A 288,358-nucleotide genomic window follows, 5' to 3' on the forward strand; every position below is an offset into this window, starting at 1 on the left:
ATTCGAAAGTTCCAGCTCGAGGGCTGCAGATCCCCTCGACTCCAGCCTTACAATGGATGTGGAGGTCATCACTCCTGCCCGATGCTCCACCTTCCAACGCAGTGGATCACAGTGGCTTCACCCTCCCGAAGGAGGAGGAGTGCAGTAGCCACCAGAAAGATCACGGAAGGCATACATCGGCACGGCGTGTCACGGTCGGTAGTTGCCGCAAGTAGAGTCCCGTCCAAAGAGGGCACGCGAGAATTCGGACGCGACCTCTGCCAGTGGAACAACAACAATAACTGAGGCAGTACGGGCTGTGCCCACACATTTAAGATTGGGCATGCCTAGGACACAGTCCTGGTCTATGCTAAGTGAAGTGCGACGTAAAACGTGAATAGTGTTACTACAGCTTATCTATTAGGTCTTGTCTAGGACGTGGGCAAGGTTCCATAATTTGTTATTGGTGTAGCTTAGTGCTAAGAAATTTATACTAAAAGTAACTCTAGGACCTTCTGTGCATACCATATCATTCATTCCTAACAGAAGACATGATAGTGCATCAGGAACCACATTTTTTGAGGACCTTACATGTAATTAATATGAATATGATACTCCTGCTAGAATACTACTCAATGAATCTATCTACTGTGTAACAATTATTTTCCATAAGGAATGCTAGTGCCTGATTATCTGTGTGAATAAATACTTTAAAACTCTAGATCGAAGCCTGAATCTTCTGTACATTCCATTCTGTAGGTAATAATTCTTTTCCTGTGGCTGTATAGTTTAATTTGTGTTTGCTTAAAGCTCTACTGGCATTCACTAATGTGATATGCTCTCCTATACTAGGGTCCTATTTGCCCTGAAATAGTTTACAAGCCATCCCATGCTCCGAAGTTTCAGAACTTGGTTTAAATGGTTTATTCATACATGGATGTTTTAAAATAATGGGTACTCTCACCAATGCTAACTTAATGTTGTTAAAAACTTCTGATTCTGCCTCTCCCCAAATCCATTTTAATTTTTATTTTTCAAGTTTCAATAGGCATGGATGATTCTTAGATCAATCACGAACATGACCAGTTAAAAATACCACTAAGGCTCATGCACCTAAACGTACAGTACCTTAGAAATAAGCTTAATATATTACAGGTTTTTGTAAATGAACAGTCACCTCATATAGTAGTGCTAACTGAGCATGGATTAAAATCTAATGAAATTATTTACTGTAAACTAGAGGGCTACTCCTTAGCAAATAGTTATTGTAGACAGCAACATAAGGGTGGTGGTGTGGCAGTTTACATTAGTGAGAATCTCGAGTACAAGGAAATAAACTATCTAGACCAGTACAACGAAGAAGGCTTGATTGAAGTGACAGGCATTGAAGTCCACACCAAAGAGTGTAGAGAGGTTATGAGAAAACATGAAGTTACTGGGATTTATCATCCACCAAAGGCTAATGTAGTTAGCTTCATAGACATATTTAGTAGAGTAGTGGGACGTTGTGGTCCCAGTGACCTAACTATACTTGGTGATCTGAATATTGAGGCAAAATCTTCCAGTTTGTGTAATATGAGGTTAATAGATACTCTTAACCCATATAATCTCATAAATGTAGTAAATAGTGATACCAGGATAACAAAGTCCACATCTAGCAGAATTGATTACGTTGTACTATGTAAACATATTAAAGACAGTGTTAGATGCTGGAATATGGATTTTCGCTACTCTGACCACAAATGCCAGCTTGTAGAGTATGTAAACACAAGCATCCCAAAAATGACAAAAGTTATCGAAAATAAAAGAATCCTAAAAGAGGGTAACATCCTTGCCCGAAGAAATAAATTAGCTATAGAGGACTGGGATCTGGTTTACCAGACTGAAGGATCTGAAAACAAATGGGCCAAATTCTATGATACTATGCTAAGACACTTTGACAGATGCTGCCCTGTTAAGAAAATACAAAGAGTGTTCACCCATAACCAAAGTGCAAAAACCAACAGACTGATACTTCCAGCAAATATGATAAAACTCAGGCAAAACTTCTAGGACCTGGATGTGTTACCCAAGTCAATAAACCTGCAGGTTTTTAAGGCCAAGTACAATTAAGCCAAGAAAATCTTTAAGAAAGAGCTTTCAAATCTAAGAAAACAGATATACAGCAGTGAAATAGCTCAATCAGACAATATAGCCAAGACCTCATGGAGAATTGTAAATCAATTTCTCAAAGCCACACCGAAGCCAGAAACTGAAATTGTAAATATAAGACATGAAGGAAACACAATTAAAGATCCTAATAAAGTCTGCAATGTTTTCAATAAATACTTTATATATGCAGCTGTTGGTCCAGTTAATAACACAATTGTGAGTAGTGAGGTAAAGCTCTGCCCCTTTAAAGAGCCCCCTTTTGAATTCAAACAAGGAAGTGAAAAGGAAATAGGCAGGATAATAAATAACCTAAAGAATAAGTTCTCATCTGGATGGGATGGTTTGAGTAGTATCGTGATTAAAAAATGTAATAAGGAATTAGTTAAAATAATCACCCACCTGGTGAACTGCAGTATTAGAGAACATACATTTCCAAATGTATTGAAATGGAGCACAGTTAAACCAGTGCATGAAAAAGGATCAAAGGAAGAGGTTTCAAATTTCAGGCCCATTTCATTAATACCTGTCTTCAGCAAAGTATTTGAAGTTGTGCTGCTGACACAACTTAGTGACTATTTCTTGAAAAGTAAGTTCCTAACAGAGACAACATGGATTCCGAAAAGATCATAGTACTATCACAGCAATTACAGAATTCCTTCACAAAATGTATGGTGCCCTTGATCAAGGAATGCAAACAGCTGGCATATTTCTAGACCTTACTAAAGCCTTTGACTCGGTAAACCATGAGTTACTTTTAAGTAAACTTGAGTCATACAATGTAAATGCTGCATCCATGCAATTGCTGGCTACATATTTATTTAACCGCAAGCAGAAAAATTCGGAGTAGGTATTATAGTCCATGGAGAAGCAATAAAAATGTTGAGGTTCACCGATGACATTTTAATTCTGTCAGAGACAGCAAAGGATTTGGAAGAGCAGTTGAACGGAATGGACAGTGTCTTGAAAGGAGGATATAAGATGAACATCAACAAAAGCAAAACGACGATAATGGAATGTAGTCGAATTAAGTCGGGTGATGCTGAGGGAATTAGATAGGGAAATGAGACACTTAAAGTAATAAAGGAGTTTTGCTATTTGGGGAGCAAAATAACTGATGATGGTTTAAGTAGAGAGGATATAAAATGGAGACTGGCAATGGCAAGGAAAGAGTTTCTGAAGAAGAGAACTTTGTTAACATCTAGTATCGATTTAAGTGTCCGGGAGACTTTTTTGAATGTATTTGTATGGAGTGTAGCCGTGTATGCAAGTGAAACATGGACAATAAATAGTTTGGACAAGAAGAGAACAGAAGCTTTTGAAATGTGGTGCTACAGAAGAATGCAGAAGATTAGATGGGTAGATCACATAACTAATGGGGAGGTATTGAATAGAATTGGGGAGAAGACGAGTTTGTGGCACAACTTCACAAGAAGAAGGGACCGGTTGGTAGGACATGTTCTGAGGCATCAAGGGATCACAAATTTAGCATTGGAGGGCAGTGTGGAGGGTAAAAATTGTAGAGGGAGACCAAGAGATGACTACACTAAGCAGATTCAGAAGGATGTAGGTTGCAGTAAGTACTGGGAGATGAAGAAGCTTGCACAGGATAGAGTAGCATGGAGAGCTGCATCAAACCAGTCTCAGGACTGAGGACAACAACAACAACAACAACAACAACAACAGTCTACAAAGCTGGCTTACAAAATCAATAATCAGATCATTAATTTCCAGTTCAAATATGAGACAGTCACACAAGGTGTACCCCAGGGCTCAATTTTGGGCTCTTTCCTTTTCGTAGCGTACATAAATGATATAGAGCAACTCCCAATTGGTAACCTATGCAGACGATACCTCACTGTTATTTCTTGGTAAACAAAACGATGAGTTAACGTTGGTAGCAACTGAGGGAATACGTCAAATAACTACTTATTTCCAAGATCAAGGTTTGAAAGTTAATATCAGTAAATCTCAGTTATAGCCATTTAAACTTACAAACTCACACCAAACCTCTATCAGTAACATAGGTGGAATTGAAGTAGTGGACACAGAAGGCTGCAGATTTCTAGGTAATAACCTAGATGAAAATCTAAGATGGCTAAACCATATCAAATTTTTATGCAATAAAATCAGCAGTTCATTATATCTAATCAGCCAGTTGTCAAAAGTAGTCCCACATCAGACATTAAAAATCAATTTATTATGGAAACATTTCTGCACAGATTAATTACGGGATAGAGATATGGGGTTGTGCTGTCGACATACATATGAACAGAATACTAACCCAACAGAAAAGAGCAATCACAATTATCCATGGATTAGGGTAGAGAGATTCATGCAGGGAAATCTTTGTTCATCATAAATACCTCACAGTCTACTCACTGTATCTTTACAAATTAATTATATTTCTTGTGGCACATCAAAACAAAGCAACAAAGTGCTCTGATATGCATGCCTATAATACAAGAAATAAAGACTGCTACTACAGACAAAGAACAAAATTAAAAACAACAGACCATAGTCCATGCATTAGTGGTCAAATATGGTACAACAGATTACCGAGCTCTATAAGGTGCCACAAAGGGAACTTATTCAAAGTGAAACTGAAATACATCTTGATTGACAAGTGTTTATATTCTTTAAGTGAATATTAATATTAAACTAATATATATATATATATATATATATATATATAAAAAGAAAGATGATGTGACTTACCAAACAAAAGCACTGGCAGGTCGATAGACACACAAACAAACACAAACATACACACAAAATTCGAGCTTTCGCAACCAACGGTTGCCTCGTCAGGAAAGAGGGAAGGAGAGGGAAAGACAAAAGGATATGGGTTTTAAGGGAGAGGGTAAGGAGTCATTCCAATCCCGGGAGCGGAAAGACTTACCTTAGGGGGAAAAAAGGACAGGTATACACTCGCACACACACACACATATCCATCCGCATATACACAGACACAAGCAGACATTTGTAAAGGCAAAGAGTTTGAGCAGAGATGTCAGTCGGGGCGGAAGTACAGAGGCAAAGATGATGTTGAAAGACAGGTGAGTTATGAGCGGCGGCAAATTGAAATTAGAAATTAGCGGAGATTGAAGCCTGGCGGATGGCGAGAAGAGAGGATATGTTGAAGGGCAAGTTCCCATCTCCGGAGTTCTGACAGGTTGGTGTTAGTGGGAAGTATCCAGATAACCTGGATGGTGTAACAATGTCCCAAGATGTGCTGGCCGTGCACCAAGGCGTGTTTAGCCACAGGGTGATCCTCATTACCAACAAACACTGTCTGCCTGTGTCCATTCATGCGAATGGACAGTTTGTTGCTGGTCATTCCCACATAGAACGCTTCACAGTGTAGGCAGGTCAGTTGGTAAATCATGTGGGTGCTCTCACACGTGGCTCTGCCTTTGATCGTGTACACCTTCCGGGTTACAGGACTGGAATAGGTGGTCGTGGGAGGGTGCATGGGACAGGTTTTACACGGGGGCAGTTACAGGGGTAGGAGCCAGAGGGTAGGGAAGGTGGTTTGGGGATTTCATAGGGATGAACTAAGAGGTTACGAAGGTTAGGTGGACGGCGGAAAGACACTGTTGGTGGAGTGGGGAGGATTTCATGAAAGATGGATCTCATTTCAGGGCAGGATTTGAGGAAGTCGTATCCCTGCTGGAGAGCCACATTCAGAATCTGATCCAGTCCCGGAAAGTATCCTGTCACAAGTGGGGCACTTTTGGGGTTCTTCTGTGTAAGGTTCCGGGTTTGAGGAGATGAGGATGTGGCTCTGGTTATTTGCTTCTGTACCAGGTCGGGAGGGTGGTACGGGATGCAAAAGCTGTTTTCAGGTTGTTGGTGCAATGGTTCAAGGATTCCGGACTGGAGCAGATTCGTTTGCCACGAAGACCTATGCTGTAGGGAAGGGACCGTTTGATGTGGAATGGTTGGCAGCTGTCATAATGGAGGTACTGTTGCTTGTTGGTGGGTTTGATGTGGACGGACGTGTGAAGCTGGCCATTGGACAGGTGGAGGTCAACGTCAAGGAAAGTGGCATGGGATTTAGAGTAGGACCAGGTGAATCTGATGGAACCAAAGGAGTTGGGGTTGGAGAGGAAATTCTGGAGTTCTTCTTCACTGTGAGTCCAGATCATGAAAATGTCATCAATAAATCTGTACCAAACTTTGGGTTGGCAGGCCTGGGTACCCAAGAAGGCTTCCTCTAAGCGACCCATGAATAGGTTGGCGTACGAGGGGGCTATCCTGGTACCCATGGCTGTTCCCTTTAATTGTTGGTATGTCTGGCCTTCAAAAGTGAAGAAGTTGTGGGTCAGGATGAAGCTGGCTAAGGTAATGAGGAAAGAGGTTTTAGGTAGGGCGGCAGTTGATCGACGTGAAAGGAAGTGCTCCATCGCAGCGAGGCCCTGGACATGTGGAATATTTGTGTATAAGGAAGTGGTATCAATGGTTACAAGGATGGTTTCCGGCGGTAACAGACTGGGTAGGGATTCCAGGCGTTCGAGAAAGTGGTTGGTGTCTTTGATGAAGGATGGGAGACTGCATGTAATGGGTTGAAGGTGTTGATCTACGTAGGCAGAGATGCGTTCTGTGGGGGCTTGGTAACCAGCTACAATGGGACGGCTGGGATGATTGGGTTTGTGAATTTTGGGAAGAAGGTAGAAGGTAGGGGTGCGGGGTGTTGGTGGGGTCAGGAGGTTAATGGAGTCAGGTGAACGGTTTTGTAGTGGGCCTAAGCTTCTGAGGATTCCTTGAAGCTCCGCCTGGACATCAGGAATGGGATTACCTTGGCAAACTTTGTAAATAGTGTTGTCTGAAAGCTGACGCAGTCTCTCAGCCACATACTGCCGACGATCATGTACCACAGTCGTGGAACCCTTGTCCGCTGGAAGAATGACGATGGATTGGTCAGCCTTCAGATCACGGATAGCCTGGGCTTCAGCAGTGGTGATGTTGGGAGTAGGATTAAGGTTTTTTAAGAAGGATTGAGAGGCATGGCTGGAAGTCAGAAATTCCTGGAAGGTTAGGAGAGGGTGATTTTGAGGAAGAGGAGGTGGGTCCCGCTGTGACGGAGGACGGAACTGTTCCAGGCATGGTTCAATTTGGATAGTGTCTTGGGGAGTTGGATCATTAGGAGTAGGATTAGGATCATTTTTCTTCGTGGCAAAGTGATATTTTCTGTGTGCGAGTGTATACCTGTCCTTTTTTCCCCCTAAGGTAAGTCTTTCCGCTCCCGGGATTGGAATGACTCCTTACCCTCTCCCTTAAAACCCAAATCCTTTCGTCTTTCCCTCTCCTTCCCGCTTTCCTGACGAAGCAACTGTGTGTTGTGAAAGCTTGAATTTTGTGTGTATGTTTGTGTTTGTTTGTGTGTCTATCCACCTGCCAGTGCTTTTCTTTGGTAGGTCTCATCATCTTTGTTTTTAGATATATTTTTCCCACGTGGAATGTTTCCCTAAAGATGATGAGACTTACCAAACAAAAGCGCTGGCAGGTCGATAGACACGCAAACAAACACAAACATACACACAAAATTCAAGCTTTCGCAACCAACGGTTGCCTCATCAGGAAAGAGGGAAGGAGAGGGAAAGACGAAAGGATTTGGGTTTTAAGGGAGAGGGTAAGGAGTCATTCCAATCCCAGGAGCGGAAAGACTTACCTTAGGGGGAAAAAAGGACAGGTATACACTCGCACACACACATATCCATCCGCATATACACAGGCACAAGCAGACATGTCTTCTCTCTTTCCTCTTTCCTGATGAGGCAACTGTTGGTTGCGAAAACTTGAATTTTGTGTGTATGTTTGTGTTTGTTTGTGTGTCTATCGACCTGCCAGCGCTTTTGTTTGGTAAGTCTCATCATCTTTCTTTTTAGATATATTTTTCCCATGTGGAATGTTTCTCTCTATCTAAAATCTGAATATTTGTAATAGGTACAATTTAACACCCAATATTGTGCCTTATTAGGTACAATGGTCCATTTGTATCATGTGATATCATGTATATGAAATCACATATGTATATATGACTGTAATAAACTTGCTAAAAAATGCTATGACGTTTGCAAAAGACACCAGTTGGTGTCTCCATGCAAAAAAATACACTAAATAGAAAATAAAAAAATAAAAGTAGAACCCTCCTAACCCAAATAAGGACTTCAGTTGCTTTGCGTTCTTACATTCTGAGCAATCTTTAATTGCTCATGTCCTAAAAATTTTAGCTCTTCCCTATCAAAGTGTGATTCTGAAAACTTGAATGTAATACCTTTCACAAAAAACATTTCCAAAGTTTTTGTTAATAAATCACAATATCATCTCACATTTCAGATACTAAAAGTACATCATTTACATAAATGATTAAGTGTTATAGTAACTCCTTTCCCAAGTCAGCAGTTAAAGCTCAAATACTGAGATGTTCAATCCAAATGGCAGTAATTTAAACTGAAATGACTTACCTCCACATAAAAAAGCAGTAATTTCTTAGATTCCTCATCCACTTCCACCTGCCACAATCCAGCAGTCAGATTCATTGAGCTAAAGTCTTTGGCTTGCTCAAACTTAGCTAAGATTTCATTTATACTAATAGGTCTCTCTCTCTCTTGGTTTATATATGCATATTTAAAATGCAAGCACAGAGCCACAAACGTACTCTACCAGTGGCCTTGTGCACCAAAAGTAGTGGTTCTATAATACCATCATTAATCCTTTTGTCAATCTCCTCTTGTACAGTGGGACGTATGCTTAAAGGTATTGGAAACAGTTGAAAAAGAAGAAGAAGGTGTTTCATCCTTTATCTCGAAACTACAAATGTAATCTCCAAGTACGCCTGGTTTATCTCAAAATATCTTCTCATATTTTAATAATATATTGTACAGATCTTCCTATTGTGACTGGTTCAATACATCACTCACAAGCTTTAATCTTAATCTGTGCCTTTATCACACCTTTAGGACTGATTGGATCCTCCAAACTTACTGTCTTTCTTGTAGAAATGAAGCATATTGCATTATCTCCCATGTCTACTATGTTCCTATTTTTAAAAGGTATTTCATAAACCATGTTGTTATAGCTACATGTCAATTTCTTAGTTGCAGATTCTAAGCTTACATTATATGTAACTACCCAGTTGATCCCAAACAACATTTGCATGTTAATAACATTAGGTACTACTAAACATGTTTGCATAAATGGAAACTTGTTTACCAGTATTCTTAGAGGCAGTCCTACTTCTTGTTTGATTTGTTTGGCTTTAGCCCCTGTAACACCAATAACATATACTCCAGTTACTGCAAGTATAGGATATACTATTTTATGTTTCAATAGCTCAAATGATTAATGAATAATCCTTCAACAAGGGTTTATTAATTTCGCCATGATCTTTCTGTTCCTCCTCCAGTAACCATTTCTTTACTGGTAAGTTTTGGTAAACACAACTAATTTTTCTATGTATGTGCCTGATCTTACATAGATATGTGGGTTGGAACTTTAATAGTGGCAACTATTTATTTACAGCTCGTTCAAAATAGATACGTGTTTCAAAGTTTTACTGACCTGCAAAGTAGTCACCAGCATTGTGTATAACCCACTGCCAGCAATGTCCAAGTCATAGCATACTCTTAGCAGTGCCAGTTCTGATGACAGTTCGAGCAGCATGGTCTATTGCCCGACAAATTTGTAGCAGTTCTGAAGCGAATGTCGTGAAGTGTTTCCTTCAGTTTAGAAATTGAGCTGAATTCACGAGGGCTTAGGTCAGAAATGGCATAGCCCTTAGCAGACCCATCAGTCAAACAAATCAGTAACAGGTTACAATGAAAGTGCTTGAGCATTGTCCTACAAAATGACGGTCTCATCCTGCAGAAAGTGTCATCACTTCTGTCTCTATGCTGTTCATTTTTTGAACACAACCTATGACCTGCTTAGAGATAGAAGTGATGACACTTTCTGCAGGACCTGACCATCATTTTGTAGGACAATGCTTAAGCACGTACAGTGCAAGCTGTTACTGATTTGTTTGACTGATGGGGCTGGTAAGGACTATACCACCTACTGCACTCCTCTGACATAGGCCCTCGTGAGTTCAACTCGATTTCTAAACTGAAAGAAACACTTCACGGAATTCGCTTCAGAACTTCCACAAATTCGTTGGGCAGCAGACCACTCTGCTCAAACTGTCATCACAACTGGCACTGCTAAGAGTATTCTACAACTTCCACATCACTGGCAACAGGTTATACACAATGCTGGTGACTACTTTGATGGTCAGTAAAACTTTGAAACACATATCTATTTTGTATAAGCTGTAAATAAATAGTTGCCATTTTTAAAGTTCCAATCCTCGTACATCCTGTGTTTTGGCTTTTTGACCAGGACACTGCCCATCTTCTTCAAATAATACGGATCATGACTGGGTATATCATCAAAATATTGTTTTATTACCATCCCTTTTAGTTTCACTAAGTGTTTCTGTATTTGCATTTCTCAGCCTGTTATTCAGTTGTTTATGTTTACCCCAAGATAAGTTGTTACCTGACAAAAGTTTGCCTTTTTCTTTCCCTGAAATTCTGAATTAGGTCTACTATTGCCGTGATTTGTCTCTTCTGGATTTTGGTTTCTTTTTTCATTGTTCATGGTATCTAAACCTCCTATAAAAGAGAGTAATTCATTTACCGTTAACCACCTGTACACAAAATTTCTTTAGGTACGTAGTAAATTAAACACGTAAGTAGTATCTTCACTACATTCTCAAGTGGGTGTCTACTGACTTCGATCGGATAAGGTGACACACTGCATACTTTTTAAAATTGACCCATGAACTGTTATAATATTTTAGGTCCAGTAATTCTGATGTTAGTTTTTCCTGTATATTTTCGTTTAAATATTTCCTGAAAAAAAAAATCCGAAATGTAAACTCCTCTGAGTGTCCATTTCCTCACTCTGTTGCATCCCCTACCAAGTAAGTCAATGCAGAATCAATGTTCTTACAATCCTCCTACTTTTGTTGTAAGGTCCTAGAAAACACTATCAAGAAATACGTAGAATGTACACTCATGTCAGAAAAAAGCAGAACAGCTTGAACGACTAGAGATAGGACATTGATATTCACAGGCATGTACATTAGTATGTTCTGCAGAAATGATTAGCATTTCAGTCACCTTGTTTCAGCATGTCTCCTGTTTCCTAGCAGGCACAGGGTCTGCCATGGGCACTGGTAACGCGTTCCACGCATGATGGCATCGATGTATATACGATGTGAATGGAGTCTTGTTGTATAGCCATCCATGCTCCATTGACATGGTTCCAAAGTTCATTTGTGGTGGTCGACACTGGGTCACAGCACTGCACCCATCATTTCACCACATCCCACACATTTTCGATTGGTGGCAAAGTCTCGAGATCTGGTGGGCCACAGCAAAAGGCTAACACCAAGAAGGTACAAGTTCGTGCAGCAACATCTTGCTGAAAAATGGAATCTGGGGTGTTATTCAGAAAGGGCAAAGCTACGAGTCACAGGAAGCCATTTGCATGGGTCAAACTGGTCATAGTGCCGTGGACTAGAAGCAAATGTGATTTGTAGTTGTACCCAATAACACTCCACATTGTGCTTTTCCATCATTTGATGCTTGCCTAAATTTGGTGCTGTGTGTCTTTTGCAAATGCAGTCACTGTGATGCCGCACGCTGTCTGCAGTGAACCAAAATGTGGCCATCATCTTCCAACAAACAGAACTTGGATTCATCCGAAAACACTATCTGATGCTATTCCCGTACCCAGCGACATCATTCCATACACCACTGAGGTCTAGCATGTTTAAGCCGCATGCACGTTTTATCGGCAGGTGGTGGTGTGCCATGATATTTATGTTGACCTTCAACCCGCGGGCCGACATGATACAAATGCTAATCATGTCTGCAGAACATACTAATATACATGTCCTGTGAATATGAATGTCCTATCTCTAGTCATTCAAGGTGTTCTGTTTTTTTCTGAACATGAGTTTACACTGCCACCAGGTTTAAATTTCACAAAATGTTTCTACATATTCAAGTTACTTCCCAATTACACAGTAGGAAATACTGCAACCAGCCTCAAATATTTTTAAATGATTTTATTAAACCATTACTAGTTACAGAGCTAAGCCTATCATCAGATGGCAGCACTGACTTCTTTGCAAGTTTTATATTTGTGTCCTAAATTATAACAAGGTATTTGTGTTGCAATGTTTACAAAGGGCTTTACTTTTGTTTCCTAAAATATATCAAAGTTTTTATGATTAAACAGTTTTATGCTCATATATGCTCTATACATAGCACTTACTTCACAAAAAGCCCTCCTTTACATACTATAAGACAGTGGTTTGATTGTCTTTTACAGTCAATGTTGATCAATGAAGTGAGCTAAATACATGATGGCAAAAACATTTGTTTACATTGGCAGCTAATATAGTGTGCCAAAGACAGATATGTGAACAGATATGGCACACTTCTAGAGCTACTGCAAAGGTACTTTTAATGGTACAGACAATTACATACAGTAATACATTTAATTATTAAGGGCTCAAAGATGCTGGTAATGGCCAATGAAGAATTTTCTCTCTGCCAATTAATTATTATTGCTATCATTACAAATTATAGGAGCTGTATGAAATTTTGGAGATATACTGGATTTCTTTCTTTTCCGTTCTAGTAAAGGAAATATCACTAAGTTTTCTTTGATGCTTTTTTTCTGTGTTTTCACATTGGGCCATGTGACTAGCAAAAGTTGACTTATTTAGGTTGTTGAGCCTAAGAGCATCTATGTGTTCACAGTATTATACATTAAACCTCTTACCAGTTTGGCTAATGTTAAAGTTGGGGCACAGAGAACAATTTAGTTTATAAATGCCAGACCTATGCTGTACTTCAGTTTTTAAATTTAAGTTGTGAACAATTTTGTCTTTCATTTTATTGTTTGTGGAAAAACTAATTTTGATATTTTATTGCATGGAATAAGTTCGCAATATGATATGATGCTTTACCAATGAATGGAAAGCAGATATATTTCACATAATTCTGAGGAGCTATTTGAGCTAAATTGCTGTTTTATTTGGACTTAGAGCTATTTTTGTCCCTGTATTTCTTTTTAATTCTGTTGTGAAGTTTAGTGATAGTGTCAGAGCTGTAACCATCATTATGGGTGATTAGTTTGATCGTTTTTAGTTCTTGTAGTTAATCTTCAGTGTCCAAATGGATTTTTTTCCCATTCTGTTGAGTGTTACCCTATAATACACCATTTTATGTTGCTCAGGGTGACACGATTAGCTGCTGTTGTTGTATCCAATGTAGTGGGTTTTCTATATATTTTAAACTTATATTTACCATTGTATTTAATAATTTTTTTATCCAAGAAATTTATGCCATTATCAGTTTCATGCTCAACAGTAAATTTTAGGTTTCGGTGGGATTTGTTAACCTCTTTTGAAAACAGATTAATTTCCTCTACCATTCTATCAAATAAGATAAGTGTGTCATCCACATAGTGTCTGTAATATATGACTTTTTTCTTTATTGTCATATTGGCATTGAAAAAGATGTTTCTAAATGATTTATGCAAATATTGGCTAGCAGACTAGCTAGGCACCTGCCAATTGCAAGGCCATCTTCTTGTTCATAGAAATTGTTATTAAAGCTGAACTAGTTTTGAGACAGCACTAAGATTACAAGTTTGACTGGATCATAAATTTCTGGTATACTGATCTTTTTTATGTTTAATCATGTTATTTTTTATTACTGGGATTGTTTCTTTTGCTGGTACTTTTGTAAACAAGTTAACTATATCAAAGAATGTGAATGTGGCTATGTGTGGTATGGGGATGTCTTTGACATTCCCTGAAATCTCATGGCTATCGTTTTCACTAAAAATTATCTTCAAATGTAGAGGCCTTGGTGATGATCTCATTAAGTTTTTTTTTTAGTAATGGCTCTTGAGGTCACAATCAGACACATAGGACAATGTTCTTTGTGAATCTATGATTGTGATCAAAGTCCTGAGGCTGGAGGGTACATTATTGTGCATTCAAATTTTTTTGCTTAGTATTAATTTCTTTTATGTTACGTTTCTGAAAAAAATTTAGTGTTTGTTTATGTAATCATCTTCGTACGTTATCATTGCAGAGCTTTGTTCTCACTGAGTTTTTTTTATTTATTTTTCTGAGATCAGTTGAGTCTTGTGAAAATTTCCATTGTGTCTTGTTTGTGTCTGTGTGTTCCTGGATTAACTTGTTTATTTCATTACCTACTGCATTTTTACTGCAATTATTTACCTTAGCTATCTCACATGTAATTTTGGTTTCAACAATTGCTTCTTTAATGCTAATTTTTACTTGTTTTAGTTGTAATGTTATGTTTTGGGGCCTTGCTTAGCAGATTTTTTTCAAAATTAATGAAACTAATAGTTCTGAAGTTGATAACTCTATCAAAGAAACAATCTTCATCAGATGATGGGTTTTTGTACGACTTCTTGCTTGATATTAGGGCTTTTAATTTTCTCTTATGTCTTTGCGGTATGATATGATGTTTTGTCCTAATGAAAACATCAGTTTCATCTACAATGCATATGAAATGCACAGGAAACAGCAAGTTATTTCATTCTAAACGAAGCACATATTTCTGTCTGTTCAGAAGCTCTTTCTGTTTGTACTGAGCTCTCATTTCACTATGTAGCCAACACAGTTCACACTTTACATTTGCTAGATCCGCAGTTTTACTGACGTTCTTGATGTTCACTTTGATATATTTTGGAATGACTCTTTCAGCAAGACACTTTTTGTTAAATGCTACAGTAAGTATTACTTTCATTAGCTGAAGCTTGCACTTTTCACAAATCGTGCACAGTTCTCCTTACCTGGTGGCATAGTAACAAAATTATTTTATCCACCTTGGTGAGAGAACACCGCAGCTGTTATTGTAAATTATACTGTGGGAGTTGCATTGACTTTTTTGGAAGTTTTACATTTGTGACCTGAAGTATAACAATGTTTCTGTTATTGCATACTTTACAAAAGGTTTTACATATGCATCTTAAAGATAACCAAGTTATTGTGATTATTGTGATTACTTATATATGTTCCATAAATTGTACTTTAGTATTTTAAACAAAGTGATTGTGGCTAGTAATGGGTACAATCAGAATATGATCGATTACTTGTTCAGTAAGAAAACTTTCCAAAACTGTTCGACTTTGAGCAACAACCTTCCCACTGATAGCAAAGAAGCTAAAAAATTTATTTCCATTCTTTTCTTTGGTAATATATCGTATAGGATAAAACGTCTTCTAAGGGAAAAATATAACTGTAACATCTCCTTCTCTACAGATAACAGTTTAAAACGAAATCTTGTACATTCAGTAGAGATTGCCAGCGATTGGTTTTCCAATTCAGGTGTTTACAAACTAACCTGTAATAACTGTCCTTCATATTATATTGGTCAAACAGGCAGAACTGTGAAAACAAGATATAAAGAACACCTATTAGGTAAAAAAGGAGCGAATATACACAGCTCTACTTTTGCTGAACACCTCTTGATAGCCAGTCATACGCCTAAACAGTTAGAAGACGCTGTTATCCTACACAGAGAAGTCAAAGGGCGTATATTAGATCTGTGGGAAGAGTTACAAATTTTCAAACATCTAGAGCTCAAGGACAGTAATATACTGAATGACCAGTTGAACCTTGCTTGTAGACAATTTTTTGAAGGCTTTAAACCTGTACTGTTTATGGTATAACATTAATGCTGGTAACCTTAGTGGTCTATCTCCTCAAGAAGCTATGATGCACCTTCAATGGTTTAAGCTCACTACCCTTTATGTAATGTGGTTTTCTCACAATGTATGGTTGCCACTACATCGGCCCTTATGTGATTTTGTCTGGCTTTAAAACGTTGGTTCCCTGCAAATGTGTATTAACTGTATTGTATACCAGGATTCCTAAAGGTGTCTTAAGAGCCATTATTGTCAATTTTAAAGTTCTGATACATATACCGTTTGTGGGCTTCACTAATATAGTAATGTAATTTTTATATTTTGGCTGTATATGCCACTGTGTGTAACTCTCTTGGCGTAAGCACCACATGCCTTTTTGATGTATAACTACATTAATTGTACCAATGCTCCCATACTGTTATAACGGGAGTGTTAACGCCTACCTTCTTTTTATTGCTATTTTATCTAAGGTCGTTATTAATACTGATAATTTACAAGTTGGCTTTGTACGTCAATTGGCACATGGTTCACGCCATGAGCGCCACCTGCCCTGGTCGCAGAGTAACTACACTCGCCTATTACGCTCAGTCGGTTGGGAGCTCTGCAAGATCCATGTACTAATTTATATTTACGTGACAAACCCTAATTCTAGGGCCATATTTCAAGTTTGACAAATGAATCTATGCCGACATTTGTAAAAACGGTGATGGTACATTAGCCCTTACTAATGTAAAATTGTAAGTACCAGTTGTCGTTCTCATATTTCTGTAATGCAAGAGCTCTCTAATTTGCGTTAAAATCTATTCTTGACTTAAGTTTCATACTTTTCTAATGTAAGCTATGATGTTCATTGTCCTTAGGCCACCTTCTGAAGAAGACAAATTTATATTTGTCGAAACCTAGGTAAAGAATTCTTTATCCATTGCAACTGGTCGGCTGTTTAGAGTTTTATTAATTGTACTTTACATATTATAAGATGAAGGTCTGATCACTCTTTTACAATCCACGTTGAACAATGCTGATGTAAACAAATGTATCCACCATCTTGTATTTAGTTCATTGACCAACATGAAATGTAAAAGAAAATCAAACCTCTGCCTTATAATATGTAACAGAGAGCTCTTCATGAAGTAAACACAATATACAGAACATATATACATGTAAATTTATGCAATCATAAAAACTTTGAAATATTTTGGAACACAAATGTAAAACCTTTCATAAATTAAGCAATCACAAAAACTATGTTCTATTTTAGAACACAAATGTAAAAATTCTAAAGAAGTCAATGCTACACACCTGATGGGCTCAGGCCTGAAATTAGTGCTGGCACAATTTTAAAAAAATCTTGTGGCTGGTTGAAGTATTTCTCCCAAAGTGTAATTTATGAAACCAGATGTGGTGTTCTCTAGCCAAAAGTGAATAAAATACTACCTAATTGAAATACTTCCAATAATGTACTAGTGGCACAGAATTTTCTCAGGCACTGATTTTATTTCTATTGTGGTTTTTGCTAACTCATCCCACAATCATTTGAATTCCATGTTGTGTTGAGTAGCCTCATTCCCCAGAAAGTTTGATATTATCCAAGTTCTTTGCCTTTTCTCAAAATTTCTGTTCTAGTAATTCTTCAACTTTTTCCTCCAAACTGGTAAGTGTATCTCATGAACAAATTGGTTCACCATTTTCACACCACTGTTCAAATAATTTGATGTGGCCTTGTTCCTCTGAGATTGGATCCTTTACATATTTGCAAACCACCTCAGTCAAATCACATAAATGTTCTCCAATGATGTGTAATTCTTTAATATGACCATGTATTTCACACCTCACCAAATCACACTGCCATAAAATTTCAGTGTGTATCTCCTCTTTTAATGCTGACAGTTTTTCATCTAATTTATTACCTAGCCTCATCTCAAGGTATGATTTCAGAACCTCACAAGTTTCCCAAATCTATTTCTTTAGCTCTTCTACTAATTTTGCATTACTATTTTCTGGCTTGGTTGTACTCTCTTGTTTTTGAAGCATTTCACTATTAAGGTGATTGCCTTGAGCCATAATATTATGTTTTACTATTACAACTTCACAAGAAAAACTGCTATCTTCATTCCATGTCCATCAGGGGTTATTTTTGTAGTCATTCACTTTCTGTGGGTCTGTAAAGTCATGGTGCAGTTATGAACGCTTGTTGTGGCTAACAGAAGCCAAATGAAAGATTGGAACTTGCACTACACTGGACAGTATAGCAAAGAGTTTCTGTAGTATGATGTTCAATGATGTGTGTGTATGTAAGTCATGAAGCAACCCAACAAACTGGTTACCAGCAGCAGCTGATCAGGCCATGTCAGTCGAGATGATGATACAAAGAAAAGTTTAGTGTACTTCATAGCTTGCTTAATCTGAATCTGTGAACGATGTTCAACTTGAATATCATCACATGTACAACAAAGAGCCACCACTTATAAAAAACCATTAATTAGTGGGATACCCAGTTACAGGAGACTGGCAGTTTTTTGATGAACCATGTTCTGGTAGGCATTCACTACGCCCCGAGTCCGTAGAAGCTGTACAAGTTAGCTAACTAATGAGAACCAAAAAATCTGGTGTGTCTAGCATTGATAATTAGACCTAAAAAAAAGATCAGTTCATAAGGTCTAAAAAAAGATCATCTTTTTAGGGTTACAAATTGTGGTTGTTGCACAGTATCAAACTGACTGATAGGTCCAAACGATTGAAGTTAATTACAGAATGCTTGAGATCGGTTATGATGAACAATTTATGAAGGAGATTGTGTACAGCAATGAGGCACATTCCATGTCTGTCATATTCATCACTGTTCATCAGAATATGGGCTTCAGAAAATCCTTGTGCCTACACTGAACACAAGGTCAACACATGGTGTGACCTGATGCGTAAGTTTTAGGCCAATTTTTCTACGTGGAGCAGACTATGATGTCAACAACTACCTTGACATGTTGCATTGAATGCAGTGGCAGTGCCACAATTTCCAGAAGGTATCATTTCTATTTACCAAATTTAATATCACTTTTCCATTATAGTACTCCCTGCACAAAGTCACTTCATTTAATGTGTAGCAAACATCAACAATTAATTTCTTTACTCTATTCACCAAAACAAACAAATTTACCTTAAAATATATTAACCACAGCCCACCCTAAGATAAGAACTGTGTGCTGGTGATGAGTTGCATGCTGGTGTGCTGCAGACACATCACATCAAGCAGCTGTCACAGGCTGCTGTTGTAGCGTGGCTGGCAACCAAAAACTGTGTGGTGCCGTAGGCTGCATGCCGAGTCGAGAGGCGGACACAATGTTTGTAGACTGCCATCCTGTCACCACTCTTCTTCACGGAACTCACCACAACATCTACCTTATTGTAACACCAACTGTATAAGGATTGTAGACCTTTTTCTTTTGTCACACATTTACAATCCTTAGCGATGGACTTTTGTTACTATGATCAACTGTGCTCTTCTGTTTAACCTTTATTAGCGCCCTTCTTTTACTTCCCAAATTCTTGGCAATTTGTTCTCCCTATTTCTTTACCAATTCTTCTTATCTGTTTATACTACCTGTCTACAGCTAAATGTTCCATTGTTGATGTCAGTAGCCCTTAGCAACTGTACTTCTCCTTGGATATAAAAGGATAATCTTTCTTAAATTGATGTTCTTTTTTGATTTTCCACTCTCCTACTACCATACTTCCTTTCTCCTGGCCTATATTGTCAACATATGCAACTTGGTTTGGGTCTTAGTTTGTCCTCAGACTGGATGTGTGAGTATCATGTTCACACACAGGGAGGTTCACACACAAAGGCTATAGAAGTTTCTTTACTCCTTGAATTCCATATATGCTCACACAACAAAACTTCTCTGAATATACAGTCACCTATATTATTTATTACAGGATCCACAGCTGGTCCTGCTATTCACTTCCAGCTTCTCTTCTTCTTTGTGCCTTGATGGGGACCCCTACTTCAACAATTTAAGAAATACACTAAAAAGAGAGGTCAATTCTGATCTAGCACCTCAAACATCTCTTTCCACTTAAAACATGTATTCTCTCATCTGTTAAGAATACCACTTGGTCATATTACGTCATCTAGTCTTGCAGACCTTAATTTAAATATTTGCCTCCACCTCAAGTACTTGTTCCATAGCAAGATCAACAACAACAAGAACAAGAACAACTGGAGAAGATATCAAAGATACATTTTTACGTTTTTAATTCAAGTCTTATGTCTTCTCCATGAACATTTCTCATGACACTTTCCACTTGTGGCTGTACAGAACAACAAACGCCCACTACAGCAGATGGAGACATGCGCTGACTGTCCACTTCCACCAGACGGGCAGCTCTGCACAAACAGAAAGCCTAGCGGCAGTCTACAGCTCTCAATCATTCTCCCTTCATTTAAAACTTTTCTCTTTATTCACATGGATATTTTCATCTCTTGCAGAGCCTAAGAGATGTACATTGGCATTTTCCATTCTAAATGACACGTAACACTAACAGTAGCACTATCTCCATTTGCCTACATGTTCTTTTTTATTATTTCTTTTTTAGTGCCATTATTAATTGCAACTGGGAAAGAGATCAGTACATGTCAAGCATGTCTGACAAACATATCACTAACAAAACATTTCATTGAGACCTGTAAAGATAAACCAGGCAGCCCGAAATGGCTAACATGTACCAATATTTTTCCCAGTTGCATTTGGTAATGGCTCAAAAGCCTAAATTTGGGAAATAATTAAAAAAAACACACACACACAGGCAGATGGTGGTAGTGTCATCATTTTAAAACTTTATTATGACTTTGGTACAAGAGTTGAAAACTGAATAACAATAAGCTGTTTGAGTGTTCCAAGAAGAACCAAAAGTAATAGAAGTGGTTTGTTTGCAAAGCACTTTCAGTTTCAAGAAAACGGTTGCCTACTCCTTTGGTTACAGTGTAAATATTGTAACCTTTGCATTCTACAAACAATTAATGCTGAATATCACCACTGCAGAAAAAAACAAATTGCTACTTACCATAAAGAAGACACATTAACTTGCATATTAATTATGCCTGTCTGCAACTTAACGTGTCTCCTTTACAGTGAGTAGCAATCTATCTTTTCCTAAATTGTTGATATTCCTACCTGGAGTTTCCATTCTTTAATTAGTTCCAAATGGAATACAAGAACTTATATGCCACAAGTGATCAAAGAAATCAGAAAAAACAACAGAATAATAGCCAGAAATATTTTAATAATTGTGGCATTTCAGCCATGAAATTGATAATTCAATACTTTTTACATCATCAAACGTCGTTAATATCAAATATGCAAGACCAAAGGGAATTAAAAATACCATCAAGTTGCTAAAAGCAGCAATATTTTTCTATGATAGTGTTTCTAGCAGATTAGTAAAATCTTGTGAAAGGTTGATACAATTAACCTTGAGCCTCATCCATAATCAGTCCTCAACTCAAACAAAATTTGCTAAATACTTTTGAGTTTCACATGTAGCAGCCACCATATACCCTTATGAATGAAAACCTAGCAGAACTAAAAACAACCAAAATAATCCTGCTGGTATATTTTGTGACCTTACTGAAGCCTTTTACGTAACTAAATGGTTCAATTTTGTGGAACAAATCTGCAAATTTACTTCACAATGAACAGCTAACTGCATGTTCAGAAATGGTTCAAATGGCTCTAAGCATTATGGGACTTGACATCTGAGGTCATCAGACCCCTATACTTAGAACTACTTAAACCTAACTAACCTAAGGACATCACACACATCCATGCCTGAGGCAGGATTCGAACCTGCGACCATAGCAGCTGCGTGGTTCCGTACTGAAGCGCCTAGAACCGCACGGCCACAGCGGGCGGCCCACATGTTCTAAGGTGAGTTTTCGGCTTCAAAGGACCTGATGACAAGTCATATACTACTTATTCACAAAAAAGAGAAATATGAAATCAGTTAAATATCAATGTAATCTACATTTTGAATGTGACAAAAGGCAGTCATTGTAAGCAACATATCAGAAACAAGTGAAATTTCAAACATGCTTACTTGTTCTCCACAGATCCCTGAATGCAGAGATCAAATTCATCTGTCAAAACACACCACCACCTTTCAAAGGTCATCACTTTCTGGAAATAGAGGAAAGATAAGTCTTAATTATTGCATAAAGTATATCATTGATCTAAGTTTTATTTATACAGTGATCATTTCTTACTCATGCAATTAGTTGCACAACCAAGTCTCTTTTCTTTGCTGCACTAAATGGATGGAATAATTGTACTGAGATAATCAGAGTTGGTTTAAGGCCAAAGTGACTCAAGTGACCATTTGCAGCACTGCTGGTGTTGGTTATGCAAAAATAATCAGTTTCTATGCTCACTAGATTTAGATTTATTTTTAAAGGTCTTACCAAGCTATGGTAAGTAATGTACGAGGCAAGGAGTGAAAGGAAGAGGGGTGAAAAGGGGAGGGGGGTGCTAAATGTTATGCCACTTGCGTGGGAAAATGTTTTTGAAATAGCACTGGAGATAACACATATGAATAAACAATACTGGAGCATTATTTTACAATGTTTTCAGTGCAGTGCCCCCCCCTCCCCCCCCCCCACACACACACACAATTTTTTACTAGCACCCCCCCCCCCCACACACACACACACAAACACACAAACACACACATTTTTTCACTAGCACACAATATTTTTTATAAATGAAATTTCTTACCGGAATACAACAAATTGAAAAAAAATATGTGTTACGTCTTCTTCTTCTTAAAACATTCAAACAAATAATGGTCTATTTACTAACACACTCCTTTACTTTTATCTTGTACACTCAGGGTGGCTACATAAACATGCTATTTACAGAACTCTTTTTTTAACTGTGACATCCCTCGGATATTGACTGTAACCTGCATAGGACTGAGAGCTTCATAAAAAACAGATGGTGTTCTTCCAAGTTCCAACCAGTTACTAAACTGCTGAACAGGTGATAGTATGAAGCATGAAGGCTTTCTGCTACAACTGTGGGAATGTGCAAAAAAAAAAAAAACATAGCTACAATTAAATTGCAAAATAAGTAAGTCTCTTTTATTGCAAATTGTTTGCCTTTTAAGCAAACTTAGTCTAAATCAATCACAATGGCATACACATTGACATATGAATAGCCACATAAAGCAACAAAATTACTATCCTAGCAGCTGTCCTGTTTTGGAAACCATTAACAACGAGCTATCTCAATAAAAGCGATTTTCCTTGTGGCAATCAGCATAGGATGGTTTTTGTGATAGTAGTGATAAAATAATCTGGTATTTGTGATCAAACAATTTGGTATGTGGAACATCAGCTCCTACAGAAACTGTGTACCTCTTTTTACAGAAAACACCACAATTGCAACCACAAAAGCAATGGGGTAAATTTTGTCTTGGTGCTATCTTACAAGATTCGGGAGTGGGTCAAGAGGCAGGAAACTGCTTGATAAACAGGAAGAAAATAACATCTAAGGCCTAAGATGTAACTTCCAAATGCTTCAGGATAATGTGTCAGACTTAGTTACATTTTATATGAACAATGATTAACATGGGAATGCTATATTGCTACTCATCATATAGACGCAGCATTGAGTTACATTTTTTACAAACAATGAATAACATTAGTATGGGAAGAATATATTTCTATTCATCACACAGAGGCTGTGCTGAGCCACAGAGAGGCAAAATGAGAAGCCTGCTAAAATATTAAAGCTTTCAGACAAAGTCCTTCTGCATTAAAACACACACACACACACACACACACACACACACACACACACACACACACACACACACACACATTCACCCTAGCATAGCTCGCACACACATGACCACTGCCTCAGAGTACTAGAGTTCAACTGCGACTGTGACTGCATCTGCGTCTGATGAAACAGCAATCTGCTTGGATGGGGCGGTGTATGAAGACATAGGTTGTGGAAGGGAGAGGGTGGACTATCAGCTTACGGGTGGGGAATGATGCTGGTGCTGCCTGTGAGACTATCCAAGTGGGTTGCTAGAAGCAGCATCAAGAGACTGTGCTGGAAGAGTGTGGAAATGGGGAAGAGGAAAGGGAGGGTACAGAAGTACAGAAGAGGGAAAGAACTTCTAGGTGCATTGGCAAGATAGGTATTGCAGTGGGAGCTGGGAAGGGGGTAGGCAGGTGGAAGAATGGAAGGTGGAGGTGAGGGGGCATTCATGAACAATGGATATATTGTAGGAAGATTTCCCTGCTTGTTAGCCTGTTAGTAGTCATGCCCATGTAGAATGCGGCACAGTGTTTGTAACTAAGTTTGTAGATCTCGCAGCTGCTTACACAGGTGGTCCTGCCTTGGATGGGGTAAGAGAGGCCAGTGATATGATTGTAGTAGGTGGTAACAGAATGATGTATGGGACAGGTCTTGCATCTGAGTCTATTGCATAGATATGAGGCATGTACCAAGGAGTTGGGAACTGGGGCAGACTAGGGATGGACAAGTATATTTCGTATGTTGGGTGGGTGGTGGAATATCACTGTGGGAGGGATGGGGAGGATATTTGTCATTTCAGTTTTGACTGTCTCCTAACCTGTCCTAAAATATCCTCACTACTGTCTTCCCCAACCCTCCCATAATGATATCTTTTTGCCCACCAGTCCTAGACAATACTCTTATCCATCACTACTCCTCTCTTTCTCCTAGCCCCTTGCCTCAAGACTTATATCCCTGCAACAGACCCAGAAGCCATATCTACTCCAGTCCTATGACTGGCATCTCCTATTTGATCAAAGGCAGAGCCACCTGTGAAAACAGCCATATGATCTACCAAATAAGCGGTAACATCTGTGGCACATTCTATGTGGGCACGACCACTAACAAGCTATCTGTTTGCATGAAAAAGCTACTTTGTAAAAGGGGAGAAAGGGATAATGTGACCAATTTTAGACCCATTTGTATGCCAATAGTGTTTGCTTAAGTTATTGAAAAGGCTGTGTATGTAAGGATAATTGATCATTTTATTTCACATAATTTGCTATCAAATGTCCAGATCAGTTTTAGAAGTGGTTTAATAACTGAAAATGCTATATTCTCTTTTCTTTCTGACATACTGGATGGATTAAACAAATGGTTTCGAGCACTAGCCATCTATTTTTAATCAACTAAGGTGTTCAGTTGTGTTGATCACAAAATATTGATACAGAAGTTAGACCATTACAGAATACAGGTAGTAGCTCACAGCTGGTTCACTTCTTCCCCAACCCCTACCCTACTATCCCTCCCACTCCTCAACCTGTGCCGCCTCCTTTTACATGTCTCTCACTCCAGCAGTTGTTGCTCATGTCAAACACAGTCACCGTCGGGCCTTAATAACCACAGACAGTAGCCGTGTGTGTGTGTGTGTGTGTATGTGTGTGTGTGTATGTGTGTGTGTGTGTGTGAGAGAGAGAGAGAGAGAGAGAGAGAGAGAGAGTTCTACTTCTGAGGAAGGACTTTTTAGGAGATTGTGCATACTTCCAGTGTCCTTTTCATTGTGCTGGCCCACAACTCGATGACTCTGCTACATTACGAGTAGAAATCTATCCTCTATATTATTGTTCTTACATCCCGGACCTTCCATTGATCAATCAATAATATTTGTAACTATACAAGCTCTCAGGTAATGTAGTTACCATTAACAAAAAGTTATATCAAATGAGTATGTGAAGCAACTACCAGACCGCATTAAATGAAACAACTGAACACATACACTTGACAGCACAAAAAGTTCCCCACCCTTAAGAATTCTAAGCCTTGTCATATGCATGATTTGACAACACAGGATGCAGAAACTGTAAGATGTAGACATTGTCTTTCGCTTGAGTTGTTAGAGTGTTGTACCACTCGTGGTCTAGCGGTAAATGCCATGCAATGTAGATGCACAGTTGTATGCTCCAGTCTATTCATTCCTTTATTTTTTAACTGCAGTTTGACTGCCTGCTAAAAGTGTGAACCTGATGAAACCTCAAAGGTAATCTGCTTCACTTTCTAACCACACAGTAATAACAAAAGAGCCTTTGGCTGCATCAAGATCACAACAGTTTATGCTTAAACATTTCCTCACCCTACATAACCACTGCAACCCAGCTGCTCACCACCAGGCATCTGACACTGGTTGTGGTCCGAACAGATGAATGTGGTGCATCTGCGTTTGGAGTACATTTATGCTCTCACACTGATAAGCATGAAATTATTTACTAGCATAGTTGGATTTTCTGCAGTAAATAACTTTAGTAAATCAAGTGAACATGGAGCTACATAAAAGGTATGAGTGTACACTCCTGGAAATGGAAAAAAGAACACATTGACACCGGTGTGTCAGACCCACCATACTTGCTCCGGACACTGCGAGAGGGCTGTACAAGCAATGATCACACGCACGGCACAGCGGACACACCAGGAACCGCGGTGTTGGCCGTCGAATGGCACTAGCTGCGCAGCATTTGTGCACCGCCGCCGTCAGTGTCAGCCAGTTTGCCGTGGCATACGGAGCTCCATCGCAGTCTTTAACACTGGTAGCATGCCGCGACAGCGTGGACGTGAACCGTATGTGCAGTTGACGGACTTTGAGCGAGGGCGTATAGTGGGCATGCGGGAGGCCGGGTGGACGTACCGCCGAATTGCTCAACACGTGGGGCGTGAGGTCTCCACAGTACATCGATGTTGTCGCCAGTGGTCGGCGGAAGGTGCACATGCCCGTCGACCTGGGACCGGACCGCAGCGACGCGCGGATGCACGCCAAGACCGTAGGATCCTACGCAGTGCCGTAGGGGACCGCACCGCCACTTCCCAGCAAATTAGGGACACTGTTGCTCCTGGGGTATCGGCGAGGACCATTCGCAACCGTCTCCATGAAGCTGGGCTACGGTCCCGCACACCGTTAGGCCGTCTTCCGCTCACGCCCCAACATCGTGCAGCCCGCCTCCAGTGGTGTCGCGACAGGCGTGAATGGACGGACGAATGGAGACGTGTCGTCTTCAGCGATGAGAGTCGCTTCTGCCTTGGTGCCAATGATGGTCGTATGCGTGTTTGGCGCCGTGCAGGTGAGCGCCACAATCAGGACTGCATACGACCGAGGCACACAGGGCCAACACCCGGCATCATGGTGTGGGGAGCGATCTCCTACACTGGCCGTACACCACTGGTGATCGTCGAGGGGACACTGAATAGTGCACGGTACATCCAAACCGTCATCGAACCCATCGTTCTACCATTCCTAGACCGGCAAGGGAACTTGCTGTTCCAACAGGACAATGCACGTCCGCATGTATCCCGTGCCACCCAACGTGCTCTAGAAGGTGTAAGTCAACTACCCTGGCCAGCAAGATCTCCGGATCTGTCCCCCATTGAGCATGTTTGGGACTGGATGAAGCGTCGTCTCACGCGGTCTGCACGTCCAGCACGAACGCTGGTCCAACTGAGGCGCCAGGTGGAAATGGCATGGCAAGCCGTTCCACAGGCCTACATCCAGCATCTCTACGATCGTCTCCATGGGAGAATAGCAGCCTGCATTGCTGCGGAAGGTGGATATACACTGTACTAGTGCCGACATTGTGCATGTTCTGTTGCCTGTGTCTATGTGCCTGTGGTTCTGTCAGTGTGATCATGTGATGTATCTGACCCCAGGAATGTGTCAATAAAGTTTCCCCTTCCTGGGACAATGAATTCACGGTGTTCTTATTTCAATTTCCAGGAGTGTATTTATCAACTGTCATTTTCTAATTTAAAATTCTAGTATTTGACTTGCAGTTATGAACTGGATTTTTCATAATTTGATCTTTTTAACATTGTTTATGCATTATAAACTAAGTAGCACGAGGAAGATATCTAATATATGTGACATACTGTTTGCTGTGGGTTTAACAGAGGGGTGAATGCACCTTGAAGCATTTGTGTGAAGTGTGGAACGATATTAGGAAAACCAAATCAGAAAAGCATTTTCTTGTTTCTTTCATTCTGGCATGAATGAATTTCCACATTCATGAAGTTTCAATAATTGACATATGTGATGAACTGTTACCATTTAACTTTCGTGCAACATTTGCATTCAACTGCCAAAGTTAAGAAGTCAATAGTAGAAGTACTACATGCCATAATTAACAGCAACAAAAATCAAACTGGTGTATATTACTGCATTTTGGTTTCAGTGTCATCAGTTCACTCATAGAGCTTCCCTATGCCATAGCTATCAACATTGAGAAGATGCTGTTATAAAAGACATGGCAAATATGAAGGCTCCTTCACCTGTCAGTTAACTCCAAAATGAAAAATATGTCTGAAGTGTTAGACCCTTTCCTCTTGTATCTATTTCATAACACTTCAACAATATTCATAAGATTCAACTACACACAATCCAGTTCATAACTACACATCAAATATTGGAAGTTCAAATAAGAAAATGGCAACTGATAAATATATTCACAATAACCTACACCTGTGTAACTGCATGGTGTCCACCCCATTTATCAAAGTTATTTCATGCGGAGAATCAAACTAAGCAAAGAAACAATTTAAATGCGAGAGCAGCAAGGTGCCAAAAATACGTCGCAATGAGCTCAACTGGTCAGATGATGGCTGGCATCAAGAGACCAGTGGCAGATGGCTGGTTGCTGCTCTATGGAAAGAAAACTCTCGACTATAATCTATTCCGATCTTGATGCAGCCATGAGCTCTTGCACAGAAGATTAGAAAGTGAAGCAAATTATCCCTGAGTTTCTATCAGACTGATACATTAAGTACACAGCCGAAATGTTGTTAAAAAATAAAAGAATGAGAGGACTTAAACTCTCAACTATGCATCTACATTGCGCGACATTTACTACCAGATACAACACTGTAACAGCTCGAGTGGAAGACAACATTTCCTCCAACACATACACATACTATAGTGTTGCCAGATTGTGCAGACGGCCAGACTTAGAATTCTTAGAGGACAACTAGTTTTTGTGCAGTCAAATGTAAACAATAGGTTTATCTGGGCTTGCCCAACTTATACAATACAGTATTACAGAAAAAGTATTCAGTATTATATTTACAGACTGCAAGAATGAAAGACGTAAGCAAGATGTAGACAACATTTTAAAAACCCAATATGTCTGATAATGTTAGTAATCTTCCAACGTGTTGAGATGCCTCAGATCACCAGTTATTTTGGCTACAGAGAATGTTGCTGTCTTCAGCTGATTTCTGTGGGATGGACTGTTACACAACTGTGTGGGTAAAAATTTAGCTGTCTATTGTGTTGAAACTAAATGAAACACCACACATCTGCAGGATATGTGCAACAAGGAGTGGGAACCAACTGCTGAATGAAAACTACCTCAGTATGTAAGCCATCTTGAAATACAAACTGTGGTTGGTTAAGTATCCCATAATGAAGGAAAGAAAAAAAGTTCTTGTCCTGGCACAGAGTTGACAATGATATGAAGAAAAGTTTGTTTGTCGTTATGCTGAATAACATATGTGTGAATAGTTCTATGTTCTAGATTTGACCAATTTCTTTTTACATGGTGAGTTAATTGTGAGCAAGTTTTACCATGCATTCATACTATTGATTCACCTCAATAGGTAATTAATTCCCTACCTTCAGTGTGGATGTACACTTACATTCAACCTCCAGTGGGAATATAAAATCAGCGAGAAAGTACAACATGGACAGGGACTGCTGATTGGTGCCACTGAGTGGCAGTGAGAGTCTGCTGGGGAGCACGATGAGGTAGTCTGCGTTTTTGCAATAAACACTGTGTCCAGGTGGCATTGCAGTTAATGTGACTGCCTAGTAACCAGAAGATCATGAGTTTGAGTCCCTCTACAGCACGCAATTTCACTCATCGCTGCTGACTCTGTGTAAAGTCTCGATGCAGCTAATATCATTAGTCCCTTCCCTTTCTCTGCCTTCCTCTCCCTCCAACTACAATTGCTGTCATAGCTGTGGATTCAGTGTGGTGTGTGTTCTTCCAGAAATGTCCAAAACAATAGACACCATGCTCATATAATAACTGAAAGTACTTCCTCAGGCTTCACTACGTCGGAAAAACCAGAAGAAGAAGAAAATGAAAGTTATATTTTTAGGTAATGCCTGCTGAAATGGTTATCAGGGGGATGACACACAATCCCCATGTGTGACGTTTTCTTTATTTTACACTGACAGTACCATATTAAGTGGTGTTGGCCATTATGACATATTTTTTGTTTTAGGAGATTTCCTTCTGGTGGCACACAGTCCACCTGGTTTCACTTTGAATGATCCTCTGTTTATGTGGTTTGTTCTTCTTCAGTATTCTAGTGAGACAGTACTTAATCTTAACATCTACATTTGTCAAACCATTGGTCATACTTGCATAACCAGTTGATATTATCATTCACATGCTCAGTAGTTGTAGCTGACAAGCTATGGAAGATATACAATTGTGCAGATGTTTCAGCTGTCGATCTGCACCTTCCCCAACATGCTGTGGTTGTCCACAACAAAGACTCCATAACTATTGTTGTCCTCCCCAACCACGCCATCTGCACAGCAGCTATGGTCTAGGTTATTTTGTGTGCACTGAGTAAGACTTCAGGAAGTATTGTAAGGTATTAGAACAAAGGTGACTGACTCGTTTATCCAATGAACCTTCAGTACCTTCAAAGCCACCATAAGGGTGACTCTTCAAATTACGGACCAATTTCATACACTTTCCTGCTCAAGGAAGTACCAAGATCATTGTGAAATGTAGAAGAGACCATTCTCACCTACGGGAAGAATGCAGTTTTCAACATGTGATTTGATCACATAGTGTAAATATTTGAACAAACTATCTGTTGAGAATATATATCATACATAAGCTTCAGCATATACACATGTAAGAAATAAGCAATTCAATCTAGGCTCAATGCTTCAATGAGGAGTATTCAAAGGAACATTCATTGCTGTGTAACAAATGAAAAGTATGCAAACAGCTTTAAGGTATTACAAACAATGTCTGAAATTTATTTAATCATCCTGTGAGATGCCGTAGTCTTCTTACACTGTCAAAATGAAAGCTTATGACAGGAATATAGCACCAGATCTAAATTTGTGCTCCGTTTTATGTCTGTAATTGATTTTCTAATTTATTTTGACAATTTATTGTTAATATCTTTTGTTACAGTATGAAATCAGTAATTGTTTTGTGGCTTAGATTCTCTTGCTGACTTACAAACGAATATAAATTCTGTACTAATTATAAACATTTGCAAAAAGAATCACAAGGATTCTTGAAGTATTTATTTGGTTCTATTTGAAAATATATTAACAAATCCAGCCCTTCATTAATTCCAAAGTAATTAACAGGTTTGTAAAAAAGTATTGTTTCTATATCTATATCTGTTAATTTCATCATTTAAACAAATAATTCAGCTTAACCCCTGTGTAGAACAAACTGTTAAAAAGAACCAATTTTTCAATGTATTCAGTTAATTTAATGATTTATGTTTTAATTGTAACTTCTGCAACTTAAACACTGAACAACATGTAGTTTCAGTGCCTATTACTGAGATGATGTATAAAGGCCCAATTTTTGGTCCTGAGACAATCAGTCCACAGGCGATTTTCAGATGAGAAACCTGTGCTGGTTAGGACAACAACAATGCATCAACTTAACTGTGAAATATGTGTAATAGATCATGTGTTAAAACAATGACAGTGTTTATTCAATATGTAGCATATTATTCTGCAATAACTGTGTGATCAAGTTTTTACTGCTCATAGGTGTTCAAACTGATGTTTGCCTGAATACTATTAATGAGGTTCATCGAAAGTTAAGCAACAGTGCACTGGCCATATTAACTGTGTTTATTGGCAGGTCATGAACAGTGAAAGTAAAGAACTAGGAACGCAACTGTGCACCTGTTGGCTACATTATTTACAGTAGTCAGTGTTGAAATTCCACTCCCCATTTTTCAGTCGGTAACACAACGCAATATGTTGACACCAAGGACCATCAACAAACAAATAAAGCAGGTGAACATCATGTATAGTTCCCTTCTGGGTGATGATTATCGTAATTGGGCAAAATAAACTAGGACTCACGAACTATGAACACTAACTCAAGAACAGTTTAAAATACAGTGATTATAACGAAGGAAGTGCAACAGCAAATCAGCGAATGGGTTTCATGGCCACAGTATGACAGCAGCCAATCAGCTAGTGGGTTCTATGGAAGCAGCCATTGAGTACAGGAGCAGCAAATCAGCACGCACATAGACGCAGCTGTGCAGACGATGAATCGACATGATGATTACTGCTGCAACTGCAGCAGCAGAAGCAGCAGCAGCAGCAGCAGCAGCCGCAGAAGACGAGTGAATAAGAATAAGGTAGTTTCATAAAAAAAGTCATTTTATATTAAATTATGCATAATGAGTGGCCTTAACGAACAAGACAGTGTGATGAAAGAGAAGGGACAACAGGGAACTGGTTCTGTAAATGACATGCATGTAACTTTGTATGATGGGGACGAAAGCCCTATTGTAGATGAAACGATAAAAGCGTCATGTACACTGTATGGTGATGGAAGTGAAATGGATGAAAACAGTACTGAAGTGGATGAAATCATTAAGGTTAAGGGGGAGTAGTGAAAGTCAGCGAGGGCAACATGTTAGGGCAGACGAAAAATTGGAATCAATGTTAAAAGAAATTATGAGTAGTATGTGTATGAAAGAAGACATTATTAAGGTGGAAAAGAAAACTCATAGCATTAGAACTGACATGGTTAGCTTCGAGGACAAATTGGAGAAATAAATTAAAAAGGAGATTAAGGTAGTCAGCTCTAATCTTTCAGAATTAAATAAGAAGGTTGAAGCAGTAGCTAACGATTGTGATGAAAAGATAAAGAAAGTAGCACATAACATTAATGAGAAATTAACATTAATGAGTAGTAAATGTGTAGAAGACAGAAAGAAGCTTTGCGATGACTATAATAGGAGGGTGCAGTCTTCCAAAAAACAGCATAAAGATAAAGTCAAAGCAGCCAGGAAATTTTGTGCTGAAAACAGGGTTAAACTTGAACCAAATCAATCATATTAAAAATGATTTAGAAACAGACGTGGAAACCAAGTGTGCAGTAGTGGTAGAGGAAAAACTGGTAAAAGTAAATAATAATGTAGATTCCAAATTGGCTGATATGGAAAAAAAGATGTAAGAAATACAAAATCTAAAGTATAGAATATGTAGTGTCCCAATCAGAACTTCATTTGTTAGTTGTAACAAATTTAATAGTTTTGAACCATATGTTCAAGTGCATCCATAGGATCTCATTAGAAAATTTAATAATTTGCTTGAAACATGCAATCACAAGGAGAAAATGTCATTTGTGAGAGATTTTTTTAAAGGGGTAGCTCACGGGTGGGCAGCTCAGGTAGCTGATAGTTGTACTTCAGGCATAGTCCGTAACAATACAGGCAGTGTAGGAAAAAATGTTACCTTCATAGTCTCAGATGTTATTGAATTTAGTTTATATTTCTGCTCCAAGATACAGCCCTCCAAAAATGACGCTGTGCATACCATTTTGAGGATGTGAATTTTTGATAAAATTTTAAAATCTCTGGAACATTTCTAGATATTTTATTGATTTTTTTATTTGAAAGCTAACTGCTTTATGATTACAAAGAAATCCTCCATTTGGACTTATCTGACAAAGTTCTTTTACTATAGCATTCTGAACTTTTTTTATTTAATTTATGGAATTTTTTTTTTCAGAAATTCCAATCTGTAAAATTTTGATTTTTTTCTGTTGATTAGTACCATATTATTTTACATTCCCTGAAAAGGGGAGCCTCCACTTTTGAGTTGAACAGGTTTCACAAACAATTGAAATTTTTGCCTTACATAAAGCATGTTATATTATCACATTATCACATAACAGGCTCATAAAAATCAAAACCTACCCTTATTTAACAAAATTTTAGTAGTTTGAAAGACGAGTAAGAGACACATTTTTCAAGCATTTTAAATGATTCCAAAACGTATGTGAAAGGTCCTAAGACCAAAAAGTTTCAATTTATATAACTTATGTGTACTCTGTTTTGTACCGAAATTAGCCAGTTAATGAACTAAAAATGTGTTCCAGTGCTTCAGTATCTTCCTTTAATATAGAGTGATGCCTTCCTGTTGAACCAATAGGAACTGGAGCACTTGAGAACATTGTGAACAGAAGGTGAGCACTGATGGCATTGTTGCTGTCCTTCAGCTGGAAACTTACATCCAGCAATTGGTCCATGTGGTAGCATAAATTTCACTACAATTTCGTTTAACTCATAACTAGTGTCTATAAATCTCTGCAATCCCAGTCACACACACATGCCACAAACATCCCCCTTCTCAGGTTGTGAACCTGAATATTATCCTACTGTTTCTGAGGTGTTGGCTGAATGAATGAAATGTCTTCTTTCTTGCTCTTTAAAGTGAGTCCAAAAATGTGTCTTCTGAATTTCTTTCACAGGAGTAATTTTTTTGGGCCATTCTTCTTTTTTCTGCTCATGGAATTCCTTCGTTTTCCTCTTTGGACAAAAGAACGAGGGCTGTGGATGTGTAAGATTTCACAACTCTCATAAAATCCTTAGCATTCTGTATTGCAGCTATATTTGGAATGGAAAGATTATGTTTTGAAGCATGGTGCTTCGTCAGGCCTCCTACATCACAAGACCCCTTCCCGAGACCAGTAGCACTGTGTACCCAATCAGTTGGCACAAGTGACTAACTCAATTCAAACAGCTGGTAATGATTTTTAAAATGATTAGGAGCATCATCAGAAATAATAACAATCTTCTCTGTTTGCAGTTGAAGAACTTTTTGTGCACTGCTAGCAAAGCATGTGCTGAGTCACATCCTGTGTCATCACTTATAACTGTAAAACTTGTGGTCTTGTTTTGAAAATGTCACTCCTGTAAAAATTGAAACCTGGTCATTACACCAATGGTACCCTTGTTTTATGTTACAGACTACTAATGAGTTCACACGCCTAACAGAGGCATCATATGTCATGTACTCCAGTAAGTTCTTCAAAGTTACCACACAACGTTCAAAATTCATGCCGTACACACATAAATAGACATCTCTAGGTGGGTTGGAACAACCCACTTAAGTCGTAGTGCATAAAATTTTGATCTTCCGATATGTGAAGTTGTATTGTTGCTCTTATAAATTGCAAAAGTTTCTTTAATACTGTAAGTCATGTACCTCTACACTTTCACAACTTTTTGACCTTCACCTGTTAGTGTTATAGTGTCTTTTTTGTTGGCACTCTGACAAGAAGGGTCCCATTTATCTTCCAGATAAAATGACTGCACTATAAGAACCTGAGCTGCTTCTACAGGATGACAATAATAGGGATCTGGTCTTCCAAAGATTCCTTTTACAGACTTCATATTTCTTGATTTGTCTACCATGTACTTTGATACTGATGGAAAGTGATTCAAAATTGTTTTCTTTAAAAATGTCTCTGGAATAATAGTTAAAACTTGCGCCTTTTCACTGTAGGATGCACAATATACAACAGCTGAATTGATATTTGTGAAAAATTCCTGGCTAGAGGTGCAAGAGGGCTTTGATTCATTTTCTTCTGAATTTCTACTTTTGAGAGTACGGTCAGTTTTGCTGCAGTGTATTTGTCCATAGCTTTAGTCATTTTTCTGCACTTTCTTCATGCATAGAGCTGCTGATTCAACTGCACTGACCACGGTTTCTTAACAGGACAAACATCTACCTCTGTAGTTGACTGATTCAGAGTATTTAATTTCTCCTTTACTGATGCAAAATTTGCATCATCTGCGCCATGGGAGGCTTCACATTGTTCAGATACTATCATTGTTGTTATTCTGTCAAAACATTTAGAACACAAAAAGTCATCGCTGGAAACATCTTTACTTTGAAACAGAGTCTTCAAATGAGAACACTTATTCCCAACCTGAACAAAGTCTGCTTTTTCTGTTTGTCTTATATTTCACTCTTTTATGAATATGCAAATAGTCAGCACGGTTCACTCTCCTGTGGCCCCAGTCAGAAGACATTTCAAACAGTCATTTTCAAAAAACACGCTGCAACTGTGTCGACTGGCAAATTCCTCATGAAAACACAGAACGCACTGGATGGTCTCAGATTTCTTAGAAGCCTCTTCAGTAAACAAATTAGCGCTGAACAACTACAATACAGAAACCTGCAATGAACACCCACAACAAAGAAACTGACAAGAAACTACCACCAAGTGTAAGAAATATCTTCAACAATGAAAGTGAAAAGAAGTAAATGCAAAAAAGAAAGTGATAAAAAATAACTGCAACAAAGACAATAGAAATAAACATTGTAACAAAGAAATTAGTAAGAAACAACTTCAGTGGAGTCATATATTACCCATGAAAGTTGAAAAAAAATGATTTTTTTTAAATAAAACCTGTCCAACTTAAAAGTGGAAGCTATCCTTTACAGAGAGTACTACATAGTACTAATCAACCAAAAAAATCTAACTTTTCAGGATTAGCATTTTTGAACAAAAAAAAATCCGAAAATTATTTAAAAAAATAAAATTCAAAAGGCGACAGTAAAAGAACTTTGACAGATATGTCCAAATGGAGGATATCATTGTAATCATAAAGCAATTATCTTTTAAATAAAAAAAAAACTCTTAAAATATCTAGAACAGATACAGAGATAAAGCGTTTCAAAAATTTTTCCTAAATTCGCATCTTCAAAATGGTGTTCACAGTCTCATCTTCGGAGGTCTGTATCTTAGGGCAGGAATTTTTTTTTTTGGAGAAAACAAAAAATTATAGGTTTTTTACTTACTCCTGAATTTAACAGATGCTAAATTCAATAACATCTGAGCTTATGAAGTGATACATATCATGTCTTCATGGCACAGCTTTGAAAAACCAATTCTAGATGAATACTGGTCCAAAGAGAAGCAGCAGAAAGTTTTGAGTGAATTTTGTGGAGGAGAGAGATTTGCCTCTAGGAAGAGTACTATGAAAGGATTCTGTCAGCTTTGGATTAAAAAACTGAAATATTTGGACAAAGAGCTAGCTAGTGGGTTTAGAAACTAAGTTGCCTGAGAAAGTTAGAGATTTGCTCGTACCTGCCCCTACAGGTAATATTAGTAATATCTGAGTCATATTCATAAAGTGGAGAGGGTGAAGCCCTCAGTGGAAGATTGTAGGAGGAATTTTGATGACAATAATCAATTAGGGAGAGAATTTTAGTTAAATAGGATGAACAGGACTAATTACAGTAGAAATTCAAGGAATGGTTGGGTGGAAGATAGCCAGAATGGACACGGAAATAGTAGGAGAAATTCAAGGAAAAGACATGGGGCAGATTATTTTAATTCTGGATCAAACCATTTAAACTAGATAATGCTCCAGTTTTGGCTCGCACTAGAGCAGGTAGTGATGAAGAACCATGTGTATATAAATGTGCTGTAATTACAGGTAAGGGTAATGTAAATGATAGTAGTAAGATGTTTGTAATTTCTAATTCTAGTGAGATGTTGAATGATGGTGTGGGTAGCAATATTTCTTTCCAGGGAAAGGATAAATGAGGATTTGTTGTATGAAGAAGATCAAATGGTAAGTAAAAAGGAAGTGTGGCACCCTGTAACAAAAGCAAGTGATGGTGTTTACTGGACAATGGTAGCGATTTGAATGGTATCTCACAGGCATTTTTTGAAGCTATTAAGAACACAGAGGGTGTAGTGGTGATGCATGTTTCTGGAATAAGAATTATTGGTGCTACTGGTAAGCTACCAAAGTGTGCTAAACAAGAGGTATTATTAACTGTGAAATACGTGTAATAGGTCATGTGTTACAACAATGACAGTGTTTATTCAATATGTAGCATATTATTCTGCAATAACTGTGTGACCAGTTTTCTACTACTAATAGATGTTTGACAGTAAACTATGGTAGCAGTATGCTGATGTTTGCCTGAGAACTATTAACGAGGCTTATCGCAAGTTAAACAATAGCGCACTGGCCATATTAACTGTGTATATTGTGGGGTTGTGAACAGTGAAAGTAAATAACTGGGAACGCAACTGTGCACCTGTAGCTACATTATTTACAGTAGTCAGTGTTGAAATTCCACCGCCCATTTTTCAGCCAGTATCACAACACAGTACGTCAACACTGAGGACCATCAGTGAAGAAATAAAGTAGGCAAACGTCGCAAGCTGACACATTCATTTCCAGCTGGTACAAACCCATTCAAAAAAATATGCTTGTTCTTCACTTCACTAGATTAGATTGTCTTAGATACACTGTTCAATGTATAGATCAATAGTTAGGAGGTCCTAATGGATGTAAAGTATGTCAGAACACAAAGAAACAAGGAAAAACAATTTTCAAACCAGCCCATGATTGATTAGAAATTCACTTAGAATACCACTCCAAAAGTACCACCACGCTTTGTAGCCTACTGGATCCCTTTAATAGAGCCTGCACTTTATGTACCAGCTGTTTGTTATTATCAGTACTAGTTATATATATATGTGTGTGAAATGTGTTCCAGAACAACTGGGATATACTAATAAAATCTCCTAGGTTTCCAGAGCAGCACAAACAAGAGTTAAAACTCAAGTTTTTAAAGATAATCACCATCTTCTTCATCTGGGGATGTGCCCATATGACATCTAAAGCATTCAGTGTGAGTGTAGGCCATGTTACATGGAGCAGACACAATGTCGTATTCAGCAGTACTGCCTGGAGCACATCAGCTCTGGGGCAGAGAGACAAATTGGCAGTCACTGAGCACAGTTTGGAAGAAAACTGCATGTTGTATTCTGAATGAGCAAGAGTGCTTTGTAATGCAGTGTAGTTTGGGACAGCATGATAAAGGAATCCATCAAATTTAGGGCTAAAAACGGCCTCAGAAACAGAGATGGTGACTATTAACAAAGTTCTGCTTTGGACCTGTTACTTGCCATAACACACTGTGAGCACTCAGAGCTGAGAGATATCTGTACAATGTGCTAGTTGGTATCTGACTGAACATGCTGGGATTCAAGTACACTCCCTCATCTGCTCCAATCTGTGCTGGGTCAAGGGCAAGGACAACTCAACTCGCTGCAGTACCTGTATAAGATCAAGCAAGATGACATTTCAACACTTCACCATAAGACGATGGTAGCGACACTCATCGAACTGTCGCATCTGGAAACCCGAGAACTTTATATTAGTTCAACACACAAGAAAGATGACGATGTTTTACATATACATGTTGGCACCAATGACATTTATTTGGTTTTACTATTTTGTCATGTATATGGTATAATATGTGGTTCTTTAATACAGAATGTCACAATCCCTTCAGGTCAAAATAATACCAACAGTAAAGGACACTAAAATGAGTATTTTGAGAAAAGAAACAAATGGTTGGAAGTGTGTATTTCAGGTAGTATAAGGTCTTGAATGTACAACATTTTTGAAGTAAATGTGTGTAAACTGTTTATGCTTAGTAGTAAAGCAACTGCCTTCAAACTGACAACCGTAACACTATCTTGAAAAATAATACACTATTGCCTACCCTCTCTTCACAGAGGAGTTGAATGAAAAGAAAATGGATTATTCATGCCACAGACAGTCAGCAAATGTTCTCAACAAAGACTTGTTTACAGAGTAGAATTTGAAAAGATGGTGTTGGATCCTGTGACAGGACATTAATCAAGCACTACTGTCATTCCATTTCAAATGTATCAGATTTAAAGATGGTCCTCACTTGACCATTTCTGAATCCAATGGCTTTTTTGGAGTAGGTTCAATGATGTCTTGGATGAACATGTACAAAGTTTCAGCTTGATATTTCTTTTCGTTCCAGTTCTTCAGCTTGTCATAGTCAGGGGTCTCAGTTTCCACAACCTACATGCATGCCATAATGTTAACTGGATAACATTCATGAAAGGTGCTCTTAGCTTATAAGATCCTGCTTTTCTATACTAAACAACATTTTGTGCTGAATAAGAATACATTACTAATTACATGGAGAGCTGCATCAAACCAGTCTCAGGACTGAAGACCACAACAACAACTAATTACATCTTTAAATACAGAGTTGGCCAGAAAAATATATACACACTTTAAGGAACCATGGTTACTGTATATGTTCAAAATGTTCACCGTTGGCGGCTATGCACATAACAGAATGACGAGCAGTCACCGCAACTACATCAGTCAATGTTGCAGTGGAGATCGCTGCACATGTTGCTGTAATCTCCTGGCAAAGTACCTCCAGCATGTGTGGCTTCCTTTGATAGACATTATCTTTCACACTTCCCCACAAGTAAAAGTTCATAGATGTTAGATCTGATGACCGTGGAGGGAACTTAATGGGCATCTTCATCCAATACAATGCACCATCCTGTTGGTAGAAGACCTCTTCATCAGCTCTATAAAGTGCATGTGTATCTGGCAAAATTGATGTGCATAACATTTCCAGGTACACTTCACCAGTGACAGTACCATCGAAGAAAAAGGGTCCTACAAAGATCCTAGATGATAGTCCACACTGCACATGAACCCCTAGTAGATTGACTGCTTTATCCACATAAACATGCAGATTTTCTGGTGCCCAGTACACACTGTTATGCTGATTCATGGTTCCCTTAAGTTTAAATTGTGCCACATCACTCCACACTACCTTCATCACAAATTGCATTCAGTGTTCAGGATCATCATCATTAATCGTGTGCAGTAATTGTGGAGTGTCAACTTTCCATTTTGCAACTTTCAGAATTCAATGTACACTTGTACTGCAAACCCCCACTTCACGTGCACATTGCGTAGCAGACTTCTGTGGAGAATTAACAAACGCCAACAAAGCAGGACTTGTAGCTGTATGCTGTCTTCCTGATCTTCCTTTGTGAATATCACAATTTGTTCCATGCAATTAAAACTTGACAATGATGCTTTTAATTGCTAGGTGGGTTGGTGGTTCTGTTTCCAACTACCACCTCCACTGATGTCGCACATCAAAGTTGAAAAACAATTTCACAATAAATCTTCATTGCTCGAATGTCATGTGTGTTCCAGCCATCTCGTTTTATCAATACTGAGATGAATGTGCTAACATATGTTGAGCCAAAGAACATACTACAACACACTCATAACTCAAATGGAACAACAATATTGATATCGCGATAGAGCCTGACAAAAGAGTGTATAGATTTTTCTGGCAGACTGTACATGTGTTGACAGCTGTAAAACTTCAAAAATAGTAGAAAATTCACTTTGCGTCCATGAGAGTCCCTCTTTAATCAGCCATAATTCAAAATTTAATGGGCGGATTCAGCCACGAATTGGTAATATGATGCACAAACATGCTGTCTTCTTGTGCCTTTCTGCAATAGCCTCAGTTCCTCTCAAAGAAAATATATGCACTTGCCAGTTTAATGAAAATATTTTGGGTGCCAAATTTTGGATAATTATGGAGGTCTATATCTCAGCTGTATGTTCTTTGATCTTCTTTGTCTTGCTGTCCCTGCAAAGTGCAGAACAATTCCAACATTTCAGGTTGGACATTTGTCCTAGTATTTTTGTGTTTTACATTTAGGAATCTTAAGTTTTTGAAGTCATGTTACTGTTTTAAGCAATAAAATAACTCTTTTAATTCTAACAAATACAGTTTTCAGATATACATACTAAATTGTCTGCAAAATAATAAATAAAAGTAATGCATTTCAACATTTTCTGCAATTCTTTCCTTGGGAACATAAATCATTCCAGTTGACTTCATGCAGTGTCTGCCATAATGAGCAAGGTTCCCTGTAGTTTGTACACTGAAACTCTTCCTGCAGCACATCTCATACGCTACCACTTTCATTAACAACTGAAACACACACCTCTCATTCTTTCTATTGCTTCCAACATACTTCCTCATACATGTCACTGTCATCTATAAGATTAATTAACCTGGGATCACTGGCTTTAACTTACAATTAATAGAATTTTGTGCCACTCTCTTTTCTTTGCCTGTACTACAAACCAATGCTTTGATAGTATTTGGCAAATTTGGAAATTCTTCACTTAAACATTTAATAAGAAACTCCATATTTGCATGGTACCTTCAGGTACAGATATTATGTGGCATTTTAGATGTCAGTAAAACATTAGTGGGTATAGGATCAAAAAATTATGTTTTTTCACCACAGCTGTAAAATGTGGAAATTGAGATTTAAAAAGTTCATATGCTTCCATTACTGTTGTCAACATTATTCACTGCTGCACCTTATACTTTTTTTGGTAATTATATCTCTATGAACCAAACAATCTCTCTTTCCTGAAAGATTTCTTGAGAAAAAATTTTGGACTTTTGAAATAAGTCCTTTAGTATAAATTTTACACCCATGCAGTGGTATTTCCATTCTGGAAGAAGAAGAAGCAGCTTCAGTTTCTGGATACTGTTATAACAGCTTCTTCACCACAGCGCTTCTTTTATTGGGGCTCTTAGGCAATGCTTCTTTGTCCACTGACTGCCTTTCCTAGTGAACTTGCTGGCTTGTATGGTTGAACTAATGAGTTACCGGACTGTTCTTTCTTCCTCATTCTAAAGCATTGTTTTTGTTCTCTCTTTTGTTTTCTTTAATTTATGAAGTGCTAGATTGTCATTCACTGTTTTGCTTATCATTTGGTTTCTTTTCTTATCATGCTTCCTTTTGTTTGCTAAATGTAGCTGACATGCGTCCTCATTGTTCTTCAACTTTTCTCTGTACTTTTGGACTCTAGTCTTTGATGCCATTACTGCTATGTATTGTAATTTGAAATTTAGTTAAAAATATTTATTATTATGTTATTTGGTAAAATAAGTGCCCAAAACATGTACCTTCATTCTAAAACAATATTCTTCTTAATCCACTCTCTGACAAAGCTTCAAACATTGGAGAGAATACAGTGTGTAGAGTCCCACCCGTAAAATGCAAATGTTATTCTTAACATACTTTAATTTTACCAGCTGAATCCTACACGCAAAGTAGCTTGCTTACACAGTGTTCTCTTGTACAACTTAATGATGTTCTGTGTTACGGGTGGGACAATTCATATTGAAATTAAAATTAATTAATTTTGAAACAATACTCATATCAAATGAACTTCTAATGCACAAATATACTTCTTTTTGACTTGATTTTTAAGAATCTGTCTTGTGCTCTCAAGAATAGCCCACTGGACTACAAACGGGGTTGCAATAATACACTGTTCTAGTGTTTTGTTCAGCAGAGAAAAGGAAATAACGGATGGTCAAATTTGTGTGTTCTACAATGCATGTTTTGTAAAGGGCTAATTACAATATAAAATACACTCCTGGAAATTGAAATAAGAACACCGTGAATTCATTGTCCCAGGAAGGGGAAACTTTATTGACACATTCCTGGGGTCAGATACATCACATGATCACACTGACAGAACCACAGGCACATAGACACAGGCAACAGAGCATGCACAATGTCGGCACTAGTACAGTGTACATCCACCTTTTGCAGCAATGCAGGCTGCTATTCTCCCATGGAGACGATCGTAGAGATGCTGGATGTAGTCCTGTGGAACGGCTTGCCATGCCATTTCCACCTGGCGCCTCAGTTGGACCAGCGTTCGTGCTGGACGTGCAGACCGCGTGAGACGACGCTTCATCCAGTCCCAAACATGCTCAATGGGGGACAGATCCGGAGATCTTGCTGGCCAGGGTAGTTGACTTACACCTTCTAGAGCACGTTGGGTGGCACGGGATACATGCGGACGTGCATTGTCCTGTTGGAACAGCAAGTTCCCTTGCCGGTCTAGGAATGGTAGAACGATGGGTTCGATGACGGTTTGGATGTACCGTGCACTATTCAGTGTCCCCTCGACGATCACCAGTGGTGTACGGCCAGTGTAGGAGATCGCTCCTCACACCATGATGCCGGGTGTTGGCCCTGTGTGCCTCGGTCGTATGCAGTCCTGATTGTGGCGCTCACCTGCACGGCGCCAAACACGCATACGACCATCATTGGCACCAAGGCAGAAGCGACTCTCATCGCTGAAGACGACACGTCTCCATTCGTCCCTCCATTCACGCCTGTCGCGACACCACTGGAGGCGGGCTGCACGATGTTGGGGCATGAGCGGAAGACGGCCTAACGGTGTGCGGGACCGTAGCCCAGCTTCATGGAGACGGTTGCGAATGGTCCTCGCCGATACCCCAGGAGCAACAGTGTCCCTAATTTGCTGGGAAGTGGTGGTGCGGTCCCCTACGGCACTGCGTAGGATCCTACGGGGTCTTGGCGTGCATCCGTGCGTCGCTGCGGTCCGGTCCCAGGTCGACGGGCACGTGCACCTTCCACCGACCACTGGCGACAACATCGATGTACTGTGGAGACCTCACGCCCCACGTGTTGAGCAATTCGGCGGTACGTCCACCCGGCCTCCCGCATGCCCACTATACGCCCTCGCTCAAAGACCGTCAACTGCACATACGGTTCACGTCCACACTGTCGCGGCATGCTACCTGTGTTAAAGACTGCGATGGAGCTCCATATGCCACGGCAAACTGGCTGACACTGACGGCGGCGGTGCACAAATGCTGCGCAGCTAGCGCCATTCGACGGCCAACACCGCGGTTCCTGGTGTGTCCGCTGTGCCGTGCGTGTGATCATTGCTTGTACAGCCCTCTCGCAGTGTCCGGAGCAAGTATGGTGGGTCTGACACACCGGTGTCAATGTGTTCTTTTTTCCATTTCCAGGAGTGTATGTACTTTCAGCTTTAATTTGCCCAGTTTTGAAACTTATATTTCAATAAATATATTTTCAATGAAGTGTCCCTGTTTTTCTGGATCTGTTCAGCAGTCTTTCAGCTTCAGCAGCTGACCCTTAGTCTGCTTACAGCTGTAAAACCTTGTTCAAAGTAGTAGGTTTTCATAAAGTGTGTATATGCTCAAATGCAACATTAATGAGTAAATAGAAAGTAAAATGAGAGAAAACAGCTTTTAAGCCACAAAAATACAAGTGTAGTTATAGACAACCAACTTCAAGCAATAAGCAGCAATAAAACAAATGAAAATCCAGAGAGACACAACTTTAAACACACTGTGTGACTGGAATAATGTCTTTGCACTTCAGACTAAATAAATTACAAATGCCGTCTTATTTAGATTCTGAACAAGTATATTGCCTTCCTGATGCTATTGATGGTGCTTTTGATTTTAAATATGTGATGATCCAGAATCCATTAAGTACCTTAGGTAGATGGACAATGGAAGGAACGGACGTGGCCACTGGGATGCAAAAAGCTGATAAGTGCTGGAATTTCTTCACCGACTTTAAACGCTTTGACTTTGAATACTACAAAATCATTCTAACCTCTGTTTCCCCTAATATTGTTTACAACAGTGGGCTTGAACTGTTGATTTTCTCTTATCATAGCAACTCTGTGGACTTCAGCAAACCTTTCTTGATCAAATTCAATTTCTTTCTCTGTAACGTAAGACAAGATGATGCTTGAAACGTTGTCCTTGAATTTAAATAGATCAAGACTACAGTGTAATATATCACTTTGTTAAAGTAATGTATTGCACAGGGTATTTCGGACTGATGAATGATGACCATCAACTACTGGAGCACATTTATTTAAAGTAGTTTGGATAGTGGGACATTCATGTTGACCACTGGGTTTTTCTGCATGTGTATATTGACTGAATGGTGAGGTAGACTATGTTGTTACTGGACAGAGCAACACTGGAAGTGGCTTCCATTTGGCCACATTTGCTGTTCTTAATGTTTTCTCTGTGCAGCAGATCCCTGCTTCAGATATGTGCCAGGCTCCTAGGATGAAGACGCATGCTATGGACTGTAACTTGGTTTGTTGCAAATGATGTTGAAATATACTAGCCAAGCAAACAGAACAGCTTGATATCTTTCCTGTGTGTAAAAAGCTATAATAATATATGTGGTTTACAGAAGAAGAAAATTCTCTCATGTAGTAGTGTGCACAGTAGTAGTCTGTTGTTGAGTCTTCAGCACTCAGCAGCATGCCAAAAAGGAGACACAGTCAGTAATACAAGGCATACAGGGTACAGCTGGACACTGATTTGAAGATGGGTGGTGCGATGGGGGGAGATAGGGGGGAGGGCGGCAGTTTATGCAGGTAATGAGCAAAAGGTGTTTTGACGATAGTAGCTAATGTACTACCCTCATCAGAGAAAAGTGTCATGTAAGTACCCAGGAAAAATTTCATTTGTGGTAAATGCCTCACAGAATGGTGAATCTGCAAAAATTTGTTAAGATACTTGAAAGAAATTAGTATTTTTGTCATAATGAGTTCCAGTAGAAAAGGACACTGTCCATGAAAATGTGGTCAACTGTGAAGGTTGCTCAATGCAGCAATCATTAATAATACTTTATTCAAGAAAAGTTTATGAAGAATTGAGCTGTTGATGAGAAAACTTTATAGACTTCTCAGTGATACAGAAAGAACAGAAGGAATTTAGTTGTCAATACAAGAATATTAAGTTACTCAACAATAACTACAACACAGAATAAAATACATGTCTACAATCCAGAAGATTGAGAATTCGAGCCGGTGGCTGTTTTCTAGTCTTCAGTTCCTTGTCATCACACACCAGTTAACTGCAGTTACATTGGCGGCATATCAAACACCAGAGTTGGCCACTGCTGCAGCAATTTCTATTGTAGCCTTCCCACCATGACGGTTCCACTTCGCACCGGCAGTTTGCCGTGCCTAGTGCCACTGAAAGACGTAAGTGAGCTGTATTTGAATCAAAATAACGTGCCTTCAAGTGGTACTATGTGTTGTGAGAAATTTGAAGTCAGTGGCTGGCCAAAAAGTTGTGTGTTATTGGGCTTAGAATACTGAGTCAACAGACAACTCATTAGCGTTTTTATATTAATAAATTTTAGGCAACAAATGGTGGACGACCGACTGAGGATTTAAGTGCAAAAGTAGATATCACAAATGGTAGCCTCCAACAGCATATTCAGGAATCTCATGAAGAAGAAAAAAAAGGAGATAAATACAAAAATAACTAACTTGCTAACATTTTACCCACTTTACAAGGGTAGTTAAGTACTAAGATAAACGAACTATGTGATCTTGTAAGAAATGCTGGTTTTGAACAATTAAAGGAGGTAGGTCAGAATGTAAAACATATATGAAAGAATTAACTAAGCAAATGCTTACAAAAGTAAATGAACAATTCTTAAGACACGCAAATGTGGTTACATTTGTTAGAGCAGGGTAAAAATTTGGACATAACAGCTTTACCAGGCTCCACTTTCAGAACTTTGGAGGCATGAGTAAGTGAATTAATTACTCAAAAGGTACAAGAAACAACAGATTTATCAGTCAGTACACTATGGTTCACAGTTGATTTAGGAAAAAACAGAAGAGGAACTAGGTAAGCTTTGGGATGGACTTCATAAAACCAGAGATAAATTAAGTAAATGGAAATTTTATGAAAGCAATCGCCTTTCACCAGAACTATCGGAAGAATTAAATTTAGATGGAGAACATTTAAGATTTATTTACACTCTCAACATAGGAGGTTGAGGCTAGTATTTCATCTGGAGGGCATCATAAAACACTACTGACACAATGTCTCTCACATGGCCTGGTGTAGTATTATTTAGTTAATAAGAGTATACAAGGATTTTATTTACACTGGTATTAATTATAGCCACACTACTTATTTATTTATCTGTTATTTAAAAATACCAGGTGACAAGAAAAGTGGAACTCAGAATATTGGGGACAGATTAACAAACTATGCAAGGAAGAGATTGCACCAATAATAATCAAGACCCTCTTGAACGGAAAAGGAGGCCTCTACAATTTCGACACTGTAGAGAAGAATATTACATAAAAACGAAGTACTAAGCTAAATGAACAACTGCTTGTCACATCCTAGGATTCTTATATACCCTACAGGTATTGCAAGTATCTTCAGATTTTGTACAAACAGTAGCTCGAGTAGCATTTCCTGGTCTCAAATAGATTACTAATTGGTATGAAGATCATTAGGGCACTTGCTGTACTTGATGTTTTCCCTGTGCAGCAGATTCCCACCTCAGAGTTGTGACAGGCTCCTTGGAAGAAGACATTCTTGACAGTGCTTAAAAAAGTCACGGAACAAAAGAAACATGAGAGTAGGGTGTGTTCTAATCTGTAACTCTGTTCACTGCAAATTTTGTCAAAATGTGCTTATCAAGCAGACAGAATTATTTGAAGTCTTTCTTGTGTGTAAAAAGCATTGCAATATTTGTCGTTTACAAAAGAAGAAATTTCTCTCATTTAGTAGGGCGTACAGAAGCAGCCTGCTGTAGAGTTTCCAGCACTCAGCAAAAATGAAAAGTCAGCGATATGAGGCATACACGGTATACCCAGATGTCAATTTTGGAGAGGGGTGGGAGGGGGACAGGGGACAGTAGGGGGAGCGGTAGAGAGAGAGAGAGAGAGAGAGAGAGAGAGAGAGAGAGAGAGAGAGAGAGAATGGTGGCTTGTCAGACCCTGACTTTTTTTTATTTATTTTCTTTTTTAAAGAACCAGTTTCTCTATGAACTCTTCTACAGTTGATTGATGCATCTCTACAACATTCTTATTAGGATAAACCCCTGTTTGTACTGTATAATTTCTTCTGGGACATATGCTTTTAAAAACATGTACTGAGTAAGATTCTAGGTCAAGTTATCCAGGACATGGTTCACAATATTGCAGCATGCATTCTTTGATTCCAAATGGCACACAGTTTTCTTGATTAATTCCTCATAGTTACCATCCTTGATAGCTGCTGCAGCCAACACCAGTTGGCCATTTTGATGTATTACACATACATGAACTGAGTGTACCAGCCAGGATTACGGAGAAAATAAAAATGGGTTTAAAAAATGAAAGAAAAGTAGTTGAAATTGGATTTTATTGCTTTCTTTTCAGATTGATGATTAAACAATTCAATATAAATTCCTATTACTACTCTATTCAAAACAATAACCCATTCTTACAACTACTTTATTAGTGCCTCTTTTCATGCCCTGCCAGCAATGCACCTGAAAGAATCTTGTCCATCTGCCAGTTCATTTGGGCAAAATTACTAAAAAATTTAGGAGACAAAAGAACTGAGAAATCAGTGAAGATCTACAAATTTCTGCATGCTTCCAAAAAGTAGTTAATTGTACTTTACTCTCATGACAATTCTACATCAAGTTAGTTTCTTTTTGCTGGGAGTGTAAATGTTATTTTAGTTGCATTTCTTAAATTGCAAGAAAAGTTAAAACACAATATTAATAAAATAAATTCTTGTGACACTACATATTTGCCTTCAGTAAATATGATGGCTCTCTTTAGTTCGTGTAAGGCTAACTATGTAACATTTTGTATGTTAATTGAATTTTCATATTAGATATAGTTGGGTTTTATTGATTTTTTTACAATGGGTTTAAAAATGCAATATTTTTGGGTAAGGTTAAATTACAACAACTCTGGTACCAGCAGCACTATTTTGGCCGAGTTCACAAAATTTTGAGAAGACCAATTCCGGAACAATACACGTCTAAAAGTCATAAAAACACCAAAACATCAGGAATCCAATATATTTACTCAGACTATGAACAAGACAGTAATAGCAATTTATTCATTCTGATGTGAAAAAGAATTATTCCAGCTGTATTTAGAGTTCTAACATTCTGAATTTTCAGTTTTTTTATTGCTGCTTATTGCTTGAAGTTGATTCGTACATAACTACACTTGTATTTTTTATGGACAGAAAAAAGGTTTCACTGATTTTTCTTTCTGTTTATTCATTAATATCACGTTTGAGCATAAAAATGTGTATGAAAAGTAATAACTGTGAGCAATTTTTTTTTCAGTCATAAGCAGGCAAGAGTCAAAAATTAAACTACAGTGCCTCTGAAGTTGAAAGGTTTCTCTTTTTAGATACAGAAAGATTATAAAGATTAAAGAACATACAGTTGAGATACAGACTCCAAAAACTACACAAATTTGGCACCCAAAACATTTACACCAAATTGGTAGGAGCATATAATTTGACAAAAAAGGCCCAAGGCTATCAAACAAAAAGCACAAGAAGACAGCACAGTTGTCGACCAAATCTGTCGATTAAATTGTGAATTGTGACTGGTTAAAGATGGGCTCTCAAAGTCACACAATGAATTTTCTGTCAATTTTGTAGTCTTACGGCTCTTACAGTTTACATTTAAAAATTTCAATGATAATGTCTTCTAATTCAGCACAAAAAGTTGTTTAAGTGTACAAAAGCAAGGGCTTGTAAACTGAAAGTACGTTTCACAAAAGTTATCCAAAGTTCACACTTTGGCATGTGTGTAGGTGGTGCAAACTTGGGAACCCTATTTACGAGAGGCTGTAGAAATGAACCAAAGGAGATATGGAGCTGAATATTAGTACATATCCATTCAAGACATTGTGGAACCTTCTGATAAAATTTCATTACATTCACAAATGGTCCAGCAGAGACTCCCGTTACACTTGAAATGGAATGAGCCAATTATCAAACTGTCCATGTACTCCACACCCTAACAAGGACTGTACAGGTGGAGCAGAAAGTGTGCTGCTGTCACAAACAATATTCTTTATTTATTCAGAAATGTATTCCGTTAGAAGTGATTTTAAGGTGGAAATCAGTTTTTAAGCACCAGACTGTGCTTCTCTCTGCGTATGTGAGTTCGGAGAAATGATGGCGAGACAAGAATTGAGGTTACAGGATGATCCAGGAAGTGGGGTGGGGAGAGTGAAGGTGGAGGGGAGGGATGTATTGTAGGATCACAGTTAGATGGAAGAGTATACCAAGTAAGGCTGGGTTCAGTACTAGTTTTAAGTTGGTAGCAAAAAAGTGTTTCCACTTTAGGAAGGAGAGTAGGTCTTTAACAAGCTCAGAATGACTGAATTTGTGAATGTGGCAAAAGATAAGCCCCTTTGAAATGAGGCTTTTGGAGGAGAGGTTCACTACTATGTTACAGGACTATTTAGGTGCTGGGTTTGGTAGGATGGTGGGCGGGAGCTTGTGAGATTGTAGCATATGTAGTTCTGCAAGATGGGATCAGGCATCTATTAACTGATGTAAAGGAGGTTTGACAGAGGTTACTGTAGTGGTGCTGGATTGTGGTAGTCCAATATAAGTGTACAAAGTGAATAGACTTTACAGTTTTTAAGGTGGCACTGTGCATGCTGCTCTTGTTCCTGCAGTACGTGGGTTTCAAATTTGGCAATGTGATGTGGTAATTGGTACAGCAGAGTGGAAATATTTTACAGGCAGTGATGAGGTAGTGACAAAATGTTTAGGACTTAGTTATATATTGTGTAGGGCTGAATTGGTGAGGGCTGTGGAATGACAGAATTATAACATAGAATCACTGTGGAAAGCTGTTTGGGAGCAATTCCACAAACTAAGCAGCAACACAGAAACAGTTATGTGGGAGTGGGTTCGGTATAGGGGTAGGGAAACTTTTCTGTATTTACACAGATGGAAGGAACAAAAATCGATTGTGGAGAAAAAAAAAACAGTAACAGAGCATTAAAACATATGGCAATATTCTGAAAACTGGAAAAGACAAAACCAGATTAAATATAGCGAAGGAAGGATAAAGCTACATGAAGCACAGTAGTAAGACATCAAGATGTAAATAAGACCAATAAGAAAACTGGATGAGATTAAAATGAAGACAGGAATAGAAATAAATAATAATACAATAACAGTGTGAGATGCATGTTGGTATGTAGGTATGAGTGAAGCAGGCAGCAGTTGTAAATGGGTTGGGCATGGTCAGTATCTTGCCTTTTCGTTATGATGCACTGTAAAGCCTGTCACACAGCATAAAAGGTAAGAAGACACAGTGCTGCCAATATACTACCAATTCACACGGGTCCATACTGTACCCTATAGCAAACAAAAAGTGAGATACCAACTGACCTGAATTAGGAGTTAACATAAGACTAATTCCAATTAAAATCAGTAGCTTAACAGAAAGGTTCATTTTCTTCTACCATAAAACAAAGAATGAAAAAAGTCATCTACAAGCATTACAGCAGTAAAAATATTCCTCAGGATGGATGTATTTATGTGTGACATAATGTGGAATTCACAAACTGATTTAGTAACTGATTTGACGTTTTATTTTTCCCAGAGCATTTTAATGCACTGGAGGCCACTGTCGCCAAAATTTTGAACTGGTTGCATACCAGTCTCTGCCCACCAGGTCTGTTGGGTGCCACGAAGGTCACAATTGTTGCTGTGGCAGAACACTGACATTTCCTTGAAAGTGAAGGTTTTATTCTTATTTTTGCCCTTGCTAGTTTCAACACTATCTGATTTTTAACAATTAAAATCTTAATTTCAATATAAGATGAATAAAAGCCAGTTGTCATGTCATTTCCATTTTTCATTTATTATTAATACAACAACATACCAGTCATCGTACAGAGCAATAAGTTAAGTCTTCATGAATTTCCTTCTTTTCCTTGTGGTACATTTACTAAATTTAGCATATGCTGCTCTATTTAAAAGGTTTAATTTCATATTTTTGTAAGGAAAAAAATCCTTCAGCCTGTAGCGCAGAATTGCATCAATACCCATTTGTGACACATCAGGAGGGTAACAAGCTGTGTACCTGGGATTCTATCTTCTTTTATAGTTTGCTTTTCAGTTGGTCTTACTAGGATGATTAGGGTGTGTGCATCCTGTATGTGGATGCACGAGGAGTTGGCTGTGCTCCGCGAACAGCTTGAGGCGCTTCTGGCTACAATCGGTCACCTTCAGACTGCTGCCTCAGGGTACAGTGGTAGTGGAGAATCTGGCGTGTTGTATGGGACACCTCAGGTGTCACTTGTTCTGCCCATGGGCTCTGCTAACCAGGCACCTCCTAGTGTACATGATGCGGTGGATTCACCCTCACCGCAGGGTGAGTATAGGGAGGTAATGCATTTGCATCAGTCAAGGCGGAGAGCCAATGAGGAGACTGGTCGCTTGGCCTCACCCATTCGCCCTTTAAGAAAATATGTGGCTGCTGCTTCAGTAGGATATGGGCAGGCACACAGGAGGAGGGGTTTACTAGTTATTGGGAACTCCAAAATTAAGTGTGTTGTGGAGCCCCTTAGACAGACACTGTTCAGGGCTGGAAAGAAAGATAATGTGCATTCGGTAGTGTCTCAGTGAGCCTCATCCAAGATGTGGAGGCAGCTCTGCCTGCAGCTATCGAGCATGCAGGGTGCAGTAGTCTGCAAGTTGTGGCTCACATCGGCGCCAATGATTTCTGTCGCCATACTCAGTTCATACAGGTGACAGGGGAGGGGGGAGGGAGGAGGGGGGGAGGAGGAGGAGGAGGAGGAGGAGGAAGTGGTGGTGGTGAAGACTGCTAGCCTCGGTGTGGGGTGCAGGCAGAGCTCGCAATTTGCAGCATTGTTCCCAGGGGTGATTGGGTCCTTTGGTTTGGAGCCGAGTGGAGGGTCTCAACCAAAGGCTTCGTTGATTCTGTGATTGTCTTGACTGCAGATTTCTAGACTTGCATTATCTGGTGGGGATTTGTAAGACTCCCTTTGTCAGGTCAGGGGGTGGACTACACGAAGGAAGCAGCTACTCAGGTAGCAGAGTGCTTATGAAGTGCACATGAGGGTTTTTTAGACTAGACAGTAGTTTGAAGTACTCTGAAGAACACTCCCCAGCCAATACGCAGCAAAGGATGTCAGACCACTTTAGGTATAAAGAAACTTTGACTGTCAAAATTTTATCAGTAAACTGTCAAAGAATTCATAACAAAATTTCTTGAATTTCCTGCCCTACAGGAAAGCTCTCATGCTCAAAGTATTCTTGAGACCAACAGCTCACTGCAAAATAAAGTGGAAAGATCTGAGAGATTTAGAAAGTCAGGGAACATATGTCGTAAAGACAGATTAGACTCCAAGGCAGGGGGAGTGTTCACTGCAGCTGACAAAAATATTACCTCTACTGAGGTTGAAGTGGAATGCGACAGTGAAGTTATCTGGTCCCGTATAACAGATGGATGTTTTTAGTGGCGACCCGATTCCACTGTGACAGTTCTTAAATCTTCAAAGAAAGACCACAATCAGTTGCGCATAAATTCCCAGACCATGCAATACTAGTTGGAGGTGATTTTCACCTATTGAGTATAGACTGGTTTATCTATGGATTCATTGCAGAGGATACTGACAGACGGCCAAAATAATTTTGAAAACATTTTCTGAAAACTCTTTTGAGCAGTTAGCTTGGCAGGCCATACGCAATGGAAATATCTTAGATCTTGTAGCTACAAACATGCCAGATCTTACTGACAATATCAGTATAGAAATGGGGATTAGCAATCATAACTAGCAATTAACCATGGTTATGAAAGATATTACATCAAGTAAGAAGGCTAGGAGAGTGTTTCTTGTAGATAAGAGTAGATAAGCAGTTGTTAGCATCTCACTTAGCCAGTGAATTAACGTTCCAGTAAGATGCAAGTAGAGGAGTTACAGGTAAAGTTTAAACAGATTGTAAATCACAGTCTGGAGAGTTATGCACGTTGTAAGTGGATAAAGGATGGAAAAGCCCCTCCATGGTTTAATAATGAAATTTGGATGATGCTGAGGAAGCAGAGGTTATTGCACCCTCAGTTCGAAAGAGACCGCAAAAATGACAACAACAAAAGGATCTATGTGCAAAGCATACAACAACTACCACCGTGATACCTTAGCAAAAGATCTTGCAGAGAACCTGAGAAAATTCTGGTCCTATGTAAAATCCCTAAGTGCGTCTTACGCTTCTGCTCAGTCCCTTGTTGAACAGTCAGGTGTGGCGGTTGAAGACAGCAAAACGAAAGCCAAAGTTTTAAATTTCATATCCAAGAAATCATTCACACAGCAAAATCATACAAATATACAGTCATATGACCATCGGACAGGCTCCTGGCACAGAGAAACAATTGAAAGATTTAAAAGCAAATAAGGCACCAGGTCCGGATGAACTCCCAGTTTGGTTTTACAAAGAATACTCCACAGCATTATCACTTATTTAGCTTGCATTTATTGCGAATCTCTCATCCAGCACAAAGTCCCAAGTGGCAGAGGGTAAAGGAACACGCCTGCAAAATTACAGACGAATATCAGTAACTTCAGTTTGTTGCAGAATCCTTGAACATATTCCCAGTGTGAATATAATAAATTTTCTTGAGACTGAGAAGATTACGTCCACAAATCAGCTTGAGAGAGCATTGCTCGTGTGAAACTCAGATCAACCTTTTCTCACATGATATACTGTGAACTACATATGAAGGGCAACAGGCAGAGTCCATAGATTTCTGGAACACATTTGACACAGTGCCCCACTGCAGGCTCTGAACGAAGGTACAAGCATATGGAATAAGTTCACAGATATGTGAATCGCTCGAAGACTTCTTAAGTAATAGAATCCAGTATCAGGGACAATGGTATCATCAGGAGTGCTCCAGGTACGTGTGATAAGATCACTGCTGTTCTCTATATACAGATAAATGATTTAGAGGACAGGATGGGCAGAAATCTGGGGTTGTTTGCTGATGATGCTGTGGTGCATGGTACTGTACTAATCAAAAGTTATCAACTGAAAATTTCACTATTATACGAGATAGGAAATTTAGAATGAGCTGAGCAGAATAATCTGAAGCAGTGACAACACTCACCGGAAAGCACTCATTCCATTTTATGTGAGAAGATATTTTGATTCACTGGAAAATAATTCAATTATAATACATACATACTTAAAGTTTGGAACCAGGCACACTATTATCTTTGGTGTCATAATATCTGTTTACTTCTGAAGTTCACCTGTGTATTATCATAGACATTATTTTTGTGGACTGAATGGCATCCTTTATTAATATGTAAAGTAATTAATTAGAAACTTAATAAAATTAACATACATTTAAATATGACTGCCAAACTTTTAGCTGGGGTGTTCCTAACATGGATGAATAAAGTGGTTGCATGAATTTTTCTAATGTAATAATCCACAACATATTTCATAAACCCAGTTTTGGTCTGAGTATACAGCCCATCCAAAGTAGTAAAACTTAACCTATTCATTTTCAAATAATTACAGGATTCCGAAAGCAGCAAAAATCTTTACACCACCCTTTATAAGACCAATCCTTCCCAAAGTAGTCAGTCAGTGGCAATCTCTCACATGATTAACCTATCTGCATTCATATTATCAAAAGTCAGCCCACCTAACATCTTCATTAATATCTTTCTTTTCTTTTTCTACAGTCTTTGGAGTGACATGCATTACCTTTAACTTTTTCGAAACATTCAGTAGGCAGCATATGGGTTGTGTAATTGTGTCAACATTATGAAAGACAGTGGACATGGGTTACATTCCTGGAAACTGGATGTATCAAACTGTAAGCACCAGGAATACTGTGGTTATGTTAATACGTCACTCTTCATCTGATGAAGGCGCTCTGTGTTTAAATCAACACTGTCACACTACTCTTTCGGATTGTGGGTTTTTTTACCGGTAATAAACATTTATCAAAGATCCGAGAGTGGTCATCAATTTGACTTCAAGGAATAGATAGTCAAAATCAATTATAGTATTTATTTTGGCATACATTACAGGACAACTTTCCACAGAACTGGTTTTCAGCAACAGTGCGATCTTCTGTCAATGCGAGAGCAAATGCAGAATACAAAGTTGCAGCTAAGCAATGTCCCCAGATGGTTCTCACAGCAATTGGAAACTGTGTCACAAACAAAATTTAGTTTCTGTGTCATTATCAAAAAATAGGAAATGCAAGTTATTATCCATTTCTGAGCAGATGGCTTCAAGCATTTCTTTTTGTGCTGTACTGTTCTGTTTCTTTTATTTCTAATCACATGTTTTCAAGATTCTAAACAATACATGATCACAATAATATCTTTGTAGAATTTGCTTTCAATTCAGCACATTAAGGTCATAAACGCATTTTTCTTTTTAGGAGCATACACACAGTGAGCAATATGTGGAAATGCAACATAAGAATGATAACGACAGGACATGAACAACTGACTTTTGCTTTTGTTGATCTATGTTGTTAACTGGTCAAAAACTGTGCTCCGAGTTGTTGCTTCAAATTGTCGTGTGTGTTTGTATTACATCTAAACATTCTATCTTATAATTATCATTAATTATTTTGATAAAACTTTATTTTTTTATCACTTAGCTGCAGCAGTAAAGGTTCACTATTCACTGTCAACATTTTTAGTTGTTGGTATGAATGTACGGGGACTATAAACAGAGAGCAGGAATGACGCGACAGCTAGCTTATATTCATCTTACATTTAAATTAAAATATTAATTGTTATGTCTACCACAGTTTTGAAACTAGCAGAGGTGACAAACAGAATGAAATCTTCACCTCTCAGGAAAACGATCAGTGTTACGCCCACCAAACAGTAGCCACTTCCCTGGCACCTAGCAGGGCCGATGGGTGAACACTGTCACAAAGCCGGTACGAGAATGGTTGGCCTCAGAGGCACCTAGTACTTCGTAATAAAGGGTGTAAAACAGGATCACACTAGTCCAGCCCATCAACACAGAAATGCTGTTATTACTAGACCAAATGGTTAGTGGTTTTTGTTTTACTTAAATGTTTGACAGCTGGAAACAATAGGAAAAAATTATATGGATCTTAGTGCAGCTACAAAGACTACATTAATACACAACATTGTTCGCATATAGACATAACATCATGTTAATACAGATAAACAAATATGCTTTCAGCTTTTGTCTTATCCTTGTCTGGAGATGTGATTATCAGCTCGTTAGTGACTCACTGAACATCCCTCTGAAAAGTCTAATACATTCGAACTGTGGCATCTAAACTCTTGTTTGTATTATCTCCATTCACTAATACTACTTTGACACGTGTGTAGAAATGCAAGTGTCAGTTGTCAAAAGCTTAAAATGCTGTAGGAGGGAAAAATAAAATTGCAGATCAGTTACTAAATCCATTTACAACTCCACATCATGTCATACAAAAATGTGCACATCACGAGCAATGTTTTTATTGGCTGTGATTCTTGTGAATTGCTCTTTTCCTTCCTTGTTTTATGGTGTAGACATATAGTTGTAAACATATAGTATGTTGACAGCACTGTCTCTCCTTTCCTGTTATGCTGTGTGACACTTTACAGTTCAGCATATCAAAAGGCAAGGGATCTTGCAACTTATGTCACTGAATATGTGAGAATATATGTGTGGTACAGGCAGGAGCAGGAAAATACAATGATGGTGAAGAGAAGTGGTGAGATTAATTTGAAGATCCAGAAATAAACCTATCAGTCTTAGCATGCGGAGATAATAGTTGCTTTCGTGGTGTGTGTATGTGTGTGTGTAATTTAATTTAGTACTACATACATGTCAATCAAAAACAAATATAAAATTAGACTTTATTACAAATCATATAACACTGATCCCTGATTACATAAACTTTGCATTGGGTTTCTCAAATATAAAGAACTTTTTTCATGAATTATAGAACATAGAATGTATTATTAATCATGTACAGACAAAACCAGAAAGACATAACTTGAACAAATCAGACTACATTCCAAATTTTTCTGCCTTAAAAATTAATTAAGACAATAACATAATTATTACACAAAATTTTCTTCTTCTTACTTTCAAATAACATGTTATTATCTCTTAGGAATCTTTATTACTTCCAAGCAAGTTAAAAGATTTCAGTGCTAGTTCTATTTCACACATTTCTGTACTACAGAAAAATTCATCAGATCATAATGTGGGTCACATTTTCTTCTTATATTATGGTTATGGTACATTTGATTGTGAGAAAGTTACGATTGAAGAGAGAGAATGTTTGGTACTGGTCAATGTCCCCACTTTCTTAAAAAGGCTAAGACAGGAGATTTCTTGGGTGACGAGACACATGTAACTCTTTAATAATCTCATTTTGGGTGTAGACATTTTTCATTACCCGTTAACTGCCTTAGAAACATTCACAAATCCACAAGTGAATGAAAATATTTCGTTCATATTAGGAATTATTCTGATGGCGAGTGTTGCAGACCACATACTTTTAATTTTCTAAATTAGGAGCATGTGCAACTCCCAATTTTGCTACAATCAACACAACACATCACTGTTATCCACCTATACTATACAGCTTGATGATGGCATCTCCTTGGGGGCAATATTCTGGAGGAGAAATGCTTTCCCTTTTGGATTTCCCAGTTGGTAAATACTAAGGAGGAGGTCACCAGAAAAACATTTCAATTTTGTAATGGAGGGAAGTTGGAGGGGAGGGGGCAGGGGTAACATTATAAAGGGAGAACAATTTTTGACAACAGTACGCAGAGCCAAATGGATGTAGACTGCAGTAGTTATACAAAGACAAAAAGATCTGTACAGAAAAGACAAACAAGAAGAGCTGCATCAAATAAGTCTTGGCCTTCAAAGTAACCACTGTTGGCTACAACACACTTCTGACATCAGTTGTAAAGCTGTTGGAAACTGTCAACAAATTTTCTTGTACAATCACTCAAAGCACTGTGGTTACACACCGTTGCATATCTGTGGCATAGCAGGTGATGAGACCTGGTGCTACCAATAAGATCTTGAGACCGAGTGACAGTCCGTGGCACAATGTTTGTTGTCTTCTCCACCTCCCAAAAAGAGTCTTCTGTCAAAATCAAAGATTAAAGGATCTCAATTGCTTTTTTCAAAAGCAAAGTCTCGATCTATCATGAATTTATATCTGAGGGAGGTGAGGGAAATGTCTGTCGCTCAGTCTCTGGATCGTACTGGTAGCACCTGGTCTCACCTCCTGTAATGATGTGATAAATCCAACAACGCGTGACCACGTTACTTAAAACTATTCCACAAGAAGTGTTAATGAACAGTTTTCAATAGCTTTACAATTAGTGTCACAAATGTGTTGTAGCTAATGGTGATTACTTTGTAACTCTCATTTTCTTTATTTTCTGACACCATTCATCGAACTTATTGGATGCATCTTGTATATTTCAGAGTATAATAGCACACTGTAATGCATAATGGTGATAGGTTTTCATTATCATGTTCTTGTGTTTAAAAATATGGTTTATGCCACCTTACCTTATGTAAACTGCCTTTCAAAAGAGCTGCCCTGTCTTTCATTTTCTTGTACTTCTCAACAAATCCTTCAATCTGCCACTAGAACAAAACAAGAAAGAAAATTGTTGTGAACAAAACCACAGGAATTTGCCCAAGTATTCTATCTATAGTAAAATTAACTTGAGGAAGTTGCTTGGTCCAAAACTACTTGTAACCACCTGTCAAAAGCCCAAATAGCCATCTTTCACAGTGAGGACATGCATGGAGAGTGTCAGTGAGGTTCCAGAAGGTACCAACAGGGATGTGGACCCACTCCAGTTCCACTATCGTGGCCAAGTGTGCTATGTTTCACAGCCGAGGGCCAAAGATTCGTGGCACAAACAGTATCAAAGTAGTCACCGCATATTCTCAAAAGGGTTTTGAATTCAGGCTTAAGGTAGAGGAGGGGGCAGGGAGGGGGTGGGGGGAGGCAGGGGACCATGACCACAGTGAACTCCCTCTGGTGCTCAAGGTACCACACACTTACACTACGAAGTGTGTGACATACTCCATTGTTCCGCTGGTAGACGCTATCTTGCCAAGGGAAAATAAATTGCACGTATGAGTGGATGTGGTCCCCAAGGACTGATGCTTACTTGTGTTGAACCACTGTGCTTTCCAGAATGATGAGATCACCCAGGGAAGACCACAAATATATTCACAACACCATAAACCCCCTCCACCGGCCTGAACCCTTCAACAATTGTTGCAGTGCCATACATGCCAAAACCGATCTGTCTGATGGAGCATAAAACACGATTCATTTGAAAAGGCCATCTTTTGCCACTCAGTGGCATGCAAATTCCTGCCTTTCTCGATGATGGACAGCAGCCAGAATACGTGCATGAACCAAACCATTGCTGCAGAGGCCCATATGCATCAACATTTGTTGAACGGGCATTAATGAGACACGGTTGGTAGCCCCTTGGTTCATCTGGCCAGTCAGTTGCTCAACAGTTGCATATTCATTCACCCACACATATCTTTGCACCACAGTTGCCCGCATGCCGGTTTTGGATAGCACTAATTCGCCATGCACAGTATACTTTCACCACGGTGGCATGTAAACAGTTTACAATCTTAGCCTTTTTGAAAATGCTTCCACACTTGGCCTGAAAACCAATGATGTCCGATAAATCGCTCTGTTTCGGCATTAGGACAACATCTGCACTGTTTTCCGCATCACCCCTCGACCCACTTTATATATACTCCAATGCTAATGCTGGCATCTGCCGTCTGTGAGCTGTTACTGCATGTTGATATAAAACATAGGCAGTGCTCACATTAATGTGACTGAACTGTGTATAAAATTACAAAGAGACAGATGGGGTGGGCAGTATTCACCTTTAGAAAGTGGAATTTCAAGTGCTGCTAATGGACACTTGTAAATGTATGGGGCAGGAAAAAAAAAAAAAAATTCGAATTCATTAGTTTCCTGATGTCTGAGGGACCTCTTCCAATCATCCCCAAGCTATCAATCTTTCCTCCCTGGGGAACAAACAAAGTTATGAGATATCCCCCTTCCTCATTCCCCCTCATTTTGTGTATGACAATCAGCAGCACTGGCAATTTCACCTCCTAAATATAAGTAGTGGTCGGCCATAGTGTATCACCGGAATTAAATACTTTTCTGCTAGCAAAAATTACACCCCATACAGAATTGCAGTCAAATAACATTAGATATAGTTTTTATTTACCAAGCAGCTGTAGATACAGGTATACACAGTGAAGTATAACAGCGCCATTTTTCAGGTTCTTTCCAATGAAGAAAGTACAGAAGTAGGAATAGTAACTGAAATTAATGGAAAGAATGAAAGGAAAAACAAGTGCTCTTACTGTGTTGTTCACCTCCTCCTTGCTCCAGGAACTCTTGAGAACTTTTTCTATTTAATCTCAGTATGCATTGTTTCATCCAACCTGTCTTCTCTTTTCAAATAATGGAAAATCCAGGATGGAATATAACAATATTATGGAAATGAAAGTCACCACTCACCGTATGGTGGAGATGCTGAGTCGTAGATAGGCACAACAGAAAGACTGTCACAAAGAAGAAGCTTCCAGCCACTAAGGCCTTACTGGCCAAACCTTCTTGTTTGTGACAGGCTTTTAGTTGTGCCTATCTATGATTTAGAATCTCTGCTTTATAGGGAATGGTAACTTTCCTTTTCATAATATTGTTACTTTCTTCTCTTTTGGCAGCTTAATATAACTCCAGTTTCAAAAAAAATTATGTTTTCCTTGACTAGGTTTTCCTTGTCTGTGTGAATGTCTTCCTTGATGGTTGGTAAGCAGTTTCTATCAATATTTGATATAACACTTATATGTTTGCCAACACAGGAGATTTCAAAATACAGGGTGTACATAAAGTCTAGGAACAGTTTCAATTATTTATTGCACAGAAACCAAACACTGTACAGATATCACACATATGTCATTTCGAAGGGAAACACTGAAAGTTTCTTTTTTTCCTCCTACGTTTAGAACCAAGTACGGTAAGAAGCCAACAACAAGAAAGGCCATGTACCACTGCCACAACAAATTCGTTATGACAGGTAGCTTGTGCCTGGCGAAGAGAAGCAGACATCCTAGTGTGAGTGCAGTGAATATGGAGCACTTATGAGAGACGTTCATAAGGAGTCCAAGGAAATCGGCGCATCGTGCATCCTGTGAACTGAAAATGACTCCAATGACAGTGTGGAAAGTCCTGCTACAGAAGCTGTCTATGAAACCATTAAAATTGGAGCTAGTGCAGAAGCTCAATGACAACGACAAAGACAAGCATTCTGAGATTTGTTCACAGTTGTAACAACTGAATGAGGATGGGTATGGCATTGTTGAACACTTATTTTTTAGTAACCAAGTCACTTTTCACAGTACTGTGAAAGTGAACAGGCACAACTGTCGAATCTACGGTATGAAGCATCCACACAAATGCACTGAATTTGAGCATATTCCCCAAACACAGGTGCCAATGCTAAGGAAAAGGTAATGTGGGTTAGAGGGCAGAAGGAAGTAGTAGTAAACCAGTTCATTCAGAAACTCAGAGATATTAAGTGGGACTGTATATATAACTGTCAAGTGGGAATAAATAAAACTGAAACTGCTTTTAAGAACTTCATTAAAAATTATTTAGATTTGTGGTATTCTTGTTTTCTTCTTATAAAAATCAACCTTAAAAGCCAACCTATAAAGAAAAACATTACGTGGTACACAGATAAACTTACCAATATGAGGGAAAATATGTTATCGTTGTACCACATGTATAAATATTCTCTTAAAGATGGAATGGAGCAGAAAGATGAATTGTACAAAGCATATCTTGAATGTAAGAGAACCTACAGAACTAAGCTTAGAATGGCAAAAAGAACAGCATACAAAAGATACATTGAAGGGGCTCCTAATAAGTGCAAAGCTGCATGGAATGCTGTTGCACAAGAGCATTGGAGGAATGATGAACATCGCATAGCTTTTGACCCGGATAAAGTTAATTGTTTTTTCATAGACTCTGTAAGTTATATTAGGAACAAAATTGAAACAACAACCACTAATGCAAGTCATCTAATTAAGCAACAATAACCTGCAAACAATACCTTTAAATGGAGTGGAGTGGAGCACCCACTGAGATTACAAAGGTAGTGGCAAAGTTCTCAAACTCCAAGAGCATGGACTACTCTTGGTTGTCCAAATACATAATTAAAAAAAACAATGCATATAATTAGTGAACCATTGGCCTTTCTGTTTAATAGGTGTCAAAAGTTTGGAGTCTATCCTACAACTCTAAAAATATCAAAAGTTATCCCAGTGTATAAAAAAAGGGGACAAACATGATCTCAAAAATTACCGACCAGTTTCAATAGTTCCCATTTTCTCGAAAATACTTGAATCTCTTATTTATAACCAACTGAACCACTACTTTGAGTTGCAGAACTTACTCTCTAATAGTCAATTTGGCTTCCGCAAGGGAAAAAACACCACCACTGTTGTTCTTTCAATTGTGAATGAAGTAATAACAGCCCTCGAGAATAAAAATAAAGCCTCACTTCTTTTATGTGATTTAAGTAAGGCATTAGACTGCATTTCTCATGATATCTTAATTGCTAAACTCAAATTCTATGGCATACAAGATTCTGCATTGGCAGTAATTGAATCGTACCTAAAAATTGGAAGCAGTTTGCCTATGTCAGAAACAGAGACTCACAGTTGCTGGAAGTTAAGACAGGAGTCCCACAAGGATCTGTCCTTAGGCCGTTCCTTTTTATAATTGCAGTCAATGATTTACCTCATTGTATCCCCACTACTGTTATTTGGTTATGCTGATGCCACAACTTTGCTTGCTCAGCACGAGAACATATCAGTTCTGCAACATATGATGCAAGATGGCATGGAAGCAGCACTAAATTGGTTCTCACCAAATACACTGCTTTGCAATCCTGATAGGATTGTCAAAAGAGGTATAGGTGAAAGCAGTTAAAATTCTAGGAATTCATGTAGACTTTAAGTTAATGTGGGAAACACACATCAACCATACCTGCGCAAAATTGTCTCGAGTTACGGATTTAATGTGAAAACTGAGGAGCCTGGTGACAAAAGAATATTTAAGAGTTATTTATTTTGGACTCTTTCAGTCACAGATAGAGTATGGACTGCTGATATGGGGACTCTCTCTTCACATCACTGAAGTTCTAAAAATTCAGAAAAAAGTGATAAGGCCAATGATCAATTCTGGTAGATCAGAGCACTGCTGACCACTGTTCATTCAGCTGAAAATATTAACCGTTATTAATCTTTATATATACGCCTCAGCATTGTATGCAAAAAACAATATAGCAGATTTTGAAATGAGGGAAAACATGCACCACCATAACACCAGAGGCAAAACAAAATTAGACAGGCTGACAAGAACAGGGAATTCCCATTTAATCAATAGTCCAAAAATATTTAATAAACTTCCATTTTATTCTCGGTCGGATCACATAAGTAGCTTCAAGAGCAAGCTACTAAATTGGTTACTAATCAATCCTTTTTACAATATAACAGAATTTATGAATATAAAATCAATCGACATTAATTTTTAAGGATTTCATTATGTGATGTCAGTGAATGTATTTATCTTATGTTATGGTGTATGTTATCATCTATGGGTACTATTTGCAAAGCTCATTTAGCTTTAAGGTACTATTCAAGGAAAATGTTATATGATATCCATTTAAATTGCCTATTCCACCTCAGGTGGTCAATGGTGAACAAAGAATCTGAATCTGTACTGCAAAGGTAAATGTTTTTTGTGTCTTGTCACGTCAAAAATTGTATGGGCCATTCTTCTTTGCCAAGAGCACTGTCACTGGAAATTCCTACTTGCACATGTTGCAGCAATGGCTGATGCCTCAAATGAGATTGGACTCTCTGTTCATCTTTCAGCAGGATGGGGCTCCACTCCATTTTCATCGTGAAGTTCCTGGGTACCTGAACACGGAGCTGTCACATCGATGGCTCGGCCATGCTACAGAAGGGGAAATCTGTTTCATGAAATGGCCCTCCCAATCACCAGATCTCACTCTGTGTGACTCTTTTGTGTATGTACTACCTCTACCATATGTTGTAGCAGAGCTCCGGGAGCGAATACGGGAAGTGACTGCCACAGTCGACGATGCCATGCTGGGATGGGTAAGGCAAGAATTCGATTACCGTATTGTCATCTACCTGATCAATCATGCTCTGCATAACAAATGTTAGTAGAAAAAAATAAACTTTCAAAAGTTTCTCTTCGAAATGCAGTATGTATGGCATCTGTACAATGTTTAGTTCTTGTGCAATAAATAATTGAAAGTGTTCCTCGATTTTATGTACACCCTGTACTTGAACATACACTGTATGGCAGCACATTCAAGATAAGAGAATCAGGTGTAAATAATGGTATACAACTGCGAAGAACACAATCTCAAAGAAACAAGTTTTATGTTGTGGAAATAATGTCTGTCTAACAAACAGTAAGCAGAGACAGGAAAAATCCATTTTAATTTATGGCCAATTTCAGAGTTATTTTTGCCTATTTGTTATTGTTTTCTGTCAATTCCGGTATTACTTTCTGCCAATTTTGACGGTATTTTTGAGGAGTTTGGTATTACTTTCCAATAGCTTATTTTTGAAGTGTCAAAAGGCTTATATCACTGTTCCAGCACTGTGAAAACGAAAATATACCTCTTAACTAAATTACATATGGCATCACAGAAGAAAAAGGAAATCATTTATATGAAACCCATTAAATGTAATCAATTAAAGAAAGCATACACTGTCAAAAGTTTTTCAAATTAAAGCACTGTTATAGCTTCAATGATTTCTTTGAAACCTTTTACTACCAATTGATCAGTACTTCACAACAATGCAAAAGTAGCAGCCTAAAGTGTAAATTTTTAACATGGGCAAGCAGAACGCCACAAATGCAGTTAACCAATTCAGCTCATATTTGGCAGCCTGCTTCTATACAACATAAAATGAAGACCAGTTTTGAGAACACCATCCTTACAGTTCATGATGTGAATTTGATTCAAAACTGACCAGATTGATATACAATTGAAAATGGGACATTATTAATCATCACAGGTGGTGTCCAGAAGCAAACTTTTTTCTAGGGATTTGCGAAAGAAACTATTACAACTGCCACTTATGTACCCATAAAGTAAATGCTATTCAACGAAAGTACTACTGCTGATGCAACAATCAAGGCATCTGGCTGGGGAGCAGAGAACCTGTGTTCAATGCTCAAATGCATTCTGCTGGATTTTTTGTCATCTTTCTTTTCCTTATTGAAAGTAGTAGCAATAGGAGGGTTAATATGGCAGTTATTAAGAAATAATAACAAGGAGGTACATAAATTGCTCAAACAACTTAGATTGGTGAAAAATTAAAATCTGAAGCCTCATATGAAAAAAAATGTCATGAGGAACCACAGACAGCTGAATATGCTATGCTAGTTTACAATGAGCCATGGTATAGCACTTTATTTGGAGGTTTCAAAACTGCAATGTGCATATGGAAATCCAGCAGGAATTGCACAACTATGCACATTCCATAACAATTCATAGCATAATTCATGATCAATTTTCAGCACCAATTTTTTAGGTGATGTTGCAAGCGTGGTGTGCATTAGAATTACACTGGAGATCCAAAGAAACTGGTACACCTGCCTAATATTGTGTAGGGGCCCACAAGCACGCAGAAGTGCTGCAACATGACATGGCATGGACTTGACTGATGTCTGAAATAGTGCTAGAGGGAACTGACACCATGAATCCTGCAGGGCTGTCCATAAATCAGTAAGAACACAAGGGTGTGGAGACATCATCTGAACAGCACATTGCAAGACATCCCAGATACGCTCAATAATGTTCATGTCTGGTGAGTTTGGTGACCAGTGAAGTGTTTAAACTCAGAAGAGTGTTTCTGGAGCCACTCTGTAGCAATTCTGGACGTGTGGGGTGTCACATTATCCTGCTGTAATTGCCCAAGTTCTTCAGAATGCACAATGGCCGTGAATGGATACAGGTAATCTAGAAAGGATGGTTACGTAAGTGTTACCTATCAGAGTCGTATATAGACATATCATGGGTCCTGTATCAGTCCAACTGCACACATCCCACACCATTACAGAGCCTCCACCAGCTTGAACAAGTCCCCTGCTGACAAGCAGTGTCCATGGATTCATGAGGTCAGTTCCCTACCCATACACATCTGTACACTTGATACAATTTGAAATGAGACTCATCCGACCAGGCAACATGTTTCCAGTAATCAACAGTCCAATGTCGGTGTTAACGGATCCAGACGAGCCATAAAGCTTTGTGTCATGCAGCCATCGAGGGTACACGAGTGGGCCTCAGCTCCAAAAGGCCATATCGATCATGTATCGTTGAATGATTTGCATGCTGATACTTGTTGATAGCCCAGTACTGAAATGTATGGCAATCTGAGGAAAGGTTGCACTTCTGCCACATGGAACAATTCTCTTCAGTCATCATTGGTCATGTTCTTGCAGATACTGTGTCCCATCGCTCATGCACTGACTATAGCAACATGTTCCAACTCACTTAAATCTTGATAATCTGCCATTGCAGCAGCAGTAACCGAGCTAACAACTGCGGCAGACACTTGTTATCTTATACAGGGATTGCTGACCGCAGTGCCATATTCTGTCTGTTTACATCTCTCTGTATTTTAATACACATGCCTATACCAGTTTCTTTGGCACTTCAGTGTAATTCCCAAAAACGAAATATTTTTAAATGTAAGCCAAGTCAGTTTTCCGCCAAATCTTCAGAATGAATGGTGCAGTTGTGCGAAAGCTGCTTTCATTACATGTTCTTGGTGCCACAAGCACATTTGCTTCAAATGTTTATATGACAAGTACCACCCATGTAGATGTTCAAAGGGAAGTGAAGGCATGTAACAGTGAGCGGAAGAGCCTTTGTAGGGCAACCAGGATTAAAGTTGTAATTCTTTCTAATCCAAGTCATTAAAGAAATTTATTTCCCTACCTTGTTATTATTTTTCACTGATTACCGTTTGACTTTCCTATTCCTACTAGATTCAATACAGCAAAAATACTAATGAAAAAACTGCAGAATGCATTTGGAAATCAAACATATGTTCTCTTCCCCTCGGCCACATGCCTTGATTGCTACATCCGTGGCAGTTCTTTTGAACAGTGTTTACCATAGGCATACTCAGTTTCTTTCTTCGATTCTACGAAAATGGAGATATGCAGCATCACCCCCCCCCCCACCCCCCACCCCCCACCCACATGAAGAAATCACCGAATTTTCAATTACCTATTGATTTCGTCAAATTTAAATCAATCGCATGCCATGAACTTTAGGGATGGTTTCCTCAAATATAAGGGTGGGAGAGCTTCTTGAGCCAAATTATCTCAGTCCTCTGTTTTAGGTTTATACAAGCACCCTGCCAAATATGACTCAAATTGGTTGGCCATTCCGAGACCTTCCCCTTGTGAGGACCAAATGTCTTCAGCACAACACCAGACATCTGACAATGTCCACATATCCTGCTTGCATGGGAAGTTGCTTCCCATCAAATTATAAAGGTATTGCTACCCCTTCAGAATATTTCACAACTGAGACCTGCCATCCTATGCACACATAAACTATTTGCTGTGTCAGCATGAACATAATTCATCACCATCACACTAGAAATAAGAGCCCAGGACTGTCAATAAGGCTAAATATACAGATCTGTCACCATAAGAGTTGTTAACCTAATATGAAGGTGCAACATAGTGCCTTTCTCGGCTTTCTTCACCTCCCCCTGAAGCATTCGTTCCATTCATATTTAACAAAAGCTGGCTGGTTTTAGCATCAAGAATTTGTATTTCTCATAATAATGAAGCAGTCTTCAATTGTAACTTGGAATATAGGTACTGTTTCATTCAGTGACATCAGAGTTCTCAATATTTTTGCATAACAAACTGTACCAACAATGAGACAGTTTGGTGAGATCTGTAACGTGGAGCATCAATTAAATTGGATTTTTTCACAGGACACAAACACAACATGAAATATAGCACATAGTGCTTTAGCTTCACTAGCACGTAAATCAAATTTGCACCCAAATTGGTCAGGTTCTCGCCACTGTACACACCAGCGAACAGAGGGTGTCATGCTAACACGTTTCTGGTGGTAAAATAGATCACTGAAAGTACAAAGATTGGCCGGAAAATAATGTACCACATTTTTTCTCAATCAGCAAAAATTGTATGAATGTGACAGTTAAGATATACATTATTTGAAGCTTCCAAATTGCACACACAAATTTCCCATTTATTCTGACAGGTAGCATACCCGTAGCAATGTTTCGAAATGGTGTCTCTATATGACGTAAGCTACAAGCAGCGTGTCATCATTGAACTTCTCACAGCAAAGAACAGAACCTTCAAGAATATTCCCAATTGTTTGCATCCAGTTTATGGAGCATCTGCCATAGACAGAAGTTTTGTTAGTCACTGGGCAAAGAGAGTGAGGCCATTACGAGACATTGGTTCAGCAGAGCTCCAAGATTTGCTTCATTCAGGGAGGCCATCCGTGGCTTTCAAACTTGACCGGGCACAGCTTTCTGATGTGCTCATTCACAAAGACCAATGCAGAATAACTTGGCACCTGGCAATGAAGCTGTCACTCAGGAAGGAAAGTGTGGATGCAATTGTCCATAGTCTTAATTACTCAAAAGTTTGTGCACAATGGGTTACGCACTATCTCATGAGGAAACTAAATCTTCTCACTCTTTGATGTGATGCCAAGACGCAGTACCAATATTTCTGAAGCAGATGTGAACACATTAACCAAACCCAAAAAGGGCTTCCAATGATTTTGTCACCATAATAACCCAGGTGATTGACTGATTCTATATGGTAACTCTCGGCCTCACACAAGTTTGAGGACTTCAGAACCATCATTAAACAGGGTTGGACAGTATTATCTCATCCATCCTACAGCCCTGACCTAGGGCATCACATTTGTAGATGACATTTTGAGGATGACAAAGCTGTGATTCTTACAGTGGAGAAATGGCTTCAATACCAGAACAAGGAGTGGCACTGACAGGGTACACACACCCTTGTATCTCGATGGATGAAGGCCATAGAACAGGGCAGCAATTGTGTGGAAGTATACGGAATGTAGAATAAACAACATTCTTTCTTTTGTGTATTTATCGTTGTGTTCAATAAATAATTACTGAAGGAAAAAAAATGTAGTGCCTCACTTTTTGGGTAACCCTCACATTTATTTTAATAGTTATTCCATATTATTTTTACTACTTTGTGAATGAAACTTGTGGTCGAAGCACGAACTGTTCGTAGTCAAATTTAACAGTGAAAAAGAGAGGGATGGCTGTACTGAGCTGAGAAGACACATTACATTTCAATGATCTGTCACCCTGATGCTACTCATAAACATTTACCTCAAGTCAGTTTCCTTCTTGTAGTTTCTCCACGTTAAGGACATGCTATGCACTGCCACCACATCTTGCTGTGTGACTTTGTTTCCATTTGCACAGGATTGAGGGCTGTAAGACAGCTCTCTAGTCTTCAGGCCACAAAATAACATAACAGCCTTTTAAACAACTCTTTTGTATTTTGTTACTCTCATGTGACATTCATATACATTGAGTAAACAGATTTCATTAACGAGAACAACATTTTCAAATTGAATCTCATAACACCACAGAAGAGAGTGACATTGCTCCTTAGCCTTGTTAAGCTTATTCTGGGTGTTGATATTGCAGACAGTGCCTCTTCCTCTCTGCCTTCCAAAACACTGCCAAGCCACAACCCCAATAAGTAAATAACCCCTTCGTAGCAGGAGAAGATGTTATATATCTGTCACACTTTGACAATGTCCTAAGACGACAATTCTTTTGTCATTTCTGCAAATATTACACCACGAAGTACACACAGAGGGGAGTTCTTTATATACTAACTAGCTAAATAATATTTTTAAATGAACTAATCACGAGGAAGAAATCGGACATGATTTTATGGACAAATAACATGTATCGCCTAAGTAGGCTGGGATCTACGTTATGTTAAAAGATACCGGATGCCATGTTAATTTACATATTCACAAAACTTAAGTGTCACATTCAGTGTTTTTAATATTTATACTTTTGTAATTCGAAAATATACAGTTTAAATGATGCACCATATTAAAGTCTCACAAACACCCATTTTACACAATAGTCATGTAAAAGGCTCAGGAAATGTCACATCCGTGGCTAAAACTGTTATTGGAAAGTAGTTTGTTTGCAAGGTGCTGCTCCAGTCTCCGTAAGCAAGAAATTACTATTACTTCATTTTACAAATGGGCTCCCATTCAGTCTGTCGCCTTGCTGCTGATACAACAATGGTCCAGTTCATGATGGACTAGGATAAATCATCACTGTAAAGACCTACCTACCAACCAAATCATGCCACAGGATCACTTGACTTTAGACACTGACTGCTATCAGAGAACATGAGTATGTATATTAATTGCAAGTCCACATCACTATCCAATCCTGAGTACACCCCCAAGTGGGTGTAAGAACTGGCATCCGAAGTGAGATGCCAAATTTGACCCACTTTCAGCTTTGAGGTGCCCCATACAAATTACTAAGCCGTGAACAGATGTAAGAATCCATCATGCAGGACAGTCCGGCTCCATGCTGCGGTGCAACAGACAAGCGCTTAGCACAGTCAGCCCAAGCAGCCCACCACAGTCTACCCAGGCCTAATGCCACGCTGCCATCACTGCCATTAGGCAAGGAAATTCAACCTCGTCTGCCTCCTCTACCGTGGTCGCACGAGGCCACATCATGATTATGATGTCCCGATGCCACCACGACACCGGGCATCGCCACTGCATTGCTGCCCAATCTATTGTCAATGAACAATTTAATTGTAAGAATGAAAATAATCGATTTCTGACAATATACTTGAATTATATAGCTAAAAAATCCATTCACCAAGCAACGGTTGGCGCCTTTCCTCATCATCCCATCTGTTAAGTCTCACCTGACCTTGCATTCTGGGTGACTTTTCAGAACCCCACCCCTTTCCCTAGACGTCTCAAGTTCCCTTCCCTTCACCCCTCTCCATACCCGTTCAATCTTTATGATGGAAGGAGGGGCCACTGGCTTCAAAAGCTTGCATAAGTAAAACCTTTCTCCTGCCACCACTTGGTGACTGGATTTTTTTATCTATCCAATTCCTACATATTAAATGTGCAAGCTTCACTTGTAGGGGGAAATGCCTCTGGACCAATGCTGCCACTGACATTACCGAGGTCTGTTATCAAATTTTGTGTGTGTGTGTGTGTAGTTTAAAGCAATTCCCTCACCCACATCACAGAGACAACTAGAGATGGATCCAACATATTGCAAACACGGGTGGGGCAACTCCGTCTGAAAAATGATGATCTGCAAAGGCACCTTAGTGAGGCATTACTAAATGTGATGCTGCGAAACAGCACTGTGCCTGGAGCTAGCCTAACTTTCCTATTTCTGTGTTCCCATTAGCGGTTCTAAACTAGGTGTAAATGTTGACACAGTAGTACAGAATGTAATGGATACAGGGAAACTGTCCCCATCGACTGACGAAAAGTTCATAGGAGTACCAGCACGAAGTTGCAAGGAGTGGCTCACGCTTATGTAGATTCAAGGAAGGGCTGAGAAATACCAAGGCATTTCACATCCTTGCAGAATTCATTGAGGATATGTACAGAGATAATATCGTCAGCTACTATAAGGACAATCTTTCCATCAAATATCAAAATTCTGGAGAGGATTTCGAGTGATTTTCTGACCGAATAAGAGTTGTGTCTTGTCGTACATATGTACTAACAGAAAATAATGAAAGGAATGAGATACCACTCAGGAAATCAGAAACTTGCTGTGCAGATTCACTCATTCACAGGACTGACCACACAGGTACGTGACAGGGTGAAGTACACTGAGCACACTAAGATAGGCTATACAACTCACAAAGGAGGTGCAACAATTCGTCTAATCATCCACCGGGATAAAGCCCACTTGATGTGCATTCGTTGCCGAAGTGTGCTGCACTCGTTGCAAATGACAAAAAGTTACACGACTCCTTAGTGTTTGGCACCAGCATGTGCTTGTTTTAGAAAAATCAGACACGAGAGAGAAAACTGTCCATCTCTGGTCAGTTAACCAAGTAGGTCAACGAGGTGCTTGAAGGAATGTGAATATGCGAAATGCGAATGGGAGCAGTTCTGCCACTGCTTCTTGCTTCCCTTCTGCAAAGCCAATCCGGTAAGAGAGATAGGAATTGCTCAAGTGGTAAACGTAAGTTTTCAAGATAAATGAACAGCAGAACTTCAACCTTCCTCATCAATACAGGCATACAAATAAATGTTTTGTTTGTTAGATATACTCACTGTCAACTGTACCCCATTCTAGCTGACTTTGCAACTTCATCTGAAGAAAAGAAACAACTTCTGTCAAACTTCTTAATGTACCACAAGATTCCTACATATGATACCAAGCCAATAGCCTGGAAACCATATTGCATATCCTATCACTTGCAGCCTGCAGTAGACAAAAATGCCTCAGATTTACTAAAAGCTGGAGTAATTAAACCTTCTTTCAGTTCCTTGTTGTCACATACAGGGTGTACATAAAGTCCGGGAACACTTTCAATCATTATTTATTGCAAAACAACTAAACATTGTACAGGTGTCATACATATTGCACTTTGAAGAGAGACTGTAAAAGTTTTTGTTTTTTACAAACATTTGATATGCGAACCATGAGACACCCAGCACATGTCAGTATGGTAATTGATACCTTGCCATACCCATCCTAGCATGGCATCGTGGACTGTGGCAGTCGCTTCCCGTACTCTCTCCCGGACCTCTGCTGTATCACATGGTAGAGGTGGTACATACACCAGATCTTTAATTTGTTCCCACAGAAAAAAACTCACATGGAGTGAGGTCTGGTGATCAGGAAGGCCATTTCAGGAAACAGCTGTCCCCTTTTGTAGCACGGCCAATCCACCAATGCGGCAGCTCCGTGTTCAGGTACCCACAAACTTCAAGATGGAAATGGGGTGGAGCCCCATTCTGCTGAAACATGTCCAAGTAGGAATAATCAGTGACAGTGCTTTTGACAAAGAAGAATGGCCCGTACAGTTTTCGACATGACAAGGCACAAAAAATATTTACCTTTGGGGAATCAAGCTCAAATTCAATGCTTATTTGTGTTGATGCTTTGTATCCCATATTCGACGTTTATGCCTGTTCACTTTCCCATTTGTCGAACTACAACATACCTCAACTCACCATGCTTGTGACTAGCACCGACTATCGGCAAATTACCAAAATACGCTGTGGCGGTTGTAATGCTATTGTAAATATAATCCTGCCATTAATCTGTATATTTTAAATTTTTTGTTCCTTAATAATTTTGAAAAATTAAGCAAATACTATAATGAGAGTATGCTTTTGTTAAATGTAGTTTATCTGTTAAAAATAACCTCTTTGATGTAGGTGGAATAAATGTATTAAAACATATTTTGTAAATAATTATGTAATATTTCAAGTACAACTGTAATTAATTATGTAATTTTGTATGTATGTGCTGTCATGCAATTGTAGATGGTTCATACTTAGGGTTTTTGTAAGCAGAAGTGTAAAATGAAAATGTGTAGGGATCATAGGTAGAACGGAACTCCGTTCTGTGGTGGAATGGGAAAGGTGGTGGGGCGCGCGAGTGAGAATTGGCGCGCAAGTGACACACACAGTCGGTAGCTGCCCTGCAAGTGGTGAACACGCATTACATTGGTCAAGCACTAGAGGCCCCGAATTTTCTGCAAGATTGGGTTTTGGCCTCGGACGTGTTCTACATGATTGGCGCAGTACGGCAATAAATTAATAGCTCAGAAATTTGCAATTTTATCGGCGCCACCAAGAGGAAGATAGAGAGCTATGTACATCAAGAGCCGCACCTGTGCAATGTTACTATGCAGCACCGCCTCATGCCACCTTCGACGTCAGTAACAGTCAAAGTACTTTATTTAGAAGTGTATCACAGTATGAACCATCCTTCTTCAATCAGTGGAATATAAGTGTTAAATGTACCTTTGTGTTTAGCCATAATTTTCCAATTTCATTTACCTCAGTAGGGTCCTTACCTAAACGAATTTATTCAGAGTATTCTGATGTTTATTGAAGCTTGAATAATAGTAAATTACTGGCAATAGTATTGCTTTGGTAGTAAATTTTGAAAATCATTATTAAATACTAAAGTTTTCACATATCGGTTTAAGAACTACCGCTTTGCGTGACCATGAGGATAAGTTTTCAATAGCATTTTTGAAAGTAAGGTAACATAATTGTTTAACTGCAACAATCTTAACAGTATTTGTTCGTGTTGCTTCTCCGTGTCAAAGAAAGCCAGACAAATAGTGGTGTTAGTTAAATGTTAACAAGTAAAAGTCCTAAAGAAATGAAATCTAGTCGTGTTAATAGTTTTGGTCATATGAATAATAGCTATAAGTTTAATATTTTTTTGTATCCTTGTTGAAACATATGTATCATCATCATCACCATCATCATTTAAGACTGATTACGCCTTTCAGCGTTCAGTCTGGAGCATAGCCCCCCTTATAAAATTCCTCCATGATCCCCTATTCAGTGCTAACATTGGTGCCTCTTCTGATGTTAAACCTATTACTTCAAAATCATTCTTAACCGAATCCAGGTACCTTCTCCTTGGTCTGCCCTGACTCCTACTCTCTACTGCTGAACCCATGAGTCTCTTGGGTAACCTTGCTTCTCCCATGCGTGTAACATGACCCCACCATCTAAGCCTGTTCGCCCTGACTGCTACATCTCTAGAGTTCATTCCCAGTTTTTCTTTGATTTCCTCATTGTGGACACCCTCCTGCCATTGTTCCCATCTACTAGTACCTGCAATCATCCTAGCTACTTTCATATCCGTAACCTCAACCTTGTTGATAAGGTAACCTGAATCCACCCAGCTTTCGCTCCCATACAACAAAGTTGGTCAAAAGATTGAACGGTGCACAGGTAACTTAGCCTTGGTACGGACTTCCTTCTTGTAGAAGAGAGTAGATCATAGCTGAGCACTCACTGCATTAGCTTTGCTACACCTCGCTTCCAGTTTTTTCACTATGTTGCCATCCTGTGAGAATATGCATTCTAAGTACTTGAAACTGTCCACCTGTTCTAACTTTGTTCCTCCTATTTGGCACTCAACCGGTTTATATTTCTTTCCCTCTGAAATTACTTTTGTTTTGTTTTGGAGATGCTAATCTTCCTACCATAGTCCTTACATTTCTTATCTAGCTCTGAAATATTACTTTGCAAACTTTCAATCGAATCTGCCATCACAACTAAGTCATCCGCATATGCAAGACTGCTTATTTTGTGTTCACATATCTTAATCTCACCCAGCCAGTCTATTGTTTTCAACATATGATCCATAAATAATACGAACAACAGTGGAGACAGGTTGCAGCCTTGTCTTACACCTGAAACTACTCTGAACCATGAACTCAACTTACCGTCAACTCTAACTGCTGCCTGACTATCCATGTAAAGACCTTTAATTGCATGCAAAGTTTGCTTCCTATTCCATAATCTCGTAGAACAGACAATAACTTCCTTCTAGGAACCCGGTGTGTGTCTTCTTTAAATAATTACTGAAGTATAGCGATAAATTCCATAAGTAACAGAAAGTGGGATTAATAGTACTTACTGCCAAGTGACCCAAGTAAATGGAAATTAAGTGGTTGTGTTTCAATTACATAGTAAGTCAAAGTAGTTATTTATTCAGTGTCGAAAATTGACTTCATCTTTTTGTGTGGACACTGTGCCCGATTTGGGCTGGCGACTGTTTTATTAAGAAAAACAGTTTATTGTTATAACAGGCTTTGTCTGATAAAAGGTTTCCAAAAGTAATTATTCTCACTGCTTTTCCCACAAACTGTATGATTCAGAGAAAAATAGTTCGATAATTTACCATTAGGTTGAACACGGTTAAAATCTCTCTCCGAGAGTTGATGGTTTGGAGTGTGCCTGTCGCTACTTACTACACAGTTCTGACATTCCGAATCGCGGATCTTCCATCTTTACAGTGGTAGAACTTAAACATTCTGGTACCGTACTGACGAGAACGCGAAAGAACCATTGCACGGTACACACGAAAAAAGAACTTTCAGGGTTTCTCTTCAAAATGACATATGTCTGATATCTGTACAATGTTTTGTTCTTGTGCAATAAATAACTGAAAGTGTTCCTGCACTTTTATCAGGGTGTATACGCGGACAAGGAAAAAAAATTCCCGGATTTTTCATGGATAAAAATACACTTTCTCCCAGGTGAAAACAAGCTTTCTCCATGTTAAGTGACAGTATATTTTCCCTTATCAATCCTTTGAATGGTTATGGTTTTATACATGGGCACAGAATTTCCTGGCACTATAGAAAACGAAACTCAGGGAAAAGACAAGATTTGGAAATATCTTTCATGTGTAGCAACATGCATGCTGCGTATTTTCATATTACAAAAGTATACATTGGAATTCCACCAAACACCACATGTCACTTTCCAAATCATTGAAATCGAGATTGCGATGTGCTTTTGTAAGCTAGTCATAGCTCATGTCACGTGATCTCGCCAGCCGATGACAGCAGATATTCAGAGCATAGGACACGTGATGTAGTCAGCCAGTAGCAACATCACTGTTAAGTAGCACAAACACACAAACAGGGAAAGTTAATAGTTTAAATTAATATATATGGTGTTGTTACAAGAAAAGCAAAGCTGTCACATGCGAGGGCTATCCACAAAGTACATTACATTTTGGAATTAAAAATAAATAAAGTATTGGAATTTTTTTTATTATATACAGATGAAAGCCACACTTAAATACTACTTTTCTACATATTTGCCATTTAAATTAAGGCACCTATCATAACGATGGACGAGCTTGGAAATTCCTTTGTTGTAAAATTCGGCCGCCTGTGCCTTCAACCACGTGGTTACCTCTTCTTGAAGCTGTGCGTCGTCATCAAAACGCTGCATAGCCAAGCACTTCTTCATTGCTGGGAATAAGTGGAAGTCGCTCAGTGCCAGGTTGGGACTGTATGGCGGATGAGGAAACAACTCCCACTTAAAAGATTCGAGAACTTCACGAGTGGCATTTGCCATGTGGGCCCGGGTGTTGTCGTGAATCAGCAAGATCTTTGAGCCCAACTTTCCCCTGCGCTTGTTTTGTATTGCTCTTCTGAGGTTGTGCAGAGTTTGGCAATACCTTTGAGAGTTTATTGTAGTGCCTCTTTCCAGGAAACCCACAAAAATCACACCTTTTCTGTCCCAAAAGACAGTCATTACGTGGTTGAAGGTGCAGGCGGCTGAATTTTACGACGAAGGAGTTTCCAAGCTCGTCCATCGCTACGATAAGTGCCTTAATTTAAATGGCAACTATGTAGAAAAGTAGTATTTAAGTGTGGCTTTCATCTGTATATAATAAAAAAAATTTCCAATACTTTAATTCATTCATTCATTCATTCATTTCATTGTTGCCCTTATGGACAGTGTTTGAACTCGAAAATCACAAGATGACACAATTTTCACTTCTTTCCTTTCTTCCTCTTCTCTTCCCAAAATCTCTTCATCCTTTGGCTGTGCTCCTGTTTCCTTTGCTCTGTCCATAATGTTCCTGTCTTCTTTCTCTCCTTTACAATAAATTTTGCACTCCTAACTTTCTTTCTGAAGTATTTCCTGTCTCCTATCATTTGCCTGTTGATCCCTATCTGCCTTAAGTCTTCGTCTATTTCATGATACCAAGTTATTTTCTTGCTTGAGCTGTTTACTACATCAAAAATTTTCTTTGTAAGTCGGTTGTTGTCCATTCTCTGTATGTGCCCATAGAAAGTTAATCTGCGTTTTCTGATCGCGTCTGTTGGTCTGTCAGTGTGCTGGTACAGCTCTTTGGTAGGTCGCTTCATCCATATGCCATCTCTGTGAATTGGTCCAAATATTTTTCTGAGAATTTTGCGTTCTATTTTTTCTGTGTCTATGATGCCTGATGCTCCAATTGTGGTTGTTTCTGACGCGTACAATGCTTCTGGTAATACAACTGTTTTGTAGTGCCTAAGTTTGGCCTGCCTCGATATGCTTTTCTTATTATAATGTGACCATGTGAGTTTGTATGCCTTCTGGAGTTTCTTCGTTCGTTCCATGTTAGCCGCCTTGTTTGATCCTCCCATTTGTATGTACTTCCCTAAATACTTAAATTTTTCGACTCTTTCTACGGATCCATATACAGTATGCATGGTGTGTACATTGTTGGTCTGTCGTTCCATATATTGTGTCTTCTCGTAAGATACCTGCAGACCTGTTTTGGCAGCTATTTCATGCAAGCATTCCAGTGCTTCCTTTGCCTCCTGTGTATTAGTGCTGAGTATGGCTATATCATCTGCAAATGCCAGACATTTTATGATTGTTTTGGTTTCACGTGTTCTTCCCAGCTGTATTCCTTTAACTTGTTCCTCCCACTGCTTGATAATTTTGTCTAACACCATGTTGAACAGGATTGGTGAGAGCCCGTCTCCTTGTCGGACACCTGTGAGTATGTGGAAGGGTTCCGAAATTTCTCCCATGAACTTAATCTTGGAGGTAGTGTCTGTAAGCGTCTGTTGTATAAGTGCCCTGGTTTTTCTGTCGATACCATATTCTTCCAGCACGTCAAAGAGTGTCTGTCTGTCTATGGAATCATATGCTTTTTTAAAGTCCACAAAGGTAACTACAGTGTTTCTTGCCTGTCTGACTTTCAAAAGTGTTCTCAAGTTCCAGATCTGTTCGATGCATGATCTCCCTTTTCTGAAGCCTGCCTGGTATTCCCCAATTTGCAGATCTGCTTGTGGTTCTAGTCTGTTTAATAGCACCTTAGAGAAAATTTTGTATGTAACTGGTACTAGCGAAATGCCTCTGTAATTGTTTGGATCTGACTTATCACCCTTTTTATGTAATGGATGGATCAATGCACATTTCCGTTCCTCTGGCACTTTCTCTGTGATCCAAATTTCGGAGATAATGTTATGGATTTTTTGGTGATGTTTTCATCTTGGAGTTTCCAGATCTCGGCGATAATACCATCTTCTCTTTATTTATTTTTCATTCCAACACGTAATGTACTTTGTGGATAGCCCTCGTATAATATTGGTCTCTAAGGTTAATATGCTGCAAGAGAAGCTAAGCTTTTGCATATAATGTTGATCTTTTTTGTGTGTGTTGCACTTTGAGATACATCACACAAATGTGCCAGTAAAATTTTCAATAATGAGATAAATGTCTGATCTTCAGGGTTCAAAATTCTTCTAAATGACTCATCATCAAAGAGTTGATTTTTAAATGAGTCAAATGCTCTTTAATTTAATAAATTCATGGTACATTCTTGCACATAGTTCAACTTACGTAGAAGGATATTTACTTTGAAAGTAACGCTTTTCAAACCACTAGTTGCAATATTTTCCCGTGACCTGTCAGAAATAGGTTTGTTTCAGCAGTTGCCAGACAGCGGAAATAACAGGCGACACAGCTATCATAACATAGGAAGCCCGTATGTGCGTACATGTTAAATGCTGAAAGATCATACATTATGTCATAAAAGAAACAAGACATTAGAAGATACTCCTTGAGCATCGGAATTTCGTGAACCATATTGAAATGTGCACATTTAAAGTGCACACTCATATGTCCAGATTCCCAATGAAGTAGACCTCAACTTGATATTACGCTTTTCAGTGTGGTTTTCAGGATGTAAATTTTCTTGGAGCACCAGTATTCTATTATATCATATTTGGTTCTTAATTATGGCATAATGCCATTTGTGCTAGGGGGGAAAAAAAACCATGCACGTGAAATGCAGCGAACAGTTGAAACTAGCCAGTACGGTGGAATTAAACATTTTGTTTCAAATACATTGACTGCCACTGCAGAAAAGGTTAATAAAAGTCAAATTTCTTTTGCAAACAGACAAAAATAACTTCATTGTTCCACAAGGCGAATAATGCTTGACTGTCAGAAAGGTAGAAATAAAATAAAATCTGAAACTAATGCCATATTTTAGCCTTCCATAATTATGTGAATGTATTTTAATTCACTTGATAGCTCCCGGCCACAGATATCCGTTTTGTTTTGATTTGACATGAGAGTATACGAAGGGGAAACAGCAAAATCACTAAATGTAGACACAGATCACGTGGAGACTACCCACTATAACTCTACTCTTGACTTCTCTGCACATCAGCCCCGGACCTACGATATTTGCGGACCGGATCAATACTAAAAAAATCGAATTTTCAAAACTATGTTCATCTTGTAGCGCACATCTTTCTAAAAAGTCTGAAACATAAAACATATGTGTTCGAGGAAATATAAGACATATTATTTGGTCTTAAGTATGCCTAAGTGCAGTGCCACGCCTCCTGATAAATCATTCTTCTAACGCATATCACCGTATTTCACTCTGTGGAATTGAAACGTGTATATTTTGTAATGGATGCCATCAAACTATATTCAGGACAATGGAAATGTCCTGTGGTGCCTCACCTGCTCCCAGTCAACTGGTTCGACAGCCTGCCCCTTTTCAAAAACCAAAATCTCACAATTAATAGCAGATGGGATTGTTTGCAATTGGGAGAACAAGAACTCTTCAGAAAATCTGAACTCTTTAGTACCTATTGGCTAATAACTTGCTGTTTTGTGTGACATAAAATTAAATATAGGATACATAAAACCAATAAAGACAAGAGATAAGCAAGAAATTATGCATTTCTTCAATCCTTAGCTCCTAGCATTTTTTTCTCTCTAATCTCACTACAGCTTTACATTGTGTGCTTTCCTTTCTGGGAGAGGATCTACGGTATTACCTCATCAAAGTTCATGAAACGTTTTGCTACTTGAAAAATCAAAATGTCATTATCTAATACTGAAAAAGCTGTTAACACAAATAATACCCAAGACTGGCGTGGTTTCTCGATCTGATTACATCTATTTTGTCACTGTCTGCTAGATAAAATAAAATAGGCCTTTCTAATATGTCAGCAGTTTTGTAACACACACCAAATAAACAAGACTGTTTTGGCACCAATGGCCATTTTTGTAACACTGCAGAATATAATTCACGCAGTACCAATATCAAATGCCTATTAAGCCTACTACAAACAAACAAAAAAAAAATTGTTAGGAAATAGTTTCACTTTCATTCATACACACCAGTTTCTCAAGCAAGAGATCGAAAAGTAGTATTACGAAATTTTTATATAAATTTGGGATCGTCTTATTCTCCCATAATTTGTGTAATGTCCCCGTTTCTTCTCCTTTCTCGTTCCACAAACAATCTTGTCACCACCAATTCTGTAGCTATTCGTGCCATTGTCAAAATTTGTTTGCTGATTAACTTCACTAACCCTGCCAGAATCACAGTGTAGGTTATCCCGCGATTATTTTCCGGTTAGGCGTTTTACGTTTTTGTGCAACACGTTACTTCCAGAATAGAATTTAAGTGGCTGCTAGACGAGAACTGTACTACTGGTCCTTACTAATGTAGCGATATGGCCAAAAATTTTCTGTCAAAATTTCATTTCCTTGGATACACAGAGAAGATAATACATAATCTTTCTCACTTGTTATTCCTGACAGTTGTTTATTTCCACTCTGGTAGTCTGAATCTATGGATTTCAGTAGTAATTATAACAACACTGATCATTCACAAACCCAATCAACCACATAATCAGACAGCGATTAGCATTCAGACGTTTCACTTTAGTCCACTCAGCTCGTATAGCCCTGTCCTGTCTACGGGAAGTTTATTTCTAGATGCGATGAGACATCACATACACTATGCATGCATTCAAAAATCAACTTTTGATTCAGTCAGAAATCAAATTAAAATGTGTTCAAAAATGTTCAGAATACAATAGGGATGCGTTTCAAAATTATATGAATAATCAATAGACAAACATGCGCTGCATGCTAGGCACTTTGTAATACAAGTTTTTTTCCTCAAGAATATGAATTTGGCGCCCCCTTTTCTCGTTAGCATCTAGCTGCTTGATGCGACTGCTTGCACAGCCAACATCCACATTCCTGTAGCCGGAATCAGGAGAATCTACTACTCAAAGGCAACTCAACTGCGCATGCGTATGAGCCCGCTCATAACTGCTAAAACGAATCTAATGTAAACAGTTGTGACTTCGCTCTCATCGGAGGCAATTTGTTGTTATGAAGCATTGCATAGTCTTCCTAAAGCCTTTGACACATTTTGCATTTGGCAGACACTTGCACGAGCACTGTGTGTCGTCGTATATGGCGCATTTCCTTTGCAATTTAAGTAATTTTTGTTCTTTTTCTCTAGTTTATCTTTTATTGTTGAAGTATTATTGCGCAGTAGTGGGGTACAGTAATATCCTTTGTTAGAGTATCGGTTCTTACCAGTCAAAATTACAAAAAATTAACTGAAAACAATGAAAAATTCCTGGAATTCTAAAAAAAAAAGAACGGGTTTTCCCGGTTTTCTCCCGGATGAAAAAATTCCTGGGTCTTAACTGAATCTCCCGGTTGTCCCTGGTCATATACACCCTGTTTATGTACGCTTGTTACAGTGGTTGTCCCCAACTAAACCAGTTACAGAGGAAAAGCTTGCAGCATTTTTTGCAAGGATTGATGATATTTTTAATCACCTTGGCAAATGCAAATTCTTCACCATGCTCCAGCTGCTATCAGATTCATGTAGCTATTAAAGATGGAGAAGAAGACAGCTTTTGTTGTACCCTGTGGTCTGTCTTTTTGGAGAGAGTGCAAGAACAAAAACCAAATGTACCTCTTCAAACTATATCTGAGGTAGCTGGACCTTTCAAAGTCTTAGCACTCTATATTGCAGGACCATTTGCCTTAACAGTAAAAAGTAACATACATTTTATCTGTCGCTGACCATTTCTCTCATCATCTTATTGTGTGACCCACTGCAGACATGGCCGCTGAGATGGTTGTGAGAGCACTGGTAACTTATTTTGCACTACAATCCAGAAGTCCAGAGGCCATTATAGCAGACTGAGGGACAAACGTTATGGCCAATCTTATCATACAGTTATCTTGACTGTTTAAAATAAAGAAGTTCAGAGCTACGTCATTTCATTCTAAGAGTAATGGCAGGGTTGAACACATTCATAAAACAGTACCTAGAATCTTATCTTATAACATGACTAGCTTCCCCTCAGACTGGGATTGTCTATTACCGTATGTGATTTCGTCATACAACACCAGAGTACACGAAACCACAGTGTCGATTCCCTTTGAGGTTGTTTATCATCACATAATGCATTCATCTTTCAAGACTTAAGCTGTCACCTGAAATGAATTCCAGCAAAGTGAAGTACCTGGCTAAAAGATTAACATTTATTTTGAAGAGAATTCAGCAGAACAATGTAGCTGAACATGGAGACAGCTCCATAGTTGAAAGGATGCTAGGATGCTGATATACCCATTAGGAGATCATGGGATGTTATAACAAACTGCCATGAAATTGGGCAGAACTAAGAAATTTACATGTCCCTGCACTAGACCATTACAGATACTGTATTTCACATTGCCTGTCAACGTTGAATTACAGATCAGAAGATTACAGCTCAGTTTGATCGCTTGACCAAGTATAAAGATATATAGCACCTACTGTAGAGGATCCAGCAAATCTCAGAAATGTTTAGAACAGATGTTGATATAATTTACAATCTGTTACCCTATCAACTTACAGTCTAGGGATTAAAAACAATTTTTATCTTGCGTGGGAGAAGAAACTATCTATTTCAATTAACTGATGATTCTGCTCTGTGTTTTCGCCTCGTGGCCTCTTCAGCCCCGTTTCACTCTTATTTATTCCTCTATATTTCATTACCTGCATCTACAACTAAATGGTTTTGTCACATGTTTGCATTATTTCACTACGTAGAGACATTGTCACTACATAATTGTCTAGGTTGTCTGGTGTGGTGAAGTTACATTAAAATTTATGAAATTTGAAAATCTGCATTATCACACAAGTGCAGATTGTAAAAGCCAGTATCATGGATAAGACTAACGTGTTGTTAGGAAAGGTTTCCAGAAATAAGATCCCACTCTCCGTGAACCAAAACACCTATTGTTAAACCACCGCCCAAGAAGCACAATCCAGCACTGCTCCACACACCTGGCCTCCAAGTAGACATTGATGATACAGTGTAGTATCTTTACTTACACTTGAGTGGCACAATTCAGCACCTTATGTAGATTCCATTTCTTCTTGGAAAATACTGAAGACAGTTTGTCTCTTACACAACAAACTCGAATGGTCCCAGATTGATAGTTGAATTAACCAAACGTTGGTTCCACTGCATAAGTATCAACTAGATATATGCCAACCCCTATGTCGTTCTGGTTTCACTTGTGTTTTCTAATCGGAATTTCACTCTCCACAAGTACCAAGTAACAATGAATAGTAGTGGACTTCTATTCAAAGCATCCTGTTGCAATACTCTGGGAGATGAATTTCTGTTCTCAGCACAAATGAAAGAAATTTGAAATGTCGCTATCAAACCATTCCTGTCATCCATTCCAAAAATTAGCTTATCTCTCAGTAGACATCCTGTCTCATCACTTTTTCCAGATACTAGCAACAATGAACTGTTCTAGTCCTTAAAATAGTTGATGACACAGGAGCAGCAACAAGTCACTAGACATAGCTGCCACATGTATTATGGATTCCACCAGCCCAATATTTTATTTAACATAACAGGCCCAGTAGTGACTTCCACCCTGCTTGCTATTGTGATACTCAGCATGACTCTATACTGCTCTTTCACACCTGAAGTTATGTAGCAGAATACACACAGCCACTCCAGCTTATCATGTTTCATGGCAAGTTGCAACACATTGTGTGAGGTGGAGCGGAAAAGTTGAGATATAACACATCATTTGAGGGAAAATGATGAGTTACACTCTCTGTCCTAATGTAAGAAATACGATTAAGATATTTCATTAAAAAAATACTTAAGTTTCAGACAGCGAATTGTGGGAGAAATAGTTTATTAATATTTGCAGGTAATATGGAGTATATGGGCGCAGCATATCTGCAAGATGGGATGACAAGTTCAGTGTCTCCACCTGGTGTGGGCCATTAGTTCTTAGAAGTCAAACTTTGAGATGTGTTGCGACCATGAAAGAATGGTGCTCACAATAACGATAGAGACGATATATGGACAAAAACAAACATGTTTTTAAAGTGTCATTCTGATATTATTTCTCAATCTGACATTTTTCTTTGTCAAAATGTATTTTTGTTGTGTAGTCTAATGAGACAAGACATCTATAACTCAAACAATTGTAATATGATAGTGTTAAACATATCTTAGGGGAGCTATCTTCAATGTATAAAGCAGCTTTAATTTTCTTCGTCACAGATTCCATCTCTCTCTCATCTTCTACCACTTAAGACACTGCAAAGGAAATGAAGTCCACTAAGAAGGACAGAAGCACATTTATTTGGATCTGATCAGCAGGTCCAAATCACAATTACTTCACATCATAGGCGACCATAAAAACTATAATATCTACCATTTACTGATCAATTCAATAGGTGGATAAACAACACCTCAAAGTTAATAAGATTTATTTTTCTGCTGCCACAAACTGTCATCTTGTAATTTCAAAATGGCTCTGAGCACTATGGGACTTAACTTCTGAGGTCATCAGTCCCCTAGAATTTAGAACTACTTAAACCTAACTAACTTAAGGACATCACACACATCCATGTCCGAGGCAGGATTCAAACCTGCGACCATAGCGGTCGCGCGGTTCCACACTATAGCGCCTAGAACCGCTCTTGTAATTTCACCTAGGATTGTTTTCTTTAATTAAACTACATGGTGTACATAAAGTCCGGGAACACTTTCAATTATTTATAGCATTAGAACCAAACATTGTACAGATATCATACACGTTACTTTGAAAAGAAACCCCGACTTCTTTTTTCTTTTTTTTCCCTTGTATACGGCCACAGCGTAGTTTGGTAATTTTGCTGATAGTCAGTGCTAGTCACAAACATGGCCAGTTCTGGTGCAGAGCGAGCTTTCTGTCTGTCGAAGTTCGATGAAAACAGGTGGGCTATTGCTGTTCAAAGATCTTTAGAACCAAGTACAGTAAGAAGCTACCAACAAGGAAGGCTATTTACTACTGGCACAATAAATTCCACCCCATTTTCATTGTGAAGTTCGTGGGTATCTGAGCACGGAGCTGCCGCATCAATGGATCCGCTGTGCTACAGAAGAGGACAGCTATTTTATGAAATGGCCTCCCCAATCACCAGATCTCACTCCGTGTGACATTTTCCTGTGGGGACACATCTGGTTTATGTACCACCTCTAGCATGTGATGTAGCAAAGCACCGGGAGAGAATACGAGAAGCGACTGCCACAGTCAACGATGTCATGCTGGGACAGGTATGGCAAGAATTTGCTTACCATATTGACTTCTGCCGGGTCACTCATGATTCGCATATCAAATGTTTGTAAAAAGAAAACTTTCAGAGTTTCTCTTCAGAAAGCAATATGTATGACATCTGTGCAATGCTTAGTTCTTGTGCAATAAATAATTGAAAGTATTCCCAGACTTTATGTACACCCCGTATTATTATTTGGTATCTGTCTTGTAAACTGTTTATTTGTGTTACTGTTTCAAACAACAGTCTCTTATTATTGTGCTTATGTGTTCATTTGATATTCTTTTAAGTTATTTTTACAATTTGTTCATTAGATCACAGAAGCATCAGGTTTCCCAGTTGTCTTTTTATACTTATGTTAGTTAAGTCATTTTACATTATGTTACTAAAAAATCAAAGATTTCACGTTATGTTTTTGTTTCATTGTTGACACGCAATTTTCCTGTCTCTGTCAATACATAATTTTTCAAACATTTATCAAACAATGGAAAATCCAGGATGGAATGTAACAATATCATGAAAAGGAACGTTGCTACTCACCATATGCTGTCGTGGATAGGCACAACAGAAAGACTGTCACAAATAAGCTTTCGGCTAACATGGCCTTTACACTTACACACACACACACACACACACACACACACACACACACACACACACACACACACACACAGTCTCTGGCAACTGATTTTGAAAATTTTAGATTGTTTAATAAGTACTTTATTTTAAGGTAACTCTAAACAAACCCATTTGTATTTTGTGGTAGTGTGTTGCAATGAGTTTTTTCTAGTTAAATAATGTTATCGTTGAATCTGAAATTTCACTCTGAAGAAGCATGCAACAAGGATGAGGAACCACTACACATATTTTGTATTTTTGTTTTTTTATTATTCGTTACATTTCACAACTATTTTGCTTCAAAGTACAACAAAATAACAAATTTTATGATTACACACGAGAAGAACTCTTTGTGCTTGCCAGCACCACTATGTTTTTATCCCCTAGGTACACAAAGTTCTTAAGTTTTAAATGTTCATACTTATGTGTTGCTCATTTCACTGTGTGTTTACTACTAAGTAAGTGATTACTGACCATCCTTGTAAAGGCTAGCATCCGTCATGTAAATTGTTTTATGGATAAGATAGATGACTCCACACCTATGTATGACATGTTAATCCAAATCTTGATTAAGAATGATGTATAAATTGGAATGGACAGTTACAGAAAGTAGTCAGCTCACAACCTGTGACTTCCATGTATTTTTTATAGTCCATAATAGCACTTATAACCACAAAATTAAGTAAAAATTGGTACATGACTGTACACCACACCCATTAACAATTTGATAAACCTGCAATATGATGCACAAGGCAAATAAAAATCAGGATTAAGAAGATCCTTATATTTTCCTTTTACTGGGTTCGGTGGTCCATGAGCAAAGAGGCCAACATACACAATTTATGTTAAACTCTAATAAAATGTTAGAGTACTTGCTAATGACCTAAGCAGATAGTCTAGAGACGGCATTTGATGCTAAGTGTATACAAATATTTGCTACAAATTACTAAAGAGTGCAGACCTGAATCAGAACCACGTTTTGTAAACAGTCAATTTCCAATTCAGGCATTTGTTGGAAATGAATGGATAGGTCTTTGTAGTAAGCTGACATTTTGAATCAATCCTAAGGCCCTACTTATACGGTACAATTGGAGAAGATCTGTCCATACCAGACAGGTACCTGGAATGAACTCGTAGTCCAGACCAATGTTTTCACTTGTTTGAGAAAAGTTTCTTGTTACCCTTTTAATTATAAACTGCACACCTAAATCAAATCTTGCAATGTAGTTCACTATGCACCAAGTACGAATAATACCGCCAAACTTTACAAAGATTAACAACTACATCATTGTTCAATACCATATGCACCAATGTCCTAGCAGTACTTGTAGAATGTTGAAAATAATTCACAAATAAAGAAGGTGTAGTAGCAAAATATGTAACAACCTTCTCTTCTGAGCAATGCTAGTGACAATGTCTGGCCACTATGCAGAAATACAGAAATTATTCTTTCTAAATCACAAAATAAAGCTATATACAAAAGCACTTACCTCATTGGCAGTATTTAAATACTCAAGCCACATAGTTTCACCAAACTTCTTTACAGAACTGTGTAATTCAGAAGAACCATGCAGACCTCTTGAGTCATTGTATAAAATACTGTTACTTATAACACTTTTGTATAAACTTGCAGCATAGCTATAGTTACTGCATTTAGACTGTTGTGAAGAAAGTGATGTTGATGGGGAAACAGATGCTACAGAAGACTCGAGTCTTGCATTGTAGTGTGTATCTTGTTGGCTAACCTTCAAGTTTTCCTTAGTGGAAACCATTCTGGCTTTTTCAAGGTGGCAATCATTCATCAGGAGAAGGTACTGAAATGAATGAATAAGCATACAGTGCGTTGTGTGATACAATATTTACTTCTAATTACACAGCCAGTATTAAATAAATTATAATAAATTACATACCAGCATTCCTTTCTAATGCTGAAAATATAATTAATCACAAAACAATGCCCTGAGCAAGAGTGAAGTTTACACGTTTTACTGGCTCATTTTCATTAATGTTTTACACAGGATCCCAGGTTTGTTTCCCGGTGGGTTTGGGGATTTTTCTCTTCCCGGGGACTGGGTGTTTGTGGTATCGGTATTGGTATCATCATCACCACCATCACCATCACCATCACCATCACCATCATTTGTGTCAGTGGCTACAATGGACTGTGTAAAAAACTGGACTGTGTAAAAATTGGGACTTTGTACGGGCACTGATGACCGCGCAGTTGAACGCCCAACAAACCAAACATCATCATCATTAATCTTTTACAGAATAAAAGTAGTACTCAATTTGTTAACATGCATTCTCTTGCAGTGCACAATTCTAAGAACATCAGAGCAGAATTTATCTCAAAAGAAAAAACCACAAAAAGTGAAAATTTCAATAAAGGTTTTAAGAATTGCCTACTAGAAAAATAGGGATAATTCAGAACAACTGATATGATTAATAAACTGATTTTATGGATACATAGAAAATGTACTAGACAAGATTTGGAGCCTTAAGAATCACTACTTAATTAAAGAACTGTTGCGCACAAATCATCTGCACTAACAATTGTGAAAACTGCAACCCCAAGAAAGTCACATGTGCTTGCATTTTCTACCACCAATTATGTACGCTACTATACACAAATGATTACAATCAAAGCACTGAATATTATCTGTGGCTTTGAGGATTGTGAAGACCCTGCACACTGAAATCAGAAAATACAAGTGCTGCGGAACACAATCAAGGAGACACTGGATATGTTATGGGGACTCTCTCTCCATACAGTTTCTATGACAGTCTACAAATAGTCTACAGTGTTCAATCAAGTATCCATGACAAACAAGTTGCTAACCAAAACATATCCAGGACACATTTTCCGGTTAATGTGTCATGTGAAAGTGCAGTCAAGTACACTGTGTATATGACATTATTCAAAGAGGTTTTCTGCATTCCTTGTCACACGTGGCTGGGCATAATACTACTGAAGTACGCTGGGTGGTGTTGTCAGGAGGAAAAGATGTATGTGGGACTCAAAAATATATTGACGCAGGAGTAGCTGTTCACATTTTCAAAACATTTACAATATAAGTCAATATTTCATGTTGTATTGAAGGACCGTCAAATCATTGAACTCTGTGTTAGTCTGCTACATCACTCCCCAACAAAATCAGCTGGACATGGATGGTTCAATATGAAAGATGATAAGATTTCTCAAAGATGTATAAATAACCCACGCAAATTCAATTCCACATCTAGATAGACGGGATGTTCAAATCTTTTAAATGCTACTCGTAGATGAAGGTAAATGTGCAACGGCACTCCGACATTCAGTTTCAAGACAGAGGCATAGACAGGTACATGGGCAGCAACTGAAGGCTGAAGTACACGAACACTTTTATGTTTAACACTAACATTCCCAGCTACAATTTGTACTGTATCAGAATGTTTTAGCAAGTATCCTGTTTGACTACGAAGAATCAACTGAGCAAAAGATGATCACAATATGTGAAATAGGCACAAATAATGTGTAATGCGAAATTACAGACTCTCTGCACTGCTCTGTTTTGGCACAGACATTGGCAGTGAATACACAGCACCTATCAGCTGGGCGCACATGTTATGATACCTCCAGTTGAAGTTGTCACAGACTGCCTGGAACACACGCCTTACCGAAAACACAAGTTTCCTCATTATGCCAAATGAATTAGTTTTTACTGCACCACTGATTGTCTGTGCAGCCTTTTTAAGTCCGAAGTGTTTTAATGACTGATGTCTGTTACCACATAGCCTATTTGAGTGGCTGTTAAGAAGAAGTAATGCACTTTAAACTATAGAAGAGTTGAAATGAGAGTTCATTTTAAGTCATTTTGTGGCTCAGAGCAGGGATTGCTATCTTCCACTTAGTGTTCCCTGCAAGATGGAACAAAGTCTAAAAGAATTGGATGTTTGAGCATGGCCATGGCCTGAAGGATCCAGACCGCTAGAATGAATTATCAAGACAATAATTCATCAAGAAGAGACGCATGAGGTAACAGACAACAATCTAAAATGGTGTTCAAGGAATACTCAAGCTATGTAATGCATACCCACAGCTTTTACCACAGCCATTTCTCAAATTTTACACCGTACTTGATAACCATGAGGGGAGATGAAACTGTTATACTGGAAAGATTCCAAGTTTCACAAGAAAGTATACCAATTTTCAAGAAATATTGAGAAGATAACATTTGTTGCCTGTGGCAACTGAGAATTAACAAAGTTACATTACTTGAAGCATTACACTGGCTAAATATTTTGACAATTAATGAAGGATACTGAGGAAATATTATTGAAAAGTTCACAATAACATGATTCGTGAACAAAATACTTCAATAGAGGGTAGAAAACTGGCAGCCACGAATAACAACAGCACGGATGCATTACAGATAAGCAACACAGATATAACACAACTATGATTTAGAAGAAAATTTTGTGGGTGTGACAGAGAAGACAGCCTGACTTATTTACAGCTGATGGACAAAACATCTACCATCTCAGCACATATGTTGACTATGAGACTACATGTTGAACATGCCCAGTGCAATATTCATTACACCCATAGCCACCGAGCAGATGTTGGCACTCTGGTTGCTAGTTATAGCCAACACATCCGACACAACATAACTTCTCACCTAAATCCTGTGAGAAGTGACCAATTACTTCTCCTATTTGTTGTGTTGCACATGATTACACATCTGTGACTGAGATAACAGGAGGAATGTCATAAATTGCAGGAGTAATAATAAAAAAGAATAAATACAAAATTTCAGAAAGTTACTAGATGATAATAGTGAACTATTAGAAGACAAGACCCTTAAAAACTGGGAGACAAAATTAAATCTGACTTTGTGTCTAAATTGTCAAAACAAAATAACAGAATAATTAATTAGACTATAAAGTTAACTTACTAGAGGAGAACTTACCATCATGAGTGCACAATATTGCTTGTAATGAGTTTTGTCATTATTTCACAGATGGAAATACACATTTTCATACAGTACAAACTGATATTTCAAACATGAAAGAGCACGTAGAGTCTTGCAACATGAAACAGTCGAGTCCTCAGTCTACCTTAACCAGTTTAGAGGAAAGATTGCAAATGTTCGTTGAATGTGAGGTGTAATCCGCTAGATCAAAACCACTTTTGTGGAAAGCAGTACTGATCACAAAAATGAATCTGAAAAGATTTGGGATGTGTTAAAGGAAACTAAATGAGCTCTAGAAATTAGAAAATTTCATCAAAGTCTGGCAGTACTGAAAAAATTTTTTGAAGATTTACAGCTAGGAAATAGTATGAATTTGTGAAAACATATTTCCCAAATTTAAACCGCAAACTGGGGGTGACGGTCGGAGGAGGGGGGTTTGTTCAACTAATGTATTTCTTGGGTGTATTCTGATGTTCACTACTCAATAAGGGGGATGACTTGAAAAAGGTAGACTTCACACTAGATTACTTAGTGGGAAATTCAGCAGAAGGGGTAACACCCATTCAGAAGACTAAGTCGTGGAATGATTTTCAGGAGACTGTTAAATCTAAGTACTGGTCTCCAAGCACTCAAGAGAAATTGATACTAAAATTATTAGACCCAAAACAATACAACAATTCTTGGGGCATGAACAAAAAGGTTTACTGAATGGCACCTTATGGGGTCATTCCATACCAAGCGGTCTAGGAAAAAATAATTGGTTGTTCAACCATCTCAAAAATTTGATATTTACTGTGTGAGTTCCCTAATGTTCAGTCGCTCAAAACAATTTTAATTTCTTTTGATTTTTTATCAATTGGAAACTGTGGCCATTTTTGTTTCACACTGTGAGTGGCTTTTTGCATTAACATGTGTTATAGGATTTTTTAAATTATTTTGTAATGAGTTTCCCCAGACCTTTCAAACAAGAAGCATTTAATTCAGCACACACTGGACTATAAATTAAAACTGTGATCACTTAGCACAATGTATCCCTTAATTTTTAATATCTCAAAGCTACTGGTCACAAATGAAAAACCTCAATTTTTTAACAGTATTCCTCTAAAGGAGGAATTTCTTCAGCCTTAATATTTTTTTGCTATTACATTACACATTACTGTTACTTTTTATAGAGTATCAATGGTGAGAAGCTTACACATAAAACATACACTATTAAAAAAAAGGATTTTGAATTTTTTCATTCTTTGGCCAGCAATATCTTTGTTACGGGACCAGATAAAAATCTGTAAATTACACACTTGATAGATCTTCATGATATCAAACTTAAGTACAAATTTCAACTTTGAGATTGAATGGAAACTTACGGAATGGGGAAAAAAATTGAACATGAAGAGTCAAAAATATGTTTCTTAAGATCTGCAATATCAGAACTAATGGAATAAAATAGATCAATTAAATAATTTACACACAAGAAAAACACATACAATTAAAATAAGTGATTACTTGTTGAATCAATCCTCTGCAGACAGTTTCACCGAATCCTCTGCAAACAGTTTCACCAGGCTAGGTGACAGCATCTGAAAGTCTGTACAAGCTCACAGATGAGCCTGTACAAAATGAGTTTTTCACTCTGCAGTGGAGTGTGCGCTGATATGAAACTTCCTGGCAGATTAAAACTGTGTGCCCGACCGAGACTCGAACTCGGGACCTTTGCCTTCCGCGGGCAAGTGCTCTACCAACTGAGCTACCGAAGCACGACTCACGCCCGGTACTCACAGCTTTACTTCTGCCAGTACCTCGTCTCCTACCTTCCAAACTTTACAGAAGCTCTCCTGCGAACCTTGCAGAACTAGCACTCCTGAAAGAAAGGATATTGCGGAGACATGGCTTAGCCACAGCCTGGGGGATGTATCCAGAATGAGTTTTTCACTCTGCAGCGGAGTGTGCGCTGATATGAAACTTCCTGGCAGATTAAAACTGTGTGCCCGACCGAGACTCGAACTCGGGACCTTTGCCTTCCGCGGGCAAGTGCTCTACCACTGAGCTACCGAAGCACGACTCACGCCCGGTACTCACAGCTTTACTTCTGCCAGTACCTCGTCTCCTACCTTCCAAACTTTACAGAAGCTCTCCTGCGAGTTCGAGTCTCGGTCGGGCACACAGTTTTAATCTGCCAGGAAGTTTCGAGCCTGTACAAGTCTGTGCATTGTCTTCCCCTTCGACCATCATCTGTTTACTCAACTTAGTTAACAATGAGCTCTTAAAGTGTGGCATTTACCAGTGGAGTCTCAGTGTTCTATTGGTGTTCTTATTAATGAAGCTTGGCATAAAGGTGTGTATGGATTGTTTCCTAAGGACATTACATTAATTGAAGATTATAGTGATGAAGAAAAAGTGTCGCTTTACTTACGAATTGGCTCAGAGGTTAACTCAACCTGCAAGTACCATGAAATCAAATACTTACATAAATCACCTTTTTGACCATTCTTGCTTGGACCCTTTTAAGAATCATAACAAAAGGTCTGAGAGAAATAACATCTGATAATAATTTTTTTAAAAAATTGTGTTATCAATTTAATACCAGGGAAGTCATTATGTCCAACATGTTATTCTAAGATATTTTTTATTAACAAAGAAAGGGATGGTGATGGTCTAGATAAAGAATTTTGTGACCTATCAGTAACTATAAAAAAGGATCGAGATTGTGAAATCCTATGTATTGCCTGCTAGTAAAATTAGAAAACTATGTGAAGAAAAAAGACCTTTCGTTTTGTTTGTAAAAACTGAGAATGTGGCAATTACTGTCACAAAGAATTTGGAAGTTTGATTTCAAAAGAAATATTGCACTAAACCAGATTGAAGTTCTAAGAATTCTCTGATCAAATATGATGATTTGACAGAAAAGCTAAAAACTAAGTGTTGTATTTCAGACAAAGAGGGTCAAGTTCAGATTATCAGTTCACTACAAAATTCCTCGAGTCGAGCGAAAGTTAGTAATGAATTTAATGTGTCAAAATAATTGGTTAAATTAACACAGCAGTTAATAAAAGAACACAGAATTTTACCTGCATTACAAAATAAAAATGCATATAATTCCATGGATGAAAACATGACTGAAAACGCTATTACATTTTATGAATGAAGCAACAACAACTGTTTGATGGATGGCAAAAAAGGTTGTTTCTGTGAAAGAAAATGGTACTAAGGTTCAGATATAAAAAAAGCTTGATATTGTGTAATTTAAATTAACTACTCACTGAACTCAAAAAAGAACATCCTGACATTAAAATTGGAAGGTCGAAATATTGAGTTGAGATCAAAATGGTGTATTGTTGGAGGGGCATCTGGCACCCATTATTGGGAACATTCATATTTTACTCTTTGATGTGTCATATGTATGGCAGTTTATGTTTTCTCCTTGATCTTAGTTATGTACAATGTTGAATAAATGGTCTCTAAAAATGTATGTTCCTGGCAATATGGTGTATTGCGTATTTGATTAAAAGGTCAACCTCATAATCTCACACAGTACTAATTAGAATCAATATATAATGGGTTATGAGCCCAAGAGAGATTAGTGAACTTTCCATACCAAAGGAATAAACTGATAAATCAAGGTTCATACTTTTCGCGTGTGTTCAACGTGTTGCTATCGTATTTTTTTGCTTAGAAACTTTCAAGATTTATTTGTTTAACTATCTGAACGTATTCAAGATGGCTTTGGGTGGACAATCACTGTTTAATTTTGAAAAGTTTATGTAGTAACACTGTTCACGTTACGTCGCACTTCACTTAGCGTAGACCGGGACTGTGTCCTAGGCATGCCCGATGTAGACTGAATGCACACGGCCTGTCCGGCCGGAGTTGTTGTTGTTGTTCTTGTAGTTACGCCGGCAGAGGTCGCGTCCAAATTCTCGCGTGCCCTCTGGTGGACGGGACTCTACTGGCGGCAACTACCGTCCGTGACGCGCCGTGCCACTGTGCGCCTCCCGCGATCTTTCTGGTGGCTACTACAGTTTACCAGTATGACAAACTACAACGACTGGATATTCACGTTGGAAATGTACCTGAAACATGAGGGACTATGGGAAACAATTGCTGGCACTGAGGAAGATGAGAAGAATGTACAGAAAGTATTATCAAAATTATGTTTATCTGTAAATTGATCTGTGTATCCAAAATTTCGTGGAGCAACGACTGCTAAAAAAACATGGCATAATTTACAATTTGCATTTGAAAATAAGAGTTTATCTAGTTATATTGGGCTATTACAATGCTCAATGAATGTACGATTAGCTTCTGAGAAAAATATGGAGGCATTATTGTTGTTGTTTCGGGGGAAGCGACCAAACTGCGAGGTCATCGGTCTCATCGGATTAAGTAAGGATGGGGCGGGAAGTCGGCCGTGCCCTTTCAAAGGAACCATCCCGGCATTTGCCTGGAGCGATTTAGGGAAATCACGGAAAACCTAAATCAGGATGGCCGGACGCGTATGGAGGCGTATTTGTCGAAAATTATGTCACTTTCTCAACAAATTCGAAGCATTGGTAAGAAAATGGATGATGATTTCGTAGCTGCAATTATGCTAAGTGTACTCCCAGCAGATTTCCAACCCTTGATTATGGCAATTGAGAATTCGGGTGTCAAGATTACTAGTGATTTAGTAAGTCAGCGATTAATTCAAGAATCGACGAAACGTCAAATTGCATCCACAAATGAGACCACAGACTCGGCGCTGATAGCTAGTAAGCAGGACAGTAAACACCAGAAGACGAAAATCCAATGTGATGTTCGAAATATCAAGCCTTTTCAGTGTTATTGTCAGAAACCTGGTCACAAGGCGAATGGTTGTAGAACAAAGAAGAAACCAAATAAATTTTCAAATTCTGCGAATGCAATGAATACTGAAAACGAAACTGTGTTAACGGCTCTAACTGCATCTTCGTATCATAGTGATGACTAGTATGTGGATTCGGGTATGCACAACACATGACGAATCAAAGAAACTCGTTCAACACTTTCCAATCGACCACAGCTGCTACAGTGACAGTAGCAGATAATAGCAATCTTCAGGCTATTGGAGAAGGCGATGTTCATCTTCGAGTTACTTGTGACGACAAGAATAAACAGATAACTGCTAATGATGTTGTGTATGTTCCAAGCCTTGCATACAACCTACGGTCGGTTAGTAAGATGACAAGACATGTATTGTGTGTATTTTTTGACAATGCGCAGTGCGTTGTATACAATATAAGTGATGTAATTGTTTGTGGAACACCAGTAGCAACAGCAACTCAAATAAATGGTATGTATCGATTAGATGAAGTGCATCATTACACAGATGTTGTAGAAACTGACAGTTATGAATTGTGGCATGGAAGACTGGGACATTTGAATCGTGTAAGCATGCATTTATTATTATTAAAAAAAAAAAAAAAAAAAAGGCTGATGGACTGAACTGGTCTCGCGTCAATTTAGATCCGTGTATTCTCCGCATAAAAGGTAACAACCTTTTCCTATAACATCAGGTAGAAGTGTAAAAGATCTACTTGACATTGTGCATTCTTATGTTTGTGAACCAATGAGCATGGCTTAGTGGGGAGAATCACGATATCTTCTCACTTTTACGGATGATCTGTCAAAAAAATATTTTGGTTATATGTTAAATTCAACAACAGTGACACATTCATCGAATTCAAAGCACGAGTAGAAAATGAAACTGGTCGAAAAATCAGAATACTTCGAACAGACAATGGAAAAGAGTTCATCAATCGGCGCATGAAGTTATTTTTAAAGACGAATGGAATTCAACATGAAACAACAACTCCTTTCACGCCAGAACAGAATGGTGTTGCGGAACGCTTAAATCGGACAATCATTGAAAAAGCAAGATCAATGTTAACAGTTGCAGGTCTAAGTAGACAATTTTGGGCTGAACCTGTAAACATAGCAATTTATTTGAAGAATGGATCTCCAACAAAAGCTGCTAAGAATGTCACTCCTGAGGAATTATAGAGTGGTGTCATCGGATAAATTTGAGTCATTTACGAATCTTTGGACGTCGAGCATTTGGAGCATTGGTACATATACCAAAATAAAAAAGGACGAAATTAGAAAACAAATCTAAGGAACTTATCTCTGTTGGATATTGCGAAGATTCTAAAGCATATCGTCTGATTGATCCAAATTCACCAAAGACAATTGTGAAAGCCCGTGATATGCAAGTCGTCGAAAACTCAAAGTGCACTTGTGGAAACAGTAATCCAAACAGTAACCCAATTGACGATAATCGTATAGACAGTCATCAACTAGCGCCAGCAACTAACATCACTGAAGGGGCAACTGAACTGACACAACCTGCTGAAGTTGACAGAAATGCAGTTTATCTTGAATTAACACAAAGTGACACTGAGAAAACAGTAAATAGCAACGTACATAGTCGCACGGAAGTTGCATAGCCAGAAATGCGACCTGAAATTAGAAAATCATCACATGAAAGAAAACCAAATACTAAATATTTTAATGATGATTTTGCTTGTCTTCCTTGTATTTCTGAACCAAATTCGTATGAAGAAGCAATGAATTGTGGTGACTGTGAAAAATGGAAGGAAGCCTTAGATAATGAATATAAGTCTTTACTTGAAAATGAAACATGGATTTTGACTGATTTACCACCAGGCAGGAAGGAAATTAATTCGAAATGGGTGTTCAAGGTGAAAGAAACGTCAAATGGCGAAATTGAACGTTATAAGGCTCGTTTTGTAGCGAAAGGTTAATCGCAAATACAAGGAATAGACTTTCATGAAACGTTCTCGCCTGTTGTTCGTCATTCTTCACTTCGCATCCTGTTAGCTTTATCAGCTGAATTTGATCTTGACATTGAACATATGGATGTTCAAACTGCGTCCCTATATGGTGATCTTGATGAAGAAGTTCACATTCGTCAACCTGAAGGCTACGTGAAGAAGGGGGATGAAATGAAGGTTTGCAAGCTGAAGAAGGCAATTTACGGTCTAAAACAGGTGTCACGCATTTGCAATATGAAATTTGATGTGACATTACATAAAATGAACCTAAAGGAGTCAGAATATGATTCTTGCATTTACTTCAGAATTGAGATACAAAATATACTCATTATAGCTGTTTATGTAAACGACTTTACCATTTTCTCCAATAGAAATAATAGGTGGAAGAAAGACTTGAAGAAAGGACTAATGAATCAGTTTAAGATGAGAGATCTTGGTGAACTTAGTTGGTGTCTTGGCATGAGAATAAAATGTAACAGGAAACATGGGACGATTAGTAATGATCAATGCAAATACGCAGCAAACATACTCAAGAAATTTGGTATGGAACATTGTAATCCAGTTGCAGATCCATTTGAACCTGGCTCAAAGCTGCAAAAATGTGAAACTAAATTGACGGATGAGGAAAACCTTGTGTTATATCGCATTCTTTATCAGCAAGCCGTAGTATCACTACTGTATTTAGATCAAAGCACAAGACTGGACATTGCATATGCTGTGGGGGTTCTAAGTAGATTCAATTCTAATTATCGGAAAATCCACTGGGAAGCGGTCAAACGAATTATGCGACACATTAAAGGCACAGTCAATGTAGGAATAACTTTCTGAAAAAGTGGAATAACTGAAACTGAAGGTTTGTGTGATGCGACAGCAGTTTCCTGGACTTCAAAATGACAACAAACCGTCGCTCTATCAACTACAGAAGCTGAGTATATGGCTCTATCAGCAGCAGCGAAAGAATCGGTATACCTTCAAGGATTGCTTCGTGAATTGTGTGTTTCGCAAAGTGAAAAACCAGTAAGTGTATGCTGTGACAATAGAGGTGCCATTGCACTGAGTCACAATGGTGTGCATCACGCTCAAACAAAACACATTGACATGAGGCACCACTATATTCATCATTTAATTAAAACAGGAAAATTCAGTGTGAAACCTGTAAGTACCGATAAGCAGAAAGCTGATTTTTTGACAAAGGCACTGCCTAATGGTAAATTTTCATAGTTCATGAATTGACATCTCGAGAACTTGTGGGGGTGTTGGGAACGTTCAATTTTACTCTTTGATGTGTTATATGTAAGGTAGTTTATGTTTTCTCCTTGATCTTCATTATGTACATCGCTGAATCAATGGTCTCTAAATATGTGTGTTCCTGGCAATATGGTGTATTGCGTATTTGATTAAAAGGTCAACTTTATGACCTCACAGAGGACTAATTAGAGTCAATATCTAATACCCATAATGTTTGAATTTGTTTGTATCATCAGAATGCAAAGTTCACGATGGATGGCGCAAATCTTAAAGAGTTGACTATAAAGACTTTTTGGAAGTTCTCATTTTCAATATTAACTGTTACAATTGTATGATCATGGGAAAATGTCAAGACTGTACAGGCAAACAAGCTTTCCTTGATGTGTGTGAAGCATCAGAAGATGATTTGATGCCTGAAAATATACAATACAAACAATGGGTGATAAAGACAGAATGGAAATGGTGACAATTACAAAACCACACAAAGAGTTTTTTGGAGTGTTAACCAGCAAACCTTGAAAACCTGAATTACACTATTTTATTGCCAAAGCTCAGGACAAATTTCTGATAGACAAAAAGCAAACCTTGGCAGCTGAGTGCTTAGTTCTTGCTGACTTTTCAAAAAACAATTCCTTTATTAAATGTGATTTGAGACTTTCTCGGCGTATTCCATTCGTGAAATCTTCTCGGGTGATCAGCCGAGTAAAGGCGTCGTCTTCTCGCAACGTTTCGAAGGGTTTCGTACCCATCATCTTCAAGCGAAGTGTCGAGATGCTGTGTTGCGCGGTCCTATAAAGGCTCCTGGACCAGTGACCAGTCGGCGCCCGGAATCAGTCACTGGTCCAGGAGCCTTTATAGGACCGCGCAACACAGCATCTCGACACTTCGCTTGAAGATGATGGGTACGAAACCCTTCGAAACGTTGCGAGAAGACGACGCCTTTACTCGGCTGATCACCCGAGAAGATTTCACGAATTCCTTTATTGTTCAATATGAAGTACAAGAGTACAACTGGATAAACAAAGAACCCACAATTCATTCATTCGTGTTCTATTATAAAGATCAACATAAAATCACAGTTTTTGTGTCATAAGTGACTAACTACCCTGAGCACAATGCTACAGCAGTGCATGCTTTTCAACTGCAATTAACAAACTAGATAAAACAGGACAGCACTTCCATAAACAAACTGATCTACTTCTCTGATGGTGCTGCAAGTCAATATAGTCAATATAAAAACAAAAAAACAAAAGAATTATTAACATCTCCTTTGCAGGAGAAGGACATGGATTTGATGCAGAACAGTACATTTTTGCATTATTCTTCAGGAAAAATGCATGTGATTGAGTCGGGGTGCAACAAAACAAGCTGCCACAAAATGTAATCTTCAGTAGACCTAAGAGAACCAAATCTTGATAGCTCAAGAAATGTTTAAATTATGTAAAGCAGAGGTAAAATATTTACCAATGTTTTTAAAATGTGAGGAAATACAAGAACTCTACACCAATATCTTGGAGGAAAGATTCAAAACTTGTGAGAAGATTAAAGGCACCTGATCTTTTCATTGTTTCATACTTCAGTCAAACAACTTGCTGAAGTGTAAGATCACATCAACACTCCCTGATAGTGAACTTCCCCAGTGTGGAAAAGATGTACCACTGACACTTAAAAATAAGGACATAGTGGCATGGTTTTATGGTGAACAATGATGGATTGATGAAGTTGTTAATACTGATTGTAAAAACCAATATGTGCATGTTTCATTTTACACCTACCAGGACAAAGGATCTTGTTTAATAAAGTTGAAAAGGATCTTGCCTGGACACGTGTTAAAAATGTACTGAAGAACATGTCTCCCCTGGAATTTACGACTGCGACTGGCCGAACTTTTAACCTAATGCCCAAATTGAGTGAGGAAACTTATATGTTGTTCAATGAACAACGTAGTAAAAACAAATAAGGTGAGAACAAGATCAATGCAATTAGCTGGCTCATTTTTTTAAAAAAAGTGATCATAGATATGCTTAAATTATGTAACTGATATACTTTATTAGTCCAGATACTGCCGACAATAAGAAAAGTCTTTCCAACTCATACTGGTAATTTTTTTAGTAGCTTCCCATTGAATCTCAAGGTTGAAATTTATACTGAAGTTCGACATCATAAAGGTCTATTGAGTGTGTAATTTTCAGATTTTTAAATGGTCCCCCAACAAAGATACTGCTGGCCAGAGAATGAACAAATTCAAAAATCTTTCTTATTTATTTATTTATTTTAAAGTGAACTTTTTTAAGTGTAAGCTCCTCACAACTGACACTCCATAAAAAGTAACTACACTATGTAGTATAGCACCAAAAATATTAAGACCAAAAGATTACTCCTTCTTTGGAGAGATACTGTTAAAAAATTTAGTTTTTTTAATTTGCAACCAATAAATCTGAGCCATTAAAAATATATTAAGAAATACATTTAGTTAGATGATCATGGTTTTAATTTATAGTCCAGTGTATGTTGAATTACATGCTTCTTTGAAAGGTCTGGGGCAACTGCTTACTGTATAATTTTTTAAAAAACATGATGCTTCTAAATGCAAAAGAATGGTTGCAGCCTGAAACAAAATGAATGCTGTTTCTACATGATAACGAATAAAAAAAATTTAGAGTCCACCAAACATGAGGAAATTCACCCACTGAATATCAGTTTCTTCTGAGATGGTCAAGCTACCAACGCTGGACCACTTGATATGGACTGACCCAAGAATTAATATCTTTAAGTACAGTGAAAGATTTTTTCCCAATACTACCATTAACTGGCGTATATATTATCAGAGTGAAAGGTACAAAGAGCAAATTAATTAAAAGGGAAACAAGAGCAACTATCAAAATTGGACCATTTACATTTACATGAATTTTATTAGTGGACCTAATATAAATATTCAGGTGTTTTATGGAGTAGATTGGTTGAAGAAGTACAAAGTGATTTTATATTTCCATGCATCATCAATGAAGTGCAATGTGGACAATCACCATGACGGAATACAATTTACATCACCACCTTAGTAAGTACTAAATATGTGAGGCTAAATCACATACATTTAGTAAATAATACAAAAGTAGTGGAGAAAGAAAATGTTAATCAGCTACAATAAACATCACTTACATTCATAAAAATTGTATACGAGTCTGATTTATTAACTAATATGTAAAAGGAAGCATTGTACCATGTTTTATGTACCCATGAGAAAATATTTCCAACAAACTAGGGGTCATAGGCAATCATATATGTAATTTTAAAATTAAGAATAAAGGACTATTTTTCTGCAAATCCTAACCAGTACTGATACGTTTAAAACCTTAAGCACAAGTAGATATTAATTAGATGACAGATAATGATATAGAATGTAGCATAAGTGCCTTCAACAATCCTTTACTGATAGTATGAAAGGTTACAGACAGGGTTCACCTCATGCTACATGCATGTACTTTCCATAGACATATAGAGACTGAGGGAGATATATCAGTGTATATCAATGAAATATTAGTACATTTTGAGGAAGCAAAGTACTTTAGCTTGATGGATTTGGCAATTGGCAGATGAGATTAAATGACAATTCAAAACCATACTCAGCATTTTTATATGATGGAATAAACTTTCAGTTTAAAGTATTAGCATTTGGGCTAAATATATTTGTTTCAGTATTTATACAAGCCTTAGGTCAAGCTCTTAGCAGTCAGTTACTGGAAGAACTTTCAATCTACGTCGATCTTTCAGCTGGTCGGTGATGACATAATCGAGGCACATGCCCTGCAATTAAAAAAATGATTTTACAGAAACTATTTGCTAAAAAAGTCATTTTTGCTTTACTTGCAGCTTTATATGTCAGGTTCATTATGAGGTGCCCAACATTTCATTACTGGTCATATTCGTTGTGATATTTATGTGGAAGTAAGACACAGCACGAAATTCGAAAAAGTTTGCAATGAAAAACTGGTGTCGCTATGACTTTGTGATCGGTGCATGTTACATAATATGTTGCTGTGTATTGAAATTCAGCTAACATATTGAATTTTTCTTTCAACTTGGTGGAGGTCTGTAGTTGTCACCAATCTCGAGAAAATTGATCTGACGTAGCATACTCATTTGTGGTCACACAGTGCCAGCAATAAAGCTAAGGTGATATATCCAGAACATTCCTCATATTTCATAAATGGTTTGAGATATCAAAATGAGAGTTTGACAAACGACAGCACACAAACAGGAGAGTATTTTGCCATACGGTTATTACGTAATTCTTCATTATCTACCATATTGTTCCACTAACTACAGACATTTCCAGTGAAGGAATGTTATTTTTAAGAGCCATCAACAGCTGGTAAAGCAAGAAATGCTATGGGCTTTGGAACAACATAAATGAACTCATTACATGTTTATTTCATACCGTGGATGTGCTTTTTGATAAAATGCTCACCTTAGTTTTCCCCAGTTCCTCTCTTGATAAATTTAATGAACCACTGTGTAAGGATTCTCTCACAACTGCGTCTGCACAACACGTTAGTGAGGTTAGACTGTGTAAACTCCGATGAGTTTTGGCAAAAGAAGCACATTTTAACACGGCAACAAGAGAAATGTGTAGGTTTTCCTCAAAATTTCCCATTCATGACACTTCTCTGAAAGTTACAAATGGTTAACAAACAAGGAGAAAATTAATCGTCGTATTTTCGGTGGAATTCTTTTTGGATAATAACCACAGAAGAGGTGACAGATCTTTTTGAATAGGCACCATCCGAATGTGGGCATGAGGGGCCTCTCTTAATATTTACAAAATATGTGAGTGTAGGCTTCAGTTTAGAATGACACTTGCCCTCCAGCACTCAGTATTTACCCCTACAGTGCCTGCCCAGAGCCCCACCACCACTGATCTCCCCACACTTGCCCCATTGTCTGCGCATCTACCAGCTATGGTACTCTGCCTGCACCAGCCAAAACACAGTTCTTGAGTCACAACTGGCAGAATTTCAATAGTCCTATCTTCAGTCCTGGGTTTTCATCTTTGAATACCTGATACAGTTAATGCAGGTTTCCCAACACTAGTCATTTTTGTTTATGAACCCTCAAGCCCTGTTCATTAATAAAAATAAAATCATTCTTCCCAGGCAAACAGTGGCTTATTATGTCTCTGTTGTAGAATTCTATGACACCATTCAGAATTGTTCACTTAAGACACATTTAGGTCTTGGCTTGGGATTCTCTAAGATACCATATTTGTTTTGCTTTTCTCTCTAAATAGTTAGAGGATCCAAATTCATTTTCAATCCTTCGAAAGCTCCAACTTTTCAGAAGATGTGTCAGCATCTGCATCTTCTCACTGTCTGTGTTGCTGGTACTGAATTTCTCTTTCAATTGCTTTATCATTTCAGATTCAACATTTGTTTCATAATCTGCATTTTTTTTCCACTTCTCAATAACTCAGAACTTGCTCAAGGTTTTTCTGCACATATCTTTTCTTTTCCAGTCTGTTCTTTTTCACTGGGGATTTGCCAAGAGATACCTAACTATCATTTAATGCATCTAAAGCAACTTTTGGGGCTGCAGATGTGCGACTCATCTGAGGAGAAATACAGGTTTGTGGTTTCCACATGTTTCAATGTAGCTGGGTCAGCCACACACTTTTGTCCCTGAGTTAATTTTTTTCTACATTTACCACATATTTTGTAGTCTGTCATTATGCCACCAATCATCTGCATTTGCACTTTAAATACATTTTTCTTACATCTGCTGTGTCAATCTTCCATGAATGGGTTACAGCAATACATGATGATCTCAAACTCCATCTTCCTGGTAGATTTGTATAATTTCAAGACACAAGACCTTTTGCAGCAGCTATCTGTGTACATGTTGCAGGCACACTACCATCCAATATTTGTTAGGTTGTTAATGGCCGGCCTACATCGTTACCTTCCAGTGCATTGTTAGACCACCACCTTTTTAACAATAAACATGTTTTTCAGTGCTTTGTGTCATATTGTCAGAGTCTGAGTACAATTTATTTTGCATTAACAGCACATTCCTGTACATATTAATTTATATCTCCTAATCCCATTATCACCCTAACTTGACTTTTGACTGTTGTACAGTGTAACATGAAGAAGAAAATATATTATTTCATCAGTTTCAAAGGTGGCATGCTTTTCGATACTCAAGGGCAAAGGTCAAGGTCACTGACCTTACTTGTGTACATTCTTCAACAATGACAATCTTGCATACCATTGAAAAACTTGTTTCAAGACCTTTCCAAAATTACCTGGTTCACTGTTGTGTCTTTATTAGAATGGAAATTTCAGCCGTTTTTGTCATGAGTACTTGTCGAATTATCTGCACATTTTTAGAGCTTCAAGTGGCCATTACTCCTGTCTTACTTGTGCTAAAATTCGGTAGTTTGTTATTTTTCACTCTCTAGTCATGTGCAACGGACACACCAAATTTCATGAATATCAAAATGGGTCAGGTTGAAAATTGTACTTTTCTGTGTTAATCGAACATGGAATGACTCGTTTTCATCTTTTTTTCCTTTTAATCCTTTTCTTTTCATCTTTTGTATGAAGCAGAAAACTATGACTATAATCACGATACTAAGGACTTATAATAGGAGAGCAGGTTATATAATAACCATTTTGATTTTTCCAGCATAATTATTCATAGTTTTCTTGTACGGTTGCCTACTAGACTCAAAAACCATCATGACAATGTATCTAATTGACTGCCATTTCATATGAGACGCTACTTCTCAATAATTATGTGCCTCACTACTTAGTTTTCATCACTGGCACCACAGCACGTACACCATGCATTAGGGGCAGTATTGATGTGCCTGGTACATATGTCACACCATATTTCGATCTACATGACATTGCTGTCTCCAAAAACAGTATCAATCAATAGCTCACAGAGTAAATTTTATACATGAGCTATCTCATCTACCTTTTTTCAATTACTCTTTAAGTAACATGGGGTCAAATTTCTGACACTACTCTGTTTGTTTTAGTGTAACTCAAACCATGTGTACAAAATAAGATTCATTCTGTATAGAATGTGAACATTTCAGAAGTAATTTTCTGTTAATCAGGAATGTAACAAAACAAATCTGTAAGCATGCAAAACTCTGAAACCCTTAACATGGGATTATAAAAGAAAGAAGTTATTTTGAAATAACAAATGAATGGAGAGGTGAAACAATCAGTAATAGGGTAAAAGGAACTACTACTATCAATAAGTAAGATATTGTAACAGAGTATTGCACACAATGAAGTAGAGAGGTATATATGTAAAATAAGTTACAAATGTAAGACAGGACTCAAGATAAGACAAAAAATACAACATTATAACAAGGTTTATGGTACATTAATAAATAATCTAGAGAAAATTTATAATTTGTAGAAAATAAACTTTTTCTCGCTTGCATTGAAATTTCAACACAAAACTTTCCAAGAAGAGACTTAACTCTGTCAAAATTTTGGGCCTGGTACTATTTTCATATTAACCACAACAGAGCAGAAAGTAAAAAAGAAGTCCATAAATGGAAAAAAAAATTGTTAAGATTTGAGTGTGATGCTATGTCATCACTAAAAGCAAGCACAGTATAAGTGCTATCTTACGTCAATTTCGCCTCAACTTTCCAAAGTATCTAAAGACTCAAGAGTTATACTCTAATATACACTCCTGGAAATTGAAATAAGAACACCGTGAATTCATTGTCCCAGGAAGGGGAAACTTTATTGACACATTCCTGGGGTCAGATACATCACATGATCACACTGACAGAACCACAGGCACATAGACACAGGCAACAGAGCATGCACAATGTCGGCACTAGTACAGTGTATATCCACCTTTCGCAGCAATGCAGGCTGCTATTCTCCCATGGAGACGATCGTAAAGATGCTGGATGTAGTCCTGTGGAACGGCTTGCCATGCCATTTCCACCTGGCGCCTCAGTTGGACCAGCGTTCGTGCTGGACGTGCAGACCGCGTGAGACGACGCTTCATCCAGTCCCAAACATGCTCAATGGGGGACAGATCCGGAGATCTTGCTGGCCAGGGTAGTTGACTTACACCTTCTAGAGCACGTTGGGTGGCACGGGATACATGCGGACGTGCATTGTCCTGTTGGAACAGCAAGTTCCCTTGCCGGTCTAGGAATGGTAGAACGATGGGTTCAATGACGGTTTGGATGTACCGTGCACTATTCAGTGTCCCCTCGACGATCACCAGTGGTGTACGGCCAGTGTAGGAGATCGCTCCCCACACCATGATGCCGAGTGTTGGCCCTGTGTGCCTTGGTCGTATGCAGTCCTGATTGTGGCGCTCACCTGCACGGCACCAAACACGCATACAACCATCATTGGCACCAAGACAGAAGCGACTCTCATCGCTGAAGACGACACGTCTCCATTCGTCCCTCCATTCACGCCTGTCGCGACACCACTGGAGGCGGGCTGCACGATGTTGGGGCGTGAGCGGAAGACGGCCTAACGGTGTGCGGGACCGTAGCCCAGCTTCATGGAGACGGTTGCGAATGGTCCTCGCCGCTCGCCGATACCCCAGGAGCAACAGTGTCCCTAATTTGCTGGGAAGTGGCGGTGCGGTCCCCTACGGCACTGCGTAGGATCCTACGGTCTTGGCGTGCATCCGTGCGTCGCTGCGGTCCGGTCCCAGGTCGACGGGCACGTGCACCTTCCGCCGACCACTGGCGACAACATCGATGTACTGTGGAGACCTCACGCCCCACGTGTTGAGCAATTCGGCGGTACGTCCACCCGGCCTCCCGCATGCCCACTATACGCCCTAGCTCAAAGTCCGTCAACTGCACATACGGTTCACGTCCACGCTGTCGCGGCATGCTACCAGTGTTAAAGACTGCGATGGAGCTCCGTATGCCACGGCAAACTGGCTGACACTGACGGCGGCGGTGCACAAATGCTGCGCAGCTAGCGCCATTCAATGGCCAACACCGCGGTTCCTGGTGTGTCCGCTGTGCCGCGCGTGTGATCATTGCTTGTACAGCCCTCTCGCAGTGTCCGGAGCAAGTATGGTGGGTCTGACACACCGGTGTCAATGTGTTCTTTTTTCCATTTCCAGGGGTGTGGAATGGGTAATGCTGAATATATAAAATTGTACTTAGGAAACTCGGGGAATAGCCTCAGACCACAGGGCACATACAGCTACTTCTGCATTTGATCACTTGGGCCTTAGAATCAAAAAAGTTTCTACAACTTCTTACACAGTGACAATAAACTGCAGAACTCTGGGATCATGATCTACATTAGTGGAGTTGCAAGAGGAGTTAATTAGGACCAAGTAAGATGTAAAAAGGTTATCAGAAGCGTTGAAAAAATCCAGACCAAATGGAATTAAAATCAGGCCATATGTTTTATTACAGATGAAAAGAGTGGGAGTAAATACAAGTGTAGGCTTTGTAGTAAATAAGAAAACTGAAAATACTACAGGTATTAAAGGAAACTCAAATATTATATTAAAACTGGTTTTACAAATAAACAAGAGATATACTGTGGCAACCGCTTGAACCTATGGACTAACACTCAAATTCTGTTGAGGTACAACACCTCTAAAATATTTACAGTTATTTCAAGCAGAATAACCTCCTCCAAACCAACAAGCACGAATTCTGAAAACCTCCAACACACAACACCCACCCTACAATTTTTGTATTTATTTATTTGTTTTACTCCACGTACCATCCTCAAAGACAAAGATTGAGGGAATAAGGTAGATGGTATATTTCCTGATTTATAAAAACAATTCAGCTTAATACCGCGCCAATGTTTATTAACAAAAGTATGGTGATATGGGTATCAAACAACATAGGTTCCCTTGGTTGATGTTTTCTAGGTAAACAGGGTACAACATGTTTTATCTTAGACTGAGACTCTTCAGCAGAATTACTTCCTGGTGTACACCACAACAGTATTTCTTATCCACTGTGTCATGACACATTTGTGTGTCGCAAATAAATGTCAGGCACGTCACGAAATTTTTAAGTTCCTGCTCAAAATAATAAGTTTCTTTTATTGTGTGCCTTATATTTCTGTTGAAAAGTTCCTATATAACAGTCTTGCATAATGAATTTGTAAAATTTGCATTTCATATTCACCCATAATTAAAAAAATGTATTGTAGGTACTTTTAAGTGTTTGCCTTTTTGCATCTAGTAAAAAAAATCAAACATATGGGTGTCATCAAAGTTTATAACAATCAACATATATAAATTCCTGGGTGTAAAAACTTGTAAGTATATGAAATTGAATGACCACAAAGGCTCAGTTGAAGGTAAACCAATTGGCAGATTTCAGTCCATTGACAGAATACTGGGAAAGTGCAAGCAATCTACAGAGGAGGCCACTTACAAGACAGTCATGCATAACATCTTAGAACATTGCTTAGATCTGTGTGGGACTCATGCTACATAGGATAAAAAGGGAAAACTGAACATACAAATTAAGAAAGGCACACTTTTGTGTGACCTACAGGACAGCACCTCAGAAACGTTGAGACACCTGAAGTGGCAGACTCCAGAAGGCAGCTGCAATTTATCTCATTAAATCCTCTTTAACAAATTTCCAGAAACACTGTTACATGAAGACTCCAAAGATACTTTCAACTCCCTACATTTCACTTCCATAGGACCCATGAACATAAAATCAGACTAATTACAGCATGCACCAAGCCATTTAAACAGTCACTTTCATACTCAGTGCATGTGAGATGAAATAAATGATCCAGCAGACAACAAGAGGATTTGCACAAACTAAGGCACATAAAGGTGAAACTCATCAACATGCTAAAAGCAGAAACAGAAGAAATCGAAACAAGAAGCCTACAGATGCAGACGACGAATGAAGTGCTGGCCACAATGCACCATATCAGCAGGATAATTGCAAAAACAAGACAAAAAAGAAATTAAGGAACTCCAAATAGAACTACAACAGCAACATCAGAAATCCTGGAGCAGGTACATAAATACCTCAGCCAACTGTTTGAGACAGAGGAATAGAGCGACGTCACAACAGATGTCCTCATATACATCTTGCACGTCATTCTGATGGACAAAGACAAATTGAACCTGGAAAGAAGTACGGAAAAAGATGATGTTCATACCACCGTTAAATCCAGTACATCTAGAAAATCAACAGGATGGATGGGATTCTCACTGAATTCTACCATACATACTGGGATATCGTCAGGTGGTCAAAAAATACCAGAAAACTTCAAAACGTAACACACTATCTTAATGCTGAAGAAAGCAGCATTGTGAAAAATAGAGGATTACAGACCTATCACACTGACTACAATATAGCAGCACAATGCATGGCAGACAAATTAAAAGTGCTGATGAAGAAAATGATACACCCTCACCAGACATGCGCCATGCCCAGAAGGGCCACTTATTAGGCTTTAGCCAAATATAGAGAAGTCATAGGCATTACAGCAGTAAACAAATCCGATGCTACGATTGTGCCGGTGGACTTTGGTAAGGCCTTCACTAGAGTGAACCACTGTTATCCTTACAAGACTCTAGAAAAACTATGCCTGAATAATAATGAATATACTTAAGAGCACCACCTCCAGGCCATAAATAAACAGCCGTAACACAAAACTAATGGAAGTTCAGAGGTCGGTGAGACAAGGTTGCCCACTCTCAGTGGCATTATTTGCCATGGCCCTGGATCCACTTCAGCAGAAGACCAACACCATCACCGGAATCAAGTTGCCCGGCACTACAGCGAAATGTAAAGCTTACACTGACAACATAGGATCCTTCATAGAGACAAGACAGACTTTCCAAGAATACAATAAGCCCTCCAAAATTTTGAAGAAGCGGCAGGGTAAAAAATAAATCCACACAAAACGGCACTCATATGAATCGGAAACCAGAAACTTAACAAAGGGAGCACATGGTACTTGAGACACACAAATGCCAGTGAAAACGTCAGCCCAATACTGGCAATCAGCTCTACACAAAATAAGGGAAATTGCAAGATCAAACGGAAACAGACTGATGAACTTATTCCAGAACGCAAGTCTCATCAGCGAACTACTCTCAAAAGTGTGGTTTCTGGCTGTCAAACCTCCTACTGCTACCAACCAGCACTTCCAAGATCAGCAAAATTGTAATGTCCTTCTTCTATGCCCAGGCAGTATTCTTCACTTCGTCGAGATACGTGAAAGGGAGGCGACACAGAACTGTCTGCTATTGCAGTCAATATTTGTTGATAATGTCTGCTCTTGGCACTTATGTGAGTCTGTAGTTGGGGTTACAAAATCAAATCTCTTTAGCAAGCAAGCTTAGATTCAAATTATTACTATCAGCTAGTTGCGTTGTTCAGTGTTTGCCACCAAAGTTGATCATTAACAGATACTAGGTGGTCAATTCACATTTCAAAATGAATTGATATCTTTGATTGGCATAGCACATGTACAATGAATTCCTTCAAAAGACACAGGCTTCAGTTAACACAGCATGATGTTTTGTCCATTGAAAATTATTCCCTTTAATATTAATGTGGAATTCATCGTCATCATCATCATCATCATCATCATCATCCTCATCGTTATTCTTATTGTCCAGGGATAATCCTACATGGTTCACTTCTTGTGATGTTTGGTTCAAAATTGTAGGACACTACAGTAACTCGGTTTCTATTAACAGTGTTTCTTTGATATGATTCACTACTATGAATGCCGACACTTGTTTCTGTCGCATGACACAGCACAAAACTGACCAACTGAGCTGTATACAAAATAACAATTTCAGAGCCTACCCTCCGAATAAATTTCTGTGGCCAATCACTGTCTTGTCTGCCCTTTGTCCTTAAACTGTTGTTGTTGAGTACTCTCTTCATGTTCTGCCGCTCACCAGGTACTGTTGATGAGTTTGAGCACAGCTTGTGGGTTTTCCTTGAGCGATATTGATGACTTAACTCAAGCCATCCTGCTGTCCCCTGACCACTAATGACAAGTATAATTGTGCAACTTCGCAGGCAGCTGTGTACTGTTCATGAATTTTAGTGCACAATAGATCTTTGAACCATTTTTAAGCAGTTTCTCACAGTTCTGGCTGCTAAGTTGGTAGTAGTACTGTGTTTACTATGATCTTATTTCACTGCATTCAATTTTACTTCATCTTACTGTTCATCAAGATAAGAATAAAAATGTTTGGGATTACAGAAATGTCTGATACCACTCCGTATGCCTTGTCCAATAACGTCACCAATATGGCAGACAGAACCATTCACAACGTCTCCAGTATGGCGCCTATGACATTATGTAAACGCGATTACAAACACAAAATTATACAAAAAAAGAACACACACATCTTAATCTATAAATATAATCAAAGTAACAGGACGAGCGTGGGAAATTGAAGGTTTTTGGGTGGGGACAAACTAAATACAAACACCTACAAACACCTACAAACACACACCACGATCCCAAACCAAACACGACAATGACACAAAACCAATCAAAATTTCCCCAATTCCACTACACTCACAATATTCACAGGTATGTGTCACTTCCTTTCACCTACATAGCTCAACAGCAATTGCCATTACCACAAAAGAAAAACTGACAGCTCAAAACATAACAACACTGCGACTACCCATACCATCAAAAATTGGAATCTGACACTTCACTTGACCTATATAGGTCAATCGCAGCTCACGATACCAAAACACATAGCTACGACACCTCATTGGAATTGGTCACTTCCCTTGACCTATATACACCAGCAGCAGCTCACGATACCAAAATACCTACGAAGACAAATTGGATCCGGACACTTCCCTTGACCTCCTACATTGGTCAACAGCAGCACAAGATACCAAAACACAGCTACGATGACAAATTAGAATCGGACACTTGGTCTTGACAAATGTAACTCAAATAAACTGGCGATACCAAAAAAATTGAAACAGAGTGCTTCCCCTAAGATACATAAATCAACCACAAGTGCCAATACCAAAACACCAGTAACCAACACATGCAGTAAATAACACCGACCCAACAACACACAAATACCCCACCAATCATCATAATATACGAACAATAGATAAAAAAACGGCTACTTACCACAAAAAAGTTCCAGCCTTACATACTAGGTCAGCCACCCCAAACAGCCCAACAGCCCACCCCCGACACACACACATCCAAAACAACCCCCCCCCCCCTGCCCTGCAACCTTCACCCAATTAAACTTAGAAAACATATCCATACCTAACAAAAGAAGCCACAAATTAAATTAAATGACTTACCACACGACAAACAGCAAACGACACCACAATAACATAAACACAACACAAACTTAACTCTTAACTCACTGAAACCAATTACTGTTGTTCTATAAGAGTCACGACCAATAAATGCACACTTGAAGCAGCGATACCCAAATGAACCCAATACACTACATAATACGCGGACCATACACACACCACTTGAGGACACCACCAACCGCAACAAGACGACATCTACAAACACAACACACTCAAACTAAAGTCCGCGTTGTCATGACGTCACACACCACAACATCCTTACGTCACGGGTCAAAACTAATAGGTGGAATTTGATGCCTCCATTGATCCAAATGTTTATATTTTCAACCCTTTTATTGAGGAAGAAATTGTGAAGATTCGGCATGACAGTGGGGATGAATTATTCAATGTTGATATAAGTGGTAACTCCTTCACAGATTCTGACAGTGAGAGTCTTGAAGTCGTGTACCTCAATAAGTGTAACACACAGTCTTGTGTCAACAAGATGTAATTGATAGTCTGTCTAAGGAAGAAAGGGTGGTGACAAATTTGACTAGAAGAAAAATCATTTTAGTCCACTTAATCACGCATTTGAAGACTTGTCCTGAGGATACAGCAGTCAGCCATGGAATGATCCAAGCACTCTGTCATTCTTCATGTTACTTTTGAGAGAAGCTACTGTACTGACTAATACACAAACAGGAGGTCTGAAGTCCCTTGATGTCTGTTTTACATGTGTGAAGTGCACAGGAGGGAAAGTACCGCATACACTCTATGAAACAGACAAAAATTATAAATGATCATCTGTTGATGGTATTGAAATATTCATAAATTAATAAAGATATTTCATACACCTGTATTTCATTACTTTGCATATTTTATTGCACGATTGGCTTAAAACAGACCATTTTCTTTCATTTCATGAACGGATGGATTTATAGTAACCTTGAGGTGTATGAGTCTGAGCTTTATCTTTCATAATGATAGAAGCTGAAGAAATTAATTAAAATTTGTATTACAGCCATGACTTGAACCTTTCTTTTTAACTTTATTCAATTGACTGTATACATACAAATGGAGCACATTAATAAGAAATGACACATTATATTTAATTTCAGATTTTCTTTTTAAAAATTTCTCCTTTATTTCATTTTTGTTGACTATCTCTTCAGTGTTTGGAGTTCATTTTGTTTTTACACTTAGGATATTTTTCCACGTGTGTGTTTCTGTAATGTTTTCAGTCTTTTTGTGCAGTTCTTGAGTTAGGTTTTTTGACTACTTTCTTCATGTCAGCAAATAAACAGTTTTATGTTACCAGTGTAGGTCGGGTCAGTGACAGAGAGTTGTGACTCCCCCCTGCACATCTAGTACTGCAGAGCCTCCCCCCAGGCACCCTATCCCCAACGCACCTCAAGGTGGAATTCTGGAGTCTGTTGACTGTGGCCAACAAAGCTTCAAGCTGCGTTTGGACTGTGGCCAACTCCTCCTGCATCTGCACACAACAGACAGACCCTATCCATCTGGCTAATATGCGATTTACTATAAGAAACTTAAGGAAACCTACTGCCACCCAAGGTAAACAACTACACTCTAGTTGGCAGAAAGGGCACTCAACAATGAAAAACAATAAAAATCTATGGTAGAAGCTAGATCTGGTGCTTATTTTGCTGCTAGGGGCTATCAGGTAAATACTACAGGAAAAAACAGTGACCTACAGTAAACTGCTAGGGGCTATCTAGTGAATATTATTTAAAAAATTAAACAGTAACCAACGGTGAGATACGCCTACTGATAATTCCTCGCATTTACAGTGTAAACAAACGTTTACGTACACGCGAAAATGACCTAATAAAACTATAAAAACAGCTGCATTCACTGTATAGAGTCTAAATGACACAAATAAACGTAAATACTGAGTATTGTACACTGACAGATGCAGGTACAAAACGAAACCATTAGCTAACAATAAGAGTTCTGAATGTAAAGCACAAATACAAACTCTACTTTATAGGAACCGATGGGCTTACAGTACACGATCACTAATGTCCACAACAGCTAAGGAATTTAAGCAGACGGCGAGGTGGCTATTGGCTTTCTGCTACCTAAACCGTATGTAAGAACTTACCACGTATTTTACGTTTGCTAAACTGTTAACGGTCGCAGGTTGCGCTGGTCAAACGTATGCAAGAGAGCTTAGAATTCACTGTCAGTATGACCTTTCCCAATAAAACGTGTAAAAACTGCTACCTTCAATGTAACGAAGCTAAATGACACTAATAAACGTGAATACTGAGTATTCAACACTAACTTAAACTGATTAACCTTCGTATTTATAATGTAAACAAACGTTTACGTACAGGCGAAAAATGACCTAATAAAACGCATAAAAACTGGTATCTTGAATATATCGAGTCTAAATGACACTAATAAACTTAAATACTGAGTACTGTGCACTGACTTAATTGATAATGCCGCGCATTTAACAATGTAATTTAAGGATGTAAACAAACGTTTGCGTACACGCGAAACTGTCCTTAACAGAAACTTCGCTTTTCCTATTCAGACGCAAAAAAAACTAAAACCTTCAATTTATCAAGTCTATCTGAAACTAATCCACGTAAAAACTATAGAAGATACGGCAAAAACAATTAATTACATACCTCGTAACACTCTCTGAAGAAGACGTAAAATTCTGCTGTAAGCTGGTGTCCCAACGAGCAACAACATGGAGTGCCCCCTCCAGCGCATGTCGGATTCACGCTAGTATTGAATCTGAATGCATCTGCTGGTTCTGCGATACTGTCACGGTGTCACCCTTCGTGTACTGTGTAGTCAGCAGCAACCTCGCGGTGTTGTGGAAATTTGTGTGTGACATTCTGCAGGTAATTTATAAGCGTTTATAAACAGCAAGCAGGAATAAGTGAAGAAATGTGTTTCGGAAGTAAATTAACATGGTACTTAATTTGTATCACAGTAACACTTGAGTTTGATGAGTGAGTGTAATAGTTCGCGAATATCTTGTGATGACTGATGTTTGAGACTGCTGTCGTTTTTATGTTTTAATTTTTAATAGGTACATAAGGATGAGATTTTATTCTGTATTTAATTGTGATCACATCACCTAGTGTGCTTTGTGATGGTGTGTGAATGTTGTAATTTTTCAGGTTATGTTCATAACAACTAAATACCCGAGTTGTTAGTGCTTGTTTTTGGCCTGTCCGGTTAAATCGCTACGTGTATCTTCGTAAAAGAAACGGCTGAGAGTGTAACGTGTTGTCAGGAGCAGTTCGTCATTGCAGTGATCTCCTTCATGTACTTCGTGACTAACGATAAAAGGCGGACAGTGAAATTCAAACATTCGCTACCTTAGTACGGTTATGTTGACTTACTTAGCAGTAATAATGATTGTGATGATAATTTTCTGTGATGTGATGTAGACATATAGCGGCTCCAGATTGTAGGGCTAATGTAAGCACTATTTCAAGTGCCCACAGTTTCTACATCATTCGCATGAAAGGAAATGCTGTAATTCTGTCGCATTTTGTTAGTTTTCACTGTGCTTTGATTACTCGTGTCGTCAGTATTCGTCTAATCATGTGTTAATACCAGTTTGTTGTAGTGTGTGGGTTTTAATGGAGTTCTGTATTACAGTATTGTAACATTATTTACGAACTGGTGAAATACAAGGTACAGATTAACTGTAATTTGTCTAACATAAAGCATTACACGTCATCGAAACTCAATAGATCATTCATCATCGTTACAGTCAGTATGAAGTCATTTCAGTAAATCAGTTTTGAAAGAAAATACTAACCAACGTTTAATCTTGATGGTAATCAAGAATGAGAACTTCCGCGTTGCAGTGTGCTGTCTACGGTACAGGTATATGGTTATCTTTAATAGCAGGTACAGATTCTAAAATGATGATGCTTACTGTAAATTGAGCATACATCCATGAAAGAATACAGATAAAGGAAGTTTCGAGATAGTGCCTATGTTGGAAATGCATATTCACTGATAAACAATCCGTACATCCGGATTTTCATCATGTCCCTATCACACTGAAATTAACACAATGAACCAAGTGTAGAATGAAATATTTGGTGTTATTAAGTAATATTGCTGCAATCTATTGACTGCTTTGATTGTTTGTTAACGCTGAAGTTATTTTACGATTGTTCACTTTTCGTGACCTGAGAAATGTAAATGAGTTTATATCACTGAGCACACTTTTCCTCAGCCACTTTGAATCTGTTTCCTGTGTAATCACCCATTTACTGCACGCAATAGATGAGTGAAAATACTGCCTTTGAGCTATACCTCATGTACATTTCTTATCTGATTGCTTTTTCTTTTCAGACTGTAGAACTGAAGCCATGGACCAGGAGCCAACTATGTGGATAAAAAAAGAGGGAACAGATGAAGTACAAACTGAGTTATGCTTCATGGTAAGTGGCTTACTTGTATTTCTTAAGTGTTTCATTAATTTCTGTGTCCAGTATGATGTGTGAATACATCCAATTGATGTCATACAGTTGGAAACATGAATAATTTTGTTTACTAAACTGATGAACTTTGTCTTAAATATGACATTTTGCACAGTACATTGAAATAAGCCTCGTATTAAACCTCACATAGAACTGAGCAAGAGTTTTAATTTAATGTTTAGTAAACATGGAAAACTTTTTTAATGCACAACCCAATTATACTGATAAACTGGTTGCCATGAAGTGGGTATATTCTGCTCTGATACACTTCTTTCAAATGACAACCTTAATGTGCAACTTAAGAATAAATATGACTATAGTGAATCTTAGCAGTGCCATTAAATTTATAAATGGTATGGCTGCAGTTAATGCATTATTGCAGTGTATTGTGGTATGGAATGAGAATTTTAATTTATTTATTGATAATGTAAAATAAATTATTTATAAATAATTTTGAAGTGACACTCGCATGGTCACTAATCTGAGAAGTAGATTTTGTTTACTTTGTATATGTGAACAATATGTAAGTGGAACTGTCAGCAGCAAAGTTAAATTTCAGACAAATATTACATGGAAGCATAAATTGTTACACAGCAGAATGAATTTGTATGTTGGCAGCAAAGTTTTGATGGAGCCATGGGGTTACACATCAAATGTTGACAGGTTTGTTCATAACCACTTTCTGCATTTGCTGCACATTGTTATGCATATTGTTTGTGAAACTGGCACAATGTTAAAAGTTGCTGGTGTAAATAATCTTACATATACATGTCACTTAAAATCTGATGCAGTGCAACCGTTTGTAGGATATTCACCTATCAGCAGCAAAAAACTTCACTTGGTGCCACTAGTATTTATATCCTGCCAACCAGAATTGAGGGTACTGACACAATCTCACAAACTACTTGTGTACTGTCTGTGCTGAACAAGTGTGCTTCAACATCCATCTTAGGTGCAACTGCAAAAGTACTGTGATAGCATTACCGCAGTATTTGCGTTTGAATATATTTGAGTGCTTCATTATAGTTCATACAACCTATGTGATCAGCTTGAATTCATTTGACATGCAGTATCACAACACTAATCCTAAACCATCACTTTGAGGAAACAGTAGGAAAGTAAATACACTAAATTTTATGAAATACAGTAAAAGAGTGGTTAGACCCAACATAGTTCAGTCTTTGGCTTTCACTGCTGACGTAGTAATGGTTTGGCATACAGAATGATATGTGTGCACAACACACGTCATGTAAATGAAAAGCAATTTGAAGAGTCATTGACCTTGGACCTAAACTGGAGAACTATTCAAAGGCTACAAGGTTAAAATGTGGTGCTAGACCCACTCCCCCCTTGAAATATTGGTTGTGGTGGGCGTCTGATTCATAGTGCATCTCAAGGCCTAGCCTATGTTCAAAGGTGGCAGTGTGGCTGTGAGCTGACCAAGCCTAGATATGTGAAAGCTAAGTAACGGATGTGGTAACAAATTGACCAGTAGCACAGCCTAATGTTTACCAAAAAATCCAAATGGTGCCTAGAATGTAACTTTTACGTACAAGAAGACTTCTCTTACATTGTGTGCTGTGTTAGTGGGACTGAACTTCCTATGACCTTAAGAGATGCATGTAGACATTATATTAATTGAAAGCCACCTTCTTTGCCAAATTAACTAAACGTTAATTTTTAATTGGTATATATTTTGGGCATGAGCACATGCAGGAGTAATGACACAAAATTTTTATTCAGAAATTATTGAAGCATTTTAATTAAAAGAATCTTAACATTTAACGTATTTATTCTTCATGTTTGTATATTTATTTCAAACACAGTCACCGTGGCACAGAACACCTTTCTCCCAGTAAGATACCAGGTTGTTGGTGTCGTCACTGTAGAATGCTTGACTTCGTTGGCAGACCCACAGCCTCACCTACGCTCACACTAATTCATCACTATCAAAGTTGAGTTCCTGAAGGTGTTCTTTAGGTTTTGCAAACAGTCGAAAATTCTTTGGCTCAAACTGGGCCAGTATGGAGGATGATCAATAATAATGAATCAAAGGTGTCAGACTGTTGCAGGTGCAAAAAAAAAAGTTGTGTATGGTCATGCTGAAGGAGAGGGTGCTCCACATGTGGATGAAGTATTTGAATTGGTGCTCTGTTGTCTGAGAGTTTTCTCACATGCTGACACAGTTAAATAACACACACACACACCCATGTTACACCCTGCAGTTCAGAACTCTTCAGCAGGAGGGTGCTGCATATTGTGTCAGCAAAGTGGTAACATCAACGTGTCGACAGAAGCGTCTGATCCCACATGTCGGCTTTGACCCGTGACGTAAGGGTGTTGTCGTGTGTGACGTCATGATGGCGCGGAGTTTGGTTTGTGAGTGTGGCGTGTTTGTAGATGTCATTGTGTTGTGGTTTATTGTGCTCTCTGGTGGTACGTTCAGGGTTTTCGTTTGTGTGGTGTGATGGGCTCAGGTTGCTTTTGCTCATTATCCAGAATTGTTCGAGTGTCGGCTGTGTTTCTAGTGGACTTCATTTCAGTGAGTTAACGATTTTGTGTGAAGGTTAATTTAGTGTTGTTTGCTGTACATCGTGTGGTAATTTTAGTAAAATTAATCGGTTGTTTTTTTGTTCAGGTATGGATACGACGGATAAATTTGACAGTTGAGCTATATAGGCCAAGGGAAGTGTCTGATTCCAGATGATGAGGATTTTTTTGGGGGAGTTTTGTGATGTCGGTTTGTTTCGTCGTTTTGTGTGGTTTTGTATGTGGGTGGGTGTCTAAATTTGTTTATATTTAGTTTGCCCCCACCCAAAAACACCCCATTTCCCACGCTTGTCCCATTAGTGTCATTAGGCTATTTCTGAAAAGTGTGTGTGTTTGTTTTTCGATGTATTTTCGTGTTTGTAATGTGTACGTACTGATTTTATATGCGCCATATTGGAATCGTGGTTTATGGTCATGTCCGCCATATTTGTAATGTCATGTGGGTCAAAGCAGACGAGCGGGATCGGACACTTCCGTATTTCCACATCAACAGTGTAATATGCATGACAACTGATATTAAGAACAGAATCAAAATTTTGGAGGCATTATTTTCTGGTACACCCTTGTAATAAATTGATGCATTTTACAATTGCCTCAAATGTTGCAGAATGGTTCCCTTGGCATTGCCCAGCATCCAGGTGGAAGTCATAATACTAAATCCATATGCACAGCAGCCAAAACGTTATGATCACTGATCTACTATCAGTATAAACTCATCCAGGCAATAGCACCTCACCTTGTCTTCTAGTCAGACACATGCACGTTGCATGGAGTATCAGTGAGAATCTTGTCTTGTTGTAAAATAGGGAATGCACACAATCTGAGTTTGACCAAGAGCAGATTTTGATGGCCTGAAGGCTCGGTATGAGCATTTTGGAAGCTGCACAGCTATCCGGGTGTTGAAGTAGTACTGTGGCAGTTGTCTTCAACACATGGCAAAACAAAGGTGAGACCATGGCCAGACGTTATGGGGTTGGGCAAGTACTCCTCATCACAGATCGTAGACATCATAAGCTGGGCAGACTGGTAAAACAAGACAGGCAGCAAACTGTGGCATAACTAACATCAGGCATTAATGTTGGGCAGAGTACAAGTGTGTCTGTATGCACAATGCTCCAAACACTCCTAATGATGAGTCTGTGCAGCTGATGACCCATGCCATGACATTGACAACAACTGAAATAGGTATGTAACTATTGGCGCTGGATGTTGGCACAATGGCAGAGCACTGCATTGTCTGATGAATCCTGATACCTTCATCGTGCCTTCGGGAGGGTGCATTTCCGTCACCCACAAGGTGAACAGCCTCTTGACTCCTGTACTGTCAGGGCCTCCATTATACTCTGGGAAACAACCACGTGGGCACCCATGGGTCCAGTGGAGCTCGTGCGAGGCACTGTGTCACAAAAGAAGTATTTTAAACTGGTTGCAAAGCACATCCACCCCTTCTGTTGTTGTTGTGCTCTTCAGTGCCGAGACTGGATTGATACTACTCTATCCTGTGCAAGCTTCTTCATCCCCGAGTAACTACTGCAACCCACATCCTCCTGAATCTGTTCAGTGTATTCATGTCTTGGTCTCCCTCTGATTTTCACCCTCCACCCTTCCCTCCAATACTATATTGATGATCCCTTGATGGCTCAGAACCTGTCCTACCAACCAGTCCCTTCTTCTATAGGGTGGTGCACGAAATGTGTTACCATTTTGTTTTTGAATATAAACTCTATTGTCAATACAATCTGAAAGGAACATATACTACAATGAAGAGCCGTCCATGGAGATTTGTTCTAACTCAGTACATGCTCAATATGCCCACCATTTCGTTTGCTAACTTCCTTCAAACGAACACTGAAGTTAGTGAGTACCCTACGGCACATGTCTTCCGTAATTTCACTGCAAGCTTAAAGAATAAGTCTTCCTGAGCTCCATTAAATCACGTGGACGTTTCAGGAAATTTTTTTCCTTTAGGTACCCCCAAAGAAAATAGTCACATGGATTGAGGTCTGGACTATTGGGGGACCAATTTTGTCCATCATTGAAGCAACCTGGAGATGTGAGTGAAATGATCCGTATGTCAAAATGCTTGTGTAAAAACTCCAACACAGTGTTTGCAGTATGTGACCTTGCTCCATCTTGCATGAATCACTGTGTGGTGAAGGGCAAGGCAGTAGCTAGAAGCTGTGGAATGAATCTATTGCGAAGCATGCTCAAATAACGTTCGCTGTTCAGTTTCTCCAAAGAAAAAGGGTCCAGTATGTCCGTGACTGGAAATTGCTGCTCACGCTGTAATCCTCGGAGCATAATGTCATTCATGAAGCGCTTGTGGGTTTTCAGTGGCCCAAAAGTGTACATTTTGTTTGTTAACCACACCATCCAAATGAAAATGCGCCTCATCTGAAAACCAAACGTTGTTGAGAGTTTCTTCCCTATCCTCCACCCACTGAGCAAACAGTAATCTCTGCTGCTTGTGTTCTTCAGTGAGCTTCTGTGCACAGGTCATCTTGTATGGGTACATGTGGAGGTCACTTTTAAGAATGCATTGAATGGAGCGTCTGGATATTCCCTGTTGCACTGCTGCCTTTCTACACAATTTCCCATGACTTCTCTGTACAGCAACTCGTACCGCTTCAATATTATCCGGCGAACACACAGGCTTAGGCCGAGGTTGCTTCGGATCCAATACTGTTCCTTCCTGTACAAATTTATCGTACAACCTGTGGATGGTCTTCTTGCAATTTTGTGTTAAACTGTTGTCGAACACGCCTCTGAGTCACAACAAGGCTTTTCGTTTCATGAAAAAGTAACACAATTGCCGATCGTTGCTGTGTCGTCAGTCTTCCATTGTCAGCCATTACTGCTTACTAGTCTCCTAGCAGCAGTATCGTGAATTACACGTCATTTCATAACTCATTTGTTTTTCCAAGCTCTGCTGGTACTGCTGTAGAGATCCCAGCAGAATGTCTAATGTGCGTCGTAAATTCTAAAAGAAACAATTGGTAACACATTTTGTGCGCCACCCTGTAGTTAAGTTGTGCCACAAATTCCTCTTCTCCCCAATTCTATTCACTATCTCCTCATTAGTCACATAATCTACCCATCTAATCTTCAGCATTCTTCTGTAGCACCACATTCCGAAAGCTTCTGTTCTCTTCTCATCTAAACTATTTATCATCTATGTTTCACTTCCATACATGGATACACTCAGTGCAAATACTTTCAGAAAAGACTTCCCGACACTTAAATGTATACTCAATGTGAACAAATTTCTCTTCTTCAGAAATGCTTGTTTTAGCATTGCCAGTCTACATTTTATATTCTCTCTACTTCGACCATCATCAGTTATTTTGCTCCCCAAATAGCAAAACGTATCTACTACCTTAATTGTCTTATTTCATAATGTACTTCTGTCATCCCCACCCAATTTAATTAGACTACATTCCATTATCCTTGTTTTGCTTTTGTTGATGTTCATCTTATATCCCTCTTTGAATGCGCTGTCCATTCTGTTCAACTGATCTTCCAGGCCCTTTGATGTCTCTGACAGAATTACAATCTCATTGGCTAACCTCAAATTTTTTATTTCTTCTCCCTGGATTTTAATTCCTACTCAAAGTTTTTCATTTGTTCCCTTTATTGCTTGCTCAATATACAGACTGAGTGACGCCAGGGATAGGCTAAAACCCTGTCTCACTCCCTTCCCAACCACTGCTTCCATTTCGCTCCTCCCCTTTTATAACCGCCATCCTGTTTCTGTACAAATTGTAAATAGCCTTTCCCTCCCTGCATTTGATGACTGCCACCTTCAGAATTGAAAGAGAGTATGCCAGTCAACATGGTCGAAAGGTTTCTCTAAGTCTACAAATACTAGAAAGGTAGGTTTGCCTTTCCTTCATCTATCATCTAAGATAAGTCATAGGGTTGGTATTGCCTCACGTGTTCCAACGTTTCTACGAAATCCAAACTACTCTTCCCTGAGGTCGGCATCTACCAGTTTTTCCATTTGACTGTAAGGAATTCAAGTAAGTATTGTACAACCATGACTTATTAAACTGATAGATTGGTAATTTTCATGCCTGTAAACATTTGCTTTCTTTGAGATAGCAATTATTATATTCTTCTTGAAGTCTGGGGGTATTTTGCCTGTCTCATACATTTTGCTGAGCATATGGCAGAGTTTTTTCAAGGCTGGCTGTCCCACGGCTATCAGTAGTTGTAATGGATGTTGTCTACTCCCAGGGCCTTGTTTCAACTAAGGTCTTTTAGCACCGTCAAATTCTTCAAGCAGTATCGTATCTCCCATTTCATCCTCATCTACGTTCTCTTCCATTTTCAGAATATTGCCCGCAAGTGGATCGCTCTTGTATAGACCCTCTATAGGTCTCTTCAGTATTCCAGTAGCCAGTATCTATCTTACCCCTAGTCATATATGCCTCTGTGTCTGTAAATTTGTCCTGTTGCGTCCCTGCTGAGCCATTTTGCACTTCCTGTCGATCTCATTTTTGAAACGTTTGTATTCCTTTCTGCCTGCTTCATTTACTGCATTTTTATATTTTCATCACTCATCTGTTAAATTCAATATCTCCTCTGTTACCCAAGGATTTCTACTAGCCTCGTCTTTTTACCTTCTTGATCCTCTACTACTTTCACTAGTAATCTCTCAAAGCTACCCTTCCCTCTTCTGCTGTATCTCTTACCCATGTCCTTGTCAATGGTTCCCTAATGCTCTCTGAAACTGTCTACAACCTCTGATCCTTTCACATTATCCAGATCCCATCTCTTACAATACCTACCTTTTTGCAGTTCTTTCAGGTCTGGATAGATATCTGGCTATTACACATTACAACCTTCTCCAAATGTCGGCGGTATCTTTCAGTCAGCAGACGAGATTGGCTTTTGTGCTGCATGTGTCCCTTCATGCTTCCATTTCACTATCTCATCAGCAGCAGTGGACCTAGGGATGTTCAGGAGTGTGGAAAGCTCGCATACAGACGTGACACCAATGATACCCTTTCACCTAACCACATTCAAAGTCAATGAGTTCCGCGGAGTGCCCCATTTTGCTCTCTCATGATGTATAATGACTACTGAGGTCTCTGGTATGGAGTAGATGGCGGCACAATGCACCAAATATGAAAAAGTATGTTTTTGGGGGTGTCCCGATGCTTTTGAGGACGTAGTGTATAATGAATTTGTGTTCTGTGCAAAATTCTGCCAGACAGCTTCCTCTTTCATTCCTTACCCACATTCCATATTTACCTACTACTTTTCCTTCTCTTCCTTTTCGTACTATTCAATTCCACTCTTCTATGACTATTAAATTTTCGTCTCCCTTCGTTATCTGAATAATTTCTGTTATCTCATCATACATTTCTTTAATCTCTTCATCAATGGGGACCTAGTTGGCATATAAACTTGTATTACTGTGGTAAGTGTGGGCTTCATGTCTATCTTGGCTACAATAATGCATTCACTATGCTGTTCATAGTAGCTTACCCGTGCTCCTGTTTTTTATTCATTTTTAAACCTACTCCTCCATTACCCCTATATGATTTTGTATTTATAATCCTGCATTCATCTGACCAGAAGTTTTATTCCTCATGCCATCAAACTTAGCCAATTCCCACTATATTTATCTTTACCCTATCCATTTCCCTTTTTAAATTTTCTAACCTGCCTGCCTGATTAAAGGGTCTGACATTCCATGTTACAATTCGTAGAACATCAGTTTTCTGTCTCCTGATAACGATGTCATCCTGGAGATCTGAATGGGGGACTATTTTACTTCTGGAATATTTTACCCAAGAGGACACCATCATTTAATCAACAGTAAGGCTGCACCCCCTCGCGAAAAATTGCGGCTTTAGTTTCCCCTTGGTTTACAGTACCAGCACAGCAAGGCTGTTTTGGTTAATGTTAGAAGACCAGATCAGTCATTCATCCTGACTGTCGCCCATGCAACTACTGAAAAGACTGCTACCCCTCTTAAGGGACCACATGTTTGTCTGACCCCACAACAGATACCCCTCCGTTGGGGTTGCACCTACGGAACGACTATCTGTGTCGCTGAGGCTTGCAAGCCCCGCTACCAGTGCCACAGTCCATGGTTCATGCTAGGTCCACTCCTTCGTGACAATCATATTTCCCACTGGCAGTGGCATTTTTCATGAAAACAATGCACCATTTGACAAGGCCATGAGTGTGATAGAATGGTTTCAGGAACACAGTGGTGAGTTCCAGTTGATGTGATCACCATCCAACTCGCCAGCCGTGAACCTGGTCGAACAGATCTGGGATGTGATTTAACATAACTTCAGAAATCATCCCCCCTTCCAGAATTTATGGGAATGAGGTGACCTGATTGTACAAATATGGTTCCAACTTCCTCCAGTGATCTATAAAGGCCTCATTGCTTCCGTGCCACTATGTCTCCCTACTGTTGTCTGTGCCACAGGTGGACATACCAGCTTTTAGATGAGTGATGATAATCTTGAGCTGATCAGCCTATGGTAGTTACCATTATTGTAAGAAGATTGTTTTATTGTAATGATTCTGATGGTATAATGATACTGCCACATAAAGTTCGGCCAAACAGCACATCCTGCCCACGAGACCTGCATGGCTCACCCTCCAGTCCAGCTTCGAGACACCGACTGCCTGTGAGATCCACTGCTGTTCCTCTACACCCATTGTTGCTCCACAATGCCCACTGGTGCCACGAGCTCTGAGCTGTGAGAAGTGACATCTGCCAGGCACATGGGGCTCAAATTCAAAGAGGGAGCCCACCGTGGTTCAGCCTCCTCCACCAAACCAAAATCCCCCTTCCCCACCATTAAGGAGCCCTTTAAATTTCTTAAATCATTAAGGCACCCCACTAATTCAATAAAATTGGGCACAAACTTTCGAAAAAAATTTGTCGTGCCTATAAACCCCAGCCACACCTTTCTTATTTCTAGGAGCTGGAAATTTTCGCAAATCACTAGTATGCGCCTGGTCAATTCTAATGCAATCAGTGGAACTAAGATGTCCCAAGGATGTAACCTATGTGCCAGTGTCATTTTAGATGGTTTCACAGTAAGTCCCACCTCCCTCTGGTAAACCAGAACTGCCTCAAGATGTTGCAGGTGTTCAGACAGACAAGAACTGTAAATAACCATGCCATCTAGGTAATTATAGACACAATTGAACATGAAATCACCCATAACACTATCTAGAAGGCAAGACATAATGGCAACTCCTGTTGCCAAACCAAAGGGCATCCTGTTAAAACCGTGGAGGTTCCAATCTGTAAAGAAGGCAGTAATATACTTGGAAACCTCTGTTAACATGATCTGCTAATACGCGAAATTGAGATCCAGGACAGTAAAATACTGAGCCCGACTGAACCAAGTAAAAGAATTATGAAGATTGGGAAGTGGCACAGATTCCAAAACTACGTTTTCATTAACTGCACAATAATCCACAACACGATGAAACATCCCACTGCTGCCCATAGATACCGATAATATGGTAGAAGCATAGGCTGAGGTTCAGGCCTGATGACCCCATGTAACAACACATTATTAATCAAAGCACATATACATTTCGTTTTTGATGGAGAAAGCCTCTAAACATCCTGCCTCTCTGGAATGTCATTCGTAAGGCAAATCTTGTACTGGATTTATTGGTGACGTTCAATCTGTTAGTTAACACCAGTGGTAAATAATAAATAATTTCGAGTACCAGCTTCACCTCTACTGCACCAAGATGACTGAACTCAAATGGGGAACATTGCGGTAACACACTATGAATTCCTGTGGCAACCTAACAGGAGCACAATGTGTATTTTTCAGCTGGTTTAAATTTAAAATAAACGACCCTGCCTTGACAATATAACACCAACCCACTACCACTTACAAAAACACACCCCAAAATTAAGTCCACTGAAAGATTTTTAATTACTATCCACTTAACAGGCCAAGAAAATTTTCCAATACTCAGTTTTGCCAATCAGAAGCAACATCTGCCCAGTGAGAGCTTCACATTGGGAGTACGGATGCAAATGAGACAATTCACAGGTATGGTGCAACTCCAAATACCACAGATAATCTAAACCAGAAACTGAACTACCAGAGTTGGAGGGTGCACACTGGTTCCTGGTTAAGTTGTACCCAAAGGTAAGGCAGGGGTTCCCCTACCTTGAACTTGGCACGGAGATAGCACTTCGGCAGAAGAACACTACCATGCCCCCTCCATTCCTTGTGACATCAGCTGTTTGACTCTCCTTCCATGGAACCAGACATTGCCATACAAAATGACCCTCTTTGTTACACCGTAAACACATCCTACACTTGTTTCTTATGGGTGGTCCCCTTTTAAATTGCTTGGAATCCTGATCCCCATCCTGATAATGACACTTGAACCCCCATCACTGCTGGTCTGCGAAACTCAGGCTTCAATAGCAGACACCAAAGCCTCTAATTCAGTAAAAGGTGTGCATTTATTAGTGGAAGTAATCCATGAAAGGTCCTGTGGCTGCATTTTCGTAATATATTATTGAGTATTTTTATCTCTGTGACTTGCAATTCCAGGGATGGAATGGCCATATGCAATCATCTACAAACATAGGAAAAGGTTCATGAGGAAACTGCACTAGCCAAAAATGTTTATGTTTGAGCAGCCTCTTAGTACGAGGTGACAGTGTCAGCGCAATAATTGATTTCCACAACTCCCTCGATGTTGCACTTTTGTGTAAAATTCGACTGAAAACACGGCTTAACACAGGGAGTACAACATCTGAACAACAACATTATCAGCGATGGCCAAAGTGTCAGCATGAAACGTAAATTTGACCATGATCCATAGGATGGATTTCACCTGTCTTTAAATTCTACATTGAAAGTTCCATTATGGCTTGAAGCAGTAATGTTATTTGGTAAGGTAATTTCCCAAATGAATTTCCTTCTAGTCCTTAAAGGTGTCTGTAGCTGTAGCATTGCTACTACTTCCAGCAGTTATCTGTTGGTGGGAGGATCTTGTTCACTACCTATTGCTCCTAATTTGTCTAAATCAAGGAACTGCCCCTGTAACTGCAGAGCTAATGTAATCTGCTCAGAATAGAGATTACATTGTGGAATACCCCACAATCGATTATCCCAATAGCTCAATTGTGCCTGAATTGTATGTATTTGCTTATGATGGGGCTGATTACTTTCTAAACACTCTATATTCTGACACAAGGTTGTCGTGGCTGGAGCTCTGTCAGCTAGTGCAACATATACTTCCCCGGTGCAGTTGGTACTAATCACAAAGAGGTTGTCCAGGGAGCGGATCGAACCGTCCTAGTTCGTCTATATCGGTCGATCGTCCGCTCCAAGCTGGATTATGGGAGCTTCGTATACTCCTCTGCACGGCCATCGATCTTACGCCGCCTCAACTCCATACAACATCGGGGTTTACGACTTGCGATCGGAGCATTTTATACTAGTCCTGTAGAGAGTCTTCATGCTGACGCTGGCGAATTGCCACTCACCTACCGGCGCAATATACTGCTTTGTCGGTATGCCTGTCGGCTACTGTCAATGCCCGACCATCCGTCTTATCGTTCCTTTTTTGACGACTCTCTTGACCGTCAATACGGGTTGTATGTCTCTGCCCTGCTACCCCCTGGAGTTCGCTTTCGTCGCCTCCTTCAACACCTTAATTTATCACTCCCTGCAACCTTTCTAGTGTGCGAGAGCCACACGCCACCTTGGCTCCAGGCTCAGGTCCGTGTTCACCTTGACCTCAGCTCGCTCCCAAAGGAGGTTACCCCCGGTTCGGTCTACCACTCCCGTTTTTTGGAACTTCGTTCGAAGTTCATCAACATGACTTTCATTTATACAGATGGCTCTAAGACCAATGACGGGGTCGGGTGTTCCTTTATTGTCGGGGCACAAAGTTTCAAATACCGGCTCCATGGCCATTGTTCGGTCTTCACAGCTGAGCTCTTTGCCCTCTACCAGGCTGTTCTTTACATCTGCTGCCACCGACATTCTGCTTATGTCATCTGCTCCGACTTCCTGAGCGCCATCCAGAGCCTCAGTGATCCGTACCCGGTTCACCCTTTCGTACACCGGATCCAATGCTCTCTTCAGCAGCTGGTGGACGTCGGTTCTCCGGTTAGCTTTATGTGGGTTCCTGGCCATGTCGGTATCCCTGGGAACGAAGCTGCAGATGCCGCGGCCAAGGCTGCGGTCCTCCAGCCTCGGACAGCTTCTTGTTGTGTCCCTTCATCCGATTGTAGCAGGGTTATTTGTCGGCGCATTTTATCGCTGTGGCATGCCGATTGGGCTGCACTTACAGACAACAAGCTTCGGGCCATAAAACCTTTTCCCGTGGCTTGGACGTCCTCCTCACACCCTTCTCGGCTGGAGGAGGTAGTTTTGGCCCGGTTAAGAATTGGGCACTGCCGGTTCAGCCATCGCCATCTGCTGACGGCTGCGCCGGCGCCGTTCTGCCCATGTGGGCACTTGCTGACGGTTCGACACATTTTAATGTCCTGTCCCGATTTTAACACACTGCGTCTAGATCTTAACTTGCCAAGTACTTTCGATGCCATTTTAGTGGATGACCCACGAGCAGCTGCTCGTGTTCTTCGTTTTATCAATTTGACAAACCTCTCTAAGGACATTTAATGATGCTGTTTTTTAATCCTATGCCTGTCAGTCTGTCTTTTATCGTGTTTTCCCTTTTAGTTGTTGTTGTCAACTTGTGCCTCGCGGTGCATTCATAACGTAGTCAGGGCGCTAATGACCATTGAAGTTGCGCACCCTAAAACCACAAAAAAAAAAAGAGGTTGTCCACACCGGCATGCAGAAGAGCCACAAGTTCGGCAAAAATGTCATTACTACATGGAAGCTGACACACATTTCATTTGTAGATTAACTGTTGGTTTTTCAATAAGGACAAACTGGGACAGTCATGGGACCCCATGTTCAGTAGTGGATAGCTGCAAACACACACCTCATGGTGAATGACAGTATGAGGACACCTTCCCTCTTTACTTCCAGGAAAATAACCATCCTCCGTTACCAACCAAACATCCAGCAGGAAAAGGTGAAATGAAGTGGAAGGACTGGATGCATTGGGGTTCACATGAGTCTCCATTGTTTATTAAAACGTATTTATTTAAGAAAAATAACTGAAATCAGATACATTAGCAGGATTACAAACAACACTCTGAACTTTTCAAATTTAAGACATTAGACACCTTAGTTTAGTGACAATACAAATAAGGCAATAGTTAAAGACAAAAGCTGTGTCTGACACCAGTTCTTAGATTTTAGATTCAAAATTTCCATCTTCACAAACCGTAACTTAGAAAATGCTTCAACAAATGAACAAATAATTACTTGAATATAATAGAGGGAAACATTCCATGTGGGAAAAAAATATATCTAAAAACAAAGATGATATGACTTACCAAACGAAAGCGCTGGCACGTCGATAGACACACAAACAAACACAAACATACACACAAAATTCTAGCTGACCAATCTGTTTGTGTCTGTATATGTGTGGATGGATATGTGTGTGTGTGCGAGTGTATACCCGTCCTTTTTTTCCCCCTAAGGTAAGTCTTTCCGCTCCCGGGATTGGAATGACTCCTTACCCTCTCCCTTAAAACCCACCTCCTTTCGTCTTTCCGTCTCCTTCCCTCTTTCCTGACGAGGCAACCGTTGGTTGCAAAAGCTAGAATTTTGTGTGTATGTTTGTGTTTGTCTGTGTGTCTATCGACGTGCCAGCGCTTTCGTTTGGTAAGTCACATCATCTTTGTTTTTAGATATACAAATAATTACTTGGAAACAGATGGCTCTTTAAGACAACACAGAAGTATAACTCATCTCACAGGTTAAAACTGAATAGCTATACTGGAAGACAGAGCAATTTATAGCTGCCTTGGGACCACTAGAAAAAGGACATTATTTAAATACACCTCCAAGTGCATCTAGATAATTTAATAAAGTAAACAGGTGCACTGATTTCTAGAGCTGCCTTCAGGCAGACCGAGCAAGTCTCTTTAAATCTTGCCCCCAATGAGCATTTAAGTACTTAATAAGAGAATGTGTGTGCACAGATCGATATAACTGGCTTCAGATTCAGTGAAAATTCTATTAAGGTATACCGTAGAAAATGCGTAAATGATTCAGTATGTGAATGTGCATGCATAGCAGCTCAAGAATGCCCTTTAAAAAGGAAAACCCACAATTAGTAGTCAGAACCAACTTGTAGCAGTAAATAAATAACAGGTGAGAAAAGGTCGCACCATGACAACTTTAAAATAACAAACAATTGAACAATTAAATATAACCAGTAATTAGCCCTGAGACGGAATAAATTTCTTCCACTCTCCAGCTCACAAATGGCCAGTGAACGAACACAAAAAACATTCAGAGCTCAGTAACACTTGATGGTTTTACACACTTTTTCTTGTTCCAGCCTGTGAGCCTGAAATGGGCTAGTTACTCACCAACAGTCTATATTTTCACAAGTCTGGATGACGAACACAAAACACGTTCAGAGCTCAGTAACACTTGATGGTTTCACACACTTTTTCTTGTTCCAGCCTGTGAGCCTCAAATGGGCTAGTTACTCACCAACAGGCTATATTTTCACAAGTCTGGATGACATCTGAAGATGACATGTGATTCACATGGAGCCAATGAGCATGTGGCCATTCTAACAGTGCTTGATGGTATGTACAACAAGAGCACTCGACCCAACAAACCCCCAAAAATCAAAATGTACAAAATTTTAGTACAAATTTCAAATAGTAATTTACGTAACTTGAGTGAAGGCAGCCCATCGGTAACGGGCAGTGGTGAATTCTGTGATGGCTGATGTACAGAGGCAATGTTAACAGCCACAGCATGATGAGCATGCCCTGAGTCCAGGTCCAAACAATCAGTGTGCCACAACAGTAGAAAACTTGAGCAGAGTAAGGAGCATCTAAATTCCACTGTCATTCTCACTTAATACAACTGCATGGCCACTGTAGTTGGATAGATCAATGAACTCGTCAGATGATTCTCATCAAAAACTCGGCCTAAGGCTAAACATGGTCACACTTGAAACAGTGTTCAGGATTAGCAAATAATCGAATCCATTACTGAACGTGGGGAATTGAATAGCAATAACAAGTTTGTCTGGTTGCTGGACACTACCCTAACCCCTTCCAAGGCAATGCCACAAGGTATTAAGTTGTGCAACACAACCCAAATCAGGCAGTTTTTCAGATGAAAAAGCTTGTTGCATAATGTGACTTCCACAGAGAAGAACCAATAGCAAATACAGATAGCCAAGACCACACCAATGTTCCATCGTTTCTTAACACCTGTGCCTGCAACTATTAACTCGACAGAACTTGTAAAGGGCCACTAGTCACTCCATTCTGTCAATTTCAGCTGAATGGCAAATACTGCCGATGTACCCTGCAGGGCTCTACCATGCCCCATGGCGCCACAAGCTCCAAGCAAAAGAAATGACATCACCAAGTGTGCAATGGGAATTCAAAGAGGTAGCCCACCATGGCCCAGATTGTAATAATAATAAAATCATTACCATCATTATTTGTACTAGTATATCAGTATTAATGTAGGCAGTTAATCAATACAAAGATCAATTAATAATAATATGTTGCTGTATTCTTTCTATCTTCTGCCCAGCATCTCTCTTCAAGGCATCCTCTTTGCATACACCATTTTGCTTCATTATTTTGTCGATATGCTCCTTCTGAAAGTTAAGTAGTCTACTTTGTTTCTATCAGTAAGGTGATTTCCAATCAAAAATTATTCTTTGGCTGCTAATATATCACTTTCTCAACAGATGCCAATATCAGTTTAATGATTTTCTTCCTGTGCTATCACTGTTTCATTTGTTCTCATTCCAACACTTCCTTTGACATTATGGGTTTTTCAGTCTTGATATGTTGGTGCTGCTCCAAAAATAATCTTTCCAGAACTTTGTCTTCTTTTGAGATCAGCAAGTAAAATCCATAGTTAGGATCCATACAATAGCCTACATGTAGCCTACACTTCCTTTTTATACTGTTAGAAACGTGCTTGTCCCTCCAAAAGGAATTCATAAAGTTAGATAAGTAGTAAGTAGTGAGCCGAGTAGTGTGTGTGTTGATTTCATTGTTTCTGGTAGTAGCTGTGTTATTTTATTTGATTACACTACCATTTATGTATATGCAGAAAATGAAGGTAGAAAATATGATTGAAAACAATAGCATAGGGAGAAGGCTGAAGCTGAAGATCATAATGAATTCTCAAAGACGTTGTCATTAATCAGTCTTACAATTTTTTGCTACCTCCCATTGAAGTATACCATAGTGGACTCGTCACCCAGAATTTGGAACTCAAAAGACAATGCATAACCAAAACTACTATTTAGTTATTAAGTAGTGTGATGGCTGGGCTTTATAAATGTGATACTTTTATATAATATGGGAGGACTGTGACTGTTTAAATGTACTCATTACAGTTTGTTATTTTTACCACAGGCCCAAGTTTACCCATTCAGCGTGAATGTAAAAGAAGAGCTGGAGGAGGATGCGAATAAAGAGGTAAGTTTAGAATTTATGTGATTGCATGGAATTAATCATTGTTTAGTTGTGGTGAAAATAATGACATGGTTATCAATTGTGTGTGTGTATTCACTTTAGCAGTCTGGTTTTTACTTTAGGGTAAAGATGACAAGAGTTACAGTATTATAGTATGCCCCAGGCTGGAAACGAGGAAACAGGTAAAATAGAATATTTTGTTACACCTTACCTATATGGATTTAAACATTATCTTAGAGCAGGTAAAGTAGTTTAGCTTGTGGGTTTGTAGAATTGCTTCTTTACAGTATAAGCACAAATAAGAATTGCATGAGATTGCATTGATGGAAGGGAAGTTATATGAAAATTGGTACCAAGTCCCAACACTCCTGTTTTCCTGTTTTAATGAGTAGTTCCCTTAATGGTTCCGTGTATGTGAACTCTAGCATTGGATGTTTTTATTCACCATGTGATACTGCTGTGACAGTTACAGAATCATCCAAGAAAAATCTATACAAAGTAGTGCAGAAAAAGTGGGTGATCCTAACCTACTGAGTAGAGACTAAGGTGTCTGTGCATACATTGCAGGCGGTATGGACAGGCAGTCTTGTGAAGTACTTTTGAATAGATGTCTGAAAGCTGTTGTAAGCTGCTACTTCGACAGCCCATACAAAATTGAAATACTTTAGACCTTGTAACCATGAACAGGCATGTCCTTACAGATGGTATTAGTGGAGAGAGGGGTTAGTGATCATGATGCCAGTGCAACAACAATGGTAAATGAAGTTACTGAATCTTTCAAGAAGGCTAGTTGAATAGATTTGCTAGAAAGAGCAGGTAAGTAGATGTTAACATCCCATTTAGACAATGAGTGAATGTTGTTCACTTCCAATATGATGTACATAGAGGAATATGGGCAAATGTGAAATGAACTGGAAATCACACACTGAATAGGTATGTGGTGAGCAACTGGATTATAGACAGAAAAGACTCACTGTGGTTTAATATGAGAATTCAGAAAACACTGAGGAAGCAGACTGTTGTACACTCAGTTCAAAAATGTATGCACAGTGGTGACGGGCAAGACCTAATGGAAATTTTTCTGTCTCTAAAATGATCTATGTGTGAAGCATACAACTACCACCATCATACATTAGCAACAGATTTTACAGGGAACATGAGACATTTCTGCTCAAAGCAGTCATTGGCCAGTCTGATGTGGCTTTGGAGGAAGGCAGGAGATGATCACTATCCCCTCTCTGTATTGAGTTTTCAAGTTTGTGCAGGAGGATCATATAAACATATTGTTCTTTCACTGTCTCACAGACTCCTGTATTGGGAACATAATAATAGGATCCCTGGAGTAGAGAGGCAACTGGAAGAGTTGAAAACATAATAGTTGCCATGTCCAAACGGAATCACAAATCATTTGTCCAGCGAGTACTCTACAGCATTGGCCCCTTACTTAGCTTGCATTTATTGCAAATCTCTCGCCTAGTGCAAAGACCCAGGCAGCCGGAGAAAAAAATTCAGGTGGCTTCTCTATACAGTGTGTTACAAAAAGGTATGGCCAAACTTTCAGGAAACATTCCTCACACACAAATAAAGAAAAGATGTTATGTGGACATGTGTCTGGAAATGCTTAATTTCCATGTTAGAGCTCATTTTAGTTTCGTCAGTATGTACTGTACTTCCTCAATTCACCGCCATGATTTCATACGGGATACTCTACCTGTGCTGCTAGAACATGTGCCTTTACAACTACGACACAACATGTGGTTCATGTACGATGGAGCTCCTGCACATTTCAGTCGAATTGTTCGTACACTTCTCAACAACAGATTCGGTGACTGATGGATTGGTAGAGGCGGTCCAATTCCATGCCCTCCACGCTCTCCTGACCTCAACCCTCTTGACTTTCATTTATGGGGGCATTTGAAAGCTCTTGACTACGCAACCCCGGTACCAAATGTAGAGACTCTTTGTGCTCATATTGTGGACGGCTGTGATACAATACGCCATTCTCCAGGGCTGCATTAGCGCATCAGGGATTCCATGTGACGGTGGGTTGATGCATGTATCCTCGCTAACGGAGGACATTTTGAACATTTCCTGTAACAAAGTGTTTGAAGTCACGCTGGTACGTTCTGTTGCTGTGTGTTTCCATTCCATGATTAATGTGATTTGAAGAGAAGTAATAAAATGAGTTCTAACATGGAAAGTAAGCGTATCCGGACACATGTCCACATAACATATTTTCTTTCTTTGTGTGAAGAATGTTTCCTGAAAGTTTGGCCGTACCTTTTTGTAACACCCTGTATAAGATTGGTAAAAGAACATTCGTGCAAAATTACAGACCAATATCATAACACTTATTTGCTCCAGAGTTCCTGAACATGTCCTCAGGTCAAATATAGTTAATTTCTTTGAGATAGAAAAGTTTCTATCCACAAACCAGCATTGATTTTGTGCAATACTCATCTTGGTATTGTGTCAAATTACATTCTGTGAACCATGGACGATGGGTAATAGGCTAGATTCCACATTCCTGTATTTTTGGAAAGCATTCGAACAGTGCCCCACTGCATACTGTTAATAGAGGTATGAGCATATAGAATAGGTTCCCCGATATGTGAATGGCACAAAGACCTCGCAAGTAACAGGGGCCAGTACTTTTATCTCAACAGTGACTGTTTCTCAGAGACAAGAGTATCATCAATAGTGCCACAGAGAATAGTGCCATATCTATATGTGAAATGATCTGATGAGCAGCATTGTGTGTCTGTTTGCTGATTGAATTGTGCGTGGGGAAGGGTCATCACTGAGTGATGACGAGGATACAAGATGACTTGGACAAACTTTTTATTTGGTGTGATGAATGGCAGGTGTAGAAATCTTCAAGTGAATGCAGATGAGTAGGAGAAACAATCCCATAATGTTAGAATACAACATTGGTACTCTACAGCTTGACAGTCTGGTCAGTAAAATGTTTAGGCATAACATTGCAAAGTGATATGAAGTGGAACAAGCACATAAGGATGGTAGTAGGATGGGGAATGATCAACTTTTTTTGTATTTGGAAAACTGTGGTTCATCTGTAAAGGACACTACATATAGAACACCATTGAAATGCCTACTAGTAGTAGTGGTTGTAGTTCAAGGTGCCATCCATGATGCACCTTTTGGTGGATTGCACAGTTTTCGTGCAGATGCAGATGCACAGCAGCCAGAAAGAAGCTAATGAAGCTGCAGATTCCATGTGAAGTGCATTTTCAAGCTTTTTAAGTTTGGAAAGCCCATTTGTAAGGCTAATAAGTAACCAAGGATCGATCATCTGCTTGTGTCATGAAGAGAATACATGACAGAAAAATAAACATTAAATTAAACTAGAGGTAAAGCTGTTATCAGACTTGAGGTTTTAAGCACTGGAGTTCTCTATTATACACAGTCCTGCTGACTACCATTTGCTGTTACCCTCCTTCCACTTCTTGACTGATTTACCCAACCAGTTACAAAGTACCTGTCGTTCAATGATCAAGGACCTTTGGATTTGTAGCTTCACAATTACCCATTGAGCCACCAAGTACTAGAAAAAGGCAGAAGCATTTAGCAGTAAAGTCTAGAGTTATTAGGTAATAATAGCATGGGACACATAATATGAAAGAAAGGAACCAGAATAAATAGTTGCATAATCTTAGATTCCATACTGAATGCACACCAAAATAGTGGTTTGTCACATGTATAGAAAAAAGGCAAAGGTAATTCCAGTTTGTAAGAAAAGTCAGAGGAAATACATGCAAAAGTACTGACATACCAATTTGGTGCAAAAATCTTCTTGAATGATTTTGTGATCCCGTATGATGGCTCTTGAAAAAAATAAATTCATCTACAAGAATGGAAATGGATCCCATAATTACTGGGCATGTGAAACTGTTTAGTCTGTGTATTCACAGTGTTGCCACAATGTAGTCAGCCTGTAAAATGAGACCATAGTTCTGAAGTAGTATTTGTGGGGAAAGCTAGCTAAGTTGATGAGCCTTTCAATGTCTCAGCACTTCTGCCGTGCAGTTAGTCGTTACCTTATGCCTTTAATTACATGCAAGCAGTAAGATACATTAGAACTGACTGGTACCTGGTGTGAAGTACCTGCCATTAACACATGTAAACTATACAAATACCTTCTCTTGTGATGATGTCAAACAGTAATAGCTAACAGACAAAACCTATGGAATGAAAATTAATGTTTCCATAACTGCCTACCCATTTGTGGCAGAAAGTATTTTAAGTGTAGTTATATCTTGGCAATATAAAAATATTGTTGAATCTGAGAATCCCTACTTTCACTAGTGGTTGAGGGGTTACCACCAATAGCATATGCTTTCATTTATTGCACAGATTTTATCCATATCCATTCTTTTCCTTCCTCTCCCCTCAACTCTTCTGGCACTCCCATCCCAGTGGTGTCTCACTTGTCGCTTGGGTGTACATTCCTTGCCTTACTAAGTATTTCAAGGGTTTGTACTTCAGGTTTCAGCCAGCTTTCAGTTCCAAGAGTATTTTGATCATGACAACTTTCTGGAGGGCATTAAATTCAGGGACTACAAATACATCAAGAATTTACTGTTAACATGTTGATGGTAGTATGGTCTTTACTTTGTTTGCAGTCTGATTTCTGTATCTCTGAACTGATTAGCGTGCATTCATCAGAGGACCTCAAACTACTGCCTAGCCTAAAAAAAAGCTTGGTTCGTGTAGTGCACCCCTGGCCCATCAAGTATTCCTAGTATTCTCCACCTCATAATGCATGTCCAGCAGTCTGCAGTCCGGACAGTCAGAGAATCGATGAAGCCTTTGGCTGAGACCCTACACTCACACCAAACCAAAGGACTCGAATCAGTTCTGGGAATGCTGATACAAACTGTGTGTGCTGCATGCACTCACGTGTGACACAGGGGCTCTTCGCCATTTGTGCTACCTCTCAATATAAACTGAAGATGGCCACAGGACCTAAACGACGGGTAACATTGGGGCCAACATGAGCCACAACTTGTAGACAGCCACACCCTGTGTGTTTGATAGCCACAAGCAGGACATTTTCCACATCTCAGATGAGGCTCCCTGGCAGACATATTCAGTACTCGTAGGATTTATTTCCAGTCCTGGATGCCATTTCCCTAAGGAGCTCCATAATGCATTTAACATTGGAGCTTCTTATTAACTAGCAAACTCCTCTCCATCTGTGGCTGTTTGGACCCTATTAACTAGCAAACTCCTCTCCACCTGTGGCTGTTTGGACCCTGATGAATGAACACCTGCCAGTCCACTCACAGGGTCAATGGGTGAGGCCAGCCTCCACATTCACTCTCTCCCTCAAACAGCACTAACAGTTGCAACCCATCCCTCACCATTTGGTGAGGACAACTCAGTCACATTGGGTACACTACAAGGTGTGTTGACTGCATAGCCATTGGGTAAAATAGGTGGCACCTTAGACATCCCATGTGACAAGCCAGATTCTCGGCCCCTCTACTACAGTAGGCAGCAGCCTGAATGCTGCTGAGCATGGCAAAAAGCATCTTCAGCTGTTGGTGAACTGAGGCCAGCTCCTCCATCTGCACACACCGTGCTCACATGATATCCATTCCAATACTACTATTCAAAAATTAACAATAAAACACAGAGAAAGCAGTATATCTAGCTTGCTATTGTTCTGATGTTTCACCAGTGGAGGCTAATGCATTACTGCACTGTGTAGCTGTTCATTCAAAAGAATTAAGAGCTGTGCAACAGACTATGATTACTCTTTAAAGTTACTAAAATATGGGATTGCGCCTCTTGACTGCAAAAACATGGAAGGAATGTAATCAGAAAATGAGAGAGAGAGAGAGAGCTACATATGACGGGCTTATTTCAATAGTGGTACAAGTCAATTACTTCCACTTTTCTGCCTGTAATGCTTCTGAAATTAATGATACAAACAAACAGAAAGAAAGGTTCATCTCTAGCAAGAAGCTATATGCTTGAATATTTTTGGTATCTCAACTGCAGATTTTTCAGCACTCATTTAACTTCAGGACTCTGTATCTCAAGATGAACAAAAATGGACTTGTACCAATATTGAAATAAGCCTTTCATATGTAACTTGATTCTGAAACAACCCCAATTTAATTATGGTATTGTTAGCAGTCAAATAATGTACTGGCTTCATCTCCGTTTCAAGTAACGGTAACCTAATGCATACATGCTAATTGATTTTGTGTGCTGTGGGTGTCGTTTCAGGCAGGCTTTGGCTGCTCAATAATGCTACATTCAAGGAGCAGAGCTTTTTGACTAAACAAGGTCATTAAAGTTAGCCCGAAGTAAAGTTACATATTTTTGGTTAAACATAAATAGGAGGAGTCACTGTAAGTGCAAAATAAATTTTTATTCAGATCTAATTTCTACATGTCAAATATGCTTGTGTTGTCTATTCTTTTGGACATGTCCAAGGAGACAGACAGTGTTTTGATCCTGCAGCCACAATTACTCAGGGCACAAAGGAAGTAGAGACATTAGTTGTCAATGGGCATTAATTTACATCAATGAGGAGGATTGAAAATTTGTGCTGGACCAGGATTTGAACCTGAGTCTCATGTGGACTGGGCAGTTGTGGTGACAACTATGCCATCTGGACACGTTGAATTGGGTTGGGTTGGGTTGGGCTGGGAGGAAGAAACCAGACACAAAATCATCGGTCTAATCGGATTAGGGAAGGATGGGGAAGGAAGTCGGCCATGCCATTTCAAGGGAAGCATCCCGGCATTTGCCTGGATCGATTTAGGGAAATCACGGAAAACCTAAATCAGGATGGCCAGACACAGGATTGAACTGTCGTCCTCCCGAATGCAAGTCCAGTGGTCATCCCATCTACATGGGCTACTCTAGCATGCTTCCTGTCAGACCCAAATTCTGAACTTACTCACCACTGATGCAGTGCTCATGCTCACGATCATCATTACACATGGTGGCTCACTGGTTCCTCTAAGAGTTGGAGAGTGGTGTGCATCTACACTGAAAGCATCATAGGGTGAAATCACCTTAATTATATATTTATCGTCCATTCTTTTGGACATGTTGATGCACCGTCACACCCTGTTGCAACAATCTGAACATGTTTTCCTTACTGCAATCCTTTGGCCAGTGTTGTGGACATGAATGTATAATATTGGCATTCCATATTTATGATAATTTCGTGCTAAAAACAATTGTCACAATATGGCATAGTTTTGCTTGCAGGGGTTAACCCACAACAATGGGGACAAACACTCAGCCAGTGTGATATTCCTCCTCTCACTCTGCCATTATGGTCAACACTCACTCATTGTGCAGCTTCATTACTGCATCTGAAAGCAGCAACAATGCATACCGGAAGCATTCAGTGATTGACTAACGATACCTGGTATCTTCTACTGATTTGAATAAAATATGCTTATCTTTCAGTAGGTAATTGCTCATCCCTAACAGTGCTCTGCAGGTTTGTCACATACTGCATTTTGAGCCTTTGAGACAAGCAGTTGCTGGCCATTCAATACAAACAAAAGACGACTGTGAAATAGGCTGCACAAATCTATACATTACAGTTCTGTAAACATGAGATTACATCTCCGAAACTTACACATTGCTGCTACATAGTGACCCTACCATTTTCCAGAGAATATGTAGTGGAGATCACAAAGCTAATAAAAGGTCTGATCTGCTCCAAATTTGGTGATAGTAGTTCATCCACAGCTTGACTCTACAAATTAAAAGATGTTCTGTTGCCTCACTAACAAATGTTCACTGCCTCTTCAGCCAACAGCCAAAAAGTGAGCCTAGGATGTACTCTGAGCCCAACCAACAGATTATGTTGTTGCACATGAAGCTGGCCAACAGAACTTACAACAGATCTTGTATGAGACAGTGGTGGATACAGAAAAACCTCACGGAGGGGGTACTAAAGATATCTTGAGCAACCTTAACTTTTACTATGATTATTTTTTTATTAAGTTACATGGAAAAAAATAAAAAAGTTTTATTTAAACTGATTATAAACATATACAAGACAATGCCATCTTATGATACAGAAAAGTTACAGTTGTTGTTCTCATCCTTAAATTATGAATTTTATGCACCTATTCTTCCTGACAAATCGGTTAATTGCATTGTCAGTAGGATAGTCAATGTCAGGGCGAGTGACAAACAGAGCTAAGCCATGAAGTCGATCCTCCTTCACTGTTGACCTCAGCCATGTCTTTGTACATTGCAATGTTGAAAAACTTCTTTCTACTGTAGCAATAGATGCAGGTAGACAAACAAATATTTTGTACAGCATGAGCAAAGTAGGATAGTCAGATCTAGGACAGAGAGACAATGCTTGCTTAAGAGAACACAGTCATTAAGGGCTTTTATTCTTGTTTGCTTGTATTGAAGAATCTGTCCCATAAGTCTCTTTTTAATCACAATGTGTGAGTCTTCTTCAAACAACAGTAGTTCAGTTAAGCACTGATTCAGTTTGTGCACCAGATCATTACCATCATGTTCTAGTAGTTGTGATCGCAAAAGGATGTTGAATTTTAAATGATAAATATTTTCTTCAGCAAAACGCTCTCTCATGCCAGTCGTAACATAGACCAGTGTTAGAATAAAAGTTTCTTTCCAATATGTCATAGCATCATTATGATCGCAGTTTTCCCTGTGTCGTTGTCTGCCATCCACTGGGCACTTCATGGTGACCTGTGTGGTAGTGAACATTCCACAATCTTCCTGTCCCTCCATCAGTATCACTACCTTGGATGCACGCCCAGATGGGCTCTCAACATTGCTGACTGGAGTGCTTTGGCCTTTGCTGTTGGCCTTGAATCCCCACCGCATGGAGTCATCAACAAGGCAGTCCAGAATATAATTACAGCCATTCATTCGGCAGTTGATTTAGCAATCCTCTGTTCCTCAGGCCTGCTTGGACATGAGAGTACCTTGGCGGCCATCAGAGATTGCAGAGGCCATTAGCGATAGTAGGCAGGCTCTCCAGCACCAGAAGTGGCACCAGTCAACATAGCATCTTATTTACTTTAAGTGGCTTCATGCCCGGGTTGCCACTTGATGAAATGATGTAAACAAGGTTGCTGGGAGCAGCATGTCTCAACCATCAGACCACATACCAGTCCTTCACATGTTTGACCTAAGATGAGACACTCTACATATACCAGACACTAGTAAGTGTATCTGCTATTTCCTTGAAATTTCACTGTCTCCACTGACCAAGACACCATTGCTGAACATTTTGCTCTGAATATGCTAGAGTCTCAGCATCTGAGAATTATCGACCTGTCTTTCATTTTATCAAGCAATGGCTGAAGCAAAAGCAATTATCTCTTACTACATGCCACCTGAAGCTGTATAAAGCTCCATTCATTGAGTGGGGATTCATCAGTGTCCTAGCCCTCTGCCCTGATACAGCACCAAGGCCAGGTCACATTCACAGGCATCATATCCTTGGCATCTGTAACTGGATCTGGAGCGAGGGCCAGTTCCCATCGCAACAGTTAGAAAGCATCATTGTGCTGAAACTGGGTAAGCACCTTTAGAGATGAGCAGTTATCACCCAGTAAGTGTCACCAATGTTCTCCGTAAATTGCTTGAATGCGCAGTGAGCTGGCAGCTGTGTGGCTCCTTGAGTCTTGGGGTCTTTTGGCTGCATCCCAGTGTGGTTGTTGACAAGGCTGTTCCACTTCTGATAATATGGTTTGCCTGCAGTCTACCAACCAATCAGCTTTTGCCCAATGTCAATGCATTATAGCTGTCTTCTTTGACCTGCAAAAGCTGTGTGACACCAGGAGGTGACACCATATCTTTTCTGCCCTACATGAGTGGGGTCTGCGGGAGCCACTCCCAATTTTTATCTAGAATTTCCTGTCACAATGTATGTTGTGGGTTCTAGTTGGTGCTTCCCACAACACTCCACATATCCAAGAGTATGAAGTCCTGCAGGGCTCTGTACTGAGTGTCCTTGTCTTTCCACAAGCCATCAGTGGTCACCTCCAGCTGTGAGGTCATGAGTATCACCCTCCTTGTGTGCAGACTATTTCTGCCTCTTACTATTGCTCCTCTAGTGTGGGTGTCACTGAATGAATGTAGACTGCAAGGTGCCATACAAAAGACGTGGTCACGGGCACTCTCCCATTGCTTTTGGTTTTCATCTGCCAAGGCCCATGTCATGGTTTTCTGTCAACATCGTATGGTTCATCTACAACCAGAAATTTATCTTGATGACAAACTAGTCAATGTGGCAGCAACTTACTGCCTTTTAGGACTGGTCTTTGATTCTTAGTTGACATGAATTCCCAATCTTTTGCAGTGTAAGTGAAAGTGCTTGCTGCACCTCAGTACACTTTGTCATCTGATTAACACCAGCAGGGGTGCAGAGTGCACTGACGTCAGCAGCTTTACAAAGCCATGATAAAACCCTGTCTTGGTTACAGAAGTTTGGCATATGGTTTGGCATGATCCTTAGCATTGTGGATACAGGATCTGATGCACCACTGTGGGGTTTGATTTGCAACAGGAGCCTTTTGAACTAGTCCTGTGGACAGATTACTCATGGTGGCTGGGGTTCATTCATTGTGTGTTAGGTGCCAACAACAGCTTCTCAGCTTTGCTACTTATGTTTGCAACTCTCCTAAGCATCGAAACTATTGTTCCCTCTTTCCAAACACAAAAACCCATCTTCCACAAAGGTGGCTTGGATCAGGGATTTTGATCACATTCCATACCCTGTCCCTCCCCTCTGAAGTCCAGTTATTTCTTCCTCCACCTCTCCTCTGGGCTCATTCACTTACATCTCTGTGGGGAACCCATTGGTCACAGCTTTTTCTTGACCCATCATGAGGTCCAAAAGACACGGTCCCTCATGAGGCCCTCTGCCACCAATTTTTCTCCATCTTTGGTGCATCCTCGAGTTCAGCGGTAGTCTATACTGATTGCTTGATGGTTGCTGATGACATGGACTTTGCTTACACTGTTATGGGTCATACTGAACTGCCTTCCTTGCCGGAAGCTGTAGTGTTGGTAGCCGTCTCTTTTGCCCTTCAGCATATCCTTTCCTCCACTGGTGAGTCCTTCATCTGCAGCAGCCTCTTGATCAGTTTGAAAGCTTTCAATTAGTATTACCCTCAGCATCCCTTAGTCATTGCTAACAAATATTCCCAGTATGCCCTTGAGCAATGTGGATGCTCAGTGATGATTGTTTACACTTTGGGTCATGTTGGGATCCCTGGGAATGAACTTGCTGATAGCATGCCCAAAAGTGCTACCAATAAACAGGCTCTTGTAATTAGTATTCTGGAAACAGACCTCTGATCGGTATTACACAATCAAGTTATAGGACCCAGAAATATGACATGGATCACTGAGACTTCAAACAACCAGTGATAAGGAGTCTATGAATCTATGGAGATCCTGCATGCAGGCCCCTCTCAAACATTATACTGTCCTTTGACAGTTTCACATCAGCCGTATCTGGTTGACTCACTGTCATCTCCTCCAGTGCCACCCCATTATCGTCAATCCCATTCAACAATGGTCAACATTTTGCTGTACTGTCCAACCTAGCCACCCTGTGGCAGAATCTTAATCTCCCTGACTCGTTACCCGTGGTCTCAGGAGATGATGCTTCAGGGCCTGACTTAGTTTTATGTTCAATTCTCGAGGAGGGCTATTACCACTCTGTTCAAGGGACGGCAACTTAACATTATTGCCTCATTGAGGTGTTGGCAGAACACTGTTGCCTACTCTCTCCCCCCCAACCTCACTCCCCCCACCCTCACTCCCCCCACCCTCACTCCCCCCACCCTCACTCCCCCCACCCTCACTCCCCCCACCCTCACTCCCCCCACCCTCACTCCCCCCACCCTCACTCCCCCCACCCTCACTTCCCCCCACCCTCACTTCCCCCCACCCTCACTCCCCCCCACCCTCGCTCCCCCCCACCCTCGGTCCCCCCACCCTCGCTCCCCCAACCCTCGCTCCCCCAACCCTCGCTCCCCCAACCCTCGCTCCCCCAACCCTCGCTCCCCCCACCCCTCGCTCCCCCCACCCTCGCTCCCCCACCCTCGCTCCCCCCACCCTCGCTCGCCAAACCTCACTCCCCCCACCCTCACTCCCCCCACCCTCACTCCCCCGACCCTCACTCCCCCGACCCTCACTCCCCCGACCCTCACTCCCCCGACCCTCACTCCCCCGACCCTCACTCCCCCGACCCTCTCTAACTTCCCCCACACCGCCTCTCCCACCTCGCAGCGCCTCTCCCACCCCGCAGCGCCTCTCGCACCCCGCAGCGCCTCTCGCACCCCGCAGCGCCTCTCGCACCCCGCAGCGCCTCTCCCACCCCGCAGCGCCTCTCGCACCCCGCAGCGCCTCTCGCACCCCGCAGCGCCTCTCGCACCCCGCAGCGCCTCTCGCACCCCGCAGCGCCTCTCCCACCCCCACTGCCTCTCCCACCCCCACTGCCTCTCCCACCCCAACTGCCTCTCCCACCCCCACTGCCTGTCCCACCTGCCACCGTATCTCCCCTCTCCCAACCTCACCCTCTCTCCCACCCCCACCCTATCTCCCTTCCCCCCCTCTCCCTCTCCCCCCACTCTCTCTCTCCCCCACCCACTCCCTCTTTCCCTCCTTCTCTCCCCCACCCTCTCTGCCCCCCCACCCTCTCTGCCCCCCCACCCTCTCTGCCCCCCCACCCTCTCTGCCTCCCCACCCTCTCTGCCTCCCCACCCTCTCTGCCTCCCCACCCTCTCTGCCTCCCCACCCTCTCTGCCTCCCCACTCTCTCTGCCTCCCCACCCTCTCTGCCTCCCCACCCTCTCTGCCTCCTCACCCTCTCCCCCATCCTCTGCCTCTCCCCCACCCTCTGCCTCTCCCCCACCCTCTGCCTCTCCACCCCACCCTTTCTCTTGACCCTCTCTCCCCTCTTTCTCCACTCCCCCCTCTCTTTCCACTCCGCCCTCCCCCTCGCCCACTGCCCCCTGTTTCCCCCTCCCCCTCTCCCACTTCCCTCTCTGTTGCCCCCTCCCCTTCACCCACTGCCCCCTCTCCCACCTCCCTCCCCTTCTCTCTCTCTTCTTCCCTCTATACCTGTATGACAGGGCCCTTGTAGGAACAAGACACAGAAACCCTGATACATTAATATTTTGATTTTTCAGTTTCTTGAAGACCCATTAAAGGTTGATGGCCCTAGTGTTTGGGTAAAGCAAGATCCCGAACTGCAACCCCATGCTGCTGGATCTGAGCATAATGTAAGTTTTCACACAAACACTGTTTTTTTTTTTGTGCATTAAGTTTAGTAAGAGACTCTAGTTAGATGTTTGTTTGTAAGTTATTACCATTAGTATTTTAACAGCACTTGTAACAAGCATATCTTTAAGAACCATTACCTTTGCATTAATTTTTTATTGTGATTCTGTGTAATGAATACCTTAAGTACATGTTTGGGGTCAACGGAACAAGGAAGACTTCCTTTTGGAAGTAATTAGTAATCTTGTTACATGTCTATGTCACTGTGCTGTGAAAGATGTAGAACTATGACATGTGATGGGTGTATGTCCTAGATTCCCTAGTGAATATTCACTGTAGTATTTACATCATTACTGAAATCCTGCATTGGCTGTGTGTAATTCCTTATGATTTTCTTCCAGTAAACATGACATAAATTTGCATTGTTCCCTAAAGAGCAGGCACTGAAAATACATGGTGATATGGCAAGGAGCTGTGTAAATAGCATTAAATTTGATGAATTTTGATTATAATGTGGGGAATGCCATATTAATCAGCAAAAGTTTCTCTTGTTTATGGGTTTACAGCTGGAAGATTATTTGCATCTCTATATTATCTGAGTTTAATTTTGAAATGTTGCCACACACATATATCAAGTTTGTATATGGGAGTATGACCATCCAATAAAGTAGGCCATAGTGCCTCTGAAATCAGAGTGGAATATGTGGCAGGAATAGAAAGTGAAAGTATGCCAAATAAATACCACACAGTGGCTGATAGCAAAATCAGTGACATTACAACTAATTTGGATGCATTCTGACACTCACTCTTCCCAATCGATAAGAATCTCTGCGAAGTTGGCTGATACTCATAAGAAAGGAATATCAAGAGCTGTGTCTTGCACACAGAAGTTAGCAAGCAGTTATAATTCACAGATTGTTTTCTTCTTTCAGTCTGTTAAAGATCCATTGGGAATATCTTGGCGCACTGATTTTATCAAGGAGGATCCTGAATTAAATTTGGAAATGAATATAACTGAGAATATTGTAAGTATTTACATCTCTGATGTATTGCTTGTAGTCAAATAATAAGTCTTTCGCTAAGTGTGTAGAGTAAAAGTTGCATTGAAGTGGAATTGTCACAGATTGTCAATTTTCTGGAATTTGTTACTGTTCATAATTGTAGAGTATTCTTCTCCTCCTTCACTTGACTTTCATGTCACCTCTTATGTTCTGACTTTTAAATAGAAGGGGAAGGGGACTAGTGGTTGGTAAAATCCTGTTCTCTGTTGCCCTCGTTGATATCAACTATATTGTATAATGGTTGTCTGTGATGGTCCCAAAATTCACATTTAGATTAAGTGTAAGTTCCAATAGTGTAGGTCATTTGAGAAATATTCCTCCTTTCAATAACATCTGATAAATATAATTCAAAAGAACATTGATGTTCTTATCTTTTCTGTGAATCATGGTTATTCTTGAGTTTGCCCTAAAAATTTATTGGGTTTTGAAAAAGAGATAAAATTTGTGTGTTGTAGATCAGCCCTGGTACTTCGGCCACTATCTGTACATATTGTGGCAGCTTCTGTGGTACCTGTTGCATTAGTTATAAAATTTTCAGTAATAGAAAAACTCTGTGTATGGCTTCTGGTGAATAATTGTACATAGATGAAGGCATGTATGACCTCACCATTCAAGTCCTGGCAGATCTAAAGCAGAAAGATTAATTTTTAAATATGCTTTATGACCTAGGATGCTCACATTGATAAACATGTCACAGGAATGAAATTAGACAAAGATTGGGGAATGTTCAACACACAATTGCAGGAGGTTAGGTACTGGCTCACTCTTGATATCATTGTTCATAAACTTCTTGAAGTTATAAAGGATTTTTCAGGCACTGAAACGTTAGCTTCTTCAGACACTGGGATGTGTGGTGATTATACAAGCATACAGGTCGAGGATCCAAACTATCATGCTAGGGACAGCTCAGAGAGTATGTAAAGGATTGTAGCTTATTCACAGCTTACAGGCCAAGACTTAATGTTACAGATACTAATATTATGACATTTTAAACAAATTAAAGGGATGCGTTGGCATCACAAGTAGACAGTACAGTAAGTGAAACAATAGTAGTGTTGTTCCACAGGAAGGGTTTTTCAGAAATGAGAACACCATGCATATTAGTGAGGGGTGTGCAAATGAGGAACTTGCCCAAAACAATGAACTGTTGTGTGTCGTAGGGCATAGCTGTAGTTGTCAAAAGTGGCTGGATTGTAGTTGGTGACCACTTACCATGAAAATACAAAAGGCCATACTGGCCTTTGCATGTAGACCAAGAGATCACAGGTCGAACAAGATGTCTCCATGGCACCAGGGCCAGAGGTTCAGGGATAGTGTCCACAGCATGGAGTGCTGCTCCCAATGCAAGTGTGCAGAACAGTGTGCTGCTGGTTGTGTGGTCTGGAAAACAATGTCATGTGGCTGGCACTGAAATCACTGATGTGTACTCCACTTGTTATGTTGAAAATATGTAACTTAGATTAAACAGTGATAGACACCTGAGAAATCTACAAATAGGATGTGTGTCCATAACAGTGATCCTGAGAAGTACATGAATTGTGCAGTGAACATCTTAGCTCTGTCAGCTAGAGTGACATGCAACCTTTGTGGTCTCGGGAGCATAAAATGCGAGGGCTTAATAATGATGCAGAGAAATAGGGCTGACAATTTTGATACTGGCACAGGCCAGCAAGATTCTGTATTAATTGTGGAATTGCGAATTTTATTAGATAATTGCATGAGAAGCTAGAGCAAGATAGCAAAGTAATTCATTGTTGGAGAAGCAATTCAGTGCCAGGCTGCTATATCTGTTACTGGTAGGTTCAAAAAACACACAAGTGTTAAAGAGATGCTTCAGGAACTCAAATGAGAATTCCCAGAGAGAAGGTGATGCTCTTTCGAGAAACACTATTGAGAAAATTTAGAGAACTGCTATTTGAAGCAGACTGCTGAACGATTTTGTTGTTCCCAACATACATAGCACATAAGGACTATGGAGATAAAATCTGAGAAGTCAGGACTGAAAGGGAGGCACATATACAGACTTTTTCCCTTGTATTTGTGAGTGGAATGGGAACGGAAATGAGGAGCAGGTTTATGGGGTACCCTTCGTGATATGCCATTAGGAGGATAGCGGAGTATAGATGTATGTGTACTAGGTAAAATAAGTAGCTGACTAATGTAGTAGGAGCAACAGTGATATTTTTCATAGTAGTTAATGTACATATATGTACATACAAAATAATCTATTAGCAGTTCACATAATTAGCAGTTTGAGTAGATTAGCACTAGTCACAAACAGCTGGTTGTCACTCCCTGTGGGAGCTTCTGCCTTAAGATTTGCAGCCTGGCTCATCCAACATCCATCCACATCTTTATTTATGGAATGCAATGTGGAAATCAAAGAATGAACAAATGAATAACGTTCACACCCCATCTCTAGCCAGAGCATAGGTTACAATGTTGAAAGCAAAATTTAATTTTATGAAAAAATTCTGAAACATTCAATAATATATGCAACCCATCAAGACAAATGAAGATCTTCATATTTCACTGAAAGAAGTTACACCTATATAAACAATTCCTCAGGATGTTTAAAATCATCAGATTTCACAAGGCTATAACTTTGTAATAAATAAAGGTGCAGAATTTGTGTCAGATTTTTACTTCTATACATGCCTCCAAAGCCTTTATTTACAAAGGAACCATATGACTTTCATGTTGCTTACATTTTAAGTGTGTGGTTTTCACAGCTGTGTTTTGGATCAGATTCATCATTTACTGCTCACAAATATCAAAATTCTTTTCAACACATTTAAGCATCCAGGTGATAGACTTGATCCATGCATTTGCAAGCATGTCAGTTTAGGAAACTCAATGCTGTTCCCATGTAGCATCATAGTTCAAACAAAGTTGTTGGAAGAGGGAGCACATAGGTAGAGCCTTTAACAAACTCTCACCGATAAAAAAGATACCATACTGTGAGTTGAAGCAAATTTCATGGTCAGGTCTGCAGCCCCTTTAGCTGATCAATCACTCATGTAGCTTACTGGTAAGAAGTGCTCTTTTGTGCAGGTTCCAATGCAGGGGTATACCATCCATATGAAAAATTATATTTCTTATAATTTTCCATCTCATCTGTTTTTGGTCCATCTATGTGTTTTCTAATATTGTAAACTTTCTTAAATTTGTTACAAAATTCCCTTCTCTTCAGATTCAGTTGTGCTAATCTCACTAAACTGTTCATCACATTACTTATGTTTAATAATAAATCATGGTCGCTACCAACAAACTTCCTGTCCCATGTTGTACAGCACTTTACCTTTATTAATGTTGCAATTACACCAGTTCAAGTCATCCCTTTGAGACTCATTTTATAAGATGGGAAAGCAGTCAGGAATGACCTGCTACTGGAAGAAGTAGATACTACTGGTCACACACTAAATGAAACATCCTGTGTACAATTCCTTTGTGTCTATTTGGGTTTCAATTGAAATGGGGTCCAAAAATTGGTAAACTTGTCAAGTTGATCCCCTCAGCATTACTCACCTAGAGGCAATTATGATGGCATCTTTTGGAATTTTCACTTGTTTTTGTAATTATCTTCTGGGAAAGCCATTTAGAAGTAAAAAAAAATATTTGTTATTTAACGTAAAAGCCAATAGAGTGTTCCATATTGACATGTAGGTGCAAGATTCCCTGGGTCAATGAAGAGGTTTATGCAAGGTGTTCACATCACATTCCTACTACAAGCTTGTATAGGGTAAATACTAATTTGTTCATTGATGCCATGTCCTATAAGATTATCCTGTAGGATAGTACTGAGAGAAAGCATGCTAGGAAGCATTTCTGCAAGTTGACACTCTGGGGGAACATTCATTAATTGCAGGGCAGAGAGACATGAACTTTTTGGTTATCTCATTCTCATGCTGGTGCCTCCTTAATTTGTTATCGATCTGAATGCCCAAGAACTTATTTCATGGATCCTCATCCAGTGTCTGTCATTGATGTCTGCTTGTATCCGTAAGTCATTTGAATTTGTTTGAAATTGCATGATGTATGTTTTTGTAAGTATAAAGATTGAATTTTTGTGTTGTTGCCTGTAAACCAGTTGCAAGCATGTTCCATTATTTTCCTGGCTGTTTGTAGTATGAACGTGTTTGGCAATTATCAGTGTACTTGTCATCGGCAAGCATTGCAGATTTTGAAGGCATCTCCAATGGTTTTAGCAGAACATTTATGTAGATCAGGATAAATCAAATGCTGAACACTGTGGTACATCATATGTATTGTTTCCCCATTTTGTATTCAGTTTTCCTCCCAAGGTATCATTTATTACTATGACCCAGTTTTATGTTACTAAGCTAAGATTTTTTTTTTTTTTTGTAAGTGTAATTCACTTAACACCATAGCACTGTGGTTTTCCTGAGTAAAGGGAGATCAAGGCTGTAATGTGATGCCAATAAGTTTTCTCCATTTGTATGTGTGACTTGTACAGTTACAGAATGAAAATGTCATCCCAGCATTGGGAGACTGCTGTAAATAGTGAAGGAGAACATTTCATTGATTATTTAAGTCTCTCTTATTTGTATCTGTTATATATTAAGATTAGGGAAATACGCTATGAACCATATACCAACCAAATAATTGCTGGAAATGGGTATATATGCATTACCTTTTTTCATTTTATTGGTAAACTGTGTTTCCTTTCATCTCTGTCTAACCAGTATGTATAATGTTCAAAATGAAGCTTGGTCTTTGAAGCCCAGTGTCTGAATACAGACGTTGCAAACACGGATTGGTATTGTACATATCTTTTGCAACACAGTTAACTCAGTGGATGTGTGCTGAGTCTTCAATGATGAATCATATTGTCTTTAGTTGTCGAGTTTATAAAGAATTCACTATATTTTCAAAATAATTCTGATCTCAAAGTGAGGTTGTGGCTGAGTAAATGTCAAAACATTCTTAATTTCTTGTCATAAAACGATGTGGCTCTGTTGAGACCTTAATGTAATCTGTGCACTATTTATTCTCATAATATTTGAGGAGTAGTGTTTGGGTCAGCTGTGTTATGACACTTAACCAACATAAAAGCTAATTATTCTTTTTCTGAGGTATCTGTTTAAATAATTTTAATGAACAACCCAAAAAATGAGCATAGCTTCTAAAAGTAATTTCATATGAAGAAAATGCAATGAAGGATTGACAGACAGTGTAAATTAGTTAATAAATTTGTTTACTTCATTGTAGAAATGACCAAACTACTAAAATATCCGCCAATTGAAGTTGGAAATAATTTGATTTTGTTGTATGATCAGTAGGCCTGGTAGTTGCAGTGGATAAGAGACACAATTATTCCTTCAAGAAATAAAACAGTATACTTACTCATTATTGGTCAGTTGAATCAAAAGTACAATTCAGCTGAGGAAAGAGTGATTTCAAGTTTCCTCTTGGGCAATCACATGTATGAAAAGTGAGTTTCATTCATTGTTATAGTAACAGTTCCTTTTCTAAATGATTGATAATGTGTTCAGACAGTTGGCTGTGTGGAATTAAAGATAGCTTCTGAAATAATTTTTTAAAATTATGTTTAAATCAGAAATCATTTGAATTGAACCCTTCCTTTAAAATCCAAATACACTCCTGGAAATTGAAATAAGAACACCGTGAATTCATTGTCCCAGGAAGGGGAAACTTTATTGACACATTCCTGGGGTCAGATACATCACATGATCACAATGACAGAACCACAGGCACATAGACACAGGCAACAGAGCATGCACAATGTCGGCACTAGTACAGTGTATATCCACCTTTCGCAGCAATGCAGGCTGCTATTCTCCCATGGAGACGATCGTAGAGATGCTGGATGTAGTCCTGTGGAACGGCTTGCCATGCCATTTCCATCTGGCGCCTCAGTTGGACCAGCGTTCGTGCTGGACGTGCAGACCGCGTGAGACGACGCTTCATCCAGTCCCAAACATGCTCAATGGGGGACAGATCCGGAGATCTTGCTGGCCAGGGTAGTTGACTTACACCTTCTAGAGCACATTGGGTGGCACGGGATACATGCGGACGTGCATTGTCCTGTTGGAACAGCAAGTTCCCTTGCCGGTCTAGGAATGGTAGAACGATGGGTTCGATGACGGTTTGGATGTACCGTGCACTATTCAGTGTCCCCTCGACGATCACCAGTGGTGTACGGCCAGTGTAGGAGATCGCTCCCCACACCATGATGCCGGATGTTGGCCCTGTGTGCCTCGGTCGTATGCAGTCCTGATTGTGGCGCTCACCTGCACGGCACCAAACACGCATACGACCATCCTTGGCACCAAGACAGAAGCGACTCTCATCGCTGAAGACGACATGTCTCCATTCTTCCCTCCATTCACGCCTGTCGCGACACCACTGGAGGCGGGCTGCACGATGTTGGGGCGTGAGCGGAAGACGGCCTAACGGTGTGCGGGACCGTAGCCCAGCTTCATGGAGACGGTTGCGAATGGTCCTCGCCGATACCCCAGGAGCAACAGTGTCCTTAATTTGCTGGGAAGTGGCGGTGCGGTCCCCTACGGCACTGCGTAGGATCCTACGGTCTTGGCGTGCATCCGTGCGTCGCTGCGGTCCGGTCCCAGGTTGACGGGCACGTGCACCTTCCGCCGACCACTGGCGACAACATCGATGTACTGTGGAGACCTCACGCCCCACGTGTTGAGCAATTCAGCGGTACGTCCACCCGGCCTCCCGCATGCCCACTATACGCCCTCGCTCAGAGTCTGTCAACTGCACATACGGTTCACGTCTACGCTGTCGCGGCATGCTACCAGTGTTAAAGACTGCGATGGAGCTCCGTCTGCCACGGCAAACTGGCTGACACTGACGGCGGCGGTGCACAAATGCTGCGCAGCTAGCGCCATTCGACGGCCAACACCGCGGTTCCTGGTGTGTCCGCTGTGCCGTGCGTGTGATCATTGCTTGTACAGCCCTCTCGCAGTGTCCGGAGCAAGTATGGTGGGTCTGACACACCGGTGTCAATGTGTTCTTTTTTCCATTTCCAGGAGTGTACATAAGGAATGTGTTGAATTCGGCATGCAACAATTGAATCTAAAACTTGAAATCTTGAAGATAAAAGTCAACAACTAATTGCATTGGGGACACCATAGATTGTATACACGGCTCGCACAAATAGCGCCATTCATAATGCAATTTTTGATACTCTAAAAAACTAAAACTATACATAAATCATTCGATTAAAACACACAAGTCTTTCAGTTTTTCATTATATTAAATTTTCTTCTTAAAAAAGAAAGAAAGATTCATCTTGCAACACAGTCGTATCTCCCAATTCTAAAGACATAAGTAATATCTGTTACTTCTTAAATAATTGTTGGTTAATTTATTAATGTTCAAATTTGTTCAGTTCTAACAAAAAGTACTGTCACTTTTGTATTGAGTGAATAAATTGTAGCCTTTGGAATGGGTTTCAAAAACATTACCATAGGTTCTGCATTTTCAGAGATGCCATAGAAATTGTTTTATACCTCTCTCATTTAAAATTTCTACAGTGGCAAACAATCAGATCAACATGCACATCCTTGACAGCATCTGTTGCAGTTATCTTCATCTGCAGCATTTGATCCCCACAACAATCATTTTCCACCTCTGAATACCAAGCACATCTTTGATGGGTTGCATCCTTACGAGAAGATGTTTGGTTTTTTCAAGCTTCAGGGTTGTTGTGACAACAATATGATGATAGCTTGAGGTAGAAAATAGTAATAGTTTTCAATATGAGCAAAACTTTTGACCTGAATTTGAGTTACACTCACTCAGTTGTCCAGAAATCATCTTCCAGTACCATAAGACAACGTTTTTACTTGAATCTGAGTTTGTGCACATTTATAAAAATCTGTAGCTCAGTCAGCATACCATTTCCTGTGTTTCATCTGGTTCCAGACTCCTCTCCTCACCAATAGCATCCATCACAACTTTTCCATGACATGCAGCAAAGAATAACAGTCCATTTCCACTTTAAATACTTTTGGACACAAACTGGATAACGTGTACTTGTTTTCAAATAGAGAAGTACAGGCATCTCAATGAATTGTCGACTTTTTTGAGATGGGAGATCTTATTTACATCAGGTATTATTTGTATGACAACACAGCAACAGAAACTGTTTCATGTGTTAGATTTCATTAGTGATGATGGCATGATAAAATGTTCCTGCAGCATCCTGTGAAACCTGTACTTGTTCATGTTATGAATGAGCATTTTGACTTTTGTCTTCATTAATCAGAGAAGCATTGTCTACAAAGTCAGTCTGTAGATCTCCACATTTCAGAAATCGATTTTGCACATATCCCCTGTTCAGCAGATTGTGAATTTTTAATGAAGCAGTGAAATATAAAATTTGCTTATCAATTTCTGACACTACATCAGTGATGGTACCTTTAACTTCTGCATATTTTGTTGCCTGTCAGCATCAATCCATTTTGTCATTTTACTTCTTTGTCAGTGAACTTCATTATTTAATGTGGAGTGAAGTTTAGGAGTTACAGCTTTTATACTTTTATATGAGTTCATAGTACACATGAATTAACAGTAGACCACATGTTCCAGTAACTCTCTACCTCAAGAAGTAATGCTCTTTTCAGTGCATTCACCAGATAATCAGAGTTGGCATGATACCTACATATATACATTGATGTGTATTGAAAACCATCAAAATGTGTAATCAATGAAAGTATTTTTTATTTGCCCCATTTCTCTCTGTCTCTGTCTAGAATTGCTTATAAGCTCCCTGAGCTGAAAATACCATGTAGTGTTTTTACAAACCTCTGTGCATCTTTGTCTTCGGATCTTTAAATAATTTAGTACCCATCTGTGACCTGCTTGACAGATTGTCATCTCTGTTGTAAAAAAATTAAACTGTTTGCTTCTCTTTTTGTGAAACCTTGTTATCCAGTTTGTGTTGTTAATGTGTGCTTAAACATTATGCAAGTTGTTCCACTGGAACAACTAGTTTGTTTGTTACTGCATATTTCTCAGTTGGGCTGTCTGGATGTAGCTATCTTTTCACTGCTTTTCCTAAATTTTATGGGGATTAGTATGAACCTAAATAGGGTTCTGATGATTATACTCTGGTGACATGAGTGGTTGAGCGTTTACTTTCTTTGTGTATACTGTTCACAGATCTTTCTTCCTCTTTTCCTTTATTTTAAATCTAGACATTTGCTAAGTTGCTCTTTCCTTTCTTCTGAAGTCTTGTGATGTTTTCTTGTCATTTTCCCTGCATTGAACCAATTGTAATTGATTTGCATGTAGTTTTGGAAAATCTCTCTCTCTCTCTCTCTCTCTCTCTCTCTCTCTCTCTCTCTCTCTTTCAAATTTACTATACATTATCTTTAACAGAAAGCTGGTATTAATAATGTGTAACAATGCACCGGTCTTCATATACAGATGTATTACTTTGTAAATTATTCAGCAAATGAAACTTTCATTGTTTCATATATAAAATAATTCCCCCATAAATTCTTTGCTTTACAGCACATTTTTTAAAAAATCGTTTAGGTTGAAGTTAACTAACAATAAATGTAAACTTTCTTCCTGACCTACATTCTGTGTAGTAAGAATCCTTGACGTTAAACTTAATCAGTATTTTTAGTTCCATATCTGGCAGCAAACATGATGAATTTAAACTTAAAATGCCTCTAACACTGTAGCCAAACAAAATGTATTTTGTAACATAGTCTACACAGTTCAAATCAGCACACAGGAAGTCATACTGATCAGTACATGGGGTATGTCATGTGAAGACAAAGATTCCAGATGAAGGACCTAATAATTCCAAAAGCTGGGGAAGTTCCTTGTACCTTTTGTGCATGTATTGTCAGTACTAGCTATTTCACCTCCTGAAGTTAAGTAACTTTCAAATAATAAATGTGGGAAATTATTTACATTTTTTCTCTTCAAACAGGAAAATAGACACTACAGTTAAACCCCGATGCAAAAATAAAGATAAGGTTCAGAAAATTATATTTTACTCTCGTGCTTACATTTTGGAATGGCTCAAAACTACAAACTTGTCAGACAAAATGGCTGGCCTTCACTTAACTCCCGGAGGTAAAATAGCTAGCACTGACAATACATGCACACAAAGGTACAAGGAACTTCCCTAGTTTTTGAAATTATTAGTTTCTTCATCTGGAAAGAGTTAATAATAGATACAGGAAGGTTAGGAAAGAAGGGCAGGTCACTGAGAACCAAAGAGTGTCACTCACAATGAAACATCATCAGTTTGACTTTATATTTCAGGCAGAACAAAAGCATACCATGTTTTATGGAGTACGACACACTTTTTTCTTCAAAAAATTTCCTACAACAATCAGGTGTGTCTTATACTCAAAATAAATGTATAATGTCCTGTGTTAGATTTAAAATTCCTGCCAGCCTTAAGAAAGGCCATATATTCAATGCTGTGGGAAACCTATCTCTATACAGCAACACTGGATTCAACTGGCAGCAGCAGTGCACTGACGCTACGAACATAAGTAGTGGAGCTTAACAAGCTTGCTGTCCCCCTCCTGCCCTACCATCACAAACCCAGAACACTGTGTAGCCTATGATGTGTCACTGCATTCTACAGTGCCAGTGAACTTGAAGTGACTTGTATTATCAGTAACAGAAAAGTATTTTCTTTAGTTGTTTATTAATGGAAAAAATAGAGTTTTCATACAATGTGGGCTATAAATTGAAGGTAATAGCATATGCAGAACAATATGGAAACAGAGCAGCTGAGTGGCATTTTGGTCCTCCACCAACAAAAAGAGCCATTCATGATTGGCTTGCCAGTAAGGAAGAACTGAAAAAATGAGTAAGACCACATGTGCAAATTGAGGACTGAATGCAAAATGGCCAAAACTACTCTGGTATCCAAAATTAAAGCAACAAACTACTACTTCCCCATCCTGTGTTTCATTCACGATTCAATCCTACCAACTATCAACCAGATGTAGGTACAATTGTGTTCTGCATGGGAGATGGCATTCTTGTCAACTGACAACTATGCCAGTGATGTCATGGCATGTATGAAATGAGGTAGTGTTTGTTGGGTAACCCCACATTCACAATCACCATGTACACAGCTACAGACAGTGCAGTTTGACACACAGAAAATGCCTACTACACTCGGCAGTGGAGGGTCATAGAAAGAAAGGAAGCAGGACAGTAAAAAATTGATGTGGCCTGATGGCTTAGTGTGAATTGTTCTGTTGTTTTCTTGGATGTAGCGACAGTTCATAGAGACTGAAACTGTGACCCAAAGTCCAGAGCAGGGTCAACCGCATGTGACTTCTGAAGAGGGGACTGTTATTTGGCTGTAAGGTCACAACAGACCACCTTTGTACTGCATGGCAGCTGGCATATGAGCTTGCAGCATCTGCTGTACGTGTTGTATAAAAGTAAACTGTGTTCAGATGGTTTTGTCAGAGTGGCCTTTATTGTTGGAGACCTGCTGCATGTCTACCTCTGACACATCTTTACAGTAGGCTATGTCTAGAGTGAGCAGGCAGCTTGCTTGTGACTCAGGGCAGCCTGTCCTGTCTTGTGTTTGAATGGTGGACCCCATTCTGCAACCCAGGATGTCACTGTGGGTGTCACAGGCATGTCGCGTAGGCTGTGATAATGGGACAAGAATCATACGAACCGCTGAGTACTTCTACGCTTCAGGTTATGTTTGTTTAGTGTTTAAGGCATATATTTTAAATACTATTCTGGTGGCAAGTGATGAAAACCTTCATTCTTTCCACCAACATGTTGCAGCATTGGCTGTTGTTGTACCATGCCCAGCTGGCCATGTTTTACTTTGCAATGCATAACACTCTCACCCTTCTGCAGCTGGTTCTGTTTCAACTCACTTCTGCTCTGGCGTATAATTTTTTTTTTTTTTTTTCCGAGTTATGATCTATTCGCTACATTGACCTTTTTATCAAGACTCTGTCCCTCGGATTGGCCAAACTATACTACCCATTACACCAGAGTTACTGGCGACAAATATTTCCGGCCTTATTTCGCCTCGTGAGTATCATTCTGACAATTAGTTACCTTAACCCTTTCACTGAATCTTATAAATTTCCATATGGCCCCTTGCCCTGCACCTTGACTCAAACACCATGGTACTAATTTTTTCATTATTATGCTTCTTGCACAATTTTCTCTAACTATCTACTTCCCACTTAAAAGCGAAAATAAATTGATTATTCTTCATACTATATCTCTGTGCATTCTACTTCATTCTTCTGCTTGGGTTATCCAACTCATGGAACCTGAACTATGGCTGGGTCTGAACTCAGTCGTGTTCTTTGTCTTTTATGCACCAGAAGAACACCAGGCTCAGCAGAACAAGTGCTGCTGCAGTGGTTGGTATGACAGTGGTCAGTGTTGTCTCATTCTGGTGCTGATTTTCACAGTATGAATTTACATGCTGCAATAAAGTTTCGAGGGAGATTGGTCCCTCCTGCTGGTTCAGAAGTGTATTTATAGTATACATTAGTTCTGGCCCTAGAGTTTGATTTAAGCTGGTTAGATTTGCAGCAGGTGGCACTTCCATGGGCTCTTCTGGCCAGTACAAATGTGGCTGGGAAAGGCTCAAGTGAGTTACCCCTGCAATCATGGTGGACAGGCAGAAAGTACGCCCCATTATGTTGCACACTGTTCCATTTAATAAGAAAGCATTCACCTTTCATTCTACCCTCGTTGCTGATGTTCCCCTCCACTTCTTGTAACAAATAGCTGCTACTACCATCTTGTCAAAGCTAGGGACAGCCCATGTGCCTCGACCTGCTGAAAGTACAATTCTGGCTGGACCCCTTTTTAATTGCATTCTCTTTCCTCCTTTGTCCCATTAGCAATTTCACTGCACAGGAATCCTCCCCCACTCATATTACCATACGCGGACAGACTATGATTTTCTCAGTGACATTTTTGTAAATTTGCCTCCTCCATTGCTACATATCTTGCTTTGTCCTTTGTAGTTAATAACAGTTGCTGAGTTTTTACTCTTACAAATTTCTTCAGTATGCCCCATGTGACGAGTTATGCACGAATTATGTAGCACTCGTGATGTGCTTGTTTCCCTGCTGCTGTTACAGAAGTGAAAATGTAAACTTTTCTCCCATCAGTTCTCACTGATGCTGTGGCTACTCCAAATTAAAGGGCAAGTCTTTGTGCTCAGGTTCTGAAACCAATCTCAACTTTCATGATAGTTCCTTCTGTACTTTCCTTAGACCCTTTAAATACTGCTCTTCTTGCAACAAATTTACCCCTAGATGAAACACTATCTTGTATGGACTGCAACCATTGTAATAACTACTTCTGGGTTAAGACCTCTACATGGTTTTGTAGTTCCTGATATTCTGAGTAATATGTAATACTGCTGCTTTTGTACTTCAGCTATCTGCATTTCCATGCTGCCTCTCAGTTTTATGCATAAGTTCAAAATCAAATTTGCTTAGTCTTGCTGCCTGCCCTGTCAGCCTATTGGGAAGGATTCCTTAACCCCAACAACCATTTTAATGCCACATGATCTATTATTGCTCTAAATGTTTTACTGTACAGATAAATTTGAAATATGTGAGTCCATAAATAAGGTTAACATCTCATTGAACATTGTGGAATAATTTCATTCTGCAGAATTCAGCTTCCATGAGTGTAAGCTACTGGATGTTCTGCACATTACACCTCTTTCGATAACACACAGCCTGGTGCATGAATTTACGCATGACGTAATAAAACAAATTCTCTATTCAAATGTGGAAATGCCACAATTGGACTCCATGTGTAAGCTTCCTTTAACTGCTGACACTGTTCTGTCCACACAAACTTAGTACCCTTCTTTTAACAATTGTGTAACTTTCTGGCAATATCTGCATATCCTTTTATCAACCAGTGGTAATTGTTCACAAACCCAGAATGATTGCAACTCTTTGACAGATTATAGTACAGGAAAATCACACACACTCTAATTAACCTTGGTGGGTCTGTCTTAACTCCATCTTGTGATATGTCCTCAGTATGATATCTATTCCATCACAAAATCACACTTTTTTGTACTCACTGTTAACTTCACTGCTTTTAAATGTAGGAATACTTCCCTTAAGCACTGCATATACTGTCTGCTGTCACCTCCATAGACGATTATGTCATCAAGATACACAGCATTTCCATGGTTTCGAGCTTATGAGTGTTGCGTCCAACGATCTCTGAAATGTTACAGGTGCATTTTTTAATGAGGTTGGCGTCCTGATTTGGTAGTGTCCCCAGGGTTCCAGAAATGCTGTCTTGTGTCAATCCTGTGATACAGGTTCTATGTGGTGATAATCACTCTTCAAATCCATTGTTGAAAAATATTAGCATAGCTCTAAATGATCCATAGTTTCTGTGATGTTTGGGAAAGAGTAGGCATCCATTATGGTTTTCGCATTTAGGTGTCTATAGTCAAACCAAAACCTATATTTTTTGCATAAATATTCCTGCCCACTGTCGATATCACATTCTTCAATTATTCCATCTTTCAGCTGTTCATCGATTTATAACTCCAAAACTGGGTGAAAGTTGCTAGGTATTCTGTATGGTTTGTGGTAGACTGATAATTCATTTCTTATTGGTATGTGGTGTTGTGCAATATTTGTACCTGATAATGGTCCTTTGGGAAAAAAAAATCATTGAATTCCAAAAGTAGTTTTGTCATCTGTTCCCTATTGCTTCACTGTAGATGTTTCGCTTTGCTCCTCATACAGTTTCAGTGATATCTGGCAATTCTCTGTGGCTGACACCCCACATGTTCCATTCTTCTTCCTCCAAGATATTCATATTGGCGATTAACAACTGGTGTGTTAATCGTGTGCCCTCTGTGCCGAAATGGTACATAAAAACAGGTATGTGCATGATATGTCTGTTAAATGAACAACCTACCTGATCTAATACTTCATTCTCTTCTAATGGTTCCATCACACACAAAATTCCTACCAGTAAGCTGGACTCAACACTGAACAAAAGTAATTTCCCAGTACCCTTAGATACTTAATCATGTGAATCAAGTATTTGTCTAGTTGTTCTTGGTTTAATTGGTTCATCTTTCACAATAGGCTCTCCTTGCCACATTGCTAGCATGACTTAACCTAACTGAAACATTTTCCGTCAAGTTACACCCTATGTAGCCATAAGTTGATTATGGCACGGTGCTGATAAAAGAACTATAATCCCAGAATCATGTTGTAGCCCTGAATTGCATGTGGCACAATCTCTAACAATTGTTTAACTTAAGCCATATCCAGGTGGGTGTGTATGTCGACCATCCTAATGGTGTGATGTCTTATTACCACTACATGCAGTCTGTACTGTAATGGCTCCCATTGCATAGATTTCACCAAATCACTCCTGGCGACTGAAACTTGCTCCCCTGTGTCCTATAATATGGAATCCTTTTTTTTTTCTTCCTACTATTCTTATTATCGCATACAGTTCTTATCGCATCCACTTCTACATATAGTTTTGTGGCATCTAGTCATACTGGGAATCACCATAGATGGACCAGGGGTCCCAGCTAATGTTTAATACCTTATTCCTCCCTGTTCCTCTACTTTTAAAACTGTTACTACTTCTTACTTTATTCACATCACGCTGAGGCCGGCGACACTTCTACCTTATATGGCCTGTTTGTCCAAACTTGAAATTTTTATGTTAGCTGCAAACACTGTCCATTTGCCCTGTATTCCAGTCGACAAATTGATCTCCTCACACACTATAGTTACCACACTGCTGTGCGAAAATCTGTCGGACACCCTGTCCCCACACATTCTGAGATTTCCGCATGCAGCCCTCCTAAAAAAGCATTGAAGACCCTCTGCTATGCTTCTTGCAAAATAATGTCATTGACTTCAGCATCCTGCCCCAATGCACAGGTATGTGCATTAATTTTCCTTATCCTGTCTGCAAATTCTTCCTCAGTTTCTGTATTTTTCTTAGTTATTACTGCGAATTGTTCCCTATAGTGTCTGGCACTGTTTTGATCCATAAATCTTTGAATTAAACTTTCTTTAAATTCTTTGAATATTGTGGCTCCCTTCACAGCTCCTGTATACCCTAAATATGTTTCTACTTCCCTTGTCAGCCTCAGTTTTGTAACAGTCAATAATACTTCATTAGACCAACCTTGCATTGGAGCCAGATATCGAAGGTGAAGACCTGCTCATTGTCAGTTGTTTTACCAGGACAAGGAGCAATTAAACTTTTGTCTGACAAATTTACTATCTGTTTAATGATCGTGATCCTGTCAACCCACGAAGTTTCTTATTTTCTGCTGGTAATTGTGCTACCTTCTCTAACAATGTGCATACTGTTTCTGGTTGTGGCACACCTTGTGTCTCTGGTTCTATTGAAGCTTTGTCCTTTACAACATTCAGTTAGAGAACTAACATTCACAAGACAAGAAGACAAAATACATTAACTTAATTCTAACATGTAATTATGAGCCATATTGATTCCCAGCACTGCCTAGCCATATGGTCCAAATTATTACATGTGTAACACTTTCCTATAAGTGATTTCATATATTGCACTTCAGGACCCTTGAGGTTACACTGTGCACATCTAACAGTCACTAACTAATCATGCCTTCCAAACCTCTAAGGGTAGAAAAATCCACGGGTTCTCTATTTGCAATCAAGTCTACTTTATAAAATTCACGACTGCCAGATGGCTTTTTCATGACCAAAACATAAGAATTTTTTTTAATTCACTGTAACAAACATTGCTCTAAGAATAGATGGCAAAATTCTGACATTAGCATTGCATGACCCTTGTATTGTCAAATGTGGAGGGTGAAATCAGATGTCAGGACGACTGTAGGCATGTTTAATTACTTTCTTTTTTCCAGCCCCCAGCCATAGTACATCAGGAACAGCTTGGTAGAGGCTACCAGTTGCCTCTCATGTGAAATAGTAGACATTTGGCATTGCTGATAGTGCAAGGAGCAAGGCTGAATATGGGGTCACTCAGTGTTGCTGTCAGCAGTCCCTCTGGCTGCGACAGTGATGACACCACAGTGGTGCAACTGATGATGGCCGTGAACTTCCTCCAGTGAGCAGCCAGCTCCCTCGGGCCTCATAGCAGGCTACCCTGTGTAGTGTTCAAATGGCAGACCCCATACTGCATTCTAGGATGTCACTCTGGGTGTCACAGGTTTGTGGGTGTTGTTCACTCTGATATTGAGACAATAATCATTTAGTACACAAATGGCTGAATGTTTATACATTACAGACTATGTTCGTTGATGGCTTCAGGCAAATATTTTAAACACGACTGGTGGCAGGTGACAGTCGGGATACCAGTTACTTTGGAATAAGGCTGGGCTTCTCGGACATATTCCGAGTCGTGGTCACCTTTGTGCTCAGACGGCAAAGACTACCAAATCCACCAGTTAGCCCCTCAACCGTTAGGGGTAAAACTCAATGGGACCCGGGCAAGTAAGGCTAGCAACCTGCTACCCTGGTACTATAAATATGATGCTGGCAACAATCAGAGCAAAATGCCTCGGACCTTTGGAGGTGATGGAGTCCCACCTCTAATTGACAAAGCTGCGACTCGGCAAACAAATGGTAACGAGATGGGGAGCTATTAATATCAAAGGGGGCTACTCTGGGAAGAAGATAGAGCTGGCAGAGGCTGCAAGTAAGATGAGGTTGGACGTTTTAGCTGTTAGTGACATTCGGGTAAGAGGTGAGAAAGAAGAGGAAGTGAGAGAATACAAGGTCTACCAGTCAGGAGTCAAAGCAGGAATAGCACAATGGGGTGTAGGGCTTTTCATCAGGAAAGAAATGGAACCCAGCGTAGTTGCAATAAGGTATGTAAACGAACGACTGATGTGGATAGATTTGACAGTGTCTAGCAAGAAAATTAGGATTGTGTCAGTATATTCGCATTGTGAAGGGACAGATCAAGATAAGATGGATAGTTTTTATGACGCACTCAGTGATGTAGTTGTTAGAGTAAAGGACAAGGACAGTGTTCTGCTCATGGGTGATTTTAACCCCAGGATTGGAAATTGAACAGAAGGGTATAAAAAGGTTATGGGTAAATTTGGAGAGGATATGGAGGCCAACAGGAACGGGAAACAACTCTTGGATTTCTGTGCCAGTATGGGCTTAGTAATCACAAACCCCTATTTAAACATAAGAACATTCACCGATATCCTTGGGAAGGCAGGGGAACCAGATCTGTCATTGACTATATAATAACAGATCAGGAATTCAGGAAGGCTGTGAGGGACACACGTGTATTCAGGGGATTCTTTGATGACACTGATCACTATTTAATCTGCAGTGAAATTGGTATTGTGAGGCCGAAAGTGCAGAAGGTCAGGTCCATGTGTAGGAGGATAAGAGTGGAGAAACTTAAGGATAAGGAAATCAGGCACAAGTACATAACAGTGATCTCAGAAAGGTACCAGTTAGTTGAATGTAGTCAATTGCAGTCACTGGAAAAGGAATGGACAAGGTACAGGGACACACTACTAGAAGTGGCTAAATAAATGTCTTGGAACAGTAGTGTGTAAAGGTAGGATGAAGCAAACAGCTTGGTGGGATGACACAGTCAAGGCAGCCTGTAAAAGGAAAAAGAAGGCATATTAAAAATGGCTAAATACTAGAACTCAGGTAGACAGAGAAAGTTACGTTAAAGAAAGAAACAAAGCTAAACAGATAATTGCAGCATCCAAGAAGAAATCTTGGGAAAACTTTGGAAACAGGTTGAAGACTTTGGGTCAAACTGCTGGAAAACCATTCTGGAGTGTAATAAGCAGTCTTCGAAAAGGAGGTAAGAAGGAAATTACAAGTATTCTGGACAGGTCAGGAAAACTGCTGGTGAACCCTGTTGATGCCTTGGGCAGATGGAGGAAATATTTTGAAGAGTTGCTCAATGTAGGTGAAAATGTGATCAGTAATGTTTCATATTTCGATGGACAATGGGACAGGAATGATGATGGAAATAGGATCACATTTGAGGAAGTGGAGAAAATGGTCAATAGACTGCAGTGCAATGAAGCAGCTGGGGTGGATGAAATTAAGTCGGAACTCATCAAATACAGTGGAATGTCAGGTCTTAAATGGCTACACAGGATAATTGAAATGGCGTGGGAGCTGGGACAGGTTCCATCAAATTGGACGAAAGCAGTAATCACACCAACCTTTAAACATGGAAACAGAAAAAATTGTAACAACTACAGAGGTATCTCTTTGATCAGCGTTGTGGATAAAATCTTTTCAGGTATTGTTGAAAGGAAAGTGTGAGTATTAGTTGAGGACAAATTGGATGAAAATCAGTGTGGGTTTAGACCTCTTAGAAGTTGTCAGGACCAGATCTTTAGCTTACGGCAAATAATGGAGAAGTGTTACGGGGGAATTGTATCTATGTTTTATAGATCTAGAAAAGGCATATGACCAGGTTCCTAGGAGGAAGTTATTGTCTGTTCTACGTGATTATGGAAGAGGAGGCAAACTTTTGCAAGCAATTAAAGGTCTTTACATAGATAGTCGGGCAGCAGTTAGAGTTGATGGTAAATTGAATTCATGGTTCAGAGTAGTTTCAGGGGTAAGACAAGGCTGCAACCTGTCTCCACTGTTGTTCATATTATTTATGGATCATATGTTGAAAACAATTGACTGGCTGGGTGAGATTAAGATAGGTGAACACAAAATAAGCAGTCTTGCATGTGCGGATGACTTAGGTGTGATGGCAGATTCTATTGAAAGTTTGCAAAGTAATATTTCAGAGCTAGATCAGAAATGTAAGGACTATGGTATGAAGATTAGCATCTCCAAAACAAAAGTAATGTCAGTGGGAAAGAGATATAAACGGATTGAGTACCAAATAGGAGGGACAAAGTTAGAACAGGTGGATGGTTTCAAGTACTTAGGATGCATATTCTCACAGGATGGCAACATAGTGAAAGAACTGGAAGCGAGGTGTAGCAAAGCTAATGCTGTGAGCACTCAGCTACGATCTACTCTCTTCTGCAAGAAGGAAGTCAGTACCAAGACTAAGTTATCTGTGCATCATTCAATCTTTTGACCAACTTTGCTGTATGGGAGTGAAAGCTGGGTGGATTCAGGTTACCTTGTCAATAAGGTTGAGGTTACGGATATGAAAGTAGCTGGGATGATTGCAGGTACTAGTAGATGGGAACAATGGTAGGAGGGTGTGCACAATGAGGAAATCAAAGAAAAACTGGGAATGAACTCTGTAGATGTAGCAGTCAGGGGGAACAGGCTTAGATGGTGGGGTCATGTTACACGCATGGGAGAAGCAAGGTTACCGAAGAGACTCATGGGTTCAGCAGTAGAGGGTAGGAGGAGTTGGGGTAGACCAAGGAGAGAAGTTACCTGGATTCGGTTAAGAATGATTTTGAAGTAATAGGCTTAGCATCAGAAGAGGCACCAATGTTAGCACTGAATAGAGGATCATGGGGGGACTTTATAAGGGGGACTTTGCTCCAGACTGAACGCTGAAAGGCATAATCAGTCTTAGGTGGTGGTGGTGGTGGTGGTGGTGGTGGTGGTGGTGGTGGCAGGTGAAGAAAGGGTCCCGACATTCCATGAATGTACTGCAGTGTTGGCTGTTGCTATATCATACCCAAGTGACTCAGCTTTGCAACACCAATTGGTTGTGTAGTGCTGTGCAGCATGTAATACTCCCACCCACCTGCAGCTGGCAGTGTTGCAGCTCACTTCTGTTCTGGCGTAATTTCTGACCAAATTCAGTTGACATGCTACAGATTAAACCCAACAAGGACTGACACCAGAGAGAGCATAGAGAGAACCTACAACCACACAAGTGTGTCAGTGGAAAAAAGTTTTGGTCTAGAGTAAGAGAAGATATTATGGTCACATCTTTCAAGAAGTACTGCATAATTAATGCTCTGGTGGGCAGTGAAGACTATCTCTTATATGAAGAAGACAGTGGTCATGAAGGAGAAGTAGTTAAATTTTGATATTCAGGGGCCTTTAGGTCAGTTCGGTTCTATACACTAAGATTTGTTTTTAGCCTGACTTTGCAATCTAATATTAAAAATTGTAAAAATGTTACTTTTTAAAAAGTACTTAAAAATGAAATCTCTCATGCCTTGTCTTTCCATTCTCCCATTGTATGGCCACAGAGGAGCGTTCCCCATGTAACTCAGTACCACCCAGGACTGGAGCAACTGAATTACATTCTCCACCAGGGTTTTGACTACCTCTCATCATGTCCTGAAGTAAGAAATGTTCTGCCCACTATCCTTCCCACACCTCCCACAGTGGTATTCCACCATCCACCAAACCTGCACAATCTACCCGTCCATCCCTACACAACCCCTGCTCCTAATGTCTTACCTCATTGCTCATACCCTTGTAATAGATGTAGATGCAAGACCTGTCCCATACATCCTCACACCACCATCACAAACATCACCTATCCCATCAAAGTCAGGGCTACCTGCGAAACTAGTCATGTGATCTACAAGCTAAGCTGCAAGCAGTGTGCTATATTCTATGTGGACATGATAACCAACTAACCATCTGTCCACATGGATGGCCACTGAAAAAAGTGGACCACTTGGCTGCTGAGCATGCTGCCAAACTTGACATCCTTTGTTTCAGTGACTGCTTCACAGTCTATGCCATATGGATCCTTCCCACTAACACCAGCTTTTCTGAATCGTGCAGGTGAGAACTTTCCTTACATTCACATAACCCTCCTGGCCTCACCCTTCATTAGTCATTGCCCTCAATCATTCAGCCTCCTGTTCCATTCCAGCACCATACAGCCCCTCATCATTCCACCATCGCACCCAGTCTTTTTACTTCTCACCTTTACTGGTGCCCCCTCTCCCCACCTCTCCCTTGCACATAGTCTAATTGCCTCACAGCACATAACTGCCCTACCCTCTTTCCACCTCATCCTTGCATGCTCCCCAGCAGCACTGCACTGTAAGTCACCCCTACCCAACTATCCCTCCCCACTCCAGTCTCCTCGTTACCCATGCCCAGTCACCACTCTCATCATGCAGTGGTGCTGCTGCTCACAATGTGGCTAAAGTTGCCGAGACTGCAGTTGTGTGTGTGTGTGTGTGTGTGTGTGTGTGTGTGTGTGTGTGTGTGTGTGTTCTATTTTTGACGAAAGACTTATGGGCCAGTTTTATTTGTGACACATTTTGTTGTGCCTATCTGCAACTTAGCATCTCCGCAATATGGCAAGTGTCAACTTGGTTTCCCCCTGCTGGTCCAGTGGTTAGAATAGGCTTAAGATATCCCTGCCTGTTATAAGAGGTGACTAAAATGAATCTCTCACTTTTTGGCGCTATAACTTCAGGTCCCATTTTATGGTTTGACCTGCCACTTTCCAAATTCTACAGAAGTGCGGACCATATGAGGAAGGATGCCTTACATGGTGCATGAGTTATGCATAGTGCCCTTAGATTCAATCTCCTGAGCCCATGGGGAGAGCCCATGATCAGAGTGGGTGACATCAGGGCAGATGACCCAGAATGAAGCAGACTAAGTCATCTCTTGTTGGTGACTGTAAGGCACCAGTAGTCTCTAAGAAGACAAAATCGGGCTATAGAAAGAAAATAGCCATGTTCGCCTTGGTATTTAGTCTGTAGCAGAATGGACAGGGACTCCTTTCTACCTATGAAGCCTCACTTTTTTGTTGAATATTTTGAGGATAAGTTTGGGGAAGTGACAGCGCTGTCCAAGATCAGAAGCAGTGCAGTCTTGATTCAGACAGAATCTCCAGCCCAATCCCAGCGTTACTCCCTTGTGACTGTCTGGGTGATATTCCTGTTTCTGTCACTACCTGTAAAATTCTCAACATGGTCCAAGGATTATTTTCCATTGCAACCTCCTCTTGCAGTTTGACGACAAGCTCCATGCCAATCTAGAATGGTGGGGTGTTGATTTCATCCAGTGCATTTACAAGGGATCCAAAGACAACAGAGTCACTACAAGTGCTTTCATCTTGGCCTTTGAGGGTGACTCATTGCCTGAGAAGGTCAAGGTGATGGTTTACCACTATGATGTTAAACGATACTTTCCTTCCCCCTATGCAGTGCTCTAAATGCTGGAAATTTGGGCACGTCTTCCTGCTGCACTTCCAATGCCACATGTCGAGACTGCGGATGTTCACTGCATCCAGATACTCCCTGTGCACCTCCTCTCACTTTTATCAACTATGGAGAGCAGCACGTCCCCATCTCGCCAGACTGCACAGTACTCCCAAATGAGCAGAAAATCATGGAATACAAGACCCCAGAAAGATTGACTTACCAAGGGGCTAAACGTAAATTTGAACGATTTCAACCCATATGATTGACGCCCATGTTGTGGGCTGGCAGGAAAGTCAACACCGTTTTATTAGAGGAAGCCGAAAGGCACACGTTTTAGCTCACGCAGGCTGGCGTGAGGTCTGGAACAGGTCAAGGAAATTAGAATTTAGAAAAATGGACGTAGCTGGTGGAATACTTAACTTTAATCCATAAATGGTGAATGTCGCTCTTGACTGTACGTGATTCATAATGTCAATAGTAACTGAACATGGCGCTTTGCTAGGTCGTAGCAAATGACATAGCTGAAGGCTATGCTAACTATCGTCTCAGCAAATGAGAGCATAGTTTGTCAGTGAACCATCGCTAGCAAAGTCGGTTGTACCACTGGGACGAGTGCTAGGAAGTCTCTAGACCTACCGTGTGGTGGTGCTTGGTCTGCAATCACTGATAGTGGCGACACGCGGGTCCGACGTATACTAACGGACTGCGGCCGATTTAAAGGCTAACACCAAGCAAGTGTGGTGTCTGGTGGTGACACCACATTCCTCCCCCACAAATCGGCGTACAGTTGTGGCATAAAGTTTCCGCCCGCCGTGGGGAGGACCTCATGTTAACGTATGCAACAAGGTGGGGAGCCTAACAACAGGCAAGGCTGTGCCACCCACACTCTGCCATTCGGACCGCGGGGAGCTAGGAAACACCTGAAAACCTGCTCCAGGGTGCATGCCAACATGCGGTGTATGCGCCCGCAGAGAGACAGGAGGGGCCGAAGGGTCGACCTCCATCGGGCCGGGGCACCTGACGGGCGAAGACGACATATGGTCAGGAGCGGGCAAGAGTTCCATGTCGGAGGACAACTGGTCACGGGAAGCGATCGGTGGCGCGTGACCCAGGCAGGCGCCCAACGGTTGCAGCAACGCACCCACTGCGGGCGTCGCCGGTGGGAACACAGGCAGCGGCGGTGGCGGTGGTGGCGGCGTGTAGCCATGGGGCAAAATGGAAGGCAGCATCGGTAACACCTGGGGCTGAGGCGAGCCAGTAGATGGGTCCGCAGGGCGCTGACCGGATGGCACCGTCGCTGAAAGCAGACGGGGAGCGGCAGATCCCATGCGACGACAGAGGCACAGCTGATTGAGATGCCGTTGCACCTCACCAGAGGCCCCCAAAACCAGATACAGAGCGCGGCCGAGGCAGCAAAGAATGCGCCCTTTGAGCCAACGCCGTGAACCTCATTAGTGGCGGTAGTAGACAATGTCGCCTGAGGCAAAAGCAGATGTCTGCCGCTGCACAGGAACCTGACGCGGCGGATGTAGCAAAGACATCAAGGTTCATTGAGGGCGTTTGTGGAGCAACTCAGCCAGCGAGCGACCATCTCAGGGCTGAGAGCGATACGAGGACAAAAAGAGCAGTAACGTGTCCTCCCGAGAATGCGACTCTTTCAACTTCAACATGTATTACTTGAAAGTCCTGACCAATCGTTCAGCGGCACCGTTTGACTGTGGCGAAAACGGCGGGGGCGTCAGATGTTGAATACCGTTAGCCTTGCAGAAGGACTGAAATTCTGTGGACATGAATTGTGGGCCATTGTCGGAAACAATAGTCTGTGGAAGACCTTCAATGCAAAAGATAGCAGATAACGTTTGGATGGTGGCAGATGACGTCGTGGAAGACATCCAGACAACAAAAGGAAAATTACTGAATGAATCTACCACAACCAACCATCGAGCATTCCAGAATGGACCAGCAAAATCCATGTGTAAGCGTTGCCAAGGGGAAATGGCTTTTGGCCATGCAAAGAATTTCTGCGGTGGTGCTGATTGTTGTTCGGCACGCACCATGCAAGAAGAGCACATATTCGTAATCGCGGCATCGATTCCGAACCAAGTACAGTGCTGACGAGCAAGTTGTTTCGTTCTCACGATACCCCAATGTCCTTGGTGGAGAAGCTGTAAGACAGAGGACTGTAACGAAAGTGGTACCACGACCCTGGACTGATCATTATCAGAACGCAACAGCAAAACACCACGTCATACAAACAGTCTCTCCTGGTGAGCAAAAAATCAACGAACCAACGGATCCCCGATCCGTCACTTTGACAAGGGCCATTGCGTAGCAACAAAACGCAGAACGGTAGCAAGGACAGGGTCGGCAGCTGTGGCTGTAGCTACACGACGAAAATCAATCAGAAACGAGTTGACCATGTCATCGGTTTCCGAATCAATGAACATGCAAGCAAGTTCGGAGGAATCGAATGCTCTGTCCTCAGCATCAGGTAAACGGGACAATGCATTGGTGTTTCCGTGCTTAGCGGTGGACTGATACAAGATATCGTAGTGGTACTGCAAGAGTAAAATAGACCAGCGAATGAATTTCTGCGCTGTACGTGGAGGTACAGGCTTGGTCAGATGAAAAAGCAATGTCAAAGGTTTGTGGTCTGTGATGATGGTAAAGCAACGACCATACAAGAAATCATGAAACTTTGTAACACCAAATACGACAGCCAATGCTTCTTTCTCGATCTGTGAATAATTTCGTTGCGCAGACGAGAGCAATGTGGACGCAAAGGCAATAGGGCGATCGTGCAATCCATCTTTGTGCGCAAGCACAGCACCGATCCCGAAATCCGATGCATCCACCATCAACAAAAGGGGCTTCTGGGGATCGAATGGCGTAAGGCAAGTATTGGAAAGCAACGCCGATTTCAACTGGCAAAAGGCGCGTTCGCATTCCGTCGTCCAGACGAACGGAACACCTTTACGGCGTAAGCGATGAAGCGGAGCTGAAATGGAAGAGGCCTGTGGAACATAGCGGTGATAGTTAATTTTTCCCTGCACAGTCTGTAGCTGCTTCAGATTCTGCGGCGAAGGCAAGTCTTGTATGGCACGGAGGTGCTCGGGACTGGGATGTATGCCTTGGGCATTGAGTACATGTCCCAGGTAGGGTAAGTCACGAGCAAAGAACACACATTTGTCCTTCTGCAAGTGAAGACCATTTTGTCACAAGACCAAAAGTAATGTTCTGAGATTGGCTAAATGTTGTTCTTCCGTCTTTCCGGAGATCACAATATCGTCCAGATAGTTAAGTGCAATAGGGACCAACGCACAAACAGTTTGTAGATATTGCTGAAACAATGCAGGGGCGGATGCACACCCAAATGGCAGTCGTTTGAATCGATACAAACGAAGATGCGTGTTAACCACCAAAACGCGCTGGGATTCTTCGTCCACCGGTATTTGCAAGTACACATCTGCTAGGTCCAACTTCGAAAAATATGTACCCGGGCACAGTTTGTCAAAAAGATCTTCCGGGCGGGGTAAAGGAAAAGTTGCAGCCACTAGTTGTGGATTCACTGTTGCCTTGAAGTCCACACACAGTCTCAATTTTCTGGAAGGTTTTGGCAAAATTACTAAGGGCGATGCCCAGAGAGAAGCCTGCACACATTCAATTACACCTTGTGATTCCAAATCATGTAATGTTTTTGCGACCTCATCACGCAATCCGTGGGGAACATTGCGCGCTCTGAAAAATTTTGGTTGCGCGTTTACTTTCAGTTCCATATGTGCTTTATAATTCTTAGTGCAACCGAGGCCCGGTGCAAAAATGTTTGCAAATTCTTCACATAGACGAGAAACACTGGCTGAAGGCACAGTCTGGTTCACTGATAGGACCTGATTGACTATAGACAAGTTAAATAACTGAAATAAATCGAAACCAAACAAGTTCACTGCAGAAGAAGAACGAAGGATGTAAAATGACAGAAGTTTTGTTTGTCCCTTGTATGTTGGAAGAAGGCTGCCCTGTCCTAACACAGGGATCTTGTGAGCCGAATAGCTAGTTAACTTAACAGGTGCGGCACACAATGGAGGTGTGCCCAGCAGTTTGTAAGTGTCTTGATTGATCAGTGAAACTGCAGCCCCGGTATCGAGCTGGAATGGTATCACTTTGCCGTTAATGTCCAAGTCCACAAAAAGTTTATTGTCCTGCTGATGACAAGAGTGACTGTCTCGTGCAACGTGAACTGACACTGGTACAAAATCACTTGCGACTTGATGGGAGTTCCTGCGATGTTGACGCACACTATTTGTGGGACGAACACAGTCACTGTTAGAGAGAGTGGCACTGGGCGGAGTGGCATGAACTATATGAATTTCCATGGGCGAAGTGTTGCGAGCCTGAGTATCCTTGGTTCGATTCCGATTCCGGCGTGAAGCAAAGGGCCTGGAATGGTTTCGAGCTTCCGATCTGAGCTTTTTCTGGCAAACACTTTGAACATGTCCTTTTTTATTACAGTAAAAGCAAATAGCTTGGCGTAACGGGCATATCTCATGCGAATGTTGAGTAGCACACCGCGGGCATGATTTTAGCACTGCATTTGCTTGCTGGCATGGTACACATGGCTGAGAGCCTGGCAGCAGCGGCGCGGCCGGGTACGAGGACTGTTTTCTGTTCCGTGCAGCTCGCCCGGCTGGACGGTTAACCTGACACACGGGTGGCGAAGTTCCAAATTATTCCTGAGCAAAGTCAAGTGTGTCCTGCCGATCCGATATGTCCATCACTTGTTGAAGGGAGGGATTGACTAGTTTCAAAATCTGTTCCCTTATACAAACATGAGGAGCGTTCTGTGCAATTGCATCACGCACCATAGTATCTGAATAAGAGAGTCCACATTGACACTTAAAAGCACAATCCCTAATAAGGCCTTGCAAGGTTGCAACCCACTCCCTATTAGTCTGACCTGCCATACTTTTGTACGAAAGAAGGTGTACCTTTTCGCAACTACATTGACCGATTCTTTGAAATATGCATCTAATGCAGACAAAATTTCTTCATAGGACAGAGTTGCTACGTCACGTCGGGGAATTAATTTGACTATCACACGGTACGTGTGCACCCCTATGGAGGACAACAAAAAAGGCTGCCACTCGTTACCTTGAATTCTGTAGGCAGCGAGATGGAATCCAAATTGGCGTGACCACTCCGTCCAGCTTTCCAGTGCAGCATCAAAAGGACGAAAAGTTGGTGGAACTGCGTGTTGTGGCTGCGTTTGCGGCGGCTGCTGCGTCGTTTTGCATTGCACGTTGACCCTGGATGAGCTGTCCAAGGGCATCCAGTAAGGCCTGCGTCTGCTGATTCTGTAAGCGATAAAATTCGGACAGTACATCTGGAGATGGTGTCGAAGCCATTACACAAGTAAATCAGGGCAGTATACTTAAGAACGCAGTGTTGCCTCGTCGCCAATGCTGTGGGTTGGCAGGAGAGCTAACACCGTTTTATTAGAGGAAGCCGAAAGGCACGCGGTTAAGCTCACGCAGGCTAGCATGAGGTTTGGAACAGGTCAAGGAAATTAGAATTTAGAAAAACGGACGTAGCTGGTGGAGTACTTTAATCCATAAATGGTGAACGTCGCTCTTGACTGTACATGATTCATAATATCAATAGGTACTGGTAATGGCGCCTTGCTAGGTCGTAGCAAATGACATAGCTGAAGGCTATGCTAACTATCGTCTCGGCAAATGAGAGCGTATTTTGTCAGTGAACCATCGCTAGCAAAGTCGGTTGTACCACTGGGGCGAGTGCTAGGAAGTCTCTAGACCTGCCGTGTGGCAGTGCTCGGTCTGCAATCACTGATAGTGGCGACACATGGGTCCGACATATACTAATGGAACGCGGCCGATTTAAAGGCTACCACCTAGCAAGTGTGGTGTCTGGCGGTGACACTACAGCCCACATTTGCAATTTGCAGCTATTTTACCATCACTGTCATGAGTACCTAGTTTCGGAGCAAGGCCCCCCCCCCCCCCAGGCCCCCTCCCACCAGCCAGAGAAGCAACAGCATCTTCCGGCTCGTCTGATGTGGAAGCGATCACTTGGGACTCTCTCTCCGAAGGTCTCCACTAATGCCACAGCGGACACTCGCCAGTGGCTAAAGAAGCCAAAACCTGCTGGACAAAGAGCTTCACGGTCTTCCTCCATGCCTGAAGCTACTTCAGAGAAGTCCTCCCAGCAAGCCCCTAAAGAGAAGTGAGAGAGCAAACAAATAAAGAAGTCTGCTAAGAAAAAGAACCCTCTGGTGGCCTTAACACCACTACTACCTACCAATTCTGTACCTGCGGATGAGGTGGAGATCTCAGCATCTACTGAGGACCTGGATCTCGCTGATGACACAGATGATCCACAATAGGAATGGATATAAATACTCAATTGGTGGCAGCAGGTGAACCTGAGGTGTAACCTGGCTCCTTGCATGCTTCATGCCTTCCCAGCCTCACAATAACCTCATCCTCTAGTGGAACAGCAGCAGCTTTTCCCACCACCTGGCTGAGCTACAGGAACTGTTTAGCTTTACACCTGCTTTCTGCATTGCCCTCCTGGAAATGTGGACTCCTGCCCTTCATGGCTATGGGGGATATTACAAGAACCGTAGCGACTATAATAGTGTCAGGTGGAGTTTGCGTCTATGGCCTGAACTCAGTATGCAGTTAACCAATGCCCCTTCAAACCACTCTGGAAGCAGTGGCTGTCAGGATAAGGACAAAGCAGGAAATAACTGCCTACAACACATATCCTATTCCAGATGGTGCAGTACCCCTGAAAGCATTGGCTGCTCTGATTCATCAAGTCCCTAAACCTTTCTTACTTTTGGGAGATTTTTAACGTCCATAACCCCTTGTGGGGTGGCACTATGCTTACTGGCCAAGTTAGAGATTTCGAAACTCGACCTCTGCCTTTTAAATACTAGGGCCCCCCACACATTTCAGTGTGGCTCATGGCACTTACTCAGCCATTGATTTAACCCTCTGTGTCGCAGGACTTCTCCCATCTGTCCACTAGAGAGCCCATGATGACTTGAATGGTAGTGACCACTTCCCCATATTCCTGTCGCCCCCCAGCAGCATTCCTCCCAGACGTCTACCAAGATGATCTTTAAACAATGTGGACTAGGAAGCTTTCACCTTTGCTGTCACCATTGAAACTCCCTCACATGGTTCCATCAATGTGGTAGTTGAGCAGGTCACTAAAACGATCGTTTCTGTGGCAGCTTGTTCTTTATGGTGCCCCTGGCGAAAGTCAGTACCTTGGTGGTCGCCAGAAATCATTGAAATCATTAAAAAGCGTCAGCGAGCTCTACAGTGACATAAGCGGCACCCTTCCCTAGCGCAGCTAATAGCTTTGAAAGGACTCATGCTCGCATTCACCAGCTTATAAAAAGACGGAAATAGGCATGTTGGGAGAAGTACGTCTCGACGATTGGTGCCATAAGTCACCTTCCTAAGTCTAGAAGAAGATAGGAAATGTTTGTGGGTACCAGACAACAACTAGTGTTACTGCCATTAACATCAGTGGCGTGTTATCTACCAACACAAAGGCAATTGCCGAGCACTTTGCTGAGTATTATGGTTGAGCCTCCACACCCTCAAATGGTGGATGGAAAGGAAAGCGCTCTAGTTCACTGAATGTCACATTGAATCCTATAGTGCTCCATTTACAGAGTGGGAGTTCCTGAGTGTCCTTGCACATTGCCCTGACACAGCTCCTGAGCCAGATCAGATCCACAGTCAGATGATGAAACATCTATTGTTCGACTATAAGTGACATCTCCTTATCATCTTCAACTGGATCTGGTGTGATGGCGTCTTTCCATCGCAATGGCAGGATAGCACCATTATTGCAGTGCTCAAACCCGGTAAAAACCCACTTGATGTGGATAACTATTGGCCCGTCAGCCTCACCAACGTTCTTTGTAAACTGTTAGAAAGTATGGTAAGTCGTTGGTTGTGTTGAGTCCTGGAGTCACGTGGCCTACTGGCTCCATGCCAGGGCGGTTTCTGCCAGGGTCACTCTACCATTGATAATCTAGTTTCCCTTGAGTCTGCTATCTGAACAGCCTTTTCCAGACGCCAACACCTGGTTGCTGTCATTTTTTATTTATGAAAAGCTTATGACACGACCTGGCAAAATCATATCATTGACACATTATACGAGTGGGGTCTCCGGGGCCCATGCCAGATTTTTATCCAAAATTTCCTATCGCTCTGTACTGTCCAAGGAGAATGGGGTCCTGCAGGGCTCTGTATTGAGTGAATCTCTTTTTTTTAGTGGCCATTAACTGTCTTGCAGCAGCTGTCAGGCCGTCAGTCTCGCCTTCTCTGTACGCAGATGTTTTCTGCATTTCGTACAGCTCCTACAGTACTGGTGTTGCTGAGCAGCACCTACAGGGAACCGTTCACAAGGTGCAGTCATGGGCTGTAGCCCACGGCTTTTAGTTTTCAGCTGCAAAGTCATGTGTCACGCCCTTCTGTTGTCATCGTACAATTCATCCGGAACCAGGACTTTACCTTAAGGATGATCCAGTCACTGTAATGGAGGCATATAGATTCTTGCGACTGGATTTCGATGCTTGATTGATGTGGTTTCCTCATCTTGGTCAGCTGAAGTGGAAGTGCTGGCAGCACCTCAATGCCCCATGGTGCCTGAGCAACACAAACTGGGGTGCAGATTGCTGTAAGCTGCTGCCCCCCGACTTGACTATGGGAAACTGGTTTACTGTCTGGCACCCTCAGCGATATGTTTACTCGACGCAGTTGACTCGCAACAGGAGGTTTCAGAACGAGTCCAGTGACCAGGCCAGAGTCCCTCCATTGAAGGTTAGGCATGCACAACTGCTCACCAGTTACGTTGCACACATTCATAGGTCTCCTCAGCATCCAAATCACCATCTCCTTTTCCCATACCCGGCATTTCATCCCCTCGTCGGAGGCTCAGGTCAGGGCTTAAGACTGCCGTTCGCATCCAATCTCTTCTGTCTGAAGTGTAGTCCTTGCTTTTACCAACTATGCTCAAGATCCATTCATGTACACCTCCATGATGTACACCGAGGCTGAAGCTTTGCTTGGACCTTTCACTGGGCACTAATGACTCAGTTAACCCTGCAGCTCTCTGCTGTTACTTCCTCTCGATTCTTGACATGTACCAGGACCATGAAGTGGTTTACTCTGACAGCTCCATGGGTGATAGTCACATTGGATTTGTATATGTTCTGGGAGGACATATTGAACAGCACTCCTTGCCAGACGGCTGCAGTTTTTTGACTGCAAGGCTGGCCACCATTTCTTGTGCTCGTGAGCACATCCAATGTGCCCTGGCATGTTGTTTCGTCTCTGTACTGACTTGTTGAGCAGCCTACAAGCTATCGACCAGTGCTACCTGCACCATCTATTGGTATGCTTCATTATTGTGTAAAAGTGTGTGGTTTCTAACCTGTAACTGGAGACAGAGATCTCTGTACTTCGAATATTCTTATGTTGCAATTCACAAACACAGTGTAAATGAATGAATGTCATGTTATAGTAGTAGTAGTGTAGCCCTCACTCTGTTTCTTTCGAATTTACAGCTGGCACTGTTAAAGTGAAGTACATTTAGCAGGAGGTGCACTGTTCTTAACATAATTGGCATGATCAAAATGTAGATCAAAAATAGGTAACTTAATTTCATAATAATTCTGAAATTGGCTACGTTACTTATTTTCATCTTGAGGTGTGTATATGTAGCTTCAGAATATGGATACAGTAATATTGTTAAAATATAGGGTGTACATAAAGTCCAGGAACACTTTCAATTATTTATTGCACAAGAACTAAACAGTGTACTGGTATCATACAGATTGCATTTTGAAAACAAACTCTGAATTTTTTTTTTTTTTTTTTTTTTTTTTTTTTTTTTTTTTTTTTTTTTTTTTTACAAACACTCAGTATGTGAACCATGACTGACCCAGCAGACATCAATATGGTAATCGAATTCTTGACATTTCCATCACAGCATGTCTCTCGTACATGCTCCACATTCATTTCACTGACACTGGGATGTCCATTTCTCTTTGCCAGGCACAAGCAACCTGTCATAACAAATTTGTTGTCATTGGTAAATGGCGTTCCTTGTTGGCGGCTTCTTACCGTACTTGGTTCTAAAGATCTGTTTAATAGCTGTATCGCACTTGTTTTTGTGAAACTCCAACACACAGAAAGCTCGCTCTGCACCTGAACTTGCCATGTTTGCAACTAGTGCCGACTATTGGCAAATTACCAAACAATAGCTATGGCGGTATAAATCAAAAAAACATTTTGGGGTTACTCTTCAAAATGACATATGTGTGATACGTGTACAATGTTTGGTTCTTGTGCAATAAATAATGGAATGTTTACCCGGACTTTATGTACTCCCTGTAATACACTACTGTTTCTAAAAAGTAACACATTCAAAGCAGCGGTCTGCACCATGCCTGTGCACATAGGCCCAGTATTGCCATCTTTTGTGTGATAGTACAGGTCAGTGTTACACAGCACATGGTGCAGAGATGTCATATGAAACAGCAACATGTAATCAAGTGCCACTATTCCTTGCCAGTTTCACAATGTGGAATTTTTGTGTGTGTGTGTGTGTGTGTGTGTGTGTGTGTGTGTGTGTTCGTGTTCAAATGAGGCAGAATTATTGGTCATTCTGTCATGTTTTGGCTCACACAAGGAAAGCAGCATTAGCAGTGAGGCAGTTGTGGAACCAGTGGAGACAGGGTACTGGAGGACACTATGTGAGCAGTGTGAGATGAGCATCATATTGCCTGCTTGCAAGGTGTTACAAGAATTGCATAGTGTAGCAAAGTGACACTTGCAGCAAGTGGTTTGAAAAGTGCAAATAATGCACATAAAAGGAAAATTAACTTGGGGTACTGGGCAGGATATTAAGAGAAAGACTTCGTGATGGTGGATTGAAACATAAATCACAAAAGGAAAAGTAGTTATTGCGAAACAGCCACCAATGCAAGTGAGTGAAATAATGCTGGATTGGTTTTGTAAAAGGACATACGTCCATAGAATAACATGTGTCCTGAATGGCAGCATCTGTGCCCTGTAGAGTACATACCTTATGTGCATCTTCTGACAATATTACAGTAAAAATAAGTAACATGGATAAAACTAACAACAGTTCTGTCTTTATTAGTTGTGGAAAACTAGAATACACACTGCTGTATTATTAAAAGAGAATGTGGAGTATGATACTTCAGTTGACTATTGGGTAGTAATATTGCAGCATGATTCAGGATCATGTACACAATACAGAAGTGTGTTCAAAAGAGGGATTCTAGGACATAAATATGTAAATTAAGTTAAAGCTGTACAAAAAATACCATGCCTTGATGTACAATGAAGTCAATTTACTTGATAAACGCCACGTAAATAGGCGTGCCAGCCAGACGAAAGGAAGGTAAGACAGATGGTACTTCATGGAAACAAGCTACTTTCATATATGAAGTCCAGTCAAAAGAAGTGCATCAAAAAACATTGCTTGACTTATTCTGCATCATCGAGCAATTAAAACTCTCTCTTCAACATAAACTGCAAAGTGGAGTGACCACTCCTGAAGATGGTTGAGGAAAATATTTGTATAGGGCACACGTCATATCAAATGACAGGTCTCTGGTTCAGGAACTCAGTTTGAGTTTCTCAAAGTAAGAATAAATCTTTGAAAGAATGTCTGTACCACACTCTCAATCTGTGCAGAATGTAATGATTCTATATGATCTCCGCTTCAGATGAGATACAAATGCACAACATATAACTTAGTCAGTTGTCATGCAAAAGTAGACTGAGCCTACAAACTGCTATAAAACAACACAGAAATGGCTACAGAGGAACAACAATATATATGTTACATGTGTGGACCTACAACAGGTTCTACTTTGTCATACATTGGCGCATTCCATGGTATTCTGCCAGAGACAGCTGCTGTCATATAATTTCGTGATTCATGACTTTGGTACTTAACTAACATGGTAAATTTAGGGGATGGATCTGGTGCAAGGTTTGGTTCAGCCAAAATAGTTTCCTGTCTGATTAAATTTGTGATGCTTGAAGAAGATATGGAACACAAACTAATTTTATGGTCTGACCACCATGTTGGGCAGAACAATAACTGGAGAATTTTTGCACTTTATTTCTATCTGGTCAACTGCAAGTACTGTAGAAATACATAGAAAGTTTTTATGTTAGAGTCATAATTGCCTACCTTGTAACAGGAACTTCACAATGATTGAGGAAAGAAAGTGTCAAAAGTTATGGCTCCTTTAGAATGGAAGCATGTCTTTGCTTAGGGCTTTGTAGAACCTTCAAAGTTGACCATTCAGGAGATGATGGAAGACTTCAAGGGCATAGGGTCAGTTGAGCTGGTTCTCAAATGGCATCTACTTTGAAAATTACTGCTGTGCTCTGGTTGAAGCTATGCAGTGATTATCCTGAAGGCATAAGCGTGTTTAATCCATGTGAAAGACATTGTATTGGGAACCATGGTTTTGAACATGAAGTAAAAGACATTCTGTTGTGCTTTGGTTTTTGGTTGCTTTACAGTGGGGTACTGAAACTTGTAAGGAGATGAAAGGCAATCTATTGGATGTGTCGAAACACAGGGAATCAAAATGAAGGCATTTTATGAAACCATTCAGGGTGCCAGCTGAGTGTAATGTCCCAGCTTTGCGTCTCAACTTGATAACAAACTCATGTTCTATTACTTTTTTAAGATCAAAGTAATCAGTTTATTATAAATATTAGTTTGTATCTTGTTATAATTTTTTATTTAAAACTTCGAGATTTTAGGCAACCTTATCATTATAGTAGAGTGTGATGTACAGTTATGCTGTAAATGAGTTGCTGTAAACTGTTGTTCCATTTTAATAGTTATTTAATTTGTAAAACCTATCCTTAGTGCAATTTTAAAAAACACAACCAACTATTTTCAGCAGTCTGAATCTGCAAACAATAAATATCTGCTATTACATTATTATTAACTGTTTTTGTCAATTTCCTAAAAACTTGGAAATGTGCCATACAGCATTATTCATGCACATGCTTCATTTTGCTATGATTATGTGCATCTATCAGGTGACACTGGTTGAGAATATGATTGATTGGTGCCTTCTTCCTATCACTAGGAAACTTCCTTGGGCTCCAAGACATTTGATATGCTGCTGTAAGAGAAGGAACAAGTTCAGTGTAATATGAACAGTATTGTACAGCCATCTCATTGTCCAGGTGCCTTTTTTCCATTAAGTGGTTACACAGTGTAAAATCAACAGAAATTAGTCATCCCAAAATCTGTCATTTTGATGTTGATGCTGGTACTGAAAGGAGGAACTCCATTACAATATTCCATGATGAAATAGATGGAGTCTTTGGCCCCCATCCTGGCCAATCTGTTGGCTTGTTCATTGCCACCGATCCCTGAGTGACCAGGGACCCACATTGAGTTTATGATATTGCTTCCCCTAGCTCCACCAGAGCCCTGTGACATTCGGCAATAATCTTACATCGTGTTGCAGGAGCTGCCAATGATTTCAGGGCTACCTGGCTGTCTGAATAGATGTAGATGCTATGGTCTTTGTAGCATATATGCAATGCAATGTTCGCTTGTGTCTGCATATGTGTGGATGGATATGTGTGTGTGTGCGAGTGTATACCTGTCCTTTTTTCCCCCTAAGGTAAGTCTTTCCGCTCCCGGGATTGGAATGACTCCTTACCCTCTCCCTTAAAACCCACCTCCTTTCGTCTTTCCCTCTCCTTCCCTCTTTCCTGATGGGGCAACAGTTTGTTGCGAAAGCTTGAATTTTGTGTGTATGTTTGTGTTTGTTTGTGTGTCTATCGACCTGCCAGCACTTTCGTTTGGTGAGTCTCATCATCTTTCTTTATATATATATATATATATATATATATATATATATATATATATATATATACCTAAAAACAAAGATGATGTGACTTACCAAATGAAAGTGCTGGCAGGTCGACAGACACACAAACGAACACAAACATACACACAAAATTCAAGCTTTCGCAACAAACTGTTGCCTCATCATTTGTGTGTCTGTCGACCTGCCAGCACTTTCATTTGGTAAGTCACATCATCTTTGTTTTTAGGTATATTTTTCCTTCGTGGAATGTTTCCTTCTATTATAACCACACACACACACACACACACACACACACACACACACACACACACATATATATATATATATATATATGAATATAATAGAGGGAAACATTCCACATGGGAAAAATATATCTAAAAAGAAAGATGATGAGACTTACCAAACAAAAGCGCTGGCAGGTCGATAGACACACAAACAAACACAAACATACACACAAAATTCTAGCTTTCACAACCAACGGTTGCCTCATCAGGAAAGAGGGAAGGAGAGGGAAAGGCAAAAGGATTTGGGTTTTAAGGGAGAGGGTAAGGAGTCATTCCAATCCCAGGAGCGGAAAGACTTACCTTAGGGGGAAAAAAGGACAGGTATACACTCGCACACACACACACATATCCATCCGCATATACACAGACACAGACACATGCAGACATGAAAATGTTGGTGTACTACTAATTCTGCCTGTTACGGCAAAGCAGGCCAGTCTCTGCACCTTAGCAAGCTCTTAGCTGCAACCTGCTGTTGTACCTTCCTCCACGACAATACGACCGCATAGGAGATCCTCCGTCTAACCACTGTGGTGTGTGTCCAGTTCATACCTCAGGATCTTAGGCCCCAGTTTTTGCCACAAGCCCTTCTGGTACTCACTAGAGTACAATTCACCTTGGAGCACATGCTCTTAATGTGAGGGGTCCATGTTTGTTTCTCATCTAAGATTATCCCAAGATATTTCACTATCCCCTTCACAGGTAGAGTTTCATCAAAAAGCTTTAGATTCCAGCTTTAGTGTTGGATATGCTTTTTCATGATTGATACCACAACAGTCTTGTTAGGATGAACGTTTAGGTCCTATTTAATGCACCAGTCTTGCACAATGTCCAGTGCACCTTGTGCCATATTCCTAACTGTGTCAGTATATTTGCCAGGTATAACTATGACAAGGTCATCTGCATATCCTTGGCAAAAGCATTGTCTGTAATTTAGTTTCTCAATGAGTTCATTCACCACTACATTCCACAATAAAGTGGACAAAACTCCTCCTTGTGGACAACCTCTAGTGGTGTTAATTACCATTTTTTCATTCATCATGTGGCCCCTACCCTCCTTCCACTAAGCATGGCGCTAGTACACCTACATATAGTGGTCACTAGGTCATGCACCTCTGTTGCCCTTACCATGGAATCAAAGGTTGTGTACCTAAAAGCCCTCTCAATGCCCACTAAGATGTAGAGGGCTATTAATTGAAAGCAAAGTGCTTTCTTCACCCTCCCAACATATAGAAGGAGAGCTGTCTCACTTGATATACCAGGTTGTGTGTGTTGGTTTGAATGTAGAGGAGCCCTAGTTAACCTCCTCTCCCCAGCATGTACATTAACCAGACTAATTGGTCTCATATCCTTGGCCTTCGTATGATCAATTCTCCCTGGCTTTGGAATAAAGACAACCTTCACTGCCCTCCAGGCATAGGGAATGACTCCCACTGCTAGGCTAACTCTGAATAACCTGCACAGGACTCTTATAAGATTCTCTCCTACTGGAAAGATTCCATCTGGGCCAGATGACTTGACCATATTACTGAAATTGACACGCCTTGGCCAATTCCCAGTCCTCTCTTTGAGTGCCTGAGAACCATTGTCTTTCAGGGGTCACATTCTGGTCTGTGTTATCCGCAAGAGCATATTGAAGAAAATGAGTTTTGAGGAGCAGTTCCAATGTCTCATGTGCTGTCTTTGTATATTCCCCATCCTCCATCCTCAATGTACCTCCTGGATTAGTTGGTACTCTAGTGAGGATTTTGTGAAGCCTGGCTTGGGATAAGCACCTCCCCATGCTGATCACTTTAGAACCTTATGAAATATTGAGAGATAAATATTACATTAAATATAAGTGAAAACATGATAAACTGCCATCATATGCAACTGCTACAGTAAGTAAATACAAGGAAATATTTTTATACAAACAAATGTGTCATATCAGGTGAGATCGTAATTTCCTGTTCATTTACGTGGTGCTTTAGGTTACTATGTAGCACTTAGCAAGTTTGAATTGCAACCAATTGAACTGGACACATCATGATCATGCTGCATGATAGTTAATTTGTCAAAAAAGTATCTAACACACATTCACTAAGGATAAAGATAATGGTGTAGTGTAAAATATGCTGTCTTTTGGTGTATGGAATTTTGGAGTATATTTAGCTCTGGTCAGATTCAGTAGTTTTTGTCAAATTGTAATACCCTGGATCCAGTTGAGTTCCAGACAAACTATGTATTCACTGTACAGTTTGATGTATTGTTTATGCTTGTGGCAGTTTTGGCTTACCAGTAGTACAATTTAGCATTATTGTAATCAGTGTTTATAAAAATTATTTAATGAAAATCTATACAGTGCTATATTTAATTACAGAAGTTGAGATGCACAGTTTGATATAGTACTGTTGAATTCAATTTTAGTGTTTTTCTATGTATGAGTTGTGAATAATATTTTATAGCTGGAAAGTGACAAATTAGCAGTTGCCTATGCATCTGATTTTTTTTTTTTGAGAGATCAGTCAGCAGAGTTAGAATATTTGATTTGTTGAATCCTTTGTTTATTGCTGTCCCTCACTTATTTTGGCCGCATTCATCTTTCGTTTGTCGAATTTATGAGTATGTTTAAATGTGTGACAAAAATTCTACTTGCCATCATAGCACTGACCTTGGAAAAGTCCTAAAATTCCTCAATGATACTAGTGCAAAAGTTGCATGAATGTGAATTTAAATACTGCCTCACAGTTGTCAGCCTTTTCTCACAGGAAAGTAATCCCAATGGATAGCACGTTATGGGCATTTCTCTTGGCTTAGGAGGAACATAGTTCACCAGAGCAAAATATTAATTGTATAGATGTTTGTGTTTCAATGTTAAATGGGAAATGTTCAGTGTCAATCAATCCTGTGCATTTGATGTTAGATTCACATTACCATCTCACTTGTAGTATTTGAAAGTTTGACTGCACAACAAATTTTCAATTACCTTAATTATTTGTTCAAATTAATTTCCGATGGTGCTGCCAAGAACTGATACCATATATTATGGCTTATAAAATTCATTTGTTTCTTCAAAAAATTGCCTCCAAAATTGAGATGCATGTTATAGTCCAACTAATATAACAAGTCCAGTGTTTGAGTCAAAATTCATGTTTGCCTTAAAAATGGCCATATATTCAATGCTGCAGGAAATCTATTTCTATCTAGCAACATTGGATTCAATTGGCAGCAGCAATGCACCAGTGCAATGAACATGAGTTACAGGGATTCACAATCTTGCTAACAGTGTCTCCCTCATGCCCCGCAATCACAAACCCACAGCACTGTCTATCCTGTGATGCGTCATTGCAGTCTAAAGTGCCAGTGAACTTTAATTGAAAGTGATTTGTATCATCAGCAAAAAGAATATTTTCTTTCACAATGAAAAAAATAAAAGGTAATCATATGATGCAGGCTATAAATAGAAAGTAATAGCATATGCAGAACAATGTGGAAACAAATCAGCTGAGCAGCATTTCAGTCCTCCAGCAACAGAAAAAAACCACTTGCTATTGGCAGGCTAGTAAAGGAGAACTGAAAATCATGAGGAAGGCTAAATGTGCAAATAGAGGACTGAATACAAAATGACCAAAAATAGATGCTGATGTATTGAAATGGATTCAAGCACACCATCTAAATGGTATTGGAATTACTACAAAAATGACTCAAATACATGCTTGTAGGCTAGTGCTACAGTGGAACTTAACAGATATTAAGGGTGAAAATGTTTGGTGCTACAGGTTTATGAAGCGTCATGGACTTAGCATGCAAACCAAGACCTAAACATTTCATAAAATGCCATAAGAGTATGAAGAGAGAGAATATTATCTTTCAATCACATTATTATACAACATTGAAAGAAAACCAGTGTGGAACAAAGTTAAATAGTGAATAAAGACTTGATGTGCTAAGTATCAAAATTTTTGCCATGAAAGGTGATAAAATGGGAACTATAAAAACAGTGAACCTGGAAAAATGCACTACACTGTTCTTTAGTGTTGTGTTAACGGTACTAAACATAATCCAGTGATCATTTTTAAGTGCTGAACGATGTCAAAACATTCTGAAATACTGACAGGTGTTCACATATGCAATAAGGCTTGGATGGATGAGGCTGGTATGAAATTATGGATTAACAGTGTGTTGAAGCAAAGGAAAGTCACCTCACTGAATAAGAGTTCTCTTATTGTGCTATATCATTATAGTAGTCATTTATAAAATTCTGTGAAAGAGAAATTGAGACAGTTAAATACAGAACTTGCAGGTTCGCAGGAGAGCTTCTGTAAAGTTTGGAAGGTAGGAGACAAGGTACTGGCAGAAGTAAAGCTGTGAGTACCGGGCGTGAGTCGTGCTTCGGTAGCTCAGATGGTAGAGCACTTGCTCGCGAAAGGCAAAGGTCCCAAGTTTGAGTCTCGGTCGGGCACACAGTTTTAATCTGCCAGGAAGTTTCAAATGTACTTAAGGATTGTTGCTGCTGTCCAGAGGGTCATCAGATTGCATATAGTGATCTGCAGAACAAAATAGTATTTGTACTCTGCCACTGTTGTTTACTATCTGCTCCTTTCATCTCACCATGCATGTAAACAGTCCTATTACAGTAGCACCCAAAATTGTTTTATAGAAAGCATTAATTACAATTACATAAACATAAGTGTGTAACAGAAAAAGCTGCCATTGGGTAATTGAAAAATATGAAATTGTGATCTCTTTGGTACAAGTTTAAACAAGGTTATGTTGCATCAAGAGAGAAGTAATTCTTTTGAATCAAAAGTAATTTGTAGGTCTAAGTATATAAGAATAAAACTTTTTTGGGATTTGAAGAACAAATAAGTATTTGATGCATACAGAGGGGCTTTGATCACACCTGCACATCAATTTGGCATTGAATCCACAAGCTTTTGTAACAGGTCAATTAGGTGTTCAGACCATGGGTCGAGTAAGATACCAGCAAATTCATCCTTGTTTAAGTAGCTTATACCATGAACACATCATTTCAGCACATATCAGAGGTGTCCAGTTGGATTTAGATCCCGGCTCCGGCTTAGGCACTCAAAAAGTTTCAGTTTTTGGTCTGAAAAGAATTATAAAATAGACAGAGTTGTGTTTCGAATCATTGACCTACTGACATATCCAATTATGTGACATATTCTGTCTCCTACATGGAATCATATTCTTTTCTAAAATGTGACTGTACAGGAAACATCTGCACAACGTGACACTTCAACCACCATGCTTAGTGATCTATACCTGATCCTTGTTTTGTCCCTTTTTGTAATGTATACAGGGTGAGTAACTATTGTCACCTAGAATAACTCTGGAAGTATGGGAGTAGCTGAAAAGCTTGTCGGACAAAAGTTGCATGGGACAACGGGGGCCATAATATGATGTTGGTGTTTTGTTGCTAGATTGGGTTGCGTTAGAGATATGGAGGTCAACTTTGTTTTTTAATGGGATGCTTTAGTTTGGTACTTACTTTCTGATAGCGGCTATCAAGATGAATCCAATTACGTGCAACAATAAGGTCTTTGAAGATCAACAAAAAGGTGGCATGAATGTCCATTTACAGAAGGTGTTAGAAGTGATGACTATTGGTATCAATGCAGTACTGCAATCTTCTTATCATGGATTAAGTGGTATTCCTTTTCACATCAGCACTTATCGAAGCACTTGCTCTTACAATTCTCCCTCCCATCTTGTACAAATAGTAAATACTCCCCAATTAGGGCATATCCATCTAACATGCCACTGACATGTAAAAAAACCTTTCGACAGTTTTGCAATACAACACTCACAGGAACAGTAGGACTAGTACGTTGATTCAAGCAAATGTGAATGAGGTATTCCTTCAAAGAACAAGCCGATGTCAAATCGCAAGGGAATCTTGCATGAGCCACAGTAGTGTTGTTCGTGTTCTGCATTGCCATAAATATCATCCTTACCATACCAGTCTTCACCAACGATCATCTAGTACGGACTGTACGCATCACATTAAATTCTGCTGATAGACTCAACGTCAGATTGAGAGGGATGACACATTTATTAATTTTATTTTATTTATTGATGAGGCCACATTCATGAACCATGGAAATGTTAATTTGCATTATTGGGTAACTGAAAATCCATATTGAATGCTGCAAGTTGTGCACCAGAAACCATGGTCAATGATGGTGTAGTGTGGGATTCTCGACAGAATTATAGGCCCCTATTTCATCGAAGTCAGTCTTAATAGTAGGAAGTACACCACATTCCTGCAAGGAACATTAGGTCTGTTATTGGAAGAAATATCTTTAGGAACAAGGAACAGAATGTGGTATCAACATAATGGGTGTCTGGCACATTTTTCACTGACAGCTAGAAATGAGCTGCAGAGACAGTTCCCAAATCATTGGATTGGACGCGGAGGTGATGTGTCATGTTTGGCTGGTTCACCAGATTTTATGCCTCTGTGGATTATTCCTTGTAGGTATTCGTATAAAGATGTTCCAACTACACCTGAAGATATGCAAGAGAGAATTGTCAGAGGATGTGCTTCAATAAGTGCCAGTGTGATAAGGAACACCACTCAGTCCATGATAAGAAGATGGCAGCACAACATTCATACCAATGATCATCTCTTCGAACATCTTCTGTAAATGGATATTCATGCCACCTTTATGACCTTCGTTGACCTTCAAATACCTTACTGTTACACATTGGATTCGTAACTATACCTGCTAACAGAAAATATGTAACAAACTATAGCATCCCATTTAAAAAAAGAAAATTGACCTTTATATCTCTGAAGCAACTAAAAACCAATGTCGTATTATGGCCCCCCTTGTGTCATGCAACTTTTGTCTCACAAACTTCTCAACTCCTACCATACTTCCAGAGTTATTCTTGGTGGCAATAGTTAGTGACTCACCCTGTATACTGGACACCATCAGAAAATAAATAAGTTACATTAATTTTTGTCACTCCATAAAACCTTACTTACCTTTGGCATTCCAAGTTCGTGTTTTCCTTGCAAACTCTATCCTGTCCCTATTTTTTGAATTTATGAGTGGGTTTATCTCATTTATCATGTAAATCACCTGTTACTAAGTGACTTTTGCAGTAGATGTGCATTGGCACAGTCCATTATGTTATCTCAGGTCATCCCTGATTTGTTCAGATGTTTCTCTTGGAGCAGCAGCTGATCACTTACAAATCATTCTGTCCTTCTTCCTCACTCTTCTTCAAGGATGACCTGACCTTGGCTTATTGGTTACTGTTGTTTCCTGTTTTATGCCATTGACTGTGCACACTTGTTTGTGGTTGTGATATGCCATAGTCTCCAGAAATACTACACTGCTACCTCCCAATCGTGAAGACATGCAAAACAGCTAGTGTCACATGAACCAAGTGTTATGTTTTGCTATACTTCTAGTTCTCTACAAGTAAACAATCACTGAGTGAATACCTGAGTCATAGTAGTTAATGAATACCACACCATTAAGGCAAGTTGCATACTTCTTTCGAGCTAAAGCAATATATACGTATATTGTTGTTGTATGATGTTGCTTGTTCACTAGATACGTAACCACAGCAGTGTGCTGCTCTTGATGGAGTGACACTATGCGTTGCTCTATTGTGACTGCATGCAAGCAGTACTGACAGCATAACAACGCAACTGCAAAATATTTCTGAGCACTGCTGTAGCCTAACAAAACACTCCAAATACTATTATCTGCATATTTACAGAGACTCTTTGACCTACTTGCTATAACTTGTTTGCAGTACATACACAATCTCTATGCTTCTATTGAGAAGGTACTACAAATGTGGAACAATTTTTTTCCCCTGCTATGTTACAAGCCAGCTAAGGTTTTACATTTATTTATCCTACTCCTTCATCTGTACACATTTTTCTTTCCATGCACCTGACGTCCAATTCCTACCTTGTATTTTTGGAACTGTTTTGCTGTGGAGAATTTAATAACTCAATTCTGTTTCTGTATTTGGTTTGGTTTTAAATATCTTGATTATTTATACAAGTTTTTTTGTAGGTCTTTGTGCACTCCTGTAAGCCAATAAGTTCTTTTTTAAATGGTTTTAGTACTGCTGCACAGTTTTTCTTTTCAGTATGCTCATTAGCCTTGTTTGCCAAATTTTGTCTCCAGTTATTTTCCTACAGATTTACCTATACCTCTGTATTGTTTCTGAATTTAAATGTTTGTGCTGGTGTTCTGTTTCCTAACATCTTTTCTTTTTTCGTAATTTTCACTACCTTTTTTTGATTCTAAAATTAGTATTTGAATCGTTACGTGGGCAATGTGGCCTATACTACACCTTATTTTAGATATGTGACAATGCTATGCTGATTATATTTATATGTTTCAATGATGCCATTATGGCCGTATCACTTTAGGACATGGTGTAAAAAAGATCTGAGGATGGTCATTACAGACTGAAACTGGTCATCGTCTAAGGAGTTCATATTGTGATCAGAGACTGGAATGAAAAAAGCATTTTATTAGTATTTGTGATACAGATGTGTATTCTGGCCAAATGACTGCCTTGCAAGTCGGAGGTTCTGCAATTTGGGAGAATGAATTTTTACTATAAACATCTTCTGTTAATTGAAATGCAAAGGCCATCTTTTATAGTCTTCTTCTTGTGGTTCCATTTTCCCCACCAGTTGGCTACATGACTTCTCATAGATCTTCCCCTGATCCTCCCACACTTCGTATTTAATTAGGATGTTGCAGTCCTGTTGTTACCCATTACTGCTTCACTGCTTCTTATCAGGAGAGATGAGTAGTCATGCTTTTCCTTCTGTTTTTCTTTCTCTCTGTTCTGTGCTTCCTCTACACTGTCAGTATTGCTAAGTTATCTGCAAAAGTTGAACAGACAATTTTGACATTATCCATTTTCTAACCAAGTAGTATTCAACTTCTGGTATTAGATTCTGAACTCTGCTTCACTTTTCTAGTATGGTCTGAAAGAAGAATGGATTTAGTCCATTGCCTTCGCTAAAGTCTGTTCTTATCTCAAATGGGGCTGTGGTTCTTTCAAGAGAAATTACGTTGTCTTCTGTATTTCAGATTCTTCAAGAATTTTCAATAAAAGCAGTCTTGCTTTGTAGTCATAAGCCTTCTACAATTTTGCAGATGTATTGCAATAGTATTTTGCTCCTTTAGTCCTTTATCAATCTGCCCTTCACAGGACCATCCTGTATTAAGCCATCTCTGATACGTCTTCTATTTTAGGATTTCTGCTGTTGTTTTCTCCTTGAACTTTTCATGGAATTTCTTAGGATCTTATGTGAACATTGTTATCAGTTATTCCATGCCAGGAATGGTACTTTTATTATTCAGTGGTAATGGTCAGTTTCAACAGGTATCTATGTCTGACTCTGGAATTCATCATCTTTTTGGAATTGTGCTTTGTTATTTGCACATAAGCTGTCTGATATTCTCAAATCGTATTATTTTTCACCTCATATCTTTTTAGTGGTGTATGCCAAATGTCTCTTTTTCTTACCATTTTTCCTTACTTCTTACATCCACAATCAGGCAGACATACATAAATGAAAACTTTTTCTCCCAGGACTGTTATGGAATGTACTCTTTCAAAATTAATTTGGCAGCTTTACGATTCTCAAGTGGTATCTCAGTGTGATGTCTGAATCCTTTATAATTCCTTTTGAGGTAATACTTTCCTTGTGTAAACCATGCTTACAGATTCCATATTCATTACAAGATGGGACTCTTCATAATCTGTATGCCTAGACCATGGTAGTACTTCGTGTACTAATTTCTATCAAAATCATGTCATACTGCACGTCTTAATATCCACTCCACAATCACGAGGCATGACATTTAATAACATTGACTTAGTTCATAGTAAGCTGTCACTTGAGAATTGCATAGCAGTCAACATTCCAGTTGTGAATAAATACATTTAATAGCAGTTTAGGCAGAAAATGTTCTCATCTCCATTCTGTACCAGTTTGAGGATAAAAGTTTCCTCTGGAACTTCATCAGATGCTTCTCAACATTGTTCTGAGGACTGTTTTGCCTTCTGCATTGTTCTTGTTTTCTGGATTTATTGGTGCATGTGCATTAATTATCGTGTACCTCTCATCCAAATATTGAATTATTACAGAGTGAGACTCTTTCTGGAGGTAATGAAAAATTTGGTACCGTTTGCAACGTAATTCCCATTTATGACTGAATGAAGAGTTTAGTTCTGGAGTAGTTCTGCGAATTTCTTCCTAGTGTTCACCGTGAAGAATCTACAGTTCTCTGAATGTAGTATTTCTTCATCTGTGAATGCGTTATTTTGTAATGCCAATTTTAACTTGTTCATTTACAATGTCTGAAACTATTTTGAGTTTGCCAATATTTATTAATGTTTGTATATTTAATGGTCCAAGCCTGTATGTAGTTCTGGGTGTGAACTTAAGGTTGGGTTTAGTAGTCACTCCTCACCTCTGCAAGTTGGTCTGGGCTGCCCAGAGCACAAAGGCCCAAATTGTGTCTCTCATTATGATGGATTCATCTGTCACTGAATGGCAGTTTTCATAATGGAAAGAAAGTGAAAGAAAATTTTACACAAGGCTTAAGTGAATGACAGATTAAACGTAGTTTTGATCACTTTCCTTTGTGAAGTGTCTAGTAGGAAGTATGGCTACAACCAAATTACTGGCTTGTGTAGTTATTTACAGTACTGAAGACAGTGAGAAAATGGAGAGTGAATTCTAACTAACATTCTGTTTCGTTAACTGCAACAGTTTATCATGTCCTCTTTAATGATATTTTCAGGCCTAACTTACAGCATATTTTGTGGACCAATCACATATTGGTCGGTGTTAATAGAATTCTACTTACTTACTGTCCCATCAGTTGTAAATCACTGGCCATTTCTTCAAATATTTCAGGTGCAAACCTCAACAAGATACGCATCTGATAGTGCAAGGTAAGTTTTCCTAATTCACTGCAGAACTTTTTGAAAAATGTAAATTTTTATTTACTAATTGTGAAAGTACTTGAGACATAAAATGCACTAGTGTAATTATTCATTAACGCTATTCTTTGCAATAACCATTGTGAGACTATTCCTAGGTAAATAGAGGAAACGTCTGATATTCACACAGGAAAATAAAAGTTCATTTGGCATATCAGCAGCTGTTTGTGCTTAATGCAGAACATCACATGAAAATCGCTGAAATTCAACAGACGCATCTTGATGGGCACAAGTTAATATTATACTGCAGTAGAACAAGTAAGAAGAAAGGGTGACTGGCTGTATATCCAAACATTGGAGCTGATTCCCAGCCTTTCAGATTAATGAATATAGTGTTGAACACCTCTTTCAGTGTGGTGCTCAGGTAACACACAAGCTTTTTGTGGTGACAGTTTACAGGCAACCATCAAGAAGAATCGTAAGTAGCTGGTGCCAGTTTCAGTAAGGTTGTGAAGACTTAGCTGGTGAATCCTCATTATCTTCATTTCTCCTTCATCGTGGTGTGTTCCTGAAGGTTGGCCCATTCATTAGACAAATTACAGGTGACAAGATAATGCATAATTCCCAACTCCGGGTCAACAAGTAGGGTTCGCACATACACTCTAATACAGGCCAGGCCCAGAGAGGGGTCACTGCCTAAGCTGTTACCTTCCCAAATGCCAATTGGTGCCTCTGTCAGGAGTTTGGGTGTTGTGACTTGCCGATCTTTCAAAATGCCACCGCGCAGTTACGCGCGTCCTCTACATGCGACGCTGTCTGCCAGTCACGCAGCAGCAGCGCCACCTAAGTGGCCAGCCAGCCAGCAGCCACTACACTCGGGCTCAGTTATGATTTGACTGTTAAAGTGTACACACGTCTTACTCTGTTTACTTGATCTATGACTTTCATGTATTGCATCTTCCTTGAAATATATTTGTTCAACTTGAGGTTACAACAATTGGCGACGAGGTAGTGATTCTTCTTTTCCATCGTTGACCCACATGTTTCCATGGCTACTTTAGAGCAACTATTGCAAGGTTTCGTAGAACAGCAAACGCTTCTCACAAATGCGATTCGTGATTTCGTCACGACATCAAATGCAGGACGTCTCTCGTCATCGTCTCTACCTCCTTTTCCTCCTTAGGACGAGACAGCGGAAGACTGGTCTGATTACGAAAAATGTCTTCGACAGCACTTATTGGCATTTCATGTCGTGGACGAACAAACATGTAAGTCTCTGTTCCTTTCATGGATTTCACCTCAAATGTATCGGTTGTTGTTGCAATTGGCTCCTTTGAAAGATCCTGCGTCTTTGTCCTTTGCTGAAATTTGCTCACTTCTGTCCGTCTATTTTCAAAAGCAAACGCATTTGGTAGCCTCTCGTGTTGCCTTTTATCGTGTCAAAAACAACCAAATCAATCCTATCGCGCTTGGGCTGCTGAACTTCATGGCCCCACTAGAAAGTGTCAATTTGTTACTGAAGTTCACAAAGAATCCCTCGTCGATCCCATGGTACGGGTTGCTATTATCCGATCGGCACCCAACAAAGAAGTTAGGCAACGTGCCCTTCAGTTGGCAAATCCGACTCTAGATGAAGTCCCATCCAACGTGCCCTTCAGTTGGCAAATCCGACTCTAGATGAAGTCCCGTCCATCGCTCAGTCTTCTGAAATTCCTCGCGCAGCTGGAGGGCAAATAGAGGCATGGGGCGACGTCGGGGAAATACAACCTCTGTGCAATGTTGACGAAGCGTGTGGCGTCGTGTCCCCACCGGCCAATGTGTCTCCCCACCGGCCGATGTGTCCGCAGTACGTTCCCAAGCGTAGCCTCGGGCTAACGGTAAACAAACCTCTAAGAAACTGCGGGCCGTGTGTCACAAATGCAAAAAAAAAAAAAAAGGGGTCATGTGTCATCCGTTTGCAAATCCGACTGCGTACATGATGTTTGTGAACATGATGCTGATTCTGATTCTGTGTTGTCTGTCAATTGTACTTCTTCCCTTTCAGGGAAGTTATTCCTCACTGTCCAAATACTTGGTTGAGATGTTCGCATGCAGGTGGATACTGGTTCTGCTGCCACTATCATCAATTCTCAGACATATCTTCAGTTGGGTTCTCCAATCATGTCACCTGTCACTAGGCAATTATGCACTTACAATAAACAGAAGATTTCTCTCTTGGGACAATTTGATGCTGAGGTTCCTTACAAATCTGTCGTTCGCACTGTTCCCATATTTGTGGTCGACCATAGTAACACGGAGAATCTTTTTGGTTTTGATGCCTTTCGCATTGTTGGGTTCTCCATAGATGACTCTGTCAATATCGTCTCTGATGCTGTTCCTTATGCTCAATTGGATTCTTTGTCGACGATATTTTCGTCCCATTTTTCTCCTGGGTTAGACCGTGGAAACGACTTTGAAGCTCATATCACTCTCAAACCCAGTGCTCAGCCTAAGTTTTTTCGGGCTCGGCCCATTCCTGTGGCCCTTCATGATCGAGTCAAACTGGAGCTGGATCGTCTCACTGCTTCAGGGGTCTTGCTTCCCGTCACTTCCAGTGAGTGGTCCTCCTGTCGTCGTTGCTGAGCCAAATGGTGATATTCATGTCTGTGGCGATTTCAAAGCCACTGTAAATGCTCAGTGCCTTATTGACACTTACCCTAAGCCTCGACCTGAAGAATTGTTCACTAAACTTGCTGGAGGTCAGTATTTGTCTAAACTTGACCTGTCAGAAGCTTATCATCAACTTCCTCTCGATGCGGCTTCCCGGCAGTTTGTGGTCCTTAACACGCTTTTCGGCCTCTATCAATACCCTACGATTGCCATTCGGGGTTGCCATCGCCCCTACTCGCTTTCAGCAATTCTTGGAACAATTATTGCTCACTGTCCCTGGGTGTACAAATTACCAGGACGACATTGTTGTCACTGGCTCCACCACTGACAAACATCTTCAGAATCTCTGCACACTTTTTCATGTCTTACAGACTGCCGGTCTTAAGTGTAATCTTCAGAAATCAAAATTTTTTCAGGCATCTATCACGTACATGGGGTTTCAACTCTCTCGGGATGGTATTCGTCTGCTTCAGCAAACTGTCGCTGCGATCGATGCCCTTCCTTGCCCCACATTTGTTAAGGAACTGCAGGCCATCTTGGAGAAAATAGCACAGTATCACAAGTTTCTACCATCTGCTGCTTCGGTGACTCAGCTCTTGCATCACCTGTTGGATAAAAACGTGCCTTTTCACTGGTCCGCGTCATGTGATGCGGCTTTCCAGAAATTGAAGATTATGATGAAACAGGCCCCATATCTGGCTACTCATCTACCTGGCCAACATCTTGTTCTGGCCACAGACGCCTCTCAATACAGGGTCGGTGCAGTCCTTGCGCACCGTCTTTCTGACGGTTCTGAACAACCCATTGCTTCTGCCTCCAAAACGCTCACGGATGCCCAACAAAAGTGTTCTCAAATTGAAAAAGAAACTTTGGCCATTATTTATGCTCTTCACAAGTTTGGTGTTTTTATCTATGGATCCAAATTTCATCTTGTTACGGATCACAAACCACTTGTTTCCTTGTTTCATCCATCAACGTCACTTCCCGACAAGGCTGCACACTGCCTCCAGCGTTGGGCTCTTTACTTGTCTCGTTTCAATTATGAGATTCATTTCTGGCCAACGGCTCAACATGCGAATGCTGATGCACTGTCTCGCCTTCCCATGGGTCCTGATCTGGCATACAATAGGGATGAACTTTTGTGTTTCCACCTGGATGTTGCCAAGCAGCGGGTTGTGGACGGGTTGCTCATCACCAGGGACCGGCTGGTGGCTGCTACGGGTTCTGACCTTGCCCTCTCCCGGGTTTTACACTGTATTCAGAAGGGTTCGCCGGGTCGTCCATCCGCAAAGACTTCTGATCCGTTTCGGAACTACTACGCTTTGCGTTACCGCCTCACGGCTACGGATTTTGTTATCCTCCCTTCCACCGAAAATGCTTCGCTGCATGTTGTGGCACCTGTGTCTTTGCTTGCTTCATTCTTGCGCCTCCTTCACCAAGGGCACTGGGGTGTCTCTCGCACAAAATATCTGGCACGCCGTCATGTGTACTGGCCCGGCATTGACTCTGAAATCGCACACATGATTGCTGCCTGTGCCCCTTGTGCGTCACAGGCCACCACCCTGAAGTCAGCCTTGTCACCGTGGTCTTCGCCTGAGAAGCCCTGGGAGCGTATTCATGCTGACTTTGCGGGACCTTTTTTAGGTACTTGTTGGCTTCTCGTTATTGACGCCTACTCTAACTATCCTTTCATTGTCTGTTGCATGTCGCCTACCACCGTGGCAACCACCAATGCTCTAGCTCTCATTTTGTCTCTGGAAGGCCTTCCCTCTACTCTTGTTACTGATAATGATCCGCAATTTGCGTCTTCAGATTTTGTGGATTTTTGTGCTCATCGTGGCGTCATGCATGTCATGGCCAGTCCGTTCCATCCACAGTGAAACGGTGAGGCTGAACGACTGGTCCGCACATTTAAGGCCTAGATGAGGAAACTCCTGACTTCTTCTGCTGGTGATTGGTGATGATGCACTTCTCCATTTTCTGGCTTCTTACCATTTCACCCCCATGGGCGACCACAGCCCGGGTGAGCTCTTACATGGCCAACAGGCCCGCACGCTACTTCATCTTCTGCAGCCTTCCACCTAATGGCCGTGGGAGCATTTGCTTGGCTGGGTCACTGCTGACGACATTGTATGGCAGGCGGCCAAAATGGAGTCCTGGCCGCATCTTACGCCTGTATGAAATCCAGTCAGACACGGGTGTTGCAGTGCGTCATTCAGACCATTTTCGGCCTTGTGTGCCGGCAACGCCTGTTCCAGATGCCACTACCCCACCTTCGGCTCTACCTGACGCTCAGGATACTGGAATCTCTCATTACTCACAATGCTGTCCTCTCACCATCATATAGGTACCAGCACAAGAACTGACACCACCAGGAGACGTGCCCATGCACGAACCAGATGACCATCATCTGTCGGAGCAACTCTACTTGCCTCCTTCTCGTACGGACGCAGACACATTGCCCATCTCTCCTGTTATAACAACCGGACTTGTTGTAATGGGCAGATTGGTGCACGGGGCCCCAGCACATTCGACCCCCACGTCTCCTGTCATCTTGACCCGTTATCATTGGGGACACTTCCGTCTGTACGGGAAGCCTCCTCCTCGAGACCATCAAGACCTGTGCAAAAACTTCAAAGGGGGGAAAAGTGTTGTGACCCGCCAATCTTTCAAAGTGCCGCCACACAGTTATGCGCGTCCTCTACATGCGGCACTGTCTGCCAGCCATGCAGCAGCAACGCCACCTAAGCGGCCAGCCAGCCAGTGGCTGCTAGACTCGGACTCAGTTATGATTTGACTGTTAAAGTGTACACACGTCTTACTCTGTTTACTTGATCTGTGACTTTCATGTATTGCGTCTTCCTTGAAATATATTTGTTCAACTTGAAGTTATAACATTGGGAGTGGATGAATCGCCCTCTGAAGGGACCCCAGTTGGAAGGAGCATGCCATTGGAGATGTTGTCAGTCATATGGGATATTTTTTTCAATGACTCAATCACCATTTTGGTGTGTGTCTACTAAATTTAAACAGAATGAGGCTAAAGATTTGAAGGCCCTCCCAGCTGCACGTCAGTTCCTCATGGTATCACGTACCGGAGGTGGTCAGTCCTTCGCTATGGTTAATGCATGCCTCATGCCAAAAGGTGTTGTTGCAGTTGCATGCCCTGTGAAATCCTCATTTATGTAATGCAATTTTACTTCTGAAGAGGTATTGTGATTTTCAAGCCCAACAACTGTTTATGGCATCACTCCTCCAGATTTATTCTGTTTGTGATGAGGACCATTGTACACTGAACTCGTCACATGGTTTTTCTTTAAATTCTCATGCTAGATGGCCTCACCGAGGGACAAATCCACACTTCTCTCTAATCGTGGCATCACTGCGGCCCATTGAGTAATGCAAAAGATGGATGCTAGCTTATGCCCACATGCACTCCTTTTCTACCGTGCTCTCGATTAGTCTGCCTCAAAGATTAAGGCAGGCTATGAAGTCATCACTGTCCAACCATACATTCCAAACCAGATGATTCCCTACAGGTGTCAACATTATAATAAAACACGTATCATGTCAAAACATGGCCAAACGTGTTACTCTTGGCAGAGATGCTCACAAGGGCAGCTATTTGCCTCCTCTCTGTTGTATCCATGATTGTCGCATGTGTGTTAATGAGCAAGCCATCCAGGAGACCTGAGTGAAGGACATCAAACCCCACCCTGTAACTTGCAGTTAGCTAGTCAAAATCCGTGCATTTTACCATCTGGCATTTACAGTACCATTTTTGCTATGCTGTGCGTAATGGAGGACATGCCCATTCATACTTGCAACCTAAAGTTCAGTATTGCAGTACTAAAATCACCCAGGTCACAGTAGTATCCCCGTCTCCTACTACAGCTGTGCAACAAGCCATCATATCTTTGCCCCCTGGTGTCAAAATCACCTGCTACTCAATTGTCAATTGTAAAGGACAAAAGCAATACTCCTGCAAAGACTTTCTACAGCTAAAAACATACTCTTCATCTGTCAACTAGAAACTTCTAAGAACTCAAACAAAAACAAACGGTCTTGTCCTTCTCTGACTCTGAGATCCTCTTCAGTGGTGTTGGTACATGTACCCTCATGCGGCTGACCTCCATTTTGCTGGTGCCCACTGTCTACTGATTTTCTGTCATGGAATTCAGACTGTCCCAGGGAGAGTGCCAATATGTTTGTAGATCTCATGGAACAGGATTCTCCAACCTCTGCCCCCTGTAGCAGTGAATTTTTGAAGGCTGGCACTCAGCAGCCACCAAGGTGACTAATCTTCATTTGTTCCCTCGTCCCCAATTCCCATTATGACTCGTCTCCAATGGAACATTCATGGCATTAGATCCAACAAGGAGGAATTACAGCTGCTCTTGGAATTGCAGTGTCCACTTGTTTTCTGCTTCCATCATCATCATTTAAGACTGATTATGCCTTTCAGTGTTTAGTCTCTTATGACATTCCTCCATGATCCCCTATTCTGTGCTAACATTGGTGCCTCTTCTGATGTTAAACCTATTACTTCAAAATCATTCTTAACCGAATTCAGGTACCTTCTCCTTTGTCTGCCCCGACTCCTCCTACCCTGTCCTGCTGAACCCATGAGCCCCTTGGGTAACCTTGCTTCTCCCATGCGTGTAACATGACCCCACCATCTAAGCCTGTTCGCCCTGACTGCTACATCTATAGAGTTCATTCCCAGTTTTTCTTTGATTTCCTCATTGTGGACACCCTCCTGCCATTGTTCCCATCTACTAGTACCTGCAATCATCCTAGCTACTTTCATATCCATAACCTCAACCTTGTTGATAAGGTAACCTGAATCCACCCAGCTTTCGCTCTCATACAACAAAGTTGACCTGTCATGTTTCCTTCTGGTCCTCTGTGACCTTTCCTCCCAAGGACAGCATTCCACCTCATGGGGGAGCCATGCTGGCCATCCATCTGATGTAACATGCAACTGCTAGCTGTTGCAGTCAGCACTTTCCTTCCTCATTTCACCTTTTCTCTTTGTAACATCTACACCCCTCCATCATTTGCTGTTACCAAGTCGGACTTACTCTAGCTCATTGGTCAGCTCCGTCACTCCTTTTTGCTGCTTGGCGACTTTAATGTTCACCATCTGCATTGGGGCTCTTAGTGAACATGTCCAAGAGGTTCCCTTTTAGCTGACCTTCTGCATCATCTCTTACCACTGGAGCACCCACGTTTCTTTCAGATTCCATGCACATTTATTACCATTTGGACCTCTTGTTCTGCGCTGTCCAGCTCGCCTGTCATCTTGAATGGCCAGTTCCCTCTGACACATACTCAAGTGATCACTTCCTGTGTGCTATCTATTCCCCAACTCCTACCCCACCTGAGTGCAAATCCAATTGGCAGCTTTCTGAGGTCGACTGGAGGCTTTACACCTCCCTCACGACCTTCACATAACTGTGATGACCAGTTAAAGTATCTTCCAAACGTTATCCTTACCACCGAAGAATGTTCCATACCGTGCACTTCAAGTATACTGTAGTGTGTCCTGGTCCCTGGTGGACTGAGGCATACACCGATGTGATTCGCTTGCAGAGATGTGCTCTCCACATTTTGAACCATCATCCTGGAGGGCTGGTATCCTCTGTAGTCCATACATGGGGGGCTTCAGAGGCCATGCCCCACTTACTAGAGGAAGTTTTGAAAGACAAAGTTTTCTCAAGGTTTATATGGTTTGACTTTGTCACACACATTTATCCAGGAAAACGGGGTGGCTGAATGCTCGTCCTGAGTATCATTGTCTTTGCCATCTCCATTAACCATATTATGGAATCTCCCAACAGGCATCTCAACTCCCTTTTTGTCAAGGATTTTGCGATCTGTTACAGTTCTACATCGTGTCTCCTTGAGTGGCGTTTTCAGTGTCGTTTCTATCGTCTTTTCTCATGAAGCATGGGCAGTTGCTTTCACTTTTCCACTGCCAAAACCTTGTATATGAATATTTTGCGGCATAATGAGTTTCTTACACTATCTTTACATCTTGCACCTTTTGTTCTTCCATTCACTGAAACTAGAAAATTCCTGGAGCTCATGTCTGATACGAAACTTACTTGGTCCTACCATGTATTCTTACCTGGCTGTACATAGTACCCAGTTCCTCAGGGTCCTATATCTCGTAAGTGTCCGCCCCTGGTAGCTGAGTGGTCAGCGTGACAGACTGTCAATCCTAAGGGCCCGAGTTCGATTACCGGCTGGGTCAGAGATTTTCTCCGCTCAGGGACTGGGTGTTGTGTTGTCCTAATCATCATCATTTCATCCCCATCGACGCGCAAGTCGCCGAAGTGGCGTCAAATCGAAAGACTTGCACCAGGCGAGCGGTCTACACGATGGGAGGCCCTCGTCACATGCCATTATTATTATTATTATTATTATTATTATTATTATTATCATCTCATAAGTGGTACTCCCAGGGCAGCGGATCAGACCACCCTCCATTATTTTTATCCCATGTCCATTCATAACTAGACTGGGTGTTTAATCCATTCCTCTGCACCTCTGTCCATCATTTGCTGTCTTCCACCATCATCGAATATGTTTCACCACTGGCTGCTTTTTCACCAGCCTGGTTGAGAGTCTATGCAGAAGATGCTGAACTGCTAGTCATACTGGTATGATGTCCTCCTCAGTGGATAGGCATGCCGTTTCTCTTTCATGCCTGACCACTCATCCTATTTCCCTCTTATTTGATGACTCCCTTGCCTGCTAGTACGGGGCATGCCATTCTTCTCAGTTACCTCCTGGAGTTCGCTTTTGGCTTCTGCTTTGCCAGCTTAACTTCACGGTACCTGCCACTTTCCTGATGGTTGTTGAACTCTTCGCCACATTGGCTTCATGTAGCAGCCCATGTTCATTGTGGACTTCATTTTCTTCACTTTTATAAGCAGGACACACTGTAGGAGAAAATGCATAAATAGTATAAAATAATCTGTCGTCGAGGTACAAAATTCATTGCAATATTACACTCTACACGAATTGTACTGACTGGCAGTTGGTTCACCAGTTGATAACTCAAAAATTTTATCAGTATTATGCACCATCACTTGTCCCTCTGAGAAACCTAGTATCCATTCTATTAAATATTTGTGACTGAAGTCCGCAATGTGTTTTGTTTCTATCTCTGATTTAAACATATTAACGTTTACATGCACCTCATACCTCAAATCCCTTAACAAAACGTTTCAAGTATACATATGAATTGTCACTGTTGCAAGTGCCAGGAGGTATTGACACAACTTTCCCATTCCCTAGATGCAATTTATTATTAATTCAGTGACGTTACCTATACTTTCATGTGCTGTCCGGTGTGGCCGAGCGGTTCTAGGAGCATCAGTCTGTTACCGCCCGATCGCTACGGTCGCAGGTTCGAATCCTGCCTCGGGCATGGATGTGTGTGGTGTCCTTAGGTTAGTTAGGTTTAAGTAGTTCTATGTTCTAGGGGACTGATGACCTCAGATGTTAAGTCCCATAGTGCTCAGAGCCATTTGAACCATTTTTTTTATACTTTCGTGTGTTTCCAGCCAGTCAGCGGCTGTACATCACTACCCCCTTCTCGTATCTTGGAGGAAAGTAGTTTGCTTTCAATGTAAACCAATTAGGATTAGAGTGAACATAATTACATTGCAGCTTCAAATGATGTGGAGAGTTTGCATACTGCTTGTTTTTATGCAATTTTCAGGAAAAATATCATGCAGAAATATCCTCAGACGTATGAACTGAAGTCATGGTAGCGTAGAACATTGTACAACAGCTGGTTCCTATTGGTGAAGTGACAACACAATTGTTCAGGTGGCCTTAAATCACAGTATCTAAATTGACGGTCCCATGTTTCTTGGATTTCCACATTGTCTCAGGCAATGTATCCTTCATAAACGCGCTGTAAAATCTCATGATTTTAAGTTTTCTGACGATTTTAAGCAGATCTGTGTTTTCAGCCCTTTTATCCAGTACCATTGCTGTGGGCATTTTTTATGAACAACCCAAGCCATTTCCTGTATTTTAAATATAGGCCTTTACCTATAGCGATGGCCTCCATGGTCATATTATGCCTTGTAGCTGCTTGTAACTACTTTTCGCTTTTTCGGGCGTTCTGTACTGCTTGAAATATATCAGCTCTCCTAACTAATGAAACCAGTAGCTGACAGCCCAGCAAATGGAGGTATCAGAAACTGAATTATTCCACCAGATGTCTTTCGTATTTGTAGGAACCTGGGCGTTTCAACACACCATTTCCTTCCTTCTTTCTGCCTCAAGGCACATTTTGCAGCTGTCACCAATTTTTTAAATATCCCATAGGTTTTCCTTCTTCTTTAGTATGCAGTGAGCTGCATTCAGTATTGCTTGAAGGTTAGTCCAGTACCCAAATTAGGTTCGAGCAAACATTGCCTTATCAACCCCACATGCAGAAATAGGTTTTCCCACATGAATATCTGTCCCTTGACATACCTGTGCAGACTTATCAATGAATGTTTGGTCTGCAATATGGTGATCAGTATTTGTAGTGTAGGCGATGATGGGCTCTTTGCATACATTGTCCAATGCATTAAAGCCCTTATCACCATAAGCTAGGTGCTATTTCAATTTTGTTCCAGCTCCACAGAAATTGTATCCAGAGATACAAACTTTTGATGGCAGATTCTCGAGAATACCACCTCCAACTTGGTTGAAACGTTTCCTAGCACTCGTGTCACTCTACTGCATGGTTTGAGCTTTGCTTTTCGAATTACATAGCAAATTGCGAGTGTTCACCCAGCTGTTGAGCTTTGATGAGAAACTAAGCCATTTCATCAATGCCCTGTTCCCTTGACATCTTATGACATGCTCTATGAGGAACATATTGTGTTCAAAGCTTTCCTGTAATTCGTTTGTGATGTCAATAGGTTTGTTCTTAATTCTGTGGTGAATAATGCGATTATACTCGTCAATGATTTGTGGCTGTATGTTCAGCCATTTGCACATACGTTGAAGATTAAATTGTTTCCACATTCGGTTTTTGATTGTCCAGTTCAACCATTTGGCAATACTAGTTTCCAAATGGGAGAATGCTGAGTATTGATTTATCCAACATCATTCCAATTCTGCTTTGAAATGCCTATCGTAAAATTCACTTCCATCATATGCCTCAAGGTTGTTGGGGAGTAGCCGGCCGCGGTGCCCGAGTGGTTCTAGGCGCTCAGTCCGGAACCGCGCGACTCCTACGGTCGCAGGTTCGAATGCTGCCTCAGGCATGGATGTGTGTGATGTCCTCAGGTTAGTTACGTTTAAGTAGTTCTAAGTTCTAGGGGACTGATGACCACAGATGTTAAGTCCCATAGTGCTCAGAGCCATTTGAACCATTTTTTTTTGTTGGAGAGTCGAGTTAGTCCTGTCTGCAACAGTTGTTTAGAAACCTCTCAAATCTCCTTCCCTGTGTTTACTTTCAGAGGTAAGGAGCAAGCAAAATTAGAATGTGTGTCTGTGACTGTGAGAATGTACTTGAAACCATTGTTTGATTTTTAGTAGTCTTGCGTATTTGAGATAAGCCTGCCATGCATAATCCATTCCTCATATCAGAAATATTGTGCATGCAGGTCTGTAAAGCTCGTGAACAACTCTCTCCGCAATTACTCGACGATGCATATTTTTCAAACCTCAGGTAAGATCGATAATATTTTGCTCATGTGATCAGCATTCTCTTCATCAGCTGAAGCTGTAAACAGTCGTAATCGAGCTATGATTTCATTTAGTTACCATAATTTGTATACTCTAGAGGTAGATTGTTCAGTCTTTCAGACTAAACTTCGGTTATTTTACCTGCACTATGTGGAGCTGCTACTGCTGATACAGTTAAAATACTGTATTTGTCACTCTATGAAACTTCCATTCATCCTTTTGGGGTTTTACACATGCTGGTCATGAGTAATAATGGACCACATGTTTTTATAGTTTCAGGGTATATTTTTAACATTTGACGTTTTCAGAATTATTAACTGTAAGAGCCTAGGCAATCTTTCCAATTCCTTGGTCCCAATTCTTATTGCCTTCCTGATTAATAATATTGAGTGATTACCTAACAAATATGGTTTTGTCCTGATTACCCCTTATGTTTTCTTAACTCAGAATTACTCCTCCTCCTCCTCCTCTTGTTTCTGTTTTTATCCACAATCCATGACAGTTCTTTCAGCCTGTCAGTTCCTGGCTTAAATGTTACAGAGAGATGCTGGTCTTGTTGCAGTTGACCAAACTTTCACAAAAGTAACTTCTATCACATTGCCTTCTGCCCCTCTATTTTTAGCATTACACTGTTTCGACATCCTGTTGTATACTAAGGCATTTTTGAGACAGTTTACAACCTAAGTGTGCTTCGACACTATGAGTGGTAATGGGAGTGAAGTGCTATCACATTGTCTTTCCACACATACGTTAATTTTGCTTTGACTTCTTTAATTTCTCTTTGACACACAGTTCACATTGCTGTATTCGAGCATTCAACACCTCAACATTCATAGCACCTCCCTTGACAAGACCTTCAGTTCCCTTAATTTAGTGTTGATTGCCTCCATTTTTTGTCAAATGCACGTGCTTTGCATCCTCTGAATGAATGAATGTACAACACATGTTCAAATTTGTACATAGTGTACAATATACTGACACGTGCGTTTTGGTACATTGCCTTGTTGAAGAATCTTCTTGAAGCTTTGTTTCTATTGATCCTCATTCAATTTACTAGTTTCATATGTAACCAGCAAGCTATACTGACAGTTACTCCAGCAATCCTCATTTCCAGCGAATTCATTGAGTGACATGTCAGTTCCTACATGTGCTTGGAAATATGCTTTAAATTCAGATTGTCCTGTTCGAAAGTTATAAGGTTTGTGTATCGCTTGGGATGCTTAAGTATGTCTCAGTGAAATAAAATACATTGACTTGCCTGTGGCAAATCAGAAATACTTGCAGATATCCTGATTTTCCACTGAGATGTTGCCAAATATGAATATGCTGTTAGGTTTTACGTTTTCAGGTGGTGGAATATAATTGCTTTTGGAATATCGCTGGCTGTTTAGTATGTTACTCCCTTAATGCCATGCAAAATTTCCTGCAGTAGCTGATATTTTGACTGAAACAGAATTTGTGAAAAATATATACATGCTCTAAGTGGACTCCCAGAAGATATGTCAACAGTGTAAAAACTAGATTATTTTCCACAGCATGAAGCCCCAATAACCAAAGCACTATTAATATCAGGAAGTAATGATCCATTCGTCTTGTTCTTCTGGTTTCTACCTTCATCATTGCAGGACCAGTCATTTAAAGACTCTTGTGGTGAGACTTTCGTCCACTTGGTTGTGGTGGTAACTGTTTATTTACATTGAAATGAAGAGTTTTTGTAAACTCTTACTCGCAACTGGGTATATAAACAAACTTAAATAAGACTGTAATTCAGTGCCCACATCTGGTAATGTTGAATCATACATTTCCACTACAGTCAGTGCAGAGAATGGATCATCAAGTCGAGCTATGGTATTTTCCAGTGAATGGAGAGTTTGGCAAGCTATGGACACTAGGTAACTGCACAATGTGCTGTTGAATTGGAGGATATGTGACTGCCTTTTTTGCCAACGCATTAGCTCATCCTGTACTGCATTTCATTAAACTGTTAAAAGTCTGCTACAGTAGATCTGTGCTCCTTATGTTGTTAAATACTTTAACTGTACCAATTGAATCCCGTACAGAGATGGTATGATGACCTGGTAACAGCAGGGGAGAGCAAACGTTTTTGTGTAACAAGGCTGAAATTAGCTTTGACATATTGTGTGGTCAATGTCATTCATCCAAGGATAATATTACTTTGTCATCACTAAATATATGGTTTTCAATTAATTCCACTTATTAGAACTCCCTATTCAATATTACAGAGACACTGACGTGCTTACACCCACTGGTATTCGAACAGTAGGTTTGATTGAACAGCTTTATGTTGACACCAGATGCCTGCTGCTGCAATGACTTCATCTTTCCTGCAAGGAAGGCACGTGGTGTTAGTTAGAAGCTTATTTGCACATTTTCTCTGTTAATCAGCATCAGCATTAATAATTAAACTGGCTCACAACAGGGACTTTGGATGAGCGAATTATTTATCAGTTGCTGTAAGTATATTTTCGCAACATCTACTACTATTATAGTTATAATTGTATTATTTTATTATTACTTTATTATTATTATTGCTTTATTATTATTATTTAGCTTCAACTCCCGTATTTTCTGCACATTTGTGTATTTATCAGGCACATTTATACACTTTATTAACTGTGTAGTGCATAGAACCACTGTCTGCATTGCATCACTCATTTGTTTTACCTAATGTGCAACACTTAGATAGCCCAGTCCAGTGGTAGCTCTCATAGTAGCAGCAGTAGCACATCAGAGTACTATGAGCTGACGCATCTAAAATAAGAAGCGACTTATATGAAATTTTGTCAGTGTTCCTTACCTTCAATATTTTTTATATTTCAGTGTATTTACTATGCCAACTCTGGTACGGACAGATACAGTAACGGCTGTGTTCAAGTCTGAATCAAGTTGATGATTCTTCATTGCCAGCTCCAGGCAGTGTTGTCCACCAATTGGTGCACTGCTGCAGTCACCTTGGGTACTGTCCACACTGAGATTGATCTCTCACTTGCAGTTGAGTGGGAAGTCATTTCAGCATGTGGTTGGTAGTGAAAGAATTTCCATGTTGGTGATTGGAGAGCCTACTCAGTTCGTCAGATTAACAGATTCAGGTGCTGTCCATGGCTCATGAAATCCATGAGCCAGATGAAGTTTATTCCATGTTCCAGAGGAAGCCTCTCAGCGTGCAAGACTGGGCATTCACAGAGGGTAGTACTACTGGTAATTGGAAGCTCAGATGTTACGTATGTAATGGCACCATTTAGAGATACGACTGCATAGGAGGAGAAGGGATCCAATGTGCATTCTGTATGCATACTGGGAGGAGTCTTTACAGATAAGGAATGGGTGCCTCCAAATGCCATGAAAAGCATGGTGGTGGCTCACATTGGTGCTCACAATATGTTCCACATAGGATTGGAAGAGGTTCTCTCTAGTTTCAAGTGACCACCCAGTCTTGCTTGCGAGGTGGTGGAGCTCACCATCTGTAGCATCGTGGGCAGAACTGAAAGTGGTTCATTGGTACAGAGTGGAGTGAAGGTCTGAATTAGAGTCACAGACAGTTCTGCGACTTTGTAGGTTGCAGATTCCTCGACTGGCGCCAAAAGGTGGTGGATTTACGCGTTCTGCTAAGTGGTTCAGGAGTCAACAACACAAAGGAAGCAGTTGCACGAGTAAGGGGATGTGTAGAGGAGACTGGGCTTTTTTAGGTTAGAGGGTCTTCAGTTTCAAAGGCTGCAAGTAGAACACCGAAAGAAGGTAGATACAGCCACAATAAAGGAATGGAAATAAGTTCAGCTGAAATTTTTCAAGAGACCTAACTATGTTCACAAAGAATAGATGAAATACAGTTGGTGGTGTAGTGTTCATTGCTGGTGGAAGTAGTTTACCTTGTAGTGAAATTTAAGTAGGTAGTTCCTCTAAGGTAGTATGGGTAGCGATCAGTTAAAAGTTCTGGGCTGAGATGCCGTTTCCGATCTGTAAAACGACTTCTTCCTGACGTTTCGTTGCCAGCTGCGGGCAACATCTTTGGAGGTGAGTCAATGATGGCTGCCAGGCAGTGGAATTCCTGTTCATATAAAGTGCACCAACATATGTCACGTGGGACCGACTGTAAGTCTCTCTCTGACTAACGTAATTATTCTCTATCGAATGTAATCGATCGTCAAATGGTTGGTGGAAAGGCGACCACCATATCCTGTGTAACTGTAAGCCTTCCTCTTTTCTGTCGAAATTATTGTGGTGTTCCTGAATCTCTATAGCTTTCCTATACATATGTGCATAATAATAGACGTCCTGGCCAACACGCTTGTCACTAAATTTTATTTCATGATCACCATCTTTAAAAACTTGGGCCGCTACAGCTGATTCGTCGGTATATCCCCGTGGACAGTTTCTTTTGTGTTCAGTTTAGCGGGTATTGACACTTCTTTAGCGGGTATTGACCTTCTCACAGCCACATGCAATGTTATGCAGCGAGAGTGGAATGGTGGAGAAGTAGATTAAAAATGATGGTTCGATGACCTGCTGCCAGGCCCGTAATTATGAATGGCAGAGTAATCATGTACATATAGATCAGGCATCATCGTCGTTTTACATATGTAAGAGGATCTGTTGGGCTTAGAACGTTTAGGTGGTGTGGCTGGTAGTGGTCGCAGAGCCAGTTGCTCTTCACATATTTACCAACAGTGTTCCCATTACATTTTCTGAGATACCACAGCAACAGCAAGTTACTTCAATATCTTCATCATCAGCACTCCCATTACAGCGTGCCGTGGACAAAAAGTAAATTAACTGAATATAGAAAATCGAATACTTAGCAGTGTGATTTCTTTTTTGTTTTTAATGCTTACTGTCTATGTCTTCATCAGTCATTGTCAATATGCAAATGCTGTGAGAGTGCTGTGCATAGATATTTAAAAAAGAAAGTACAACCTGCTACTAATACAATAGTAACAAAACATAATGAGAGTTACAGATAGATCAGTTCTTAAACGTTTCTTGTATGGACAGGCATTTTAAACAATTCCAACATACGCAGCACTTCATACATGTTAGTTGTTGTACTGTGATATGACATAGTGGGCTCAGAGACGTGAGATGCACAGGGCAATGTGTGCTTCAGGAAAGTTGCTGGAGCACTGGCCGTGGGAGTAAAGACTTCCGCTGCGGCATCGGTGCAGGCGCGCAACTCTCCAGTGCAGGCTGGGTAGCACTCTGAATCGGCAGGTGCCGCTCGTAGCCGACGCTCCTAAGCACACCTGAGCTACAGGCTGACTTCAATACCTTGTAAGATCTGTAGGATCATGTTCTATACTGACTTAATGATGACACCTTAGATGCATTACTTTAAAACATGAACACAATACAGCCGAAGCTTAATTAAAGTCTGTTTGCTGTCTGACACCTATAGGGGTCACAGGCGTCATTTAGATGTTCGTGATTTGTTGATAATGTAACAAAAAATACAGTTCAAACAAGCAACAAATCCACTGTATTCAGCAAAAATTTGGATTCCAAAATGCTAATTCTTAAGAAGAAAAAAAAAAAGGAAACTGGATTCATTTCAAATTATATTTACTTCAAATGCGCATTTTTTCAGATTGACTGTGATAGAGGTCGTCAATTTAGTAGCATGTTTGCTCCTGGTATGAGAGAATTAGCCGTCTACATTTATTATAGACCTTTTCGCCCCATATCTCCACTACTTCCCGTGTGTACAGCGCAATTATTTATGAAACCGTTTGGATTGTTGAGCATGTACATCTTAATGCCATATTTATTACGTTTGCTTTTTATGTGTTGTCTAAATGACAATCTTCCCCTCCAAAGAATTACTGATGCATCTGTTGATAAATCTCTTCCCGGGTAATACACTTGAGACATTCTCGTGTTGAAATAATCCAATATAGGTCGTATCTTATATAAACGATCGTTTCGTTTCGGGTTTACTGGATGTGGATTTTTTTCAAAATGCAGAGAGCGTAATATGATCAAATACCGGTCTCTGCTTATACTCATCGCTATTCCTCTATTCTCAAACAGTGGTTCTTTCTTCAAGTAGTCTTGTAATCGCGGATATTTAACGTTACCCATATGTAACGAAACACCCAGGAAAACTAGTATTTCGCCTATACTAAGAGGTTTCCATTTACAGATCCTAGATCCCTCTTTGGTATTTTCGCTCAGCAATATGTTGACTGCGTTAACGTTCGTTTCGTCAACTACAAGTTGCATAAATTCGTGTGTTACCAATAATCTGAAGAAATCCATAGGAGAATTGCCAGCAGGATGAATTTGCAAAACTTCTTCTTCGTGAATGGGTGATACTGCATATTATGTGGTTCTTTATGCCAGGACTCACCTGGATTATCTCCGTGTGACAGGTCTGGCTCTTTTTCGTCGTCGATTTCCACACAATCGTCGTGATCTGTATCGTCAGAATCGGAACTGTCACGAAAGAGGATTCGAAAGCTGTGCTTCCACGCTACCATCACTCTGCAGTTCCTCTGCAGCCTCTAAGTGATAATCTCCATGGTATGCCTGGTCCTCACTACACAGAAAATCACTGTCGTCTAGTACACTAAGTAACTGTTCCTCTGTTAATTTAACACTTTTCCTGCTCCTTTTCACATTGGAATGTCCAGGTGCCGGTTCATTAGCCGCCATTACGAACACCATAAGTTCGATAACTGACCACACAGAAGTGTACACGCATTGATGCTAGCCTAGAAGCTGCAACTAGACTGAGTAATCCGACAGTGAGCGCGGACGCCTCTAAGCGACACCCGCACGGGCTTGTGGCTTGTTGTGACACTTACCAGCATCAGCCGCAGCGAAAGTGTTAAAGGCTGGGTGCTTATGCTCATATCAGTGAAATATGACATGCATCTGAACTGCACTAGGAATAGGAGCTGCTACACATAAAATTAGCCAAAGGACTGGGAGGAGACAGGAGAGTCCTCATTCCTTCCATTCCCCCTCCCCTCCCATATACCCTTTGTCCTGTGGGCCTCAGGCCCTAGTTGCTTTCTTCCACCCCTCACTCCTGTCCCCCCTCACTCCTGTCCCCCCCTCACTCCTGTCCCCCCTCACTCCTGTCCCCCCCTCACTCCTGACCCCCCCTCACTCCTGTCCCCCCCTCACTCCTGTCCCCCCTCACTCCTGTCCCCCCCTCACTCCTGTCCCCCCCACACTCCTCTCCCCCCTCACTCCTGTCCCCCCTTACTCCTCTCCCCCCCTCACTCCTCTCCCCCCCTCACTCCTCTCCCCCCCCCTCACTCCTGTACCCCCCCTCACTCCTGTCCCCCCCTCACTCCTGTCTCCCACCTCACTCCTGTCTCCCACCTCACTCCTGTCTCCCACCTCACTCCTGTCTCCCACCTCACTCCTGTCTCCCCCCTCACTCCTGTCTCCCCCCTCACTCCTGTCCCCCCCTCACTCCTGTCCCCCTCTCACTCCTGTCCCCCCCCTCACTCCTGTCCCCCCCTCACTCCTGTCCCTCCCTCACTCCTGTCCCCCCTCACTCCTGTCCCCCCTCACTCCTGTCCCCCCTCACTCCTGTCCCCCCCTCACTCCTGCCCCCCCCTCACTCCTGTCTCCCCCCTCACTCCTGTCTCCCCCTCACTCCTGTCTCCCACCTCACTCCTGTCTCCCCCCTCACTCCTGTCTCCCACCTCACTCCTGTCTCCCCCCTCACTCCTGTCTCCCCCCTCACTCCTGTCCCCCCCTCACTCCTGTCCCCCCCTCACTCCTGTCCCCCCCTCACTCCTGTCCCCCCCTCACTCCTGTCCCCCCCTCACTCCTGTCCCCCCCTCACTCCTGTCCCCCCCTCACTCCTGTCCCCCCCTCACTCCTGTCCCCCCTCACTCCTGTCCCCCCCGCTCCTGTCCCCCCCGCTCCTGTCCCCCCCGCTCCTGCCTCCCCCCTCGCTCCTGCCTCCCCCCTCGCTCCTGCCTCCCCCCCCTCGCTCCTGCCTCCCCCCCTCGCTCCTGCCTCCCCCCCTCGCTCCTGCCTCCCCCCCTCGCTCCTGCCTCCCCCCCTCGCTCCTGCCTCCCCCCCTCGCTCCTGCCTCCCCCCCTCGCTCCTGCCTCCCCCCCTCGCTCCTGCCTCCCCCCCTCGCTCCTGCCTCCCCCCCTCGCTCCTGCCTCCCCCCCTCGCTCCTGCCTCCCCCCCTCGCTCCTGCCTCCCCCCCTCGCTCCTGCCTCCCCCCCTCGCTCCTGCCTCCCCCTCCCCTCGCTCCTGCCTCCCCCTCCCCTCGCTCCTGCCTCCCCCTCCCCTCGCTCCTGCCTCCCCCTCCCCTCGCTCCTGCCTCCCCCTCCCCTCGCTCCTGCCTCCCCCTCCCCTCGCTCCTTCCTCCCCCTCCCCTCGCTCCTGCCTCCCCCCCCCTCGGTCCAGCCTCCCCCCCTCGGTCCTGCCTCCCCCATTCACTCCTGTCTCCCCCCTCTCGGTACTGCCTCCGCCCCATCACTCCTGGAACCCCCTCTCTCCTGCCTCCCCCCATCTCCCCCCTTCACTCCCAACCCCCCCCTCACTCCCGTCCAATCTCCCCCCCCTCCAGTCCTCTCTCCACCCCGCTCCCGTTTTCTCTCCCCCCTCCCCCTGTCCTCTCCCCCTCACCTCTCGCTCCCGTCCTTTCCTCCTACCCCCTCGCTCCTGTCCTTCCTCCCCCATCCCCCTGTCATCTGTCCCCCCCTCCCTCTGCCCCCTCCAACTCTTCTGTATCATCCACATGATATCTAGACTGTGTCAAGAAACATGGCTTCAGAGATCCCCAACCTATGTACTTGTGACATTTGGATGTTGGGGATGTATGCAGATACTCCTGATCCGAAGGATATCATATGATGACAGTCTGATTACACTGAATATGCTGTAGGCAACCATGCCCTGTCATGGATACAGCATGTTGCACAATCAATAGACCATTTTGAACATGTAACTTTCATCATATCCTAATAAACATACCAGAACCACCATTATCATTGGTCTGATCGTTTCTCCCCTTTCCTGCACTGATATCTCGTTCTCACTGCTTGTAGCGCCATATTATCATCTGGTGGCGGAAAGTGGAAATATTATTTTTCAGTGTACTCAGTGAGGACACTTGTTAATGAACATCCTAAAATGTCACAGCATCTTGCAAAGTATAGAGCTCACACAGCAGCATCCAGAACACTGTCAGTTTAATTACAATCACTTAAAATGCCTCGGATTGCCTTCTTGTTATGGAAACAGGGTGCTGTTTAGACAGTTTTACACTTCATAAATTCATAATAAAGCTACTGGGACATCTAACAGAGATACCACACTCGTTCAACGATTACTACTCAGCAGGGTTTCTTATCAGCAGCTTGTGTTTATTGTTATTACTGTGTTATAATTATGGTGTCTTCTGTCAGTGTCTTTTACAATATTCAGTGTGTGCGACATCTCTAACCATTCAAACCAGCCATAACAGACTTATTATTCTCCATGAGTTCTATCCATAGCTCATGTTCTAGTAGCTAGCATTGCTGCTTATGTATCATGGGGTCCCAGGTTCGATTTATGGCCTGGTTGGGGTACTTTCTCTGCCCAGTGACTGGGTGTTTGTGCTGTCCTCGTAATTTCATCATCATAATTCTTGACAGTCGCTGCATTGGACTGTGTAAAAATTGGTACTTTGTGCAGGTGCTGATGACCAGGCAGTTGAGCGCCCCACTAACCCATCATCATCCATGAGTTCTCAGAGTAAGAGAACCGTACTTCAACGTGTATTTTAGATAAATGATTTAAGAAGTTCTGGATGACAGTAATATTCATCAACATTACATGATGCAAATTGGTGATACAATTTCAGAAGAGGGCCTGGGGTGGTGGTGGTGGTGGTGGTGGTGGTGGTGGTGCTGGTGGACGAGGAAATGATAATGACAACAGAGGATAGTCAATCACCATGATTCCTGCTTTTATGGTAGGGGAAACTCTTTCAAATGGAGAAATGCACAATCCAAGCAATGTTTGTGCTGGATAATAGAACATTGCTTCGGAGATTGCTGTCCTGTAACTTACTGGTGATGTGATGGGTAGAAATCGAGACATTGTACAAGAAACCAGGTCTACTTTTCCCTCAAGATATTTTAGATGATATTCAACAGTGAAGAAACAAAATCTTGATAATATAAAAATGTTCAAAAGAACATACCTTCTTTGCATGATATTAATTTTTCTGAGTAAAAGCTTTAATAGGCTTTCTTGTATCCACAGCAGTCTCCAACTCTGGCATCAAATGCGTTGACAATATTGCAAATGGCACTTCGCAAACAGCGTTGGCTGAAAGACCAAGTAAAGGGTACGAAGTCCCATTAATCCACCAACACCACTAATTGTACAATAGAGGGGTACTGGAGTATGTAGAGGGTATGTAAGAAACGATTTTTGTTCTAAATGACAGTTCTTTGGTTTGGTAATTGAGAGGACAAAAGAAGGAATAAAGTAGAGGTAACAGCGATAGTGCCAAATATTTTAACAAATGTGTAAACTATCAGCAGTATTACTGTTCAGGCTATAGTATGTGTGTTGATAAAATACATGTGCGTTTCCATCATCACTGCATGAATAGTTCATGAATGTACCTGCCACAAAAAACGTTCTGTGGTAATTATTAAGGATATGACACAAGTACCCAGTACCTACACAACTCTTACATGGAGGTCTCTAAAACAATTCACAAATAATTAACATAAAAATTTATGTATTGTTGAAGTTCTCCAGAAATTCTATTCTTTATCTGGTTTGTGGTTGAGTGGAATAGCATAAAATTCTAATTGTAAGTTTTATTTCTACTACTTTAAGAAATAGAAAGGCATTTGCTTGAAACCTCACTTGCATAGTTTTTGATTACTTTCTTCATTATTTATATTCTGTTACTTCAGTTCCATATCTATGAAAATACTTGTTCTCACTAACTGAGTTAAAAAAAGTTACAATATTTAGTCATTTACTTGTCAACTTCTAGAATCTGACACAATGATACTAGTTACGTTAACAAAACCCTTGTGATCCCAATTAAGAGTTCAAAAGCATTCGAAATTTACCAGATACCATGCCAAACAGAACTATATACCAAACACAATGCAAAAAAGTTAAAACTTAGAACAAAAGAAACCATGGAGCATGTATGCCTTCTGTAGTTTGTGATCTTTCATGTGCAACATGATGCACAAACTGGGGACATGAAAGGCATCACAGTTCTGTTCTGTGGGAAAGGGTTTAACTGCAGGTGGAATTATGGGACCCAGATACTACAGGGGTAACTCACACATCAGCTGTTATCACTGCCACTCGATATGTAGTGTCAGCCTGCAATGTTTAATGGGTGATGTGGTATTTGTGGTTGTATCCTTCAGTCATTTGTGTTCTGCAGTGTCAGGTGAACAAATGTAAAAAGTTTCAAAAAGGCTCACTGCAAATGTACTGGAAAATTTACAACCATTTCAATCTTTTTAGACAGTATTTCCAGTTGTGCAACGCTTCATATAAGTTGCAGTGCCAAAAACACAGTCTGCAAGTATGTCATTCACATTCATTCATTAGTATGCAATTTTTTTCCATAGATTGATGTCATTGATTATTGTTCATGAACAGTCATTATCTACCTGATTAACATCCATACAACATACCTAATCAAAATATTTATGCTTGCACTAGTTCTTGACTTATTGGGAATCAAACAAAAAAATCTGTTTACTAGGTGAAATACATTTATCATTTCCAAAGGTGGAAGTGTTTGCCAGGCACAGCAAAGCCATTTACAGAGCTAAGATAATAGAAGAGAAAAATTTAAAAATCATTTCTCTTAATTAAATCTTTTTTAATGAAAACATGTAACTGAAAATTTTTTTGATACAATTTTATTTCAATTCTCTTCTAAAAATCAATTGGCAGTGACTCATTATTTTTACCTCATCAGTTCCTTCCTTCTGGTGGTATATTATAATTTTAAATCACTAACAGTTACGATATATGTAATTTCTTATGCACTTTTATGAATTCTCGCTTATAGTACTGGATTTATGGACACTAAAATATTTTCTTTCTTGTACGTATATCAATATTTAACATTCTCCTCCTTACTCTTCAGATTGACTCAGTGTACTGGAGGGAGCTGTGGGATATCATGTGAAGAAACTTGCCACCATAGACTGGTCCAGGATGAGTTGGTGATAGACATGAAGTCAACACACGAGTTTGGTACCAATACAGAAGATATGAGTGTTGATAAGAACTGCACAGTTGCCATGCGATATAACTATAGTATGAGGGAAAAGGAATTACATGTATATAGCTGTAATTTCTGCCAACAGAGGTTTCCTTCAAAATACAGATTCATAAAGCATGTGTTTATGCACATTGATGGCATGCAACCACCTTTGTATGTTTGTAAGTGGTGTGGTGACGTATTTGACAGTAATGTTCGTTTGAAAAAACATTTGAGAATGAGTGAGAATAATCATGTCTTAACTACTGGCAACCATGAAAAATATGGCTATAGTGATGAGCATCAAAGCAGTATCTTCTCGGATAGTGAGCCAGAAGTTTCTGTCACAGAACACAAGCTGAATTCATACAAGAAATCATGGAAAGCTGTAAACAGGTCTGCTAGTGACATAGGTAACACACATATGACAAGTGATACAGAGGAAACAAATCATTTTGGAACTTTATCTACAACTGTTAATGTCTGTTCCCAGGGTGATCGACTTACTGCAAACAGAACCCACAAATGTGACATTTGTGGCAAATCTTTTGCTGGGGCAGGCAAACTCAAGAAACATGGATTACTTCACACTGGAAAGAAACCTCACAAATGCGATATTTGTGGAAAATCTTTTGCTTTCCCATGCGATGTCAAGAAACACATATTACTTCACACTGGAAAAAAACCTCACAAATGTGAGATTTGTGACAAATCGTTTGCCCAGTCAGGTTATCTCAAGAAACACGCATTAGTTCACACTGGGAAGAAACCTCACAAATGTGTGACTTGTGGGAAATCTTTTGCTTTCCCAAGCGATGTCAAGAAACATATATTACTTCACACTGGAAAAAAACCTCATAAATGTGAGATTTGTGGGAAATCTTTTGTCTGGACAAGCAGTCTCAAGGCACACAAATTAATTCATACAGGAAAGAAACCCCACAAATGTGAGATTTGTGGGAAATCTTTTGCTTTCTCAAACCACCTCAAGAAACATGTATTACTTCACACTGGAAATAAACCTCATAAATGTGGAATTTGTGGGAAATCTTTTGGTTTCTCAAGCAATCTCAGGAAACATGTATTACTTCACACTGGAAAAAAACCGCACAAATGTGTGATTTGTGACAAATCGTTTGCCCAGTCAGGTTATCTCAAGAAACATGCATTAGTTCACACTGGAAAGAAACCTCACAAATGTGTGACTTGTGGGAAATCTTTTGCTTTCTCAAACGATCTCAAGAAACATATGTTACTTCACACTGGAAAAAAACCTCACAAATGTGAGATTTGTGACAAATCGTTTGCCCAGTCAAGTTATCTCAAGAAACATTTATTAATTCACACTGGAAAGAAACCTCTCAAATGTGATATTTGTAACAGAAGTTTCACTCAATTGGGTACTCTCAAGACACATGCATTACTTCACATCAGAAAGAAACTACAAGTAAGTGTTAGTTCATGTAAATAGGTTTTCCTGGTCGGTGCCCTCAAGGCCTGTAAAATAATGGATGAAGCAAGGGGACCATAAATTGTAATGCCAGTGAAATAACGTAAAAATGTGGTATAATTGTGAAACAATGTGCAGTAATATGTACTACAGAGTGGTAACAGATAATGTGACAATATAAAAATCTATATCTGCAGCTTGAGATGTCAAGAAACTGTATTACTAAATACTCAAGAAACATGAATCAAATGTGTTTCTGTCATTAACACTGCTGTTTTTTCGTATCAGTCTTGAGACAAGAAGATTGTGTATTGTGATAAATCCATATGTTTGTTAGTAATCATACGTACCATGCAATATTCAGTATAAGGCCAAGGATAGGTGATGACTTGCTGCTTATTATTCCAAACATAGCCATCATGTAGTACTTGTAACTCTGCATTTTAGAAACAATGACATCAAAAATATATTCATGGCACTTCCTTCACTCAGGCTAGTAAACTCATCACTGGAGAAACATGATTATGGCAATTATTTTACTCAGATGTATTTTCTCAAGAGGTCTGCTGTATGTGACATTAATAGAGTGTACATTTATGTTCTGTTAGTACTAATCCTGCATTACTAAATGTAACGACAAATACAGCAACCTGCTTAATATCATGTTTGTCCGCCTTTGGAACACAATACTTCGACAGTTCTACATGATATGGACTTCACATGTCGTTTATGTGTGTGTGGATGTATGTTGTACCAGTTGCATTCCACACGTTCAGATCAGCTACATAGTGTGGTCGAGATAGGTACCATGCTACTCAGACGACTGTGGAGTCGTTCTGCACATGTGACATGGACAGTTATCCTGCTGGAAGATGCCTTCACCATGGGAGAGCACATCAGTATTGAAGGAATCTATGCAGTAGCAATAAAGGTCACATAGTTGGCAACTGTCATGATGCCTTCAATTTCTACCAGATGTCCCAAAGGAGCCCCAGTGACTGTCCCCATAGCGTAATGGGCCCTCCACTTAGTGCCATTCACCTAGATGATAGCATATCTGGACATGGCAACTGACCTGGTGTAATAGGAAATGTCACCCATCCTGACAGTTGACATTTGCATTGACCTTCATTATAGCCTCAATGATCCCTTGCCCACTGCAGTTCCAATTGAACATTTTGGTGGATTGGTATGGAAACATACAGTGACCATATGTCGTGTAACCCTATGTTCAACAATGTACATGGAATTGTGGGTTCAAAAACGTGTATGGCTCCTCAAGCATTGTTGTCCGTAATTAGATATGCCACATATTGCCACATCTCCAGCTTCACAGAGCAGGCAAGCCTCTGACCTCCATGATTTGTGATAAAGGATAGGTGTATTACATGTTTTTATAAGGTTATCGATTTATCACCTTTCAGCCACTTTCCACAGCTGTTCACAAAAGGAGTATGGATCCAGCCTACCAGCTTCACCACTTTTGAGGTGCTAGTTCCCAACTGCAATGCCACTGTAACCTGCCCTTTGCTAAAGTCACTTATGTCATTGGATTTATGTGTTCGTGACCCATCTAGTTGGTAGAACAATTTCTTGTTAATTTCTGGTCTGCTTATGTGCGTGTAATCTGCTTATTGCGTCATGAAATTACAACATGTGGCATTCATTCTCCTCACAGGCAGTATTCATGACATTTTTGCTCATCAGTGCATCTTCACATAAATGGGTCAGATGCTGAAATGTGTAATCTAATAAATATTCTTGGTTGCCATTTACACCAGTGCACAATAGCTATATATTTTGCGAATATGTTTGGTTTCATAAAGCTCTGTACATGATTGGAGGATAATGTAGATAAATGTTATGCACCAAAGCTCTTAATTATTTTTTCAGCATTTAGTACCATGTTAGTTATACACAAATTGAAATAGGTAAGAAAACATTAGGTCTTACGATTTGATTCCAGTTTCTCGTATACGCAACAACAACAACACTTGGGAGAGCTCAGAACGTGAGTACTAAATATTTCTTGCGTTTTATTCAAAAATGTTTCCATTGTGGATAGTTTCCTTAATTTCTGTAAATAAACATGACGTTTTTGGATATCTGTATTCATGTTCATATTTAATTTCAGAATGATTGTTTTTATTTTTGATTTCCTACCTATTTGTTATTGGTGAAAGTGGTTTAGTATGTCCAACCACACATGTAACAACTGGAGATAATTATAATTAAGTGATTGGCACTGTTTTGTTTTTCTACACTTCAGCTATGACACTTTGTACTGATGTGATTACATTTTATTCCATCTTTCTCATGATAACACATCCACAACTGCTGTATGGATTATTCAACATCAACATACATTTGTATTAAATATTATTTTCTAATAAAAGGAAAGGAAACCAGGTTTCTGGACAATAGCCTTATATTCCGATGAATCTGAAAATACACTACTAAGTGTGGTGAGGATACATATTATGAATCTCTAAGAAAAACAGTAAAATTTGTAGCAATGTGTTCAAAAGATACACAGTATGGACTGAATATCTCTGTGTGTGCTAAAGATAGGTCATATAACATTTCTCTGGTACACGAGATGTAAGCAGAAAATAAACATATTCAGTGGTTGTGTGGAAAACTACCCAAAGAACTCAGTCTACATAAACACAATAGATACCCATAAATTAAGGAATGTAACTGCACCTAATAAAATCATAGCCTAAGTTAATCATGACAGAATAAACTTTTGCACCAGAATGGTCAAGGACAAGTCAATTTTAGGATGTGGATTCAATACAAAAGGAGGTTTAGCTCAATAATATTGATAAGATTGATTATTTTTCCTATAATCTCTGCAGTTTGTAGTATAAAAGTTAAAAATTACAAAATTATTGAAGGATACATTACAAATGGGTAATACAGCCATAATAAACTAATCTCCTTAAGACAACTGTACCAGTATCATTGTTTTATTAAATCTTATTTCATGTACTTAATTGATATTGATTCTTAAGTAATATGTTATTGGTTTGGTCCTTAGCTAAGTGGAATTTAATGTTCTCACATGTTGCAAACTGACAAAATTATACAATGGAAACAAACTAATACATATCAGCATCCCATCTAATGCTTACTTGTAAACGAATAAACGAATCATGACTGAATTGTGCCAGGATCCAAAATCCACTTAAATATTAAATTACCCAACAGCTGCTGCTCATGCACCAAGTGATCTCAATGGTTCACAATATCTTTGATTGCATATGATCCATATAATCGTTCTGAGGACAACTACAGTGACTGGAAGAGAGATGACACTGGGTCAACCACTCTGTATAGGTATTCCAGGTTACTCCTCTCAGTGATGTGTGCAGTGCCGTGGTCAATAGTAACTTGCCATTTTCCCAAGCTAGTATTCATCAGTGGTTTGCAGAAGGCGAGTCTTTGATTTTTGGTTGTGTACACAGGCCGTCAGTTGGGTGCTGGCACAAAAAGTGTTTCAGGCAAATTAGCAGAAAAGTTCAAAGCTATAGTCTGTGTAAGTAAAATGAGCAGGTAATCTAATGGTGGGTGTGATACATATATAATAAGAACGTTGAATAAAAGTCTACCATTGGAGAAACTCATTAAGTCTGAAGTGTAAATGCATGGTCACAGCAGAGAACTGCTACTATAGTTGACTGTGCTACCAAATACAGTAATCTGTTCTCATTGGGCCTGAATAAAAATTTGTGCTTTGCCTCAACAGTGTGAGAGCAAGGGAATTCTTTAGTTTCCTCTAAAAGCAATGCAGTTTCACATTTAACGACACTAGTGCAGAGTAATAAGGTAGGATGCTTGTAATAATTAGTGTTAATGCACAGTTGAATCTGGAACTACATGACAGTCTAATGGACACCCCTTGCAAACAAACAGGATGTCCGTTTGCCAAACATGGCGTTCATAATTAGTTACACAGGTGACAGGGAAAGAGAAGGTGATAACACTCAAATTTGCAACTGGTGCAAGTTACCGATTGGGATATCTGTATGTTTAACACATCTGTAGATGGTGACAGTTATATAGTAGCAGGAGTGCAATAATATGGCAAGGTTGATACCTACATGAAGTAGATTATTTGCATGTGTACTGATGCATGAAATGAAGTATTAGTTATGGTTTGCTGGAAGCTTTCATTGGGCACTAAGTTAGGGCTGAGTCTCTGTTGCAGTCTTGGATGAAAGGTAGTGTGCAGGGTGTTAACATGCAACTGTTTTATGGGTGTTATACAACAAGATCTGTAAGGCTTTGGTTACTTCCAAAGTAGCTGTCAGTTTGCACAGTTCCCTGTGTATTAAGTCACGCTGGTTCGCGTTTTTAAGTTCCTAATATTGCAGTATTAACACAGTGGCTGTATTATGAATTTGTCGGTTGTTAGCCAAAATGTTGTTTTCAGTGTGACTGAGCTGCACATGCCAGCATACTAGGATTTCGTTATACTGCGTAACAAAGAACGGAGCTCGCGGGAACTTTATCACAGCAATCAGCATCAGTCTGAGCAGGGATACCAAATTTGTTTTCAACACAGCTGCACTTCCATTAAACAAATGTGCATAGCATTGTGGAGTGGTACTGTGACTGGTTGTTCACAGATGAACATTGTCTGTAGTTCAGTGAAGGAAAATTAAATCAGAGGGAAAAGACATAGATGGTAGTACACATCGGTCGTTTCCGCTCGCATGCTGCAAGAGTTAGCACTCATGTAGAGGCAATTGCAACAGGGTACCAAGGTTCAATGGCTTTGCAGTCAATATGATTAATCAGCAGTATTTATAGCCTGTCACAGGTGCTAGTTGTCTTGAAACTTTGCACAAGTTTGGCGTTTATTATTCTTTCGAAAAAATGGTTATGGTTTATGTTAAGTAGGGCTGAATGTTGAGAGGACTGAATACACAGCCAGTTGTTTTTGGCATGCTTTTAGAAACAACAGAAGACGTTATAGCCCGGTATATTGCAGAATTAGGTCAACATTTGGCCAATGTGTATGATTTACTGTAGTTGTGCTAATTCTATACTTTGTTAGGAAACCAAATGTGAGTTTCTAAACCCCACTTACCTGAAAATGTAATGAGACTGAAACCACATCTTGTGTCTATTATGTAAACTGGCGTGAATATGGAGATGTTAGATTTAGGACAGGGATGTCAAAATAGGAGCCAGTAGACCTACCCAGTAGTGATAACTTCCTTGGTGAGCTACGGGAAAGAATAGAGGATTAGCTGTTACGAAAATGGCCAAACCAGCTTTGTCAGTAACGAAATTAAAGTTGAGAGTATTGGTTACATTTATAATTATAATGTATTACAATATGAAGGATGGTGCAATAAGAATGGTAGGTGAACTAGGAACGGAATCATGATGAACTGTCCAAGCTCATGATGTCTCAAGCAAACTGACATGTTGTGCACCACACAGAGTAGCCTATGTAACGAAATGAAAACAGGTTTTCACAATGGCCAATTTTTCAAAAGGGTTGTAGTCTTATGACTTTTAAGGGACCTAACTGGTTTATGCCAGTCCTAATTAAATTAGGTGATAAATACAGATGGCAGAAGATGACAATATGAAGTGGAAAACAAATATATTAACAGGAAAAGAGGTGACATCATGCACTACAATTAGTGAAACTTACATTTAATCATAAAGGGAAGCAAAAGGAAGGGCAGAAGCTTGTTGCTAGATGAATCAGACGTTTTTCATCATCTCTTCAGCCTATCAAGGTGTAATGAACTTACGAGTGGTAGGAATCAAAGTTAGTGTAGTCCTGGCATATAAGATTTGTGTCATGAAGCCATAGAATTTTATTCTGCTGCTATAAAGGCATGTCAAAGCTAAAAGTGGTAAGGGAAGGTGAAATGAGCAGAAACGCCTATAGATACGTAAGGTAAGTAAATGAGTTAAAAGAGGCAAAGCATTTAAAGTTTTTCTCAGTGATGCAGTGCTGGAAAGTGGTACATTAACTTTTTAGGTGTGTAAGGCACTGGGGTGTGTCGAACTGTATAGCTATTTAGAGTGTACTACATGTGAATGCAAAATGTGGTACGTATCAGTGGAAATAAAAGGATCCCAAAATTAACCTGTATCAGTAATGTATCCAGATACACAGATATTTCGGTTAGTGACAGATGGCGAAGCACAGAGCAGTTGAACAGTTTGCATGAAGCATTCTAAATCTTTCCATAAACGGAATTGTGGTCATCAGATGAGTTTGCATTTACGTCATCAAAATAGCACAGCCTAACTGGCAGGTAAAACACTTTACTGGAGGGACAAATGCCCAAAATTGTGGGTTAGTGAGTATTTAATTAGAGTATGAGCGTAATTGATAACATTGGTGGTGGCCACGTTGGGAAAAGACTTCATTATTCATATTTCTTCTTGAAGGAGTGAGCAAGGCTGAAGTTGGTGTGGTGCTAGGTGCATCAGCCAGGAAGTGCTTGGGAAATGTGGTTCTGTACTGCTGAATGCCTTATTTTATTCGATGGAGGATGTAGATAATGTCTGAGGTCCCCTCTTGCACAATGGCGTCGAGTAATGTAGGACAAGTGTTCATAAGCAACAATGGAGGTTTCAGTATTATAAAAATGTATTAAACAGATAGATACCCAAGGGCAGATCAGTGTTCAAACTGGAAACAATGTGGAACATTATTGCCTATGTACACATAGTATTCAAAGCAGTGTCAATGGTAGGTGAAACATTGAGTCAAAATAACACAGTAGTGTAGGAATTAGAGATAGTTACGCACTCAGGGAACACTCTGTAAGTGTCTAAGGGCGAACATTGTGTTTCATAGGTTTTTGTGTTGGGTGTGAGTGAGTGGAGCCACTACAATCCTAATTGAGGTACTGTAGTTCTCAGTGTGCGAGTGGGTCACGCATGTTTTTGTGTGACAGCAAGATGACAGATGGTAGAACGGACCATAGTACAAAGACGAATCAGAAGTAAGTGCAATGACCAGACAAGGGTCTCTTTGATCGCTAATCGCACCATGTTAGGAGGACGCCCCTGGAGGTACCAGAAGGCCAAGCAACATCCTCCTGTCTCATTTGCATGGGATAGATGTTGAAAGACACTAGCTGCCCATCTAGCGAGTCCCATTGGTGCCTCTCACACACAAATTGTTGAGCAGTTAATGATATGGAATACACAGGAGGGTTGTACATCGAACAAGGCATGTCAAATTTCTCACATTATATCGTTGTTTAATGTTAAATGTAAGTGGTTGTAAGAGCAGTGCTATTATCTTTCAGATTACGATGCACACAGGAAGCAGTTCTAAACTAGATGGTATCACCTTTTTGGGCGTTGCAATTGAAACATACCATACGAATATCTTAAAAGAATGACCAAGGTCAGATAGTTCTCTTATGGAGTGGGAAGTCGATAATTAACGGGGCATCATCTAATTCGTGAACCACATGAATGGAGTGACTATATTGCAATTGCCAGGATATATGGGACAAGATGATGTGAATAAATATGGGTAGAATTAATGGGGGCCAAGACGAAGTGCTTAGCGATAGTCCTGTCACTGCTCAAACACTTACTGTTAGACACCTGATGTGCCAAATCATTCCTATAGAAAATAACAGTGGCTCCTTGCTTAACTAACCAATTGAGAGGCGGCACATACCATGCAGTAAGTCTCTGGGGAATAGCTAAAGTGGACACTGCAGCAAGGTAGCAGTGATAACTCTGTAGTATTGGCTTCAATAGTGAAACAGAACTATGAATGCTATGGTACTAAGAAAGTGACATGGTCAAGATGAGCTCGGACTTGTACCTTCTTAACGGAAGAAGGATAACAGAACTGATTCAGGGACATGGTAGCAGGGACAGGAATAACAGGGAAGGTTACGAAGCTAACTGCAATGATATGTGACTACAGAATTTCTCCAGAAGTAGAGGATGACTGTTCGTCACGCATTAGCCGTAATGTAAGAAACCATGTCATTGAGAAGTTGTCCCTATTCCTCCTTGTTTACTGAGAATGAGAACCAATGACATTACATGGATTTCTTAGCAGATAGCCAGGTTGTAAGAGGCTAGCACAATCTTCATTATAACGTGCCAGCACTATTGGATTGTCTAACGGCAAAATGGTGCAAGTATCGATACATGCATATGTTTATTCAAATCTGTAGGGTTGTATCAAAATTATGTCCACTTGGACATTTACCATTTGTAATACAGGCAACTACTACCAGGTCTTGTGAGAACAAGTCGTTTTAATTATGACTAGACATCTGAATAGTGGTAGATGCAGTAGAAGCGCAACTACAATTAAGAAACACTACTATATTACTTGGCCAGAGAACACGCAGCATAGTTCACGATACCAAAAGTGGATGGAGGGATAACATACGTCACTGTAGTGCACATAATAAGTAAGTTTTCCCTGGAGGATATTAAATCACAATTACTGGGTTACCCATAAAAGAAAGAAATAAAATCATTATTGCATAAGAATGATGCACATTGACTGATCAAGAGTATTTCAAATGAAACACTGTGATGGAGCTTAAAGGAAAGGAATCTACCACATAATAGTATAGCAAACGAGCTTACTGGTTTTGGCTAGTCTCGGGGGAGAGTGACTACCATGACATCATTTCTATCACACATGAAATATAGTAAACAAAATACAGAAAAAATTACACAAAATTTAAAAAGAGGTACTCACAGAAATATTTTAAGTGAAACGTAAATGAACATTTATGAATGGCATGCTTTCAGAGTAACTGTCACACTGACAAGAGCAGTTAGCCCATCACTATGTAATTACAACAATCAATGCATCTACCCTTCTTTGCAGAACCGTAAGTCAGTTTTATTCACCCATATGACAGTGAAGGTGCTACTGTTGTTTGAAATTGTTTGTCTCTTAACTTCATATAGAACTCCGCATAATTAAACGTTACCTTTCACAAACCATTGCTGGGAAACTTCATTTGACACCTTCTGTGTCTTTAGCGCCTTTCAAGTATCATTGTTTGGTGATGAGGTTAAGTCATTTGTGACACAGAAGTAGTATATAATTCAACTATGCTTTCTTTCTCCTGACCTACCATTGATAGCCTATATTTTTAACATGCTGGATTTAGGGCTTCGACATGTAACAGTGTCTTCTGACAATGGACTTACTTGTGATATTCAGCATTACCCGTCTGAAGTCAATTGTAAATTAGATGGAGAATCGAGGAACGTGTAGTTTTTAAATGCGTAATACATTTCCTATAACTGCATACGGCAAAATACGTAACCATAAATCGCTTGTTTCACCAGATCAATCCACGCGAGTTATGATACATTCCACCACTTATTACGAAGACGAGGATTTATTTTTGTTGTGTTATTCATTACATACAAAGAATATAGATCATCTGGCGTGCAAAGATGCTGCCAAACAGTAACGTATGCTACACTACATGCTTGCATTGTCTTGATTACTAGTAAAATGTTGCAGTGCGAGTTATTCTTTGTCTACAAAAGACTAACACAACTTCCAGATAATATTGTTTTATACAACATAACTTCCCACTAGTGTATACTACGAGAGTCTTGGGTAATTTCAAATAGCTGTGGTATGCATATTTTAGGCGAGTGTGTCAAGTACATGATCTCTGTAGGTTACTCAGGCATGAATTAGTCTTTAGTGTTACCTCCAAACACTTGATATAGAGGTCCTCTGGTTGTTGCAAATTTGATTCCTAACTGTTATATAAATGAATGCACTTACCTCTTGTCTCTTCATGTATTTAATGAAGAAGTTTACTTGCCTCTTGTGGACAGGAGAACTATGAATATCAAAGAAAATTTTGGTAGTAAAGCGGAAATATGATAGTAAGTGGAAATTTAGTGTATGTTTTCTTTCGTACGAAACTCGGCAAAAGAAAAATATTTATTGCTGTAAAGAAAACATTCCATTAATAGCAACTACTGGAAAAACACTTTATTACTTGATGTCTCCAATTATATACTTCACTTCAACGCTGCTTGTGAGCTGGTTAAGTAAAACATTCTTCTACCTCAGAACTATGATTCTCTTCTTGTAACAATGTAGTACTGATTAAACCTCGTTTGCAATAGTGTAAATGCGTTCGTAAAAAGTCCATTTCACATGAAGTAAAATCTTTAGTGTAGAAAATGCAAAACTCACAGTTATTTCGTGTATCACCACAGTGTGTTTCTCATTTAAAGAAACGTCTAAAGCTTTACTGAGTAACATAGTAACCTCATGATGATGTTGATAGTACCCCCTCACATCATCTTTTACTGGAACATTATTGTTATAAGACAACCGATCTCTCTAAACTCTTGTGCACTGTATAAGCAATTACACTACTGGCCATTAAAATTGCTGCACCACGAAGATGACGTGCTACAGACGCGAAGTTTAACTGACAGGAAGAAGATGCTGTGATATGCAAATGATTAGCTTTTCAGAGCATTCACACAAGGTTGGCGCTGGTGGCGACACCTACAACGTGCTGACATGAGGAAAGTTTCCATCCAATTTCTCATACACAAACAGCAATGGACCGGTGTTGCCTGGTGAAACGTTGTTGTTATGCCTCATATAAGGAGGAGAAGTGCGTACGATCATGTTTCCGATTGTAGCCTATCGCGATTGCAGTTTATCGTATCGTGACATTGCTGCTCGCGTTGGCCGACATCCAATAACTGTTAGCAGAATATGGAATCGGTGGTTCAGGAGGGTAATACGGAACGCCGTGCTGGATCTCAACAGCCTCGTATCACTATCAGTCGAAATGACAGGCATCTTATATGCATGGCTGTAACGGATCGTGCAGCCACGTCTCGATCCCTGAATCAACAGATGGGGACGTTTGCAAGACAACACCCATGTGCACGAACAGTTCGACGCCGTTTGCAGCATCATGGACTATCATCTCGAAGACCGCGGCTGCGGTTACCCTTGACGCTGCATCACAGAGAGGAGCGCCTGCGATGGTGTACTCGACGACGAACCTGGGTGCACGAATGGCAAAACGTCATATTTTCGGATGAATCCAGGTTCTGTTTACAGTATCACGATGGTCGCATCCGTGTTTGGCGACATCGCGGTGAACGCACATTGGAAGCATGTATTCGTCATCGCCATTTTGGCGTATCACCCGGCGTGATGGTACGACGTGCCATTGGTTACACATCTCTGTCACCTCTTGTTCGCATTGACGGCACTTTGAACAGTGGACATTACATTTCAGATGTGTTACGACCCGTGGCTCTACCCTTCATTCGATCCTTGCGAAACCCTACATTTAGCAGGCTAATGCACGACCGCATGTTGCAGGTCCTGTACAGGCCTTTCTGGATACAGAAAATGTTCGACTTCTGCCCTGGCCAGCACATTCTCCAGATCTCTCACCAATTGAAAACGTCTGGTCAATGGTGGCCGAGGAACTGGCTCGTCACAATACGCCAGTCACTACTCTTGATAAACTGTGGTATGGTTTTGAAGCTGCATGGGCAGCTGTACCTGTACACGCCATCCAAGCTCTGTTTCACTCAATGCCCAGGCGTACGAAGGCCGTTATTGCGGCCAGAGGTGGTTGTTCTGAGTACTGATTTCTCAGGATATATGCACCCAAATTGTGTGAAAATGTAATCACATGTCAGTTCTAGTATAATATATTTGTCCAATGAATACCTGTTTATCATCTGCATTTCTTCTTGGTGTAGCAATTTTAATGGCCAGTAGTGTACTTCTGGTCACACTTTAATCATTTACACTATCTCTGCTCTCGTTACTTTGCTGTTAAAATACAGTATTTTGTAATACAGCAAGGCGCACTCCTATTTTAGAAAGCAATTCCTGCTACTTCTTGCATAAAAAAACTGCAAAAGAATTATGGCAAAATTAGCCTCAAGTGGAGACTGGTTCTACAGTATAGCACAATTCGTTTGCACTAGTGAGTCAAAATACCACATGAAACTCGTTCAAACAAACAGTACCTCAATCCCATGACCTCTGGGCATAAGGGTGTTTATTTCTCAAGGCATACTGAGGATATGCTGACAACAACTTGTCCTTTTCTTCCTGCATTTCTGCATGATAGTACATGCGCGTTCTTATAAATTATTTTGAGTTCGACTAAGTGACACTGCAGAGGATGGCAGAACTTGAACATGGTACAGCTGTAACCAGTCAGAATGTACTACCACTGTATGGTCAGACAATGAATATCTGCATTGACAGAAGTCACTCATCTGATGGAATAAGGGGTTTCGTATTGAGGCATGAATTTCTTAGTCTTCCCCTTCTTAATCATGGGCTTACGAATCAAAAGTACGTTCCCAGGTTTATACTGAGAAAGCACAGCCCCTTTGTTACGAGGGTTCATCTTGTTTCTGGGTAGCTTGTATTTATTTTGCTTTATCTGCTTCCAGATAGGCTTGAGGTGACAACTTCTGCCAGATCTCTGACAGATGGGAGTTTATAATGTTCAAATGGGGAGCTCATAGGCCTCCCATATACTTCCTCTTAGGATCTATACCTAGTTGATTCACGTATATGACTATTTTATGCAGAAGTTACATAGGCGACCTACCTGTCCCAGTCACTGAGTGGTTTATGTAGTAAGACAAAATCCGAACTGTTGTTTGATGTACACATTGGAGGTGGCTGTTAGCTTTTGGATGGAAAGGAGTGTTTCTCAGATGTTTGATTCATAGTAATTTGTACACTTGTAAAAACAGGATGTACATAAAATTAATCCTCTGTTCAGTCAAAATATGATCAGGACTTCCGAATGATAAAACTTAGCTATTGACAAAGACACTTGTTACTGTTCCTGTAGTAATATCTGCAACGTGTACTAGAATTACATATCTAGGAAAAGATCAGTGATAGATAGGATGTATTTATTATTTTGTGAGGTCTGTGGGAACGGTCTGACAATGCCTAATACAACATTCTGAATCGGGTTTGTAACGTCTGTAGCCCCTAGAAGTGTTAGCAAGGCAATGTAAGTTTATGGTGGGACTGACCTCTGACCACAAGGCAAGTAGTTTTGTATGTACTTCTGAACATCAGTCTGTCTATCTTCCCATCAATGCCGTGTGTATATTCTGGCACTCATGGCTTTTTGTCCATTATGACACACATGCAAACTGTCGTGATACTGAGCTATTATACATGCTTGCAATTCTTTCTGCAGGTATGGCTCTGTTGCTCAGGGGGATTTATGTGGCATAGAATATAATGAACTGTGACAAAATGTGGAAGAGAATTGTACCAGTGACACTGTACATCTCTCAGTTCTTCTATTAAAACATTGTCAGTCTGAGTCATTTTGACCAGATGGCTCAGTGCATCAGCATTCAGGTGTCAACATCCTGGTTTGTGGTATACGTCATAATCCTATTGCGATATTTTTAATGCCCAACTAGTCAAATGACTGCTGGGATCCTATAAACTGAGCCTCTACAAAATAGCAGTATAATCAGAGATCACAGAGAATTTTCTTCTGTGGAGATAACATCTGAAATAGTTGACTCCGAATTCAAGTGCTAGAAATTATTCTTGACAAAGACTGATAGCATGTTTGAGGTGTCTGTTCAAAGGATAAAACCTTTTCAGAATCAGTATATTAATACTGTGAACCTGTCAAATCATATTTAAGTTTCCTCATAGCCAGTTCAAATCCCTTTGTCCGCTTAAGCACTGCACCTTACTTTAACAACTTCGTTAATCGTTTGGCTGTCATAGCATAATCCTTTACCAAGACGGTAATAGCTAGTGAGGCCAAGAAAAGTTGCATTTCCTTAATGTTAGTGTGCCTGAAAGAGTCTCAACTGCTTTGGTTAGCAATGGATCTGTCTTAACCTCATCTGAACTGATAATATGACCCAGGTATTCAACGTTTGACTGTGCAGAACAAAAACTTTAAATTCAAATATGTGTGCTGTAACCTTGATAAAACGTACCTCAATCTCACGAAACGTTCCTCGGTACTCCTTTAAAATTTTATATCAGCCAAATACACTAAAGACGTTGTTGGCTTCAATCATCTTAATAACAAGTCAGCGAATCTTTGGAAAGTGACAGGCGCATTTATAAAGCTGAAAGGCATGTTTAAAAACTCATACAACCCTCATGGAACCAAAAATGCGGTTTTATAGGTATTCTGGTGCAATCGGAATTTGGTGGTAATTATAATACATGTAAAAGGTAGTAAAATACCTACAGTTTCCCAGTATGTCCAATGTTTCTTCGATATGGGGTAGAGGGTAGGTATCAATGGTAGTTACCTTGTTTTCTGCTTGTACATTAATGCATAGGCGATAGGGTTTTGGGTACCACAGCGCTAGGGACCAAGCAAGGGTTCGCAGAGGATTGATCTATACCTGCAACCAACTGATGTTGCGTAACATCCTGACCAATGGGTTGTAGATAAAATGGGAATCCGTCCAGTTCTGAGCCTGTCCAGTTTCGTCAGTGACTGACATATACTGCGGTTTCTCGAACAGCCAAGCATATTCCTTTAATACCGAGTACAAAAGATTTCACTGACACTGGCAAATGTGCTAACTTCTCATAGACCTGATTTTTAAGTAAGGTCGTTACTGTGCAAATTCTTCTTCTGTCAGGTGTTTCTTGCTCTTACACTTTAACCTATTTTCACACTGAAATTCTTCCTCTACAACTTCCTCAGCACTAGCAGGTATTGTTCCGCGTGTAATCTCTATATCTTCTTACCGAAAGACATCAGTAAGTACTAGGGCACAAAACTTTTTTACCAATGTCTCTATTTTATTTACACTTCTTCTCACTTGAAACAATGACCTGTAGACAACGTTGTTTAGGCAGAGTGTATCAACGAGAAAGTCCACTCTAGGCAGCATTTGGATTGTGAAGTCTGTCCTGTGCCACTGCTGATTGTTACCAGTTGTGTAAGTTTCAAATGCGCATGTGTGTGGTTCTGTTGGAGGTTGTGGAAGAGGCCTCATTCCACAAATTCCTAGCGATTGAGGGTCGCGAGTTCCACCAAAATAGTTACCTCACTGATTCGAACATTATGTGTCCCTTCCCTAGACTGACACTGAAATCCCTTCTGCATCTTCTCCCAACTTTCCTAACAAAACCATAGTTCTTACCATGCATCTGCAGGTTTACAAAATATATTCATGTGGCAGTGTTACTTCTTCTCTTAATCCACTAATGTAACAGCGCAACGATTTAAGTTCACTCTTATCGTTAAGAGAAACAAATAATGCTCTAATTTGAGTCCCTGTTTCTACTGACACTTTGGCCTCTAAAATTATGTTAACCACCTCATTTACACTTCTGCCTTGGGCTGGGCTTCAGAGAAAGGTAATTAAAAACATTACCAAGGGCTGCCCTGAAAGTTCCGTAAGTGGTCTACTGGTTTGGGATTTAGGTTTCGAACCCTGTTACATCTGGGGCAGATGCTATTGAAGGTGTTGTCGCATACACAGGTGACATCCTAGTAGGTGTGTCTGCAGACTCCAGGGCAAGACTTAATGCAAAGGCGAGCGATGTACTTGCTCAGATGGAACGTCAGTGCAAGAGCAACAACTTTTCATAAAACCACATACATACTTCTGAAGCGAAGGCTTTCTCTTATTAGGAATCCTTCCCTGAGGCTTGACGGAATATCTGCACAATGCATCACTGCTAGTAGGTATTTAGGCTTTCTTCTAGTCGAGGAAAGAAACTGTCTAGATCATTAAAAATCTGTTACTCAGAAAACGGCCATAATTATGCATATTATTGCCTATACTTGGACTGCTGACTATAAATTATCATGTCATGTGGTGTGGTCATATCACGAAGCTAACTTCAGCACTATAACTTAGACTATGGAACAACAAAACAACACTGCGACGAATTCAGTGCAGCATACGTCTGCAGCTCGCTGTGCCTTTCGCACTACACCTGTAGAGGGTTTATTGGTGATAATCGGATATATCCGATGGGTATCGAGACATGTTACAGAGCAGCGCTGTTTTGGTTAGATTGTGAGCAATATGATCATGTGTATGAGATAACAGGTATGCATAACACTGATAAAAGATATTTATGAGCCTGTAAGTTAGATGAATAGCAGTCTGATAGGGACACGAGGAGCACTACAAGGAGTGTTTAACGCATATTGTCACGCATCATGAACAGATTCAAACTGCACGAGGAGGTATGGGGCACAAGGTCGAGGTCGAAGTCACGATCCATATCCCAAACGTCTGCACCATGTGAGATGTAGTAACACACGAATCTGTGAATGTAGAGAGGAAGATTATGGTGATCATGTCGTTCTCAGATGTCCCCTATTTCAGGTAAAGAGAGATTGCGGATAATTAGACTGCAATCTGCAAACAACAGCAAGTGAGCAAAATTTTAGGTCTAAAGCCAGTATGATTTCACATCAGATATCCAAAAGGCAATTGCTTAACTTTCAGTCTACTAGATCAAGTGCACGCTCTGAGTATCAAAAAAATGTCAACAGTTCACAAAAGCATTTTCTCAGTTATAGATAATAATAGGCGCATACACATGTAATTAAGTGACCATCCACATGGGTATACATTGACTTTAGAATTGTCGAAGCATGCACATACCAGTGTGGGTGATGTAGAATAGTGTATCCACAATAGGTTTAGAAGTAGCTGTAGATAGTTGCAAACCTGAGGTTCTTAAGATCCTGATTTAATTCCCCTTATTTTACGTTTTTTTAAAATTAATTCTTATTTTTCTACTGTTCTGTTTCAATTTTACTTTAATATTACCAGTGGTTGCTGTTAACATGATTTACTACTACATATATGACATGAAACATTGTATGTCACCACTATTAACCAAAAATGTATGACCTGTTTAGAGTTTCCAGAAAACAGATCTAAGATTCGTAGTAATAAACTGAATTGAACTGAACTGTATTGCTTCAATTATTATTGCATTTTATAATGCATCAACATATTAAACGTACTTACGTCTGTCATCTGACAACTTTAACCTCACTATGTTTGGCAAAATTCCATTCGGCCAAGTCCAAAGATGCCACAGATCGTGAACATTTTGTAAGGAAGTAGTAACACTTCCATTCTGCTTTCCCGAAAAGTAGACGTAAAAGAGACTGCAGGAAAGCTGCTTGCAATGGTTGCTACAGATGCTGCAGAACTAGCTTTACGGGTTCCTGAAAAACTTGGAGCTGTCCGACAGGCACTGTGCTCAGTTTAATCCCTTTTCGCCAGTTCTTCACATTATTCCTGTAACACTAACTTTTGCCAGGTAAGTATATTGATATGTTCAGTTGGCGTATGGAAAGGGGCCGTGTTGGCATTCCCAGCAGCGGCTACTTCGGTCGCTCTTGCACTCGAATCCCCCCAGAAGGAAAAACAGTTACTTGAAAACCACGTAACTTTGTCAAGATATGTGTCACAATATTCGAATGGAAATTAGGTCCTAACTACAACGATTTACAACGTCGGCAACTCACAGAGAAGTGGCAACTGAGTATAAGTAAGCATGGCTAGCGGGACTTACTTTAAATTTTCGACAGGGAAAGGTGCGCCAGCGACGGCATCGACGTCAATAACGGCACGTCGACGGCAGGGACGGCGACCAGGATCCTTTAAAATGTGGCACCGACCCGCGGTGGTCACTGGAACTCTCGCTGAATGAAGGCATAGCGACGTATGCGGCGGCTCGGGCGGGGCGGCCACCCACAACGATGTGGCGGCAGTGTGGCCTAGAGGATGTGCCCCTGTGGTCGGAAAGTTGGGAAGCAGCGGCCCACGCGAGTTTTCACGCAGCGCGGCATATGTGGACGCATCTGAATGACAAGAGAAGTTGGGAAAATAATTCACAGCGTAGTCTGGCCGAGCTCATCTCGTGTATAGGACAGTGTAGTGTTACTATACGCTAACGACCTGTAGGAAGCTCTCTAACAGAGACGTGGCATCCATCAACAAAACAAAATATTCGTATGTTGAAATGGACAGTGTATTCGAATCCTGCAGATGACATTTGCGTACAAGAGTTGGTGAGGTCAAGGCAATTTTAGGATGTGGGCGTCTGGGAGTGCATGAAAATCGAGGGAATTTTTCAAAAATGACAAGTGGATTGTGGTTCAAAACAATTGTTTGATTTTTATTTCTGAAATCAACGTCTAACGGACACAAATGGCGCTTGGGAAGCGACTAACAGACTGAGGGGTATGTTGCTCAAGAGAGGGACAGATGATTCAGTCGAATGCTAACTGCCAACAGCGAGTCAGGTCAGACCACACATTACCATTTGCAGCTCTCTGATTGGTTGCTAGAGGGTTTTCTAAAAGAATTCCCTTGTCAGCAACTCTTCACCTAAGCATCATCCTGTCAGAATTCTCGCTGTCAGAATGATATAAATGTGACCAAAGTGTGGGCTGGTGACGATATCCAGTGGTAACTGGTACCAAACCAGCAATCCCTGCGTAAGCTGCTCTGCAGCGAAAGACAGCTTGGCTCTATAAAGAACGAAGCTTCTAAAAAATTTAAATATTATCATACCCCATTGTGGAAAAGAGAACTAGGGTGAGGTACAGGGAATTGACAGATGTCAGAAGCAAGAGTAAAAATACGTTCATATAAATCTAAATGAAGAAGGGATCGGTTGGTAGGACATGTTCTGAGGCATCAAGGGATCACCAATTTACTATTGGAGGGCAGTGTGGAGGGTAAAAGTCGTAGAAGGAGACCAAGAGATGAATACACTAAGCAGATTCAGAAGGATGTAGGCTCCAGTACGTATTGGGAGATGAAGAAGCTTGCACAGGATAGAGTAGCATGGAGAGCTATATCAAACCAGTCTCAGGACTGAATACAACAACAACAACATAAATCTAAATACGGAATACTGACACCCCTTATGTTTTGTAGAGGGTATTGGTTTCTCTATTAGAAATCAGTTTATACCGTTATTAAACACGCCATACTGCCTTAATTGAGATTGCTCCATAAGGGCACTATTTGGATAGATAGTTTTGCATTTTATGGCTTCAGTTTCTTTCAAGAAGTTAAGCATCAAACCTCTAGGTTGTATACGCAAGTTTTCTTCCCTAATTTCATGTATGCTATGGTTGTTAAATCCTAGGTACAGAGAAAAGGTTGACAGGATTATTCACTACAGAGTGCTCTTTATGTTTGGTATGGAACCTTCATCCCATTAGTCTACGTATTTGCAATAACACTGTAGGCGCTTAATCTGATAAACACATATGTTACCATAGGTTCATATATAAACTGCTGTCCATTTTTCTTGGAGATAAGATGTGCGGATATAACGTTTAAGGCACTCATTCACATATCTGCCTCACCCAGCATTTTTCTACAATACGTTAGTCTACAACATCTTTTCTTATCATCATACTAACGATAACCAACAGCTTGTTAAAATTATAAACAAGAAGTTAGGTGGGAACGTGGCCGTCTCTGTTCGTTCAGATTGGGGTATAACCACTGTTGTACTGTCTGAAGTTGAGTATAAACAGAAAGCAGAGGCATTGACTGTGGGTAACGATGTACAACTGGTTACAGGTGGTCTTATTCGCTAATACATGGAGCTTATGAGAAAAGCATGTAAATGTATCAGATTGGTGTGTAATTAGTGCCACCACATTAATGGGTATAATCAAGAGTCATAAAACTTTCAAGACCTATTATTAACACCACTGATAGTTGGGATGTCAGCTGGCTAGGTACCTCAATGATAACCTTAAACGAGGATTTTTTTTTTGGAATCTAATATAGTTAAAAATGAGAAGGAAGTTACTGAGCATCTGCAGGCACTGAACATACCTAAAGGAGAGGTACTAGCGTCCTTTGATACAGAAAGTATGTATTGCAACATCTGAACTCATGAAGCTCTTGAGGTCATAGGCAATAATCTCCAGACTTAATCTCGTGTGTCACTAGAAGAGTGTGCTGAAGAATATTGTCTCAGAATTTATTTACGTGAAAACTCTTAAAGCTTTTTAAATAAAACATACGTTGTTAACATTATGCATATTTATCCTTCATGCTTCTCAACATAATCACCCTGGCGATGAACGCATTTCTGTCACAAGAGACGTTGATGGTATCACTATAGAATGTTATACTTTGTTGACAGGGCCACAAACCCACTTCTCCTTGAAACAATTCATCACTAATAAATTGGTGCCCTCGAACGCATGTTTTATTTTGAAACAGATGAAAATCGGATGGGGCCAAGTGGGGACTGTGTGGAGGATGATTGATGATAGTGATCCCAAAGTGTCGGATAATTCCAGGTGCCACAACCCTGGTGTGTGGTCTGACAGTGTCATGCTGAAGGAGAGGACGCTCCATGTGAGGATGCTCCATGTGTGGGCAAACTATTGGAATTCGTGCTTCCTGTTTTTTAGGGATCTTCCCGCATTGACATAGTTGTGTTACATGCTGTCATGCTATACGTTACAATTAAGAACCCTCTAATAGCAGAGGGTTGCAGATTGTGTCAGAAGAGCACGAAGGTTGACCAAGTACTATGCATGACATATAAAATCTCAACCGATATTGAGAACAGATTAAAAAAATTGGAGGTACTATTTTTCAAGACATCTGCGAACTTTACTGCTCTTAGCAAACTATAATTGGTAGTTCTATTTCTAATTAGGGGAACAAGCTTACAAATGAAATATGGGGTTGGCCGAGGGCTCCCCCACAGCCACTGCCTCACATGGCACATTTTGAGCAAAGATTCTTTAATGCACAGCCATTCCTTAAACATGTTGCCTTTAGAGCAATCCTCTATAGAGTGAAGGAAATTCCGTTGAGCAATAGAGAGATAAAGGGATAAAGAGAGAACTAAATACCTTTAGATACATGGCCCAGGTGAAAGACTGTCCTTGGTAGAAGGTTAACAAATAGAACAGGATATTGACATAGGGGTTACGAAAAAGGGATCAGAGGGTAGTAGCCTCCTTGAGCAGGATGTGGACGATAAGAAGAAGAGATATTGCAGAGTATCTTGATGTCGACCAGTCTCAGATATGGTTAGTCGGTGGCCGACAGCCTTAAATGCCCAAGAAAAATGGTCATCGCTTTATTCATAATGAAGAACGATAGGTTCACCTTATGGAAATACAGGTGTTTATGAGAGTAAGAGAGCTCAGTGTGACTGTAGTTTCGCAGGCCAAATGAGCGAAGCTTCCATATCAGATATATGGAGCATGGTGCAGTGAATAATCCTGTCAGTCGTTTCCTTCCACCTAGCGCTCAATAACCAAAACTTCCAGGATGTTAGCGAAGATTAAGACCTCTAGCACAAGTGGCCTATAGGCCCAACACTGACATCTTGGATAAACTGGAATCATGAAATGTAAAATCAGCTGTCCAGAGAGTGATGTTAACAAACTGCGTGAAGGCTTTACGGAATGCTCCGTATCTAGAATAATATTTTTGAAGTAGTGTATCACAGTACACAAACCCTATTTTCTGGAAAAGGTACAGAATCTCAGTGTTTTGCTTCTCGATTTTAATTATCACAAATTTTTCGTTTACTTCCGCCATGACCTTTTTCTCTGGAGCTCACGCTAAGGCACTCATGTATGTTGTTGTGTAATTATATGGACAAGAGGAAACCACTGGCTTTTTTAATGTGTAAATGATGTGTAGTACGAGTGCTTTCCTCAGCATGAATTAAATAAATGTATTAGGTATTACAGGCGGTTGTCGACTTGTCACAACAGCACAACTGATTAGTTCTTATATTTTGCATTTCTTGCTTACAGGCTTCCTCGCTAAAGGTTCCGCTTTCTTTCTATGTTCTTATTCGCACATTGATTCCTAATATGTAGTTGTTAACTGCATTTTATTGATATTGCCATTGTAGCAGTGATCTTTATAGGTTGGTGGTTTGAAAAACTTCATTTAAGGTTTGGGTCCAAGAGGTATCAGTTTTCTGAAAGTTCGAACTGGGTACCACTCAGTGAGAGTCTTTTGTTTGTGTTGATACATTGTGGTATGTGACCTTATTAGTGGTGTTACATGGTGGTATCTGCCCTTATCAGTGGTGTTGTGTGGTGGTATCAGCTCCTGTTGGAACTTGTAATGGTCGCCTAGTCGTAGATATTGCTAATTGCTATAATCGCACTATTTCACTCCCATTTACGGAGCTTGTTAGCACTTGATGTTAGGTTGGCGCCATTAAAATGCATTGTGTTGTGGTAATCGCTGCTACTTGCTGGATCGCTGCTGTCTCTCGATGCTGATGCTGGCTCTACATCTGGTTGTCTAGGATTAAAACCATGAGGTCCCATGTTTTTTATGTGCTCTTGATGATAAAGAACGAGCGAAACCAACAAATATGTAAACTTCAAATATTTATTACTCTGGTGGCCATCTTAATTCCACTGTCCACCAAAGACCATGACTCAACACAAAGTAGAACTTCCGTTACATGTTCTTTGCATTGTTTATCCCCCTCAAACAATAACACACAAACACACTTTACCAAAGTGACATTCCGACTGCCTCCCGACCGTTCTTGCTGCTTGTATTTATAACATTGTCAAAGAACTACTAAAAAGAGATATAGTTTACAAGTCACATGTACATCTGTTATCATAATTTGTGCAGAAAAGTTATTAATTTGCATCGAGTGACATAATTTAACATGTTATTAAAATGACAGACAGATTTGTTGACTTGACAGAATAATTCTCTGTTACAAAAAGGCCGTTTTTTAGAAGTTTGTCAATTGACTTCTCTAATTTGCATAAATAAGTAAATAACATGAATTATTAAGAATTACATTGGTTTTCGTCTAAAATAGGATTGATTTCGTGAATACTGAGTGAAAACGCTCCTAGTGAACAAATAGGTTTCACTGGGTGATTTTTATTTAAGGAGATCCAAAATACCTAAGTTGGCCACTATTTTTCGTACTTCATATTAATTATTTAAGATGAACTTAGTGTTTTTACATGATGACATTTGCTGTATCAGTGATCAAGTGATATAAACTTTTGTGTGGGTCAGTTACTCAGTATAATTTAATTGGTTGACTGTTTATGCAGACATGTTATGCAATCATTGTTAACATACACAATAACTTTTCTATAATCATAAATACTCGTTAATCTGGTTGAATTTGGAGGGTATCGCATACTTCGGTACAGTAAAGCCTTTAATATGTTCCGTTACAAACTGTAGGACATATATCCACTTACTTACGTTTTATCGCATCTGGTACTGGTGCAATTGGTTTACTGCAGGTGTTGCTGTATATAATAATAGTGTATCTCTTGTTAATGGGCGGTTTTAGTGTGTTGGTGATGGTGCTTTATCACGACTTTTAGATGAGACGATAGCAGGAATACTAGGTTACTGTTTGTCCTTGAGATGCCAGCCATTGTGCACTCGGCCCAGTACATTGACCATCACATGACATTTTAATTTTGATGTTCAGCTGGTATGGTGTTCTGTATGTGCATGAATGCAGTATTGGTAAGCCAGAATCTTTACATAAAGGGGATGTATCATGTATGAACTGACATCTGCATGTGCAGGCACTTTGTACTGTCTGTTTTTTAATGTTAGTGTGTGGAAGTCTGGTTACCTCACTTTGTGAGAGCACATATTACTGAACAGCCTAACCCATGAGCATGTAAGTTTGTATTGGTTTTATGGGTGATTTGGCCTTGATTAGTTTATGTTATGATATCAGTAGGCGTGGTTACAATGTTTTATTTATGGGGCTAACTTATGTATTATATAGACCTAGTTCTCTGAACAGTTTTCTGTGCAACCACGAAATATACTAGATGTATTTTCTGCTTACATGGTGTGTCCAAGAGAATCACTATATTTCCCATTTTGAATGATTTCTGTGTATATTCTGTGTGTATTGAGGTATTCTTCTCAATATGTTACTACAATTTTTTGGTTTTTCTTAGCGTTTCATAGTACACGGACTGAAAAAAGATCTAAACGCCAAGAAAGAGTTGTACGACATTAACAACAGTTGGTAGGTGTGTTTCTACATGTAAAATATGATGTCTATTAACATTTCGCGCCAGTCACATAAGAGTTGTGTTAGTAGCGCCGCTACGGAATTCCAAATCAGATTTGTTTGAAATACACATTGTAACTGTCTTGATTGTTACTTACCTTTGAGGTTGGATGTCTTGAGTTGATGTTAGACAAGAATGTTTTAAGGCGACAAGGACACCGTTACCAACACCTCACAGAGTCGGAACAAGGTCATGTGACATGGCTATGACGAGCCGGATGTTCCGTCTGTGATATTGCTGAAATACTTGACAGGAATGTTGACATTGGACATGATTGCTGATATTGGTGGTCATGGGAATGTATGATCCTACGTAGACCAGGCTCCAGATTGCCATGTGGCACTAATGAGAGAAAAGATGATCATGTTTGGCATATGGTTCTCGGCCATCGTACTGCATCTGCAGTAGAAATACGGGCACCATTTAGCACCACATTGACACAATGAACAGTTACAAATTGGTTACTTCATTGACAGCTTCGAGCCAGCTGCCCTGTAGCATGCATTTCACTGACCTCAGACCACCGCCATTTGCGACTTCAGTAGTGTCAGCAATAGCTTATCAGAGAGCAGGGTGCAGATCTCTTGTGTTTTCTGATGAGAGCTGGTTCTGCCTTGGTGCCAGTGATAGCTTTGTGTTGGTTAGAAGAAGGCCAGTTGAGGGCCTGCCACCAACCTGTTTGCTTGTTAGACACACAGGATCTACAGCTGGAGTTATGACCAAGGGTTTGTTTTTGTATGACAGCAAGAACACTCTCATGGTTATACCATGCAACCTGACTGCAAATCTGTACGTCAGTCTGTTGATTCAATTTAGTGTGCTGCCATTCATGTATAGCGTTTCAAGGAGTGTCTTCCAACAGGATAACGCTCGCTTACATAGCGCTGTTGCAGGCCATCGTGCTCTACAGTGTGTGAACATGTGGCCTTGCTTTGCACAATCATCAGATCTGTCTCCAGTCGATCACGTACGGGACATTATTGCACGATAACTCCAGTGTCACACACAACAGCATTAACCAAACCTGTATTGACCAACCAAGTGCAACAGGCACCGAACTCCATCCCACAGACTGACATCCAACACCTGTCACTTTCTTACTTGCATTCAACATTAAGGCGGTTACAGCGGTTATTAATGTTCTCGCATTTCACATTTGCAATGAATTTTGTTGCACTTACATCAACCTGTGATCTTGCAATATTAATAAATATGCTACCTAGATCAATGTATTCCAGAAATTCAATAGCCTACATTATTTATTGTAGGTGTTACAATTTTTTCCATCAGCATATGTTTGATCATCATATTTAGTAGTAATTTTTCAGGTGACTGAAAGATGGGACTGTTATCTTGAAACCTGATTGTGCATTTCTTTTTTGGAAAGTAAATTTAATACAAGTGCATTGGATTTAATTAAACATGAATAATATTTGCATTTTATTGTTTTTGTTCTTGCAATGTAATACTGGCTGCTATCTCAAGTATTACAGTAAGTTTTAGCTATTTAAATAATGTCGATTTGCTCGCTATTTTTGGTGTCTTTTTTTCTTCATAGGATAATAAATTTTGACTGTGACTGGGATTTGAACTGCATAGATTTTTGTAATTTTTCTTAATGTAATGGTGTTACATTATTGTGCACAGTAATTTGTACCTACATTTTTGCTCCAGTCCTTGTTAATACAACACTACTACTGGGTAGTGTACTTCAGTAAAAAAACAAATGGAAATAGTTTTCTCAGTAATGTCATGTTGAAACAATAAATATAATTTCTCAAGTGCAAAAAACACAACCCTTAATTCACACACTTCTAATGTAACATCTCACTACGAATGTTAAATTTTGCCTCATAACTCTTCAGTTTTAACAATTTCTACACTGAAGATATCGGTATGAAGTTACTCAGTGGAAATTAAATAAAGTAACCCTCAATGCAGTATTAAAATAGATACTTAAAATGACAAATTGGATTGGAGTTGTTGTCAGTATTAATTTTCGTAGTAAAATTATCATAAATACTGTACATTTTAAAGCGGTATTTAGAGAATAAGACTAATACGAATCTCATTATGAGTAACCGTTCATTACTAGCATCACCATTATGTGTTGTTCTTGCCCTTTTTTCGATGCTGTTCGTTCGAAATAAATATAGCAGACATCATAAGTGGAGGAATATCGTTCACATTTTCAAAAATTCTTATCTTGCACTTCATGGCATAATGCATCGTTGTAAAGTTAAATGAGCCTTAAGAGTGTTGAGTCAAATGAGACATCAGGATGACAGTAGATTTGGTATATTATATTCTTTATTCTGGCCCTGGGCCATAGTACATCAGCAAAAGCTTGGTGGAGGCGTCCAGTTGCTCTTATGCAAAAGAATTGACATCTGTCATCTTTGACATCATGAGGAGCGGAGCTGAGCGTGGTATCACTCGAAAGCCACTGTCAGCGACATCTCTGGCAGTGATAAAGAAGACCGCGTGACGACGCAGCTGATGACGGCGATGAACTTCCTCCAGTGAATGGGCAGCTTCCTCGTGACTCAGATTGGGCTGCCCTGTCTTGTGGTTGGACAGTGGAATCCTACTGCATTCTGTGATGTCGCTCTGTGTGTCACAGGCTCATGGTTTAGGCTGTGATTCTAAGACAAGAATCATTTACTACACGAATGACTGGGTACTTATATGCTGTAGATTATGTTCGTTTACGACTTAAGGCACGTACCGTAAGCATTTTCGTGGTGGCAAGTGAGGAGACGACTTAAGGCACGTACCGTAAGCATTTTCGTGGTGGCAAGTGAGGAGAGGCTTCCATCCTTCCGCTGGTGTACTGCAGCGTCGTGTGTCTATACTGTGCACAATGCCACTTGGCCATGTTTTGCTTTGCAACGCATAACCCTCTCGCCTCCCTGCGGCTGTCTCTATTGCTAATGACTTCCGCTCCAGAGTATTTTATGACCAAATACTGTCGGTACGCTAGACTGCCCTTCTATTACGCTAGACTGCCCTCCTTTTTATCAAATTCCGTCTCTCAGGTCAACCAAACTAGATTATCCTTCACACAACAGTTCCTGGCGACTTGCTCTGTCAGCCCTGTTTAGTTTCTTAAGAATTATTCTAACAATTGTTTCCTTTAACCCGATCAATTAATCTTACACATTGCCACAGCGCCCCTTGTCCTGCGTAATTTCTCAAACACCTTGGAGCTTGTTTCATTATAGGCTTTTCGCACAATTACCTCTAACGCTCTATGCCCAACTTAAAAGCTAAAATGAACCAATTATTCTTAATACTATCCTCCTGTGCGTTCAGCTCTATTCTGTTGCTTTTATGCTCTGGGTATCTAATGCACTTGGATGTGAACAATGGCTGGGTCCAAGCCCAACAAGGACTACACTGAGCAAAACAAGTGTCAAGTGTTGCTGTAGTGGTTGATAGGACAATAGTCAATATTGTCTCTTTCCTGTACTGATTTTTGCGATATGAATTTGCACGCTGCAATAAGGTTTCCAGGGAGACTCGTCCCTCCTGCTGGTTTAGAAACGTGTTTATAGATTGCGTTAATTCTGACCCTAGAGTTTGATTTAAGCTGCTTAGATTTCCGACAGGTAGCAGTTCCGTGAGCTCCTCTGGTCAATACAAGTGAGGCTCCGAAATATTCAGCTGAGTTATTCCTGAAATCGTGTCAGGCAAACAGAGAGTAGGCCCCATTATCTCGCTCGCTGTTCCGGTTAATAACAAATCACTCCCGTTTAGTTCTAGCCTCTTCGCTGCTGTAAGCTTCCCCTGATCGAAGAAACTAGCCGTTACTACCATCGTGTTAAAGGTAGAGTACAATCAATGCGCCTAGAACTCTTGAAAGAGCAATTCTGACTCGAGTACTTCTTTATTGCATTCTCTTAGTTCCTTTTGTCCCATTAGCAATTTCACTGTGCAGGAATCCTGCCCCTCTGTTATTACCATATTTGGGTAGACTGTGATTTCCCCTCAGTAGTATTTTTGTAATTATCCTTCCTCCATTTTTACATATTTTCCCTCGTATTTTGTAATTAAGGGCAATTGCTACGTTTTTACTCTTACAAATTTCTTCAATGTCCTCCACGTTACAGGATTTGCATGAACTATGTAGCGCTTATAATGTGCTTGTTTCACGATTGCTGGTATAGAAACAGAAATATAAACTTTCACTTCATCAGTTCTCACTGACGCTGTGGCCATCTTGAAATGAAAGGGTGAGATTTAGCGCTTGGATTCTAAAATCAACCTCAACTCCGATGGTAGTTCCTTCTGTACTTTAATTAGACCCTTTATGTACTGCTCTGCCGACAGCGAATTTGCGCCTAACTGACCCGTTACAGCCTCCTACATAGCCTCCTATACTTTTCTCACTTTCCTTTTTGCTTGCCAAACACTAACTTCTACGAACTGCTACCACTTTGTCCATATCTAAGACTTCCACTTCAGTTTGTAGTTCCCTGGTATTCTGATTAAGTGTCTCTTCTGCAGCTCAGGCATACCACTTTACTTCTCAGGTGAGTTGTAGTAGTCGTGTGTTATTCAATACGTCCTTCTCCAAACCTCACCTATGAGCACGAGTACCTATTACTACTCTCCCCCTTTAATTCTTTGCTGCTCCATAGCTGCTTATACTAAATGCACTAAATGTATACATAACTTAAAAAAATATCAATTTCTGTTTCCCAGGCCTTAATCCATACTGGTTCTTCATCACTGTTTATTTCACAACTCCTTTTTTCCTCTTCTGATAACTTTCGCGTCACTCTCCCCTTGTGGTTCACATTCCTATCCCTGGAATAACTTCCGTACTCCCTCGAAAAGCTTTCAGCCGCCCTACACGCACAATTATCGGTCTCCTCGACAGTTGAATCTTGACATTTATTGGTGACGTAGTGTCTGCCACTTGGTATGGCCCCTGATACTTTGCAAAAAGCTTCTTCATCTTTCCCTTAGGTGTGTATGAAGTTGACAGCATCACCCTCTGACCAACCTTATACTATGGCATTCTTGCTGTATGGCCCACAGATTATTCCTGTTTCTCCAGTGCTCATGTATTTGCCCTCTCTACTGTATTCTAAATTTCCCTAATCGCTCTGGCAAATTCCTTAACATACTCTCTAGTCTTCCCTTTCTTCGCTTTCAATATGTCAAATGGTGATGTCATTTTACGACCATATGCTATTTCATATAGCCATAATCCTGGATTTGCATGCTACTTTTAAGTCGGAAACGATGTACTTTAAACAGACATCCTGGTTGGTTTGATGTGAGTCATTGTAGTATCCAAGCATCTTCCTGATAGTTCTGTGCACTCTTCCACTTCTCCCATTGGCTTGTCGATGGAGAGAGCTCGTTCTTAATTTCTTCACATTCAGTAACGTACACAGGTCCTTGAATAGATCTGTCATGGAGTTCGTTCCCTGGTTTGTTGTTATTGTTTCCCGCAATACAAAATTCAGTAACCTATTATTCAAAAGAGCTTGCGCCACTGTTTCTGCCTGCTAGTTTGACACTGCGACCGTTCCTAAGTATCGTGAAAAATGTCTTGCGACCTGTCTTTCGAGCTATTATCCTTCTGCATACGATTTCGTAGCATCCAATCTTACTGGGATGAACCGTTGGTGGATCTGGGGCTATTCCTGCCTGGTCCTCTACTTCTAAAACTATTACTTTCTCTTACTTTATTCACATCATCTGGAGGCTGGCGACACTGCCTCCTTACATGCCCCATTTGTCCACACCTGGAACATTCTATATTAGCTGCAAACACTGTCCGTTTACCAAGCATTACAATCAACAAACTGAACTGTTCACATTCTGTAACTAACTGAACTGCTGTGCACAAATCCGTCTGACACCTGTCCACACATGTCTTGATATTTCTGCATGAACTTTCTTAAAAAAGCATCGAGCACCCTCTGCTCAGTTTTTTGGAAAATAATATCATTTAGTGCAGCATCATTAGGTACATCCATCAATTTTCTTCATCCCATATGCAAATTGTTCCACAGTTTCCATATTCTTCTTTGTTATCAGCCCTAATTGTCCCCTATAGTGTCTGGCACTATTTCGTTTCGTATATCTTTTAATTGACCCTTCTTTAAATCCTTAAGATTTTGTGGCTCCCTTAAGTGCTTCTTTGTACCCTACATAAGTTTTTGCTTCCCCTCTTACCTTATCAGACCAATCTTCCATCTGTTCTGGATTTCTAAAATATCCCACAAAGGCCTGCACATCCTTGGTGTCTTATGAGAAAAAGCAGCAGTTAAACTCCACTAGCAATTATATCTACTTTACAAAATACTTGACCATCAAACTTCTTCTCCATCCCCAAAATAATTATTTTTTTTTTTTTTTTTTTAATCACTGTATCAAATATTGCAGGTTCATATATTGCTCTGAGAAGGTGACATCAGTGTTCGGACACCAGTCTTTAACGGCCCTTAAGATAGTCTCCTGTGGAGAGTGAAATGAGACATCAGGAAGACAGTAGATTTGTTCAATTAATTTCTTTTTTCTGGCCCTCGGCCGTAGTACATCAGGAACATCTTGGTGGAGGCCTCCAGTTGCTTCTCATGTAAAAAAAAATAGACGTCCATCATTGCTGAATGCGCAGAGAGTGCGGCCGAGCATGGCGTCACTCAAATGATGCTGTCAGTCACAGAGTGGCAGCGACCGTGATGACAGTGTGGTGGCGCAGCTGACGATGCCTGTGAACTTCCTCACCCTTGTGACTCATGGCAGGCTGCCTTGTCTCGTCATAGAACAGCGGAGCCCATACTGCTCTCTGGGATGTCGCTCTGAGTGTCACAGACTCATGGTTTAGGCTGTGATACTGACACGAGAATCGTTTAGTGCGTGAATGGCAGTGGCTGAGAACTTAAACGCTTGAGGCACGTACTCTAGACGCTTCTGTAGCTGCAATTGAAGAAAGGCTTCCATCCTCCTCTAGCGTACTGCAAAGTCGATATCTACATCTACATCTACATGGACAATCTGAAAATCACATTTAAGTGCATGGCAGAGGGTTCTTCGAACAACCTTCACAATTCCCTATTATTCCAACCTCGTATTGCGCGCGGAAAGAACGAACACCTATATCTTTCCGTGCGAGCTCTGATTTCCCTTATTTTATCGTGGTGATCGTTCCGCCCTATGGAAGGTGGTGTCAACAAAATATTTTCGCATTCGGAGGCGAAAGTTGGTGATTGGAATTTTGTGAGAAAATTCCGTCGCAACGAAAAACGCCTTTCCTTTAATGATTTCCAGTCCGAATTCTGTATCATTTCTGTGACACTCTCTCCCATATTTCGGGATAGTACAAAACGTGCTGCCTTTCTTTGAAATTTTTCGATGTACTCTGTCAGTCCTATCTGGTAAGGATCCCACACCGCGCACCAGTATTCTAAAAGAGGACAGACAAGCGTAGTGTAGGCAGTCTCCTTAGTAGGTCTATTACGTTTTCTAAGTGTCCTGCCAATGAAACGTAGCCTTTGGTTAGCCTTCCCACAACATTTTCTATGTGTTCTTTCCAATTTAAGGTGTCCGCAATTGTAATTCCTAGGTATTTAGTTGAACTTACGGCCTTTAGATTTGACTGATTTATCGTGTAACCTAAGTTTACCGAATTCCTTTTACCACTCATGTAGATGACCTCACAGTTTTAGTTATTTAGGGTCAATTGCCAATTTTCGCACCATTCAGATATATTTTGTAAATGGTTTTGCAATTTATTTTGATCTTCTCATGACTTTATCTGCAAACAACCGAAGACAGCTGCGCAGATTGTCTCCAAAATCGTTATATAAGGAACAGCAAAGGGCCTATAACACTACCTTTGGGAACACCAGAAATCACTTTTGTTTTATTCGATGACTTTACGCCATTTACTACGAACTGTGACGTCTCTGGCAGGAAATCGCAAATCCAGTCACATAACTGAGACGACAGTCCATAAGCATGCAATCTCACTACGAGCCACTTGTGTGGTACAGTGTCAAAAGCCTTCCGGGAATCCAGAAATACGGAATCCATCTGAAATCCCTTGTCAATAGCATTCAACACTTCATGCGAACAAAGAGCTAGATGTGTTTCACAAGAACGATGTTTTCCAAACCCATGTCGACTCTGTATCAATAGACCGTTTTCTTCGAAGTAATTCATAATGTTCAAACCCAACATTTGTTCCAGAATCCTGCTGCATTTTTTTTTTTCAGTCTCGCTACAACAACCCTGTGTTCACTGACCCCTATATCCGTTTTGTTGCTCGTTATTAACTCAGGATTATTAGTTGCTAAGAGGTCAAGTGTATTTTCACAACCGACGGCTCCTATACCGCGTCCAGATGGCTCTGCTTCACAACCCCAATTGGCCGAGTTTTGCTTTGCAATGCATAATGCTCTCGCCCACCTGCGGCTGTCTCTGTTGCAGCTCTGACGTATTTTTTACCGAATACAGTCGATACGCTACAGGAAGTACATAGTTCACCGTGTGGGAATTACATAGTAACTGAATGTCAAGCTATTAATTAAAAAAAAAACATTAATTTCATAGTTGTTTATTTCCTAAAAACAACACACACAAACACAAACACAAACACACACACACACACACACACACACACACACACACACACACAAAGCAAAGCTAACATTTCTTTCATGGTTCAAATGGCTCTGAGCACTATGGGACTCAACTTCTGAGATCATTAGTCCCCTAGAACTTAGAACTAGTTAAACCTAACTAACCTAAGGACATCACACACACCCATGCCCTAGGCAGAATTCGAACCTGCGACCGTAGCGGTTTGGCGGTTCCAGACTGCAGCGCCTATAACAGCACGGCCACTTCGGCCGGCTTTCTTTCATGTGACCAGCCTAGAAGTACTAACAAAAATTTTCCGGCAGACGATAGTGGCTGACGTATCTGTTCCATAAATGAGTTCAGCACGACTGGCAATTCTGTCTGAATGGTCCTGTTTAACTTTCAAGAGGGAGTCAATACATGGTTAGACCAACATCGTTGCTCACTGGAGTCCAGATTGAAACATAAATGACGAGGGTACAGTTTTATGAGGGTAACTCAAAAATTATCCGGACTTTTGATGAGACACTCCATTTACTGCAAATATACAATTTGATTTACACGTTACTTTTCAGTACGTGTAGTCTTCTTTCTTTGAAATGCATTTGGTCCAAACGTCCACAAGCTTGTGTATGTCTGCCAAACTGGTTTGCTGTGGTTGTGAAGCCACTGGCTTGCAGTTGGTTGTGAAGCCAGTGATGCACCACTTCTAGCACCTCTGTGTCTGAGGAAAATCAGCGACCTCGCAAAGATTCTTTTAGCGGCCCAAATGAATAGAAGTCTGATGGAGAATGATCTCGGCTACGGTGTGTGCTCCAGTAGCTCGAAACACAATTTCTGGATTGTGTCAAGTGTGAGGCGAGCCATGTGAGGATGAGCGTCACTGTGTAACAGTAAAATTTACCATCACAAAATATCTCATCCTTTATTGCGAATTGCTGGTTTAACCCTACACTGCATGTTGTTGCCATTTTGCAACGCTAATTTTCGTTACGTTTTTCGGGCGTACTTCTTGTTGCTAGATGGCAACACTATGCATATTGTATACATTGGAGTCTATTCTAAGAATTTAGTTGATCGTTTCCTCCACAGATGGCAGCATAGTCTTGAATTGAGGAGAAATGAAACGAAGAGCGCTCCAGTGAATTTTACTCACTGTTGAGTATTAAATTACGTAAATTAATTATAAACTGACACAACTTCTGTCAAGTAAAAAAAAATATCAAGTTAGAGAGATCTAATAAGAGTAGAAAACATGTTAAACACAAATTTTTTCCTTAAAAGTAAGTTTCTGTGTAAAGAAAATTACGCGTTGCCATTTGGCAACACTATGTATTCAGTCATAGCATTGTCGCGTACTTGCTTAGAAAGCTTGCACGCAGCACTGACGCTGATGCTGCAGTTTCAGTGGATTGATGCTCTTTCTCTTATACTCATAAAGAGTTTGTTTTGTGGATGACGATGGACGATTAAAGGAGTTGACAGAAGAAATTTGGTTTTTAATGCCAGTTCCGAGTGACAGTGAAGATGACAGTGGTGATAAAGATGAAATATGTGACACCAGCAATAATTTCTTGAAATCACACAGTGAAACTGGTAATCTTATTGAATCCAGTGTGACTTCAAATAATTCTGATTGTGCTGGTCAGTCAATCAGTGCAGACACCTCGGTAATTGCAGCAGGGACTACCATTGCAAGTACGAGAGGCGGTTCTGCTGCAATATCTGCGCAAGGTGAGAACAATACATCATAGATAAAGAAAACACGAGATATGTTGTGGAAGAAAGGAGAGATGAAGTATGTAGAGCAACCTTTTCGTGGAAAAGAAGCTTTACCAGATGAGCTATTAGCAAAGAAAGCTCCATATGACTTCTTTTCGTATTTTTTCAATGAAAATATTTTAGAGTTGATTTCACGCGAACTTACGCTTTATAGTACCCAGATGAATTTCTCTAAGCCCAGCAATGTTACTGTAGAATAAATTCAAAAGTTTTTAGTTGTTGGTATCCTCTCTTCTGTTGTAACACTGACGAATGTGAGGATGTGTTGGAATAACGTTGTGGACCCATCAGTTGTACAGGACAATATTACCGTCATTAAATTTGAGCAAGTGAGGCGCTTCTTACACTTTCAAGACAATGTAGCAAATACTAATTGAGAAGACAAGCTCAGAAAGATAAGACCTATTTTTACGCACCTGAATGAAAAATTTGGTTCAGTTCCAATGCAGGAGTCATTAACTATAGATGAACAGATGTGTGCTACCTAAGACAGAGACCATCTCAAAATGTACATGCCAGATAAACGCCATAAATGTGGCTATAAACTGATTTTACTTTGTAGTGTATCTGGGTATGCTTACAAAATAAAGATATATACAGGACAGAACATGAATGGGACAAGAATGATGCAGAGCCGGATCCTGGTGCCAACAGCAATGTGGTTGTTAGATTATGCCGGAATGTACCAGAGAATCTAAATGACAAAATTTACTTTGATAATTATTACACATCAATACCGCTAATGCATTATTTGAAGGGAAGAAGCATGTTATTTCTAGGAACTGTTAGCAGAAATAGAGTCCACACTAAGAAACTCCCAGACGACAAGTCCTGGAGTAAAGAGGAAAGGGGCAAAACATTTGAGTTCATTGGAAATTATGAAGGAACAGAGATCTCAAATGTACTCTGGAAGGACAACAAGACTGTCATGTTGTTATCCACGTTTGTTGGAAGTGACCCTGTAAGCAATGTAAAGATACATGATAGAAGTAGGAAGGAACATATTTTTGTATCTTGTCCAAAAATTGTGCAAATTTATAACAAGCATTGGGGGGAGTGGATCTTCTAGACAGCCTCATTGGCAGATACAGGATCATAATGTGTAGTAAGAAGTGGTATTTTCGAATAGTTTACCAACTTGTTGATGTAGTCACAATCAACAGCTGGATTTTGTACCGCAGAGTTAACAGCATCCCATCTGCAACCCAGTGTCTCAAGCTAAGGAGCTCCAATTAGCGAATTTTAGGATTGAACTGGCTGAAACTTTGCTCAAAATTTGTTTCAATTCGACACCAAAGACAGGAAGGTCAACTTTTATAGAGAAACCACCAGCAAAGAAGAAGACAGCTTCACACCATCCATCTAAAAATATCAGATTCGATCAGGCTGGACACTGGTCAGTTCATTTAGATAAAAAACAGATGTGCAAAAATGAAAATTGCCAAGGTTATACAATTATTAAATGCGAAAAATGTAACGTGGAGCTGTGTCCATACAAGAAAGGTAACTGTTTCACTAAATATCATGTACTGTGATTTTAATGTTTTCAGATTTACTTCACAGAAGTATCCTGCTTTAAATGCCACTTAGATCAATAATATGAAATTCAAACTCAAAATCAAATATCTTGTACAATTTCTTAAAAGACACCACAGTCGCCGTTGACTGTATAAAATATTTCTTGTTTCTATTGCATTTTCGGACTTATGGCCATTTCAAAGAGAACTGCAAAAGTTACTTTCTGTCAGAATATAAAACTATCTGACATGAGTGCATGTCGGCGTCAAAATACAGCCTTTTGAAAGTGAGAGTCCCACAAGATCCGATGAGTACGACACTTATTACACCGTAATATGTTGTTAAATATATACTGAACTGTCGACGTTACCATCGTTCTAATAATCTATCACACATACAAGTTCAGATGCACTTACAACATGTGGAGCTAAGTCAATTGGCGCGAAAATACATTTACAGTAAAAGCTCCACATGTTGTCAGTGCAACTGAACTTGTATGTGTGATAGATTATTAGAACGATGGTAACATCGACAGTTCAGTATATGTTTAACAACATATTACGATGTAACAAGTGCCGTACTCATCGCATCTTGTGGGACTCTCACATTCAAAAGGCTGCATTTTGACGCCGACACGTGCTCATGTCAGATATTTTTGTATTCTGACAGAATGTAACTTTTGCAGTTTAATTGAAAATGGCCATAAGGCCGAAATTGCAATAGTAACAATAAATATTTTATACAGTGAACGGCGACTATGATGCCTTTTAAGAAATATTATATGACTGTAAATCCCAACCATGAGAAGTTAATCTTATAAAATTTTTGTCCCATGAAATGTATTTATTACTTAATTTTCCATTTATTTGCTGTTGTAAAGGTTTTGGCAACTGGGGAGTGCGTTACGTCTAAACACATGATGTTGCTAAATGGCAACAAGCAATAAATAATGACTTTCACATTGTTAAATGAGTTATATAATTTTTTCAATATTTTTCCGATTCATTGGTGAATATTTTCTACCATATATATATTTTTTGCGCTAAAATAAAAATTCATGTAGTGTAGGCTTAAGTTTGTTGGTCAACAATGCACAGTAATAGACTTTGTTGATAGTTTTCCCCTTCCCCATGTAATATTCCTTTTGCATCCCAAAACACGTTTTGCATAACCTTTGCTGCTGATGTTGCAGACTAAAATTTTCTCTTCACAGGTGATTCTGGGTTCTTCCACTCCATACTCCAGCATTTTGATTGTGGCTCATAGTGATGAGCACACGTTTCATCACGCATCGCTGTTATTTCCAAAAATGGCTCGACCCCCTTTCTATAAAGGTCGAGTAAGTATTGGCTGACCTCAAGACGCCTAACTTTGTGTTCTTCAGTGAGCTGTGATGGCGTCCATGACAAACAAACTTTATGGAAGCCAAGTTCATCACAGATGATGGTATTGGCAGAACAATGATTGATATTCAGTGTAGACGCTATGCCATCGATAGTGATACGCCTGTTCGTCAAAACCGTTAATTGAGCTTGCTCCATTTTGTCGGCCCTTGTGGATCTTGACTGGCGCCCTTTTTCCTATTTGTGAGTCATTTTCTTCCAACTACTTGACTACGGCAATGTACTGTCCCTGTACAGTGTTAACAGTCTACTATGAATTTCAGCCCCTTTCACTCCTTATGACCAAATAATCGTATGACCACATATTCCTAATGGAGGCGATATTTTTACGCTGCCACTGCCAGCTCACTTCTGTTACCATAAAGATCAAGTGACTTGCATGTGACCACAGTAGTACCAACTGTAAGTATGCTTCCACAGAATGCATTTGACTACTGCAAAGTTTTTTTTTTTTTTTTTTTTTTTTTTTTTTTTTTTTTTTTTTTTTTTTGGAAGATCTGGATACTTTTGACTTACCCTCCCTCGTACATTGTGTCCATTGCAGAACTGCAGTTAACTTGGTTTGGAATTACTTTATTGAACTAAGTTTGCTGGAAGATGATACAAGTGCCATTTAAAGATAAAACAATGGCTCCTCATTAAAACATAAAAATGGAAAAATGATTTCTGATGCATGCTACTCATTTACGTTTGTGTATAAATGTTTTTCCTGTTATTAATGTTTATGAGGTAGTTGCCAATTTAACAAGGTTAAATTAATTAATTAATTGTGTTTCATTTTTAGGGGGTAAGATAATGCTTTGCACCACATAGGTTACTTACATAGGCCACTCATTTATTATTCTCATAAATTTCTGCAAGATGGAGCAGTGAAATTGTACATCTGTGTAGTTTTATGTCTTTGGTTACAGTTCATAGCACCAGAGAGAGCTATCTGATGTAGCCGTTTCATGTAAAAATATTTGATCTGTGTACTTGAGTATCCCACTGCAGTGGTTCTTTAAGTTAAGCTTCTTTTTATAGCGTCTGATCAATTGATTTTCAGCAGATATTGTTACAATTCAAATTGTTAAATATCCATTACCTTTTTAATTGCTACCAGTAACCGTTTTATTTTCAGACAGAATTAAAGCTTTGTCTAAAATAATAATTTCTGGAGAACAAATATGTGTCATTTTCAGACAGAATTAAAGCTTTGTCTAAAATAATAATTTCTGGAGAACAAATATGTGTCATTTGCTCAAAATTTGTTTCAGCATTGTGATACCAACAATGAAACATTATATCCTTCGGAAAAACTCATCAAACCTCAGTACGAAATCCTGTTACCTGTGTTCGTGGGACTATACGAGCTTCCGCAACGTAAAGCATGCCAAGTGGCTTGAGGGTAGAATAGAACTAATGTTTGTGACGAAGTCCACTGAGACATAATTACACTCATAGGCAGTTGAGAGTTATCACTACAGTCTGTGATTGTAGCACTAATAAAGGTTGCATTGGCACATTCCATAAGGTGGAGCTCCCCATCTCAATAACATCAATGTTATGTGTTCTGCTCCGAAACAGAGATAGAACACGAAAGCGGCTGTTACAGATGACCTAAACAAGGGATGGACACATCGCAACTCGCACAGATGATATGGTGGCGGCACACCGCTCACTGTTCATTCTAGTAAACTTTTTTACCTACCTTTCACTGTTGCCTGGAAAGGACTGGCTCTGCCCTTAAACAACTTTTGAGTCACGGCATTCTAGCTGGAACAGCGGCAGAGGGATCCATATTCGAAATAATAACTTATTTTACTGAACATTATTTCTGAAGTGGCACACTTCCACAACAGAGCAGTTCCAGTAACAAGAGCTGCACGTGGGCCTGTGGGGAACAGCATTGTTTAGTCGTCAGTGGGTTGGGTGTTATAGAGTACATGCTTTGCATCAGTGAGCTTCTTCGCCTTAGTCATTAGCCCACTGAACATGTTTTAAAATAAGAAGAGCATAAAAAATAAATGAAATGAATCTTTGTAAAACAAATGACATAGAATTTTCGTCCCTTGCTGCTATCCTTACATAGTCATAGTGAGGAGTTTGTGGCCTGTGGTACTAGCTAATCTGAAAACCCTTGGTGTGAGACATCTTCCATTTAGCAGAATCAAATTACAAAAGAAGAACTCGCAAGTATGTGCAGGTAGGTATGGGAGGCGTTCCCCTACCCATTTTGTGTAGTTATTGAATAAATACTGGCCTCTGCTGTAACTTTGCAAGGTCTCAGTGCTTCCCTTGGGCTTTGATGCACCAAAACAGCACTGATGTAGCTGCATATGTACCTCACGAACACTGGGGTTTGCCCACGATTCCGACACAATCATAACAAGGAAGATAATCTTCTTAGCCATAGCACGCTGAAACACACAAACAGCACCAAACTTCCATCGACGGAAAAGTACTCCCCTGTAAACTATATCTGGGAGCAGCATAGCCACAAGCTCCTGCCAAGGCGCGGTCCAGGGAAATCGCCACGAGAAGGGTGATCCAGCATGAGTATCGTCACCCAGACCATAGCAAGGCACAATCAGACAGGGCAAGAAAGCTGGTAATCAAGCGACGACTCCAACCACCGACCCGGGGAGCGGCAAGTAACACCAGCCCCGGCTAGTGACAGCGCGGAGGGACACACCGTCAAACGCAAAAGGCAATGCTCGCACCGCACGCGGCCAAACTTCACTGACAGCACACACGCCACTGGCGAGAGACGGCGCCACCCACTGCCAGGAGGTGCCCTGCAATGGAGAAAGAAACACCACTCAGAGGCCCAACGATCGAGAATCGATCGGGAATACCGTCGCCATGGCACAATCACCCCTCTCACAAGTTAAACACTGGGGGGGGGGGGGGTGTGGAGAAGGGGGGCTTCCTCGTATCAGAAACACATTTGACATTTGAGCTGGGAAAGGTGAACACGGGAGAGTCTCCCAGATGACACGTCCTGAACCTGAAAGGTTACTGGACCTAGTATCTCAATGATACGACAGTGCCCACTAAAACGGGGGTGGAACTTCCGCTTTCCTTGCGACGACCCGGATTGGGGCTGGGTGCGGACAAAAACCAGGTCACCTATCTTAGTATGGTAGGGGCGCCTGCCTCGATTATATTTAGAGGCCTCCCTCTGATGAGCAGCGAGAACATTATTCTTGGCCCTCTGCCAATTCTCCCGGAGAATGGCCGGAGATACCTGGTCAGGCAATAAATCATTTATTCTCCACAAGTTGGACAATGGGGAATTCACCTGATAAGCAAACATCAAGCTATTAGGTGTGGTGCCAGTAGATTCATGGTTCGCTGAATTAAAAGCCTGATTAATCCACCGCAAGGTCTCGTCCCACTTGAAGGGGGCACGGGCATGGTAAATACACAAAGGGGACTTGAGATTACGATTCACTCTTTTGGCTGAGGAAGGCCGCGGGTGATAAGGGGTGGTAGTAATATATCTGATCCCCTGATTAAAGCAAAATGCCTTAAAATTACTGGATACGAACGAGCATTATCCGTGACTAAACTCTTGGGTGGACCAAACCACGTCATGAGCTGAGTAAGCTGCTGTATGGTAATCGAAGCTGTAACTCCTCAAGTGGGCAACAACCACAAAAAGTGGGAAAAGGCATCAACTGCAACAAATACATACTTATTACCCCTCCTGGTGCGTGGCAGGGAGCTGATATAATCCACAAAGACTCTATCCAGGTGATATTCTTCATGCACAGGATGCAGACCTGGATCAGGTTTAGCCCTCTTACACTCATAACAATTGTTCACATAAGCACGAACATCACGATACAAGTGAGGCCAATAAAACTTCACGCGTACCTTGGCCAGAGTTTTGTATATACCCAGATGCCCTCCCAACACAGAATCGTGAAAATATTTAACCACCATGGGAACCAAGGCTCCAGGAAGACAGATCTTTAAATTGCGACCATCACGGTCCTGCTTACAAAGCATGTGGTCACACAGAGTAAAACCAGGAACAGATGTCTCCTCTGTTCACCGTCCTAATCACCAAACAGACCGGGCATTTCAGTAAGGACAGCACAAACCCCGTAGCTAGGTTGACACGGACCAGACTCTTGCTCAGTAAACATGCGACTCAAGGCATCAGCAATCTCATTATCAGCACCCTTAAAATGTCGGACATGGAAGCAGAAAGCCGACAGCCGCACTGCCCACATGGCAATACGACCATTCTTATGGGGACAGGCCAACACCCAACAAGAGTCTGATTGTCGATTTCTAACAAACTCACGGTGCTCCAAAAAGAAAAGATATTTCTCCACCGCAAACAACACAGCCAAGGCTTCACACTTGTAGACGGAATAATTACTTTCCGCTTCAGTTAGGCGCCAAGAGGCATAAGCGATAGGGCGTCTTTCCCCCTCCTGTTCCTGCAATAGTATGGCAGCCAACCCAGCATGGGAGGCATCCATCTACATGATAAAGGTGTGGTTAAAATCAGGAATAGCCAGAACAGGAGGATTAGCCAAGGCGGACTTTAGAGCCGGAAAGGGCTGCTGCTGTTGCTCTCCCCACACAACAAAGACTGAGTTCTTTTTTCGAAGACAGTTAAGGAGGGCGGCGAGTTGAGCAAAGTTAGGAATGTGCTTACGAAAAAAATTGACCATGCCAATAAATCTGGCCACACCACGACGATGATGGCGGGGGGGGGGGGGTTAAGTCCATAACAGCTTTGGTTCTTTCATTATCAATACCAACCCCATGAACCGAGACAACAAGCCCCAGAAAAGAAATACTAGGGCGACATAAGGTGACTTTTGATGGTCTAACTGTGAGACCCACAGACCTTAATCTGCATAATACTTCCTCTAGATGCTGAAGATGTTGAGAAAATGTCTGACTGAAACCCACAAGATCATCCAAATAGTTGTAAACACATTTAAACTTGAGGTCGTGAAGAACATTATCTGGTAATCGGGACAACATGGCAACGCCAGTAGCTAAACCAAAGGGGGCATGATTGAACTCAAAAAGGTTCCAGTCCGTACAAAAGGCCTAACATGCTTATACGACTCAGCAAGAGGGATTTGATAATACACCTGATTCAAATCTAGGACCGAAAATATGGTAGTGCCTTGGAACCAACAAAAACAGTTATGCAAGTCAGGCAACGGCACTGACTCAAGAATGGTCTTCTTATTGAGTTCACGATAATCCACTACAGGCCTGAAATCAGTGCCGTTCGCTTTCGGGACCAAAAACATGTATGAGGCATAAGGGGAAGTAGATGGTCGAATAACACCCTCCTGCAGCATCTGCTGGATTTTATCCCTAAGGGCACGCATCATAGGAGGCGACAGGCGATACGGCGCACGCTGAACGGGCATGTCATCAGTTAGCTGAATTTCATACTGAATGAGATGCGTGGCACCAAGCTGATCAGTAAGAACGTCGGGAAACTTGCCAACTAGGCGCCCAACCTGGAGAGCTTCTTCGGCAGTCACATGGGCCAGATCCACGCCACCTTCCTCACTAACGAAACTATGCAAACCATACTGCCGATTACAAGAACAAAACCCAATATAAACCTCGGAGCGAAACTTAAAATAAATCTTGCTCCCCCGAGTAATCAGCCTGGTATGCTGAATAAAATCACAACGCAATATTAAAGGTGTGCTAAGCTTATCAGCCACAATAAACGAGAAGGGCCATGAGAAACCATTAATCTAAATGCTCCCAGACACCACACCGAAAATAGGCAAGACACAACCATCAGCTATACGACGTCTACTCTCACACGGGCAGGGAAGAGAAAACCTGTGCAAATGCTTAAACTCGTACCATTGACTGTCAATAATGGATCTGAGCACCCGGAATCCAACAAAGCGCAAACGCGCTCCTGACCAATCCTAGCACACACGTATGGAAGGGGAGGGACTTTAGGAGCAAACACAGAGTTACCATTAAGGATCCAACTCCATTTACGCTTATGCTTGCGAGCCCGCCCCCACCAGTCCTGGCGTTATATAGGAGCATGAGGATGGCGCTGCAAGGAACAGTCTGCGACCAAATGCTGGATCAAACCACAACAAAAACAACGCTGCCTCCTGTTGACCAAGGCATCTTGCGGGGGGTCCGGGCCCTCGGGCTGCAGAGGACAATTACTAACCAAATGTCTGTCAGAAGCACAACGGAAACAGCGGCGCTTAATACCCTCCAAGGTCCAAGGTTGGGGTTTTGGTCTGATACCAGACGGTCGCATCAACAAACCCTCCAACTGACGTTGCACGTCGCTGAAAGCAAGGAAATCAGCACGCGAAATAAGCTCAAAAAAACTGTTGGTAAGTAGTGGGACGCAGCAGTAGAACCAAAGCAGTTCGGTCCTGAGGTCGCATCCCATCAAGAAGCATGGTCAGCACTTCTTCCTCAGTCATGGCAACTGGTAAGTTTGTGTCTAGAGGAAAAAACGTGCGATGTCTTAAATTACAAGGTAGTAGTAGGATTGATGCATTGTGCCCTGCTAAGATGAGAGTAGATATAAAAAAGAATGGAACCTGCTGTGTGAAATATGTTTCAACCCATGTTGGCCACATATCCGAGTTATGTCATCTGCAACTAACAAAAAGAGAAAGGGAAAGTATTGCTGCAGATATAGCAAGTGGCATACCACACTCTGTCATATTAGACAAAATTCGAGATACAGTTATAGAATCGAACTTGGAAAGGATACATTTGATTACGAGATAGGATCTACATAATATAGATCAATCTTATAATTTGTCCTTCAATAAGACACCATAATGATGCAATAACTGTAGAAGCATGGGTAAATGAAGTAAATGGTGGAGACAGTCCTTGTGTGCTTTTTATAAACCACAGGATGTAGTCCTTGATTCGTACCCACAATTAAAGCGCTCTGATTTTGCATTGATAATTATGAACAATGCTCAAGGCGAGATATTAAAGAAATATGGGAATGACTGCGTTTGCGTTGATGGGACACATGGTCTTAATGGATATAATTTTGAACTTATAACTCTACTAGTGCTAGACGATCTGAGACAAGGGTTTCTATGCACGTTTCTAATATGTAACAGGAATGACTCCCAGATGCTATCCATATTTTTCCAGCATATAAAGAGGCAGGTTGGATCAATTTCGCCAAATGTTTTTATGTCGGATTTGGCTGAGTCTTTCTTTATTGCGTGGAATGATGTCATGGAATCTCCATCTATGCGACTTTATTGTACATGGCATGTTGATAGATGTTGGAGGAAGAATATCAAATGTAAGATTCAAGGTATAGAAAAACAAGGTGAAGTATACAAGCTAATCAGAACTTTGATGCATGAGCAGGATGTAGATTCATTTGATGAGATGTTAAATATTGTGCTAGAGAGATTGGAATATGATCCTGATACAGTTCAATTTGCCACATACCTCCGAGACAACTGTGTTGGGAATGCAAATTGTTGGGCATATTACCATAGATTGAGTGCTGGAATCAATACCAACATGCATATAGAAAGAATGCATCGCACTATTAAATATATATATCTAGGTAGTAAATGTGCATAACGTTTAGACAAAGTTATTTTTGCATTCATGTCATTTGTGAAGCACAAGCTGTTTGACAGGCTTATTGTGCTAAATAAAGGTAAACTGACGAGTAAACTTAAGGACATTCGCCTTTGGCATAAATCAGGGATTAATATTAAGGGGGACTTCATTACTATGGAGTTTTCTGGTTGGAAAGTGCGTTCTTCTTCAAGAAGGTCAACAGATTATTTTGTAAATGATAATGACTTTCAGTGCAACTGCAGATTGATGTGCATTAAATGTAGGGCTTGCATTCATAGGTATTCTTGTTCATGTATCGATTATACCATCAAATGGAATATCTTCAATAAAATTCTTCAGGGTATCAGACCGCATCGTCATAATTTAAAATGCGCCAACGTTTCGGCCAGCGTTGCAGCTAGCCTTCATCAGGGCCTTACGTTAAACTGCTAAATGAAACACACTTGGTTCCTTAAATAGCTGCACGAGAAAACCGTGTCGTTACTTGATTGGCTGTAAAAGGAGGAGGAGGAGGGGTGAAAGGTATGCTTTATTGGTGTTTCCTTTATTATCTGTCATTGGCTGAAATAGCTGTTTTCTATTGGTCTTTATATTAATCCACCCCATTGGAGGAGACGGACGAATAGCGAACAGGTGATGTCTGTGACGTCACACTATTTACATGCTGTCCAGAAACCGGCTGCGGCGTGCCATTGCTTTGTGTGCTCGCGACCACTACTGCGGCTCTCCGCGTGTCTGCATGGGCCGCCGCGGCTCTGCAGCCCATGCAGACACGCGGAGAGCTGCAGTAGTGGTCGCGAGCACGCAAAGCAATGGCACGCCGCAGCCGGTTTCTGGACAGCATGTAAATAGTGTGACGTCACAGCCATCACCTATTCGCTATTCGTCCGTCTCCTCCAATGGGGTGGATTAATATAAAGACCAATAGAAAACAGCTATTTCAGCCAATGACAGATAATAATGGAAACACCAATAAAGCATACCTTTCACCCCTCCTCCTCCTCCTTTTACAGCCAATCAAGTAACGACACGGTTTTCTCGTGCAGCTATTTAAGGAACCAAGTGTGTGTCATTTAGCAGTTTAACGTAAGGCCCTGATGAAGGCTAGCTGCAACGCTGGCCGAAACGTTGGCGCATTTTAAATTATGACGATGCGGTCTGATACCCTGAAGAATTTTATTGAAGATGACAACGGCCACGGAAGCCTACGCTTACAAATGGAATATGTGCAAGCACATACATAGTGTTTGCCAGACTCAGTTGAGGCAGCAACCTTCTGAACACCCAGGAAATAGTGAAGTTACACTTATTGAGAGTGAAGATATTTCTGTTGTAGATGAGAAAACAGAAATACTTGTGGGGGTAACGAAAGAAAGTGGTAATGATTCTGTACCTTTGTCAGTCCAAAGAAGGGAACTTATCACAGAGTTTTCTGGTATTGTATCTGAACTGACCTCAAATGACTTGGAAACTGCTAAAGAAAATGTTATCATCACTTAAGGCAACTGTAGCTGTCGGAATGTTGCAGCAAAAATAGGCACCGATGCAAATAGGAGGGAAACAAGCACAAAAGAGTTTACCTCAATGTAGACTGTACTCTACAAAGAAAAACAAAAGGAGTAATAATGCATCCCTGGTGCTACCAAATTCAGAAGAATCCAGTTTAATCAAATTATCTCTACTGGCAGACAAAGAAGATGCACTTGTGGAAAAAGGTATGTTACTAGTGCCCCACCTCCCCTCCCCACCCAACAACATACATCCCTGTAACAAAAAATGCTTGTAATTAAGCAGTCTGGTAAAAGTCTATGTATGACTCAAGTGGCATAGTGTGCTGATGTTGGCAATGATCAACCATGAAGTAAATAATTAATGCTGTTCCTGTTATCTAGTTGTCAGGTTCTCGTATGCACCTTTGTTTGCTCAGTAATTTAATTATCCTTGTAAAGCGAACATTTAGAACAAGTAATTACAAGAAACAAAACATACAGAATAAATAAAGGGTGATTATTGCCAGCATCACAGCACCACGCTGCCTGAGCTATAAGTAAAATTTAACCAGTACTCTATTATCTGTTAATGTCAGCAGTCTAATATAATATTCTGTTTGCAGGTTCAACTGTTCAAAAGCCACCAGCAATAAGAAATACAGAGGCTGTAGCAGGTTCATCCCCCATTACAGCATGTGCCCTACAGCAGAGCCCGACAAATCGTATTATAAATCCAGGTGTTAATATACCTTTTTGTTGTAAAATATCACTCTAGTTTTATGCCATAGTACCTCGTAAGTTACAGCAATCCGGTTTGCAATTCTGCTTGCAGGCTCAACTCCCATGATTCAGCCAATAGCAAAACAGGCTGAGGTGGTATCTGGTCCGTCTCTCGCTACTTCGTATGTGCTGAAATGCAGCCCGAGGAATAGTGAGTACTATGAATCAAGATATTAGTGCACCTCCGTGTTATGCCATTGTTTATTTTTGTCACAGCTCCTTATAAATTACTTACTGTAACTTAGTTTGCATTTCTGCTTGCAGGCTCAACTTCCACAATTCAACCAATACCAAAACAGGCTGTGGTGGTACCACATCCATCCATCTGTACAGTGCGTGTGTTGCTACACAGCTCAAGAAATGGTGATTTTCTATGAATTCAGGCATTAGTGCATCTCTTTATTATAAAATGTTATTCCAGCTTTATGCCATAGTCCCTTGTAACTTATTTATAGCAATCTGGTTTTAAATGCTGATTGCAGGTGCTGTTCTCCCACATTTAAACCAGTGCCAGGGCAGGATAAGATGGTATCAGTGCCTTCCCTTGCTACAGCACATGTGCTACAAGACGGCTATGGAAAGGTATTATAAATTCAGGCAGTATTTGTGGATCCTTTCTGATCTGAAATTTTGCTTGCCAACTACAACCTTCCTTATGAAATTTCATTTCTCATTTATACCAAAGACGAGTGTTGTTTTGTTTAATTGAAATTTTTTTACCAATTGTCAGACTGGTTTTCCTTCACAAAATAAATTAGTACAAATATGGCTATATAATAGTGTGATGCATTCTTTCTGTATTGATGATATTATGGCCAATATTTCACATTACAGGCATAGGCAATTGTCTTGGTTACAAATTAAACTGTATCAGGAACACATACATCCTTGTTGTGAATCATGTTGTCTGCACTGGCGATTTGTTCCCATGTCCCAGTACATCTCGCACATTAAGTACACTTCACTAGGGAAATTAAAAAATGTTGTAACTTTTGAATCACTGCAGATAGTACAAAAACTCTTTCACCCTATCCATAAGAAACACTACAGTTTACATCCGTAATGGACATTACATGTAGGTTACACCAAGAATTATATTTAGCAATAGTTTTTAAATAAGGCTAAATTTCACTCCATAGTCTTCTTTATAATAATGTCACACACTTTATTTTACTCCTCACTAAACTTGAATTCAGAGAATCTTACCTTGCTCACTTAGGAGAAAGTGTCAGATGCAGTAAACACCAAATGAAAAGGCTAAATAAGACAATGCAGTGTGGTAGTCAGCACTCAGTATGATATAACCACCACTAGATATTGACATCTTCGGCGTTTAGTGCATAATTTCAAAAATTTGATTAGTTGAACAATCTTTTTAGCTTGAAGTAAATGAAGTTGTCAACATAGAAAATACCCAACATTTTTATAATTTTCATTCAAGTTATGTCTCACTATAAATAGATTTTTAAAACACAAGTTGGTTGTGAGACAGCATGGATGTGATAGATGGAACTACACCATCGACTATGCCTCTGAGAAGCACAAGCAGAATGTGCAGATTGTTCAGGATGAAGCATGTATCATTGACCATGGCACCTAGCCAAATTGCTAGGTACAGAGTTCGGCTGTGTGGAGATGTACTTCATAGTGTTTACAATCCCAACATCAAGGGCACCTGCAGCTGCAGGGAAATATTCTAAGAGGTAAGGTCAAAGGTGCTGCACTTCATATTGGACAGATCGTGCTTCAGTAGTGTGGTAATTTGCTGTCAGTCAGTGTGACTGTACTAGACATGTTGGTCAACTCTGGTCAAGTGCAGACAACTTTTTTTAGTTAGGATGTGTGCTAGGATCTTTGAATTATTTTCAACTTAGAGCAACATTGTTCATTTTATTTGATTATTTTCTCAGAATGTGCCATACAGTATGTAGGCAAGATTGTGAACTCACTGTATGAGCGTTTTTCTCCATAATTCTCTCTCATGCCGCTCAGATGTCTAAAAATGTGTTCTTTGTGAAGACTGTCTCTGTAAGTCGAAGCAATGACCAGTAACACAATATTTTGTTTACTCTTGATTCAATGCTTAACATATTCTGCAATTGACACGTATTACAAGTAAATAGCACATTCATAAGCCAAGAGCGAATGTGTTAATTGCTAATATTTGAAACCTTTGAGTAGCTAAATGACATAATGCTAGTTTAATGGCTTCCTACTGTCCCCACAAATTATAAACATTAGTTTTTGACATTTTTTCCCCCTTCACACCACTTTTCAGCACCTGATATGTGCATGCAACATTTTTGCTGTTTGGAAAGGTTTTTAAAAAAAATATTTCAACACAATTAGCCAAGATACTATTAGCCAAAATAATCAAAGTTTAATTCTGCTAGCTGCCATGGTATGCAGTGAACTTTTTAAATGCTATTAGTAGACCTTTCATGAGGATTGATTGTTGGGGGATATGGTAGTTACTTTATGCATTGATTATCTCTTTGTTCTGTGTTCAGGATATATATATAGATAATCTTCACATGCTAGTTCACAACAGATAATAAGGTAGGTACTTTATGCCTTGATTATCACTTTGTTCTGTGTTCAGGAGTGTAAAAGGCTCGTACTGTATGTGATGAGACTAAAAGTTTTCCAATGAGAGTGTGGATGTGCAGTTCTTAACATACTAGATTTCCATTTGTTGGTGTGACAGTCAGTTCCTAATCTAACAACACAGGTTGGTTTTTTCACTATTTTTGAAACTCCCTCCAGACTAATAGCCAGAATGCTTCTTTTGAGAATTCAGGGATTTTTCCTCCTAACTTTGGATGCCTGTTTCGTTGTTAGCCATTTCACCATGTCAGTTACACACAATGGTAAAATTTTACTTGCAGTTCAGGTGGCGTGCTTGTGCTGATGTCAACAGCGACCAACCATGAAATAAATAATTAATCCTGTTCCTACTCTATGGTTGACATATTCTTGGATGTACCCGCATCTGCTCAGTAAATTAATTATCCTAGTAAAGCAAACATTTAGAAAAAATGCTTCCAAGAAATGAAATATTAGAGAATAATTTCCAGCATTGCATGGTCATTGCCAACATCACTGCACGAGCCCTGCCTAAGCCGTAAATAAAGTTTAACCCATATAAATGTGATATCTTCTTATTTCCTCATTGTCATGCCACAAGGAGCATGAGTGCACCAGCTAATGTGCAGCAATAAGTTAATAAGTTACGTGTCCTGTGACGAGTCAGAGAATTAAAGTGCCATAAGATTGCACCAAGCTTCCTGGTACGACAGTGGCCACCAATAGACACTATAGTATTCGTGAGGATGAATGTGTCAAGTTGATAGATTCTCAGTATGTCCTACAAATAATTATTTGATAGTGTGCACACTTGATTCTATTTGGGCCTAACTTTTTGTTCTTAGCATTGGTTATGTTGAGGCTGCTGTGCATCTCTTCTCTACTGTGATTTTCAGAGCAACTGTATTACCTAAATTTCTAATCCAAAGTTCCATTAATGTGGTTGTTCTTGAATTCTGTCTTTTCACACAGTTTCTTCTAGTATTTACAGTGCTTGAGAAGGAACTCACAAATTTTTCATTGTTTTGTACACACATTGTCCACTGTCCACTTACTGTTCCATATTGAAGCATAACTACCGTTTTGTAATAGGATTAATTACATTTGGCTTGTAAATGTCATGTGATGTTACACATTGTGCCACAATAATCTTTACTAATCGTTAATTGTGTCTAAAATTAATAAAATCTTAGGCCAACATTCCTTACTACTTCCAAACTGTTTGCAGTTTTCACCACTGGCTTGTGAAATATACTTGATTACACTTTCGATACACGTAATGTACTAGTGCTACAATTGTGTGTCTGTGCTCAGTGCATGTCAGGAGAGCACCAAACTGGGCAGTGACTCTTAAGTATTTTATTTACTGCCAAAATATGTCAATAAATGTGTTCTTTAAAAACAAATAAATTACCAAAGTAAAATCTGAGATTAACCCATCTGGAACTGACAAACTGCCATTGCTCGACTGATTGCTGTGGGATGTTGACAGTTGGATAATATGGTGTCTTTTTCCTCCACAACATATAGTGTAAAACATCATCCTATCCCCTGTGTTAGTCTCACCTGCAAAGTTAACAAACACCCAAAGGTTATACTTGACAGTATTACAATTCCAGATCAGGATGATCAGTATTTAAATTCTGGTTTTCTGTAGATTTGAGGTGCAATGAGTCTCATTTGCCATGCCTTGTTGATGTCTTATGCTGCTTTCTCTTAGACAGGTAACTTATTGAAACTGAATAAGCTCACTGCACTGTTTGTGGTAACATCACTTATTTATAGTTTCCATCATATAATACTAACCTTACAAGAATTCTTGAGCTATAATTTATGGGTTGAAAGGCTGTGGTCAGTGTATAAAACTACTACTCCAAGTGCGGGAGACATCTTCAGAGGTACAATGGTAACTTCCATTCTACCTCGGAAGATGTCTCCCGCAGTTAGAGATGAAACGTCAGGAAGAAGTAATTTTATACATCGAGCATGGCCTTTTAACCTGGAAATTTTGACTCAAGAAAATGCTGGTCATGAAAGTCTACATTGTATGACTTTACAAAAATTGTCACCTGCTGTGTCCCATAGAAGTACAATAGTTAATAGTAGTAATGTTTAAGCATATACTAAATAAATCAATTATATTCAGCAACATGTTCAAGCATATTATTTAAGGATGTATCATTCAAAATTAAGCACAATTTGCTTGTTTTCACTGAGAGAGAAATAGAACTACTCAATGTATTCTACACTATGCCAATCTTTATTTTACCTCTTTGTGCTGCTGTGGATTGGAAATAATACCTGTCAGAAGAGATATGGTGTGATTTGGATCCATTGTCTGAATGGAAATGTTGGTATCCTTAAAAGCTTTATAGAAGAGGTCAGGAAATGTCAAATTAGCAACAGATAAAATATATACGCACCGTTATTTCTAGACACTATTTTTGTACTACAATATGCTAAGAGGGCAGATTCTCTATATTGATCTGTTTCACCTTGTTCAAGTACTTAACACTATGTTGCCTACTATGTAGACTTTTGACATTGCATACAGCTAAACAAAAGGACGATTTCATTTTGGGAACTGCTTTTCAACAATGAAATTATTTCAGAGATAGTACTCAGAAACATTGGAAAAGACTACATCATTGCCAGATAAGTAAATCAAAATTCTGTCTCAAAAGTAAATGACAAATTCGTAAATCGAGATAATTGTTGGTTTTTGTTATTTTTGGGGGGTTTCAGATAAGAGTGTGAAGAAGTGGATTGATTATATGCTATAAACGGCACCGGTAGACTGAATTTTGGAGCAACTATACCCTTGAAATGTCTATTATTTTGCCTTCGATTTGATGTTTCAGCAACCTGTGATGCCAGGAAAATCACAGATAAACTGTGTCATGTGCCAGATGTCGAGCACCATTGTGTTTAACGGTTTTGTAAGTTTGGATGAATCAAGTTTCTGAAAATGACTGGAAAGAAACTTAATTATCAAAAACTAAGATTTTATTGCAGTTCATGATACTGTGAAATATTTTTATAATTGCAGTACATTCAGCTAAAAGTTACAGTAAAATTTTCTTGTAAGTTATGCCTGCAGAAACTTTTATACTGAATTTAATCTTTTCTTTTGGTTTATAATTTTGATGTAAAATCTATTTTCTGTTTAAATATGAAGTTTCAATTGTGTATCTTAATATTTGTAGCTGATGTGTAGAATTTTTGAAACTGTTTTTTCACATTCTGTGTGTTTTGTACATCACTGTATTACTTCATAAAGTCTATAAGATATGATGACAAATTATGAATACAGTCTTAAAATTGTACTAATAAATCCTAATTAAAAATTTAATATTTAAAATCCAATCAATGGTTTAATTTTTTCCCATAACATACTCAAAATGTAAATGTGTCCTGATGACCCAGGTGTATCTTACGTGTTGCAATGTTTAAGTGTGCCAAGTAAAAGATAATAATGAGAAACAATTCGTATGAGTGATTCTACATTGGCAGTGTAAGCTGTAAACGCAATTTCATGTTAGCAAAAGCAAGCATCATCTGCAGGGAACCAGCGACTGTTGGATATTGGAACTGTAGACCAGCCACAAGTCACATGTAATTTTTCTTTATTTTGAGTAGTTTCACTGAACAAATGTGAGCACCTTCAGAAAATTATGTGGCCAACGGCCACACATTACTTATGTCAGACTGTATACAGCTCAGACGTCATACAAAAATGAAAGAAAAAAGAAAACAATGAACGAATGGACATCCATGTTAGTTTTTGGGATTTGAAACAAGTCACAGATCTCGACCTGATACTTTGATTCTGCCTTTATTCAATGCCAAAGAGTCTATGCTTTGAAAGGACATTTAATTTTCAGAATACTCCTAAAATTTAGCAGCTTGAACGTTTTTGAATAATGAAGTAAAATGAATTTCTGGTAACATGAAACTCTTGCAGTTAGGTGGTAGTAACCCGTATATAGTTCAATGCACTTTTAAAACTGGAGTGTCACAAACAAATTGGGAAAGACCACCATTTTGAGAGCCTTGTATTGTGTGAAACTTCCTGGCAGATTAAAACTGTGTGCCCGATCGAGACTCGAACTCGGGACCTTTGCCTTTCGCGGGCAAGTGCTCTACCAACTGAGCTACCGAAGCACGACTCACGCCCGGTACTCACAGCTTAACTTCTGCCAGTACCTCGCCTCCTACCTTCCAAACTTTACAGAAGCTCTCCTGCAACATGACAAGACTATTTATTGTTAAAATTAATGCCTAATTTCAGTTATAAATGAGAAAAACAATAACTATCTGAACAGATTGGCCCGTATGCATTCCATGTTATTGAAGATGACGTGTCAACACCAAAGATAAAATTGTCCACGCCAGGTTCATCCAAAGCGAAGCAATCCTATTGGCTCTAGCTACCTTGAAATTCTGTTGGTTGGTCTCGTTTCAAGCCGTGCTGTCCCCAACGGCAAGTCACCGTGCAACGCCAAAGGCATTGCTCGCGCCGCACGCGCCCAAACTTGACTGCCAGCACACATGTCACTTGGCAGAAACAGCGCCACCCACTGCCAGGAGGCGCCCTGCAATGGTGAAAGAAACACCACTCAGAGGCCCAACGATCGAAAATCGATCGGGAATACCGCCGCCACGGTACAGTGAGCTGCTGAAAAAGTACAATATCTCAAACACTTCGATTGTCATAACGAGATTCGTAATCGTAAGACAAATAAATGCACTATGTCAATACCACTGAATAAGCATGGTAAGCAATTTCTATTTTGAGAGTGGGAGTTAACATTAATCAAAACTAATCAGGGACCCACACAACAGACGTATAACGCTCAGAATACTGTACAGAAGGTATAACACTTTTAAAAATTGGTGGAATTTTGAGATTTTTTTAATGCAATGTTTAGTCCATGGCACGTTAACATGAAAGTAGAAAATTTCACTGGGCGTCCACAGAAACTGAGAAACAAGTATATACCAGCATGTCTCACCAAACTTCTTGACCTTAGTAGTTGCCACTACATAACAATTTTATAATTAGATCTCGGGAAATGAAAAAAGATAATTATTCTAGTCCAGTGCTAGCGCAAAGAAAAGCCGAACCTCATTGTGAACTGTTTATCAAACCCTGTTACAGTAAAACCTTATACTTAAATGAAAGTAGACCAAGCACAATTTAACAGAGCATTTAAGTAAAAAACAAACGTCGTTATAAATGTAAAGAAGTATGAAAAACCAGTAGACATCTTTATCAAACATTGTAACCATCATATATCACATAGTCACATTTAGGTACATAAGTTACCAATGATGTAACCCAGTAAAGTATACAAAAAATAGATGACTAAAGTAGTAGTCACAGAATAAACCATTATCATTCGTTTTTCTTGTATTACAAAGACAAAGAAAAAAAACTAAAGTAATACCTTATTCTGTATCCAAAGCTCCTGTTACAGAATTGCATAGGCGTTTCATGTTTTGTTTCATATTTACTTATTTCTCGAGATCGAAGGCCTACGGGATATTAATCACGAAATTCTTTGAAATAAAAATGAATTCATATTGTGATCAAAGACTGGAATAAATAACATTTGAGAGTATTGGATCACTGTTTGTATACGCGACCATGTCGCAGTTGGTGAAACATTCCACCGTGACTGTCCTTATTCTTGCCTCTAAGTTAGCATCAGCATTATCTAACCGAGTTTTCATTGTACCAGTAACAGAGGTCATATTACCAATGGTGGTATTTAGGTCAAACCATTTTCGCTCTGTCTCCCGTTCCTTTTCCCTTTCTTGTCTATCACGTTGTTTTCGTAATTTATAAGCTTTCCTTTCCAGTTTCTCCTGTTCTCTTTCTTGAAAAAAATTCTCATCATTTCAACCATAGGAAATTCTCCCGCTTGCTGTGACGATGATTGCTGTGACGATACGTCACGCACACCATCATCGTCTGCAGTTCTCTCCATTCGTGAATCGGGTCCGCCTGTTCCCGTTCACAAACGTAGTGGGTATGACTTGACAACTGTGTCATCACCATCATCCAGACTGTTTGTTTGTCGCCTTTCCTTTGTCATCTGCCATGTTTATTTTCAAGTTTGTGACGTAACTGCTCAAAGAAATCTTATCGGCACGCCGGTCGTCAACTCTGAGATGCGCACACTGCGATGCTGCCTGATAGTCAAACGTCACACCACGGTAGCTGACAATTGCAGAGCTATACCGGGTAGAAGACAAGATGGCACCTAGCTTTGAAAATAAGTGACAGTCACCTACTAGACACTGATTACTACTATTATGGCATCAATCTTGTGTTCTTAACCTTAGCAACAATGAAGATACTAATAATGCTAACAAATAAACTTTGCATGAAGAGATGATCAGAAATGAATTCTAACTACGTAGATAAGCAATTCTTCAAGGAAATTAATAGCAATAGGATAAAATGAAGCAGTAAGGAAAGAAATTCCCGAAATCAGTTTTTTTGATAGAAGACGCAAAATTCTATGCGTAATGTAATCCGTACTTACATCCGTCGTTTTGCGCACTGCTGTTATTTTTCGAAATTTTTTAATACTTTCACGGTTTTGTTCAGTACTTCCTTTACGGCTTCCCGATCTCCACCAGATGATGTCATGAAACAATAACAGAACACATTAAATTTTTTTATTAGGTCCCTGTTCGGGCGCCACATCTAGTATGATAAAAGAAAAAAAAATTACAGGTATTTCAATTTTATCATTTTCAATCTGATAGTTATATATATACATTGTGTTTCATACTAGATTGTTGTGTTCCCAGTTTGGCACAGCTATGCCACGGGAAACACGGAAGAGGCCGAAGACGTCCACCTTCTGGTCGGCTCCTGATCGTTGTCAGAAGGTTAGGTTTCGATTACGCAAAGGCTTCAGTTACTTGGAAAAGAACAACCAGGATTCCTTTACGTAATCAGTATGAATTTTATAATTACCTAAGGGACCTTTAACAATGAACAATAAAAAAAATTGCATTTGCAAATGAAATCATTAATAAATGGGGAAACTATGAGTTGTATAGAAGACAAGGAGCGGCCTTCTGTACACGACCAGGATGCCGCAGTATTCTCTGGTGTAGTAAAGGCTGTTTGACATTTATAAAAATACTATGACATGGGGGTGAAAAAAATATAAAGGAAAAGAATAGAACAAGAAGTTTGGTAAACACTAAATATATTCAAATAATTCTCACAAACAATTAGGGCTTATTTATAAACAATATAACTTACATAAGTAATTTTCTGACTGTATAGTGCGGTCAGATTTCAGCCTGTCCTGTTCCTTCTTGGTTCACGTTTTTGTCACAAATTACAGTAATTACTTTTCTCCTTCCTTCGGGACAATTCTTGCACCGGTCAACACCTTCATAACAATAACTTGCAATAACTTGCCGATTTAGAGTATCGAACGTAAATTACTTGAATTTTATTAATTAATAACTATTGTCTGCACGCTGGTAAGACTGCTCACTTGTATGGCTTAAAGACGACCTTCTTTACGCTTTTACATTGCAAGCAGAAGCACGATAAAATCTGAAGATCTACAAAGCTTTTTTTATTTATTTAGATCGAATCGGAACGCTCAGTTCAGCTCCTGTTAAAATGTTTCTTTGACTGCGCAATCGATGTATTAGCGTTCGCGCTAGATGCGCATCTTTACATATACGTAAATTATTTAAAACAAATGTCTTTCAAACCATAGATCTCACCTCATAAGTTGATCATTTAATACACAGCTAGGTGAATGCCTTTCCAAGGGTACTCACAGCTTTCATACGACGGGAAGCCCAATAATATTACAACACCTGTTCATATTTTCATAATACCAAGTAACTCATAGAAAGATGGCCATTTTAGAAATTTGACTAACAACAATAAAAGTCACGAGAAATGTGCAATCATGTTTCTCTAAAACCTGTAAAGTTTAAACATTAAATTAGGTAAGAATTTCTTTGTTGTTACCCCATTTTTCAGCAGTTTTTACACAGGAACTGCTGAGTCTGGCGTTCCAAACATGTTCCCTTCTCAAACAGATATCAGTTATTAAACAGAGGGGATCACACTCTTCAGTGATCTAAAACACACAGAAAAGCGAGTATAATAAAACATGCCTTAAAATACACTCCTGGAAATGGAAAAAAGAACACATTGACACCGGTGTGTCAGACCCACCATACTTGCTCCGGACACTGCGAGACACACCAGGAACCGCGGTGTTGGCCGTCGAATGGCGCTAGCTGAGCAGCATTTGTGCACCGCCGCCGTCAGTGTCAGCCAGTTTGCCGTGGCATACGGAGCTCCATCGCAGTCTTTAACACTGGTAGCATGCCGCGACAGCGTGGACGTGAACCGTATGTGCAGTTGACGGACTTTGAGCGAGGGCGTATAGTGGGCATGCGGGAGGCCGGGTGGACGTACCGCCGAATTGCTCAACACGTGGGGCGTGAGGTCTCCACAGTACATCGATGTTGTCGCCAGTGGTCGGCGGAAGGTGCACGTGCCCGTCGACCTGGGACCGGACCGCAGCGACGCACGGATGCACGCCAAGACCGTAGGATCCTACGCAGTGCCGTAGGGGACCGCACCGCCACTTCTCAGCAAATTAGGGACACTGTTGTTCCTGGGGTATCGGCGAGGACCATTCGCAACCGTCTCCATGAAGCTGGGCTACGGTCCCGCACACCGTTAGGCCGTCTTCCGCTCACGCCCCAACATCGTGCAGCCCGCCTCCAGTGGTATCGCGACAGGCGTGAATGGAGGGACGAATGGAGACGTGTCGTCTTCAGCGATGAGAGTCGCTTCTGCCTTGGTGCCAATGATGGTCGTATGCGTGTTTGGCGCCGTGCAGGTGAGCGCCACAATCAGGACTGCATACGACCGAGGCACACAGGGCCAACACCCGGCATCATGGTGTGGGGAGCGATCTCCTACACTGGCCGTACACCACTAGTGATCGTCGAGGGGACACTGAATAGTGCACGGTACATCCAAACCGTCATCGAACCCATCGTTCTACCATTCCTAGACCGGCAAGGGAACTTGCTGTTCCAACAGGACAATGCACGTCCGCATGTATCCCGTGCCACTCAACGTGCTCTAGAAGGTGTAAGTCAACTACCCTGGCCAGCAAGATCTCCGGATCTGTCCCCCATTGAGCATGTTTGGGACTGGATGAAGCGTCGTCTCACGCGGTCTGCACGTCCAGCACGAACGCTGGTCCAACTGAGGCGCCAGGTGGAAATGGCATGGCAAGCCGTTCCACAGGACTACATCCAGCATCTCTACGATCGTCTCCATGGGAGAATAGCAGCCTGCATTGCTGCGAAAGGTGGATATACACTGTACTAGTGCCGACATTGTGCATGCTCTGTTGCCTGTGTCTATGTGCCTGTGGTTCTGTCAGTGTGATCATGTGATGTATCTGATCCCAGGAATGTGTCAATAAAGTTTCCCCTTCCTGGGACAATGAATTCACGGTGTTCTTATTTCAATTTCCAGGAGCGTAGAATGAGCAATTAAAACCTTTTACACTCTAAAATAAAGGAACTCTTTAAACAAAACCTTCTTGGGAAAAGACGGTGAACCTTTTTGTGTAACATAATTTGAAATACAAGTAGCGATGCTAGAATGGGAATTAAATCAGATAAAAATCTGACCTTTGACTGTGACTTAACTGAAGAAGATTTTAGCAATAGCTAGACAAAATACTACAGATAAAAGAAATAAATAAAACTTTCGCAAAATAATATTTAAAACGCCGGCCGAAGTGGCCGTGCGGTTAAAGGCGCTGCAGTCTGGAACCGCAAGACCGCTACGGTAGCAGGTTTGAATCCTGCCTCGGGCATGGATGTTTGTGATGTCCTTCGGTTAGTTAGGTTTAACTAGTTCTATGTTCTAAGGGACTAATGACCTCAGCAGTTGAGTCCCATAGTGCTCCGAGCCATTTGAACCATTTTGAATATTTAAAAAGCACCAAGTTTTAAATGAATCGCAGGCTACCCAAAATCTTTCTCTCTGAAAAGATCCAGTACACTAATCTTAACCAAGAGGAAAATTTTGAACAGAAAATGAAACTTTTATCAGTCTTTCTCGTATCGATGTCACTCTTCACTTGGTTGTTGGGAGTATTTCTTATGAACTCGGGTGATTTTCACAGGGGAGCTCTTTCATCACCTTTTATTTTCGCTGCACCATAACTGGGGATCACCTTTTCACATTCTGGTGGAAAACAATGGGAATTTCACTTTTTGAAGGGGGAAGTGATATTTCTTGACTCGACGATCCATTGGGTCGTGTCGGGAGTCAGGAAAGTTGATGACTGGTTCAATGTCGAATGTGTCAGTTTGTTGGCTGTCTTAATTCATTCCAATCCATGTTTCAGCACATGAAAATACAGAGAAAAAAATCTGTATTAGGTATTGCTCATTAACTAGTATCTTAATCTAAGGGAGTATGGAGTAAGAATTTGAGACAATAAAAATTACTATACAGACTATGCACGTATATATTATATTTTGTTCGTGGTTTATATCTAGGTTTCACATTCTTTCATTAGCAAGCCTGAGTAAAACACATCTCGTCTTGTACAGGTCTTTCTTAAGGAATGTATTTAGCAATATTGCCGTATCAATTTCATAATTAGGGAAAAGTCACCATGTGTGTCCTTTTTATGTAAATATAGTAAACTCGTGCGTAGTTTATTAACCGTTTTATTATTTTTATTTCCATTTTCATCTCAAATCTGGAGCACGCTCGCGCCCGTTATGGAGAGGAATGCTTATTGTTGAGCGCGGGCCGGCGAGCAGTCACTGAATGTTGCCACAGTGCTTGACAGTCACGCGGTTTAACAGCGTTGGCAGTCCGCGTCCTGCACGAGGCAGACAGTTCAGTGGCTACCAATCGTTTTATAACTTGTGCACTTTGTTAAATCGTGGGTACTGGAGCAGCTAGTCAAGGCAACATGGTCAACCTGGACGGTAAATTGACTGCACCAGCGACGAAGAACCGTCGTCGATGAAAATGACTACGTTTACCCATTGCAGTAAGTACAATAGCTTGTCTATCCTTTGTCTGAAAACCACTGTATCGTCGTTGCAACGTGAGAATACTTATAATGCTACTTCACCTGCAGAATATCCGACGTGTCCATAAGTTTATCTCAGTTTTGATTCATACAAGAGATAACTAGTTTTTCGTGTCCATACATGTGTCAGATTACTATTTTACACGCACATATTTATATATGTGTCCATCATTTTGTCATTACGTGAGTCATACGCAGCAGTCCATACGTATCCATATAGGTGTCTTTATACCACAGAGTAGCACAGATAATGTTAAAATTACTTATCATAAAAGGATCATTTACAAAATATACATAGCTTTTTAACTACTGCCCAAGACCTAACGAAAGTCGTGTTTGCTATTGTGAATGGTGCTTCTCAAGCACTTAAGATTTTATATGTATTTTAAATCTGATTCTTTTCTTCTTATTGTTCTGTATCAGCCTTTTTTTAGTTTCTTTGTTAATTTACTCCGTTACTTCAATAATCAGTAAAATATACCCTCTTTGGTGTGCCGAACAGTTCACGTTCAAAACCTGCTCGCCAGCCTCCCGTAGCAAAATCTTCACATACTGTGCACTAAAACATGGCAACGAAGTGTAACACGCAAACGTCGGCAGGGATGTGACGTACACGCCACACGAAGCTTTCTGCTACACCACTTACATACTTCTTCAACAGCATTGGCCTATGATATGTACTTGGGATACTGCGGCAATTACCTCTGTATCTGTCTATTGTGTTCCGTTAAGAGCGACGTGTTGAGTTCAGTCTGTAAGGAAGTTTTGTATCCTGTGGCAGACCTAGTGCGATACTCGCTAAGCTCGGATCCCTTCACTACACGGCAGAGCGGGACGCTGCCAAACGCCTTCCTGCAGTCAACCAACGCGGCGCGAAGCTGAGAGCCGGTGTCTCACGCAGGAGCACAGCGGGCTGGGTTTTGCAAGGTCCCTGTCTGCCGAATCCACGTTCATTTTTGTAG

The 288,358-nt window shown here is 40.2% G+C and overlaps 2 protein-coding genes and 2 non-coding genes across 14 annotated transcripts; 1 reads left to right on the plus strand and 3 right to left on the minus strand.

Moving 5' to 3' along the window:
* Positions 1-20,309: 20,309 nt before the first annotated feature.
* Positions 20,310-118,894, minus strand: LOC126108618 (uncharacterized). 3 transcript variants are annotated; one of them, XM_049913928.1, is made up of 7 exons: positions 118,757-118,894; positions 105,397-105,577; positions 93,717-93,970; positions 90,258-90,581; positions 60,061-60,138; positions 21,967-22,046; positions 20,310-21,820 (listed from the first exon to the last, which is right to left on the minus strand). In XM_049913928.1, exons 3-7 carry the CDS (start codon positions 93,720-93,722, stop codon positions 21,793-21,795), a joined length of 516 nt encoding a protein of 171 aa, XP_049769885.1. In that variant the 5' UTR covers positions 93,723-93,970; positions 105,397-105,577; positions 118,757-118,894; the 3' UTR covers positions 20,310-21,792. The 3 variants fall into 3 exon arrangements, with proteins under 3 accessions (XP_049769885.1, XP_049769886.1, XP_049769887.1); XM_049913929.1 differs by lacking the exon at positions 93,717-93,970 and having other exon boundaries at positions 105,488-105,577; XM_049913930.1 differs by lacking the exons at positions 93,717-93,970; positions 105,397-105,577 and having other exon boundaries at positions 118,757-118,877.
* Positions 95,400-95,474, minus strand: Trnap-cgg (transfer RNA proline (anticodon CGG)). Its single transcript has one exon. It is a non-coding gene; the product is annotated as a tRNA-Pro (tRNA).
* Trnap-cgg (transfer RNA proline (anticodon CGG)) lies at positions 95,701-95,774 on the minus strand. The gene has a single exon. It is a non-coding gene; the product is annotated as a tRNA-Pro (tRNA).
* LOC126108616 (zinc finger protein 99-like) lies at positions 118,835-226,753 on the plus strand. 9 transcript variants are annotated; one of them, XM_049913925.1, is made up of 8 exons: positions 118,962-119,089; positions 120,456-120,544; positions 137,655-137,717; positions 150,907-150,999; positions 151,930-152,022; positions 200,334-200,371; positions 224,835-225,679; positions 226,100-226,753. In XM_049913925.1, the coding sequence occupies exons 1-8, from the start codon at positions 119,086-119,088 to the stop codon at positions 226,420-226,422; spliced, it is 1,548 nt and encodes a 515-aa protein (XP_049769882.1). In that variant the 5' UTR covers positions 118,962-119,085; the 3' UTR covers positions 226,423-226,753. The 9 variants fall into 9 exon arrangements, with proteins under 9 accessions (XP_049769878.1, XP_049769877.1, XP_049769882.1 ...); XM_049913921.1 differs by having other exon boundaries at positions 118,835-118,978; positions 224,835-226,753; XM_049913920.1 differs by having other exon boundaries at positions 118,921-119,050; positions 224,835-226,753.
* Positions 226,754-288,358: the final 61,605 nt, after the last annotated feature.

This window comes from Schistocerca cancellata, chromosome 11, assembly GCF_023864275.1.
Source record: "Schistocerca cancellata isolate TAMUIC-IGC-003103 chromosome 11, iqSchCanc2.1, whole genome shotgun sequence".
In the NCBI taxonomy this organism is placed as follows: Eukaryota; Metazoa; Arthropoda; class Insecta; order Orthoptera; family Acrididae; genus Schistocerca; species Schistocerca cancellata.

Excerpts from the sequence above, each read along its gene's own strand:
- LOC126108616 (XM_049913919.1), top strand. Across the intron at positions 137,718-150,906 it reads AGGAGGATGCGAATAAAGAG|TTTCTTGAAGACCCATTAAA; the intron begins GTAAGTTTAGAA and ends TTGATTTTTCAG. Across the intron at positions 200,372-224,834 it reads TACGCATCTGATAGTGCAAG|ATTGACTCAGTGTACTGGAG; the intron begins GTAAGTTTTCCT and ends CTTACTCTTCAG.
- LOC126108618 (XM_049913928.1), bottom strand. Across the intron at positions 60,139-90,257 it reads ATTTAAATACTGCCAATGAG|TGGCAGATTGAAGGATTTGT; the intron begins GTAAGTGCTTTT and ends GTTTTGTTCTAG. Across the intron at positions 22,047-60,060 it reads TGAAAGGCAGTTTACATAAG|AAAGTGATGACCTTTGAAAG; the intron begins GTAAGGTGGCAT and ends CTCTATTTCCAG.